Source organism: Plecotus auritus (genome assembly GCF_963455305.1).
Source record: "Plecotus auritus genome assembly, chromosome: 5".
Classification (NCBI taxonomy): Eukaryota; Metazoa; Chordata; class Mammalia; order Chiroptera; family Vespertilionidae; genus Plecotus; species Plecotus auritus.
In genome coordinates, this window is record NC_137776.1 from 118,032,111 (window position 1) to 118,320,468 (window position 288,358).

The following is a 288,358-nucleotide window of genomic DNA, read 5'->3' on the forward strand; positions in this document are numbered from 1 at the left end:
GCTACCCCTTACTATAATAAGTTAAATTCCCAGGTAGGAATATGAGTCACAAAAGACTCAGAAAGCCACTAGTCCTAAATCCAACTTTCTTTATGTCCAGCTTGCCTAAAAGAAATATATTTTGCATGTTTATAATAAAACTAGGGGCACGGTGCACAAATTCATGCACCTTGAAAGGAACTGAGCCGCGAGGCTGCGGTGGGCATAGGAGCAGGTCTCAGCCTCTCCTGCTGCGGCCCCTGGTCCTCTGTCTGCCGGCAGCCCTGCTCCTGCCGCCACTGCTCCCATGTGCTGACAGTACCGGCCCCGCTCACACCCACTCACACCCGCTGACAGCATGGAGCAATTGGGGCCAGCACCAGCAGTGGGTGCGAGCGGGACCAGTGACATTAGCAGGTGCGAGCTGTGGCTGCTGCCCATATCGCCCCTCAGGAGCATGGGGAGGTGGAGAAGCCCTCAGGAGTGATCGGGACAGACAGCCACCGCTCGCACCCACTGACGGATTGGCACCGGGCACCGGATGCCGGCAGCAGGTGTGAGTGGTGGCTCTGGCATCAGCTGTGGGTACGAGCAGGGCTGGCACTGACAGTGGGTGCGAGCAGGGCCGGCACTGACAGTGGGTGCGAGCACTGGGTAAGACTGCAGCACACAGGGGCAAAGAATTTTCAGTATCCACCAGAGGCTCACCCTGATGACAGTGACCGGCGCCCCACCTTGGTCCGGCGCCCCTGCTCCCCTCTTCCACCATCCTGCCGTGGCTGATGCCTGCCATGTTCTGTGCTCTGCCGCCTGCTGCCGATGCCAACCATGTTCTGATCACGCCCCCGGTAGTCAGTGCATGTCATAGTGACCGGTTGTTCAGTTGTTCGGTTGTTCAGCCATTTGGTCTATTTGTATATTAGCTGTTTATTATATAGGATAGTAAGTGAGTAACAAAGTAAAATACAATTTATTTACATTAATAAATAATGTACCTAAAACCCTGTTTCTAGAGTCCTTCAATTGTTTATATATATAAATTAGAATAATCTTACTTGTGACAGACTGAATAATTCAGAAATAAAAAAAACATATATTATTCAGTGTGCCCATTGACCATTTATTTTAGAGTAAATTTAAGACAATAGAGAAATTAACAGAATAAAAGAGACACAAATGCAAGCAAAAGTAAAAATGGTGGGAGTTTGATCTTATTTTAGGAAACTAGCCATTGTGCAAATTGTTCATAAAATGACATGGTTTGGTATAAATTCAGGTTCATTTTATTAACTTGGGATCCAGCCAAGGCTGAGGCTAGGACTTCAGTGGATGAGTAGCTAGCGAAGGAAAAGAGATTGAAGCAAAGAAGGAAAGGAACTTAAGAGTGCCAACACGATTGGAGACCTGGTCTCTAAAATCTGGGGTTTGTGCCTTAATGCTCAGTAGTGACTGTGTTAGTTTCCTCTGGCTACTCTAATAAATTACCACAAATTTGGTGGCTTGACCAAAAGAAATTTATTCTCTTAAAGTCCTAGAGTTCAGAAGTTCAAAATCAGTATCACTTGGCCAAAAATTAAGGTGTCAGCCGTTCCTCACTCCTTCCCGGGACTAAGGGGAAATCTGTCTTTACCTCTTCCAGTTTCCGGTGGCTGCCCAAACTCCTTGGCTTGTATCCACATCACTTCAATATCTACTTCTCTGGCCTCTTCTGTGTGGTCAAATCCCTCTAGGCCAATGGTTCTCAACCTTCCTAATGCCTCGACCCTTTAATACAGTTCCTCATGTTGTGGTGACCCCCAACCATAAAATTATTTTTGTTGCTACTTCATAACTGTAATTTTGCTACTGTTAATGAATCCTAATGGTCTTAGGCCAGCCGCGGGCAAACTACGGCCCGTGGGCCGGATCCGGCCCGTTCGGCTGTTCTATCCGGCCCACGGAGCCGAAAGAGCGGAGGGTTCTCTTGCTCTTCCCCCTCCCCCCCCCCCACCGCTCCTTTACTTTGAATTTGTATTAGTTCACACAAACACTCCATCCATGCTTTTGTTCCGGCCCTCCGGTCCAGTTTAAGAACCCATTGTGGCCCTTGAGTCAAAAAGTTTGCCCACCCCTGTCTTAGGCTCTACAGCAGCGGTTCTCAACCTGTGGGTCGTGATCCACAGGTTGAGAACTGCTAGCAGGGTCGCCTAAGACCATCGGAAAACTCAGATATTTACATTACGATTCATTAACAGTAGCAAAATTACAGTTGTGAAGTAGCAACGAAAATAATTTTATGGTTGGGGGATCACCACAACATGAGGAACTGTATTAAAAGGTCACGGCATTAGAAAGGTTGAGAACCACTGCTCTAGCGTAAAGGGTCAGGAAAAGTAGGAAGTGATCATCATTATAACAATGAGTTTAAAGTTCCTCTTTCTACTATATTTTTATGAGGAACATTTTAATAAGTTGAAGTTCAAAACTATGTGACCTTAAATAATACTAATTTTTAAATAGGCTGTCAAGCATCACAGCATCTGAGAAGACAGTTGTAGAAACTGTAACAAACCTAACCTAGTTGGAATTATTTTTGTCAGAAGGAAAAAGAAATAAGAACGGAATCAATTTCCATTTATCCTGTTGTAACAGCACATGTGCGGTCTGTACAAAAGTAGTTTCTATGGGGTTTTTCTTTCCTGTAGAAGATCTACAACCTTTATACTTTATTTTCATGCTTCTAGGGTTTGTTATAGAACTGTAATGTTCCTGCTTTGGTTTCACGAGATTAAATATTAAACAATATCACTAACTAGATATGGAACATTTACTTTCCAAGTAATTGGATTGTGGATGAACCTGCTGCTACTGCTCATTAGTCTGTAACTTCATAAGACTTTAACTCTCTTTTCCTTTCACAACACTGCAATTTGGAGACTTTCCACAGAGCTGAGCAATGCTGAAACTAGTTGGAAGTGGCCTTGAATTGCCTTTGGGATGTAGTATGATGCTCACCAACAAAGGTGTCCTGCCATCAGTGTCAAGTCTTTCAAAATTTCCAACCTAAACATAGATGTCTCCATTAGTAATTTAACAGTAGCTCTCTTTTCCTTTAAAAATTATCTTTAAAGTGATATACCCTGAGTGGCCAGATTATTATGATCTCTGAAAGCATAATAATCTGGCCTGGCCACTCAGTGTGTGTGTGTGTGTGTGTGTGTGTGTGTGTGTGTGTGTGTGTGTGTGTGTGTATTAGAGGCCCAGTGCATGAATTCATGCATTGGTGGGGTCCGGCCAGCCTGACCAGGGGGTGGGGACATGGGCAGTTGGCCAGCCTGCCTGCTGGTTAAACTCCTGGTCAAGGGGACAATTTGTATATTAGCCTTTTAATATATAGGATATACACTGAGTTGCCAGATTATTATGCGTTCAGAGATCATAATAATCTGGCCACTCAGTGTATATTCATTGTAGAAGATGTGGAAAAATGGTAAAAAAAAAAAATAACATCCCCTGTAATTCCTCTACTCAGAGATAATTCGGCTAATTTTTCTTGCTTATAAGTGTATTTTATTTACATATTATAATTTTACAAATATAAAATCAGTTCTGTTTTTCTTTTAACATATTATGAATATTTCCCACCTCTTTAAGATTCTTCACCAGTATACAAGCTGCCTACTCTTTATTCTTATAGCTGCACCATCGTTCATTGCAAGACATTTGGATTGCTTCCAGTGGCTTGCTGCCATAAATAATGTCATGATAACATTTCTATACATAAATCATTGTCCTCATTTATGATGATTTCATTAGAAGAGATTCCTAGATCTGGAATTGCTGGGTCAAAGAGAATGAATATACAAGGGTGGGCAAAAGTAGGTTTACAGTAATAATACAAATAAATAATATAATAATTAATAAATAATGCAAGAATAAACTGTGTTTTGCATAATCACAAATGTAAGCCTGCTTTTCTTACTGCTTTATTTAAAATTTTTGACATCCTTCCAATCATGCTTTCTTGAAAGGCTTTGTGAATATATTTGTATACTGATCATGAGTTGATGACCAGGCCTCTCTCAATCTACCAGATTTTTATGTTAAAAAGTGGTTTAATTAATTATACAGTACTAGTCTAATATTTGAATAAGTTATGATATAATCACTAGATAAAATAATATGCATTTCATAAAAATTAAAATTATGCATATTATGTTGCAACATTAAACTTATTGATGATATGCTGTTAAGTAAAACAGATGATATAAAATTGAATATACTCCATCATTGAAAATATGTAGGAATATGGAAATTATTGGACAAAAATGATGACCAATAAAAATAAAACCTAATCCTATATAATAAAAGCCTAATATGCTAAGTGTCCAGTCTTCCATTCAACCAATCAAAGTGTAATATGCTAATGATATGTTAAGGCCACTCAACTGCTCGCTATGATGTGCACTGACCACCAGGGGGCAGAAGCTCTGACCAGTAGGTTAGCTTGCTACTGAGATCCAGCTGATCGGAATTGAGTGAGATGGGCCAGAGATGCCCTGGAGCTTTTCTGAGGTCCCTCCCCAGCTGGCCAACCTCCTGCATTCCTCCCCGGCCCTGATCGTGCCCAGTGGGGTCCCTTGGCCTGGCCTGCGCCCTCTCGCAATCTGGGACCTCTCGGGGGATGTCAGAGAGACAGTTTTGGCCTGATCCCGCAGGACAGGCTGCAGGACTCCACTGGTGCATGAATTTGTGCTCCGGGCCTCTAGTAATAATATATTAACCTAAAAACTGACAGCTTAGTACATAGTTAATAAACAACAGAGTAACACTAAAGTACTTAAAATTCATTAATTCATCCCATTTTATAAACCATGTGAAGAAGGTCCTGAAGCATAAAAATTTGATGCAAAAGTATTATAATCATGTAGGATGTCAGCTTGTTTCAGGAATTCAAATCCAGGATGCTGGCTTCGAATCTACAATTAGGATAGTAAGCTTACATTTGAATCCTTTAAACATTTTTCCATTTCCTAAACTGTGACATATTCTTTATGATAGAATAATGTAAAATGTTTAATATTTAAGAGAAACCATATGAATAATCTTATGATTTCTTAGAAAAAAATAAATCACTAAAAACCAAATAAAGGAGGACCCATAAGACACAATTACAAATAGGAAAACAAGTCTTTCAAAAAACATGAAAAAATTATATTCAACCCAGCCATTAATCAGTGAAATGCAAACAAAACAATAAAATAACATCCTTTCAACTCAATCCAAAGGTGAAAATCTCCTGAATGTTGCTCAATGTTCACTATTTATATTTTATTAAGACTCTGATATATGTAAATAAACTGTCATTTTAATATAACAAATGTTGAATTTCTGTTTTGGGCTGTGAAAAAGATATGCATTGTAGTAAAGATTTAGGCTGACTCTTCATATAATTCATATTTTTTTCATAAACACTCAATAAACCTAATAATTTTCATCAAAATGATAAAATCTATTCTTTAATTTTTTTCAAGGAATATTTATTAGCTGCCTATCAAGTGCTAGAAGTTTTTGTAGGAGCTAGGGTGTATATATGACAATTCTCAACAAACAAGAATACTTGCCCTCAGCTATCTTGTATTCTAATATGGAATACAGACATTAAGCAATATAAATCATTAAAATATATGTTCTATTATAAATTTATAAATGAATGCCTACAATAAGGCAGAGAAGGGAGGTATCAAATATTGGAGAGGGGATACTAAACTTTGAATTAGGAGGTCAGAGAAGGCATCACTGAGAAAGTGACTTTGGAGTATGGACTTCAAGGAAATAAAAGAGTGAACCATGAGTAAATTTACGGGGAGAGAATTATAGGCAGGGAAAGCAATCCTTCTAAAGACCCTTGGATTGCTCATAGAGGGTCGAAAGCCCGTGTGACTATAGCAGCATAATTAGGAGAAGACAATAAGCTCAAAGAAGTAATGAGGGCCACAGAGGATTTGATGACCATATACTCCAGTTTATGTCTGTGTTCTGGAGCAATTATTACTAATGCTGTTTTCACTCTCAAGGGTGCCCCCATTTGGATAATAAGTCACTGTGATTGTAATACAAAGTTAGAAATTTACCCTAATAGAGTTTACCCCTAGATGGTTTGAACAGGTGAATGATATGATCTGTTTTATGCTTCACTTGAACAACTCAGATAGCTCCATGGAGAGTAGACTGAAAAGGGGCAAGACCTGAGGAAAGTAAATTTAGTATTTAAATTTATTCAAATGTAATAATGTCCTTTGAAGCAAACAAACAAACAAACAAAATGTCTGGCCCAGGATTATGTGTGATATTTAGATGCCAAGTATTTTTAGTCCTTTTTAATTTGGAACAATTTGTCACTCTCCCATTGTCTTTCAGGAACTTGCTATTTCAGAGTACAGGACAGCCCTAGCCAGGGTGGCTCAGTTGGTTGGGTGTCTTCCGGTGCACCAGGAGATCACCAGTTCAATTCCCAGTTAAGGTCACATGCCCAGGTTGTGGGCTCAATCCCCAGTAGGGGGCAGGTAGGAGGCAGGGGATCAATGTTGTGCTCTCACATAGATGCTTCTCTCTCCCATTCCCTTCCCCTCTCTCTAAAAAAAAAAAAAAGAAAAAGAAAAAAAGTCAATAATCTACTCTTTAAAAAAAGTACAGGACAATTGTTTTTTTCTACTGTACCTCAATTTGGATTTGTTTAATATTTCCTCTTGTTTATAAGTAATATGGTCTTATTCTGAGTACTTCATGTCAGGACATTATGATAACGATTTGTCCCATTGCTGGTGATCTTAACTTTGGTCTCTTAGTTAAGGTGATATTTGTTTGGTTTTTACATCTATAAAGTTACCATTTTTCCTTTGTCATTAAGAAATACCTTTTTACCCAATAATTTTCCCATCTGGTGATTAGTTTTGCCTGAATCTAGAAATACCATTATGATTTTCAAATGACTTTCTAATTCCATCAATCTTTTCACATGTATTAGAGGCTATTCCTTTGTAAGAAAACTTTTTATTTTTGAATATTTATTTATTTATCTTTACAATGAACTCATAATTTTAACTTTTAATTAAAAAGCTATGAAGGTTTATAATCACTTTTTAGTACTCAAATAATTTCAGATTTAGCCACTTTAAAATATGTCCTTTTGGTGCCCACCAAAATTATGATCTTCTTCATAATTTAACAATACAAGATATTACATTTCATCATGAATTCTCCAGACCATGACCCTGGACACACAGACACATGTGTGCGCACACACACACATACACAAATCATTACACTGTCAACAAATATTGAAAGCTTTTGGTTTATATAATCAAAATAGATAAGGGGAGGGGTAACCCTGGGTACTGAAGCATCATGCACATGAAGAGGTGAATAGTTTGCTACGTATACATAGAGGCTGAAATGGCATCCCGCAATTCACATGGCAAGAGAAAAACGTCAGTCTAATTCTGCCAAACAGTGGCTTTTTGGAGGCATGCTTTGAGATTGTGCCAAACAAAAAGTGCTGCTTGCTGCATTCATCTCCAATTCTATGCCAGGGAAGACGCATTAGGGTTTTAGAATCATAATCAGAGGTTTTGTTTCATGTATTTTTCTTATTCTGGCACGAAGATGCATCACCCTCTGCTCTTCTTTAAATTATTTCTCTGTTGCGCCAAACTCTTGCCTTTATGAGATTTGCAAAACTCTTTGAAGCCGGGCTCCAAAGTACAGCTTCCTGTGTCACATAAGCGACTTTTGAAAAGATGCTATTTCTGAATGGGAAAGGAAATATACTGTTAAAGATCATTATTATTGCTGATCATCTTTAGCAAAATAGTATACTTTTTTCCCTATGAGTTTGCTGAATAATAGCTTTCCTAGGACCAGTAATTGTGAACAGTGTCTCACTGACTATTGACAAGATAAAACAAAGCAAACGTAGTTTGACTTGTAAGGATAAAGGCGAATCATTATAAAGAAATGGAGGCCATATGTTCCATATTGTGCCAAAATATCAGAATGGAAATTTTAAAAAGGGATGAAGGAAATAAGGATGAAAAGAAAGGAAGGAAAGTTAGAAAAATAGAAGGAATGAAAATATATATCAATACATACACACATATATTTATTTGCATTTTTAGATATACATAAAGATGAATCTATATGAAATATTATAAATGCATATGAAAACTACCTGAAAATCCTGTTGTTTTTTGAACTCACAACCATGTCTGACCTGTAAAACTTCAGCATCCTCTACAATAGAGTCTCATACAGTAATATCACATTCTTTAGAGCTCAGTGTTCACAAGGAATAACTGGGTTGATCCTTCAATATGAAAGAGAAAAAAATATGTTTGGCCCATCCAGAAAATTAAGAAAGAATGTGCAACACTGGTCATATGATAAGAGTGATCCATTTTCTCCCCCTTTTTTCTGAGTCCATTAATCAGTCTGTCATGCGACTGCCTGTGATATTTATGTCTGCCTAGAAACAATGAAAGTTCACTTCTTCCTTTTCCAAAAAGTTGCTATGCTACATTGACATTTTCACCCTGGAGGAAAGCCACATTGTGCTGAACAGATGTTGCAAACGGGTTCATTCATGCTAATTCTGCATAAATTTGCTTACCTGCCGTGCTCAAAAATAGAGTCATAGCAATATATTTCAAGGCATATGTATGACTCCCCAAAAATAGTTTAAATGAAAATAGAATTGAAAAGAAAAAAATAGACTCTATTTAGTTTGTTGTTATGATTAAAACATGTATCTATATTTATTTTTTATATTTATAGGAAGAAACTAAGTTTCTTGGGGATAACTTGTCTCAGTAGTGCTAAGAGCTTGTAGGTCTGACTGAAGTTGTATCCTCAACAGATATTTATTGTACGCAAAGGCTGAACTTTTAAACCTTTAAATATAAAATAATTTAAGATAATATTTAAGGTATATAATATTTTAAGCACACATAGAAGAGTTTTTTTTTTGTGCTAAATTGAGTCTTACTGTTGTTGCTTTAATTGGAGTATTTACTAATATATTTTGATTTAAATTTGCTGTATTACTATTCATTTTCTCTCTGTCCTGCCTGTTTTATGTTCCTACCTCTTTCCTTTCTTCTATAGTAATTAATTAATTTTATCAATTTTCCATTTACTCATCTATTAGTTTATTAAGTATACATTCTCTATTCCCTTAAGGGTCACTCTAGATATTAAAATATGCATCCTTGACATATTAAAGTTTAATAAAATAAGTAATTTTATTTTACTTAGTTAATGAAAAGATTTTACAATATGCTAACCAAACTGATCCTTCTGAACTGATGTAATAATATTGTCATTTAATTGTGTGTATATGGAAATGAATAATATAATAACATTTATAACCAAAAATATATTATAGTTTCTATTTTATACAGTAAATTTTTATTTAGATGTGTCCATATAATTACAATTTTATAGCTCTTCATTTTTCCTTCATCTGTGACCTGGAATCTAAGATTAGCTTTTTCTTGCCTGAAGTATTCCTTTTAATAATTGCATTAGTGCAGGCCTTCTAGTGAACAATCTTCCCAAATTTTGATTATCTGAAAATGTCTTTATTTTTGAAGAATATTGTCATCAGTTATAGAATTCTATGTTGGCAGTTATTCTCATTCAAAATGACTTTTTAAATGTATTTTTCCCCTCAATTTTGGTTCTTTTGCTTTCATTGTTTCTGTTGAGAAAAGAGTCACCAGTTTTATTATTGTTGTTCCTTTGAAGATAGTATGTTTATTGTTTTGTTTTTATATTTTTCTTTTTAGATTTTCTTGGTCTTTGCTTTTGCATTTTAATTATAATGTGCCAGTTCTCTTTGTATTTATAACACTTAAAGTTCATAACAATTATTTATAGACTTATTGAGTTTTAAATCAGCATACAACAAATTGCACGTGTTTAAATGTTTAATTTCATGAGTTTTGACATAGAGATGCATCACATATCAAAATACAAAAAATTTCTCTCCCCACCAAAAGTTTCCTAATCTGCTAATCCAGTGGTTGGCAAACTCATTAGTCAACAGAGCCAAATATCAAATGTACAACGATTGAAATTTCTCTTGAGAGCCAAATTTTTTAAACTTAAACTTCTTCTAACGCCACTTCTTCAAAATAGACTCGCCCAGGCCGTGGTATTTTGTGGAAGAGCCACACTCAAGGGGCCAAAGAGCCGCGTGTGGCTCGTGAGCCGCGGTTTGCCGACCACTGTGCTAATCCATCATTCTTTCTACCTCAATCTCCAGGCAACCAATGATCTGTGTTCTATCTGTATTTAATTAATTTGCATATGGAATTTCATGTGAAAGAAACAATAGAGTAGGTTCTTTTGTCTGTTTCTTTTACTTAGAACAGTTACTTTGAGATCCATAGTGTTTTTGTACACATCAATAATTTGTTGCTTTTTATTGCTAAAATAGAGGCCTGGTGCACAGATTCATGCACCATTGGGGTCTCTCGGCCCGGACTGTGGGGATCAGGCCAAAACCTGCTCTCCAACATTCCCCAAGAGGTCCCAGATTGCGAGAGGGAGGTTCTCGGGTGAGGGACCCTGGAATCAGACTCCCTCCTTTCTTCTCCCAATATTATGTCACTTTCTCTCTGTATCTGTCTTGCTGCCTTCATCTCACTTTATCCTAAGTTTGGTGGTAACTGATGACTTGTGGGCATTTGGCTGCAAAATGCAATTATTTAGCAAACAGGATTTACTTAGCCTGGAATCTAGTCGGCCTAGGGCAGGATCCTGCTCAATGTTAGGCTCCGCCAGGTGGAGTCCTGTGGTGGTGGGAATTTCCTTCTTCCCACCTGAGCTGCTCCTTTGCATCCTTCCCTCCCAGAGGTTGCCTGCTGGAGCTATTATCCACCCAGAAGGAGGGAAGCAGGCTCCCTCCTCGCTGGTTCTGGCTGCATCACCCGAGAACCACAGCTGCCAAGTCACTGCAGCTCTGCAGCTCCTGAGTTGAGCGTCTTTCCCCTGGTGGTCAGTGCACATCAAAGCTACTGGCTGGATGTTCCAATGGTCAGCTGGTCCACCAGTGACTTAGGCTTTTACATATATAGATAATAAAATGTGTTTATTTCTTCCTCTGGTGATGGAGATTTGGGTATTTATAGTTTAGGGATGCTACAAATAAAGGTCCGATGGACATTTGTGTGTGTGTTTGTGAGTACTTTAATACTCTTTCATTACTCTTGAATAAAGCTGGGTGTATATATACATTTAAACTCATGAAACAGTTATATATTTAGCTTTTCACAATACTGTCAGTCTTTTTTGCAAAGCCATTGTGTTCACCACAATCCCAGAAGTACTGGATAAGAATTCTAGTAGCTCCTCTGTCTTGCATCACTTGACATAGCTTTCTAATTTTAACTATTCTAGTGTTATGTCATTGTGATTTAACTTTGTGTTTCTCTAATAAATATACTCAATAATGTAGAGTATATTTATGTATAATCACTCGCCAATTACATATCTTTGGTAAAATGTCTGTTAAAATCTTGCCATTATAAAAAAAATGGTCATTTTTTGTTTTGTTTTATCACTTTTAACATTTATTGGGTTATAAGGGTTCTTTATATATTTTGTATACAAGTCCTTTGTCAGATACATGTTTTGTGAATATGGTCTTCCAATCTGCTGTTTGTCTTTTCATTTTCTCAACTGAGTCTTGGGAAGAACAACAGATTTTAATTTGGTGAGGTCCAATAAGGCACTTTTGTTCTCAAATGTTGCATGTTTTTTGTTTCTGACTCAAGGTGACTAAGATTTTCTGTAATGTTTTCCCTAGAAGTAGTGTAGGTTGATAATCTATTTCAAGTTAATTTTTATATATGATGTGAGATAAGGGTTGCAGTTCATTTTTTTCTTTGTTTTTTGGTACACATTCAAAAGATCTTTATTGAATTAATGTGTGCATGCCACTGCACTATGTTCTGCAGAAAGATCAAAGATAACTAAGTTAAGCTTCTGTCCTTAAAGAAATTATAGCTCAGTAGTATAAAAAAAAATAAAGATTCTAGATTATACATTGTATAGATGTTTAACACAATATAAACTATGTACATACTAATGGATTAGTAATTATTAAATATTGCTACTTCTTATCTGTTCTTGGTTGAAATTATCTTATGTTATAATATTGACAATTGAATAAGCAATTTTTAACCTAGACATTTAAAATAATATTAACCTTGAAATAGTAATATATATTTGATTAAAACATAATTATCATTTTTCTTTTTTGTTTCCTTTTTCTGGGTCCAACCAAAGGCCCCTTTCATCTTGACGATTCATTCAATTCATGTACCCCTCCCCATTTCATTGACAAAAAGCAACATAGAACTCTGAGGGAAGAAGACTTGCCTGTCAGGAAATGCCATGTTTCTTAGTGCTGGGATTGTTTCGACCTTTGGATTTCCTATTGTATTTGCCACGTGGCTGTAGTAAGTTTTGTTTTCTACTGTTGTAGCAGCTATTGCTAAGTTTATTTCAAAGGCCTGTGTCTAGAACCTTAGACTTCATTTTCCATTGCTTAGACTTTATATTCAAAGAGAGACGTACATATGTTTAGTTTCTCTAGTCCTCCAGTTCCCATAGTCATAACCTGAAGCGTTAGTACTGTAGCATTATTATTCTACTAGAGGCCTGGTGCACAAAATTCGTACATGGGGGATGGGGGAAAGAATCCCCTCAGCCCAGCCTGCACCCTCTCCAATCCGGGACCCCTCGTGGATGTCTGACTGCCAGTTTAGGCCCAATCCTTAGGACATCCCTCTCACAATCCGGGACCACTGGCTCCTAACTGCTCACCTGCCTGCCTGCCTGCTCACCCCTAACTGCCCCCCCTGCTGACCTGGTCACCCCGAACTGCCCCCCTGCTGGCCTGGTCGCCCCTTAATGCCCCCCACCAGCCTGGTTGCCCCTAACTGCCCCCCCGCCGGCCTGGTCACCCTTTACTACCCCCATGCTGGCCTGGTTGCCCCCAACTGGCCCCCCTGCTGGCCTGGTATCCCCTCACTGCCCCCCCCCCGACAGCCTGGTCACACCTCACTGACCCCCCCCCCCCCCACGGGCCTGGTCACCCCATGCAGCCTGCTGCTCAGTCATTTGGTCACCCCTCACTGACCCCCTGCCAGCCTGGTCACCCCATGAAGCCTGATGCTCAGTCATTTGGTCACCCCTCACTGACCCCCTGCCAGCCTGGTCACCCCATGCAGCCTGCTGCTCAGTCATTTGGTCACCCCTCACTGACCCCCTGCCAGCCTGGTCACCCCATGAAGCCTGATGCTCAGTCATTTGGTGGCCCCTCATTAACCCCCCCTGCGGGCCTGGTCACCCCACGCAGCCTGCTGCTCAGTTGTTTGGTCACCCCTCACTGACCCCCTGCCAGCCTAGTCGCCCCACGCAGCCTGTTCGGTAGACTGTTCGGTTGCGATGGTCACTTAGGCTTTTATATATATAGATACTACATGTCTTCAATCAATCTAGAAAATATCAATTTTATTCTTTTAAATATTGTATCTGTTCCATTTCTTTCTCTTAAAATTTGGAAACTTCATTTACACATTAGTTAGATTTTTTTTATTATGTTCTGTAGATCACACTAATTTATCTATTTTTTTCTTTTTGACTCTTTAAGCTTCCATTCGGATATTTTTTACTAATCAATCTTCCACTTAACTAAGTTTCTCTTTAACTCTAGAAAACTTGCTATTAAACCCATCTATTTATTTCTAAATTTTAGTTTCTTATATTTTATATAATGTCTATTTGGTGTCTGTTTGTAGTTTCCAGCCAAAATAATTCATCTGAACATTTAATTTCCTTAACATATCAAACACAATTATTTTAAATTTAGTTTCTAATAACACTGCAATCTGAATTCCCAATGGGTTTGTTATCTTGTTTCTTTTTCTCTTGATAAATTTTTCACTTTTGCATGCCTGGATATTTATTTATTGAACACTGCACATTTATGTAAAGCTATAATAAAGCCTGGGGTCTGAGTTATGTTTTATTGCTCAAGAAAACATTTCCTTTTGACTCTAATAAAAGGTTATGCTAAGAGTAAATTATCTTAAAAATATGAGATGGAGCTGATTTTCAGGTTGTTTCCAAGGAGCAAAATAACTTCTGTAATGACCCAAGAGCTTTCCAACTTTGCCTTTCTTCTCTGAACCTTCTCTTTCCTGGTGTTGTGCCCGCCTTCAGAGTCTAGCCTGCATTCAGAGACACTGAAGCTCTGTCCAATTTTTTCTAACAATGTCATCAAAAGGACATCAGGATTCTCCCTGTGCATCACTGTCTTTATCATGTAACAGATCTCAGGATCATACAAATGCCCATCCATAGACGTGCTTGGGAAGGTTAACAAGATATCCACCTCTCAGGTTACAAACAAGTGTTTTTCCATAAATCTTTGCATCTTTTTATTTCTTGCGATTTGCTTCATTACTTTTATTGTGGAATAGATTCTAAGTTATTAAACACACACGAAACCACCAATTGTAAACAGGCGCTTGATGCTCAGTATTCATTCAGTACTAGATTTTAACTTAAAAAAAATTTTCTGAACCAGCCTATTTTTTTTTTTTTTTTACTATTGCATTTATGATATTTTGATATCTAGAGTGCAGGCATGGTGTCATCACAAAGATGGATTATGTGGCCTTTCACCACACAGTCACTTTAAATCTCCACGAGAAAAAGAATATAAAGGAGACAGCCTTTGAGAAAGTGGAAGGAAGGCCACTCACAATGTGACAGGTAGGTAGCTCATGAAAACAGACTGACAGAGTCAGGTGCACTTACCCACTGTAAATGGCCAACAGTCAACTGCCAAAATGAATTAGACTCTCAAAGCAAGGAGGTCTCAAATCTTAAATGTTTAAACATTCAGAAACTTCACTAAAACACCTCGTCATGCTGTGTGTCCACGTGTCCCTGCCACACCTTCAGTGCTGTTCAAAATTAAGAAAAACTGAAGATATATTCTTTATCTTGCATGAATCTTTTTTCAATATGCATCTTAATGGGCGGGAGAATGGAGAGGAAGAGAGAAAGAGATTCATTGGGAGATTGCCAATGGGTCATATAGCTGTATCCACATTCATTTTCATTATATACTTGTTATATCTTTTCCAACATTTCTGTTTTCAAAGTTGTATGCATCTGTTGTAATATGTCCTATTTTGTTTCTAATGGCGTTAGCATAAAACATACACTGCATTCACCCAAACACAAGATCACTGTGGGTTATTTCTGAACTTGTCAATTGAGGACATACAATCGCTTCTCAGGATACTTTCCCTTCCTTTCCTCCTTTTGAGCCACAATCATCTCCTTGTTACTTAAGTAAAGAAAGAAAAACAACAGGATTGGTAAATGGAAATATTCAGATATTAAACTGTTGTATTTGTGAAATGTGGAGTGGAATTTTGAAGCAGAAACTTAAAAGTATGAGGTGATATATCCCAATTCTCTTATCCAAGTCTTTGAGACTCTTTTTCACATTTTTATTTTAATTTTTTACAGCTGGATTTTTTATTTCTGAATATGATATCTGAATAAGATTATAAGCTTCAGAGTCAGATTGCTGAAATCAAATATTTCCTTCAACATTGATAAATTGTGTGTGCTTGGACAACTTTGTAATCGTTCTCCTCTATTTTCTCTTCTGTAAAGTGGGGGCAAAAACAGCACCTACCTCATAGGCTATGATGAGGATCAAATGAGAAATCCCCATTAAATGCTTTTCTCAGTGTAATAAATATTATTAATGATTATTTACTTTTATTACCTAATATTAGCACTAACATTCATGTTTATGTGTGAGATTATATCGTATTCTCTTTATAATTGTGAGCAAAATATAAGCAAACAATTATTTATCACTTACTATGTGCCAGGGATTTTAAACATTTTATACAGTTTATTGCATTTCTCACTGTAATCTTTATGAATTAGACATACAATCCTTATTTAAACCAAGATATTAAAATATTAAAAGGTTTCCTGGCCCATTCTGACCCATTTATGAAATAGAATAGAATTAAAATCTAAATACCCTTGACTACAAAATAATTTTATTTTCAAGAACAGAATATTGCATCCTGTATTCAAAAACAAAATGTGAAATTATACAATTACCACACTGAACTGCAGAAAAGTGAGTTGACCTAAATCCCATCACCTCTAGCTAAACAATTTGGCATCTTCTGGACAATACCCATATTTAAAGACTTTCTTAATTGACCCAGATTCTGAATTTGGGGACAGTTTTGATATAAAACATTTTTTTCTTGGCCTCACAAATCATGAACACTGGGGAAATTCAACTAAATGTCTAAATATTATCTTCAAACATAAACTCTTGCACTGAGATATATCAAAAAGAACAAAACCAACTGCAACAATGCTACTATTTTCTCAGGTTATATATCCATGTTTGGGGTTACATCAACCTTTTGTATTCATGGCTACTCTTTAGAAGAAAGAGTCATAAAGGGCCCAAATGCTGGGACCAAACATTTTTGGAATATTCAGAAGATACAAAACAAAACTGACCATGGAAATTTCACCTGTCATATCTGTATCACTTATGCCACATATGCCATGTGAACCTGATGTGGAAGGAACTTTCAGTTCAGTGGGAGAAGACCCCTTAAGCCTGTTCTATTCCCATCAGGCCTGTTCCTCACCCTCCAGTGGCAAGTCCTTCAAATCCCAAAGTCCTTATGTTTCCTGAAGACTTTTAGGAAGTAATCTTCTTTTAATAAGATTTTAAGAAAATTATAGGAGATTTGTACACACCTTGGTAATTCCAAAAACCTACATTCCCCCCAAATATTGGACACATTGCAACAATGACTGAGATGCCTCACTGTTATTTGGACCCTATAGCTTAGAACCATGTCTTATTCCATTTAATTTTCTTAACTTTCTATCTCTTAAACCCATCTATATTTTCTCCTCTTAAAATACAAAGACCACAACAAAAATCCGATTAGTATAGAGGGGAGATACTACTTATGGCCATATAAGAGTACTAGAGGCCTGATGCACGAAATTCATGCAAGCTTAGGCCTTCCTTCCCCCAGCTGCCGGCACTGGCTTTCCTCTGGCACCTGGGACTCTGGCTTCTCTCACAGCTCCAGCTTCATCCGGAAGGACGACTGGTCTAATTAGCATATTACGCTTTTATTAAATAGACTAGAGGCCCGGTGCATAAAATTCGGGCACAGGAGGGGGTGTCCCTCAGCCCAGCCTGCACCCTTTCCAATCCGGGACATCCCTCTCATAATCCGGGACCGCTGGCTCCTAACTGCTCACCTGCCTGCCTGCCTGATCGCTGCCTAACTGCCCTCCCCTGCTGGCCTGATCTCTCCACTAAGTGCTTGTTCCTCTGCTGGCCTGATCGCCCCTAACTGCCTCTGCCTCAGCCCCCACCACTGTGGCTTTGTCCGGAAGGAAGTTAGGACAACCGGAAAATGTCCGGTTGACCCAGTCTAATTAGTATATTACCCTTTTATTAGTATAGATATGCCTTATTTAACTACTTTTGGCACAGACTTTTCATATCTTAAAGAAAAATGGGATTTAACTGAAAAAAATTTAACTGTCTAGAAGTAGAGTAAATAGTAAATACCAGTTGTTTATCAGTTTTAAATCAATTAAGCCCTTTAGCAATTGAAATTGAGTGTTTTGCACTCTTTTTGGCATTCAGAACCCATGGTAGGTCCAGCATAGCCAATCTGTGCCTGCTTACACATTACTGCTCATTTCAAAGCTTTGATAATCACATTCTCATGTTTTATGGACACATCCTTCTATCTGTGGATCTGACATAAACACGCAGCTGCTATGCACAACTCATTCTGCTGCATTCACTCAGTAAATCATGAGCCTTCAAATTAGACATTCTGGAGCAGAAGCAGAAATAAGAGAAAATTTGTGTTTCAAATGCCAACTTGCAGGCAGCCTCTTTTAATAACCACATTTTATTCTTTGATTATATGAAGGGAAGAAAAGGAAAGAAAGAAAGAAAGAAAGAAAGAAAGAAAGAAAGAAAGAAAGAAAGAAAGAAAGAAAGAAAGAAAGAAAGAAGAAAGAAAGGAAGGAAGGAAGGAAGGAAGAAGAAGAAAGAAAGAAAGAAAGAAAGAAAGAAAGAAAGAAAGAAAGAAAGAAAGAAAGAAAGAAAGAAAGAAAGAAAGAAAGAGGAAGGAAGGAAGGAAGAAAGAAAGAAAGAGGAAGGAAGGAAGGAAGAAAGAGAGTTGGCCATTATTTGTATAGCAAAATATCTTTTTTAAACTGACATTATTTTTGGAGCCATGGAGCCAACTGCTTGCCGAAGAAAATAATCGAGGCTGTCCCAACTCATTCCTGTTAAGCACTCACCCTTTACCATATTCCTATTGTTCAACCTGAACTCTTCTCTTATAACAGCCGCTTCCACTCTCATGGCCTGCGATGGTTCTCACCCTGTCCACAGGCAGGGAGTTTCTGCCTGTCAGGATTGTTCATTTAGTTAGCCAGTGTTTATCAGAAGCTTTCTTTGTTTTCAAGAAGCTCGCTTTCCAGGAAATCCTATATTCTGTGGTTAATTTAGAGAGGTAAGCAATTATAATACTACTTTATTTACATTTCGAAGAACAAAATAAAAACGTATACATTTGCATTCAGATCAAATTTGAAAACTGGTAAAAATAATTGATTGAAATAACATATCTATGTTTTAGAGTAAGGGTTTGGACTTTGCTTGGTTTTGCAAGTAACAGAAGCATGGAGAAGCTGCATTAAGTGACAATGATGCATCCATTGGTAAGAGAAGGGAAGGGTAGTTTGGCTGTACTTAGAGCTAGAAGGAGAAAAGAAACTTATAAACAAAGGAAGCTACTTTCTCCAGTTCTCTGGGTAACCTGGTCTCATCTTGATGTCTCTCTGCTTCATTATTAATTTTATATGTTTACTGGGCTCTCTGCTCCACTATGCACTTGAAAAAAAAAGTTTGTCTTAGCTTAGAATACACTATTTTTCTATTTTCAGCCAAAAAAAAAAAAAATAGAAAGAAAATAGACAACTGGTTTCTAGTCCTAAAGCCCCTTTACAAAATATCAAGAGAGATTGTGATTGGCTTCAGGGTCTGCATTTTGCCCAATTTTGATGGTGGTGGCAGTGGGGTAGGGTTTGAGGGCAGAGTCGGGGAGTACAGTCTTGCTAGCGGGTGTGGGATCAGTGATACTTGCTCAGCACTGTGAGGTGGGAGCTTGGTAGAGAGATTCTAGTACAGATCACGGGAAAGACAGGCCTTACTTTGATGCTGCCCCTTTCTAAAGACTACAACACAGAAATCTAACCAGTTCATACATTTGTGATACTTCTTAAGAGAAATTTTCAGGCTAATCCAAAGTCCCAAAGATGTAACCAGATAAACACAGTAATGCGGTGCAATAAGTGCTCTGAGAGAGGGAGGAGAAAGGCCAGCCATCGGAGTACCTGAGAAAGTGCAGTTCCCAGCAAAGAGGCATACCCCTTTGCATCTTCTTACTTTGTTTTATGTTTGCTTTGTTTTGTGAGTTATTCTGTATAGGAGGTCCCCTTGTTTTGCAGATTTTCAAGAGCCTACTAGTATATTGAATTACCAAAAAATGTACCAAAAATATGTGTACAGCTAGAAGTTTTATAATGAGTCAGACATGACAGCACCGTGGAAGCCTCCCTAAGTTTCCTCCCTGTCGCTGTCCCCAGTCACCACCTTTGGGTACCCACGATTCTGTCTTCTGTCCCAAAAGCCATGGTTCCCGATTTTGATTTTGAATTTCATATGAATGGAATCATGCTGGATGTCCTCCTGAAGGTCTGACGTTTGAAACATAATGTTTGTGACAGTTACCCATGCTGTTGTATGTAGCTGGGGTTTGGGAAATTGAACTGTCATTTTAGATTTAACCAAATTAATATACTGCAACACATTTGTCCATTACAATGTGTATGCTTCCTATTTTGGAGCTCGTATGATAAATGCTGCCATCAGGATTCTTGTGTATGTTTCTTTTACAAAATACATGTGTGTTTTTTAGTTCCTTTTAGTCATTATAACAGTCTGTAGTTATATCTGGAAGCTACTTGAATTTGCATTTCTTGATGGCAGATAATTTTGAGTACATGCTGACAGGTTTATGGGCCAATTATTTATAATTTTTTGATGAGGTAACAAGTTGGTCCTTCATTTTGAAAAATGAGTTAGTTGTGCTGTTCTTCTTTCCTTTTGTGAACTTTATTAAAATTAACAATTCCTGTTTACCAAACGACACAATTGTGACAGTACAAATAAACATGCCTTATTATTTAAAATATGAAATCTCCTTACCAAAATTTGATCCTCAGTCAAATCTTTAGAATTATGTTGGTTGTGTAAAATAATAATGCCTCTCCAAAGACATAGGCAGCTTTACAATATGCTAATAATATTCTATAGAGAAAAATCTGACTCGAAGACTTGTATTTTCTTTTCATTTGCATGAGAGATGAGTATTTGAAAAACCAGCCCACTCATTATTAGTGCATATATTTTGTGTTTTAACTCAATGATTAAAAAATCTATAAAAAATGTTTTCTCTGCTTCCACCTCATCACTTACCTTTATGATAATTCACAAAATAGTTTCCCTCATGTCTCAGAATCAGAAAACTCTGTGCTGGGCAGTTGGCTTATTGACTTATTTGCTCCTGACGGCATCATGGCTTTGGGGCAGAATATATCCCCTGACTGCTTTGTTTCCCAACAAATGCTCTTCCCACACTTTTAAAAGACAAAGGACTCTATATAGTTCTCCATACTAATTGGGTCTCTGCCTTTCCTTTGCCATTTTCCACAGGCATTTCTACTAACATTTTACATAAAATATATACTCAATATAAAAGTAAGAAACAATAAAAATACATAAGTGCACTATATGCTTTATACATGTATACTAAGCTAAATATATATAATGTATATATGTAACTAAATATGTACACTTTACTAAATGCATATATACTAAATATAATATGTAAGGGAAATGTAAAATATATAATTATACACACACACCCCTCAGGACACATACGTTTATATTTGTGATCAACCTTATTTTTGTAAGAGAAGCATGGATAATAACTTTATAGTTAATGGCCTTAGTAAATAATTTCCATTCTTATATCTCATGCATAATATTATTTTACTCCAGTCTTTGGCCATATGCTTGCTTAACTTTCGTTTCATGCTACAAAGTGCAGATTAGTACTGGGATCGAAGCTGCCTAAAGTATTCTGTGCAGCATCTTATTTGTTTGCGAAGTTCTTGAACTATGAATAAGGATAAAATTTCGAAGCCAAAGCATGGAAAAAAAAAGACTGGAGAAAGGCATTTTTATGTTAATGGCCGTAGCAATGATTATAAAGCAGAGTGCACACAGAATGCACCATGAAGATGCTAAATAATATTTATGGAGCATCTGGGCCTTGCATAGCAGAAGCAAAAATGTTCTTTTCTCACATTTGGTTTGCAAAATTACTGTGGACATTAAGAAAAATGCTGAAGTTTCATTTGAACTGTGGAGCGAAAACCCTGACCAAGAACAGGGCTGGGATTTGTGAGCTGTCATTTTATTCACAAGGATAAACAGAACTGTGACCTGTTAGAATGATTCTGGATAAATCGTCTTTTACTTGTTTAGGGTGGTCTGAAGGGGAAAAGTGGAACAAGGAATAACAGTTTCAGAAAAGTTCAAATAGAAAAGTTCATGAAGTTCTTAATGTGGACAGTAGAATCTAAGGGCTAAACACATGCTCCTTTTTATGCATATTTGTTGCTCTTAATTTTATTGTAATAATCCGATGTATCAATGAATATTTTGGAGATCTGGAAAACATTTAAAATAAAAATACAAAGGCATCTCATTAGTCATCCCTTATGCCTCAGAATAGACATCTTCATGGATCCCTGGGTAAGTCAGTGTTGGTCTTCATTTAATGTGCTCAGATAATTGTAGAAAACACTTATAGGTACTATGCTGACTATTCTACCTCCAAGCATTACAAGATAGATTTTATTCCATTGCTTTTGTCAATGAGAACACTGAGATTCGGAATGTCTGGAAGCTTGTCCAAAGTCACAAATAGTAGTAAAACTAAGATTGAGTTCTGCCTAACCAACAAAGCCCTATTCTTTTTTTTTTTTAATTTAAATTCTTTATTGTTTAAAGTATTACATAAATCTCCCTTTTTCCCCTTTGACCTCTCCAGGGCGGCTCCACCCCTGTTTTGTTACAAGAAAACAAATAAGAAACAAAACAACAACCACAAAAGGAACATATATCAATCTCAGGATAAACCACCAGGTTCTATAACAGAGATGTTATGAATATTTGAAATAACATCAGGAAGATAGAAAATCACCAAGTTATATTCTGTTTATAGGAGAAATGTGTCAGGATAGTTTCCGGATGACAGAAATCAATTTCCAAATGTTGCTGATTATTTCTGAAGCCCATTCTCTGTTTTAAACTGTGGATACTACAGAACTAGAAGTTTACCCCTTGGCTAAAGTTTAAAAGCCCTGATGATTTTAAATGACTCTTGGTGAGAAAGCTGCTCCTCTGGCATAAACAAATCAGTCTGTGTATAAACAGGATCACAATATGGAGGTTTGAGTAGATTAAAATGTGTATAAAATTAGACACTCAGAAGAGTTTTTACATTTCCACCATGTATTTTCCAAACTTGCAGGACAACCCCCCCCTCTAACTACTCTTAAAGCCACAGCAGAGTGATAGTTGCCACCAGAAAATAGGTAGTGATTTTCTCCTTTTGGGTAAATGAAAGATGTCATTGATTCTTTAAACTGCACAATGCAGCTGATTCAATTTTTAAAAAGTTTGAAAGTCATGTTCAGAAGGACATATTCCCCAAACTACTCTTTTTATCTGTGATGGTGCTTTATTTAGTTTCATTAAGTTGGTTACATGGGAATTCACTCCTACTCCCTGGAAAATTGAAGTCCATTATTTCTGCTACTGGAAGTTATTGGAGTAAAACCTAATGTAACCCTTCTCTCCTGATCATGTATATAAAAAATGACTAAGTGTTATAACTTTTATTTGAGGTAAATATTCCTTTTACTAACAATTTTGTAAATGTTCTACTAAATAAGACACAATTTTATTTAGTAGAACACAGCTTGTTCTTTGCCCTATTTACTGAAAACTTCATAATAATAAATATGTTCCTCACACACAGTTCTGTCCCTTTATCACTCTCTGGTGAATGCACACATCATTTATTTGGAGAAAAAATGACTACATTGCATTTGTTCTGAAGAGTTTTCCATTTGAGCTCTTGGCCTAACTTTGCACTGAACTTGCATCCTTTCTGTGCATAAAATTCTAGTAAAGCAAAATAAAACACAAGCAGTTCATGATTGTAGTAAAAGCTTCTAACTGAACTAAAATGATGCATGCTTGGAGATGAAACTGATATTTACGAGGAAAAGGGCATTGAAAGAGCATGGACTTAATAAGCATGTATAAGAAAAGACATATGGGTCAATTTTCCTGGTCCTAGGGAAATATTCACCCTCTTTAGACAATGGCAATGGGAACTTAATCAAGAATAGGATTAAACTGAGTAGAGAGACTTATTTTGGCTCTAAAAGTGGCCTCTCTTGCTCCTTAACACTGAAACTCTGCAGAAGACAAGAACAAATCTAAACAGAATGCAGCAGTATTTTTAGCATTTCCAGTTTTTTTTTCTTTCTGGGAAAGTTTAGGTGTATATCTAACATTATGAAGTTGTTATTTTCTCAGTAATATCTCTATAGTGCCTTAAACAAAGTAGATTAGGTATATTTTCTAGAGCCTCAAAATACAAGAGCATGTCAACAGTGATAGACACTAAATAATTAAAAGAGGGATGACTAATAGTTGTAATTGTAAGCATAAATTACAGTTTTCATAGCACTTGAAGATACATAGTTCCATTTTTTATCTTCACAACTGAACTATGGAGTAAGTTAGGGAGATTTATTGGCCCCATTTTAAAGATGATGGAACAAAGAATAAAAAAGAGAAAAAGAAAGGCAATTAAAACTTGCTTAACATATGCTGAGAACCAGGAAATGTGCCAAGTATTTCAGATAATTATTTCATTTGATCCTCATTGAATCTGTTGAAGTTGGCATGATTTTCTCCACCTTGGAGAGGAGTAAAATGAGGTTCTAAGAATAAGCTACAAAAGTTTTATTTTCCAACCTAAAAGCAAAGGTGTTTAACTTATTATTTATCTTCGGAGGATATAGTTTCTGGAATGATCATTAGACAATACACATCTCAAACTTTATTTTACAAGACTTTGTAGAGCTCAAGCATGTTTAACCATATGATGATACACACAAGGCGACCCACACTAGCCTCTGATAAGCAAAACTAATTCAACTGTGGGTTTAATATAGATCTCATAACAGAAAATTAGTAAAGATCCAGAAAAAAATGGTATTTAATTATCCTTAAAAATTTTTGGCAATGTTATTTAGAAAAATATATAACATTTTTTAGTGAAACTTCTGAGTTTAGAAGCTGCACCTCAGTTGGTTCTTTAATCACTCAATGGAGAGATCAGACACATATCTTTAATATCTTAAGCCGTCAAAACAGAATTTCATCCTTTGCTGAACCAAATATATGGTTGCAATCTCTCCATTTTTAAGTGAAGTATTGAATTTAATCCTTTCTTCCTTAATGGCTTTGTTTGTGTATCTGAAAGTAGGTATGACTATGAAAGTAACATTGGTATTTTATTGTTTGATAAATATCAACAGTCTTTATGGATGATTGGAACTAAATGACCTAGAATTCAGGCTTTCAGGTTAGACTCCTTGAGTTTGAATTCATATTTTAATAATTTTTGGCTAATTACCTTTACAGGTTTACTAATCACTCTATGTTTGTTCCTAATTAAAATAAAGCTATTAATTATACCAGCATCATCAAGTTATGAGACTTACCAGAGGTAATACTATGATATACTAGTACACTGTTGAAGATAGTGCTTGATTCACCATAAGCACTCAATAAATATTCACGATCATTATTTTTAGTAGTATTATTTCTTAATAAAACATAGATATTCTGAGACACAGAATCCCAGAATCCCATGCAGCTATATTCTAACTAACCTTGGACCTCATCAATCCCCCACCAAGCTTTACCTAAGCACCTCATCACCTCCAAAACTGATCCAATATATTTTCATTGTTAATGTTCTAAGAGGCTTTTTCCTCATACTGAGCCCCAAACTGCCTTCCTGAAATTTGTATACAAGTGTCTGGTCCTTCCTCCTTGAGGATATACAGAATGAATCTAATCCCAGTAATAAAAGGAAACCTTTAAACAGTTAAAGACAGCAAGTTCCTTTGACATTTCCTTACTTTTGACTGAACATTTTTCCATTCCTTATGTTTTCCTAACAATTGACAAGTTTATTTTGACTTCTTCAATCGCTGTTCTTGCTTATTATACTGGAAGATTTTGTGTCATTATAGTAGAAGAGACAGCGAAGTGCAGAGTGTAGCTCTCAACCATAGCTGTACATGAGAATTATTTGGAGGACCTTAATGACACCAATGCAAGGGTCCATCTCCAGAGATTCTGATGAAATCGGTTTGGGATGCAGCCAGGTTGGAGAAAATACAGGTGTAGAAGAAAAACCATAGAATCTATAGTTAGAAACATCTCATGTCTGTGTGACATTTTGAGCAATTACCTAACCTCTTTGGGTCTCATATTCCTTTGTTTATTTAACCTGAAAATACTGCTAAATGCTTGGGTCATGCATTGTGCCAAGCAGACGGAAGACACAGAAATAAAACATACTTGCTGCATTCTAGTGTCAAGATAGTAATAATCAATGTCACCAATGAGAGTGTATTATACATTTAGATGAGTGCTACAAAAAGGGTCATGGTTCTCTGTGACTCAACAAAAACAAAAACGAAAACAAATTTGGCTCAGTGTGCATTATAGAGGGGAAAGGGTTGATGTTAAGTGCAGAAATAAAAAGGCATTTTGGCTGGGAAAAGAGAAGCTTCTGTGATTGAGTCACAGGAGTTTATAAAATATAAAGAATCCTTTCTTAAGGGGAAAAAAAAAGCCCTAAGTGTCCCTCTTCATGGAAAATAACCACTTTTTATTTTCTTAAAAATTTGAAATTTTCAGTGGTGGAGGGTCTGCCAAGAGACTAGGATTTGACATGAAAGTGCTTGGGGTGAAGAGTGGTGAGGCTGGGAGCGTTGTTCCTCTCCTAAAGGAAACTACTTCCAAATACAAAGTTCAGAATAGGAAACAGGCCAGGCAAGGAGGTGGAGCAGCAACTCTTACCTGGAACATTACCTTGTCTGCTGGCCTATGACCTTCAGGGGAAAATGAGATGAGAAAATGCCTCCTCTGGAAAGGTGTCCTTCATGCTAAAGAAATCTGTCACGCCCAGCTGGTGTGGCTCAGTGGTTGAGCGTTGACCTATGAACCTGGAGGTCATGGTTCCATTCTGGTCAGGGCACATGCCTGAGATTGCTGGCTCGATCCCAGTAGGAGACATGTAGGAGGAAGGCAATCAATGATTCTCTCTGGTCATTGTGAAGTATCCATCTTATATATAAAAACTGTTGTTTGAAATTTTAACCCTGCTATTTGGCTTCTGCAAATGCTTGCTTGCTTAAATAATAAGGAAAATGAGACTACTCCCACTTCAGAGAGGCCATTAAACCTTACCTGGACAAAATTATCAGTGCTGGCACCAGGCTTAGCCTTTGGTTGAGGTCTCAAGGCCCCAGCACATAGGGGCTCTTTAAGAACTTGCAAAGGGGGCAGGAAACACCCCATATTTGGGAGACAAAGAAGGTAAAAACATATAAATAGGGAAAATTCCTCCATGTTAGGGCCCAGAATTTGAAAGACATTTTCCTCTGGACCTGTGCGTAATAAATGTAACTCCATCTCTCTGAGTATTGCTTGGTTCTTCTCCGGTTTTCTGTAACAATTGATGTTTCTATCTCTCTCCCTCACCTTGCCCCTTTGAAATCAATAAAAAATATTTTTTAAAAAATTGTCATGGCCTCCAGAAAAAGTAGATACTAATTATTCAATGCTTTAGCCTGATATGAGGTGACTAAGATTTTTAAAATCAAAAGGATCTCAAACAAGTGCTTGACAAACTGTAAACTGTATCTTTATCTTGTTAAAGGCCTTTTCTGATAGTAGTTCTGGGGGAAGGGGTTTGAGAATCTTTATTTCTAACAAATTCTCAGGCAGCTCATCAAATCACGCTTTGCAATGAGGCATAGGAAGGAGGCAGCTATTGACTACGCTGCCTCATTTTGCTCATCACAAAGGGTTTGTATGATAGAATTGTCAAAAGTGTCACCTACTGGAATAAGCCAGTTTCTGCCTGGGTTTCAGTTGAATGTCTTTTCTGAAAATCTTTGAACCATTAGCATATGAATCAGTCTTCTCTAAAGTAGAAATGCTTGAATATTCACCCTATTTGCCCTTTCCACCTGAGTAATTTCCTATATTGGTTCAACGGTAATGCAATGTCCTAGAGATATCAAACCACTTCAAAATTTTAGACACTCTTTCTGTCATCATTTGCTGCATGTCTTGACCATTGACTAAACATGCTTACCAAACCACTGGTCATCAGTTATTCAATGCACTCTGAAAACTGCAGTGATTAATTTGTCTAAACAATAAAATTACTTAGCCAAAAATCAATATTGCACTTTTAATATTCCACAAAAAAACTGCTTACTCCTCAACTCTGGAGAGGAAACTAGAGGAATTATATTTCTGTACCTGAAATTTGTGATATATGCAATATAAATGCATAAATTAGAATATTATTATCTTTTCTAACCTGGGAGCTCATACAGTAATCATTCTCCCTTAATCGTGTAGGATCCCTAATTGAAATTGCAAAAGCATTCTTTCTAAGGGGTCGGAGTTCTTAATTTCAATCAGCACATCTAAACGAAGAAGGCAAACAGTCTTATAGTGTATCTACAGATGCAATCACAAAATAATAGGAGCAGAATTACTTTAGAAAATATCTTACCTGGCCTCCATATTTTAGAGTTCCAATAAGGAGGCAATACAAAGTAGAAGAATTTCTATTAGTTTGCAACTTGTTCCTGACAGAGCTGGTGCTATCAAAGTACCTAGATTTGTAGTTCTGGTAACTGGAAATTCAGAAATCAGACTTTGATTATAAGTTGTGTGTTTTTCACCTTTAACTTGAACATTAATTTCTCTAAGACCCAATGTAAGTTGATTATGTTCCAAATCTATAAAAATCAATATTTAAAAAGTATAAATATATAGTGACAGAAGATGATTTGACTTTGGGTGGTGGGCCCTAATTCAATGTACAAATCATGTATCATGGAGATGTACACTGAAACCTATATGATACTATTAACTGAAATCACCCCAGTAAATTTAATGATAAAAGAAAAAAAATAAATAAATACACATAACTTTTGTTCTTGCTCATTTTTACTTTTGGACTCTTACCATACAATCTGAATAAACAACTTTGTTGAGTAACTGCCGGAAGCCAATTCCAGCACGTCAGCAGGGCTGAATTATCTGGGATGGCTGAGGGCATTTCCCCAAACCTGAAAAGGATGCATAAATTGATTGCTTGCTGCCAGACATCTAAGGGCATTTCAATCTACATGTTATTGCCTCCTGCTGGCCAAACACCTGAACAGCCATAGGCAGTTTTTCCCCATTCTGACAATGGATTCTGTATACCTAACCCTACCCTTTGATGTGTATATCTACCTTGCCTTAGGACAAATTGTATTAATAAAAAGCAATGGGTCCTGAGACAAGAGAGAACTTGGTTTCTTCAGCCAAGCTCCTCTGGCCTCCCAAAATGCCTTCCAAAATTATGTTTCATCTCTGGACTTGTAATTTACACACAGGGCTTCTCCAGATTCCTGAACCCTTCTAGATGCTGGATCAAGACCACCGGCAAGTAACAGAAAGCTAACATCTGTTAGTTGGAGGAATACACTACTACCTACCTATGCCTGGATTAATTTTCAATTTCATGACTCAATGGTTCAAATGAAAATTGTATTTTATTTCAACATTATCATAAGTTATAGATCCCACCAGAGTTAATGAGTAGTAAATTTATGACAAACAAAAATAAAGTGTTATCTGAAATGTTTACATTCAGATTAATAAAATCAGAAGCTTTGCTTCCATATACTTTAAATATTTAAAACAAAAGTTCTGTAAAAAATTGTGAGGTATAGACAACTATAATAACCATGATCATACAATGTCTATGGATATCTTTTGCCTTTATAGTGCACTATGGTTAGGTGCACATTCACACAGAATTTGTAGGAGGCAGAATTTATGGAAATACCTATTTTTTGTTAAGTCACAAATTATACTGTGTGTTCAATAAAAGAATTGAAGAATTTCCCAAAATACCAATAATACATTTCACCCCATATACAGCATTTAGGTATCAGATGGGGCACAAAGAATCTACTTTCTCCTTGAATCTCTGAATAGCTAAGAAATGTTCAAAGGGTTTTTCAGTGAGGTATAGAGCCTTTAGAAAATGAGTATTACCCAGTGTAAATCCCCAGCATGTAAACTGCCCAAATGAGAGATACAGACATTTGTTTTTCTCCCATGGAATGCCTCTTCGGTCTACCATGGGGAAGAATTGGTCTTCTTGGAGCCATAAAAACTATATGGTGTCTAGTTACCATCCCAAAAGGGAGTCAGGGACTGTTAACCAAAGAGCGTGTTTGGAACATTTTTTAACATCCCCAAGTTTGTAATTTCCTATATTCCTGTCTGTTTCCTGTAAAAGAAATGGCCTAAGTCTTTGGATTCTAGAGGCATCAAGGGAGAGACTGCAGAGAGGCTCTCCATATACAGGTAAACATGGAGAATAACCCCAAGAGGATAGGCTGGTGGTGAGAACTGTAAAGTAGGGAGGAAAGGCATCTGGAATGTTAGAGCTCGTAAGAAAGTTGAGGAAACTGATTGTGTGGCTCCACAGTGATTACATTCCATGTGTTATCCCAAACAGCAACTAAGATAAATGCAGAGTTTCAGGAAGGAGACGCTTTGAATTATTAATATAAACTACTTATCTTTCCATACTCATTAGACAATTTCCACACTCCACTCCATGTTGCACAAATAGAGCATCCTTAGAGATAAACTATATCTTGTCTAATCTCTCTGGAGCAAACAGTTCAGACTTAATCAGTTGGAGAATAATGATGAAAGTATTTTGCCAGGAGAGGGGTAAAGGAACTCCTACCACTGTGTGGTTTTGATGGCATCATTTGTTAGATAAAAGCTCCAGTTTGAAAAGCAAGCCAGTAGTCTGCCTTTGCACAATTACAAAGTGGAGACAATTTACAAAACCATACAACTGGCAGAGATGAAAGCGATGTTAATGCACTGAAGGCTTTGTTGTTATCATTGCTTTATTGTTGTTTCTGCCTTGTTGTAGTGCTAAAAATTATGATCATCAAGGGAGGTGGCCTAATCAGGAGGAAAGACCTCCACTTGCTAGAATGAAGCAGCAACCAGCTGTCAAAGTATGGGTCATGGAGAGACACACATTATTTATATAGAGGCTGCTTGCTGTTTGAAAATTGTCCCCTTCTTTCCAGGTTAGTCACCATTCTGCTCTCAGCCCCCAGTTAACTTCCCTTTCCAAAACACACTCAATCAGAGGACCTTATATATCAAAACACTTGAAGAATCCTCCGGATGAGGGCTATAGGGTGTGTTTTGCATACTGATTCCAAAGAGATTGCCATTTTAATCAGCAGAAAATCTTCAATAAGTAGGATCCCCACAGGATTCGAAGTCAAGAAGCAGTCACACTCCATGGGTTATATTTATTCTCAGTGCCTACCATCTTGACAATTAGATTGTTGTCTGGAGTCCATGTGAACACACCTGTGTGTTTGGGCCTGTAGACCAACTCACAGTCTCTTAAACTTTTATTATTACTTATGGAATAAATACTTGGCAGAGTAGTTATCAAGTAATATAATTTTTGTGAAGATCAGAGTAAGAAGGATAGAAAAACTGACTAAAATTTCATTACACAGGAGAAGCCACTTATCTTAGTCTGTTTGGGTCATTATAACAAACTAGAGGCCCGATACATGAAATTTGTGTAAGGGCCTTGACCCCCGCCTCCACCCACCACTGCCACCACCAGGGGCCTCTGTCACTCGTGCCGCGGCCCCGCCAGCTGCGGCTTTGTACAAAAGGAAGGACATCTGGAAGGATGTCCAGTCTAATTAGCATATTATGCTTTTATTATTATAGATTATTATAGATTAACATAAATTGGGCAGTTTATAACAAGAAATGTTTTCTTCAACAGTTCTGATGGTTGAGAAGATCGAGGCACCAGCAAATTTGGTGTCTGGTAAGAGACCAAATCTTGTTTCATAGATACCTATCTTCTCTCTGTGTCCTCAAGTATTGGAAGAGGCAAGGACACTAATCCATTCATGAGGGCTTTACCTTCATGATATAATTACCTCCCAAAGGCCCCACCTCCAAATATAATTATTTAGGGGTTAGGGTTTTAACATATGAATTTTGAGGGGAGCACAGTCAGTCTATAACAACACTGCAAACATTTAAACCAGATTTTACTTCAAACTTTCCACACATATTTTTAAGGTAAATAACATCATGTTATACACACAAATTTGTATTTTGGCTTATTTCACTTTAGCATAAACTACACATTTATTAAATAAAATACTAAAATATAATTTTTTTACTTTAAATATTTTTTTTCAGTTACAGTTGACATATAATATTATATTATGTTCAGGTGTACAATCCAGTGATTAGACATTATATAACTTACTAGGTGATCATCCAGATAAATCTCTTACCATCCTGACACCATACATAGTCATTACAATATTATTGACTATATTGATTATGCTATACTTTACATCTTGTGACTATTCTGTAACTACCAGTGTGTACTTCTTAATGCCTTCACCTTTCTTACCCATCCCCCAAAAGCCTTCCTATCTGGCAACAGTGAAATGCTCTGAGTATCTGAGTCTGTTTCTGTTATGTTTGTTTTATATTTTAATTCATTGTTGATAGATATGTATTTATTGTCATTCTATTATTCATATTTTAAATCTTTTTTCCTTTTTCTTAAATAAGACCCTTTAATGTTTCATGTCATACCAATTTGCCGGTGATGAATTCCTTTAGCTCTTTCTCATGTGGGAAACTCTTTATCTATCCTTTGATTCTACTTGTTAGCTTTGCTGGGAAGAGTAATCTTGGTTGTAAGTCCTTGTTTTTCATCACTTTGAACATTTCTTGCCAATCCCTTCTGGCCTGTGCTTCACTAAATGCCAGGCTATCATGTAATTATTTTGCATATATTAATATAGTATTTATTCCTCCCAACAACCCTAGGGTGTGTGTGTTTTTTTCTTAACTTGACCTTTATTTTGCAGATGAGATACTTTTTGAGAAACAGAGAGGGTAAGTAACTTGCCTGAGGTCACTCAGCTAGTAGGTGACAGAATCAGGATTCAAACCCAAAGAACTAAATTCTAGATCCTGTGTTTCTTCTCACTGCATACTCTGCCTCAGTCTGTGGTCCTTGGTACCACAGGTGATGTACAAATATACACATTAGATATGAGAACGTATAAGAACTTTAATATCATAACTTATGGCCCAACACTGGGATTTTTGCAGCTTCAGCTCTGAAACTGCCTACAGGGCAAGCAGCCCTCCTGTGCTGGTTTTATTGTATAGTAAATCATACCCCCTATGAAGTTGATAAGCAATGCGCCCTATACACTTCTTATACAGGAACTGCTCGACCAGAGCCTTTGTTCTGTGAGCCTGAACCAAAACTAGAATGTTGATAAATGCTTAATTATATTTTCCACCTTGTTCTTATCATTGAAAATTCAGTCATTCCCACCAGAAAATGAATGATTTAAGTTTATAACCTTGCTTCACTAGCAACTCTTCTCCTTTTAAAAATCCTGTTCTCTCCCCCCAATCCCCCAAGCCATGACACCTTGGAACATGTCTTTGGTTCATGTCCCCTAATTTTAAAATCATATAAGAATAAAACTCTCTTTTAATTTCTTTTGTTGACAGATCCCTCCTTTCGTTTGACATGTCTGAGCTATTTCCTAATGTGAAATATCAATAAAGGAAATATGGACGCTAATATAGAATACTGAATTATTCATTAAGGCCTTCAAATAAATCTTTCCAGACCCATGAAGAGAGGATGACGTTTTAGAAAGGCAAGGACATGAGATAGGAGTGAATCTGGGAGTTTTGTTCCCAATTTGAGAGGATAAAATTAGACTAAATTAGAAAGGTCAATAGTTCTACACAAAGTGTGATCATTAGAATACTTCCTGGCCTAGATTCTAGGGAATTCAGGATAATTTTACAGTTAGAGGGAGAGCTAAATTCTGCCTTTTAAGAATCAAAAGAATTAAAACCACTTAGGGACAAGGTCTGAAATCTATTAAGCTTTTGCTCATTTTGTTCAGAGGGAGAAGTAGCATCCAGTGGAGGAGTTTTAGTAGGCAGCAAGAGAAAGACTACTCACGGTATTGTCTGGAGCTGCTGTTAACTGAGGGCCACAGGTGTCTGGGGAGTATTTTGTGAGAACTTGCCAGAAATAGAGCATGATGAGACATGATGACATTGTTCTCTTGGGCAGACATAGAAAAGGAGGAGTTGGAAGAAACATTATATTCCTCATTGTGGACAATGAGGAATATAAACTCAAGCAGCATTTCTTTTTGTCACTTGTTCCTTCTGAATCTACTAAGAATCATCCCCTTACACCGCCATCACTGCGGCACCATTTTACTTAAATGTTTACCTATATATTTTTTTGTTTTGTTTTAATTGCCTGGTTCAGCCTTCAAGTCTGTGCTGCTCCACAGGAGCCTTCACTTTCACATAAATGTGATTCTGTATGACTCCTTCACTGTTATGTATAATGTCAATTAAATGTTGGGGGAAATTAAAGCATTTCTGAGATTTGCACAAGTAGGGAATGCATGTGCTTGCATACAAATGCCTTTTTTTTCTTTTAAGAAATATTTTCTAAATATAAAAAAATGAATGTTTTGCTGATTTATTCTAGAAATTAGAATTAATTCTTTACAACCATTAGCATGATCTTTCATTTAAAACATTATTAAAGATTTCTAATGCTAAAAATCATTTCACTTTTTGCTAATTAAAAATATAGTTGAGTCAAATAGTTATGTATCATATTTAAAGTTTTATGACTATTCAAGCAAATGAATTATTAGCAATATTTTAATTGCATGCATAATTTATATGAAAAAAAGAAACTTAAACTGTTTCCAGACATCACTTGAATGCTTCCAAATTTTTATTCTTCTGCTAAAATGACCATTGTCTGGTTGAATCTATGACTGTAAAATATGGGACTACATTATCTAAACAGAGCACACACTAGAATTAGGAGCAAGCCTGAAAGTGGTACCATCAGAATCTAAAATCACTATGATTCATTGAAAGGGTCTCGCCATTTACAAGGAGATTCCTCCACAACAGATTGTTTGTGAAGCATCCATCTTATATAAAAACTGCTGTTTGAAATTTTAACCCTGCTATTTGGCTTCTGTAAATGCTTGCTTGCTTAAATAATAAGGAAAATAAGACTACTCCCACTTCGGAGAGGCCATTAAACCTTCCCCGGACAAAATTATCAGTGCTGGCACCAGGCCTAGCCTTTGGTTGAGGTCTCAAAGCCCCAGCACATAGGGACTCTTTAAGAACTTGCAAAGGGGGCCGGAAACACCCCATATTTGGGAGGCAAAGAAGGTAAAAACATATAAATAGGGAAAGTTCCTCCATGTGGGGGCCCAGAATTTGAGAGACATTTTCCTCTGGACCCGCACGTAATAAATGTAACTCCATCTCTTTAGGTATTGATTGGTTCTTCTCTGGTTTTCTGTAACATTAATGGTTCCCTGAGCTGGAGAACAACTGTGCTTGGCCTTTTGGCCTCTGGTGAATGGGCCAGGTTTGGAGCCCGGGGGAGCCGGATGGGCCTCCAGGAGGTGCAGCTCTGCTGAATTAGCAGAATTTAACCGGGGGACTCCGGGTGCCCCCGGACCTCAGCCCAGGACCCGGCCAGCATCTGGAGACAGTGAATGGACACTTCTGGACCTGTTGACAGAATCAGTAAGGTAGGGACCCCTATCAGTAAGGCCCACTTCAAGTGAGTGGAAGGGGGAGCTTGATCACCTCTCCGGAAGTCAAGGACTTCCTCAGGCAAATTAATCAGTGGTCAGGTGGACTGTTTAAACTCTGGGTAAATATCTGGTAAAATTTCTCTCTATGTTTGTATCTATGGACCCCATTAACCCTGGTTGTGTGTCTTGTGTGGTCTGTTGTCTTAGTGGTTGTGTGTTTTGTTTGACTTGCTGTTTTCAGTTATTTATTAGGATCCCCATAGAGGACATAACCTGGTCTTTCCCTTCCTCCCTCATCCTGATTTTGATAGCATCTGTAACTGGATTAAAGATCTTTTCTTTCAGGAGGCTATTTAGGCTTTCAGTTTGCAAGTAATCTCCCTACACACCTTATCCTCATCCGCTATCTTTCCAGGCTGACTAAGAGTCATTTTTCTCCATAGGTCGGACCTCAGCCTTCAAAAGGGAGGACTACTACAGTGGTAGTCTGTAGTTTTCTCTGAAACTCCCACTGTTTCTATTTCTCCCCTCTGTAGAAATTGTCTTCCTCTGACTCACAATCAGAAAGGGAGACAAGCAACTGGACTGGGGAACTGGGCGGGGGGGGGGGGTAGTCAGAGAAATCAAGAGTGGTAAAGAGTGGGGGTGGTGTTGGCAGTTAATTATGAAGCAGGGAGAGATAGGCTTTGTTGATTTTTACTGGTTGCAGACCACTCTGCTGGCGTAGAGGTCTAGTCCAGGTGTCTTATCAGAACTTCACTAGATTCAAGGTCGCAAGTTTTTTGCAAGTACTATTAATCTTTCTCTGCTCCAGCTTATTCTTTTTTAACCCTTCCAATACTAAATTAGACCGATACAATATACTTGCAATTCATAAATATTAATCTAAAAAAGTTGACTGTTCACTTTTGATAATCATTAAAGGATTGAGGTTTTTAAGAATAAAGAATTCTAATACATTAAAAAACTAAACTCCCAGGAGCCAAGCGGAGGAGAAACAGAGCTGAAGTCTACAGCTGCCCTGGTGATTTAAAACTGGTTGCTAGGCAGACTCAGCCCCTCAGAGCCAGGTGAAAGAAGGGGGTGAGGAGGGCTGGATGCCTGAGCTGCCTGCAGTGGCCCTGGAAGAAGCCTCAGCAGCAGTGAGAAAAGCGGGGGACAGCAGACATTTACCTGACACTAGAGCTGCCCCGCTGCTGCCCAGTGAGTAATGAGCATTTTACAACAAGCAATACAAGACTTAAGCCTTTGGCTTGCTGGCTGCAGCAGTTAAACCAGAAGCCAGTGACTGCTACTAGTCTCCCTGCAGCCCCAGGAATACAGCAACAGGCCCAGGATCTGTAAAAGCAGCAGATAGAGCTAGTGAAAGCTCCCTGTTTGCAAATGTACTGAAAGGGTTCAGTACCTGTTGCTGCTGGAAGAGGAGGGGCTGAGATCCCTTTCCAGTGCACTCCCTTGGGAGAGGCCTGGTCCCTGCTCTGCCACAAAGGGGACTGGCAGGAAGACAAGGGGCCTAATACCCAAGCCACTGCCACAGAAGCGCTTTGCAATATGCAAAGCTGTTTCTAACTGCAACTCTGGCTGTTTTGGACTGGCAGCTTAAAGTCAAAGAGCAAAGGAAAGGCACTCTCCCTGGACCGGGGAGCCTTCAGGACTTTGAGATTCTCCAAGAGAGGAGGAGTCTGACTGAGGGATGGCAGAGACCCTGTTGGGTTGGAAGGATCTAAGGCCACATGTTAAACTTATAAATTACGGCTTTCTAGGCAGATGTCCAGGCCCAGTTATGTAGGGGTTAAGCTGCCTGTTTACAGCAAAACAACTTTCTCCCATGCCAGAATAAAATTTAGGGAAATTAGACAGGCTGTGTTTGTGGCTAGAAAGAAGAACTGGCCACCATGCACAGCCCTGACAGTGGCCTGCAGAAAACTGTATAATAGACTTAGATGACGCCTGCGTCTTCATAGACATGGCTCCAGAGAGACAAGGACAATTTTGCTTTGTGTAGGAAGGTCAAGAATAGACTTTAGTCACCTCCCTAAGATATTTGTATAGCCCTACCATGTGTCATATATGGTAGCATAAGATTTGGATACCTAAGGTGGTCACAATGCCAATATTGTACTTCATTGTGTTAATAATATTGCATTAACCATACAGATTTGAATGCAGTTGTCAAAAAGGCAGGTGCCCAAATGGGCAAGGAAAATACCCATCTGGTTTTTGTCTCTGTTGAGACAGTTGGCAGCCTGTATACTGTCTTGCAGGCCTGTGTGGCCATACCCATGTCAGGTGTGGCACAAACCTCAAGGGGAAGGCCTGTGTGGAACAGAGGGAAGTGATGAGTACCAGCCCTTTGTTACAGGAATTACAGATCCCGTGAGGTCCTGTGACATGTGAGACCCTGTAAAGGAATAAAGCTCCCTTAGTCCTTTCTGAGAGGGCATGTCACCCCTCCCAGAGACCATATGACATTTTAAGGACAAGTCAAGTAAGGGGAACCCTACTACAGGGATAGCTATAATTGTCTACCTGAATATAGACACATTTTGAATTTTTTCTTGCCATTTAAAGACAGTTATATTACTTTAAAGAGTCCATGAAAAGGACTAACAAGGAAAATCAGAGGATCTTAAAGCAGGTCAGTATATTTTTCTCCTTATACAATTCCTCTGAAATTTGGCAATGCTTAATAAATCATGGCAATACATTTCTTTGCATAAATTCAAAGTGGTTTTAATAACTGAAAACTTTGACTGAAGTGTCATGTTTTAAAGAGTCCTGTCTGAACTCTGAAGACTTAAAGCCAATAAGAGTGCCAAGGAAAAGCCTGGTATCCTGCTTGGGAGCCCTGAAAATGGCTGCCACTGGAGCATCAGGCCCATGCCCTACCATCACTGGTGGTTGGTCAGAGTAGAAGGGGAGCAATAAGGATGCCTCTGAGTCCCTGCGGAACCCCCAAGCACTCTAGGCCATGATGAGTAGGAGGGCTACTGAGATGGGCCTTAAAACCTAAAGCAAGGGCCCAAGTGGAGTTGCTGCAGGTGAGGGATTCACCTAACTCAGCAGATACTGCAGGCAGGCAGGATGGCAACTGTATGGCTTGGCTTCCTGGCCCTACGGGGCACACTAAGATTCAATCATGAAATTTCGGCAAAGGTAGTTAGTTACCATTCTTGTTGTGTTTATGCAAACAATCAGGCCAAATTAAATACAATAGGTAAATTGGTCTTGATCTGGCTCTTTTGATAAACATAGAGGTAATTTTGAGGAGAAAAATTCTATTTCAATAGAGGTTATTAAAACTGAAATGTTTTCTTTCCCTTCCACCAGACCATTTGTTACAGTTTGTCTCTGCCAGGTCACAAGCCCACCTCCTTCTGTGCCTAGGCCTCATTGTCCCTCTGACAGACAGCAAGGATCTCTTGGCTCTGAGAGAAAACTCCGTCCCTCCTCAACACGAAGCAGCCACAGAAGAAATTCAATGTCCATTTTCCCTAAAAGAATTCAGAGCCAGGATCCTTGAGGTAATATATTAGGCAGTTAGACAGACATGAGCAGAGCAAGGACGATGGGCCAACTAGCGCTACCAGATGTAACTAGGTATTTCCACCTCTATGTATATGAGACAAGGGGCATAGCCAAAGAGGTATTCACCCAAAGTCTCAGCCCTTAGAAAAGGCCAGTAGCCTATTTGTCTAAAAGACTTGACCCCTTTGCATTTGGGTGACATACTTGCCTCCAGCTGGTAGCAGCCACAGCTATGCTTATCGACAAAGCAAATAAGTTAACCCTAGGGCAGTAACTAATCCTAACTTTCCCACATGAGGTTGAGGCTTTACTCCGGAACACACTAGAGCGCTGGATGTCAAACACTCGAGTCACTCAGTTTCAGGCTCTCTGGTAGACAAAAGAAAAATCAGTAACAATTTATACTGATAGCAGGTATGCATTTACAATGGCTCACGTACATAGTGCTATTTACAAGGTAAGGGGTCTCCACAGAAGCAAGAAGGAACCGGGCCACAGATGAAGCTGCCCAGGAGGCTGCCCTAAAACCAGTGGGGCCTCTACAGATTCTAGTGACTCTTCCAGAACCTGACCTACCCAATCTTGAAAAGCTGAAATCCATAACCAGTCTTTACTCAAGTTCTTTCAGGCTTTACAATCTACCCAGGAAGCAATCCAGAAGCACATCTGAGACACTCTGCCTGTACCAACTTCTGATCCGGTTCATCCCTTCCACCCTGGTGACTCTGTTTGGGCAAAGAAATTTGCCACCCAAGGACTGACTCCTACCTGAAAAGGACCACCTCCATGGCAGTCAAGGACAATGGAATCCCAACGTGGCTTCATAACACCTGGCTTAAGACAGCGCAGGAAAAATAGAGAGTCCAGGACTTTTTGGACTCTCTAAAGATTACTCCTGGCCCTCATTCCGGGCCCTTATTTTATAAGCAGGCCCACTAACTTTATTAGGCAAAAAATTAAAATTATAGTCCTCAGGGGTAAATAACTCCCTCCCTGACAATGACTAAGAGTCAATGATTTGACTCATGTACATAAAACCAGTGGGGCATGAAGTATCCATCTTATATAAAAACTGCTGTTTGAAATTTTAACCCTGCTATTTGGCTTCTGTAAATGCTTGCTTGCTTAAATAATAAGGAAAATAAGACTACTTCTACTTCAGAGAGGCCATTAAACCTTCCCTGGACAAAATTATCAGTGCTGGCACCAGGCCAGGCCTTTGGTTGAGGTCTCAAGGCCCCAGCACATAGGGGATCTTTAAGAACTTGCAAAGGGGGCCAGAAACACCCAATATTTGGGAGACAAAGAAGGTAAAAACATATAAATAGGGAAAGTTCCTCCATGTGGGGGCCCAGAATTTGAGAGACATTTTCCTCTGGACCCATGCATAATAAATGTAACTCCATCTTTTTAGGTATTGCTTGGTTCTTCTCTGGTTTTCTGTAACATTTGGATATATTTTCCTATAAGATCAGAATATTTTCCAAAATTCATGACATAGAGCAGCACCAAAACTTTTCTACTCTTGTATCCATCCTGATGGGATGGTATTGGCAGCCTGAATCACTCTCAAGAAGGATTCATGTGCCTGGGTCCCAGTGCTGTGATGTTTGCCATGAACCCTGGAATAGGGACTGGAGACATCCATGATAAATACCTCTGGTTTCCAAAATGTATCCATAGACTCATTAAGGAGTTGGGTCTTTTAAAAAAATATATAATACTGTCATCTTTTTCACAACATGAAGGCACAAGCCTACCAACTGGAATCTAGTCAATGAAAGATAAAAAGTCTGAATATGTCAATGTCCAGAACAGCTGGTAGACACAACATTCATTTTGTTTGGCAGATATAACCCCAGATAATGAAAGTGGATATTGTGCACTATCACAACTGTGACACTTCTCTTAGGATTTCCCCTTGTTCTTTATTAGGAATTCATCAAGAGATGCATGACTTCCTTTGGGGGAGTGAATGCCATTAAAAGCCAACCTAAGTATTCTGTTCTGCAGAAGTAGGCATATTTCTGAATAAATAATTGCTTTAGGAACTTGTGATTGTGGTTCATTAAGGTCTACCTTCCATAAGACTGACCACCTCAAGAAGTATCAACGTAATGGTGTTTTTAAATAAAAAATAATTGGATATGCTATTTCTGTGATTATCTTACTAGACAAACATATTAAATCTTACTCTGCAGCCTCCTCCCTTTACCTTTTTCTAACTGTAGAAGATTAATTTATTTTTCAGGCTACAGATTGCTTCATCAGAGTAATCAATGTAATCATACAAAAAATAACCAAGGTTGAATGCTTTGTATTGACCAAATTCATTTAATAGGCCAACAGTGATAATACAATTTCAAATCGGTCAGAAAATTATCAATGTGCTATGCTACCACATAGACAAGATACATATACTGTGATATATTAAAACACTAGAGGCCCAGTGTGCAATTGAAATTGCATGAGGAGGCGCCCTGCTCCCGCCGTGTGAGGAGGCACCCCAAGGGGGGCTGGGACCCAAGCCTGACTCACGCAGTGCTGGCCGCCATGGCAGTAAAGCCAGACCAGTGCCTCAGGAGGCCGGACCGGTGCCACAGGGGTGCCGGGACCCATGCCTGACTCGCAGCTGCCCCCAGACCCCCTGCTTGTGTCCGCTCTGGTGCCACCCAAGCCCCCATGTGGGCTCGGGCAGGCCCCCGCCTCTATCTTCATCTCTACTCCAGGCCTCACCTGCGCACGCAACTTCCTCCTGTCTGGTCATGACCCATTATGGAGTCCTGGCCTAATTTGCATATTACTGCTTTATATGTGTAGATATCTTTCTATAAAAGTGCCTGTCTCCATTTCACGTAGGGTAGGACTCCTGAATGCACTACCTGTCTTGAACACAGTATGTGTTTCTCATGAATGTTTGATTATGCATGTGTTTATCTGAACTTTTGTTCTTTTGTTTGGTACTGAAACTTGATATTTATAACTATCAATTTGCACCCTTGGAATTTGTAATCATTCTGTCAAGGACCCTCCTTTGTCTAGCCTAACTCTCTTGAGGCCTTTGAGAAGCAAAATTCCGTGACTAGAAGCTGCTATCCTTTAATTTGTACCAACACATGGTATCAAAGATCATGAAAGCAATGTTTTCATCCAATTAAACTTTCTAGAAGCTAATGAAAACTGCCCAGAGAATTTCCCTTTGTAAATTAAAGATACACAACGAGGATTGTCACTTGACTTGTTTTCAATTGGCTTTGTATGGCACTAATGATCTTGGTTAGCAATAGCTGTGAGGAGTTTGCATCTGTGAAGGGCAAACCACAGAGGACATAGAGTTAGCCAGAATTCGGCTAAGCCGCTACCAGAGTTGCAATGTTTATTCCAATCATCTTCAAACTCATTAGGTCTCCAAAATTGAGTTGCAAATCTCTGGAGCTCATGCTTTATTAAGAGATGGCTGGAATTTCCCTTTTCCAGTTGGGCAGAAGTCCTGTGAGGATGCCACATTAACTCCTGGGAGAATGTTGGCACATATGTCAATAGCCCAAGCCAGAACCAAGAAGTTTCTGAGTGTGAAAGAATGTATTATTACAAATATTATTTTTGGACTCATTGTCTTGACATTTCCTAAAATTTTAGCCTAGCTATCTGTTAACTTTAGCAATCTCTTATTTAGAAAAACTGTTTTAATCAAATACTAAATCACCTGGCTGAGGCTCCCTTTTGTGCACAGAGCCGAAGGGCTCCGAGTATTTGGCATTTTCCAGTTTAGCTCATTATTTCCTCCCAATGAGCACATCTTTCAGCACTGGACATTGATTGGGACCAAACAGCCATCAGGAAGAGGTGTGTGATATTTTGGTTTGTATATCTTACCTTTCATGGGCTTAAGACTGACAAAGAGGTCCAGAAAATATTAGCTTCTCATATTCTTGGCTTCCACAGGGTTAAGAGAGACAGAGAGAGCCAGAAAATACGAGATTGGGAGGATAAAGTCCCTGAAGTGGCTAGGCTTACAGCCATGGAGTCCAAGCCTGAGGCAGGTCAGATGCCAGGATTTCAAAGGTCATGTAAAGATCAGCCAAAAACAAATTCTGGTAGAAGCCAGTTCAGGTGTCAGCAGATTTCATACGGAGAGAATTGGGAATGCTTTGTTCCAGTAACTTGTCTGTCTCAGAGTTATTCACATTCAAAGGAGAAAAGGGCCAAAAAGCTGGATACAGTTCATGTACAAGAAGAAATATAAAGGTATTTTTTAAAAGCCACATGTCACAACAGTGAGGGGGAAAAAAGACAAGACTCAGAAACTACTTCTGCAAAATAAGATAATAAAAAGTTATCTTGAGAAAAAAATAATTTATGATCAAATAGTTGTACCTTGTATCATCTATAGCACCTATGAGTATATGTTTTAGCTGATTATGTTAATCTATATAAATTCAGAATTTTTTATAACTAGACAATTTGTAGTTTTGTAAATCAATATTCATTGGAAAGGAAATCTATTTTTTTAAAGATATTTTTATTGATTTCAGAGAGGAAGGGAGATAGAAACATCAATGATGAGAGACAATCATCGATTGGCTATTTCCTGCACTCCCCACAATGGGGGATCGAGTCTGCAACCCAAGCATGTGCCCTGACCAGGAATCAAACCAGGAAGTCTATTTTAAAAAATCTACTTTAATATAACTCTATGAAATTTTCTGCAAATGTTTTAATCTACATTTCCAAACCTCCATATCCTAGGCACATAATATGTCTAAACTACATAATACTACCATGGGGCCAAATAGTAGCATGCCCACAGTGTAGGGACAAAAGAAACTAAAATAAGAAAAACAAAAAAACATTAAACAGTGAAGTTGGCTGGAACAATAATGGCATGGAAAAAAATCAATCAGTACATGACTTGATGACCTTGTGCAAATGACAAAACGTTCTAGACCTCAGTTTTGTCTTAAGGAAAACTCCTTGTTGTTCTAAATTGGTTTTATTCAATTCTCAATATTGCTGTCTTCATAGAAAAGAACTGGAAAAAATGTCTACTTGTTTACCCCTAATTTTATTTTTATAAAATTCTCCATTTCAAACATTGGTCATTGCTCTAATGTCATTTCATTCAATAATGCAGAGCTAATAATTGTCTGTGTTCCAATAGCTATTAGCAAAACTGGTTATTTCCTAGACCTGATTAAGCTTGTCCCTGAATGAAATGTGTTACATACCTTGTATCTTGAAATCTTTAAATTTCCATATTCAGTGACCTCGAAATTTATTTGGTACAACACTGTCACAACACTTTGATGCCTTTTTATTAGTGGAAACCAACAGCATCTTAATTATACAATTAAAAATCTGACAAGTACAAATAATAAATAATGGCAGAAAATGAAACCATTTAGCAAAGGCATAGACGGAAATGTGTGCCTCAGGACAAGAAAACAAAAGCCATTAATGAACATTTCATATAAAGCAAATTATAATATGCAGAAGGCATCCAGAAAGCTCTCATTCTTTATCTCCTGACAGTGGAAAAGACCATAAAGTGTACTGTTAGGCTGGAGTGCTGTGACTGCCCAGCGTAACTCTGGTCTAGGTACACCAGTTCCCAGTGAACAAACAGTCCTTTCTCCCAGTCATGGTGTTGTGAATCTGTTCATATTTGGGGCTGTGCCCCATAAAAGGAGGTAAATGCCAGAGGCTCTGATGGAACTGAAAATATTTTAAAAAGCATAGTCTCTAAAGAGATCATGATCACCTTGATTTTTTTTGTAATTTTGTATTTATTATATATATAATAAAAAAATGAAACTGGTAGATTGCTTTCATTTACTTTTCAAAGTAGTCAATGTCCTCAAAATATGAAGAGCCACTATCCTAAAGCACTACCAAAGCTGAAAAGGGGGGATATGAAAAGATGAATGAAATTTGCATCAGGATTGCTCTGTGAAAGACATTTTATGTATGTCATTTCTACTAATCATGACAATAATTATATAAAATAGATATTTTTCCCATAATCTATAATAATAAAAGGGTAATATGCTAATTAGACCAGACAACCTTCCAGATGAAGCCGTGGAGGTGGGGGGCCGAGGCAGAGGCAGCCACCACAGCTGCGGGGGCCCGAGCCCCTTGCATGTATTTCGTGCATCGGGCCTCTAGTGCAGAATATAAGATTAAAACTCCTAAGTCAGTTAGGTCAACATCCCAATGTTACATAGCAAAAAAACTGTAGATGTAGAGATTAGGTTCAGAGCGGAAACAAAATTCCACATCTTTAAAGCCAAAGATCAGTTCCCTAGACATTTGTAGTAATGATAGCATGAGTTCCTTTTTGGCATTAAAAAAATATAATAAATAAAAATAAAATAAAAAGACTTTTAAGCAAACCCTAAATTTTCAACAACCGTTTAAGAACTGGCTTTTATTTTTCAAACACAATTATCTCTAGAATCCTAAGTAGTAGAATAAAGTCAAATAAGGGTGAGGGAAGAGTTAAAGAGCCATTCTTTTTAACATATTTTTATTGATTTAAGAGAGGAAGGGAGAGAGAGAAACAGAAACGTCAATGATGACAGAGTATCATTGATTGGCTGCCTCCTGCACAACCCCTACTGGAGATCAAGCATGCAACCCGGGCATGTGCCCTGACTGGGAATTCAGCTGGGACCTCCTGGTTCATTGGTCAATGCTTAACCATAAGCCACACCAGTCAGGCTAAAGAGCCATTCTTAAGAGGAACTTAACTTCAGTGAGTACCTAGGAGAAAGCATTTCTCTCCTGATTCATATTCATTCTCTCTCTCTGATTATCACAAAGTTCTATAAGGAAACATGTTGGGTGTTTATCATGAAGTGTTTCTATGAACAGAGAGAACAGTTACAGAAATCATAGGAAACAAAGTAGTAGATGGAAACACAGCAACATGGATAGATTTTTAAAACATAGCACAAACTATGTAAAACATAAGTAGCATGTATGTAAATCAAAATATATAGACCCTCATACCTCACTACATTGTTATAATATTACTAGAGGCCCGGTGCACAAAATTCATGCATGAGGGGGGTGTCCCTAGGCCAGCCTGAATGCTCTCCAATCTGGGATCCCTCTCACAATCCAGGACTGCTGGTTCCCAACTGCTTGCCTGCTTGCCTTCCTGATTGCCCCTAACTGCTTCTGCCTGCCAGCCTGATCACCCCCTAACCACTCCCCTGCCAGCCTGATTGATGCCTAATGGCTCCCCTGCCAGCCTGTTTACCCCTAAATGCCTTCCCCTGCAGGCCTGGTCACCCCTAACTGCCCTTCCCTGCAGACCCAGTCACCCTCAACTTCCCTCCTCTGCCAGCCGGGTCACCCCTAACTGCCCTCCCCTGCAGGCTTGATCACCCCCAACTGCCCTCCCTTGCAGGCCTGGTCCCTCCCAAATGCCCTCCCCTGCTGGCCATCTTGTGGTGGCCATCTTGTGTCCACATGGGGGCAGCCATCTTGTGTGTTGGAGTGATGGCCAATTTGCATATTACTCTTTTATTAGATAGGATAGAGGCCTGGTGCATGGGAGGGGGCCAGCTGGTTTGCCGTGAAGGGTGTCCCGGATCAGGGTGGGGGTTCCCTTGGGGCGTGGGGCAGCCTGGGTGAGGGGCCTGTGGTGGTTTGCAGGCTGGCCATGCCCCCCGACGACCCAAGCAGAGGCCCTGGTATCTGGGGTTTATTTATCTTCTACAATTGAAACTTTGTAGCCTGGAGTGGAGCCAAGACTTCTGATCGCTCCATGGTGGCAGCCATTTCTGTTGGGATTTATGTATCTTCTATAATTGAAACTTTGTAGCCTTAAGCGGAGGCCTGGGTCGGCCAGGGCTGCAGAAGCTTGGCTTCCTCCATCACCGCGGGCAGCTCTAACCTCTTGCTCTCTCCAGCTCCGTGGCTGCTGCCATTTCTGTTTGGGTTTATGTATCTTCTATAATTGAAACTTTGTAGCATTGAGTGGAGGCCTGGGCTGGCAAGGGCAGGCAGAAAGCTTGGCTTCCTCTATTGCCAGGGAAACCCAAGCCTCCCTCCTGCTCTCTGTGGCTGCAGCCATCTTGGTTGGGTTTATTTGCATATTCCCTCTTGATTGGCTGGTGGGCGTGGCTGGTGGGTGTGGCTTGTGGGTGTAGCAGAGTGGTGGTTAATTTGCATATTACTCTTTTATTAGATAAGATATACCAATTCATGAATATATGTTTATATGCCTCAGCCATTGCCTGTAAGGAAATAGAAAGGAATCAGGGGTGTGAATGAAACATGGAAAGGACCTCACAGACAGGAATGTTGTTGGATGCTATGAACTGAGGAGCTCTTTACTTGATGTTAAATTATATGTTAAATATAATTTTGTGACTTTGTTCCTGATTTATCAACACTTATGAGCTTGGTGGTTCTAATTTTTAAATTATATTTTCCTATCGACTTCATTTTTCTTATTATTTTAGTGAGTTCTGAATGTGAGCTTATTCTTTGGAGGTTTGGGAAAAGATTTTAAGATGTGGATTTAAGGTGAGTTTCTCCATGAATAATGCTGCAATGATCTTAAGAATATCTTGCTAAGTGAAATAAGTCAGACAAAAAAATGTTAAGAACCATATGATTCCATTCATCTGAGGGATATAAAACTGAGAGCTACAAATGAACAAGCAATAAAAACAAACAAAATCTCATAGACATAGGCAATAGTGCAGTGGTTATAAGAGGGAAGAAGGGTAAAGGGAACAGGAGGACAAATATATAATGACAAACAATGATTTGACTGGGTGGTGGGCACACAATGCAATATACAATGCAAATACAATGCAAATGAATTCTGCTCTGACAGGCTTGTAATTCCTTTGTCAGGCTCTTGGAAACACTACTAATTGGGACCAAGTTTTAAGTCACCTAAACCTTAATATAGATTGTGCTCCAATTTTGATATTAAGATTCAAGTGGAGCATATCACTTTTTTTTTTTTTTTTTGCCTGATGCTTAAGTTGATCATGGTTTATAATGTATTTTATCTTTTAGAAAATCTTTTAGAAAAAGTTTGCAAAAGGTATTTTTACACCTCCCAATATATTTGAGAATTTTAAAAAATGCCATAATCTCTTTCCAAGACTAAAATAAATGATTCTTAGGTTGAATTAATCAGAAATAGGTAGTTGAGGCCATATTCTAAACTGCTGATGCAATATAAATGTTCACATTAAACATAAATTGCCCATATCAGAAGCAAATCATTCATACAGCTCATAATCACAGATAGTATTGGTTATTTTACAATCCCTTGGTAAAATCCGTTATAAATATTTAATCTATCTAGAAAAATATACTTTTTTTCCATGTCAATTCAACCTGAAAAAAATATCTTCTCTTTGACTTTAAGGTATGAATCTTATTAATAGAGTTGGTAGATAAGCTATTTTGTAAAATAATGATATTCACTGTGGCTACATTTATTTTCATCTATTTGAGATAAACATCTAAAATGGTAGATAAATATAAAAACATTTATTTTTACATATGGTTGGTTTGTTGACTACAAAGGAAAATTTCAAGGACAAGAACAAAAGAATCAATACATGATTATAGTAAATATATGAATAGATAAATCTTTGTTTATATTTTACCAGTCTATCTCTTCCTTAATTGATGTTTTAAATGTTTATTTAATTATTTTATATCTATTTTTATAGTACAAATTACCATCCTTTTCTGTTGTTAGTAAAGTAATAAAATGTCATGGCTTCAAGTCTGAGCTCTATACTACTAAGACTGCCTGAGATTAAATCCTGGCAACATCATTTTTAGTTGTGTGACCTGGGTAAGTTATATCACCTTTCTGAGCCTCAGGTTCATCATCTCTGAAATTAAAAGACATAATGATTCATGGTAATAATTCATAAAATAATTCTATTTCATGGTGATGTAGCATTTAGGGCAATAAATGCCAAATGGTAAGTGCTCAATAAGTGTTTACATATTAATGTTGTAAAATGGTCTGCCTCCAGCATTCATTTATATGCTATTACTTTTACTGGTGTCTGAACTGAAAATATGTATTTTGTTTGTTAGACTTGGTATTAACATGTGCATTTTGCAAAATCTGTCTTTGTGACTCAGAAGATATTTTACTTATTTCTGTTTCAGTGTTTGAATAACTGAAAATGACAGATTTGTGAGCTCTGAAATCTGTAAAGGAATTGTATATTGTGATTTTTGTCTTTAAAAATGCCACTTTATATTTTTACACAGAGGAATTTACAAAACCAAAAAGAATGGTTTGCTACCCTTTTTATAAGTTTATGCCCTTAGGAGCTGTAAAGAGTAAAATATCACCCTAAGGCTGTTCCATTGTCACATTTTGATGCTTGCAGAGAATGGCTCAGTGTTTGGGTTGTGAGACTCACAAAATGTCAACTTTCATTGAATTAGTGACTGAGTAGACCACTTTGTTTTGCACGGAAGGTCACACTTTCTCACTCCTGCAAAAACTCCAGTGAACACCCTTTCTAGTGTTTATTACTGCATCATCCTTGAATGATAGGTAACAGGAATCAATATAAGTCTACATATCATTCAGCGGCTTGGTCTTTGATTATAGTATAAAATGCCAAAGGCAGAAAGCCAAAAGTAAATTATTTCCCCTTCTCTGTGTCTAAATATTTAGGAGATACTAACATTGACATGTTCAACTTTGTTCAAGTCTTAGGAAAAATTGGTTTCTTTAATTTTTTCCCCTGGAACCATGCAATACTTCAAATTAAATGGATATTGGGAAAAATGGGACCCATCCCTCTTTGTTTTACAGATGATGAAGCTGGAGCTCAGAGCCGCCCCTTTTATGTAGCTCATGGCAAAGACTAAACAAAACTGTTCCACTTATTAGATTGCACCCCCATTATGCCATTTATAAAAACATTTTTAATTATTTCCCTTATACTTTATTTTTATTTCCTGAAGGACTAGTGATTTAGTTAATCCTGTGGGCAATGTAAATAAAAAATATCTAGTGTGGATTTAGTGATATTGAATAAAATAAACTAGAAAAAAAAGAAAAAGCACTTGCATTCAAGAATTTTACTCACCTTTCAAGTCCTATGATTAAACACTATCACAAGGTACACTGACTAAAATAAAATATAAAATTTATGTTGTGGACTAATTTGCCTTCACTTTTATAGTTACAAAATGATTTGTAGCAAAGGGTGAAGGTTCGAAGATGACTGAAGGCAGAGTGAGTGAACCAAGATCTTTTCCTCTTCTTTGTTTTCAAGAATGATAAAAGCAAGGTTATATAGCTTATTTTCCATGGTTGTGTCTACATCCCTCAGTGACTTAATGCATGCTAAGCACTAAGCACAGTACTTGAAACACTGTATGCACTCAATACACATTAGTAATTCATATCCTTATCATGTTTATTAAAGGAATTAGAGAACTGAATGGGATAATTTACCAAGTCCCCAAATTCATTTTCTTTTAGATTCCACTGGACTTGGACTATATCTGTTTTTGCTAAGTAGGAGAAAGATTGAGAATCTCAAAGTACATAAAATCTGGCCTCTTTGGAAAATATATCCTATATGATAAAGAGGTAATATGCAAATTGACCCTCATGCCCTCACAAGATGGCTGCCTATGACCAGGCTGGCAGGGGGGTTAGTGAGGGACAACCAAACAACTGAACAGCAGGCTGTGTGGGGTGAGCAGGATGGCAGACGGGGGCAGTTGGGGGCGACCAGGCCCGCAGGGGGGGCAGTAAGAGGCAACCAGGCAGGCAGGCAGGTGAGTGATTAGGAGCAGCAGTCCAGGATTGTGAGAGGGATGTCCGACTGCTGGTTTAGGACCAATTGGGCCTAAACTGGCAGTCAGACATCCTCCAAGGAATCCCAGATTGGAGATTGGAGAAGGTACAGGCTGGGCTGGGAGGGGACCTCCTCCATGCACGAATTTCATGCACCGGGCCTCTAGTGTGTGTATATATATATATATATATGTATATATATATATATACACAGAGATGGAGGTCCCAGTAGCATGTTCTTCTCTTCAAAATTAAGAAACTACAAATTCTCAGTATGTAAATGGAAAATTAAACTAAGTACTACTTTTAATAGAAAAGTAACCAGTATACTGAATTACAGAATATTTATATATAGCAAGGTTAATTCTAGCAATACTTCCTGGAAATTGGTAGGTATTTTGCATTCTAATTCTTGCAATGTCTGTATTACTTTTAGGGAATTAAATTATTTATGATATTTCTGAATTACATTTAAATTCATCCATGGAGCTGTGAACAATTCTTATGTGAAATTTTAGCATGTTAATCTTGGGAACTCATCCAGAATGCCTTAAGATCTATGCATGGAGAGGAGATAAGAATGCTAATTTAATTTTTTTCTACCTGTTTGCCTGTTATAGGGAATTGAATTGTGTTTTTTATTAGAGCTAATTTTTGTTCTGCATTTTTATGGCTGATACTCCTTTCAGGACTGAATTGTTTGTACAAACAAAAGCTAATGAATTGAATTAAATGAATTGAATGGAGTAACTACTCTCAAAGAAACCTGAAATGTAAATTTTTCCAGATAAGGACCTGAAGGGAAAGTCTCTGAGAGAAATTTACTTCTCAGTTAATATTCTAATATTGTTCATTCAATAAATACTTATTAGTCACCTAATATGTGCCAGGAACTGTTTATACAACATTGAATTTAAAACCTTCTCCTTTTCAAGGATCTCACTGATATATGAGGCAGTCTCACGGTAAAGTAAACTCACAGTAAAATATGAAGCAAAATACAAGAATAGGTATAAGAAAGGTACAAAAAGAAAAAGCACTTTTATTGGGTAAGCTAAAAAAAAAAAAAAAAAACAGCAACAAGTTGAGAAGACATTTTTCTATTTTTTTTAAAATATATTTTATTGATATTTCACAGAGAGGAAGGGAGAGGGATAGAGAGCTAGAAACATCGATGAGAGAGAAACATCGATCAGCTGCCTCCTGCACACCTCCCACTGGGGATGTGCCCGCAACCAAGGTACATGCCCTTGACCGGAATCGAACCCGGGACCTTTCAGTCCGCAGGCCGACGCTCTATCCACTGAGCCAAACCGGTTAGGGCAAGAAGACATTTGATATGGACATTGACAAAGGCATCATTTTCACAGGTGGAATTGACATGACAGTAGTAGAGAAATTTAGGTGAAAGAGACTCATGCACAAAAGCATAAGGCATTTAGAAACAAAAGCATAAGGATTTAGAAACAAAACACCTAGAAAAAAAATAGTAAGGTTCTAGGGTGCTAAAGAAGGAAGGCATTGGGTGTCCCAAATCGCAAAGAGGATGAAGGCATCAGTACATAATCTGGACAGTGTGCAGTTTATCCTGAAATAATTTGTTGTTCATAAAATGCAGACCACAGGAGAATTAGGAACCTATAAATAAAGTTGGAAAGCTCAGTGGATCTTTCAGCAGATATACAGTACTGAGGATAAGAAAAATAAAAAGGTGTTTAGCAGGTACCAAAAAGAAGGGGGTAGGTCTTAAGTAAACACAATGGACAATCAGAAGTAAGCTAATTCTTCTAATAAACTCTGAAACACCAGCTGAGATTAGCTTAGTCCCTTTTGGATTTCGTAAGGAAGGAAAAATTATCCCTCTGCTCCTGCTTCTTGGCTGAGAACTCCCTGGAATAAAAGAGTAATGGAGACTGAGTAACTCCCCCAAAATGGCTCAAGCCACGACCTTAAATATGATCTACAGCTAAAGACAAAAGAAAGATGTTGGGGGTAATTATGGGAGTTAACAGAAGAATGACAGTGAGCAGGAGTCTGGTTGTTACACAGTTCTCAGTCTCTGCCTTCTTCATTGATAAGAGTTTATAGAGACTTGATCCCCCTTTTCCTCCTGGTATAGACGGGGAGACATCCTTACAAAAGGAGATTTTTTTTCTTATAAATGCAAGTTTCCTTACCAAAGGTAATGTCCATTCTGTTTTCAGAGCTTCTACTGTGTCTACTATTTCTTAAAAATAGTCAACCTAAAATAATCCTTACAACAAAGAATATTCTGGGGGTGGCAAATTCTGCTCCCTTTTAATTAAAATAGTTTTCCCATTTTTGGTGTTTAGCAGAAAATATGGCAACTATTCAGGAAAAAAATATAACATCATGTTTTGTGTCTGTGATTTCTCTAAGAAATAAAATTTTATGTAGCTTTTTTTGACTTTTTTTCCCCCAGCTTTTAAGAATATGGCCAATGTGTCATGGCCACAATATGAATCACAAATTATTAGTGTCTGTGTAAGTAAAACATGGGAACTGAATAAAAAGTATAACTTTCTGTATATGTATTTTTGATAAATATAAATAAGTGCATTACTAATATATGTGTATATCCAAACACTTATATAAATATACCGTATATGGCATTTTGCAACAGAGCAAAATTCTAGTCAGTAAAAATGACTGACATTTTTTTCTTTAATTGGTTTAAGATTTGAAAAAAAATGTGTTGAACCTGTGAACAGGTTCCCTCCTGACAATCCACAGAAAAGAAAATACATTAAAAAAGGACAACAGACTATTTTCCTGCTAAATTCTGATATTTAATTGAAATACAATACAGAAGACTTTTATTGAGTGTTGCTATGTGTCTGATTATAAAATCTCACATAGAAATATTGTTTAAGCTACTGTAGGGGAACAAACATTGCTGCCTCAAAATGTTTCTCTTTGGCATGAAGATTATTTTAGGGTGATTGATTTGAGGAAACAAAAGATTCAGGAAGGACACTTAACCTTCCTCCCTAATTGCTTAAAAGAATCTACATGGAGGACCTGCTCCAGGAAGAGAGGTATTGCCATAGATATCCAGTTTAACATGAATTTGATATGAACCTAGCAAGGGCCCCTTTGATCAAAGTACTTTCTGCATCTCATTGTTTCTGTATGGCCCAACAAACATTTGTTTACCGAACATTGAATCTTTTCATCTTCCCATGAATGGCCTTACTTCCCATCAAAGTTCCAGACCTCTACCTCCTTTTCCTTAGTCCCAAATGACATATATACCACACTTTGCCTTACTGTTATTGGAACCACTCATGTTTGTGCAGATTCCCCATATGTACGGATTAAATTTTACTTACTTCAGTTCATCTGTCCTATGTCATTTTCATTAATTGATCAGCCAACAGAACTGAAGGAGGGAATACTCAATACCATAGTAGTGAGACTATAGAGACAGATGTATCAACTGAGTCCTTGAAATAATTATGGGAAAGTAGGGAGAAGAAAGGTTTCCAGTAGGAAGAGATCATGAACAAAAGTCATAGCAGCACACCTAGAAGAAGAGTGACATAAAAGACGAAGAGTGACAATATCACCAACTTTAAAATTAGACTTATTTTTTAAAAAAATTATCATAACATTTCTAAACATTCTAAATATTAGTGTGCCTCTAAAACATAAGGATAGACATAAAGACAACACAATTTCCTAGATTCAGCTCAAATTCATTAAATATCATGTGAAGTCCTGGGCAGTCTTAACACCATCCTTAGACCACATTTAGAAGGATATTTGTTTTTCCATTCATTCTGGGTGGTACATCATAAGGTAGAAACCTTTTTGGCCACTAGTTCTTTAATTAATGTGATGGAATCTTTCTGTGTGATAAGAGATTACACATTTTAAGGCATGAAAGGTAGAGGTAAACTGGTTCATAATCTTGTACACAAATTTTAACTAGAAGTGATTCTTTTAATTTCTAGTCAAAATAAATATTATAAAGTCTTCTCTTGTAGAACTTCAACAAAGACTTCTGCAAATATTTTTCAAAAAGTTAATTTTAAAATCACTACTTTCAGCAGTGCACTGCAAAAAAGGAAATATTTTGATAATGACAGGGAATATCTGGATCCAGAAATTGGATCAGGAGCCAATTGGCCTCATTTGATAGTGCAGTTACAGAAGAGTGAAAGGGGAAGATAAATTAAAAGTGATTCAACTTGAATTATGAGGTCAGATAGCAGGGATAGCCTTTCATGAAACTTCAGGTTTGACACTGAACAAAATATGAGAGTTTTTTAGTTGAAAGAAAAGTCTCAGGAGTATTTCATCTTGCCATATAAATTCCCCACACCTGACACTATTATTGAAAGCTCAAATAATATGTAAGGCATGAAATATTAATCAAAGTCAACTTTATATTTTGACAAAGCACTCTAAATTTTGTTGCAAAGGTAATGAAGTTACAGAACAAATTTTCACCTCTCAGATTGGGGTCAGTTCAAAGTTAGGCTTGTTTGGTGGTTTTTAAATTAGTATTTGCTATCTCTCATTTGCTCTCTCTTCTTCTGTTAACTGCGCCACAATTTTATTTTATTTTTTTTCCTGGGGAACACCCTTTCAAATTACAGGTGAAGAATGGAGCTGGTGTCCTAGGCGTGGGCCCATCTGAGCATTCCATTCACTGTTCATCAGGCAAGCACTTGAGCTCACCAGAATCACTGAAACACTATTGATGAAACTTCTAGGAAGGGAACCCACATTCAACCATGTGTTTCAAACTGAGGGATCTTGGATCTAAAGCTGTGATTAGTTTCTTGGAAAGACAGGAAATCTCACTGAATATGGAGTGAATCAGGAGAAAGGTGAGGCTGAGAGATAAAGGGGAAAAAATACTGTAACCATGAGATATTGTTGGATTGCTTCCATTTAATTGATAAGAGTTTATAGAGACTTGATCACCCTCTTCCTCTTACACTAACCATATCAACCAATAATTTCCCTTCTAAGCTAGTTTGGTTTGTATTTTGTACTATTTCTAAACCAGAGACCTATTATACCACCGAACCTTATTGATGCCACTTTTCATGAGTTCTAGAGGAGCTGCTGCATCATAAAAAACGTAGGGAACTGAGGTGAAGGATACGATGGAAACAGGGTAGGAAGAAGAGTCAGAGAAATAACTGGAGACAGAACTTCAGAGTGTAATATATATATTAATTGGACATAACAGGTCTTTACAATAGTTAGGCTCTCAGGAGTCATCTTGGTCTTAGATTTAGTTTTCTGAAGGATCGTTTTGGGTTTCATTATTTTCCCTGCCAAATTATATTAAAAGTTCTTTAAATAAATAATAAATGAGTTATACAAAGTCAGTGGAAACACTTGAGTTAATTCATATGATTTGGTCTTTGAAAAATTATAATCCAAACATTCATTTTAATAAATCCATCAATATCCAAACTCCTTAGATGAACATCAATTCACTCCTTGTACCAGTCAAGGCTGACGTTTGCTAACTTATTTGCACACTATTTCCCTTCTCACATAGTCTACTTCTGTCACACTTAGAGCTCATTATCTCCTGGACTCATAATAAGTATTTCCATTGCCATAACTTAACTCTTTTGGAATAGTTCCAGTTCTTTATTTGATGATTGCTATATTTTCCAAATTTCAAGAGCAAGTTCAAATGCCATTCTATTACAAAACCTACCTTTTGTCTTTCCTTTAGAAATAATTACTTGTTCCTCAAAGCACCCACATATTTGCATGTCTTTACTTTTTTTGTATTTACCACAATATATTTGTACTTTTTAATGATTTTATTTGCGTTTTTATTACATCTTTTCAGATTGAATATATTTTCTACACAATCTTAATCTTCAAATATGATTTAGCATTCAGAAGAGTGGTATTTGCATAATATGAATAAGATACCTATTATATGTTGAATTAATTAAACAAGAAGGCCATTAGACTGAAGTGGCTTGAATACTTTGGGAGCTTATGTAAGCAAACCAAATCTAAGCCTCTAAATGCTTCACCATTAAGAAATCAAAACCTATGGACAATCATAAACAGCCAATCTAGTCTCTACACAACTCTTTCCCCAGCACCTACCTGACCAGCTCTCATAACCATTTCCAGTTTGGCACTGCTGGATTTGAGTTGATTTTTGCTCAGATGAATTCTTAACATTTTTTATATGCCTCAATTTATCTTTTGACACATGACTAATGATTTTTAGTCAAAATGATGAGTCAATAATGTTTTCCGTGCCATATAGTTGAGACAATTTTAGCTTAAAGCACTTAGTGGCCTAATCTTCATTTTTTATGCAAATACAGACAATATTATAGCAGCCTCTTGCACTGGTTTTATATTAAGAGACACTAAGAATATTATTGTATAATATTAATTTATAAAACTGGTAATAAAACTTCATACTCTGCAAAAATTTGTGTTATATAGATATCATTTAATGTTTCTAATTCAGGTTAAGTAGTGTTTTTGTTTGTCTTGTTTTTCAGAGAGGAAGGGAGAGGGAGAGAAAGATAGAAACATCAATGATGAGAAAGGATCATTGATTGGCTGCCTCCTGCATGCCTTACACTGGGGATTTAGCCTGCAACCTGGGCATATGCCCTGACTGAGAATTGAACTATGATCTCCTGGTTCATAGGTTGACACTCAACCACTAAGCCGTGCCAGCCGGGCATGAGTTTTTATTGAGAATTTATTGTGCATGACCTCTCTACATTCTGATGAATTCAATTGGTCTATATGCCATAGTAAAATATATGGAAGTAAAAATAAAACAAAATGTTTAATCCCCCGAGAAGATTTTGTTATAGTTTTAATGACATATAAACTTCATTCATTAAAAACAAGAATATCCAATATCCTAGAATTATAGAGTTATCTAAGCAAATATGGTCAAAGATGTTTGTCCTCCCTAAGTTAGATCTATAAAATTTACTTTTGGCTGAAATTATTCAGATAACAATTTTGTTTCTTTAATTTATTTCAGCAGTATAACCATAACCTAAATGATTTGCCCTAAACATACTTAACTAAGCATTAAATTGAAATTAATAGGATCATTTTTGAGGTTAAATAGATACTTTATTGATTTCTGAAAAGATACTTATGAGTGTATAAAGCAACGTTTAGTATGAGGTTGTATATCCTCAACAGACACCTCATATTAATAATATATTATTTAATAAATATAATTAAATTTTATGAAGTTCTAGTTACAAAATACATGGCTTATAAGGAACTGATAATTATTAAAAGATATTTTGGGGACTTGAGCTGTACAACAACTAATAATTAACATGCTTACTGATCAATTATCTGTGACAGTAAGTGAACTTACATTAATGAGTATAACATGAAATTAAATTAATTCCTTTTTCAAATGAATGTTATGTGGAATTTGTTCAAAGTATTTTTGTATTCTTCATTTACATTTATATCATCTATCACATATACGGAAGGTGGGCAAATTGTGAATTGATTTGCAGTTGTGAGTATGCAAAACAGTTTATTCTTGTACTGTTATTTATTAATTATTATATTATTTATTTATATTAAAATTATAAACCTATTTTGCTCACTCCTGTGTTTTACTTGGACTTTGCAATGATTTTTTTAGGATTCTGCTGTATCATTATACATGAAGTAGCACATATCCTCAGAGATGGAATATATTTTTTTAATTAATCTTTATTATTGAAAGTATTACAGATGTCCCCCCCCCTTTTTTCCCCTTTGACCCCCTCCACCTCACCCCTGTCCATAACCCCCAGGCCTTCCCCACACTATTGTCTGTGCCAGTGGGTTATGTATATATGCATATAAGTTCTTTGATTAATCTCTCCAAGGCCCCACCTTCACCCCCACCCCATCTTCCCTCTGAGATTTGTTTTATTCCATATGACAATCTGACTTTTTTGTTGTTAATTCTCACCCAAGGATATGGATATTTTTTCCATTGATTTTTAGGTTGTGGTGGGAGGGGAGAGAGAGAGAGAGAGAGAGAAACATTAATTCCAGAGAGGCACATCAACTGATTGCCTCCAGCACACACCCCTATGGGGGCTGAGGATGTAACCTGCAACCCTTCCATGCACAGACAGACGATCTAACCATTTAGCAACACTGGCCAGAGTGCTAATTGACTTTTCTTTTTCAATCATATATGAGTGTTTATTCCAATACTGCTGGCAGTATGGGAGAGCAGCAGGTCATCCAGGAAAGTGTGCTCTGCAGCCTCCCATAAGCCAGCTGCTTATGTACTAGTAGGTAGGGCAAAGGTTACATGGGGAGGTAGGAATTACAAGAATGGGGAAGTAGGTCATTGGGGCTGGGGTGGGACTCCATTTTTGGTTTTGGTGTATGTTTACATTTAATGTGATTATTGATATCTTTATTTTTAAATCCATCATCTTGCTAGATTTCGTTTACTATTGGGTTCATCTGTTTGGTCCCTTTATTCTCTTTTTCTAACTTCTTTTAGATTAATTTGTATTTTTATTATTCTACTGCGTTGCCTTTGTTGGCTTGTTATCTATAACACTTTATTTTATTATTTTAATGGTTTATGTGGCGTTTATAATATACACCTTGATTTATAATAACTACCTTCAAGTGGTTTTATTCTACTTTATTTATATAAGAAATTTATAATATTTATACCTCCATTTCTCTCCTTTGAGTCTTTGTGCTATATTTGTCATATGATTTACCTTTACTTATCTTATAATACCTATGCTGCATTCTTAATGCATTCGTTTCCTCTTTCTGCTATAATAAATTACACAAAATGAGTGGCTTAAAACAAAAACAAATTTTTCTTACATTTCTGTAAGTCAGAAGGCTGACGACTCGGGTCTCACTGGGCTGAGCAATTACCGTCATATTTGAGTTACATCCACAGAGTGAACAGACTACTTAGGAAAGGAAAACAGATTATTTTAGTTTTGCTTAAATCTATTTTTTATACTTTATTTTTTACTTTTTCAGGTATTAATTTTAAAGTGAGAAATAATATATGCAACAAATATATGTACATATGTAGAAATAATTATTTGTCATTTTATTTTTTGGATTAAGGTAGAATAATATAGCATCATTTAATTTGAAAGTTCTTCAATTCAAACAATTATACAAATGAAAATGTGTCATTTTGTGGTACGTATAGATTTAAACATAATAATCTAATAATTTAAAAATGAAGCAAAGTGCAGTGTTTTTCAGGGGATGCCCTTATCCTGCTATGTACTTGTAGGTAGAAAGTTTTCCATTTTTTTTTTTCCTCTGGATTTTAATTAAAGAAAATTGACTTGTTATTCTATCTTAACTGAACTTAAAAGAATTTGGAAGCACCCTATGAATAACTGTTCACTTGAGAATTTCCAATATTTATCACAATGTTGACAGCTTACTTTTGAAACTAAAGAAATTCTCATTCACCTGAGTTCATGATATGGTATGATATAGCAATTGAACTTTGCAGAGAAATTATATTCTCAGCAATATGTAACATAGCTCTGCACTCCCCATTAGATAATATTTTAAAGTGACACTGAAATATATTGACTAAATAGAAACCATGAACTGTATATTCTGGATTGGGAGTTCGTTTGTCTAGTGCTGACTACCCCTTTGTTTAATAGAAATGGTTGATAATATTGAAAACTTAGAGAAAAATTAGGGGGAGAAAAAGGAGGAAAAGGAGAAGGAGGAGAATAAAAGAATGAAATAGGCTTGAGAGCCATGTCATTTCCCATCTTCGATCATATCGCTCCCCATTGTTGTTCTGTACCAGCTGATCACTTTAGACATCAATGCATTTGTTTCCTCTTTGTAAGTATATTCTACGTGGTGTCATTTGTATTCTCCTGAGGCAGACACAGAGCCTCTGCTCATTTCATCAAAGAACTATTTATGAGGCTGTAAAAAAGATGAGTTTCTCCAAATAGTCTCCAAATTAAACTTTTTAAAGTTTAATGTTGGCACACAAGAATAATTACAGTTATAAACCATTAAACATTTAGAAGAAATTTATAGGATTGGAGGGATGAAATTTACAGCTGTGGCCTAATACAATAAATTTCATCTGTAAAAGCAGAACCATAGAAACATTTCTATTCTGGACTCCAGAAAAAGAATGCTTTATTAGCATTACCCAAACATGGAAGCAGTGTGAACATTATTTATATAAAAATGAATATTTTTAAAGTTACAGTTAATTAACCTTACAAGCAAAGTCAATTACTTATTTTATTTTTTTTAGCATCAATATATAGAGCACACTAAACTCGTTTGTAATATTTGACCTTATATACTTTCCTTTACTACTTTACTAGAAGACAATTCAGTGCTTTAGAGTATTTTTATTTCTGCTGGGAGTTATTATACATTAATTATTACACTCTTGGGTGGTTAGTTGTTTTTTGCTGGGGATCTCTATGAAGTACAATCGTGTATAAAATAAAAAAAACTTACCCAAGCCCATGCTGAAAACTGCAGGTCAGTTTTTAGAGAGATTTATTTCTCTGGATTTCTAATATGCCTTCATAATACAGAATATATATATATATATATATAATTTTTTTACCATATTTGCTCTAACAAGGACTGCATTCTAATGGCCCAGTAGTAGAGATGTCAGGCAACCACTCCATTTTTGAGAGAGAATGTCTGGTCACCCAAACAGACTGGCTATTCAGCTCACAAATCACCAACTGCTTAGAGCTCAGTTCTTTCTGCCATGCAACTTTAGACAAAGACACCCATGCTTTTTGTTTGTTCAAGTCTTCTTTTGTAACCTTTAGTAACATTTAAGATTGTTCTTCCAAGAGACATTTTTTATTCATTACTAGGTATTTTCTATTTTTTTCCCTTTTTGCTTGTTTATATAAATTTGTTCCTTTAATTTTATTACTTCACTGGTGGTCTTTGCCCATCTTTTTATTGAATTATCATATCACTTGTAGTTTTAATTAATTCTTTTGTGTACTAAAGGTAAACAGTAATATCATCTACAATAAGAATAATTTTACTTCCTCCTATCTAATTTTCATGCCTCATATCTTTTATATACCTTTAGAAGACTTTTAAATGATTGGGATGATAAAGAAAGTCTTTATGTTGCTCCTTGATGATAAATCAAATTATCATTACAGAATATTTTTATGAGGAAGTGGTTTAATATGACTTTCAGAAAGTATCTTTCTTATCACTGAGTTTTAAAAATCTAAGTAGATAATCACATAATTTAAAAATGTTTGGCTTAATGTTGTAGTAAATTTTATTAATAGGGACATTAGAAAAAGGAATTCTTATATTCCTGGAATAAGCCCCACTTGATCATATTATTATTTTGATATATTTCTGGATTATTTGATAAAATTATATTAAAATATAAGAATATTTTATTCCTTTTAGGAATGATAACTAATGAGTCATGATAATGATACAAATGACAAAAAAAAAAACATTTGTTAAACATACATGGTAGATGAAACCTAATCAAATGATGGGTGGATTAGTTAACTGTATAGTCTATTTTTTTGTGCTTTTACAAAGCCTAAAACAACCATTAATATTAAATGAGTTTTTAGCAAGTGACTATCTTTATCACTCCACCTTTGAAACTAATAATATACTCATATGGTTTAAAAAATTGTCTGTTAGTATGGTGAATATGTTAATAAAGCATTACATTATTGTAATAAACCCTAGTAATACTTCTGGATTTGTGGAATGAGGAACTTAATGGCATTGTCCCCAACAACAAAAATCTAAGTGGAGGTAATTAAAGAAAAAAAAATAAAAAATTATAGTCTCTGCATATTGTCCTAAGGATATACAGTCAATAGAGAAACTTTAACTCAAGAAAGTTAACTAAGCCGTAGTGAGAATAGAGACAGTGTGGCATTTAAACCACAACCTGTTCCCATGCTACTCCCCAGCTATGCCAATGGAAACTCAGTGGCACAAAAGGAAGTTCCCTTTTCACCTAGGTCCCAGCCTATGCCTGTGATTTCACCATTAGGAAGAAGGTCACCAGTGTATTTTGTTCGCCCCAGCCCCACATTACAGAAACACTCTTATGGATGAACACTTGCAACAGGTCAAAAACAATAAAGACAGTCTCTTCAATAAATGTGTTGGGAAAATTGGACAGATACATGCAAAAAAATGAAACTAGACTACCAACTTACACCATACACAAAAATAAACTCAAAATGGATAAAGGACTTAAACATAAGACCGGAAACCATAAAAATATTAGAGGAATCCACAGGCAGCAAAATCTCAGACATATGCCGAAGCAATTTCTTTACCAATACTGCTCCTAGGGCAATGGAAACTAAAGAGAAAATAAACAAATGGGACTACATCAAAATAAAAAGCTTTTGTATAGCAAAAGAAATCCTCAACAAAACAACAAGAAAGCCCACTGCATGGGAGAACATATTTGCCAATGTTATCACTGATAAGGGTTTAATCTCCAACATTTACAGGGATCTCATATAACTTAACAAAAGGAAGATAAACAATCCAATCAAAAAATGGGCAATGGACCTACATAGATACTTTTTGAAAGAAGACAGAAGGAAGGCCAAGAGACATATGAAAACATGCTCAAAGTTACTAATCATCTGAGAGATGCAAATCAAAAGGACAATGTGGTAACCATCTCACACCTGTCAGAATGGCTATCATCAACAAGTCAACAAACGACAAGTGCTGGAGAGGGTGCAGAGAAAAAGGAATCCTCATGCACTGCTGGTGGGAATGCAGACTGGTGCAGCCACTGTGAAGAACAGTATGGCATTTCCTCAAAAAACTAAAAATGAAATTCCCATTTGACCCAGTGATCCCACTTCTAGGAATATATCCCAAGAAACTAGAAACACCAATCAGAAAGGATATATGCACCCCTATAGTCATAGCAGCACAATTTACCATAGCTAAGATTTGGAAACAGCCTAAGTGCCCATCAGCAGATGAGTGGATTAAAAAACTGTGGTACATCTACACAATGGAATAGTATGCTGTGGTAAAAAAGAAGGAATTCTTACCATTTGCAACATCATGATGGAACTGGAGAGCATTATGCTAAGTGAAATAAGCCAGTCAGAGGAAGATAAATATCACATGATCTCACTCATTTGTGGAATATAATGAACAACATAAACTGATGAACAAAAGCAGATCCAGAGACAGAGAAGCATTGATCAGACCATCAAACCTCAGAGGGAAGCATTGATCAGACCGTCAAACCTGGGAGGGTGGGGGTAAGGGGGAGAGATCAACCAAAGGACTTGTATGCATGCATATAAGCCTAACCAATGGATACAGACACCAGGGGGGTAAGGGCACAAGTGGGGGGTGGCGGGAGGGGGGGGCAATGGGGAGATAAGGACACATATGTAATACCTTAATCAATAAAGTAAAAAAAATTAAAAAAAGAATATCTTCATCAAGAAAAAAAAACACACACACACAAAAAAAACATAAAGATCTTGGAAAGAACAACTAAAAAGGTCTGGTATCTCCATAACAGTGATAGCAACAAAATAGACAATAGATAAGTCAGAAATTTAAGACAGAGCAATAGGGAAAGATACAAGGACCCACTTGACATCACACTCAACCCTAAGAAATGGAAAGACTGTGTACATTCACTAGGCTGCACTCAATCCCAGAACAATATGTAGAACATACCTGAAAACTATCCCCAGGTCACACAGCATCCACTAACAGAGGGCAGAAAACCATTTGCACAGGGGACTTAGTTGATCAAATGTTGGCTAAACATTAAGCTACTCTAACCAAGGGACAACTTCTAAGAAGTTTATTTATCCTATATAATAAACAGCTAATAGGCAAATTGTCCCCTCTGGAGTTTGACCAACCAGGAGTTCCACGGCTTTCTATGATGTGCACTGACCACCAGGGGGCGGTGCGGAATGAAGGAAGACCCCAGCTAGCAGCCGGCAGCCAGGGGAAGGAAGGCCCTGATCGGCCCTGATCACCAGCCAGGCCTAGGGACCCTACCCATGGACAAATTTTGTGCACCGGGCCTCTAGTTTAAAAATAAAATCACATGTACCCCTGGAAGCCAGAAATCTGTGTTTATATCTAAGGTTGTGTCCTCTCAGAAGTAACTAGAGTGGGAACTTCCAAGCTCATGGCTGAATGTTTGCCCAAAATAAACCATAATAGAGCTCACAAGCCATAAACATATGCAATGAAAAGAGAAGGGGGCTTAGGCTTAAACCACTCTCTTTTTTTTTTAAAATAAATCTTTATTCAGATTATTACAATTATTTCTCCTTTTTCCCCCCAAAGCTCCCCTCCACCCATTTCCCACCCCACCTTCTGCTCTTAACTCCCCCCACACTGTCCTCATCCATAGGTGTATGATTTTTATCCAGTCTCTTCATGAACCCCCCATACCCCTTTCCCCCTGAGAATTATCAGTCCACTCCCTTTCTATGCCCCTGATTCTATTATATTCACCAGATTATTCTGTCCCTCAGGTTTTTAATTCACTTGATTTTTAGGTTCACTTGTTGATAGATATGTATTTGTTGTTCATAATTTTTATCTTTACTTTTTTTTTTCTTCCTCTTCTTTAAGAATACCTTTCAGCATTTCATATAATACTGGTTTGGTGGTGATGAACTCCTTTAGCTTTTTCTTGTCTGTGAAACTCTTTATCTGCCCTTCAATTTTGAATGATAGCTTTGCTGGGTAGAGTAATCTTGGTTGTAGGTTCTTGCTATTCATCACTTTGAATATTTCTTGCCACTCCCGTCTGGCCTGCATAGTTTCTGTTGAAAAGTCAGCTGACAGTCGTATGGGTGCTCCCTTGTAGGTAACTAACTGTTTTTCTCTTGCTGCTTTTAATATTCTCTCTTTGTCTTTTGCTCTTGGCATTTTAATTCTGATGTGTCTTGGTGTGGTCCTCTTTGGATTCCTGTTTGGGGTTCTGTGCGCTTCCTGGACTTGTAAGTCTATTTCTTTCACCAGGTGGGGGAAGTTTTCGGTCATTATTTCTTCAAATAGGTTTTCAGTATCTTGTTCTCTCTCTTCTTCTGGCACCCCCATAATTCTGATGTTGGTACACTTGAAGTTGTCCCAGAGTCTTCTTACATTATCTTCAACTTTTTGGATTTTTTTTTTTTTGCTTTTTGCTTTTTCGGTTGAGTGTTTTTTGCTTCTTTGTAATTCAATTCTTTGACTTAATTTTTGTGTTCCTCTTGTCTGTTTTTGGGTCTCTGTATAATATTTTTTATTTCAGTCAGTGTATGTTTAATTTCTAGTTGGTCCTTTTTCATATCTTCGAGGGTCTCGTTATATTTATCGGCCTTTTCTAGGATATTCTTAAAAAGCCTTATAACCGTGGTTTTGAATTCTATATCCAGTCGTTTGTTTTCCTCCATTTCTTTCGTTTGTGATCTGATTCTTTGACGCCGCATTTTCACTGCTTCCCTGAGTTGGTAAGGTAGATTTGTGTGCTAGGTTTCCAATATGGCCCAGTGGGTCTGCCTCCCCAGTTAACCTGAGGTGGACACTCTTGGTGCACCCCTTTGTGGACTGTGTGTACAGCCTTGTTGCAATTAAGTCTTGATTGTTGTTGGTATCACTGGGAAGAATTGACCTCCAGGCCAGTTGGCTGTAAGGATCAGCTGTGTCTATGCTGGGAGAAGTTCGGTGCTGGAGACAGCCTTATAGGATTAGACTTGCCAAATTACAATAGCCTCTGTGGTCAGCTTGGATGGGGTAGAGTCTCAGTCTTGGCTTCCCGTCAGCCTTGCCCTTGCGCGCACGTGCGTGCCTTCAGACCTCTGCCTTCCCGGCTCCCGAGTCTCTGCCCGAGAGTCCAGACTCCCTCCACAAGAGCATGGGTCCCCAGGGGCTCGCCTGGAACTGGGGTTCACTGCAGTCAGAACTGGGGCTCAGTGCATTCAGGAGCCTCTGACTCCCTTCCACTAGGGAAAGCCTGTGGCAACCTCCGCAGCCTTTGTGCGCACTGGTGCGGGAGCGCTTACAGTTTTCTGCCTTCCCCAGCTCCCGAGTCTCCGCCCGAGAGTCCAGACTCCCCCCACAAGAGCGTGGGTCCCCAGGGGCTTGCCTGGAACTGGGGTTCACTGCAGTCAGAACTGGAGCTCAGTGCATTCAGGAGCCTCTGACTCCCTTCCTCTAGGGAAAGCCTGTGGCAACCTCCGCAGCCTTTGTGCGCACTGGCACGCACGCGCTTTCAGTCCTCCTCCTTCCCCGGCTCCCGAGTCTCCGCCCGAGAGTCCAGACTCCCCCCGTAAGAGCATGGGTCCCCAGGGGCTCGCCTGAAACTGGGGTTCAGTGCAGTCAGAACTGGGGTTCAGTGCGGTCGGGGGCTTCCTTCCCCCTTCCACCAGAGAAAGTCAGCCAGGCTTTCAGCTGCCCTTCCTCTCTGTGCACACAAAGACCCTTTGCCTTACCTCCAATTCTCTGTGAGCTTTTCTCTTTCCTTCTAGTTGTAGAATTTTCACTCAGCCAGCTTTCCTGTGGTTCTGGATTGTGTCCGTTCTGTCTTTTAGTTGTAGTTTTGAAATTGTTGTGCGAGGCAGCAGTTTAGGTGTTTACCTATGCCGCCATCTTGGTTTCTCCCTTAAACCACTTTTGATCAATAAGTGGTTTATGCTGACCAAGGGGAAACTCTTGATGTCAGGCTAAAATGTAAACAAGAAAAAACTGAGAGAAAAATAAATTTCACAGAATCAGTTCAACCATGTCACTAAAGAAATAGACAAATATCTAATCCAGCAACAAAAGCAAAAACTACTCCTTATATGTGATTGTGGGTGGGACTCAGTCTCACAACATATTATCTTAAGATTCAGTTTTCAACCAAAAATAAGGAGACACGCAAGGTTCTGAAAAGTGTACTTCATTCAAATGGGACAAAAGCATACAATAGAAACTTTTTTGGTGAGACCCAGATTTTGTACTTTGCAGACTTCCCAGCAGCAGATATTAATATATTCTAAGAACTAAAGTAAACCACATGTAAAGACTTAAGGGAAATCATAATGACAATATCTCAACAAACAGTAAATATCAATAATGAGATAGAAATTATAATGAAGAACTAAATGAAATTCTACAATTAATTAAAACAGAAAATAACTAAATGCTCAACAGTAGATTTGTGCAAACAAAACAAAGATTCAACCAACTCAAAGATAGATTAAAGAGATTATTAATCTAAAGAACAGAGATAAAAATAAATGAAGCAATATGGACAGAGCCTCAGAAAGATATGGGGAATCATGAAGAACACAAACATATGCATGATACCAAAAGAGAGGAAAGAGACAGACAGGCAGAAAATATATTTTAAGAAGTAATGGCTTAAAATATTCCAAATTTGATGAAAAATATTAATTTTCATTTCCAAAAATATAATTGACCCCAAATATGATAAGTACAAAGAGATCTGCACTCAGCTACATCACAGTTAAATGTTGAAAGCTGAAGAGAAAGAAAATAATTTGAAAGCAGAAAGAGAAAAACAACTCATTACATTTGGGGGAAACCTAGTAAGGTTAATCACTAACTTCTCATCAGAAACAATAGTGACCAGAAGGCGGTGAACAGCAAAGCTCAAGGTTCTGATGTTAAAAAAAAATCAACTGAGAATCTTTCAAAAACAAAAATAAAATAAAGATAATTTGTTGCTATCCATGTTTCACCAAATAATGAAAGAAAATTCTTCTGATGAAAATGAAATGATAATTTATTGCTATCTATGTTACAAAGGATAATAAAAGAAAAGTCTTCAGGCTGAAAGCAACTGACAGCAGACATAAATTCAAAGCAGCATGAGAGAACAAAGAGGGCTAACAAAAGAAACTATGTAGGTAGCTCTAAAGATCATTTGGCGACATATTTCTTCTCTGTTCTTTGAACTGATTAAAAATTAAATTAAAATATGTATATAATTGTGTTATTGGGCATATAATTTACAATATAATTTACGATAACAATACAAAGGAGGCAGGTGGAAATAAAGATGTATTGGAGCAAAAAAATGTAAAACCAGATGGTAACACAAATCTACAGGAAGAAGTGAAGAGAATCAAATGGGATGATGAAAATGTTCTATATTAGATTTTGGTAATGGTTGCTGAACTCTGTAACTTTGCTAAAATAAAATGAATTGTATGCCTTATGGAGAAAGTGTTGTTTGAGATATGCTATTAGTAGATAGAATTCTTGCAGAGAGAACATAATGCACAAGACATGAAATACTGCACTTCCCATGGAAGGATTTTCCTACTTATGTGGTGTGGCAAATGATGGCATTTGCAACCAGGATAAAAGCCAAGGTCAGACAATGAAAAGTTTTGTATTACATGCTACAACCCTAGGATTTTTTGTCTAATTGTATCTTAATTTGAAATGACAAAGTATATTGTTATAATAGGTCATCAGATATAAATATGCATTCATTAGTTCACTCAGCAATATTTATTTAGCATATCCTATCTAATAAAAGTGTAATATGCAAATTGACAATACCTCTGCCACACCCACAAGCAACACCCACCAGCCAGTCAGGAGTGAGTATGCAAATTAACCCAACCAAGATGGCTGCAGCCACAGAGCAAGCAGGAGACTTGACTTGCCCCTGGCGATGGAGGAAGCCAAGCTTCAGTAGCCCTGGCTGGTCCAGGCCTCCACTCAAGGCTACAAAGATTCAATTATAGAAGATCGATAAATCCCAACATAAATGGCTGTGGCCACGGAGTGAGCAGGAGGCTTGGCTCCGCTCAAGGCTACAAAGTTTCAATTGTAGAAGATAAATAAATCCCAGATACCAGGGCCTCTGCTTGGGTTGCCAGGGGGCATGGCTGGCCTGCAAACCACCACAGGCTCCTCGCCCAGGCCACCCCACGCCCCAAGGGAACCCCCACCCTGATCCGGGACACCCTTCAGGGCAAACCAGCTGGCCCCCACCCGTGCACCAGGCCTCTATTCTATCTAATAAAAGAGTAATATGCAAATTGACCATCACTCCAACACACAAGATGGCTGACCCCATGTGGTCAAAGATGGCCACCCCCATGTGGACACAAGATGGATGCCACAAGATGGCCGGCAGGGGAGGGCAGTTGTAGGTGATCAGGCCAGCAGAGGAGGGCAGTTAGGGATGACCAGGCCAGCAGAGGCGGGAAGTTGGGGGCGACCGGGCCTGCAGGGAAGGACAGTTGCGGGGGGACCCAGGCCTACAGGAGAGGGAAGTTAGGGGCAAACAGGCTGGCAGGGGAGCAGTTAGGTATCAATCAGGCTATCAGGGGAGTGGTTAGGGGGTGATCAGGCTGGCAGGCAGAAGCGGTTAGGGGCAAACAGGAAGGCAGGCAGGCGAGCAGTTGGGAGCTAGCATTCCTGGATTGTGAGAGGGATGTCCAACTGCCCGTTTAGGCCCGATCCTACCGGGGGTCCCAGATTGGAGAGGGTGCAGGGGTCCCAGATTGGAGAGGGTGCAGGCTGGGCTGAGGGACACATACCCCTGTGCACGAATTTCATGCACTGGGCCTCTAGTGTCAGATAAAAGCACTTTGCTTGGTGTTAGACCTTGCAAAGTTGCTCAGCTTGTCTGAGAGATTAAAGAAAAGCTAGTAACACTAAGGTTGCTACAACTGAGCCTTTAAAGAATGTCATTAGGTTGAATTGTGTATAGGTAACTCATAGTCATCAATGCTCAGACTAGCCCTCAATAGAGCATTGTTGAGCCATAGTATATGGATAAGAGATAAGAGATAAAACTGCAGCATTGAAAAAGAAATCCCATCTAACATGAACGTTGAGAATACTTCAGTCTTCCAGTAAGGAAAAAACAAAACAACAACAAAATAAAAACAAAGGGAGGAGGGAGATAAAAAGAGAAAAAAGGCAGATAAGTATATTTATTAAAAAAATAAAATCATATTCAGACTAATATTAAATAACCCTACATTACATGGGGGGGGGGTGGGTTTGTTTTTTAGAAGCTGTGGTCGATTCAGTTCTTAAGAAGCATCACATTAATGGACATTTTCAAAAATTACATATTTTCTTCTTATTCTGTTTGTGTATTGGATAATGTTTGAAATGGAAGAAGGAAGATGGCAGAAATTTGAAGTGGTTAGAAACAGAGAAAAATATAAAGATTTCTTTAGTAGAGAAGGCTCGTGCCATTTCTTCCTGCACAGGGTCTGTTGACTGCTGTAATCAAGTGAAGGAGCGCTGGTGATGGATGTCAGATGATTATAATTTCTATGTTGTTGTTCCAGCCATCACAAATCTGAAATATTTTCAGAAGACTGCAGCTGCAACTGATGCCATTTCTGAGCAATGATCATAACAATTTGCAAATATACATGGATTAGTGCGGTGCTAATGTGAGCCTTGGAAACCAGTACATTGTGCAGCTGTTCAGTTACAGTGGATTGATGTCCAGTTCTATTGGAATGGCTCCTGTGTGCCAAGATGAGGCCAACCCATGGCTTGCAGAACGGCACACATGTCAATTACAAATTAAATGCCTACCTGGAAAGTATGTTATCTCTTCTAACACACCAAAAGTCAAGAAATTGAAATTGAAGTTTCTATCTAGGGACCACCTTCCTACATCAGTTATTTTCATGAAACTCTAAATTGATTAGCCTATGGTTGAGTTAAACTAACAGTGATGATTAGGGCATTTTTAAAAATTATTTTTAAGCTGAAAAACTTCTGATAAAATGGTTTTCTATAAAATTTAATTTATACTCTGGAATAAAGCTTCACCTATGTAGTCTTTTAAGGCACATTTTCCCCCTGATAAAATTTGCAGAATGATTTTTGGCTCTTACTCATAGAAAAACAAAACAAAGACAAACACACAGGATAAATCCATTTCCTTCTCAATTATATTTTGTGTAAGTTTCTGACACTTTTAAAACAAAAAAAAATATGATCTTTAGGGAGAATAAAGTGATATACATTGATTTTTTAAGCCTCTTTTTTTTTAAATTGGTCCATTTTAAATGGTTTAAAATTAATTTGCTTTTCAGCATGTAAAGTACTTTCACTAAACAAACTAAATTATACAGACATACCACCTATGGGAGCATCAAAGGCTCTTTCCTTTGATGTTTCCTTTTGGTGGTATTCTAAATATTACCCATGAAGCAGGCACATACAGAAACAGAAGTACAGCTACTTTTCCTAATAATATCTTGTCAGTTAGTCTAAAAATGTTTGCTGACTTGCGGGATTCTTTCCCTTGGATGCTCATCAACATGAAAATAAGGTGAGGAATAACGTTTGTGTATTAGATATTTAGGTCCATATATGCATAACCCCTGGACACAGACAATGGGGTGATGAGGGCCTGGGGGGCGGGGGAGGACGGGAGCGGGCTAGAAGATGTTAATGAGGGAAAAAGGAGGACTTATGTAATAATTTCAACAGTAAATATTAAAAGAAAAAAAAAGATTAAAAAAAAAGAAATCTAGGTCCAAACTCAGTTGCCCCCAGGCTATCATGTGCATCAGAACTAGTGAGGCTGCTTCTAAAAAGTATTGGCCCTCACGCCATGATTCCCAGATTGAGGGAAGGGCAGAGAAGTCTATATTTCAATAGGCTTCTAGGTAATTCTTTGTCTTTTACCAAAGAACTACAGAATAAAAATGATCCATGGACATAGCCTTTAGTGTGGTGAAGGCCTGGGGTGGGGGGCAGGTGTCGTCTAGAAGGGGTCAATGGGGAGAAAAGCAGACATCTGTAATACTTTCAACAATAAAGATACTTTTTTTAAAAGTGCTATGGGGGATAAATGGAAGGAGACTTGGCTTGGGGTAATAAACTCACAATGATATATACATACAGATGATGTGTTATAGAATTGTAGCCCTGAAACCTATGTAATTATTAACCAATGTCACCCCAATACACCCTCTAGAAAAATAAAATGAAAGAAAGCAAATAAACAAACAAAATGCTGCACAAGACTCAAAACACAATTAAGTAATAGTTATTTCCTGCTATATGCATAAACAATGCTTGGGACTGTTAAAGATAAAACAGAGTCAGAAGTCATGGCTATTAATCCAAAGGAGCTAATGATATAGTTTGGGAAAATTAAAAATGCACAAGACAAAAACAATATAAAATGGGCAATTAAATAAACAGTATTTACTGAGGGATGTTAGTATTGAAGGAGATCAGTGAAGGCAAGAATTATCTGACAATGTGTCATAAAAATGATAAAATATAAGACTTGTTTAGTTCTTTAAAAGTGAGTGCCCATCAAAGAAAAACCCTGTGTTCTGGGAACAAATAAGAAAAGCTAAAGTCTATCTGAGATAAATTGGAGGAGTGGGTGGGAGAGCCAGCTGGAAGGGCTAAAAGCAGGGCAGGAGTAGATAAAAAGGAAACAGGAAGAACTGAGCTAAACGAAATATGAGGCTTAGGGAAAAAGAAGGCGGGAAACCAGAAAGTACCGGTGATATGGGCAACTCAGACCTTGAAAGGTGAGAAAATGAATGCCTAGAACCAGGTTTGTCAGAGCCTGCCCTATGGAAAGGACCTCGGCTTCTATAGACTAAAATTAAGATAAAGGAATTGAACTGTAAAAATGTGTGAACTGTATGGCATGTGTATTATATCTTAATAAATGTTATTTTTATAAAAAATAAAATAAAATAAAATGAGTGCCCATCAGCAGATTAATGGATAAAAAAGTTGTGGTAAGTTTACACAATGGAATACTACATGGCTGTAAAAAAGAAGGTACCATTTGTGCATGGATGGTCCTGGAGAGTATTATGCTAAGCAAAATAAGCCAGGCAGAGAAAGATAAATATCATGTGATCTCACTCATATGTGGAATCTAATGAACAAAATAAACTGATGAATAAAATAGATCCAGAGACATAGAAGCATCGAACACACTGAGGAATTTAAGAGGGAAGGTGGGGTTGGTGGTGGGAGATGTGAGAGGAGTGATTAATGGGGGAATTTATATGCATCTATGGATAACCCATGGACACAGACAATAGAGTGGTAAAGGCCTGGGAGAGACAGGTGCAAGGTGAAGGGGGTCAATGGCAAAAAAAAAAAAAAAGCAACAACAACAAAAAACCCCACCAAGGGAACATCTGTAATATTTTCAACAATAAAGATACATTTAAAAAAAAAAGAATTATTTGAATACTCAGAGATGAGTAGATAGGATCTTTTAGTCAAAGTTGTAGATTTTCGATCAATGGTGGTAGTATTAGGTTAGAATACTGTGTGCATTTTAAAGAGAACTGACAATAGAGTAAACTGTCTGACATCAGGTTTTGAAGAAAATTGAAAACCAGGACAACTAGCAGTTTCTGTAGTGATTACTATGAAACAGTATCTCTTGCATTGTCAGAATACTCAGAATGTTTTATGTGATGAAAGAGTGACTCATAAAACCTGAGCAAGCATGAATAAAACATTACTTTCTAAAATAAAAAAATGAGAATGTGGAAGAGTGATTATTGCTTACTTAATGATCAATTTTAATCTTAATACACCATGCAGAGCAGGACACTTCCTAACATATAAAAACCCTGGGTCCGTCACATCCACAACGACCGGAGGCTCGACCTAACGCCGAGGCTGCGTGTGCAGCAGGCTCTGGTGGGTGGAGACTTGTGGCAGTGGGGATGGGGGTGGGGGAGGCCGGTCTCAGCTCCTTGTGTGCTGAGGGCCTGGGAGGACCCCACCAACAGAGGTAGCCCCTCTGCCACACTTCCCTCCGTCCGACCAGCCCTGAGGTGCCCTCCCCGACCTGTTTCCTGCAAGGCCTGTGTGAAGATCCCACCCTCCGAGCATGCCTGGCTCCATAGGAGGCGGGCAGCACCACAGGCATCGCGGTGGGCAGCCTGACTCCCTGTATGCTGAAGGCCTAGGGGGACCCCACCGACAGAGATAGCACCAGCCCAGTGTCGAGGTCGCTGTGGTGGCGGCGGCCCCTCTAAGCTGGCCGCCCTAACTCTTGCCCTCACCCTTGCTGCTGGCTGATCCTGGTTGCAGCCTCCTGGCCCAGACGGTGCACGATTGCAGGGATAGCCACCGTGGCAGGCCAGATTGACGTGAAGGGCAGTTGGGGGCGAGATCAGGCTGGCAGGTGAGGGCAGTTGGGGGTGAGATCAGGCCTACAGGGGAGGGAAGTTGGGGGCAAGTTTAAGCTGGCAGGGGAGGGCACTTGGGGGCAAGTTCAGGCCTGCAGGGGAGGGCAGTTGGGGGCGATAAGCCAGCCAGGCAGAGAGGTTAGGGGGGATCAGGCAGGCAGGCAGAGGGGTTAGGAGCAATCAGGCAGTCAGGCAGAGACAGTTAGGGGCAATCAGGCAGGCAGGCAGGTGAGCAGTTAGGAGCTAGTGGTCCCAGATTGCGAGAGGGATGTCTGACTGCCGGTTTAGCCTAAACCGGCAGTCGGACATTCCCCAAGGGGTCCCCGATTGGAGATGGTACAGGATGGGCAGAGGGAACCCCCCCCCCCCATGCACGAATTTTGTGCACCGGGCCACTAGTGTATATATATATATATAAAAGCCTAAGACACTGAATGACCGAATAACCAATTGACTGGTTGCTATGGCACACACTAACCACCAGGGGGCAGATGGTCAACTCAGAAGTTGCCCCCTGGTTGTCAGTGCGTTCCCACCAGCCTGGCGGCAGCCACTCTCTCCCTCAGTAATCCTGCAGGTTCAATCTCCAGAGAACGGGCCAGGCACTGACGGACTGGTGTCACGGGCACGATCCTGACAGTGCTGCTGGCCTCCTTGAAGTTGGCGTCTGGCACCGTGGCCACTTCCCCTCCCTAGATGCTCCACAAGGAAGAAATGATATAAAAGCAGCTGCCAGGTAGCTCCCGACAACTAGCGCAAATGTCAGCAGGACAGATCCGGATCCCGGGCCGGCAAGGGCATCCCACCACCTGCCTGGAGGGCCAATTACGTCCAGGCCCACACCCCCACTTGCCTTGGGACACAGGGCTCATGGCTGGTGAGCACCGCTGTGGTGGCACAAGCCTCTCCTGATCAGGACTGACTGGGTGCGAGCCCGTAGAAGGCACCGTGAGTCCGAGTGGAAGCAGCAGGCAGGAGAGGCAGGCAGGAGTGGCAGATGACATTGGACTGCCAGTTTCATCCCAATCCCTGCAGGCCACACTGGGGGATTGGGATGAAATTTGTGCACTGGGCCTCTAGTATATTAATATTAAACTTAGAATTAGAAAAGGCCACATTTTCTAATCCACTTACTGCATTTTTCAAATGTAGTTTGGATGGTAGATGGCATAATACCCAATTATTTTCTCTAATACATTATATGTAATACCTTGAAAAAGACTAACAGTATGTATTGATGTCTACAGGGTGTTGAGTTTTGGTTACTTTATTTTAGAATATGTGATTAATTAAAAATATTAATTCAGATTTGTCTGAAAAACATTTCTGTAAGTATAAAATCAGTAATTATGAGGTTTCTCCTGTATTCAGTGATTTTGCTATGCAAATTTTATTGCTTAATTAGTGGTATATGTTTTTATTTGTACATTTGATGAGATCAGTGGTTCCTATAAATGCTAGATGTAAATAGAGATAATCAAGAACATAAATTATTTACCCTAAAACATTTAGATCACTTCTTCTTCAGTAAAAAAAAAATAATAATAAAAAATAATAAGGGTTGAAACTTGAGATGAGAGGCAGGTATGGGAGACTGGTTGTAGAAGACCTTTCTCTAAGAGAAAAATATCTCTCACTGATAAGAGAGCAGCAGGCTTAAAGTTTGAGAATTGAGGGGAGTTGAGGTTCTGTTATAACCACTAGGATTAATAGGAAATGAACCTGACTTGATTAAAAGATTTAAATTCACTTATACTTTGTGTGAAATACTACATGTCCTAAGGCCTCACTTAGAAATGCAAAGATAAATCAGACATGATCTCTTCATCTTCCAGCCTGACCACAGTGGTGAAAAGTTGAGTTAGAAATTATGGGTTTGCTGAAGAACCAATTACTATATCTATGTATTTTTTTCTTTATATAATGTTTAGTTACTTACAGTAATAGAGATAAAAAGTGTAGTGAAAATTCACATAGATTGGAAATTGATAGTTGGAAGGAAGTGGGAGAGAAACTACAGGGAAATAAAGGGACAAAGATCAGTGTGTGTGTAAATAGTAGTGATATGAGGTTATACTGGGAAAGACACAACCTCTACACCAATTTTCTTATTAGGAAAGGAGGGTCATTGGATTTTATAGGGTTATAATATGCATGAATTTAGACTGAAAGCATTTTGAAAGAAAGAAAATACTACTCATTATATAGTACTAGAGGCCCGGTGTACGAATTCGTGCACGGGTGGGGTCTGGCTGCCCCTGCAATGGGGGCTGATTGGGGCTGGGCTGGTGTGGGGAGGGGACATTGGAGTTTGGCCCACTGGCCCTGTCCCCAATTGCGGTATGGGGGGGCCAATCGGGGGTGGGGCCGGCTGGGGGGAGGGGCCACGGGTGCTTGCCAAGCCAGCCCCACTCCCGATCTGGGGGAGGGGGGGAAGAGGGAGGGCCAATCAGGGCCTCGATTGGGCCAGTTGGCCATCACAGTGCACGTCATAGCTACCAGTCATTCTGGTTGTTCTGTCATTCTGGTCGCTTGGCTTTTAAATATACACTGAGTGGCCAGATTATTATGACCACCCCAGCAGTACTTTGTTGGGCCACCTTTTGCCTTCAATACTGTGGCAGTTCTTGGCATTGACTCCACAAGATGTTGAAAGGTGATGCAAGGAATCTGACACCATGCCTGATGAAGAGCACTGTCCAGTTCTGTGATATTTGATGGTTGTGGAACCAGCTGCCTGATGGCTCTTTTTACTTCGTCCCACAAATGCTCAATTGGATTGAGATCTGGTGATTGTGGGGGCACCGAAGCAAGGTGAAGTCTCCCTCATGTTCTTGAAACCACTCCTGCATAATACAAGCACCATGGCATGGCACATTGTCTTGTTGGAAGAAGCCATCTCCATTGGGATACACCACCAACATGATAGGATGAACTTGATCAGCAACGATACTTAGGTATGTTGTGCTATTCAGACGTTGTTCCACATGAATTAAAGGGCCCAAATTATGCCAAGAAAACATGCCCCAAACCATAACACTGCCCCCATCAGCTTGAAGGGTTGTACTCATGCATGTGGGGTGCTTGCTTTCATGCTGTTTCTGCAAAATTCTCACTTTGCCATCTGCATGATGCAACTGGAAACGTGATTCATCGGACACATGACTTTTATCTAATGCTCGACTGTCCAATCCTTGTGTTCCTGTGCGAATTGGAGACGTTTTATCTTGGTAACTGCAGACAGCAAAGGTGTTCGAACAGGCCTTCGGCTTCCATATCCCATACGATGCAGTGTACAGCTAATTTGCCTACAAACATCAGGTGGTCATAATAATCTGGCCACTCAGTGTATATAGATATCATTTTTAAAAAATCTAAGGAGAAACATCTTCCTTGTTTTACATATTACAGTTTACATATTTTCTTAGGTAAATGATAAATTAATAAAAGTAATGATGGAAGATTTGATTTTTCCCAGTTTGTTGTATAATGTTCACAGTGTTGTGTGCAAATGTATAGTTATCCACAAACAGCTTTGGGTCTATGATGAGCAGTGGTTACCAGGCAATCAGATTTATTGACCTATGGAAAAATGGATAGTCTGAAGCTCTTATTAAGTGTACAGTAAATCTAGTAGCTGTGTAATGAACTCATAATTATGTAAGCAATAAAGGCATAATTATAAAATTATTAATATGTTAAAATTGTAAGAAATTTTCTGGCATTTAATTAACATTTACCAAGGCAGACTACAGCAAATTAAATATCAATTAATAAAAAAGTGACATTTATTTAGATACTCTTAGTTGTCACAATTATTAACTTGTTATCACTGGCTTTTAAAATTCCGATTAAGTGCCTAAATATTCCTTACAAATTTTATGTGTTAAAAATTGAATTATATTAGTGTCCTGTAATTTAAAATTGATTACACAGCATCTCTCATAATAAATCTCAATAATCTCTTTATTGTCAATCGATGCATAATTGACTAGTACGGGATTTTAAAGCCAAAGAAATTCTTCCACAGGAACTAAGCATTCTTAAAACTTCTCTTCTTCTTTAAAGTATACCAATCTTATAAACCTCAAATTAAAACACAACAAAAAAACACCATTGTATTAAACTTAAGGAAGTGTCTATGTTTAGCAGAAAACACTAAATGTAGCTCCTGTATAATTAGTCAAGAAATAAAATAATGCCATAGCCAGTTTGGCTCAGTGGATAGAGCATCAGCCTGTTGACTTAAGGGTCCTGGGTTCAACTCAATCAATGATTCTCTCTCATCATTGATGTTTCCATCTCTCTCTCCCTCTCCCTTACTCTCTGAAATCAATAAAAATATATGTTTTTAAAAGGTAATAAAATATTGCCACAATTTCAGGTGGTATCTGAATGACTCTACAATTAAAAGGCCTTCCTCGCCTCCCCATTCGATACAACCAACATTTGGATGGCAAAGGTAAATTAGTGCTATCTTCCTTTTTTGTACAGTTTTACCAATTGAATATGCATATTTTGTATTGCTTATTTAAAACTTAATATAAATGAAGTCTTGTATATTATTTTAACTCTAGCATTATTTATTCAAATTATACTTGGAATTTCAACTATTTTTATATATAAATACTAGAAACCCAGCACATAAAATGCGCGGCCCCGCTCACCCATGTGGCCTCGCCAAGCTTGCAGCCCTGCTTGCCCACACATGCCCTGCCCACCTGCCTGCCACCCCGCCACACTCACAATCCCACCCACCTGCGCACACAGCCCTCCCCCACCTGTGCCAGTCTTTGGTCATTACAGCATAAGGACTACAGGCCTTTTATAATATAGACTAGAAGCCCGGTGCATGAAATTCATGCACGGGGCGGGGGGTCCCTCAGCCCAGCCTGCACTCTCTCCAATCTGGGATCCCTCTCACAATCCAGGACTGCTGACTCCCAACTTCTCGCCTGCCTGCATTCCTGATTCCCCTAACCGCTTCTGCCTGCCAGCCTGATCACCCCCTAACCACTCCCCTGCCAGCCTGATTGATGCCTAACTGCTCCCTGCCAGTCTGTTTTCCCCTAACTGCCCTCCCCTGCAGGCCTGGTCACCCCTAACTTCCCTCCCCTGCAGGCCTGCTCCCCCCAATTACTCTCTCCTGCAGGCCTGGGTCCCTCCCAACTGCCTTTCCCTGCAGGCCTGGTCGCCCCCAACTTCCCTCCTCTGCTGGCTTGGTCACCCCTAACTGCCCTCCCCTGCAGGCTTGATTGCCCCCAACTGCCCTCCCTTGCAGGCCTGGTCCCTCCCAACTGCCCTCCCCTGCTGGCCTGATTGCCCACAACTGCCCTCCCTTGAAGGTCTGGTCCCTCCCAACTGCCATCCCCTGCTGGCCATCTTGTGGTGGCCATCTTGTGTCCACATGGGGGCAGCCATCTTTGACCACATGGGGGCAGCCAAGCCATCTTGTGTGTTGGAGTGACCGTCAATTTGTATATTACTCTTTTATTAGATAGGATATTTTGTTACATTTTTTTCATAGATACTTGATATTTTCTAATGCTGTAATAAATGACATCATTTTAAAACTTTTCAGTGAAATTTGTTCAATGCTCTTTGAATATACACACAATTTATTTACATTCTATTTTTGTGAATATTTTAATATTTTCTAGTCTTTGGTTATCATAAGTAATGCTTCTAGGAACATCTCTAAAGATTTGCATGCATTTCTGGAGTAAAAAGAAATTACTTTATGGTAATTGGTTCAGTAAATATATATTCCATGTTAGTAGATATTGCAGCACAATTTTACAAAGTGATTTTACTAAGTTACACTCCCAAGAAAAATGCATAGACATTTTCTTTGATCTACACCTTCAATAAATATTGGTACTGTATGTCACTTTTATGTAACCCATTCTGTTGAATGTGTAGCTATATCTAATTTTTATTTCTCTGATGAATGAGCATCTGATCATCCCTTAATAAGCACATTGACCATTGGAAAAGACTCATTTAAAGATCCAGTACAAGCCACTTTTCCATTTTATATTGGCCTCTCTGTCTTTTTCTAAGTATTCTGTTGGGGTCATTATATTACCTGAGAACAGGTGTTTGCTACATATATACATTGAATGTGGCTCATGCAATTTGGTTTGACTTTCACCTTCTTAATTGTGTATTTTAACTAATACCAGGACTTAATATTAATGGAATATAATTTATCAGATGTCCTTTCACATTGTATTCTGCTGAATAAACTTTGCCTGCTCAAAGTTAGTAAATATGTTTTCATCTAAAATCTTTGTTTTACTTTTCCCCTTTAAATTTATGATGTATCTGTAAATTGACTTTTGCATATGATATTAATCAAGGATTATCATTTCCCTTTTAAAATGTAGATGTCTTATTTAACTAAAAACATTTATTTGAGAGATAATTTTCCACCCTTTCTGTTTATAGTCATTAATCAAAGACCATAAATATATTTCCATTGTCTGTTCTTATAGCAAATACTACAAGTTCTAAATTAGTACATATTTATAATGGGTTTTGTTATCTTTCCTTTGTTGGATCCCTTCCCCTAGTGTTTTGCAGGAAATAGGCTGGCCAGTGGTTTCTTGGGGAGTGTAAAGTTGCAGCTTCCTGGAGAAACTGCCCAAATGACATGCCTCTAACATGTGGCCTTCCCTTAGTAACTAACATGTGGCCTTCCCTTAGTAACTAGCTAATTACAATGGTATCATTCCAGTGAATTCTACCACACAATTAAAGAGGATAGTATATTAATTCTCTTTACTCTCTCCCATAATATTAGGAGTTCAAATATTTCCTAATTCATTTTATGAGGCCAGCATTGTCTTAATAACAAAGAAAGACACGACAAGGAAAGAGAACTACAGGTCAATAATTTTTATAACTACAAATGCAAAATCCTCAATAAAATGTTAGCATGTTTCAAATTAAAAATATATAAAAAGAATTATACAAACAACAAGTGAGATGTATCCTAGGTGTGCAAGGATGGTTTAGTATTTCAAAATCAATTAATGTTTACAGGTGAAAGAAGAAAAATAATAAGATCGTATCAATAGATGCAGGAAAAACATTTAACAAAATTCATCATCCATTCATGATGAAAAATAACTCTCAGCAATAAAGGAAAACAGTGTCAACTCAATAAAGAACATTTACAAAAAAATCTACTGTGAATATGCTTCATGGTAAGGAACTACATAGATGCTTTCTTGCTAATATCAGAAACAAGGCAAGATGCCTCTTGCACCACTTCTATTCAACATCATAGTAAAAGTCATAGCTAATGAAGTAAGACATAAAAAGAAAAGAAAGAGTTTTCAGATTATTAAGGGAAAAATAAAACTGTCTTTGCAGATGATATTATTTTGTATGTAGAAAATCCAGAAAATCAACAACAACAAAAAAACCTCTTGGAACTAATAAGCAATTATAGCAAGATTGCAATAGTCAACTGATTTCTTATATTCCAGGAGTAAACAATGAAAATTTGAAATTATATACAAAATACTCTTTCATTAGCATTAAGAAAGAGAAATATTTATATACGAATCTCACTAAATATGTACAATTCCCACAGTACAATCAACAGCTCTTCAATTCAAGGCAGTGGGACTCTGAGTTTCCTTCCCTGAGTCTACTGCCCAGAAGTTGCCTCCAGCCTGAAGCTTTGGGCATTTAGAGCTACCTACCCCTCATAATGAAAAACATGGAAATTTGTGATTTCTGATGATGGCTTTTTTTTAAATCCTCCTTCCAAAAAAAAAAAAAATCATCATATTGCAAAGCAGCCAAGCTTTCAGAACCAACTGACTGAATTTTTGGTTTGAGTATGTACGACAGTCAACCGCTTTCATTTAATTACACTGATAATACAAAATACAATTTTGATAAAATATATTTTAATTATTAAGTAAACAACCAACCCACCAAACAATAAAAATCTACATGCATACTTATATACACACAACACACCCTACATACATAAGACAAGCAAAAAACAAAAACAAAAATGACAACTTGGCTCATCTCAATGTGCAAATATAAAACTTAAATCCTCTTTAGGTGACATATAATCTGCTCCATGGCAGACAGGGAAACTAAGTTAAATAGGAACTAAAGGTAGTTTCACCATTTTTATTCCATAATAATTTTGTGTAAGCATCCATGCAAAACAGGCCTTGGACTAATTTTTATTATAATTTTTGGGGATTTTAACACCAAGGGTCTTTTATATTTGATATACATACATAGCCTTTGAAGCTCAGGCTCAGACTAAGAATTTTCAAGAGAAACCCCTGATCACTCAGACCCCAGATTCATATTTGGAGAAGTCTTAATGTGTTGCATTTGTATTAATGGAATACTTTTCCTTCTGGTCCAACTACTCCTCAAAAGGTATCACTTTACGAGCTCCAATTTCATTAATCTGTCATTTTCAAACTCTTTAAGTCCAAGCCTTGTCTCCAATCCTCAGATGGAGATGGATTTAACCAAGCTTCCCATACTAAGACTGACATCACTTCCGGCATAGCAGATCTCCTATTTTCTCCTGTGTTCAATGCATAAAATGTTTTTGTTTTTGAGATGGGATGTTTCAAATTTAAATATATAGGGCAGAAAATGTTAGATAAAAACATCAAAATAAAAAGCTTCTGCACAGCAAAAGAAACCTTCAACAAAACAACAAGAGAGCCCACTGCATGGGAGAACATATTTACCAATGTTACATCTGATAAGGGTTTAATCTCCAAAATTTACAGGGAACTCATACAACTTAACAAAAAGAAGATAAACAATCCAATAAAAAAAATATGGGCAAAGGACCTAAATAGACACTTTTTTTTTAATATATTTTATTGATATTTTACAGAGAGGAAGGGAGAGGGATAGATAGTTAGAAACATCGACGAGAGAGAAACATCGATCAGCTGCCTCCTGCACACCTCCTACTGGAGATGTGCCTGCAACCAAGGTACATGCCCTTGACCGGAATCGAACCTGGGACCCTTCAGTCCGCAGGCCGACGCTCTACCCACTGAGCCAAACCGGTTTTGGCTAAATAGACACTTTTTGAAAGTAGACATACAGAAGGCCAAGAGGCATATGAAAAAATGCTCAAAGTCACTAATCATCTGAGAGATGCAAATGAGATACCATCTCACACCTGTCAGAATGGCTATCATCAACAAATCAACAAACAGCAAGTGCTGGCAAGGATGAAGAGAAAAGGAACCCTAGTACACTGCTGGTGGGAATGCAGACTGGTGCAGCCACTGTGGAAAATAGTATGGTGTTTCCTAAAAAAATTAAAAATGGAACTCCCGTTTGACCCAGTAATCCCACTCCTAGGAATATATCCCAAGAAATCACAAACACCAATCAGAAAGAATATATGCACCCCTATGTTCAGAGCAGCACAATTTACAACAGCTAAGATTTGGAAACAGCCCAAGTGCTCATCAACAGATGCGTGGATTACAAAACTGTGGTACATCTACACAATGGAATACTCACTGTGTAAAAAAGAAAGAACTATTAACATTTGTAACAGCATGGATAGAACTGGAGAGCATTATGCTAAGCAAAATAAGCCAGTTGGAGAAAGATAAGTATCACATGATCTCATTCATTTGTGGAATACAAGGAACAACATAAACTGATGAACAAAAATACATCCATAAACACAGAAGCATTGAATAAACCATCAAACCTCAGATGGAAGGCAGGGGAGGGGGTGGTGGTGGTGGTAAGAGATCAACCAAAGGACTTTTATACATGCATATAAGCATAAACAATGGACACAGACAATAGTGGGGGTGAGGGCCTGTGCTGGGAGGTGGGAGTGGGCTGGGAGAGGTCAATGAGGGGAAAAGGAGACATATGTAATACTTCAACAATAAAGAATTTAAAAAAATTTAAAAAATAAGTAAGTTTTGTCATAAAGTATTTTAGACTTTTCAGTATGTCTTCATATGTGCATTTGAGTGGGTGCCACAAATAGTACTTTGAAAAGTTTCAAAACAAATAATGAACACCTTTTTACTGAAATACTTCAAAATAAATAATTAAAAAATGTTACTCTAGGAAGATGTCAGCAAATTGACCTGCTTTTCTAATTGCTAACTTATCTGACACTTCTGTAAAAGTTTTCCCTTTAGCATTGTGAAAACAGAAGGTTAAATGTTCAGGTTTCAAAGGACTTCTGACATACAAAGTAAACTGACCAGGTGCAGTTATAAATACACAAGTGTTGACCTAGAGATCAGTAAAGTTGCTGAAGGAGACCTCAGGTCTGTAGAACAGTTACATTGCCAATAATTTGGGAAGTAATTTTTTTAGATTAATTGGGGAGTGATGATGCAATAAAAAATAAACAAGACTGTGTTTCATTCCAGAGTATTCTAATATTTAAAAATTAATATTTATATATTAATACATCAGCTAAGGTATTCATGATTTCTAAACTGTTTTTGATTAACATCTGAATTGTAGTAAATTTACTATGGTATTCTTTTATTTTAAATGGGCTAGTTAAAGTTTGAGTCTAAGATAAGTAAGTGCATAATGATTTTAAAAATTTTTTACTCTGTTACAAAACTAGAATAGTAAAAATCTCCATGTTTCCAGCAATTGGATGAGTTGGTGTGTGAGGAGTAGGAATAGTAGTTATTCATTGACTGTGTCCATTTAAAATTTTACATTGTATTGAATCTTTGTCATGGTAACAATAGGAAGTAACTTACCAATGTCCAATAATTTATTATCTTATATAATAAAAGCCCAGCTACTGAAACAGTGGAACAACCAGAACAACTAGAGAACAGAACAACCACGGCCCCTCGTCCCCAAGGGAGTGGTTAGGGACAATCAGGCAGGCAGGCAGAGGCAGTTAGGGGCCATTAGGCAGGCAGGCAAGCAGTTAGGAACTGCAGGGATCCCTGCAGGATCAGGCCTAAACCAGCAGTTGGACATCCCCCAAAAGGTCCCAGATTGTGAGAGGGTGCAAGTTGGGCTGAGAGCCCCCCTCCACCCTGTACATGAATTTCATGCACTGGGTCTCTAGTAGATACATAACAGATGAATACACATACAATTTTATAACTAAAGCTATTTTATATTACCTGTATCAATTATTCATTAAGATTTAGATATGATAAGTAATCCGTAGGGAAACATTATTTTGTAGTATAATCCTATAAATCATAAACATGTACCTGTTATTCTTCATGCTTCATTAGAGAATTTTTTAAAACTTCCCCTTAACATATATCAAAATCCTATAACCTGCACTAGGTACACACAACTTGGATGCATAATCTGAATTCAAAACAAACAGAAACACATTTGCAGAATGTTTTATAATAACTAAAGTATTTGCAGAGGGTATAAAAATCAAGATGGTTTTTATTGAGCATGCAGTGTGCAAGCCATGGGGCTCTCTCTTAAGTATTTAAGCCTTCTTTTTTAGAGTTGGCCCAGGAAACAAAAATTTTCTTATATTTAGGAGATTGCTAGCATTCTATCACAAAAGTTGACTCTCAAAAAAATTACAAACAAAGAAATATTAATTGTGAACATTTTGTCTGAAATAAATTTTTACTTTATATATGGTGTGTTTTAACCCCAATACATGGTTAAATAATTTAGTTTCTAATATTTGTATTCAGAAATATATATATATATATATATATATATATATATATATATATGGTGAGGAAGGGGAGAAGGCACCTAGGTCCTTCTATTTTCTTGAAGAGCTTCCTTGATAACTGGTATTTCAAGATGTCCTAGGCTCATCCTTGTATATTTTCTGCCCCAGAATAGCAATCAGTCAATTCTCCATGAAGCTCTGGTTTACTCTAATGGCAAATGATAAATCAGGATCATTATGGGTGCTAAAGAAACAAATTGCTGCTGTGCTAATCATTGTTTCTGAGATGCTTTTAAATAACAAAGCCAAGGATAAATACTAGGAATACATCCTAGCTAGGAATTGTGTATGTGTGTACATGCTTTGTATAAATACTTAAAAGTAAATATCTCATGTTTTCATACTGATATGTATTTCTATTCTATATGTAGAATTACAGGTTATTTTTTAACTTAAACTCACCTATATTACATCTCCATCTCCTTAATTCCACACTGAGACTTCTAGTTTTCTACAACAATAGGAATGATAGAATTAAAATCCTATATAATAAAAGCCCAGCAACCAAAATGGTGGAATGACCAGAATGATCAGAGACCAGAACACCATGGCCCCTTGCCCAGGCCAGCCCTGCCCCCCATTAAGGACCCCCACCCTGATCGGGGCGTGGCCAACATGCAAACTGCCCTCAGCTCCTTGCCCAGGCCAGCCCTGTCTCCCAGAGGGCCCCTCAACCCAATCTGGGGTCCCCATGAGGGCAGGCCAGCCAGCCCCCACCAGTGCACCAGACCTCTATCTTACATAATAAAAGGGTAATATGCACATCGACCCTAAAGGTGGAATGACCAGAATGACTGCTGGACCAGTCACTATGAGGCGCACTGACCACCTCTCGGTCTCTTCCCCCCACCATCAGGCACCAATCACCTGGTGGCAAATGAGGAACTGGGGGTGAATGGTGGCAGGGGGCAGGGCCAGCTGCGGGCAGCTGGGGAAGATGGCCCTGATGGCAGGCCAGGCGTAGGGAATGTACCTGGGCACAAATTTCATGCACTGAGCCTCTAGTAATCTATAATTAAATATTTTTAGTGTTTTCTTACATACAACTGTTTTAGATGAATAATACTGGTTGTACCGGTTAATAATGCGGATTTTATAATCAAAGAAAACACGATAATTTCAAGAGAAACATCAGAAGTGCTTTATTCAAAGTAATGTCTATCACTAGCTACACGTTTCCTCCATCTTTCAGGTAATTTGTGGATACTGTCCCAATAGAACTTTCCTTGTTTTGAGTCAAACCATTCAGAGACCAAATTTTCCACTTCTTCGTATGTTTTGAAGTGCTGCTTAGAAAGTGCATGTGCCATCAATCGGAACAAGTGGTAACCTGAAGGAGAAAGGTCTGGTGAATACGGCGGGTGGGTTAATATTTCCCAGGCAAGATCTTTTATTGTGTCTTTAACTGGTTTTCAAGTGTGTGATGGTGCGTCATCATGAAGCAAAATTACTTTGCCGTGTCTTCTGGCCCATTCCAGTCGTTTCAAGATCAAAGCATGGTTCAAATTGATTATTTGTTGTCGGTAGTGATCAGTATTAATGGTTTCACCTGGTTTGAGAAGCTCATAATACACCACACCTTCCTGATCCCACCAAACGCAGAGCATTGTCTTCTTTCTGAAAAGATTTGGCCTTGCAGTCGATGTTGATGGTTGACCTGGATCAACCCATGATTTGTGCATTTGGGATTCTCAAAATAAATCCACTTTTCATTGACAGACACAATTCGATGCAAAAAAAGACTCTTTCGTGCTGTTGAAGCAACATTTTACTGATGACTTTTCGGTTTTCCATTTGCCTTTCTGTGGCACCCATTTTCCTTCCTCTAAAATCTTTCCCATTGCTTGTAAATGATCGGAAATTGTTTGCTGAGCAACATTTAATCTTTCTGCAAGTTGTTTTTTAGTTTGACACGCATCTTCATCTAATAACGCTTGTAATTGTTGGTCTTCAAACTTTTTCGGTTGACCTGGATGTTCTTTGTCTTTCACAACTAAATCATCACTTTTAAAGTGTTTAAACCAGCATTCACAAGTATCTTGAGATGGAGCATGTTCACCATAAGCTTCCCAAAGCTTTCAGCAGCACTTTTCTTCAAAATAAAGTAATGAATTAAAACTTTCCGCAAATGCTCTTTTTTTTGGCACGAAATTCGACATTTTTTAAGCGTAAAAATATCTATGATGTTAACACCCTCAGAAAATGTGACATATGAAGTTTTGAAGCTTGTTGTCAATACAACAAAATAGCATACATATCAAATCACATATATATCAACATATGTGTAACTCCATCTATTATTGGTATTAATACTGTTATTACCAATTATTTTTACTGTATTTTATGATTGTACTGTATCAAATGATCAGATCAGATAGGCACTGCATGCTAACTTCTCCCCCTGTTAGTTCTCATTTAGTTTTGGTTGTATTAAGAACTATACATTTAATGCTTATCATCTCTCCACTATTTCTGTGTCTCTCTAGTCATTTTTTCCTGAAGTTTGTTCTTGAATAAAATCTTTAGTAGGGTTTCATAAGAACTATATTCTTTGAGTTTACACTGGTTGATAACAGCTTTACTGTGTCCTTTGTATTTGAAGATTAATATTCCTGGATATAAAACCCATGGTTCATATGTTCTTTCCTTGAATAACTTAATTATGCTACCCTATTTTTCACCATTTGTCCACCATCCAGAACTGAAATATCATTGCTGACATGTACACATAAGGAACTGTTTGACATTGAAATTGGGACTCAAATGAACTGTTGGCCCAGAAAGAAACTCACTACAGACTGATTCATTTGCCTCTCAGCATAACCATTATTGCTTGTCTCATTTTTGGTTCTTATAAGTGTATTTCTAGTATCACATGATCTCACTCATCTAAGGGAAATAATGAACAACATAAACTGATGAATAAAACCAGACCCGGAGACAGGGAAGCATCGATCAGACTGTCAAACCTCAGAGGGAAGGTAGGGGAGGGTGGGGTAAGGGGGAGAGATCAACTAAAGGACTTGTATGCATGCATATAAGCCTAACCAGTGGTCACGGACAACAGGGGGGTGGGGGCATGCATGGGGAGGGGTTTGGGATGGGAATGGGGGGATGAGGACAAATATGTGATACCTTTATCAATAAAGAAATTAATAAAAAAAAGTCTGATGATAATCTAATTGTATTTGCCTTCCAAGTCACATGCTCAATTTTTCCTTCATTTTCTTTTACGTGTTATAATTATACTAGACTAGAGGCCTGATGCACGAAATTCATGCAAGAGAAGGTCTTCGCAACCCCAGCTGCCTCTGCCTTCGCAGCCCCAGCTTCATCCGGAAGGTTATCCACACAGTTGTTCCTCTATTCGGCTGTTCCGTCGATTTGCATATTATGCTTTTATTATTATAGATTACATCTTGCTAATCATTATTGTCAATATTGTCAGGTATACAATGGATTTTTAATGTAAGTTTAAACTTTTTAAAGGTTTCCTTGAAATGCACATTTTCATAATTTTCTCTAATGCTTTCCTTAGGTTGCTTAGGAACTCTAGTATCTGTATGCTCAACCTTCTTTATCGATCTTCAATACTTAATCACTTTCTCTTGAAACCTTTTTATCATTGCCTTTGTTACTTTACATTTAAATTTTTCCTTATTTTTTATATCCACTTCTCTTAAGATATTTTTATTGTGTTTATCTCATCATGTTTTTCTTTCTAGCTTAGTCCTAACTTTTAAAGTTATTTATTTTGATATTATTTCTAGCTATGTTTTAAATTGTCACTTTATTTTTGACTTATTGGAATTCTGTTTAGATTGTTCTTTCATGTTTTTCATATTTTCCTAATGTATAATTTGTTTTGAAATAGGACTTTGCAATCTGGGTCCTTTATTTTTCCCTTTGTACTTCAACATCTCTAAGGATGCAATAATGTTCTGTATTCTTTTATAGTAAAATAATTTTGATGGTATTTAACCTTGATACTGTCCTGTTGTACATTTCTATTTAAATTTAGTTTTCCCAAATGTCAAGAAAAAAAAAGGTAGACTCAAATGTTGTTTCTAACGTCCCAGAGCTCCCCCTCCTGTTATTTTAGAGTAGTGTTAAAGATTATGGTAAACTGCTTTCTGAGATGTTTTCTTACTCCCCTCCTCCATTTCTATTTGGACCACCTCTTGCCTGCCTCACTCTGGGTGGGCCTTCTCACAATTCATTTTGAGACCATCCTCTGCAGTTCTTCAACCTTCATGAGCTCAGGGGTATTAGAATGTTTCCCACCTTTTTAGCCTTACTGGTGGTCATTAGCATGAAATCCTTTTGGAACATAGAGTAACACAATTGCTTTGTGTGGGACTGAATCAGAACACTGTTTGCCAGACTAGAGGTTTATTACTCTTCTCTGACCAATTTAGCAGGTTAATAATAACAGGTTTCTATATAAAAATGTATCTACATCTACAGAAAAAAAGGTAGGTGTGTGTTTTTGTGTTTTTCCTATTACAGCAAAAGCAAAAAGTGAAAGCCCAGATTTATATCCTTTCACTGAACATTTTCTTGACTTCAGCTTTCTTGCGTTAGGAACATCCACCAAAGTAAACTAGAAGTGAAGACAATCTTGGAGAAGATTCTGAGCAAAGATCGCAATATTTATTTAGACATTCAAACCCATTAAAGGATGTCAGAATTAGATGAGCTGCTGTTGTGGACTGCATAGAAAGTGGAAAAAAAGAAGTCAAAATACCAGGTTCCATAATTATAGGCTACAAAGTCCACATTCCTAAAAAGTAGGAGGTGAATTTAGCATTCATGGTTGAAACGTGTTTGAAATTTGTGCTTGCAGTTGTGACATTTGGAAAAACAATTACCGATTGAGCAGTAATGAATGGAAGAGAAAATTCATACATTAACATTCCTGCAGGAAACAAACATAATTCCTATAAATACTAATTTGGTAAACAAACTCATTTTTTCATATATATAATATAACCTCCTAATGAAGACACTTGTCATAACTTGATTTTTCAAGACACTTTTTGGTATTTACTATGCTTTACCTGAATATTTCATGCCATTTCATTATACAATATGTACATATTGCAAAATGCCAAAATATGTATTGAAATGCATATGCTTGAAGCAAAGTTGAATGACATTATGGAAGTGAGATGATCATCCCAGTGCTGTAGGACACATATTCAATTAAGCAACCATTTGTTTAAATACCAGGGGACTACAGTGTCCATGTTTTATTCAAAATTAATATCTCCTTAAAGAAATGCTAAAACATCATGGAATTTTACTCTCACTTTTTACTGCCCTTCCCTATGGGTTTGTGAGTCTTAATGATAGAAACTCAGTAATTGGAATTTTCACTGCTAACCATCAGAGGTCTCCTGGCTGCACAAACATGTTCCTTTAGCAGGCACTGATTCTGTAATAAGCTAGAGTGAATAAGTTTTTTCAGGAAATTAAATGCTCATGTGCATAAAGAAGAGAAATTCTTTCATAATTCCCAATACCATGTGAAGATCTACATACTGTATCTTTTTCTTTGCCTCACACATACCTATATACATTTATTTGCTTTTGTTCACACACAAGTATATAAATGTATTACTAAGTGTATATAATGTAATAAGCAACTCACAAAAATTAGTGGTATTTGTGACTGGCTTCTTAGATACCAGTATAGCCTGATGTTTTTGGAGACTATCCGTTTTATACCACCTATTAGTACATCATTTCTTTTTCTTTTTTACTAAGTGATAGTCCATTTAATGGATACACCATGCTTTGTTTATCTACTGTGTTTCCCCGAAAATAAGACAGTGTCTTATATTAATTTTGGCCCCCCAAAACACGCTAGGTCTTATTTTCAGGGGATGTCTTATTTTTTCCATGAAGAAGAATACGGTACACATTTATTGTTAAATGAAAATAAAGGTAATTTATTAGCTGTATACGGTATGATAGTATGGTAGTTGTCAACACAAACCAGACAAACTGTGAATCCTACAGTATCAAGAATTTACTCATTTATTCAATGACAATCATGTCATCATCTTCTGGAACATCATCATAACAATCCAATTCCTGAATTTCCTGGTGAATTTCTTGTGACTCCATTTCTTTCAGAATCAGTGGACCAAATCTCTCATGTTTAGCAATAACACTGTCTTTAAATGAGTACTTCTTGTCAAGGTAGCCTGCTCGCAGTGCATTTGCAATGCAACTGTCAGTGATTTTCTCCCATGAATTCTTCACCCAAGTCACAACTTCTTGCAGTTTAGGTTTCACAAAGTTTCCACGCTGATTTCTCTCCATTCTATTTTCAATGTAGTCATTAATTTCCATGCGCAAATTGTCTTCGAATGGCTTGTTTATTGCAATATCAAGAGTCTGGAGATAGGCCGTCATTCCTGCGGGAATCATTATCTGATCTATTTTTCTTTCGTGAAGAAATGTCTTCATGCCTTTAGCGCGGTGAGTGCTGGCTGCATCCCAGACTAGCAGACCTCTTTGGCTCCCTCGCATAACAAGCGGCAGCATTAAATCGACCCACTTCCTTATAACTGCTTATGTGGCCCAGGCTTTTTCAGTTTCAAGAATAAAAACGCCCAAAACACGTTCAATCTTTTCCTTCTTGCCCTTAGAAATGATTAAAGGTGGGATTTTAGTGCCATCCAGACGAATTGCCAAAATACAGGAAACACGTGCACTTTCGTAAGCAGTGGAGGGAAAGTACGCTAAGGAGGCACCCTGCTGTTCAATTGTTGTTTGAGATGACTGACCCATAAACACTGCAGTTTCATCCATAGCAATCATGTTGGAAAGATTGTATTTAGAGAAGTCAGCATCATCAATAAAGGACTTGAATGCAAGTGCTTGCTTAATAACTTGAGTATCTTCCAACCTAAACAATGTTGTAGATCTTCTTAAAGACAGTTCACTTCGCTGAAGGAAATTATCCAGCCAGTGTTGTGATGCTTTGAAGTCTTTGGGGGCTATGTCAAACTGTGGTGCCATTGCAAGGGCAAATTCTTGAATCTGAGCCCTATTCACAACCAAAGCCTTTGCTCTCCTGTCAACAACCCATTCACAGATCAGGTCTTCCAGCTCGGAAAATAATGGTTGCCGACATGATCCACACTTGCGCTTTTTAGCATTTCCCTTGTCCACTTGTTCAATGAGGTTACCATACTCTGCTCGCCATTTTTGGACCAGTCGGATACTCAACATCTTCTCTTTGCAGAAAGCAGTAAGATTTTGGCCCCAAGAGTCTTGCACGATTCCTTTCTTGTACTCCACAGAGTAGCTTTTTCTTTTTGCACTCATTTCTAGGGGTAAAAAAAAAAAGGAATTGGGGTATTAAGGTGAGGGGAGGGGGATCACTCAAAACGACACAGGGGAGATCAGAGGGGGGAATCAAAATGGCACAGGAGAATCAGAGGGGGGATTACCATTTTAGTAACCCATTTTGATCCTCCTGTGTCATTTTGATTGTCCCCTCTGATCCTCCTGTGTCATTTTGATTGCCCCCTCTGATCCTCCTGTGTCATTTTAAGTGATCCCCCTCCCCCCACCCCTGTGCCACTGAACACCTTCACCAGTATCCCCCCTACCCCTTTATCAGACATTTACCCCCTGGGGCCTGCCTGGGGACTGTCACTGGGCTTGCTGGGGCCTGGATCTGGCCTGGAGCAGGATCTGCCACTGACTGAGAACCTTCAGTCATCATGAAGGCGGCCGCGAGCATCAGGTAGTGTCACCAGAGACAGGCCAGCACTCACTACCTTCGCCGCGTCCCGTCCGCTCTAATCCTTCTGTTCTTCTACACCCATCTGCGAAAGTCTCCTCCTCTCTCCCACCCCGCGCTCACCGCTCACTCCGACCTCCGCTCCGCCTCCACACAGCAGTGACGTCAGGACTCCGTGTAACGTCACTGGTTGCTAGACGCCAGTCAGGGCGGCCCTAGCGACCAGTTTACGGTAAATTAATTTTCATTCTGAGACAGAGCCTGGGGTCTTATTTTCGGGGGATGCCTTATATTTCACTCATAAGGAAACCAGTAACTAGGTCTTATTTTCGGAGGATGTCTTATTTTCGGGGAACATGGTATTTATTAGTGGATTTTTGGATTGTTTCCACTTTTGGCCTATTAACCAAAGACCTTTACCAATTTAATAGTTTTTAGTATATTCACATTAGCATTGTTCTCTATTTCTCTTTAACTCCTCACTTCCTCCCCTGCCCCAAGCACTAGGCAACTACTAATCTATTATATGTCTCTATAGATTTGCCTACTCTAGATATCCAATATGCATGAGATAATGAAATAAGTAGTATTTGTGACTGGCTTCTTGCATGTAGCATGATGTTTTTAGGGATTATCAATTTTATAGCATCTATCAGTACTTTATTTTTTTTTAAGTAAGTAATATTCCAGTTAATAGATACACCATACAGACAATACTGTGGTGAAGGCCTAGGGTGGGGTGGGGGCTGGGTGAAGGGGGAAAGGGAGAGAAAATGGTAAACATCTGTAATACTGCCAACAATAAAAAATAAACAGATAAAAGAATAATGCTGCTATGAATGTTTCTGTATAAGTTTTTATGTGGACATCTGTTTTCATTTCTCTTGGGTATATCTAGTAGAATTTCTGGGTCTATGATGACACTATGTTGTACCTTTTGAGGAATTGCCAGAATGTTTTCCAAGGAGTAAATCATTTATTATCCCATCAGCAATGTATTAGGGTTCCAGTTTTCCACACTTGCCAACACTTGACATTATCTGTCATTTGATTATATCCATTTGTGTAGGTATGAATTAATATCTTGTGTTCTGAATTTATATTTCCTTGATAGGTAATGGTGTGAACATATTTTCATGTAATTAGTGACCCTTTGTATATCATACTTGAATAACATTTATTCAGATCATTTGCCTATTTTCAAAATGTTATTTGCCTTTTATTATTGACTAGAGGCCCAGTGCACAAAATTGTGCACTTGGGGGTGTTCCTCAGCCCGGCCTACGCCCTCTTGCAATATGGGAGCCCTTGGGGTATGTTCGACTGACGGCTTAGGCCTGTTCCTCCTGGGGAGCAGCCCTAAGCCGGCAGTCAGACATCCTTAGCGCCACGACCGCCGCCGCTGTGCTCGCCAGCCATGAACCTGGCTCAGGGTTTCTGGCTGAGCGGCTCTCCCACTGTGAGAGTGCACTGACCACCACGGAGCAGCTTCTGCATTGAGCATGTGCCCTCTGGTGGTCAGTGCGCATCATAGTGGTCAGTCGTTCCCCTGTTTGGTAGATTTGCATGTTAGCCTTTTATTATATAGGATTTGTAAGAGTTCTTTATGTATTCTAGATACAAGTCCTTTATCAAATATATAATTTTTTAAATATATTTTATTGATTTTTTTACAGAGAGGAAGGGAGAGGGATAGAGAGTTAGAAACATCGATGAGAGAGAAACATCGATCAACTGCCTCCTGCATGCCCCCTACTGGGGATGTGCCCGCAACCAAGGTATATATGCCCTTGTCCGGAATCGAACCTGGGACCCTTCAGTCTGCAGGCCGATGCTCTATCCACCTAGCCAAACCGGCCAGGGCCAAATATATAATTTGCAAATATTTCATCGGACTCCCTGGATTGTCTTTTCACATTCTTGATGATATCATTGGAGCACAAAAGTTTTTAATTTTAATAAAATCCAAAGTGTTTCTGCTGTTGTTGCTTGTGTTTTGTTGTCTTTCTAAGAAACCATTTTCTTTTATTAGTTTTAAACTTTTAGGTTTTTATTAAATTTATTGGGGTTACATTGGTTAATACAACTATATAGGTTTCAAGTATACAATTCAATGATGCATCATCTGTATATTGCATTGTGTGTTCACCACCCAAAGTAAAATCTTCTTTCATCACCATATTTGCCTCCATTTACACCCCACTATCTCTCTTCCCCCAGTTTTCATCCCTTTGGTAGCCACCATACTGCTGTCTGTATCTCTGAGTTTTTTGTTTGTTCAGTTGTTGCTTTCAGATTTATATCTCACATGTAAGTAAAATCCTATGGTTCTTAACTTTTTCTGTCTGACTTATTTTGCTTAGCATAATATTCTCAAGATCCATCCATTTTGTCGTAAATGACATTACTTCATCTTTTCTTATGGCTGAGTATTATTATATTGTATATGTGTACCACATCTTCTTTATCCAATTATCTATCAAAGGACACTAGTTATTTTCATATCTTGGCCATTGTTGTCCTTATATTTGGATATTTATTCTATTTTGTTGTTTTTTATATAGTGTGGAATAGGGGTTCAATTTCATTCTTTTTCATTTGATTATCCAGTTGCCCCAACTCCATTTGTTGGAAAGACTATTCTTTTATTTCTTACTAGTGACCCAGTGCATGAAATTCTTGCACATTAAAAGGGAATTAATTAGAGGAAATAATTTAATATTGCTATTTGCCCTTTCTCTATAATAGAATTGTCAGAGATGAAAGAAAATTAGTTAAATGTATACGAAAACGTTCCTCCTGTCAGAGTCTGGGGCATACCACGGGACCCAGAGTCAAGTCCCCGCCCACCCACATGAACCTCAAAATCGTGTGAGACCCAGACCCGGCTGCCCCCACCCCGCATTGAGCTAGATCCAGACCCGGCCAGTCCCACCTTTGTCAAACCCTGCCGGGCAGGGGTGTAGCCTCAGGTCCCCTGGCCCAGCACCAGGACGAGGGGCATGGCCTGAGTCCCCCAGCCCAGACCGGGGCGGGAGGCATGCCTTGAGGTCCTTTGTCAAGCCCCGCCAGGTGGGGGACATGGCCTGAGGTCCCCTGTGAAGCCCCCTGGGAGGGGGGGGGTCACAGCCTCAGGTCCCCCATCAAGCCCTGCTGGGTAGGGGCGTGGCCTGAGTTATCCCGACCCAGCACTGAGGTGCACCTTGAGGTCCCTCGTCAAGCCCTGCTGGGTGGGGACAAGACCTGAGGTTCCCTGTCAAGCCCGGCCAGGTAGGGGGGCATAACCTAAGGTCCCCTGGCCCGGTGCTGGGGCCGGGGGTGCGACCTGAGGTCCCCTGTCAAGCCCCACCAGGCAGGGGGGTGCAGTCTGATGTCCCCCGGCCTGGTGCTGGAGTGGAGGGCATGGCCTGAAGTCCCCTGTCAAGCCCCACCTGGTGGGAGGCGCAGCCTGAGGTCCCCTGGCCTGGCGTTGGGGCAGGGGGAGCATCCTGAGGTCCCCTGTCAACCTCCATGGGGGCAGGGGAGGGTGTAGCCTCAGGTCCCTGTTGATTGCTCATTAAGGCTCCTTATGGGAACTTGGCCTCAGCTGTGGGTGCAGCCATCTTTGTGATGGAGTGATGGTCAATTAGCACATTCCCTCTTTATTAGATAGGATGATAACCTTGTCAAAATAAAATGATCATATTGACAAAATTGTTCTCTAGACTCTCAATTCTATTCCATTGATTAATATGCCTCTTCTTATGATATTACTACATTGTCTTGATTACAGTATCTTTGAAATAAATTTTGAAATCAGGGAGTGTGTCTTCCACCTTTATTCTTTTTCTCAGATTGCCTATTGAATTTCCATGTGACTTTTAGAATCAGCTTGTCAATTTCTGCAAATAAACCAGATAGAATTGAGATGAGAATTGGTGATGACATCGAATCTGTAAATCAACATGAAAGTAATCCCATCTTACTGGTATTAACTCTTCCAATTCAAAATTTTAGGTCTTTTCATTTGTTAGATCTCTTCTTATAACAATGTTTTATAATTTTCAGAGTACAAGATTTACACTTTTTTTATTAAACTTACATCTGACATTTTATTAGTTTTGACTAGAGGCCCAGTGCACAAAATTTGTGCACACAGGGGTGGGGATCCCTCAGCCTGGCCTGCACCCTCTCCAACCCGGGACCCCTCAGGGGATGTCTGACTACTGGATGTCTAATCCGGCAGTCAGACATCCCTCTCACAATCCAGGACCACTGGTTCCTAACCACTCACCTGCCTGCCTGCCTAATGCCCCTAACTGCTACCCTGCCTGCCTGATTGCCCCTAACCGCCTCAGCCTGCCTGCCTTGTTGCCTTGTTGCCCCTAATGGCCCTCCCCTGCCAGCCTTGTTGTCCCCAATGTGCATATGGCTGGGGTCCCTCAGCCTGCCTGTGCCCTCTCACAGTCCAGGAGCCCTCGGGGGATGTCCTTGGGGGAGCAAGCCTAAGCCAGCAGTCAGCCATCCTTAGCTCTGCTACGGAGGTGGAGCGGCTCCCGCCACTGCTGCTGCGCTTGCCAGCCATGAGCCCAACTCAGGGCTTCTGGCTGAGTGGCACTCCCACTGTGGGAGTGCACTGACCACCAGGGGGCAGCCCTTGCATTGAGCGTCTGCCCCCTGGTGATCAGTGTGCATCATAGCAACTGGTTGTTTCACCATTTGGTCGATTTGCATATTAGCCTTTTATGATATAGGATACTATTACAAATTAAATTGTATTAACATATTTTCTAGATTATTTATTGCAAGTGTTCAGATATGTAATTGGCTTTTGATATTAATCTTATATATTGCAACCTATGTGAACTTGTTTATTAGTTCTCATAGTTTACTTTAGTGGATTCCTTAAGATTTCAAACATACTAAGATCATTTATCTACAAATGGAGGTACTCCCATTTCTTTCTTTAGAATCTGCCCACTTATATTTTTCTTGCCCAGTTGCTTGGATGAAAACTTCCAGAACAATATTACAGAAATCGTGAGAGCAGATATTCTCTCTTATCCCTCATTTTAGGGGGAAAACATTCCCTTTTTGCTCAGTTAGTATGATATAAGCTGAGTATGTTTGTAGGCAATTTTTATAAGGTTGACGAAGTTCTATTCTAATCCTAGTTTGTTCAATGTTTATATAATGAAACTGTGTTAAATTTTGCCAAATATTGTTTTTATATCTATTGAGGTAATCATGTAGCTTTTGTCCTTTATTCTATTGATATAATATTTTTATTTATTGGATGTTAAAGTAAACTTGTGTCCCTGGGATAAATTCCAGTTGTTCATGGTGCATAATCCTTTTAATATGTTGCTCAATTCTGTGTTCTCACAGTTTGTTCACTATATTTTCATGTTTATTCATAAGAATTATTAGTCTGTAGTTTTGTTTTATGTCTTTGTCTATTTTTGGAATGAAGGTAAAACAGGCCTCATATAATGAGTTGGGAAGTATTGCATTCTCTTATTTTTGGAAGAAGTTGTGAAAAAATGTTGGTAAGTATTATTTTTTAAATATTTGGTATACATTACTAGGCTTTCTTTGGGCCTGGGCTTTCTTTGGGTAGTTTTTCTTTTTATTATTAAACCAATATTTTTCCTTGTTATAGGTGTAGTCAGATTTTGTCTTTCATTTTGAGTCATTTTCAATACTTTGTGACTTACAAATTTTTCCATTTCACCAAAGTTAACTGTCGCTCCTAAGTATTAATAAGTTGTCCTTATTTAATCACAACAAAGTATTTTCTAATTTCCCTGACAATTTCTGCTTTCATCCATTGGTTATTTAGAAGTACTTTATTTAATTTCCACATATTTATTAATTTCCCAAATTTCAATCTGGTTTTGATTTTTAATTTAAATCCATTGTTATTAGAAAATGTAGTTAGTATGATTTCAGTTCTCTTAAATTTATTAAGTCTAATCTCATGGCCTAGCATATTGTCTTTCATAGAGAATATTCTATGTGAACTTGAGAAGAATATTTATTGTGTTGCCATTGGATGGAGTGTTCTATGGATGCTTATCAGGTATACTTGCTTTATAAAGCTGTTGAAATACATTATGTTCTTGGTCATATTTTGTCTAGTAATTGTTGGAGAGTGGGAATTTTTGAGCATGCTTACTACTACCATTTGAGAGAGGCCTTGGACTATGCCCCAGATAGAGTTGTCAGTGCTGACACCAGGCCAGGCCTTGAGATACGGTCTCATGGCCCCTTCCCAGCATGTAGGCCTTCTTTCATAGAACACTGTCAGCTTTCTGAAGAACAGGATGACCCTGTGAATAACATGGTTGTCAATGGCATGATCCTGACGTTGCTTAGGAAAAACTGTTTTGTCTTGGGTTACTTGCTCTGCAAAAACAGGATGTGGTTAATGTGCTTAAAAGTGGTCCCGCACAAAGGGTCGGGGCTGCTCTCTGGACTCCCTGCATGGAGAATGGCAGAGCAGTCGCCCGGCCAGCTGGACAGCTAATAAAGGCTCCCTAAATTTTAATTTGATCTGGACTCCAGTGGTCGTTCACTCGCGCTCGCTCCACAACAGTAATTTTATCCATTATTGAAAGTATAATATTGAATTCCTCAACTACAGGTAAATTATCTATTTCCCTGTAGTTGAGGAATATTTGTAAATTCATGTTTTGTAAATTCATGTTTTATGTAATTTAGGGCTCTGTTATTAGGTGCCTATATAATAAAAATTATATCTTCCTGCTGAATGGACTCTTTCATTATTATAAAGTGACCTCCTTTTTTTCATATCTCTAGTAACATAATTTGTCTCTAGGAACATAGTGTAAAGTCTATTTTGTCTTAAGTTAAATCTGACATTTGAGCCATTTCCCAGTAAGTGCTGTTGCTTGATTCTTTTCCTCTATATTAATCTCACTGTCATATGCTTTTACATTTCTCTATTTGTTTTTTTGTTATAGACTACCTATTTATTCATTCATTTCTTTGGCCTTCCCTCACTAGACTGAGAGCTTCATGCTCTTAGTCATGGAAGAAAATAATGAGTTTAATTTTGGATATGTGATAATTTCTATTTTATTATATTTCTTGTGGTGATATTGGTTAATAAAAAATTACATGTTTCGAGTGTACAATTCTATGCTATATCATCTGTATATTGTATTGTGTATTTACCACCCAAATAAAATTTCCTTCATCATATATTTGATCCCCTTTACTATTTAATGTTGCCACCCCACCCCCTTTCCCTCTGGTAACCACCATACTGTTTTCTGTGTCTATTAGTTTATGTTTGTTTGTTTTTCTTGTTTGTTCATTTGTTGCTTTCAGTCTTATATTCCACCTATGAGTGAAATGATATGGTTCTTGACTTTTCTGTCTGAATTATTTTGCTTAGCAAGATATTTTAAACAATACCATTTGCAACAGCATGGATAGAACTGGAGAGCATTATACAAAGTGAAATAAGCTAGTCAGAGAAAGATAAGTATCACATGATCTCACTCATATCTGGAATATAATTAACATAAACTGATGAACAAAAATAGATCCAGAGACATAGAAGCACCGAACAGACTGTCAAATCTCAGAGGGAAGGTGATGAAGGCCTGGGCTGGGGGGCTGGGGCAGGCTGGCAGAGGTCAATGGGGGAAAAAAGGGACATATGTAATGTTTTCAATAATAAGTAATTAAAAATATAATATATTGTGGCAACTCTGAGTACTGATCCTCATCTTATCTCAGAGCTTGTTTTTGTTATGTTTATGTAGCAATTTGACTGGAAAATTTTGGTATAAAATCGGTTTCTCTGTGACCTGGCTCCTCAGAGGCTCAGCCTTAGACATGTGCACAGTTACACTTGGATGACAGTGGGTCTTTTCAGGAGCCCCTTGGTCTCTTCACCGATCTCTCCATTAAGCTGCCTTCCTCTGATGGTATCATATATAGCTATTAGGCTTGGTTAATGACAAATGATTGCTCTGTAATTGTTGATAATACTTTGAAGTATACTTTACTACACAATCTGATTAGATTAAATCTGGGCTCCTTTGCAAGGGTAGATTTTGAAGCAAGTCTTTGAGATTTGTTCTGACACCTAGAAGGCCTTTCCCAGATATAGGTTTTCCTAAGAAATGTTTTTTTTCATTTGTGGTATACCTTTAGGACAATTCCCATACACATTAAATACTTTTTGAAGTAATTTTACCAGTCTTGTTTGTTTTTCTAGGAAGTGAATCTATGAAATTTCTATGCTACCAATTGAAAGTATAAGTTGCATATTAATATTTATAAGAGAACTCTCTCAATTTTGACACTCCAATGGATATAATAAAATTTAGACTCAACAAGCTTATTTGTTTGGGGGCTTATTATAATCATCATTATGAAAATAAGCAGAAATATTCACATATATTAGTGCTTAAAAGTTCAAGACAACTAATCCTAATATATAAAAACCCAGGGTCCATAACGTCCAAAACAACCAAAGGTCAACCAGAAGTCAGTCCTGCAGTCAATGCTGGGTTGCCATGGTGACCCAGCACTGACTGCCGAGGGGGCTGTGGATCAGGCCCGGAGAGAGGCCCGAAGAGAGGCAGGGTCTGATCTGCAGTCTCCATGGCATCTGTTGATCAGCCATTGCCTCTCTCTTTCTCTCCAGGCTTCACCAGCAGCTGGACCTCTGTTTCTATCCGGGCCTCCATGGAGGCTGCTGATCAGCTCCGCCTCTCTATCAGACCTGGAGATAGGCGTGGAGATGCTGACTGGCATAGAAACCAACCAATCAGAACCAAATCTGGGTGAACTGTGAGGAGCCAATGGCTGCCTAGGAGGCAGAGTTTTTGACACTGACTGGCATAGAAACTGACCAATTAGAACCAAATCTGGGTGAACTGTGAGGAGCCAATGGCTGCTAGGAGGTGAAGCTTTTGATGCTGACTGGCATAGAAACCGACCAATCAGAACCTAATCTGGGTGAACTGTGAAGGCAGAACCTAAGGTGGAGGCTGAGGAGGGGTTTTAAGGGCAACAGCTGTTTGGTGTAAGGTGTAAGAAAGCAGTTCAATTTTTTAATGACCGGTTTGGCAGAATAGTGCATATAGCTACCAGCCCAGATATAGGGATTATATATTTTTGTCTGCCAAGAGCATCTCCTGCTGAAAAAGGCTCCCTCCCACCCCCCATTTAAGCAATCCTATCTTATATAATCTATCTATACTAATAAAAGGGTAATATGCTAATTAAACTGGGTCGACCAGCCATCTTCCGGACATCTGACTTCCTTCTGGACAAAGCCATGGTGGTGGGGGCCGAGACAGAGAGGGCAGTTGGGGGCGAGATCAGGCCAGCAGGGGAGGGCAGTTAGGGGTGAGCAGGCAGGCAGACAGAGAGGTTAGGGGCAATCAGGCAGGCAGGCAGAGGGTTTAGGGGTGATCAGGCAGGCAGGCAGGTGAGCGGTTAGGAATCAGCGGTCCCAGATTGCAAGAGGGATATCCAACTGCCAGCAGCCAGACATCCTCCAAGGGGTCCCGATTGGAGAGGGTGCAGGCTGGGCTGAGGGAAACCTCCCCTTCCATGCACCAATTTCGTGCACCAGGCCACTAGTTATCTAATAATTGAAGTTCCCTATACTTTCTCCAGAGCACCGCATTGTCAAGCTGTCCATTTATGTCATCTTGTATTTTCCTGTGATTTTCCAACAATCAAAAACATGGCCAGTAATTAGAGCATTGTCCCCATATGCCAAGGTTGCAGGTTTGATCTTCAGTGAACACATAAATATGTGAAACATCAAATTAATCTCTCTCTCTCAAAATTAATTTTAAAAATTAACAAATAAACACCCACACAATCTTAAATCAGATTCATGGGATAAAAATTGTGAGCATTTCAGTAGGCTGGCACTAAGGTATGAGAGGCTGTGAGTCTAAGCACTAAATAATCTGACTTTACCAATTAATCTTATTAAATTTTCAAATGATTCATTAAATTTTCAAATTTTAAAAATTATTCATCTGAGATATTCTAGCCCTTCATTAATGAAAAAGTAAAATAATTCAGCACATATGGAACTTTATTAATGATATAAATTTATACCTATATAAATTTAAAATGTGAGATTTGTAATAAAATTTAAGTCACAAATTAAAAACTTTCCGAAGTACTACATGGGGAATCTGGTTCAGTTTAACATATCACCCTCAACATATCTCTGCTGATACATTTCTACTCAATAATGATTAGTGTTACACATAGGGTTATAAGAACATATTTATTACACTTTTCTTTGTGAAAGTTAATAAATGTTAAATACCTCACACATATTTAATTATCATCTCTTGGTTTCACAAAATAGTCAATTTCTCATCATAAATTTTCTCATAAATATGCTATAATAATTACATTCGCCTTCTATGCCTTGTCCTTCTTTTCCAAAAGAGCATAGTGATATTATATGAGTGAAATTCTGACACAGATCAGTAACATAAGACTGGAGAAGGTATCATTTTTAAATAGAAAATTCAAGAATGCAATGTTAATGACTGAGTAGAAAACAAATCACAGTTGATAAAAATTTGGGTTGAGAGACATTTTCATGTATAGTTTCAATAATACTAAATTTATGCGACAATTCAAATTGAATTATTTATTGACAGATAATTTTCATCAGTTTTCTATTAGTGATAAAAGATAATCTCTTCATTAAGTCTCCCATGTACAGGTTATATTATATAATATAAATCCTGTTTATAATATACATTTTCCTAGCTAAACTTGTATCCATAGAATCAAAGCCATCTTTAGTACTTTTTTATTTATGACATATTCTCAATTAAATTGGGGTCTGCATTAAAGAGTTTTCTCTACATTCATTACTATACCAATGGGGCAATTGCATTATAAGTAGAACATAGAAAATACAAAGAATATTTTCAAAATGTACAATTCAAAATGAAACCCAAAACCTTAAACTGTTTTCATTTTCCTACTATTAAAGAAAAAACAGCATTAAGCAAATAAATCTGTAAAAGTGATTGTTTATTTTTTTTCTGGGGTAGCAATAAACTCCAATCCATGTAAGGAGATGATTTATTGTGGGTATTTTGTTCTCATTCTCTTCAAAAGTGAAGTTGGTTTCTTTAAATATCCACACTGCCCCTGGTCTCATAAGCTTTTGCCAAACAGAGCATAAGGTTTGATATTCAGTGATGATTCCAGCTGCATATATGTGGAAATGCTCTTGCAAGGTTGTTTTATTTCCTATTTGCCGCACTTCATGCCACAGAGTAGTACCTAAAAGTTAAAGGCATTTTCTTGAAATGAGCCACATGATAAAACAGCGCATAAGAAAGAGGCAATAGGGTGCAGTGCAAGTGTGCTGTGAAAACGGGTAAACCAGATGTCAGCAATGCTTGAGTTCAGTTGTGGATGTGTTAATTTTCCCCCAGATCTGCTCAGGAAGCTGGCAGCAGAATCCCTTGCCTCACAGATCAGGGAAATAGCTTAGAGAAGGCTCAGAGGCAGAAAGAGCAACTGAGAGGGAAAATTCATTGAAGCCTTTTTTTTTTTTAAGAGAAAGTGAGACTGTTTTATGTAGTTTTTTGTTTGTTTGCTTAAAAGCAGACTTAAACCACAAAGATTATAATTTAATGGGATTAAATAGAATAGGATTTATTAAACTCTAGGTTACCTGATTGAGCTAATCAAACCCTACTCTTTATATATGGATCAAAAAGAAAAATGGGCAGTTAAGTGAATTAGTGAACATTATTGTCTGAGTCTATGACAAAACGAATAATTCAATCCATGTGATTAGATTTTATATTTCTTATCCTAAATTGAAGGTGAAATATTTCAATGAATATTCAGCATTTATCCTTGCAATAGTTTGTTAAGAATGAAAATCAACTATGTGTGGACCATCAGCATATCTCCATATAATTGATATTTTGTTTTTGAATGAACATTTTGGTTTTACAACTCATGAAATCAAAATTGAACCAAAAATAAGTTATTTTTATTCATCTTTCCTACAAATACTTGTTTAGTAAAGTTCTATGATAAGGTGACAGTTGTCCATCAATATCTATTCTCCCGGTATGCTACAATAGAACAATGGAATTTTATCTGTATATCCAGCTGGTCAGAATACTGTATTTTACCACCTCTCTTATAGTTAAGTTTTGTTATGTGACTAATTAACAGCCAAAGGTATATATTGGAAGTTGTATATGTCACTTTTGCAAAATGTCCTTAAATGGAGGGGGCGTGGTCTTCTGTTTTCTACTTCCTGCTAGCTAGAAGACAGACATGGTCGCTGCAGAGCTGGAGGTGAAGGTAAAGCATCCATCTCAAAGCTTAAGGCTTTGAAATTAAGAAACTCAGTGACATAACTTTGTCACTGGGAATGTCATACCAGCCCTGGAACACCTATGAGGGACTTTTATGTGACCAAGAAACAAATTTCTGTTTTATTTAAGCCACTGCTACTTTGGATTTTGTAATTGTCAGACAAATCTTAGTCTAACTGTTGTGTCCCTACCATGTACCAGGTACAATTGTAGACACTGTTAAAAAAAAAAAATGCCCTGCTCTCATGAAACTTACATTCTGGTGCAGGTTAATATAAATAGGTTAAAGGGATAGGAAATCCAAGATGGACCATTTTCTCTGTTATGTAAGGGGGCTGGCAGAGTTCTACGATAAGGTGACATTTGACAGAAACCTTAAGCATGCGTAGAAGTGAATCATGCCGAAGCTTGGGAGCAAAACATTTCAAATCCTAAGGTAGGAGTTTATTTCCCTTGGAAAGTTGGAGGCTAGTGTGCTAGGAGCAGAATGAATGGTGAAAAGATCAGTAGAGAATAAAAGACCTCATAGGTGATTAAAAGACTCTGGCCTTTACATTGGTTGGATGAGAAGCAATCAGAAGTGTCTTGTGTGGAGAAGAAACATCACTCTGGCACATTTACAATGGTCACTCTGACAACTCTGTTTGCCTGACTAAAAGGCAGTCATAGTTGAAATGCTGAAAAGATGTTTTAACAATATGTGATCCTACAATGCAATAATTTTGCTCAAGATCAGAGATGTGATGGCTTTTTCTAAATATAATCCACGATTTATACATATGAACTGCTCTGACCCATATGCCAAGATTTTGTATTCAGCATATGTATATTTTTAATCTTTACAGCAATCTTAAGATATTTCAAATTCTGATTTTACATCTGAGGAAAACATGAATAAAACTTTTCCAAGGTTACATGTAGAATCATTAATTATAGAAATGGTTTTCAGACTTGGAAAATCTGAGTCTAGACTTGCTTGCCTTCCTAGCTAATCTCTTAAGCATTATGCAATATTGCCTTCCAGTCTGATTATCCTATGGCACGTTTAAAGACAGAAAACACCTGCGGAGTGACTTTTACATTAATAAGAAAAGAAATCATATCATACAATTGATAGAGCAGATAAGACAATGCACGTTAGCCCCGATTTTCCTTGATTGCATTTTGTGTCACCAGGATAGTACCCATACATCATTATGATTTAATCTCATCTACACCTCTGGTAAAACGAGGGTTAAAATGTCTCAAATTTATAGTAGTTAATAAAAGCCCTTTTGGGTTTTGTTTATTTCTAAGTGGTGAAGAATTAATTTGTCATGCTCCCGGGGGTGCCAAGCTCCAATTAACACCCCATGTGTGGTCAGCACATTTGTAATGGATTGGTTGTGGCTTATGAGGGAAGCAAGAGGCTCAGGTCCCGACATTAACAAGTACTGGGTCCATAGTTTGTGGGCCTTGTGATAATTTAGGGGTAGATACAAGGAGGTAGCTAGCTCATTAGTTACTTACTGAATACTGAAGTATCACACCAGCCATTACAAATTTGGAAGATATAAAAAAAACTGTATTTTGATTATATTTCCTCTAAGGATGCTATACTGGTTATAAGGTACTGGTAATAAGTAAAACTCTTCTTTTCTGAAAAGTTAAAGGAGTTCAAATTCTTAAGCATATATAGTTAGTGACATTCACAATTTCACAAAACATCTGCTAGTTTTATCTAGCTATTGGTCATCTTGCTAAACAATCACATGACAACCTGCTACTTGTCATAAGGTAGTCAGATTTTTAAAGCCACATTCTGACTTTTCTTTCATCCTATGTTGATATCAGGATACAGTCATGTGGTATGCAAACACATATTTGATTGAGCTCTCATTTGGATCATGTTAGTAATAATTTTGACCTAGACTGTTGAAAGATAGGATTGAATTTTAATCTTCAATTAGTGCCTTATTAATGTAATAGAAATCAAGGTTCTTTTCCAATTGTAAGGTTATTTTAGTAATTGTTAATGTCCCCTAGCCTTTGTATTTAATATGGCAATGCTTATAACCTAAAGTGAATTTTAAATGATGGAGAAATAACTGTAAATGTAGAAAAGTGAGATATTAATACATTAAAGAAAAATGGTGACAAAGAATATGTAATTGAAGTTTATTTTTTTAATTTATCTTTATTGCTGAAAATACTACAGATGTTCCATTTTCTTTTTCCATTGACCCCTTCTAGACTGCAACCACCCCCTGCCCCAGGCCTTCACCCCACTATTGTCTATGTCCATGGGTTATGTATATACGCATACAAGTTCTTTGGTTAATCTCTTCCCACCCACTCACCCCTGCCTTCTCTCTGAGATTCAACAGTCTGCTCCATGCTTCTATGTCTCTGGGTCTATTTGGTTCAACAGTTTATTTTGTTCCTTAGATTCCACGTATGAGTGAGAACATGTGATATTAGTTTTTCTCTGATTGGCTTATTTCACTTAGCATAATACTCTCTAGGTCCCTCCATGCATCTCAAATGGGTCAGAGATCATTCTTTTTTATTGTGGCATAGTATTCCATGATATAAATGTACCACAGCTTTTTCTTTTTTTTTATCCACTCATCTACTGATGGGCACTAGGGCTAAGTGAAGTTTTAATAAAATTGAGCAATAACTTCCAGTCATATCATGGCACAATTTCCCTTTAGTGTTAACTGCATTTCAGTCTTTTTTTTTTTCAGGATTCTGTGGTGGGAGTGGCAAACCACAACACTGTGCTACCTAAACACTCATTTCTAAAGATTTTATTTTATCTAATACTAGAGGCCCAATGCACAAAGATTCGTGCAAGAATGGGCCTTCCTTCCTCTGGCTGCTGGCACCACCTTTGCTCCGGCCAGAGCCACCTTTTCACTTGGGCCCGGAGCCACCTTTCTGCCTTCCCATGCTACCCAGAGGCCTGGAATGGCTGGGGCAGTGCAAAATATCTGCATCGTCGCCATGGCGATGATGCAAGTGTCCCCCTCCCCGCCTCCAGCAGCCCTGTGTCTACATATGCAAATTAACCTGCCATCTTTGTTGGGTTAATTTGCATACTCATGATTGGCTGGTGGGCTTCGCAAAGGTACAGTCAGTTTGCATCTTACTCTTTCATTAGTGTAGATGGTAAAATACCATACATGTAATCCTATTTTAGCCAAAATTTAGAAATGGAGTGTGTCAAAAGGCAACTTTCACAAATAAGAATGAATTACTATTTTAAAACATTGCATTTTACTTAGTTCATGATCTGAATCCATCAGTGCCTTATCTGATCATACCTACTGACCAGCATTTCTCTCTTCTCTGTATCCCATGCTCTTCTCCCCAGCATTGCCCATTCTGTAATTGGATGGTTAGGTTTAGGATTGTTTCATTTCAAGGTGGAGCCATATTTTGAATGAATCCCTGATAGGAAGCAATACAAATAGAAACTCTCTCTTCCCCATCATCTGCTGGAGTAAACAGTTTTATTTTAGGAGCCTGAAAAAGAAATCCATTGCTCCGACTATTCGGGGTCGCTGTTTTTGAAGAAATGGCCACGTAACAGCTGCAAGAGAAAAGACTAAGAGAACTTTCCCGGAGACTGAGAGTAGCCACGTTGTTTCCTCCACTCAGACCCTTAAATTATATTTTCTCATTTAGGATGTCAATGAAGCCAACGGTCACGATTGTTTTTGTTTTTGTCTTTCAAGACCAAGACACTCAAGAAAGTTTTTTTCTGTTTAAAAGCACCCATTGCAGAAAGGGATGGAATACTAAAAAGAAGGCATCCAATAAAACCTTTTATTGAATAATGAAAGAAGGATGATATCAATATGTTTTGTTTTTTTATCTGGTCAAGAAATTTCTCTGTAACAGTCTTTCGGTGCCCAGAGTTCTAATGGGCTTATGATTACTAATGGCTTTTTAATCTCATCGTCTGTGATGTTAGAGTTTTAAATCTATTTACTTCCATTTCCTGACAGGCATCAGAGACAAAGAGGGCATTTACTGGCTTTGTGGGCTTTGTGTTACATTTTTTATTGCATTAAAATTGCCCAGACTTTTGCATCAGCAACTCAACTGAAAAGGTTTGGGGGTTGGGAAAACATAAAGAGAAAAGTGATCAGAGTGTTAGAACTATCCTCCTACCTGATACAAAGATTCATGTTAGACTCACAAATCAACAAACAAGTGCTGGCTTTCACATACCTAGAAAATGTTTCCCAATGTTGACAGTTTGTGAGTTTTGCATGGGCCCGATAAAACAAACATAGTTCTCTGATATTTAATATACATTAGATTATATTTACATTATCTTCTGCTACTTATTTCATAATCCTTTATGGTTCAGGGATTCACTTTGTTTTGACCTGGGTTATATGCTATGCAGGGGTCCTCAAACTACTGCCCGCGGGCCACATGCAGCCCGCTGAGGACATTTATCCGGCCTGCCGGGTGCCACTGCCTGTCCTGCTTAGCAGCTGACTCATCCCGGGCCCGCAGTGCGCATAGGAATTTGTTCATAGTTTTTTTCTTAAACTATAGTCCGGCCCTCCAAAGGTTTGAGGGACAGTGAACTGGCCCCCTGTTTAAAAAGTCTGAGGACCCTGTAGCGATAGTAAATATATTTTTGTTTTCTCTTGTTACAGTGATGTGGAGGAGGATCATTTGGGTCATCTTGTACAATTCATTGAGCTTTTCTTGTTTTGAATTTCCTCACGTGTAAAATGAAAAGGTTTAGAATAAGTGTTTTCTTACCACAGAGCTTTTTAAAAGTAGAACGTGTATGTCAAAATGTCTTTGTAAATGTCCACATTTTAGAGAGAACCAAAGCACGATCTACACAGGAGAAAAAAATGAAGAAGTAAAAGCAAATAAGAAAATAATGATGAGAAAAAAGCTCAACGTCACTAATCATCCAAGAGATTCAAATTAAAACAACAATGAGGTAGCACCTCACACCTGTAGGAATGGCTATCATCAACAAATCAACAAACAAGTGCTGGCCAGGATGTGGAGAAAAAGGAACCCTAGTGCACTGCTGGTGGGAATGCAGACTGGTGAAGCCACTGTAGAAAATAGTATGGCCTTTCCTAAAAAAATTAAAAATGGAGCTCCCATTTGACCCAGTAATCCCAATTCTAGGACTATATCCCAAGAAATCAGAAACACCATTCGGAAAGGATATAATGCACCTGTATGTTCATAGCAGCACAATTGACAATAGCTAAGATTTGAAAACAGCCCACGTGCCCATCAGCAGATGAGTAGATTAGAAAACTGTGGTACATCTACACAATGAAATACTACTCAGCTCTAAAAAAGAAAAAAACTCTTAGCATTTGAAACAGCATGATGGACCTGGAGAGTATTATGCTAAGGGAAATAAGCAAGTCAGAGAAAAATAATTACCACATGATCTCACTTATATATGGAATCTGATGAACAAAATAAACTGATGAATAAAATAGAACCAGAGTCATAGAAGCATGGAACAGACTGACAAATTTCAGAGGGAAAGTAGGAGTGGGAAGGTGGGAGGGGAGTGATTAACAGGGGAACTTATATGTATATATTCATAATCCATGGACACAGACAACAGAGTGGTGAAGGTCTGGGAGGGTGTGTGTGGGCTGGAGGGGGTCAATGGGAAAAACACACAAACAAACAAAGAGGACATCTGTAACATTTTCAACAATAAAGATAATTTCAAAAAAAGAAAATAATAAATGCCAAATAAGAGCATGTGCTTTAAAAATTTACTCAATTATATGCACCAGCACATTATCTCAAAAATAGCACTATTAAACAACTCCTTAAAAATGTATCATTTAATTTTAACACATCAAGAAAAAAAGCTCACTTTCCATAGTTAGAGACAAATAAAAAAAAAAGATAAAGGAAATCAGGATAATTTCACTTTTACATGGTATCTAATGAACAAAATAAACAGAATAGAAATAGACTTATAATACAGAGAACAGACTAACAGTGGTCAGAGGGGAGGGGTCTTGGAGGCCTGGGTGAGAATGGTGAAGGGATGAAGAAAAGAAAAAAAAAGCAACTCATAGATAAGTCAACAGTATGGTGATAACTAGAGGGGAAGGGGGTAGAGGCAGAAGAAGGGAAAGTGAGGTGGTACATGGTGATGGAAGGAGACTTGACTTTGGGTGGTAAACAAACAATGCAATATACTGATGATGTATTATAGAATTATACACCTGAAACCTATATAATTTTATTCACCAATATCACCCCAATGAATTCAATAAAAATATTTTAAAAATTCAAATATTAACTCATTTATTAAACCAGTCATCATTAACCTATATTTTACTTCTCTCCTCTACTCTTTTCCTGCACTCTGTTAATACTCTGATATGGTGCTTAACATATTATTTAATTTTTTTATTGTATAGTATATCAAGTCCTATCACCTATGCTTTTGTGTTTTTTTACAAGTTTGGTATTAACCAATAGTGCTTGGCATATAAAGTCTCAATTATTTTGGTTGACTTGATCTACTAAATCATAAATTCAAGTTTATTTCAGATTATAAATGATCAAAAGTAACAAATCATGATTTATTTAGTAATTAGATAAACCAATAAATGTATTTGCGAAAGCTTTTTAGCTCCAACTACTGAAAAAAAGTGATGTTTCTCATTGTCCTTCCATTAATCAGAAATTTAATCAGAATAGCTAGCTCTCTCAGTATCCTTGGTAACTGAAATTCTTACTCTATTGTATTTAAAAAGAAAAAATATATTACTTTATTAACATAAATTGAATTAAATGTTCTTTGGCGACCTAAATTATTGAAGTAAATGATTCAGATATATTTTCCAAATGCCACCATTTAATTTTAGCACATTTATGAGAAGCAATTCCTAAGATGCAATAATACCGTGTATAATAGTCAGGATGATCTCAGTGTTCACAACAAAATTTGATTTCTCACTCCAAGTCTCATGTAGTTTACTGAACTCTCCAGAGCTGTGTTCCTCTGTGAAGTGACTTAGCAGCCTACGTGCTGCCATTGTTGACCCATTAATGCCAAAATGTGGCCACCAGAAAAGCCAAGGAAGGAAAGATAGAGTGGGAGTGTCACTTGGGAAGTTTACATTGCCACAGCTACAATCATTGCTCTCACCATTCACTTCTCAGAGCTAGTCCAATGGCCCTGCTCAAAAACAAAGGGGTTGAGGAATGTGGTAGAACACATACTAGTAGATATTCTGTGGACATTAAATAATTTTGCCACAGGAGAGAATAATGAGACTAGCCCATCCAAGAAGCTTCTGTAATGTTACTTGGAAAGGATCATTACAATAAACTGGAAAAGTGGAGAAATACTAGCATCTAACAAGCCAGCTTTGCTTATACCTAAAAAAAAAAAAAAAAAGGTAAAGGCAACTCTTCATGCATGGCAATGAGACACAGCCAACAATGGTCATGATAAGCAGACTAGTGAGGTCAGGTATATTATTTATAACACATTGTTTTATAGATGACATGGCATCTAAACATAAAAACATTAACATTAGAGTCAAAATGTTTAGTTTCAAGTTTCAGTTCACCAACTCTAGTTGTGATTTTGGGCAAGATAACTAACTTCTATGTAAGTCAGTATCTTCATCTATAGTTGTAGAAACTAGATGTATAACTCACAAAGTTATGCTGCAAATTAAAGAATTGATATTTGTGGAGATCTACATTTGTGCCTGGCAAATAAAAATAATAGCATTTGTAAAACAACTAAAATTTTTTCAAATGACTTTATTGGTTTTCTTGATATATTCTATGTAGTTTTGAAGAAGCATTCTAATAATTAAGAGATGATAGTTCATTATCCTATCTAATAAAAGAGTAATATGCAAATTGACCATCACTCCAACACACAAGATGGCCACCCCCATGTCATCAAAGATAGCTGCCCCCATGTGGACACAAGATGGCCACCACAGATGGCCGGCAGGGGAGGGCAGTTGTGGGCGATCAGGCCTGCAGGGGAGGGCAGTTGGGAGGGACCAGGCCTGCAAGGTTAGGGCAGTTGGGGGTAATCAGGCCTGCAAGGGAGGGCAGTTGGGGGAGACCAAGCCTGCAGGGGAGGCAGTTGGGGGCAACCAGGCCAGCAGGGGAGAGCAGTTAGGGGCAACCAGGCTGGCAGGGAAGGGCAGTTGGGGGGGACCAGGCCTGCAGGGGAGGGCAGTTGGGGGACCAGGCCTGCAGGGGAGGACAGTTAGGGGCAATTGGGACAGCAAGGGAGCAGTTAGACGTTGATCAGGCTGGCAGGCAGAAGCAGTTAGGGGCAATCAGGTGAGCAGGCAGGCAAGTTGTTGGGAGCCAGCAGTCCTGGATTGTGAGAAGGATGTCCGACTGCCCTTTTAGGCCAGATTCCGGTGGGACACTCCTCGAGGGGTCCCAGATTGGATAGGGTGCAGGCTGGGCTGAGGGACCCCTGCCCCTCGTGCGTGAATTTCATGCATCGGGCCTCTAGTTAGAGTATAAAAATGCTCATCTGCAAAAATGACAGTTTTAGTTCCTTGCTTCTTCTTTTATTTCTTCCTCTTATCTGATTGCTGGCTAGAACTTCCAGTACTATGTTGAATAAGAGTGGTGAAAGAGGACATCCCTGTCTTGTTCCTGATCCTAAGAGTAATGACTTCAGTTTTTCTTCATTGAATATGAAATTGACTGTGGTTTTGTCATATATGGCCTTTATTATGTTGAGGAATGTCCCCTCTATTCCTACTTTGCAAATAGGTGTATTTTTTCTTTTATCACGAAGGGTACTAGATTTTGCCAAATGCTTATTCTGCATTTACTGATAAGATCAAGTGATTTTTAAAAAATATATTTTTATTGATGGTAGGGAGTGCATGAAACATCAGTGCAAGAGAGAAACATCAATCAGTTGCCTCCTGTATGCAGCCCAAATTGGGCTCAAACCCACAACCTGGCCATGTGCCCTGACCAGGAATCAGGCCAGCAATCTTTAGGTGCATGGGCCAATGCTCAACCAACTGAGCCACATAGGCCAGGACTGATCATATGATTTTTATCCTTCATTTTGTTAAAGTGGCATATCATGTTGACTGATTTGTGGATATTGTACCAGTTTTGCATCCCTGGAATAAATCCCACCTGATCATGACATATGATCTTTTTATTTTATTGCTGGATCCAGTTTGAGAATATTTTGTTGAGGATATTGGCATCTATGTTTATCAAAGGGGATATCTGTAATAATTTCAACAATAAAGATAAAGATAATTTTTTTAAAAAAGAGAAAGAGTTTTTTTTTTCTCTTTTCTTTTCCCCCTCCTTTCTCCTTTTCCTTTCTCAGAATTCATTAAAAACCCCAAAGACGTGGTTATTGAAAACTTTTTATAATTATTATTAAAGTAAAGTGTCTTAGGGACCAATTAGAAGGCAATCAATAAACAAAGGAATAGCAGTAAATTCCTTACTTTCACAAAGCCGTTCTGATAGAATATAAGGAATGTAAGAGTGGGATAGGAGGGGTCATTGCATGGTTCTGCAAAGACATATTAATCCATTATTTAAAAGCATGAAAGAAGTACTATAATTAACAGTGAGAGAACATAATATATATGATTAAAGGCATGAGGCAAGTACCGATATATGGAGTTTTGTCAAGAGTTTCCTGGGAATCCTAAGGAAAGTAGAATGGTTAAAACTGACTTGATAAACTGGTTTTACCTAATGACAAACTGAAAAGAATTTAAAAGGCCTTTTAAGGAGGTTCGTGGAACATTCAATTCAAAAGTATCAGGATTGATTTGATAAACTTTGTACATGTATGTTTGGGAAATTGATGCTTATTCCTAGTAAAAGATAACATTGTGGTTTCCAATTTATTGGGAATTTGTGAAAATTCTATAATGTTAAGTCTTTGTATTTAGCACAGTTTTACTCGGTGAAGAAGCAGCTTATGTGTGCTGGAGGGAGAATAAAGTTGGTCATATTAGCAAGTGGTTTAGCCAGATACTGGTTTGCCTCAACATCTGGAGGATAATGAAAATGATCCTGCTTTACAATTCTTTACCACAGTATGTTTCAAAATGTAAGATGAAAGAATCTGGCACTGGGCATTGATGCGGGGAGAGCATGTAACCCATATCCACTGGATATTAAAAACCACCTCCATGAAAATAAAAGGGTACAGAAACTATGAGTTATTTAAAACACTCAGCAATCAACTCATGCAGTTTTTCATGCACTATCAACATGATTAGACTTGATGAGCAGTTTCTCAAGTCTCCAGCCTCTGAAAAGGCATGGTGACCCAGAGATCCTGACTAATTCTAGGCTTGGCAATAGAAACAATCACAAGGCAACTGCCGATGCAGTACTGCGGCCCAGCTGCATGGCTGGCTGTGCATTTTTGCTCTTTTCGCTGGAAATCTTCAGGTCCAGTCATTTCAACTGAGTGGGCCAGGGGGAGCAACTGGGAAGATGCATATGGCATTTACATCCCTAGACACTATCAAGCCTTGGGAAAATTTACAATTTAGGCTCAAAAAAAAAAAGACATTTGACCAAGACATATACCATTTGTTAAAAATAGGACTAGCCTCTTCCACACATATTTGTATGTCCAGTTTTGAATCCATATTTCTATTTGGAATGTTTGGAGGGAGAAATATACCACAGTCCCCATGGTTTCTGGATGGCAATACCGCTGGTTTTGCTGCTGTTGTCTCTCACTCCTGGTATGTGAATATTACTCGCAACACTCCCAGTTACTGATGGTGGTATATTCATGCTACCTGTTTGGTGTTATGCTGTTTCTGTTGGCCAGTGGACGGACACAGGATCAATCACTGGGTACCACCTCCTTCAGTGAGGGCCACAGCTCTTGCTGCTCCCAAACAAAAGGAAGCTGTTTCCACTGGCACTTTCTGCCAGTTAGACACTCTCACCTCTGATTACACACTGAGTCCACGCTCTCATCAGCCTCCTAAATTATATTCCTTTTAGTGGTTTATTTTTTTAAGAAAATTTCTTCTAATTTTTCAGAGCCTAACACATGGGGGGATTTAGTGGCAATGTGTCCTGCAACAGGGATCATTCTCTATTAAAAATTCCAACCTTGAAATAGGATCACTCCACTTTGGTTCTTCTTTACCTCAGAGCAGGTTTTTGTTTTTGCAGTGGCAACTTTCCCTATCTACACTAATAAAAGAGAAATATACAAATTGACCGTACCTTCACAACGCCCACCAGCCAATCAGGAGTGAGTATGCAAATTAACCCAACAAAGATGGTGGGTTAATTTGCATATACAGGTGCTGAGCTGCTAGGGGCAGGATGCTTGCATTGTTGCCATGGTGACGACGCATGCATTCCGCACCGCCCCAGCCACTCCAGGCCTCTAGACAGCATGGGAAGGCGGAAAGGCCGCTCTAAGCCAGAGCCACAAGTGAAGGCGGTGCAGGCAGCCAGGGGAAGGAAGGCCCATTCTTGCACGAATCTTTGTGCATAGGGCCTCTAGTAATTGAATAATCTTTTAGAATAACGTTTCATTCACAACTTCGATTAAGAGCTTTATTCTCAGTTTCCAGGAAATGTAATATCCTTTACCCTGTATTTCCTAAGGGGTCATCATGTCCTAATAAGAAGAGGATTTCTTAGGCTCTCCCTTTTTATTCCCCCAAATGTTTATTTGGCATGTACTATAAGCCAGCCACTAGCAGACACCCTCAAAACCACAATCTGTGCTTTATTCTAGTTCCTTATCGATGATTTGTCCATATTTCTCAGGCAATCATTTAAATGAAGCCTTATGTACTGTTTTCACTACAGAGAAAAGGGGAAAAAAGGTTGGAGACAGTTAGCTAGAGGCACAGGCTGCTGATGAATAGGTGTATGATCTATGGAAGATGAACCTCAAATACTTTTATGGGAGATGTAAATATTGGTTTTGGTATAAAGCACATTTTTTCTTATCTGACAAATGTTAATGTTCTACCTACACATATGAGAACTAATACTTGAGGCCGTCAGGAAAATTGTTTAGGACAGTGATCGGCAAACTGTTGCTCGTGAGCCGCGGTTTGCCGCTCTGTTGACTAATGAGTTTGCCAACCACTGGTTTAGGACATGGGAATGGGCACAGGAGACTCCAGGATTCTTTGAGTGACTTTCCATTGTCAAGTTTATTTTATACTGTTTAGGGGTAGAGGGTAGTTTGTGGAAAACGGAAGGCAATAAGCAACAAAAATGAATTTTGTCAAGACAGGAAGTTAATCCCTGCAAGTCAAGCTCTCCTTTGAGCCAGCTTTAACAATCTTTTAGTGCTCTTATTAATTAGAGTTGAAGAAAATCTTTGGCATGGTTCATTTTATATTTGAACAAGTCATGATTTTACTTTTGCCAAAATCATAATGTACAAGGGCTATTAATGAAGTTTGATTCTTAGACTTTTGGACTCTTTACCCTGCTGTGGAACCACTGTACTGCGTACAAAAAGACTATATGACTTACCTTCTTAGTGATGAACAACCATATGAAACCGAAGGGGGAAAAAATCACTGGAAAATTTTAATTTAAAGGTCTAAATATGTTTGTCCTCAGAATATGAAATGTTAACTCTTTTTAAAACTTCTCATAAATAGCGTTATTAGATGGCATAAAGTTGATTGTGACTAGGTCTACAATTATTTTAAACCATTTTTCTAGAGTTATGGCTCTCACAGTTGTCAAAAAGGTCTTTGAAAGGTTTAACAAATATTTGGATTTAATGAAATGTGATCAGTAAAGTGTTATTGTATACTAATCAAGTCAATTCACATAATGGTTATTTTAGTATATCTGTTTTACTACAAAAGAGACACATTCACATTAAAACATAAAATACAAAATATTTAAAGAAGAGGATAAAAAGTTCTCAACCAGAAATAAACAAAGTAATTATTTTTAAAAGATTGTTTTTCATACAGTTCCCACAAGATAACATTGTATCTGACTTTTTAATTTTAAAATTTTAGTGTATATATTCCTCTTTATGAAGTTAAAACTTTGAGCATATATTTTTTAGTGATAGCGTGATATTTTATTCCCTCAATGTATTAAAATTTAATCATTCCTCTTTGTTAAATATTTTTAATATTTCCAGAAATATTCTAATTATATATTATTCTATAATGAGCATCTAGTCTAAAGATCACTGATGATTTTTTAGCGTATGTACTTGGACTTCAAAGTAGAATTGCCACTTCAATGATTTGCATTTTTAAGGCTCTTGATATATATTTCCCAAGTATTTCAAGGAGTCTATCAGTTTATAATCCTAACAGTGATCACTTATCTCATAAGCATAAGCCAAATTTTTAAACTAGTATTTTCTGGATACATATAAGCCCTCATGCAAGCATACACATTAACTCTTGATAATCAGCAAGTTACTACTTACAATAAAATTCTAATATTCTGATACTGTTTTAGTTTACATGTGTTCCCTGACACTGTACTATATTTAATAACTTTTAAGCATGAAAGAAATTGGCTAAATCTCAGCTAGTATAACACAAAATTTACAAAATTCACAGAATTGACACTACCTTTAAATAATTCTTAGTTATTATCTTTTTAACTCATCTTAGGTAAACATTTCTAATTTCTGGATAAAGCCTTGCCTTTACTGTAAATACATAAAAGGTTTTGGACTTGACCTGATTTAGGATGAAATATGCTGCATATAATTCCTAAAGTACGGGCTGTTTCATATCTACATGCCTAAATCATTTTATTACCTGCTTAATAGCAGAACAAATTAGTCATCCTCTCTGATTCTGGTGTACATTATGCGGAGACATGCCCACCCTAATATGCTTTCTGATAAAGTAAATGCTCTTCCTGCCAGAGCACAAATCTTATTTGGGCTCCTGGAAAGTCCGGGGAGAGAGAGCTGAGTCTGCAGTAGGATTGCTTACCCAAGGAGAACCGAGATTTATTAGCTGACTTCATTAAATATATGGAAGACCCCAGCACTCAAGGTTAGAAAATTAGGATGCAAACAGGAAACCTCTGTATGAAATGAAACAGGGAGCAGAAACCAGAAAGATAGATCTTTGCACTTTACGCAAATAAGGGAGGTGGGCTAATATCAAAGCAAAGGCTCTAGCTAGCTAAATGAAATGCTATGCTTTTCATTTATTTGCTTGGTTCAGTAACCTGTTAATAGGAGCTAGGTAACATTAATTAAATCTCAGAGAGATATATGGTTATCAATAAATATTAAATGAAGTCTCGATATCAATTGCATATTGTTTATTTACTAAAAATTTAATTATTTAGAGTATGTATTTTAAAGTAAAACATAACATTCCCAATTTTTTATGTAAACCATTTATCTGCAAAATGATAAGTTTCAAAGTAGGAAACAAATGATAAGTGCTCCATTTTAATGTGATTAATGACATATAAATGTATAGAAATTATGTTTTGATTATTTGGAAAGAGAGTTTTAGCCAAGAGTTTAAATGATAATTATGTAGGGAGCTAACATGATCTGTGACCACCATGGAGAATCAGCTGTGCAGGGACCAAGCCCTTACAGCAGAACTTACTTCAGTGGGCTCTACTGCCTGCTGAGTACAACTCTTGAGTTTGTTGCTTGTGGAGGTGGTTGGGTGGTGCTTCGACAAGGTCTGAAGCTGTCCACCAGGTGTGCTGGCCCTGGGGCCCCCCAGGAGATGCAGACAAAGTCAGCCACCATCTGCCATCTGTGCTCTGCCTGGCTCCTCCCAATATGAGCAACAAATGAATCTTCAGATTGCTGCTACTTGTGTTAGGCTTGAAGTTGCACAGGAGAGGCCAACCTATGAACCTAGGCCAGCTGCTGCTAGTGTCAGGCCTGGGGCCACTTAGTGAAAGGTATGGGGGAACGCTGAGCCCCGGTGCTTTCCTGTTTGAGAGATTTTATAAAAGTCTGAAGTATGAGCCAAGACAGGCCATTCCTACGGAAAAGCACTGGGAATAGTTTGGGTGGGCCCACAAGTTGGGTAGGGTAGGGTTTCAGGTAATCACCAGGGCAGGGTGAACAGTGTTAGCCAGAATGATGGAGATTCAGACATGGTACCCACCTGCTGGCTTCATGTTGGGAGGGCTCAGCAAAAGAACAATGGCTTCTGGCAGCACTTCTGTCTGGGAGAAAGCTGCCCCTCCAGTTCTCACAGTATTGCCAGACAATTCATTTCCTCCCCATATGTTCATGGTGCCTTTTGGGCTGCTGCCCCAGCACAGAAGCTCAGAGTGACTGAGTCTGAGTAAGTCCATGTATGGAATGCCTGGAACTCCAGCAGCCTCCTTCTAATTCAGCCACAATCCCTATTGATTTTCACAGCCAGAAGTTATGGGGATTCCTCTTCCTGGCAATGCAACCCTGGGTGAGGGGGTCTGGTGTGGGCCTGGGACCTTTTAGTCCTAAGAGGGGACCTCCACAACTGAGATATCCCTCCTATTTCTATCCACCACACCTGGGTGTGGGACCAGCCTATTCCATGCTTCCATCCCTCCTACCAGTCTTGATGGGGCTTCTTCTGTATATCCTTAGTTGTAGGACCTCTGTTCAGCTAGATTTCGGACAGTACCGAATGATGGTCATTCCGTAGCTTAGTTGTACTTTTGCTATTGTTGTGGGAGGATGCAAGTACTATAGCTATGTAATCAGGTGGTCATGGTTCGATTCCTGGTCAGGGAACATACTGGGTTGGGGGCTCATTTCCTACTGGGGTGCATGCAGGAGGCAGCTGATAAATGATTCTTTCTCACCATTGATGTTTTTATCTCTCTCTCCCTGTCCCTTCTTCTCTGAAATCAATAAAAAAATTTTTTTGAATGTGGTATAAAGGCTTACATGCCCAAATGTAATGTTCTTCTGAACTACTATGCCATGCCTGAATTTCCCTGTTTGTTTCAGCCATGACCTCATGATGACCTTAATCAACTGTGTTTTGTGAACTGAAATACCAAAATCTTCTGTAATAAGGACCAGTTCTTAACACATAGACTCAGTCTGTGGCACAGTGATTTATTTGACTTTTTACTGCCTACTTTGTTTGTTCAGTCAAAAAGCAATCTATGAATATATCACAGACTCTATTCAGAATTTGCTAACAGCAGGCAAAAACACATAGGAAATATTGATAAATATGTCCAGGGTAAAAGGTACATCAAAGAAAAGTAACCTCTGATTAAAGCATCTTGTAAAATGAAAGGGAATCCCTCCAGCCTCTCTTATGTATTATAAATCTTTTTCCTTTATTTTTACACATGTAGAGGGCTATCAATATGTCACCTTTTGTCATACCCCTGCTTCTTTTTTAATGGAGTGACCTCAGGAACACAAACAAAAAATTTGCTTTTATCACATAGATAAGTTTACCTTTCCAAGAAGTCTGACAAATGTTGTTCTAGTAAGAAAAGGTTGATGAGCTTAACTGAGGACTGGCTTAGTGCTCTTTTATCATTTGATGTAGTGATAAATCCAGAGATCCTGCTCTAATCTAGAACCAGTTCATTCCTTATTCTCTCTTGAGATTCCTATCAAATGTAGATTCCTTCACTATAAATGGGCTCCATTCTATGGTAAAACTGTCCTGAACAAGTACACCCGATGCTACAATTTTTGATATATTAATAAATTTTGCTCCAGAAAATTAAAATATATTCTAAAAATGATTGCTAGCGATTCAAGGTGAAATTTTATGGCTATTGTATTGATAGTAATTCTCCAAAACCACACACAGTTTCTTGATCCTATTCCCCTTCCTCTTCTTGCTATTTCAACTGGGGAAAGGTATTACATCATAAGTACTAGAGGCAGTGTCAATAACACAAAGACAGAACTCTAGCAAAAGGTACATAGACAATAACAAAGAAGTGTTAGTTTCTATTCTCTGACTTCTGCTATGAAGCCAGATTACCTTTAAAGATGTTCACACACAAAATCCCTTGTTCAGTAACGCTAAATTTTCTGTTCCCTTTAGAAAAAGTATTGCAGAGACATTAAGTCTCCAAATAGTTTCTGATACTGACCCCGTTACTTACCAGTATGTATAAGTCCTTCTGGGACTTGGATTATTCATCAATAAAAGTGGAGATAATAGTTCATATTTCATAGGGTTGCTATATTGCAAAGTACCTGACACATACTAGTAATGTCTGCTTCATAAATGCTAGCAATTATTATTACCAATAGGATAGCTCACATATATGTCTCTGACTGAATTTTTACTTACCAATTATGCTTATAAGAAAATGATGTATGCTGAGATAAAAATATGTAAGAAAAGGTACACACAAAAAAAGTAAAATATATGAACGATTCATTCCCTCTTAATATTTAACTTAATTTTAAGAAGCTACTAATGCTCAGGCCAGTGTGGCTCAATTGGTTGAGCATAGTCCCATTCACCGAAAGGTTTCTAATTTGATTACAGCTCAGGGCACATGCCCAGGTTTCAGGCTTGATCTCTTGTAGGGGCTGTGTAGGAGGCAGCTAACCAATGATTCGATCTCATCATTGATGTTTCTATCTCTCTCTCCCTTTCCCCTCCTCTCTCTCTAAAATCAATAAAAGTGTATTTTTTAAAAAGAAAGAAAAGAAGAAGCTACGAATGATGAGATGCAAAGTGTGTGTCCACTAGAACCGGTTATGTTGTGCTACGGAGGCACAGAAGATGCCAAATACAGGCCAGTGGCCTCTTCTTCATTGTGGGAGAATTAAAATCCATGGTACAAACCAATGATTCATTCAGTAAAAATGTCACATTATCTTTTTATAGGTGGGGTTTAAAATTATAGTTATCCCTTGAACAATATGGGTTTCAATTAGATGGGTACACTTATAGATGTATTTTTCTCAATAAATACTCTAAATTATTTTTCTTATGATTTTATTTTAATGTATGTTTTTATTGATTTTAGAAAGAGAGTAACATCAATGAGAAACATCGGTTATCTGCCTCCAGCACACCTCCTACCAGGGATCCAGCCCACAACCCAGGAATGTGCCTTGACTGGGAATCGAACCGGCAACCTCTCTTAGGATGATGCTTTTCCAACTGAGCCACACCGACCAGGGCCTTATGTTTTTCTTAATAACATTTTCTTTTCTCTAGAATACTTTATTTTAATAATACAATATATAGCACATACAACATATGAAATATGTTTTAATTGACTTTTATGCCAACATTGAGGCTTCTGGTCAACAGTAGGCCAGTAGTAGTTAAATTTGGGGGGAAGTTAAAAGTTATATTCAGATTTCAACTACAGAGGGGGACAAAGCCCCTAACATTTGTGTTGTTCAAGGGTCTAATATCACAGAATATTAGAGCTGAAAGGGCATTGGTGCTGACCTTGCCAATGTCTGAATTTTATACTAAATAAATTTAAAAAACTGAGGCCAGTGTCATAGTATGATTTCCTCTGGGTCACTCAATTGGTCAGTGGCAGAGATAATAAGAATTCATAGCCAGTGTAGGTATGAAAATTTTATACCTACAGACCTTACAGAGATTTAATAAGAAGCAGCTAGAGGCATAAGTGCATTTTATTATATTCTGCAAGAAAAATTAATCTTCAGATAGTTTTATTTCAAGAGCACAGTTCTCCACCCAAGTTAGGTTTCAAGAGCTGTCAACAATAAAATAATTCTATCAGCTATTTAAAGCACAATAATTACTGTGAAGTACTTGGCAGTCTAAAGATGTTGTTATATCACACCAAAACATTTGGACACTTAAATCAACTGGCCATATTTACATTTTATAGACAAAGCCCACATGATATAGCAAATTTAGAATTATTTTTTTAAACACAGGGTTAAGTGCTGTAATTGTCTGAAACAAGCTGAGTTATAATGTAGAAAGCACTCAGTTAATATTGGATTTGCTTATCAGTATGCTGATTATGTTTTTGTTTTACTTTTTAACGCTCAGAAGCAAATCTCTATATTACTTATCCAAACAAAGTAATGACAATTCAAATCAGAAGAAATTAAACATTTGGTGGATTTTTAAGACAATAAATTAAAAAAACATTATTTTCAGTTCATATGCATATTTTGGGGGCAGTTAAGTATTATAGTGTGAATAATAATATTTTTAAAGTATAACAATATCTTACATTAACATTATTATCCCAGGGGGAAAGTAGAATAGATAGGTGAGTTCAAAACTGTTTTTAAAAAATATATTTTTATTGATTTCAGAGAGGAAAGGAGAGGGAGACAGAGATAGAAACATCAATGATGAGAGAGAATCATTAATCGGCTGCCTCTTAAATGCCCCCCACTGGGAATCAAGCCCGCAAACTTGGCATGTGCCCTGACTGGGAATCAAACCAAACCAAGACCTCTTAATTCATAGGTTGATGCTTAACCACTAAGCACACCAGCCAGGCCACAATAGGTGAATTCAAAGAGTAAAAGGAACAGTATATAATTTTGAGTTCTTAAGAAGTAGGCATAAAAGTCTATGAGATTTAGATGCTATGCAATACCTTTAAAATCATAATGGGGCACAATTTTATAATTTCCAATATTTAAAATGTATCACACATTATAGTCTTTATAGATATTTAAATTTATAATAAAATTACAAAAATCAACTTTAAAATGTTTGAGAGGCCATGGTTATTTTGAAAATTCTTCTAACATTTATCCAAGCAAAAAGTTCAAAGACCATTGTTTTGCCTGACAGTTGGTTCAGTTTTATTGAATGTGTGGAAATCAAATTGTAATGCTGAAATCAGTAGAAAAACAAACAGAAATTCATATAGAAGCAGAAACTTAGGGATGGATGAATAATGGACAGAACAAAAGAGCTAAGAAGAAATTATTTTCAAAGCAGTGGGCATCAAGGGATAAGCAAGGTATGAATGGTTGTGTTACAGGGAGGGAGATGTCCTCGTCCCCACCTGTTGCTAGTGAGAGTGGGCTTCTTGTGATAACCTGTAGATAATTCTAGGCTTCATGGTCTCATTACATAAAAATACCTCTGTAATACTTATAAGCTGTGGTATACCTCTAGGTCACCATTTTAGGATGAAAGGACTCATTTTTTTTCACATGTTATTCTGGGAAACTGGCTTTGGCTGAAAGGAGCTGCCTTTTCTGAGTCATTATCCCCCTCTTCCCTGGATTAACCTGCATCTAAGGACTGACTAATATGTTGATACAGATGTGGCCTACCCTCACCCCATCCCTTTGCATTTGAACCATGTCTGAAGGGGCTTCCTAGCTTCAGAACTCTGTCATCAGTTGAAGTTTCTGAACTCATGGTGATCCCAAATTTCCCTTTGTCAATCCTGCTTTTTTCACTACTTCCCAGATGTTTTTTATTATTATTATTATTATTGTTATTATTATTAAAGATTTTTTTTTAATTTTTAGAGAGAGAGGAAGGGAGAGGGGAAGAGAGAGAGAAAAGCATCTGTTGGCTGCCTCCTGCATGCCCCCTACTGGAGATTGAGCCTGCAATCTGAATCAAACTGGCAACCTTATGATACATGGAATGATGCCCACCCAACTTAGTCACAATGGCCAGGGCCCCAGATGTTTTTTACTTCCCAGATGTTTTAAACAGCAACTCCGCCTGATAAAAGATGTGTGTGCAAATCTCAATTTTGAGTCTTTTTCTTGGGAATCTTAGCCTAAAACATCCTGCAGGAAAGTTATTAATAATATCAACATTTGTTTACAAAGGTATCTACCGCTAATTCTAAATATGTTAAGTTGATATTAAATACTAATTAATAAACAAACGTTTCAATACATAACATTCTGCATTTAAACATGACATTTGTGTGTGATTTCATGTTTGACAGATAATATTACCATCTTCATAGGAACCAATTAGCCAAAAGTGTTACATTTTGGGAAAGAAATCTATAGAAAACAATGATAAAATAAAATTTCTGCAAGTCTTAAAATGCTGGGATAATATCCAAATGTTTCTTGGAAGTGTAACTTTGAACATTTTTGCATCTTTAAAGAAAGATAAACTTGTTGAAATGGAAAATTCAAAACAAACATTTTCTCAAGAATATCTTATTCCTTGATATCCCTTAGAAAATTCCAGTCTACTTTATTATGTTCAGTATTTTCCAACAGTTTTGAGACTTAAAAATTGACATAAAGTGCTTTAAAATGCAATAGAAAGAGTAGAGTGAAATCAATAATAGTGTGAGGAATAACTTGAACAGCTTGTATTTTCACAGTGGTCATCAAAAAGTAATTTCATATCCAATAATTTGTATTGATTGTTTGCAGAACTGTAATGTATTATGCCATAAGCCTAGTTGTGCAGTTACAAATATATGTACCATTTTGTTTGTCTTGTTTTCTTTTTTTTCTTATTGAGTTTTATTTTCTCTAAAATGAGTCTTATTTTGTAGTGTTTATACTTGGAGGCAAGATTGAGAACCATGACTATTAATTCAAAATGGCCTCAGCCACACAATGAGCATTCTCCTCATTGGGTGGCGAGAGACAAGGGCAAATTATATGTAATATTATAAAATTTAAGAGCACGTACTTTTGGAATAATCTACAGTGTGATCATCAACTACTGTAACTTTATATTGAAATAGTTCATTGAAAGCCTGAGTATGTCATTTAAAAGCCAAAAAGCTGCATACCCTATTACATATTTAACATAAAGCCTCCCAATAATATATCTAGAATTTCTATCCTGGATAGAGGAGATATTACCTCAACAAACATTGTATTGCTCTTGGCTTCTATATTGTAGGCCTATCTATAGGTAGGACTCCTTTTCTCTTTCATTCTTTCAGTTATAACACTCTTTGGAGTGGAAAAAACACAATAAAAAAGTTTAGTTGATATACTTATAAAGATGCCAAAGCAAGGCCAACCTGTTGTAAAAACAAAAACAAAACAAAACAAAAAACATGTTTCACCAATAATCTTCACATGAACTTGAATTCTTGAATTGGGTGAAAAAAATCTTAATTCTAGTATTTTCTTTGCTGATTGCTACAGAGGATATTTATACTAATTTGGAGGGAGAAGCTGAAAAGACCTAAATTACTGTGAATAATAATAAGGAGTAGAAGGAGGAGAAGGGGGAGAAATTGCATGAAGTGAAAGAAGGGAGATAATAGCCTGTGAAGATTTTTAATGTTTGCTACAGGATGTGTGAGTAAAAGTCTCTCCTTTATTTTTTCTTCAATTGAGTATATTTTATAATATGGTATGAGATGGAAAGAAAAAGAAAAGGGGAACAAAAAAAAGGATCTGAGTTCTGATTTATAGAAGGAGGGAGGATTCTGAAAGCATAGAAGTTAATTCTAAAGTTTAATCCAATATGGCTTTTAACTACAGCTCTAGAATTTACAGTTTGTGTGAATTGAGTAGCTTACTTAACTTCTTTGAACCTATTTTTCTCATCTAAAAATAAATATTAATACCTATTTGAAGGGTTTTTTAGTATTTAATGAAAACATTCATTCATTTATTCAACAAATATGTGCCTAGAATTGTTCTGTCCTAGTTACATAGGAGTACATAAAACAGAAGTTCCTGATCTTAATAAGACAAGTTAATACATAAGTCAACAAATACACAAACAATACATTTACAGATTGAAATGATAAAAATATGATGAGTGGTACATCAAAGGGTCATTTGGATATTTATAACATCGTTCACACACCATACAAAATTATCAACTTAAAAATTAGTCTGCTATATTTGGTCAAACATTTAATAAATTCACCCCTAATGCCTTGGCAGGGCCAGACCCAATGATTTCAAAGGCATTACATAGACCATGGGCCAGGCATTCCCCACCCTCTGTAAAGTTTCATTGCTTTAGAGAAGAAATGTGTTTGAGATGGTTGGTCAAATGAGCCTTTTCTGAGGAGATGACATTTCTATTAAAAAGTGACTAGTGAAGGCCGTCCAATAAACAACCTAGAGAAAATTTTTGAGGCAGAGTGAATAGCAAATGTAATGGCCCTAGAATGCAAGTAAGCTAGGTACAGCAGAATGAAATGTCTGGAACATGTTGAGAGAGGCAGAACGTGGTGTGAGATGAAGCTTTTAGTCAGCACACAAAAACAAAACACACACACACACACACACACACACACACAACCAGTAGCTATTGCAATTTATGTTATTCATTGAAGTTCTAAAACTGTCTCTATTACAATTGTATTGGAAAATTGATTTAATGTTGGCAGGATATTATTGTATCTAGGAGTGAGTGTTTTAATTAATAAATTGCTAACAGACACAATATCAAGTTATAATTCACAAACTTAAGACTGACTTCCTACATGAACTTGTGAAAGTTTTATAATCTCAGCCTCAATATCAATGATTCCTTACATTTTAGCCCAATAATTTTTATAAGGCCATCCTACAAATTCAAATTGTAAATATCATAACTAGTAAGTTCTGTATAATAGACATAAGATATATCATATACCTTCATTATAATGATATATTACATCAATGTAAACATTTAATTTATAATTCATTTGAATTGTTTTTAAAATTAAGAAAAAATTATCGTTTTACTTTATTTAATTTGTAATGTATAATTGCCATTTTTAAAATATATTTTTATTGATTTCAGAGAGGAAGGGAGAGAGAGAGAGAGAGAGAGAGAGAAACATTAATGATAAGATAAATCATTGATTGGCTGCCTCCTGCAACCCGGGCACATGCCCTGACTGGGAATCAAACCATGACCTCCTGGTTCATAGGTTGATGCTCAACCACTGAGTCAGGCCAGCTGAGCTATAATTGTCATTTTTCAAATAGTTTTGATGCACCAATCTCTAGTGTGGTGGGATTAGTGTCAATATGTAAATTATCTGTATAACACACACAAAAAAACTCCTGATGTAAATGTACAGAAGTATTAGATGATACTAGAATGTTTTGAAACACTCACATGGTGTCAAGAACTGTGGAGGATGTGAGATTGTATCCTATGTTATAAACTGAATTCCATCCCCAACCCCCCCAAATAAAACACACACAAAGATTTGTATGGTGAAGCCCTTTAGCCCTATTCCCCAATGTGACTGTATTTGGGGTTAGGGCCTTTAAGGAGGTAATTAAGATGAAATGAGTTCTCATGGGTAGAATGCTAACGCAACAGAACTGGCATCTTTATGAAAAGTGGAAGACAGGGGAAGTGCACATGGACAGAGAAAGGACATGTCAAGACATAGCAAGAAGATGGTTATCTCCAAACCAAAGAGAGGGTCTTCACCAGATACCAAGCCTGCTGGTACTTTGATATTGGACTTCTAGCCTCAAAAACTGTGAAAAAAAAATCAGTGTTGTTTAAGCTACCAAGTCTCTGGCATTTTTTTTATGGTAGCCTGGGAGACAATGCCCCCTACTTACAAGCTAACAAGTTAGCCTACCACATACTGATTTCATGGATGCTGGCAGGAGACACAGGATTCTTGGTTCAAAAACAAATGCCTTTATGACTTATAATAATCACAGCAGAGGAAGTATTAGCCTATTGTCTTATGTTGGATCTGTAAGCTCCCTTTCCCAATGGATGAGACAAAGAGAGCCACGTGATACTTGCACATGCATTGGGTTGCAGGGTAGCAGAAGAACCTGGAGCTAAGGAAACAGACTGTTATATTAGGGGTAAGTAGTCCTTCTCTTTGCTCTGGAGGTTTTAATTAAACCTGATCTCTCTTCTGGAGGGAGGCACCATTGCTATCTTCCAAGGTCATTGGCTGCTATACAAACATCTTCCAAAGAATAGTCGAGAGAGGCAGAACGTGGTGTGAGATGAAGCTTTTAGTCAGCACACAAAAACAAAACACACATATGGAACAAAAGCAATCATATTTGCAAGATGTTACTAAATGTGAGAGTCCAATGGAGAATTCCCTCCCAACACCAGTTGCTCTTGTAAATTAAAAAACAATGTCTCAGGGATGTTATATACAAAAAGAAGTTTCATTAAAGATTTTCATAGTTCTTATATGAAAGTTTCCATCTTAAAAGTCTAGTGGTTACACAATTTGTCATATTCTTTTATTAGATGAACTAGCTTTTTAAATTAAAATGGCCCTTTCCAAGTACAATATCCTTGGGCAACACAACCAATTTGTTAGGTGAACATTATGAATAAACTTAATTTTAGTCTCTTGGTCAGATTAAGTACATTGAGACAAGATAGTTTATTCAAAAATGGATCTTCTAACTAAAAGAAGCTTTGAAGATGGAGCTCTGATTTTTTTTACATCCATTAGATACAATGATCATGGATCAGTTTCAATTATTTCAAAGAACCAGTTATTATTCATAAGGCTTCTTTCCTCTTTCTACCCTTCCAAGCATAGTTTTCCCAGAAATGGATTTAATCTATTGATTCAGTTTTCCTGAGCATGTTCTTTACCTGTTCCAACACAAGGACTCTTTTAAAGCAAATAATGCACCGTCCCTTGTATTTAATTTTGAATCCTGCTGATCAAAAGTCAAATCTTCTTATGCAAATGATTTTTAAAATCCTAAATGAATGGCAACAGGCTTTATGATTAGACTTTTGGGAGTTCTAACATACTTCTCCTTTCAACACACTGTTATCCTGGGTCTCTCAAAGAGCCTTATCATTGGGGAGATTCGGTGAGTCCACATGAGCTCTGTTCAGGAAAGCTTTAAGACACAGTTTTAACTTCAGAAGTAGCATTCATTCTCTTCTGAAGTCGGTCACAGTGTGATTTGTGGTGCCTCACTGAAGGAGCACAGGAACCTCAACTCCATGATTGTCACCATTAAATAGGGGACAACTGGCCATATCATTCACTATCCTTACATCGCTATTGTTTTTATATAAGCAACAAACCTGTGAGTGACCACATTTTACATTTAAGTGTAAAGCACACCACATGCCAGCAAGAACAGAGAAGGAAATCCACGTCTAAGTACACATTGGCACGTTGCTTCTCACTACTTTTCTATTTAAAAGTAAAAAATCTCTTTTTTTCCTCCTTGCTTCCACTGACAGGTAACCATGAATTATTTTCAAATCAACATCTCAGCTCTCCCAAAATGTATTATTTAGGTTCAGATAAAAATTTAATTTATGCTATTATTTTCCACTAATTATTTGAGTGTTCACAGTCTGTCTGTGTAAAACACTTTGAAGTATCATGAAGCCTCAATCTTCTCTGCCATTTCTGACTGTCTCTGAGAAGGATGTTACACTTATATTTATGAAGGTGTGTTTTTTTTTAATACTACTTGTGTCTATTTCAATCAATCTTTCTAGTAATCAAATATTATATGAAAGTAGTGATTATCATTTGAACAGTTTATATATCAAACAGATGAAGTCCAACTTTATCCAGAAAAGAACTTCCTTTAAGGCCATAAATACCCTACTACTTCAGAAAGAACATGTATCAAGAAAATAATCCTTAGTAATTAATATAAAATGATAGTTATATTTAGAGACAGCTACATTGCTATGCAATCCATTATTCACACAGCATCCCACTCTTAGAAGTGTCTTATGCTTGGTTTAATATTTGGCTGTTACAATCTAGAAACTTGAAATTTTTAATAGAAGGCCCCCCCATCTTCATTTTGTGCTAGACCTTGCAAATTATGTAGTCAGCTCTTATTATATTTTATGATATATTATAATTTTATTTCCATTTTAATTTATCTTCAAAGTATCCAGCATGCACCAGTTTACACAGCTAACTTGCCCCAAGTATAGGGGTGTGAAGATTTTTATTTTTGTTTGTTAGTTTTTAGTGGAGATGATAAGAGCTTTTTTTTTTCATATTCACCATGTTTATATTTAAATTGATAAAGAAGGAATTGAATTGGTATTTGGATAAAGAATCCATCACCAAAAAGTTGTTACAAAACAATTTCTTTAATTTTCAATAGAAATAATTATATAATGCTAAACTATATTATTAAGATGTCCATAGAAAAGATAGGATTTATGTAATTCTTATAAATAAGAATTGCAATATATAAAAAAAATAAAATTATGATATAGCCTTAAAGGCCTTAAAATACATTTGTTGCAGTTGGATACAAAATCATATAAATTAAAGAAATCCATGTAGAAGTTAAAATATTCAGGAAATGCATACAGGGAAATGATCATAAAACGCAATAAAACGTTCAGCGCTGCTATTTGGGAGAGACTCTAACATTCCTCTCTCTTTCTCTTTTTTTTTAATTGCACAAACCAGCACACTCTTGTGGGCAGCGGCTTTCATCGCAGACCTGCAAGCATCCTGCTGCTCCCAAGGTAAAGGATGGTTGTGAGCTGCCAAGCTCCTATCACAACTTTTCATGTTTATGTTGCTTCCGTATCTCTAAATCAGCTCAGCCCATTGCTTTAGCATTCTGCTACTCTCAGCAGCCACAGAAAAATGGGAATGAAAGGAACTAAAGTAAAGTTAGAGACGACTAAACTTTACCGTCTACTGCTTAATATCTCATTAGTCCTGCCCTGGATTCATGCAGGCATGGGTACATGGGCCAATACTTGTCTATGCAATGGTTAAGTTATTCTCCTGTGTTTAAAGTTTCAAGAATAGATGAAGAAAAGCCCCCAGAACCCCTTCCAGGCCTACTGTAGTATTTATTATTGAATTCATAAAATGGTGCCCTTCAAAGTAAAATCACCTCATAGCAGAGGAAGATGAAACATTGATTTAAAATGTGGAAGACGGCACATCAGGGAGCAGCATATATTAAAATAATATGGAATTTTAGAGCTGTCAGCAGGACACTGCTCTTTTTAGGTGTCTCATATAGGAAAGATGATAGCAAAGTTAATAAAACTTTCAGACATTTAGGGCTTTAATGAATAAACACCTTCATTGGCATTGGATAAAAATTAGACACTATTTAAAGTATCTTTTCTCCTAGTTTGTATGTGTACCTCAACATAGAATGTGCTTATACCTCATTTTATCATCAACACTATAAGCATTTGGGAGATGTGCTAATTGGAGTTACTTAAAGAATGAAACTTTTAAATATATATATATATTTTATTGATTTCAGAGAGGAAGGGAGAGGGAGAGAGAGATAGAAACATCAATGATGAGAGAGAATCATTGATTGGCTGCCTCCTTGCCCCCTACTGGGGATCGGGCCCACAACCGGACATGTGCCCTTGACTGGAATCGAACCTGGGACCTTTCAGTCTGCAGGCCAACACTCTATCCCCTGAGCCAAACAAGCTAGGGCAAAGAATGAAACTTTTTTGTTTGTTTAGTAATTGAGGACATTGTGCATGTAGTGTTTATGACAAATAAATTCCTTTATAGTGAAAGCTTAAGATCTTAAATAATAAGCAGATATCAATGTATAGGTCAATTTGCAAAGCATCTTTGCCAGTAGACATTTGTTGAAGCTTCCTAAATCTGTTTCCCAACCTACAAAATTACAGGTTGTCCAAGAGGTAGCACTTCCGTCTAAGCTGTTATGCAAATCTGTTGTAAAACCAGAGAAAGACTTCATTGTTCATTATCTTTGAGATGCACAATTTCATTGCTTTACCTTTCATTCACTTGCTCGTATATCCAACAATTTTACCTGGCTGCTGCCAAACACTGTTCTTAGCTCTGGAGAATCAATGACAAGGCAGGGTGGGGTAAGAGGAGGGAGGGGAGACACTTTCTGGCCCTCATTTAGCTTACAGTCAAATGAGTGAAACAGATAATTATATAAAAACTAGAGGCCCAGTGCATGAAAATTGTGCATGGAAGTGGCGGGAGGGGGGGTGTGGAGCTCAGCCTGGCCTGTGCCCTCTCAAAATCTAGGACCCCTCAGGTAGGGTCCCTAGGCCTGGCCAGTGATCAGGGCCTATCTGGGCTTTCCTTCCCCCGGCTGCCGGCAGCTGGCCCTGCCTCCGCCACTGCCACGGCTTGCCATCTGTATGCCGCTGTACCCTCTCCCACACTGCTGGTTGCCTCCCTCTGCAGGTGACAGGCATGGGGTGCGATGGCTTGGCTAGCCTGGACCTCCTTCTGCGGGGTGATTGCTGGCCAGCCCCACATACCTGCCACAGTGCCACCAGCCAGGTGGCCTGGGCCTCCCTCTGTGGCCACCAGCTGGATGGCTTGGGCCTCCCTCTTTGGGGCAATCGATCTCAGGGCTCTGCGATCAATTGCCATGCAGAGGGTGTCCTAGGCCTCCCTCTTTGGGTCAATTGTGCAGCCCCCCCCCCACTGGCCGGTGGCCTGGGCTTCCTTTTATGGGGTGATCAATTGCAGAGCTCCCCCATCAATCACCCCACAGAGGGTGGCCTGAGCCTCCCTCTGCAGTGTGATCATGGGGCAATAGCGGGGTCCCCCCAACCAATCACATTGCACCCACCTTGGCTGACCTGGCACCAGTACATGTCATAGCGTAGTCGTCTGGAAGGTTGGCCAGATGGTCATTCTGCTGTTCGGTCGTTCAGTCGATTTGCATATTACACTTTTATTATTATAGATTACAGAACTAAACATGGCCTTGAAACTGTGGTAAATATCTTAATGAAGGATTACATGGAATTAGGAGTTGCATATTACATCAAGTCAAGAAAAACAAGGAAAGCTTCCCTGTAGTACTTATGATAGAGCTCAGATATAAGATCAGAGGCAGAGTTAGTGATATGAGGTTAGAGTCAGGAATAGGGAAGAGCAAAATCTTGGTTGATAGTAGGACTTAATAAAAGATAAAATATACAAATTTATTGTTTTAACAATGGAATCATGGTGCTTGTACTGGCCTTAAACATAGGTAGTTTATGGAAGTATTTCCATGGACCCATAAGTTTAAAAATTGCTCTTCTCATTTTTGTTTCCTTTCATCTAATTTTTATTTTTTTAGCATGTTGAAGGGTTGATACTGAAATACCACTTATTCATTTTAGCACTAGCCAATAATGCTATTAATGCTATTATTTTAAGTTGATGATTATATAATAAGTCAGCTTTACTGTGACATTTTTCATGGTTCCTGTGTTTCATACAAAGGGAAAAAGACTTACACCTGATATGGCCATCAACAGTATAAATAGTTGAAAATACATTAATTGTAACCCTTATTAAAGAATATAGTTTTGGAGTAATTGAAAGCATATGTGTATATATATAGTGTTTACCTTATAAATCAATAAATGCTTTCCTAGAAAATCCTCACTTTCTAATAACAGCACACAGAGCTATGAATTTGCTTATCTTTGTTTTTCATTTGGGGGCTGATCTAATGATTTAAAGTCATCACTCCGTCCTTATAAAAGTTAACGTATTTTGCATTTTACTCTGAAAGAAGTTTTAGCAACAGCAAATTTCCAATTTCAATATTCAAATTAAGAATTGAATAATCACTATAATACTTATTAACTCCAGTGAAAAATAAATACACAGGAAACTTTTCTTTATGAAAATTAGAACCTCATATCAATCTTTATGAATTTTAAAAACTTATAAAACTAACAGAGAGATTCTGATTATGTGGGTAGATAACGGTTGTGCAATAATGCATTTCACAGAATGACAGCTAGTGATATCTGTAAGTGGCCTTTGGTAGAAGAAAGAAAACATACTGCTCCAATCAATACCCAGATAGTCTGTAATGTAAAGATTAGGATCAGAATATTTAAAATTTAATACTTTGCCACTGCATATAGCACTTTGCAAGTCAATATCTTTGGAAACCTGGTTCATTTCCCTTCTTTGAAAGCATTATATATCTAAGGTTTTTAAATTATTTATCTAGTCCATGTGATTAAAAATGAAACAAGTTAGTCCATCCATTATCTTTTGCAGCCACTGTCTGGATGTTAGTCTCCTCCTCCCCCCCTGAAATGCTTGATTTTTCCTCCTTCCTATCCTGTAAAGAAAATGCAATAGAAACATTAAGAGAGAAAAAGAAAACCTCATCAACACACTAACATCAGAGGATGTTGCTACTTAAACAATGGGCAAAGGTAGCTGTGTATGAACATCATACTCAAATATTTTTACTCAACTGTATTACTTTCAGATCTGATAATCAAAGATATAACATATTTACATGGCAAGAAAGTATATTCTCTTTTCCTGGCCAATTGTGGTTGGGGACTTGATCTGTTTATCTTTTTAAAAATTCATTCTCAGAGTTATTTCAAAGTCTACTCTTTGAGAATTAGAACATTTTCAATTAAATTGCTTTTAATCTTTCCTATCCAAGAATTGCACTTTGGGGAATGGAAGGCTCATGTTTAAATAAAGTGGGACATTGTTTTAAAAATAGACATCAAATTTACTATAATCTCTCATAGCAGCTCAGTTTTACAGTCATCAATTTTCTTGTTTTTAAAGGTTTTTATTTTTTCTTATGCATTTCCTTCAGATTTTACTGAGATCAGAATTGCTGGTTTTCCAAATGTGCTAATCAGGATTGATTATGACATATGACTTTTTAATTATTTTTTTGACAGTTTATACTATTAAGAGTAAAATAGGTTTGGTTTACTATCTTAACACAGCTTTTATTTCACCCTACTTTCAATAACTTTATTATTTTCAATTTAACATGGAAATGTTAAAAATATCTGAAGAGAATACTATGGAATATGATATATCTAAAGTATCAAATAAATCTAGCAATATTTAAAGATGATAAATAGAACCTTAGACAGGAGAATGGAAAGAACCTTGAAAGGGATCTTGGAAAGAACTCTCTTAGATCATTCCATAGAAATTCTCTTTTCATTCCATGGAAATCCCATCATGCCTCTTGGTTCTCAGGAACATTGAATTGTTTTATTGATTTCAGAGAGGAAGGGAGAGGAAGAGAGAGACAGAAACATCCATGATGAAAGAGAATCATTGATTGGCTGCCTCCTGCACGTCCCCTTTGGGGATTGAGCCTGCAACCAGATCATGTGCCCTTGATGGGAACTGAACCCAGGACCATTCAGTCTGCAGGCCAAAGCTCTGTCCACTGAGCCAAACTGGCGAGGGCCATTGAATTTTTTATAGCTTCAATGCATTGCACAATGGATAGCAGTTCTTTCTCAGTTTAAGCCCAAAGTGGCTCCCAAATTAACATGTATTCTTCTACTTTATCTGAAACAAAATAAGTACGAGATTGGGAAGAGGACCCAAGCTAAGATTTTGTTGTTTCCCTTTGTTATGAACAGAGTACATCAGAGCACATTGAGTTATTTGTTTTACTTCTTTGCAGAATTGTGTTCAAAGGAAAGTATTTTTTGGAATTGAATTTTTGGCACAATACTGACTGAGAAAATCCTAATGATATCAAGCCAATAGACAGAATCTTCAGAGGATTTTGCTATTTATTTTGTTTATCCTAAATCTTATTCAGTTAAAAATGGTCATTTGATCTCTTTCTGTTGTTCTAGAAATCAGATTTTGGCTGAGACTAGAAGGATAAATGGATGCTTCCAACATTGCCAAGTTGTCATGATTTATAAAATCATGTATAGTGAGAACAGATATATATATTCTGATGTCTTTGTTACGTATTCAGTTCCATAATCCTCCAATTTTTCTCACACCTTTCTGTAATGGGTTCTTTTCTTTTTTCTTTTTTAAATTTATCTTTATTGTTGAAAGTATTACAGATGTCCCCTTTGTTGTTGTTTTTTTTTCCCCCATTGACTTCCTTCACCCTGCACCCACTCCTCTCAGGCCTTCACCACTCTACTGTCTTTGTCCATGGGCTACACATACTGTATATGCATATAAGTTCTCTAGTTAATCAGTCTCTCTCCCACAAATCCCCTCTGCAATTTGTAAGTTTGTTCTATGCTTCTATATCTCTGAATCTATTTTGTTCATTAGTTTATTTTGTTTATTAGATTCCACATGTGAGTGAAATCATGGGTTCTTTTCAATTATCTTCCTACTGCAATAGCAGATTACATCCAGAATGGCTTTTTTTGAAGACAATATCATGACTGAACATACAGTGGCCTGATAGCATGACATATATTTCTCTATAACTAAGCACAATTGTACATAAAAAAAAAACTTTAAATAAAGATTTAGATATAAGCTTACAATTTACTAGTGATAGAAAAATATTATTAGTCAACCTGAATGTTTCACTTCTGGTCTTGTTGAACTTTTTGACTTGCTAGATTTTTCCGGATCTGTTCTATATGTCTCACACTATTGTTATCCAGTCTGGATTTTATTGTAGTATTGCATTCTCATATCTGGATCATAATTGCTCTTTGTTAAATACCTTTATTCATGGCAGATGTAGCATCCAGTGTCTGTGTCTATCTTAGTATCCACACAGTCCAGTTACCCTAGGATCCACCAGCCTCTACATACAATGAGATCACAATAATATTTGAAGTTTGATGGCTTCTTGTCTTTAATTCTCTGTCACCTTTCAAAAATCTCTCACATCATTAAAAATAATAAGGTCTAACATGTATCGAGTTACTTTATTTATATGTGCATGACACTGTGCTAAGTGCCTTACATACATTTTCGAATTTAACATTCATTTCAAGTCCAAGAGGTATATAGTTCATTTCCCTCTGTTTAGAAATAAGTAAGCAGAGGCCAAGAAAATTTAAATAATAAGCTTACATTTTGTAAAAATATTTGGTAAATGAGACAGTTCTCTGCGTCTTGGAAGCCTGTGCTCTTAAACTCTTACATGGTATTTTCTGGAAATGCTTTGCATTTACTTACAAATGGTTCTTTAACATTCCACTTCTCTTTTCTGTCTATTTGCAAAACACCACTTGAAGGTAGGTAGTAAGCCACTTTGCTGCTCTTTATCAGCGTCCTCTGTGAGAAGCCTGCCTTGCTTACCACTTAGGTGTCATGGATCCCCAAGACTCTTGTATTGCCCCAAGACACTGGATTCCTTTATTTCCTTCTTGTTTAATTGTAGCTTTGTTACTTGCTTTCTAATTTGAGTATCTTCTATTTGCCTGCCAGCTTATTCTGTGTTCTTATGATCAGGCTTTTTGTTCCTGCTCTCATCACTGGAGGGCTATTTCATTAGTCAAAGACTCTTGTTCGTAAGAGTGCTAAAGTATAATTTTTAAAAAGTTAAAAATATGACTCTCCGAACAATGTAAAATGAACATGTCAGAGTTTTATTTAACACTAATGAAAGAACCAGTAAGTTATTAATGCTGGCTTGAAGAAGAATTTTAGATATTGGGATTTTTATAGTATTTCAGTTAAAGAAATGTGGAAATAAATTTGCTAATAGATGTATGACTAGATGGTTGATATCTACTAGACAAGAAACAGTAACCTGTGAGTTACTTTTTTTGTGACTATTTAAATGTTGTTGCTGAAGAATCATTTGCAACACTCTTAGACAGGATTATTTGAAATGTTCTTAGACAAGAATCACGTTGTAAGACCCCCAAAGGGACCCTTACTCTATCTCACGGATCGGCGGCAACCCCAATCATCCGCAGGAGGCGTCACTTGATGCAAACAGCAAGAGGCTTTATTCCAGCACGCTGGGGCTCAACTCCTGACTCACGCGAGCGAGGAGTAGAACCCCGAGCAGAAAGTCTTACAAGTATATATAGGCAAAAACTATACATCGGGGGGTTACACATGTGAGGGGGAAGAGAGGACAAAGCCGCCAGGAAATTCCAACAGGGCTCGTTAATAACATGTTTAATGACAGGGCCTAAGTTTTCAGTCAACAGTCCCATCCTGTAATCTCCTGTCCTGCTTTTCTTATCTGTCAGAGCACTATTTGCTTTATCTGCTCTTAACTCAGTGCTATTTTCCTGGGACAGGTCCAAGGGTCTTGTTCCCACCACCGGCGAAGGGGGAAGACCTTGGAGTTTTAAGATAAAACGGACAGCTGTAAGAAAACTTTACTCTTTCAGTTAGGGTTTGCTTTTTTCCTGAAGCTCCATTTTCCATTGTTGCTTTTTAATCTCTGGAGTTAAGAAGTTCAGGATTTGCCTCGATAAGATAAAGTAAACAAAATTCTTTACCTTTCAACGTATGCCTATATGTTTCCTAAAAATTAATCTCCAATATTACAGAATTGTAAAGTATTCTAATAAGTAGTTCACTTGCAGTCAAACAATGGTACACATCTTAGAAAATGAGACAATCCAACTCCCGACTCTATATTGAAAATACCCCCAACAATCTCTTTGGCTTTTTCCAAGCTTTGAATAAATTTCCATGACAAGTTTAATTGCCAGAGTGAAATATAGCTGAAATGGATCCTTTGTAGAGACATGGATATCATTACAAATCCTTTATCATTCTAATGAGCATTCTTCTGTCTAACACAGGTCAGGTTTTTGTTTTGTTTTGTTTTTTCTATTTTGCTATTTTATGCTCAATGGCTTGTGGTCTTTAATGGTGCTCTTGTATAAAATGTAAACTTACATAAGGACATTTTTCCATCATTCTGGATTCCAGGGGATCTTTCTCTCTAACCAGATTTTGTAAGCAAATGACTAAGATGGGAAATATCTGGACTGAATTTTGAGTCCTTTCCTTTAGAATTTGTGTTTGTTTGTTTTGGCATGGGCTTTCAAGAACTAAAAAGAGCCAACTTTGGAGAAAATGGAACTTATAATGACCCTCCACATCAAACCAATGAAAGAAATATATCAGAACAAAGATTAACAAAATGAGACTCTCAAGATACATGAACAATTCTTTTGATTCGAGTGTATGTGGAACCTAAGAAAAGTCAATTTTTATTTAATTCAAAATGCTAGCCGTGACTTGCATGCACATTTTTTCTAAATAGAAATATTTGATTCTTGTTTCTTGGTAACACATAGGAGTTCACAAGTATTTGTTGAATGGATTAAATGCTAATAAAAGCCAAATAATTATTAGGGAATAGCATTTCTTATTTTCAATGAAAACTGTCTCGACTATATTGTTTTTTACAGAAGTATGTTTAAATGTTATTGGAGGATTGTCTAGAGTTATACATGCTTTTGCTGTTGTTGTTTTTCCCTCTTCCAATATTGGATGAGCATAATACCTTTGGGAATCTATTAAATTTTCACCAAAAATTCTGGACTATGTGAAAAGAAAGTTTAACAACAAGAAAAGCAAAGAACAGTTAAATATTATGGACTTGATTTAAAAATATTTATGTAGCCATTCAAAGTATTTATCAAGTGTGAATTTTAAAAAGTTAAAAATTATCCCATCTTCTTTATTACATATGCTATCAATGCCAATATTGGAAGTAATAATCAAGATTTCAATCTTCATTGTTGTAAACAAATTTCTCCTGGTACTATTGGGAGAAAATTCACATATTTTGCTTTCCTGCTACAAATATGAACTATCATGGCTTTAATTTGGGATGCCAAATTAAATGTTTTTTTCTTCAGACCATCTTTTGGGGCATGGAGGGAATAACTGGGAAACTTGTATATTATCAACATTAAATGAACCACCCAATTTATTTTCTCTCATAGCGTGCACACCATGGGGTCATTCTACTTAACCAATGACACATAATTTTATTTTTTTCTCAAACCTCCTTAGGAATTCTATCTTCCTAACAGAGTCTGCTGAATTCTTTCACCAAGAAAGGAAAGGTATATATGACAGAATTTTAGTAGTTCCAGGTGGTTGAGAAAAAGAATAAGATAGAAATAGCTAACCCTTTCTAGTTGGTGGTTGAGAGGATAACAGAAAATGGCAGGTGGAAAAATGGTGAAAAAATAAAAAATGTAAGTTAGCCCTGGACTGAACCCTGGAGAAACAAGCCAGAAGACAGAGGATAGGGAGGTGAGTGTTGCTATCATTCTAATATAATAAAGTCCTAAACTTCTATTTAAAAACATTGTCTAAAATTCATAAGGACCAAGGGCTCATATGATGAGAAATATATACTTGAGACACCCTATTTTTGAAGTAATTTCTTATATGTACTGAGCAGCATGTTTTTTCACATGTAGGTCATTGATTTTGTTTTCTGTAGCTTGTATTCTAGAGTTAGTCAAACAGAGAGGGAGCAGTGGATAATTTAAAACAAATGTTTTAAATATTTTGATACATTTATTATTGCTGTGACAGAAGCTTCTGAATAGAAAATGTAGAAGATAAAATGGTCTCACACACACACACATCTGGTATCCCCGTCTCCTCCCCCTTGCCTCTATGGGCATATCTGGAGATGCATTTAAGATATAAGCATTTTATGAAATATTGGATGTGTAAGATTTAGTATAGCTTTAATTTAAACTTTGGCAGGTGACTACGAATAGAAACATGTACTAATAGTAAAAACTAATAAAACAATATTAAGCTGAAGATTTGACACACACATAGTAGTTTATCCACCTGCAGTTCAAGTGTGGAGAGCAAAGCATACTGGAGGCAATTACATGTTCAGAATGAAAGGCATTATAATTCCTGATCCTCTGCTCATTCACTTTAAGTCTCGCTCAACTGCAAATGTAACTAGAGATGTAATAACTACTGTAACCCTGAGAGGATGCTTTAGGAATAAATTTAGATTAAAATATATATATTCACATCCTCTACATAAGTGGCAACTTTCTCTCTCTTGCTTAGGAGCCGACTAAGAGAGAGCTCACTCACCTTTCTGTAACCCATAGACACTGCACATTTGAAGCACAGCTCTCCCAGCCAAGATCAAAAATAGCATTTCTCCAAACCAACTTACTTTTTTTTACAAGACATTACTGAGTTATCTGGGTGGCAGGAATTTGATAAATGCATGTGTAGAAACCCCAGTAATGGGTGAACAAGACATGGAGAACTCAGAACCTGATTTCACGTGAGGAAAAAAAAAAAATATATATATATATATACACACACACACACACATATATATATATATATATATATATATATATATATATAATTTGAAAATAAATGGATGCTCCCATAGTTCAATATGGATAGATGTAACAAAAGATGTGCTTTAAATTCAGTGTGATTTTTGAAGGCAAATTATATTTATTAGTAAAATTATATGTAGTGTTTAATTTAGTTCTGGGCCCAAAATCATCATCATCATCATCTCTCCCCCCTCCTTTTTTTAGTATGGATCAAATTTAATTCCTTTTCAGGTTTGTAATCGAGCAGAACCCACTTAGTACAAACATCCTGAAATCTGCTCTTCCCACCACACTCCTAAGAATCTGTTCATGTGCTGTGTTCTCGCCTTGTGACCATGCACCCGCAGTTTAGCCTTGGTACTACAACTCCTCTGACACTTTGTTTTGATGATATAATTTGTTTTAAAACCCCTTTGCATTATTAGACATTATTTGCGATTGTGATAGTAAAAAGTAAAATTTCAATTTTACCTTACTTGACCTCTTTGAAATTGTTTATCCCATCTTCCTCCTTAAAATGGTTTTGGATTCTGCAGCAGCATTTCCCAGTGCTTCTAACCATCCCAGCTGACTGCTCCTTTCCAATCTCACTCATGAAGTCCTCTGGCTCTGCTTCTGCTTACTCATTTTTAAAATAAATTGCTTATTTTTGGAATAGATAATACTTGCATATACTATAAAATTTAAAGGTCAAAAGAATAAATGGATGAAATAAGTCTCCCTTCATTCCCTGACCTCTAATAATCTAATTTGTCTTCATGGAGCAACCACTATTAATAGAGTGAATGAGTGTGTGTGTGTGTGTGTGTGTGTGTGTGTGTGTGTGTGTGTTGCAATTTATTGCAGAGAAATTCTATATATTTGAAAGGATCTATACATTATTTTGTCCACTAATAACATATTCTATATATTATTCTGCATCTTGTTTTTTTTTTCACTTAAAATATATGCTTCATATAGTATTGCCTTCCATTCTATTAGAATAATCTCATCCATTGTAACTACCTCACAGTGTAATACATTCAATATATATCCTGTGGATTTATATTTTTTTTCATTTTTTTTACTAGAAAAGTGCCACATTAAATATATTTCTGCAAACTTCATTATGTACTTTTGTAAATATGTCCAGAAAAAATTCTTAGAACTTCTGAACCAAATAATTTTTAAAATGTATGTTTTTATTGATTTTAGAGAGAGAAACATTGATCAGTTGCCTCCAGTATTCAACCCTGATGGAGATTAAATCAGACTCACAACCTGAGCATGTGTCCTGACCAGGAATTGAACTGGAGACCTTTTGGTGCATGGGACAATGCTCAACCAATTGAGCTACACTGGCTAGGGCAAACATATACATTTTTAATTTCAGGAGATAAAGAACTTTCCACTTCCCTGGCTGGGTAGCTCAGTTGATTAGAGCGTCAGTCTGGTACTCCATGGTTGTAGGTTTGATCCCTCATCAGGGCTCATACAAGAGTCAACCAATGAATGCATAAATAAGTGGAACAACAAAATTTCTCTCTCTCACTCTCTCTCTTTCTCTCTCTCTTTCAAATTAAAAAAAAATCCAAATTGCTCTCTATAGATGCTGTGGTAACAGTGACTTTCACCAACAGTAAATGAGAATCTGCTGTACTTAATCTCTATTTCTAAATTAATATTGATGGACTCTATATGTATCTTCAAGATTCTCTTTCCCCTCACTTCTACCACCACATTATATTTTATTATTTATCTTAGATTCACATTTATAACTTCCAGCATACTTACATTTCTATTACTTGATTAACCTACTTTAAATTTTGTCTATTCATTTGTATTAAAAATAGAGAGATATAAAAACAAATACACTATCTTTTCTCTTCTCTCTTTCCCTTCTAAATTTATTCTAGTATTTCAACATTGTCAGAATTCAAAATATTAACTTTCTATTCAGTAACCTAAAAAACTGTAGCCTTTTTTTAAGGCAGTTTCAATTTTTGCAAAGGGAGAATTCCTGGCTGGTTGTACTTGTAAGCCCAGGCACTTCTAAATCCAGGTGTTACTCTCACCAGCTTTTCTCCTTCCTTGGGCTTAGCTTTCCTCTGTGGTAGCTTTATTTTTTAATTGCTCCTCCACTTGTGGTAGTAAAACTTTCTGGCTTACATTGCAGGATTTTAGCAAGTGTATAGATTGAGAACCTCTTTCTCTTTAGTCCAAAAAACCAAAAAAGAAAAACTCAGATTTGGGCCTTTTGGGTCTGATTGGATTAGGTCCCTATCACCCTGTCCCTGAACTGAATATTGTATCCTGGGGAATGGCATGCCCTCATTTGTCAAGTCTGGGTCACATGTATGGCTTTATGCCAGGAGAAGAGCATCAGCCACACCTAAACCATATGGACTGAAAGTAGGGAACGGATGATATTTTTAAAACAAAATTAGATACTTATTACCTGATAAAGGAGAGGATGGATGGGAGGGATCTAGAAGAGCAGAAGTCTAGAACGATGTTTTTCTTAGACTTCAACTTTTTCTTCAGCTCTCTGCTGTCTGCCTCATGTACAATATGGAATTCCTTTCATGGACCACTTTGGTTCAACAACTCCCCAACGGCCTGACCAAAACTTTCTTACAACTGTACTATTGTCTGAGACCCTTTCTCCAATCCCCTTTCTTCCCCTATATAGATTTAATATTTCCCCATTAAATCTCTTGCACATCTAATCCTCTCTTGACCTATACTTCTCTGAGGACCTCATACAGGAATATTCCAGTTTCCTTTCTGATGACATAAGCCTGGTAGGTAGATGCATGCTAGGAGAGGTGCTGGCAGTTTCATAGACGTTCATTTTATCCCCCTCTACTCATTTCATCTCATATCCACCCTTCCCATCACTCTCAGGACTGCCTTTTGTTTCTATATGTGGACTTCTTTATAGCATCAAGCCTCCAGCTTTCTACGAGAGTGGGGGAAGGACAGTAGTCTCACTGTGTGAGCCAGGGAGGGGACCAGGAGTCTAAGAACGTCTAATTCAGAGACTCTACCAATTTCTATACACCACATACCGGTTTATGTATTGAGATTCAGATTACTTCTTTTTGCTCATCTCTACTTTATTCTGCCACCTCCCCTTAACTCGTAAACATAAACAAATACATATGGACTGAAAGTAGGGAACAGATGATATTTTTAAAACAAAATTAGATACTTATTACCTGATCAAGGAGAGGATGGATGGGAGGGATCTAGAAAAACAGAAGTCTAGAAGAGCAGAAGCCCACAAGCACAAACACGCAATCAGTGTCAGTTAAGTTTCAGCTTATTCATTCTGCTTAATCTTTTGCCACCAAACCACCCACTTTCTCTCTGAAAGTTTTATTCCATTTTTTCAGTCATCCATTAACCTTTGATACAACAAACATTTACTAATCATCCACTATGAACTAAGTAAGATTTGAGCTCAGTGTTGAGGAAACATGAGCAAAACCAAAGCCAAGCTATTTTCCCCATGGAGTTTATAACCTAAATGGATAGACAGATGGCTATTGAATAAATGTAAAACCACAATGGGTGATGTGTTTTACAAGTTGTGAATGCTGAGATCAATGGTGTTTTGAGACTATGTAACATGACATTTGAGTTTGGGGAGCACAAGGTGGTAAATGAGTTATTTAAAGGAAGATTACAAGTTAAGAGTATATTCCAAATAGAAAAAGGCAGATGCCAAAGTCCTAGATCAGTGATATACTGATTGTAGCTCCAGAAAGGAGGTGAGAAGTAAGAAGATAAGAACTGAGGAGAAAGGACAGGGTTGAATGGGGACACCACCATGCTGTCAGATAAGACAAGCATGTATGTGGTGACTGGTGTTGAAGATCTGGTATTGAAGGTATCTAGATTATCCTTGCTTCCTCCTGTGTGGAAAGGTTTCACAGGAAAGATGATTGAGGCCTACAACTGTCCCTTTATTTTCAGTGCTATATATCCTGAAACCACACCTAGAGTTCTGGCTAATTTTGAATATGGACCATTTTTTTTTTTTTTTTTTTTTGTAAAGTAAACTGACTAAGTCCTATCCTAGTTGTCAGGGAGTTGTTCAAAACATATATAGGATGTTTGACATAATAAAGAAAAGATAGGACTTAAAGAAATGCTTGCCATCTTCAAATAATTGGAAGATTGTGTGTAGAAGAGTCCATTGGTTGGTTACAGAGCTCAGAAACAGAGCTTCTACATAGGGGCTTCAGGGGACAATTTAGCCTAATATAAAAACAAACAACAATATTAAAACAAATAAACAAAAACACCTTGCAATTGATGTGGCTCTTAAAATGGAATTGACTGACTCAGAAAGAATTTCCCATCAATAGAAGGAAATACCAAGGTAGACAAACTTTTCACTGGGCATATTTTCTGTGTTTTTGTGTGTGGTCACAAAAGAGGATATAGTAATACAACAGATGAGAGTTGGACCACATACACTGGAAGGTTACCGCTCTTGATTCTCTGCATCTAACCTGTATTGCTGCCCTAGTTTAATTCATGACCACTTAAAAGTCACCACTTTCCTCCCCCCGACCCACCCCCTTGGGAAAGAATGTTTTATTTTTATTTTATTTTTTTTATTGTTTAAAGTATTACATATAGTGTTACATGTGTCTCTTTTTCCCCCCATTGACTTCCTCCTGTCTACGGCCTCCCCCAGCACATGCCCTCACCCCTCTAGTGTCTATGTCTATTTGTTATGCTTATATGCATGCATACAAGTCCTTTCGTTGATCCCTTACACACACACACACACACACACACACACACACACACACACACACACACACCCTGCCTTCCAATGAAGTTTGACAGTCTGTTTTATGCTTCTCTGTCTCTGTATCTATCTTTGTTCATCAGTTTGTATACCTTACTTTGCTAGCAGCCTAGGCAAGTCTTTTACCTGAGGCTTGCTATCTGAATGGGCTGAAAGTTGCTCTTTGTTGTTTTTTTAAAGTAAAATATGTTGTTGATTTGTAAATGCAGTCAGAGGCACAGCAGTGGACAATAAAATTATTATTTAGAAATGAAATAAAAGTAGAGCTGACAACTACAGAACTTTTAGAGCAGTTATTATTATGTGTTATTATTAGCAATAGCATGTGGTGACATTTTAGGCTCTAAATTCCCAGAAATATATCCCAGATCATGGACATTCCAGATGCTAGGGGGAAAACCGCAGAAATGCTACTGCCTGGCTTCACATGAGATATATTTTCTAATGAAATAAGTCTGATAATTTTGTACTGGATAGTGGAGATTGATTTATCTCTATTCCTAGGGGTCAAAGGGTTAATACTGAGACTTTTCTATAAATTTAGATATCTGCTACCAGGAACACTGCTCAAATATGCTGAGGAATATATATGACTCTTTAAGCTGTGTGAAATCCATCATATGCCCAGTCAGCATGGCTCAGTGGTTGAGAGTCAACCTATGAACCAGGAGGTCCTGGCTCCTTTCCTGGTCAGGGCATAGGCCCAGGTTACAGGCTCCATCCCCAGTGTGGGGATGCAGGAGGCAGTCAATCAATGATTCTCTCTCATCATTGATGTTTCTAATTTCCCTTTCCCTTCCTCTCTGAAATCAATAAAAATATATTTTTTTAAAAATGATATTTTAAAAATCTGTCACACTATTAGTACTCACAGTGTGAATATATAGGAGAATATGTCATATTTTCTTGGTTTAGTCAGCATGGGCCCTTTAAACTCAGCTGAGTAGAGTGAAAACTTGAGGTGGTTTGGCCTCACCCCCAACTATAAGAGGCTTTTCTGTACATATAAACTTCCAGACTCCTGGAAGAAGTTTTCTGTTTTTGGAACTTCAACGTTCACTGACCTTCTTTATATGGAATCGAGGCAGCAGAGTGTAGCCATTAGGAATATAAATTTGGAACCTGAATCTACAGAGCTCTGCCCCTTGCTACATGTGTGCTTCTGGGCAGTTTCTTCATCTCTTTAAACCTTTCTCTCTTCATATGCAATATGTCATGGGAGTAGTCCCTACCTCACGGAAGTGTGGTAAGGATTTGATTATACAATGTCAGGTCAAGTACTTGGCTCTGTGTCTGGTATTCTCACACAGCTGGCAAATCACAAAAACACAATTCACATTATACTGGACCCTAAATCGTGGGCAACAGCCCATTGTCTGGTACAACCAGATGAATCTGAACTCTGGCTCTGCCAGTAACTAATTTTATTACTAAGTCATAGTAGCTGACACATCAACATAGTATTTACTTACTTTTATTTTAAAAAAAAATTAATCCAGCAGTGCAAATTCAGGATGTATTCTAAAACCCTGTAAAGAAATGGAATAAAAGGAAGTTAGCTATATCAGATGGGAATTTTGTTTGGCTGTTACGGAAATTCGCCCAAACAGTGACTGAAAAATTAGGAGATTTACTTTTGACCACAAAATAAAAATTTGCATCTAGGGGTTGATGGGTAAGATGGTGGTTCCAAGATGCAATATCATCTGTTCAATCATCCTTAGCATGTAGTTGTGCCTCCCTGTTATCAGAGTTGGCTGCTCTTTCTCCCCGTTCAGGTGCCAGGCAAGAAGTGGAAGACCAAAGGAAAAAGGGCACATGCTGTTTCTGCCATCCATTCAAATCCTACAGAACAACTTGCTTTTACTTCCTATTGGTCAAAGCTATGTTAGACACTGCCTCTTATGAGGAGTCTAGGAAACTGAGTTTTATTTTTTTATTTTTTATTATTTTTAATTTAATAAATCTTTATTGTTCAGATTATTACAATTATTCCTCTTTTTTCCCCCATAGCTCCCCTCCACCCAGTTCCCACCCCACTGTCCTCATCCATAGGTGTATGATTTTTGTCCATTCTCTTCCCACACCCCCTACACCCCTTTCCCCGCCCCGAGAATTGTCAGTCCACTCTCTTTCTATGCCCCTGATTCTATTATATTCACTAGTTTATTCTGTTCATCAGATTTTTTTTATTCACTTGATTTTTAGATTCACTTATTGATAGATATGTATTTGTTGTTCATAATTTTTATCTTTACCTTTTTCTTCTTCTTCCTCTTCTTAAAGAATACATTTCATATAATACTGGTTTGGTGGTGATGAACTCCTTTAGCTTTTTCTTATCTGTGAAGCTCTTTATCTGACCTTCAATTCTGAATGATAGCTTTGCTGGGTAGAGTAATCTTGGTTGTAGGTTCTTGCTATTCATCACTTTGAATATTTCTTGCCACTCCCGTCTGGCCTGCATAGTTTCTGTTGAGAAATCAGCTGACAGTCGTATGGGTGCTCCCTTGTAGGTAACTAACTGTTTTTCTCTTGCTGCTTTTAATATTCTCTCTTTGCCTTTTGCTCTTGGCATTTTAATTATGATGTGTCTTGGTGTGGTCCTCCTTGGATTCCTTTTGTTTGGGGTTCTCTACGCTTCCTGGACTTGTAAGTCTATTTCTTTCACCAGGTCGGGGAAGTTTTCTGTCATTATTTCTTCAAATAGGTTTTCAGTATCTTGCTCTCTCTCTTGTTCTGGCACCCCCATAATTCGGATGTTGATACACTTAAAGTTGTCCCAGAGGCTCCTTACACTATCTTCATATTTTTGGATTCTTTTTTCTTTTTGCTTTTCCAGTTGGGTGTTTTTTGCTTCTTTGTATTTCAAATCTTGGACTTGATTCTTGTGATCCTCTAGTCTGCCGTTAAATCTCTGTATAATATTTTTTATTTCAGTCAGTGTATGCTTAATTTCTAGTTGGTCCTTTTTCATATCCTTGAGGGTCTTACTAAATTTATCAGTCTTAGAAAATTCTTGAAAAACGTTATAACCGTGGTTTTGAACTCTATATCCAGTCATTTGCTTTCCTCCATTTCTTTCATTTGTGACCTGTTTCTTTGTCTCCACATTTTGGCTGCTTCCCTGAGTTGATAGAGTGGCTTTGTGTGCTAGGTGTCCTATAGGGCCCAGTGTCTCAGCTTCCCCAGTTACCTGAGGTGGACACTCTTGGTGCACCCCTTTGTGGACTGTGTGCACAGTCTTGTTGTAGGTAAGCATTGTTGTTGGTATCACTGGGAGGAATTGACCTCCAGGCCAATTGGTTGTGAGGATCAGCTGTGTCTTTGCTGCAAGAACTTCTGTGCTGGAGACACCCTTATGAGACAAGACTTGCAAAAGCCTCTGTGTTCAGCTTGGATGGGGTGGAGTGTCAGGGCGGAGCAGACAGCATTGGTTTCCCTTCAGCCCTGCCCTAATAAGCTCCTATGTCTCAGTGTCCCGTGTTAATCGCTGCAAGCACCTCTGAGAGAAAGCCGCCCTCGAGTTCCGCCCACTGCCAGACAGTCCAGTTTCTCCCCAAATGAGTCTGGGTCCCCAGAGTCTCGCCTGGAACTGGAGTTCAGTGCAGTCGGGAGCTTTTGTCTCCCTCCCGATTGAGAAAGCCAGCTGCGTACTCAGTTGCCCCCACTCCGCATGCGCACCTCAGTACTTCTGCCTTCCGCAGTCCTCTGAATCTCATTGTGCTTTTTTCTTTCCTGACAGTCCAGTTTCACCTCGTATGAGTCTGGGTCCCCAGAGTCTCGCCCAGAACTGGAGTTCAGCGCAGTCGGGAGCTTTTGTCTCCCTCCTGCTTGAGAAAGCCAGCCGCACACTCAGTTGCCTGCCCTTTCCGTGCGCGTGTCTCAGTATCTCTGCCTCCTGCAGCTCCTCTGAGTCTCAGTGTGCTTTTCTCTTTCCTTTTAGTTGTAGAATTTCCACTTAGCCAGCCTTCCTGTGGTTCTGGATGATGTCCATTTTGTCTTTTAGTTGTAGTTTTGAAATTGTTGTGCGAGGCAGCAGTTTAGGTGTTTACCTATGCCGCCATCTTGGTTTCTCCAACCAGTAAACTGTGTTTTAGTTAATACAATACTATCAAATCAGATTTTTGTTGTTGACATGTATGATGTAGAAAAGGCAAATGGATGTTGGGAAGGTATGTAGTAATCTCAGACAAGGTATATAAAAATGGATTTCATGCTAAACTACCTACTTCCACATATACTATCATGTTTAATCCTCAAAACAAAATTATTTAGTAGCCATAAATTATAGCCCTATTTCCAGATGTGGCCATGACGTTTAGTATGTCCCAATGCTGGGAATAGAGTCTAGATTTCTCTGGCTCAAGGTCTATGATCTTTGACCTGTACCACATTGTTTCCCTTGCAATGCTGGCTCTGATTAGGTGCCAGATCATTAAATTACTGGGCTTAATCCTCATCATTTAAGTCTTCTGCTACTGAACTTAAATATAGCTATGTGTACATCATAAAAAGTGATCTGTCCAGTGAACAGAGCAATTAACACAGATGCTGGAAACCTAGGGTCTTATACTTAGTTTCATTTCTGCCAACATGCCATCGAACTTCTTTAGTCCTGGACTGTCCTCATTTGTGAAACAGAAAAGATAAGCTGACCCTCATATCTGACCCTGTTCTTGTAAGGATAAAATTAGACAATAGATGTGAAAGCAGTTTTTGGAAGTGGAAGTGCTTGCTATACAAATACAAGGAATTATTATTATTGATCCAGTAGCCCAAAGCGGCAATCTACCTGACACTCTATCAGAGGCTTAATTGAGCAGTCTCAGTGCAGCCATCTAAGCTGACAGAAGCTGAAGACGGATTCTCTTCCTTGGCAGAGTGCAGGATCCAGACGAATGCATTTTCCTTCTCTGGTGCATGCCTGTGAAGGAGGATGGGGTATCAGCATCTTCTGGAAAATAGATGTAAAAATCAGTCTTAAAAAATGAAATGAGATAATAAAATAACTATTACTCATTGAAGGTTATTTGTGTAAAGAGTGTTGGGCATTACATCCTATCTAATAAAAGAGTAATATGCAAATTAACCATCACTCCACTACACTCACAAGCCACGCCCCCAGCCAATCAGGATCAAGTATGCAAAATTACCCCAACCAAGATGGCTGCGGCCACAGAGCAAGCAGGAGGCTTGGGTTTCCCTGGCAATGGAGGAAGCCAAGCTTTCTGCACACCCTGGCAGGCCCAGGCCTCCACTCAAGGCTACAAAGTTTCAATTATAGAAGATAAATAAATCCCAACAAAAATGGCTGCGGCCACGGAGCAAGCAGGAGGCTTGGCTCTGCTCCAGGCTACAAAGTTTCAATTGTAGAAGATAAATAAACCCCAGATACCAGGGCCTCCACTTGGGTCGCCGGGGGGTGTGGCCTGTCTGCAAACCAACCACAGGTCCCTCGCCCAGGCCGCCCCATGCTCCAAGGGAACCCCCACCTTGATGTGTGACACCCTTCAGGGCAAACCAGCTGTCCCCTACCTGTACACCAGGCCTCTATCCTATCTAATAAAAGAGTAATATGCAAACTGACCATCACTCCAACACACAAGATGGCTGCCCCTATGTGGTCAAAGATGACTGCTGCCATGTGGACACAAGATGGCTGCCACAAGATGGCCTGCAAGGGAGGGCAGTTGTGGGTGATCAGGCCAGCAGAGGAGGGCAGTTGGGAGGGGACCAGGCCTGCAAGAGAGGACAGTTGGGGGCGATCAAGCCTGCAGGGGAGGGCAGTTAGGGGTGACCAAGCCGGCAGAGGAGGGAAGTTGGGGGCAACCAGGACTGCAGGGAAAGGCAGTTGGGAGGGACCCAGGCCTGCAGGGGAGAGCAGTTGGGGGGACCAGGCCTTCAGGGGAGGGCAGTTAGGGGTGACCAGGCCTGCAGAGGAGGGCAGTTGGGGGCGACCAGGCCTGCAGGGAAAGGCAGTTGGGAGGGACCCAGGCCTGCAGGGGAGAGCAGTTGGGGGGACCAGGCCTGCAGGGGAGGGCAGTTAGGGGTGACCAAGCCTGCAGAGGAGGGCAGTTGGGGGAGACCCAGGCCTGCAGGGAGAGCAGTTGGGGGGACCAGGCCTGCAGGGGAGGGCAGTTAGGGGTGACCAGGCCTGCAGAGGAGGGAAGTTGGGGGCGACCAGGCCTGCAGGGAAAGGCAGTTGGGGTCAATCAAGCCTGCAGGAGAGGGCAATTAGGGGTGCCCAGGCCAGCAGAGGAGGGAAGTTGGGGGCGACTGGACCTTCAGGGAAGGGCGGTTGGGGGAGACCCAGGCCTGCAGGGGAAAGCAGTTGGGGGGGACCAGGCCTGCAGGGGAGGGCAGTTAGGGGCAAACAGGCTGGCAGGGGAGCAGTTAGGCATCAATCAGGCTGGCAGGGGAATGGTTAGGGGGTGATCAGGCTGGCAGGCAGAAGCGTTTAGGGGCAATCAGGAAGGCAGGCAGGCGAGCAGTTGGGAGCGAACAGTCCTGGATTGTGAGAGGGATGTCCGACTGCCCATTTAGGCCCCATCTTACCGGGATCAGGCCTAAACGGGCAGTCAGACATCCTTCGAGGGGTCCCAGATTGGAGAGGGTGCAGGCTGGGCTGCAGGACACTACCCCCCCATGCACAAATTTCATGCACCGGGCCATATATATATATATATATATATATATTCATTCCACCTAAATAAAAGAGATTAGATGATTCAATTTTTTATTTTTTAAAATTCTTTATTTTTGAAAGTATTACATATCTCCTTTTCCCCCACTGACATCTCCCAGCCCACTCCTGCCTCCCAGCACAGGCCCTCACCCTCCTATTGTCTGTGTCCATTGGTTATGCTTATAGGCATGTATACAAGTCTTTTGGTTGATGTCAACCAATTACTTATTTATTAAGTAACATCAATAATTATTTATTAAGTGGTCACTATGTCTCAGACATTGTACTTGTTTCTGGGAACACAAGTGGAAACAAGAAAAATATGGTTCTTACCTTCATGGATTTTCTAATTTCTCATGGAAAAATAATATTAAACAGTCAATTAAACACATCATGTTTTATTAGGTAACTCATTATGTCACAAATCAGTACAAAAAGATGTAAGGAAGCAGAAGAAAGAGAAGCACAATGAAAACTTTCTATATGGAGTGAAGGCACACACACACCACTTCACAACCATAAGGAGTGAGCCCTAAAATTTTTAAACTTATTAGTTCATAAATTCAACTTTGACACATGTAATTCCAATCACAAATTCAGAAAACTTTAGATGAAAAATAGAAGATGAAAGTATCCAAAAGCTGTTGAATTTTACTTTTTCTAAAATTTACTAGTTTTGCCTGTTAAGATTAAATGGAAATTGCTTGTGAGTGAAATTATGGAATAAAACAAAAAATAATGGGGAAAATTACTTAAGTAAAGAGATTTGTTCATCTAAAAATAACTATTTCCTATTGCTAAGAAAGGCAAACAGTTTTCTGTACCATGTTTATATGTAGCTCTTTATTTAACTAACTTCTCAAGAAAAAATTTTGCATCCTTAATTGTATAGTCCATAATGTCTTTTAATTGTGATGATTAAAACATGTAATATCTCAGACTGTTTTATCCACATGTAGATATATTCTAACCCTCTCTTTGAAATAAATATTCAACTATCTTGATCCATCTCTCTCTCTCTCCTTCTTCTTTCTCTCTCTCTCTCTCCCCCCCCCACCCCCCGCCCCAACCCCTCTCTGCTTCCCTCCCCTGCCCCTCTCCTTCTCTTTCTCAGGAGCAACTTTATATGTAATATGCAGACATATTTAAAAGAATTAAAACCATGGTGTTTGGGGAACCTCAATCATAGCTTTTATATATGGAAAGAACTATTATAAGAGTAATTAAACTTGGGCAGTATAGCCCTTAGTGAGTAGAACTAAGTTAAACTATAGGGAGGGAAATTTTGACTTGATATACAATTGATACTTCTATGTCAGAAAGATTTAATGTTGGAATAAATTGTGTGAGGTGAGTCACTGAGCTCTCAGTGATTGGACATGTTAAAGCTTAAATGCACAACCATTTGAAAGACATTTTGTAGAGATTTAAGAATAGATCTAAGTCTTTTGAGATGCTTTGAAGATTTTGATACCTATATAGAAATACAGTCTACTTTAAATATATATAAAAGGACTATCTACCTGAATATGGGAAGATAGATGGGTCAAAAATCTTTTCAGAGAAAATAGTGTCTAATAATGTCTAAGCTTTAAAAGATTTAAAAAATTGTATGTGTAAAGGGGATTGCAGGAAGAGTGATATACTCTTCCTGCATAAATGAAGAGTAAAATATAGTCAGTCCCCGCTCCGACCCCAAGGAAAATCTTACCTAATAATAGACAAACATGTAAATTGACCGTACCTCTGCTATACCCACAGCCAATCAGAGTGAGTATGCAAATTAGAAGGCCAAAGATGGCGGCTGCCCAGCTGTTCCAGGCACGGAGTGGTCAGGTGGGGCAGGACGCCTGCTATGAGAGGGAGGGCGGGGGTGAAGGGATCTACAGGAGCAGAGTGCCACAGCGAAGACAAGACTGCAGACTCTGGAGTCTGCAGCGAAGACGAAGATGGCAGACTCTGGCCAGAGCGAAGGCCTGGGTCGCAGGTGCCAGAGGAAAACTGGTGCTGAAAGCCAAGGGAAGTAAGGCCTATTGCACGAATCTCTTCATGCAACGGGCCTCTAGTAAGATTATAAGACTGGAAAGACAAACTGGAGCCAGACAGTAAGTGGGGGGAACATGTAACCTATGTTAGAGTTTGCAGTTAATCTAAGAGAAATAGGAAGCCTTTTTAGAATTGCAAGCAGGGCAGTGAAATAATCAGATGTTTAGAAACTCCTTTAGGCTATATTTTAGAGAATGGATGAGAACAAGGCAAAAGTGACAATAGGAAGACAGCACTCTTCCAGCCTCTACATATGACCTAGTTCTAAAGCCACATCCACATTTCTAGGTATTTGATACAGCAGCATTTTCACTTCTTGGTTTCATTTATTTTCTTAGTCATCTCAGGTTGCCATGACAATATACCATGTCCTAAGTGGCCTAAGAAACAGACATTTTATTTTGTAGAGTTCTGGAGGCCAGAAAACCTCATATCAAGGTGCAGATAGATTTGGTTCCTGGTGAGAGGCTTCTTCTTGGTAGACAAACTGCTACCTTTCTCTGTCAGAGAGAGAAAGCTTTGGCGTCTCTTCTTCTTCCAAGGGCACTAATCCCATCATGGGGCTCCACCCTCATGACCTCATCTAAACCTAACCACTTTTACTTTTTAAAGGACTTATCTCCTTATTCCATAACATTAGGAATTAAGGCTTCAAAATAAGAATTGGGGATGGGGGCACAATTATTATTCTATAACAATATGGTACTATTAAGGAGTTTGGATATTATCTAAGGGAAATGTGGACCTATGTTATTTCAAGCAGGCTCTGAAATAATCAGATTCACATTTTTAAAAGCTCATACAGGCAATATTTCATAGAATAGGTTAAAATGGGCTAAACCAGGGATAGGAAAACCTCTTAGTAATTAAGATAATAGACAATTCAAGTAAGACATGCCATTGATATAGACTTGGATAATGGCTGTGAAGATAAAAATTGTATAAGTTTTAGAAATATTCAAGAGATCAACCCAATATCACTTTGCTATGGTTTCTGGCTTGAGAGACTAATAGCTAGCAATATCTTTTATTGAAATTTGGGTTACATGGATGGGAGCTGTTTTGTCCTTCCAAATGGAAATCTGTATGTTCCTTTTGGTTTATATTTTGGTTGAAGATATTGCAGGGCATCTGCATGGAGATGCTGAGAATATAATTGGATATTTAGCTCTGAGAATCTAGAGAAAGAAAATAATTCATCACTCAATTGACATCACTCAATGTCCATGCTTGAAACACAGACATCAATAATAGTGTTTTAAAGTTTATTGTACAGGGAGTTGTTTATTGAAGACTTAATTATATTTAAACTAGTGGCCTGGTGCACGAAATTCATGCACATTAAAAGGGGATTAATTAGAGGAAATAATTTAATATTGCTATTTGCCCTTTCTCTATAATAGAAGTGTCAGAGATGAAAGAAAATTAGTAAAATGTATATGAAAACCTTCCTCCTGTCAGAGACTGGGGCTCACCACGACCCAGAGTCAAGTCCCCGCCCACCCACATGTGCCTCAAAATCACGAGACCCAGACCCAGCTGGCCCCCCACATTGGGCTAGATCCAGACCCAGCCAGTCCCACTCTTGTCAAGCCCCGCTGGGCAGGGGGCGTAGCCTCAGGTCCTCTGGCCTGGTGCCAGGATGGGGGGGACACAGCCTGAGATCTCCTGTCAAGCCCTGCTGGGTGGGGAGCATGGCCTGAGGTCCCTCATCAAGCCCCACCAGGCAGGAGGGGTGCAGCCTCAGGTCCCCTGGCCCAGCACCGGGAGGGGGGCACAGCCTCAGGTCCCCTGTCAAGCCCCACCGGCAGGGGGACACAGTCTCAGGTGCCCCGTCAAGCCCCGCTGGGTGGGGGGTGTGGCCTGAGGTCCCCTGTCAAGCCTCACCAGGTGGGGGGTGTGGCCTGAAGTCTCCTGGCCTGGTGCTGCAACAGGGGGAGCAGCTTGAAGTCCTCTAACCCAGCACCAGGATGGGAAGTGCACCTTGAGGTCCCCTGTCAAGCCTGCTGGGTGGGGGGCATGGCCTGAGGTCCCCTGTCAAGCCCCGCCAGGCAGGGGGGTGCAGCCTCAGGTCCCCTGGCTCGGTGCTGGGGCAGGGGGCGAGGCCTGAAGTCCCCATCAAGCCCTGCTGGGTGGGGGGCATGGCCTGAGGTCCCCCAGCCTGGCGCTGGGGTGGGGGGAGCAGCCTGAGGTCTCCTAACCCAGCACCAGGACGGGAAGCGCACCTTGAGGTCCCCTGTCAAGCCCTGCTGGGTGGGGGGCGAGGCCTGAGGTCCCCTGTCAAGCCCCACAGGGGCTGGGGAGGGCATAGCCTCAGGTCCCTGCTGATTGCTTGTTAAGGCTCCTTAAGGAAACTTGTCCTCAGCTGTGGGTGCAACCGTCTTTGTGACGGAGTGATGGTCAATTAGCATATTCCCTCTTTATTAGATAGGATAGCACTAAGGAAGAGGCTATTTAACATTTGTTAGCCTCAGTTTTCCTTCATTGTTCATCATTTTATAAGTGAAGGAAAACTGAAGCTAATGGATGTAATATAACCTAACAGAAGTTAGTGAAGAACTTAAACTCACTTCTTCAGGTTGCCCTTTCAATGTCCTAGAACAGTGGTTGGCAAAGTCATTAGTCAACAGAGCCAAATATTAACAGTACAACGATTGAAATTTCTTTTGAGAGCCGAAAAACAACTTCTGTGCATGGGCCACGAAGTTTTAATCGCACTGTATGTGAGTGCCCACACGTGGTATTTTGTGGAAGAGCAACACTCAAGGGGCCAAAGAGCCGCATGTGGCTCGCGAGCTGCAGTTTGTGGACCACTGTTCTAGAAGAAGTACCTTGTTGTTTTAGGACCTCAGGTTTATCAGATACTAAAGAAAGGTAGGGTGTCTCTTTCGATTAAAGAGTCTATAAATTGATTGCTATATGAACATTCCTCCATGCATCCTAAACTTTCATAAAAACAGGATATCAGTACATTAATATTTATAGGTCATTTAGTTTAATCTATAAGCCCAGCCTACAGGACAAAGTTGACTTTTTTTTTTTTTTTTTTTTTTTTACTTAGGAAGGTTTGAGGAAGAGTGATGACCAATATTTCTGTACTGTCAGCACAATATCAGACTATTTTAAGGAAGTGAAGGCCATTGCACAATAAGAATATGATCCATTTATTTTACTCACCACAGGAATAAAAAACTTTTCTACACTTAAAATGAGATTCTGAACTTTTTAAAAAAGGAATTTTGGATTTTTTTTAAAGGGGAACATATATTTACATATATTATATTTAGAAACAAAAAAAGACAAGTTTCCATTACAGAATATTATTTGGTACCCTAATGATTATCTGCTTCTTAAGAAAATCAAGTTTTACATAATGTGAAGAAATAAACTGAGCTGAAAATTAAGATTCTAAAAACAAAATAATCAGAAAAATCTATGTTTTGGTCTTTGGTGTCTACACTTATTCCAAAAGGATGTATTAGCAGTATCTAATATTCCTAAAATTTAATAATTTTATGCCCAATTAAAGATTAATCTGCTTGCATTACTTGATTCTGAATGGCGTGCTGATTTTGTCTGGCCTGTACTTTGGCTCAGTAATCAGTGGGGGTAAAGTGTATATTTAACTCTATTAAATAAAGATTAAACTATCACTCACAACACAGGTTGATGTTTGCATTAATGAGAATTTTCCCAGTCAAATCAGTGGCAGTGTTTAATTAAATATTTATCTGTTGGAAACTGGACCTCAAGATATCTACTAGATTATCTCCTTGTGATGATATTTTCTCAACTAATAGAGGTAGTGTTAAACATAATGCTGGAAATGAATGTGAAATTACCCCTCTCTCTTTGGAAAAAGACACATTTGTTTATTACAGTTAAGTGACCTCAGCTTGAAAACTTAAGCTGAATCTAAACTGGTATTGGGTTATTTATGGAATACCAGGGGTTAGGGCCAGCAGTGTTCTGGCTTATTTGTTTCTGATGATATGTGTTAGCCAAAAGGATCTCTTCACAAATCAACTGCAGGTAATTCACTTGAGAGATCTAGGACAGTATGGAAAATTTATTATAGAGTCAATCATTTTCAATACCAGGTGGAATGGAATGAAATGACAGAAATCTTTGCTATAGTTATTATGATTTTAATCTTATCTCCATAATGGTGAGGTTATGTAATGCAAAAGATTCACAAACTATGAACTCAATCTTTACTTTTTATAAAAAGTATTTAAAATAATACTTTATTCTTAGAAACAAGTAAATATATAAACAATAATAATAAACAGTAAAAAATGTTCTACTAAAAAACCATTTCAAATTGCTGATCTAGTGCTAGTTCTGAAAATATATATCATATATGTCATTAAAACAAAATTTAAATATAAAAGAATAGTTAAAAATGAGATGAACTCTATGTGGAATGAAATGTAAAACATTTAATTGTATGTCTAACTCTTTTAAAACACCCATGGAGGAATAAACTGAAATAAAGCCATAAATAACAGGAGAACAATAAGAGAATGCAAAACAACTAAACAGAGTCTTGGCAGGATGAAGAATGAAGAACTCATAATTACACACAGTGGACTTCATCACTCGCTGGCCCTCAGATAGCTTTGGACACTCCTGCGGAACAACAAATAAAAAGCTTGCAGATGTGACACTTTCAATGGATATTGATAGAAAAATCCTACACTGAGAAATTCTTCCAGGTGGCTACAAGGAAAAGGTACAATAATTTGATCAAATAATAAGCAGAAGAGAAATATTTAGCAATAGATTTCATAATGGGAATGACTAAACAAATATATGTTGATTGACTTCACTAGTCTGAAATAGCCTGGAGAGTTAGAAGAGTTTACTGGTGGCTCTCAAGCTGTCTATTGTTTTTCTCATGAATATTCTTTATTTTTATTATCTTTCTAGATTATTTTTTAAATATTTTTTTTATTTTTCAATTACAGTTGATATACAACATTATATTAATTTCAGGTATACCCCAGTGATTTAGACATTTACTTAAGAAGAGATCAGCCAATAATTCTAGAACCCATCTGACACCATATGTAATTATTAAAATATTATCAGCTATATTCCCTAGGCTGTACTTTTACAGCCCTGTGACTATTTTATAACTACCATTTTTTATTTCTTAATCACTTCACCTTTTTCACCCATTCCCCAAACTCCCATCTTCATATCTGGCAACCACCAAAATGTTCTCTGTACCTATGAGTTTGTTTCTGTCCTACTTGTTTGTTTATTTTATTATTTTTAGATTACACATATTAGTGAGGTCAAATGGCATTTGTCTTCCTCTGTCTGACTTATTTCACTCAGCACAATACCCACTAAGTCCATCCATGTTGCAGATGGCAAGATTTCATTTTATTTTATGGCTGAGTCATGGTCCATTATATATATTCACCATTTATGCTTTATCCATTTATCTATTTATGGATAACTAGGTTGCTTCCATATCTTGGCTATGTAAATAATGTTGTAATGAACATGTAGATGAATATATATTTTTGATTTAGTGTTTGGGTTTCTTCGGGTAAATACACACTGGCTCTCATACTTTCTAAAAAGTCAGTCTGGTAGTCTGGGAAGCGGGGGGGGGGAGGGCGTGAAGAGATTAACCAAAGCACTTATATGCATATATGCATAACCCATGGACACAAACAGTAGGGTGATGAAGGCCTGGGGGAAGGGTGCAGAGGGAGGGATTCAATAGTGGGGAGAGGGAGAAATCTGTAATACTTTTAACAATAAAAATAAATTTTAAAAAATTAAAAATAAAAGTGTGTGTAATGTGGGAAAACAAAACATTTAAAATCAGTAAATGCCACTTTCCAGTAAAAATGCACTATAATAAAAACTAAGATATAATTAAAATGGCCAAATGTCAACATCATAACTCTGCCCAAGAAAGTATTTTTAAATAAAGAAATGAAAGGTTTAAATAAAATGTGACTTTTTGCCTAGAACATGAACTAGGCAAATATATATTCTTTTCAAATATATATTCAAATGAAATCTCATATATGAAAAATAAAATTCTTTTGGCAATGTTTTCCTTTTTATCTCATACTAGTAGCCCTGTGCAGGAATCCGTGTGCCAGTAGCTCTCTGTGGGGCCTGGCCCCGCTGCGCCCGCTGCCCAGAGGCTCTCGGTGGCCCAGAGGCCCATCCGTGGCCAGGTGCAGAACGCTTGCCTCATCACCAGGGTGACGACGCAAGTGTTCTGCCCCAGCCTGGCAAGAGGCCCATCCATGGCTGGGAAATGCAAATGACTTCCCTCCCTGTTCTCAGGAACTTCGATAAAGGGCTTCCTTCCTCTTTCTCGGCCAGCTTTCACCCCTGTTCCTCCTCCACCCCCTCCACCTTCTGGCCGCCTGGACTTGACCTTGCCCAGGAGTCGGGGGCCACTCGACTCTGCTCAGCTCACCGGTTCCTTCTCTTCTTATGCAAGTGTTCTGCGCCCTGGCCTGGCCAGAGGCCCAACCGCAGCGGGACGCGGAATGCTTGCCTCGTCACCATGGCGACAAAGCAAGCATTCCGCCAGGCCGCTCACACTGCCTGCTCTCAGCAGCCTCCCCCTCCCCCTCCGGGATTGGGGGACTCCAGTGGGGCTGAGAGGACTGGGCGCTGCCATCTTGCAGCTATGAGTGCTGCCATCTTTGTGACAGAGTGATGGTTAATTTGCATATTATCCTTTTATTAGATAGGATGAGTATTAAAGTATTTGATTATAGTTGGAAATTAAACTGTAGAAGTGTTACATCATTTTATTTAATCTATACCTACATCTATTAAGGTGGCAACTGTATTCAAGATCACTTCTGGTATACTGGTCAGAAGTGAAACACTTGATGCTATTAAAATATTTACTACCATTCCTTTGATCTGAAGTCACTAAAAACATTCATGTTAATTATTCCTATTGGGCATATATCTAATTTTATACTTAAAAACTATCCTGGTATTAAAATCATAGTTTGAGGGAAATTGAAGATTAATATAAAAAAGAATTCTGCATTCAATTATTAGACTGTATCAGAGCTGAATGGAAGTCAAGAAGACTAAAGCTTCTTAGCTTGGGTCAGTGAGAGGAGATATCATGCTGACATTTGGAAGTAAACAAGAAATGTGATCAGAGAAAAGAGGTATTGAGGTCAAATTCACTGATTAGAAATTAGTCAATTATCACTGTAGAGGATAATTTCTGTGGAGGTTTAATCATTTTTTCTATTGCTGCCTAACAGGCTCAGGTAATACATAGTTTTACCTCTATGCCTATTTTAACTACTTAAACATGGAACTATGAGTTTGGGGAAGTATTTTAGGTGGAAGATATATAATAATGGAATTTTGAATACATTTCCTAAAATGATGGGGAAGAAATCTTGATATTATTCATCTGGATTAACAAGATAATCACAAAATTATAGCTTTTGGTGTTAGCAAATTGTAAGTTTTGAGTTTTTATCCATGTACAATAGAAACATTATAAGATGGCATGTGAAAAAGAGAGATTATCAGAAGATAGCTTTCCACCTGTGGCTCTTTCCATGTCTTCTTAGAGTTTAATCTCAATCAACTCTAGTATATCTTGCTGGCTTCCCATTTAGTTATTCTCCAAGTGATTTTACTTTCTTGGTCCTCCATATTCTGTAATCCAGTTCATCTCAAGATCATTGGCACCTTTGTGTATGTTCAGCTCTGTAGCAATGACCTATTAATTCAGGTTTTCTTATTTTATTCTCAGGTTGTTTCTCATGAATTATATACACTGGTGGGGGCCAGGTATTTCTGGGAACCAGTACCTCTCTAGCCCTCTGGAGGTCAAATGTAGATAAAGTTCTAGAATTATTTGAAGCGGATTTCACTTTTGTGTCAGAGATGAGTTCTCTGTACCATCCCCTGAATGGTATGATGGAGAAAACCTGGTTAGATGTGGGAAAATCAGGGAGAGGGAGAAGTGAAAGGTGATAGTGGGTAGGGTTACTTGGTAGACCACATAGAAATTTCAAAATAAAAAATAATAATAAAATAGGAAGAGATTTTGTGAGCAGAAAGTTAGATTTGTACACATAATTATTTTTTTAAAAAAAAAATCTGGGTTGTGAGTATCAATCATAGCTAGTTGGCATATCTTAGGCAATGAAGCCATGCCAATGAAGGCAGTTTTGGTATCAAAGAGTCCCTAATAAAGAACCTTCAATGTCTTTCATTTGTAAGGAAAACTTTAGTGATAAAATTGTTCAAATGAAAAATTCTGTTTCTTTTTAGGAGCATATAGCCATTACTGCCTGTATCCACACCTTTATCCAATTTGTTTTTCACTGTGAATTTCCACCATGGATTCTCAAGACAGGGTATTAAGGTAAATGACCTCCAAACTCAATTAACTTTCTTTTTTTTAATATAGTTTATTGATTTTTTTTTTTTTACAGAGAGGAAGGAGGAGAGAGAGAGTTAGAAACATTAATGTAAAAGAAACTTCAATCAGCTGCCTCCTGCACACCCCCTACTGGGGATGTGCCCACAACCAAGGCACATGCCCCTGACCGGAATCGAACCTGGGATCCTTGAGTCCGCAGGCCGACACTCCATCCACTGAGCCAAACCGGTTAGGGCTCAATTAACTCTTTCTATTGTGGACCTAATATAAAAACTTTTAAATGACTGTGTGTGTGTGTGTGTGTGTGTGTGTGTGTAGAAAAAATGTTATGGATTCTAGGACAGTTGTTACCTGAAAACTGGGAATCTCTATGGAGATATTTAAAAATATTCAGCTGTATCATGGCCTGACACTATTCAATAAACAAGCATGGGAAAAAAATATCTGAATAACATCTTTCAGAAGGGCTATGAAATACCTGAAATGATAATTATGTTGTGTTCATAGCCTATTTATTATTTTATGGCTCTTTCACTTATTAGTTGCAAGGTGAGCACAGTTAGCCTCTTTAAAGAACTCTGATCCAATATTGAGTCTCTTTTATAAAGATTCTTGGAGCACAGGATTAGTTTGGCTCAATCACATAAAATTCTGACAATTATTGTCTAAATATTTACTATTTTTAATCAGATAAATGGATTAGAACCTACCTCAGTAGGCAAAAAATCAGTTAGTATCTGGGAAATCTATTGCAGATCAGTAAGTGTGGGCCTAAATTGGGGCTTAGTGCTCAATTTATTGGTGAAAAGAGAGAAACTGAAATGCCCATTGAAGAGTTCCAGCAACAGACAGTGAGGCTAGCAAACATTCTATTAAGACTGGGCTCAAGCATAAGGGAACAAAATAGAAGTCCAGCTACCAGAAATGAAAGAAACTGTGGAGCCTTAGTCCCAGGGATGTGGAAGAAAAATGTTCTGCCTTCGGATCTGATACACCTGTTCCCTATGGGATGATCAGAAAATGTTGATTCTAAATCTCCAGTTCATTGAATTGAAGGTTCTTGAATTCCTATTATCAACATGTAGGTTCCACGTTCTGGGGTAGTGCTTAGTTGAAAGGTCAGAGTTCAGAATTCTAAATCTAGAAAAGGAGAGATTTGGGGACCAAGTACTAGACTGATTTTGAGAGCTGGAGGGTCAAGTGACCCACTGGGTAAGATTCCTTTAACTTATAAAGTCAATGTTGTATAATGCTTTTTCATGGTGTTTTGGTATTTAATAAATTCTATTAATTTATGTCAATACTGAATAACTAATAAGAAAAATACTATCTTTGACTATTTCCATTTTCTAAGTTTTCCAGATAATTAGCTTTGTTGTGACTTTTTTAAAAGGCAAGATTATATTTCCAAGTATGATGCACATTTAAAAAAGTATAGCAAGAAGAGAAATAGACAGGTACACTAGAATGATTATGTGGCATATTAAAAGTCACATCTCTTCATATGTGGTTTTCAATAAAGATAAAAACCCAAATTGAACCAATATATTAATTGACTATTGATATTCTTGAGGGACCAGAAATGGAAGAAGAGCATGTTATTAAGAGTTATTTCAATTGCTCCCTGGCTGTGCTAAAAATAAATAAATAAATAAGTGAAGTCGGTAAATCAAATTTACATCAGATCTAGTCACAGATAGTTTTAATATTAACTCCTTAAGTTGATAAGTTCATTTCTATACTGAAAAAATTTGCTGCAATCCATCCCACTGGTGTGTTTCACAGGTCATTATTTTAACACTATGAAATACTTCTCAGATGTCCTCCTTAAAAGCATGAAAAAAAGTAAGTTAGTTACTTGGAAGCTTATAACGAGTAGATTAATGTAAAAGCACCCTACTTTGACTTACAGCCTCTTCTCAGCAGAGTGGATGTAACTGTGTTTAACACAGTGAGACAGGACAGACTAAGACCTGCTCTGATTGAGAGTAGGCGTGATCATTGAGAGCAGGCAATAGCTAATCCATGCATAAATTTAAAACCAACATAATACACATTTTTGTATCTTTTAAAAATATGTCTCTTTTTTATTATTTACAACTATTATGACCTCCTGAAATAGATATGTTGAATAGGCAATTAGATATATAAATCTAGAGTTCAGAGGAGAAGTCTGGGATTACAAGTAAACATGCAAGGGTTATCAGAATTTAGAAAGTGTTTCAAGACCTTGGGTAGGCTGACATCTCCTATGAACTGAATGTAACATAAATAGAGGTTTTAGAAGGTATCAAAAGACTAAAATCCAATACATTCAATTAATTCAGAATTCAAGACAGTGAGGAGTAATCAGCAAAAGAACTAAAGAAGGGGAAGCCATGGAGGTAAGATGAGAAACAAGAGAAAAATTGCGTCCCCCCCAAAAAAAAAAAATTCAAGATCACCAAACGGTAAAATAAATAACTAAGAACTGACATTGTAAAGAGCAGTTTTGTCTGAAGTGGTAATAATAAGTACAAATTGGAATAGATTAAAGAGAGAATGGTCAAGAAAGGAGGAGATATAGAGCGTAGATATCTATTTTGAAGGGTTTAGCTATAAAGAAGAGCAGAGAAGTGGGTTAGAATTGTGGGGTCAAGGAAAGCTATATTTCTTGAAGAAAAGATTGCTTGCAGTGTTTCTCATTCAAAGCCTTTTTACTTGAGTTATATACTACACTGAATTAGGACTGACAAAAGCTTTCAGTCAGGAGGATTATATGTGCTCCTTTCTTTGAAATAAAAAAGATGACCACTAGGCCTCCCTAGGAAATGAATACACTGCAATCCTTATAAGCTGCTGTTTAAATGTTAATGTTTTTAATTGAAATTGCATTATTGCAGCAAAAGTAAGGATTTTGGAGTTAGGCAAACACAAGTTCAAATCTATACACTATTTTGATGTATGTTCTAAATTTAGTATAGACTTTTGAACTATTTCTGTAGACTGCTAATGCTGGTTACAGGTGTAGACATGGAATCAATTTATCATCTGTGAGGTGGTGGTAATTGATATATTTTTCCTCTCACAGTTTATATTTAAGCTCGATAGAAATAACGTTTTAAAAATTTTTAATCTTTCAAACAGTTCATTTTTAAAAGGTCTAAATATCTAGTAAGCACTCAGCAAATGTTAGTTATCATTGTGATGGAAGCCTATTTCCACTTCAAACTATACAGATGTGCTCAGGCTAGCCAAGACAGTTCTGGAAGCTGCTTACTCTCTGAGCATCTTCAAGAAATTCAATGTAACAGGGCAAGAGCCTTAAAAATCATTTTAATGAGTATATTAGTATTCAGTGTATACAAGGAAAAAATAATACTCCCTTATACATGATAGTATAGAGAAACTAGAGGCCTGATGCACAAAATTCTTGCAAGAGTAGGCCTTCCTTCCCACGGCTGCTGGCATCAGCTTCCCTTGCAGCCCCGGCTTCCTCCGGAAGGACGTCCAGTCTAATTAGCATATTATGCTTTTATTATTATAGATTGTGGACATTAGTGTTACCAGACTAAACAGGTCCATTTGCCTGCTCTCATCAAAGCCCAATAAGACAAGAACAGGAGATTGCAGCAAAGAAAATAAGAGTTTATTTTTAGAAAGTGGCCCACATCCAGAGTCAAAGGTGAGCTAATGTTCAAAAACCTGGCTCCTAGGTGGCCTCTAGGGGATGGGTTATATAAGAGAAAAGTTATTAAACACTGTGACTAAGAGAATTAGGGTCATGGTCTCTACTGATTGATCAATGCTAGCATAGGAGGTAGTTGATCATTGCATCTGGTCCTGATGTCATCCATGGCTGTTGCTTTCTGTGATTCCATTGCTTTTCTGTTTCTAGAGCTGAAACACAACTAAGGCCTAGATGTTATCTCTAGTTTGAATAAAACTGTCTCTGTGGTCAATAGACCTAAGGCTTTGTTCCTAAGGTTATTTTATGCCAACCAGAACTTCATTGTCTGGGGGCCTAATGATTAGGGGAGTGGACATATAAGGGTAAAGGAGGCAGATGAGTCAGGGTGCTGGATGAGACCAGCTTAAGTCAAAGGAAAGAAAAGAGAAAAGATCAAATTAAATAAATGATGTTCCTGTGCGATTACATTGGTCTGGCTTTTGCCATCCAGCACGAATACTTCCTTCTTGTGTTTGTATTTCAGTCTGAGACTTGATGAGAGGTGAAATTCTGCCTCTCCCCATGAAAACTGAAAAAGGTCAGATCTTTGTTCTCTCAGATTCATAGAAGCTGGGATACATCAAAGAAAAATTGCATCAAGATAAGTTAAAAAGATGAGGAAGATTTTATTCAAGGCTATTAAAATAGGGGATAGAGATTTTGAACAGAAGTCCCTTGGAATGAAAGGTGGGGATTTATTTAAATGCTTAGGTGAGCTAGTGGAAAAGTACTGGAGAATGTTACAGGTGGGCCAATTAGCAAATAAAACCACTTTTATTTGCAAATAAAACCACTTTTATTTGCTTATTGGCACTTACCTCATCGAAATTACACTTCGACCTTTCCACAGAGACTGGGAGTTTGGAGTGCTATCTTTTTTGATAATTATATTTCAAAGGGATGATGTTCAGATCCTCGAAAAAGACATTCCTAAGTTTTAAAACTGGCAAGAAGCTGAAAGATCTACATCTCAAAGGGCACAGAAAAAATTTACAATGGCAAGTTTCCTAAAGTAAGTGCTCTAAGAAAAGGGATAATATATCAGGGAATTATCATCAGGAAGAAACCTGTCTAAAGCTTAGTTATACTGAGGGGAGTGCCTTGGTCAGGTGAAGGCAAATAATTAAGTCGTGGTCAGTTGGATGCTAGTCCTGGAACCTTTAGAATTTACCCTGGTCTTAGTACCTATAGAGTCCACTGGGCATGGTGGAGGCAGTGTGGGAGTCAAGATTCTTGCAGACCCATTTGACAATGATGTCTGATGGTTACAGCACCCAAAAGATTTTTCCCATAACCAAACTTTCCCATGCCTATATTCAAGGCTTCTTAGACAATTTTGTTCCTGTGTGAATTATGAGCCTCGTTTACCAGTTTATCTTTGATTTACTGAACTCCAGTATTCTGGCAGAAATATTATTTCTGCTTAGTTAACCAGAATTTATTTATTTATTTATTTATTTATTTATTTATTTATTTGCAGTGAAGCACATTGGCTGCTCTTTAATGTTTTTCTGGATACATTTTCATGCTGGATGAAATTTCTTTTACGCCACTAGGAAGAGTTGTATTTTTTCACTGTTGGCACTCCACTGTCACCATCATCACCACGATTTTATTCTTATATTGCCTATAAAATTAACAACAGTTCCACATACGATAGCTTGTCCTCGAAAAAAAATATCCTATGCCAGAACAAAAGATGAAAACTAATTAAAACTCTAATTGTGACTAAAATAATTGGGAAAGCTGTATTCAGCATAACTGAGGATGTAGAAGATCTGCCAAAACTGTGAATTTTGTTTTTTATTGATTCATGCATAAATATAAAAATGTGCAGAATACAAATGTATTTGTTCAGTAGACATTTTCTTGTTCCTTTATGTGATTGTTTTTTATACATTATTATAATATTCCCCAGTATTCTATTGCTCCTCCTTCCTCCCTCCTCCTGTCTTTCCTTTGAAATACATATTTCTTCAACCCCTTTCATGTTATCAGTATAATGTGAGCTACTCTGAGGAATATTCGAAATGTAGAAAGTTAGTTCCTTAACTTTAAACAGTTAACAACCTAACTAGCCTATAGTGAAAAGTGTTTTGTAGTCATTACAACAATGAAAGCTTAAGGAGCATAGAGAATCCTTCTCATGGTATTATATAAGGAATGTACTGGGTACAAAAAGATTCAATTGTCCACTTATTAGGTATATAAAGTATGATGAGTTACTGAACCTATTTCCTTAGCTACCAAATGAAGATATTATATAATAATGAAATAATGATAGTATGCAATAATTGAATCATTCATAAGTGAATAATTGAAAAAAAATAAAGTACTTAGCAGTGTTCATGGCATGCATTTATAAATGGTGATAGTGACAATGTGATGATGATGGTGATGGTGGTAGTGACGATGCTGTCACCAGGATATCCACTTTGTTTTCTTATGTCTTTCTGCTTCACTTAACACTTAGGAGTCTGGAGACCTCCCATTCACCAGCATGCACCAGAAAAATATGAAGAGCTCCTCCATAATTGAAAAAATATATTTTCTCATATGTTTTTGCTATTGTATTTCTCGTAACTTGCACCTTCCAGACCTGACTGGTCATGAAGAGTTGGGATTCTGCTTTCTATCTAAACTCTACTAGCTCCTCCTGTATTCACTAAACCTTGACCCTTAATCTTCTTTTATATCTGTTTCGCAGTAACATTATTTGACTTTTCTAGACTTCTCAGCCTAGTCCACGCTTCCTTTTCCCATCCCTGCCTCTAGGCAGACTTGAACAAAAGTCAAGAAAAAAATAGAGATTCCAATATTTTGATTTGCAGTGTTTGAAAAGGATTTCTTTTGTCCATTTATATTTTTACTCATTATCTAATGTGTGCACACTAAGGATGAGAGAAAAAAAGAGAAACAACAAAATTGGGAAGCAATTCTATATGATCTCAGATGGCATCTTAGAAAAATTAAATTGTCATTAGAAGAACTAAAGTTAACAGTCTATATTGTTATTCCATCTATTAGTGAGGAGTTTTTTTTTTTTCATTCTGCTTTTCATCTTCTTGAGAAAAACAAATTAAGTAATTTTCACGAAGACACAAGAACATTAATATTTGAGTAGAATAATTGCAACCGGAATGACTTTTTCACAACTCTATGATTACTAGAACAAGATATAATTTTGGAGCAGGGAAGATACAATATTTCTTTGTATGTTCTCCTAATTAATATGCCAATGATAATGTTCAGTAATCAAATTCCTAGGATATAGTAAGTGCTGAAGATTAATTTGTTGACTGGAAACTAAAGTGGTTAATTTGTAACTTTGGGGAGCTAAATGACTGATGTTTCCTTCAAAATAAATCAGAAGAAATGAATAGGAAACAACTACTAATTTTGCTCATTGTTATTTGCTTCTTAATTTAAAATCTACACATTTTTTTAAAAGATGAATAAGTCTTTAAGTTGTCTTGGATTATGATTTAAAGGATATTTTGGCAAATTCCTCAATTTAGTAGCAGTCAGGAGTGTTGCTGAACTTGTTCATTATACATGTACATACATGCATTTATGTTCATATATAACTCTAACAGTCATGTATATGCAATATGCATGAATATAAAATTATGGTTATTAATTTTAAATGGTAATGCATATCCATACATGAAAACAGTATTATGGATTAGAGGCTGACTAATTTTAAGTTACCTAACACATGTGGCAGAATTTTTTTTAGCTGGTTTGACACTGTTTCCCAGCATTAAAATGTAATTCATTTAACTTATTCTAGAACACAGAAGAGGATCTTGCACATAAAAAGTACCCATTAAGTTGCTGCTGAATAAAGAGATGATTTCTGCCAGCAAACTATCCACGGAATATTTTGACAAATATTTTCATGTTGAAGTTTTGTTTTTTTAACCACTTTATTGAGGTATGATTGATGTCCCAAAAGACTGCATCATCTTCCTTGAAATCATTTATAATGGATCATTTCCATCTTGTTTTAAGCAGGTTCTAATTATCCCCAGAGATGTTTTACATTCATTAATATAGCAAGGTTGAGGGCAAAGAAAATATGATGGATTTTCTTGATTTCAGTATTATTTTTTCTTATTTGAGTAGTGCTTTACCCTCTTTCCCAGGCCTGCAGATTTTAGGAAACTTAAAACCAACTTTAACTCCAAAATATCAAAAGAAACAGATGCCTCATATTCCTAAAGTTAAAGTTAATGAATATTACCAGGTAGCCAAATAAATTAATAGATAAAAAATAAAACTTTATTGAGGTTATGTTATTCCATATGAAATTTGGAAATGGTTTCTCAAAATCAAATCAAATCAAAAAAAGTAATTATAACTTTTATTGTCTTGAGAAAGATGGCTACAATAAAGGTTTTATGGGAAACTGTTACTGGTCATTAAACATAGCAACTGGGAGAGGATAACTCTGGATGGATAACTAAGCAAGGTTGTGAGGATTTGAATCCCACTGAACCCTCCGTCTTTCTTTTCCTACATCTGTCAAAAACTATTGACTTTATTAACTTTTCTAGTCTATTTGCAGCCTGGAATCCTGGATCTCCAGAGTTACTTTGGAACCATATAGGTATAGACTGAGATTAAATTCAGAAAACATATTTTTTTGTGAGTTTCTTAAGGGAGTTGGTACTGATACCAAATTTTTGGACTGGACCCCGGATTCTTTGTCCACCGAAATGGAAGAATGAATCCACGGACAGAAAGTGGTATAGCAAAGATGGAGATTTATTGAAGAACAAGTACAGACTCCCACATGGGGAGGGGGAAGAGTCCCACAGAATGGACTCCCACGTGGGGAGGGGGAAACTGGTCCCACTGGGTTCCCTTTCCCTATGGCTTATATAGGCTGCAGATCCTGGTGCCTTGATATCCCCTCTGATTGGTCAATATTCCCCTTCAAATTGGTTACTATAGTAACTCATGGCACATATGAGGTTCTCCCCCCTCCTTCCTTATTTTTTTCCTATTCCCTTTGGGCTTTCTTCTTCTCCTCCTGAATGAAGGGCTTCCTTCTCTTTATTTTGTACATCTAGACCTTTCTTGGCTACTTCCAGTTCCCTTGTTTCATGTAAATATACCTGTTGCTGCCTCCTTGTCTTATGGAAGTGTAACTGCACCTGGCTTCCTTGTGTTATGGAAATGTACCTTCTCCCAGTCTGCAGCCCCACGCTTTTCCATGGACTCCAATTCTAAAAAATCCCTAAGCCTGCCCATGTCCCCCCAAATTCCTGCTTCAGTACTTTGGATGTAAACTATTCTAGTGCCTGGGGACTTGCTCATGTTGTTGTGATTTGTTTTTGTCTATGGAACTGATTTTGTGATATTCTTGTTAGTCTAGTGACCACTGAAAAGTTAGAAAGAGCAAAGAGGAACTCAGGAGAAGACATATTAACCACCTGGTGCTGGATTCAACTTTCAAAGTGTTGAACTAGTGATAACAGATCTAGTGGAGATGACTCAGGCTACACCTTCTGTTAACAGGATCCAAACTCAATGTAAGGTCATGATTGATTCAGTGTAAATCAACATGCTTTCAATAATTAAGGAGATGCTTCTACTCAGGCTATTGCAATAGAGATAGCATTCTTTTAAGGAGCAGGTCAAAGAAGAGAGAGAAAAGCTAGAGTTTTACAGAGATAGGTAAATAAGTCATTAGGAAGGGTGAGCAAAGAATCTCCACTTCAAAGAGTCAGGGCCTAGGGTATGCAAGCGCAGAGTGGCCTATTTTAGTTAGCTGTTTCTTGGAACACAAAAATGTATGTGGAGGTAGGGGAGATTTGCTTTTTTTCTGGAACTTCAGGCTTAAATAAAGTTCACCACTGTCAGCTACTTTCAAATTAGGGGAGAAAAAAGGAATTTGATTTAGAGTTGAAAATATTTGGTCTTTAATCACATTTCAATGAAACTTTTATTGGCTCTATTTTTCCCTTATATTCTGAGAACAAGGGTCAAATAAATTACTTTGGAGGACATTGTAGTTTTATGTTGGGATAAGAAGTCAATTTGCTACAAATAAGTGATCATCCTATCTAATAAAAGAGTAATATGCAAATTAACCATCACTCCGCTACACCCACCAGCCATGCCCACCAGCCACGCCCACCAGACAATCAGGAGCGAATATGCAAATAAACCCAACCAAGATGGCTACGGCCACAGAGAGCAGGAGGGAGGCTTGGGTTTCCCTGGCAATGCAGGAAGCCAAGCTTTCCGCCTGCCCTTGCCGGCCTAGGCCTCCACTCAAGGCTACAAAGTTTCAATGATAGAAGATACATAAATCCCAACAGAAATGGCTGCAGCCACGGAGCTGGAAAGAGCAGGAGGCTAGGGTTGCCCCCGGCGATGGAGGAAGCCAAACTTTCCGCACTCCCTGGTCGGCCCAGGCCTCTGTTTAAGGCTACAAAGTTTCAATTATAGGAGATACATAAATCCCAACAGAAATGGCTGCCGCCACAGAGCAAGCAGAAGGCTTGGCTCCGCTCCAGGCTACAAAGTTTCAATTGTAGAAGATAAATAAACCCCAGATACCAGGGCCTCCACTTGGGTTGCCAGGGGGCATGGCCGGCCTGAAAACCACCACAGGCCCCTCGCCCAGGCCGCCCCACGCCCCAAGGGAACCCCCACCCTGATCCGGGACACCCTTCAGGGCAAACCAGCTGGCCCCCACCCGTGCACCAGGCCTCTATCCTATCTAATAAAAGAGTAATATGCAGATTGACCATCACTCCAACACACAAGATGGCTGCCCCCATGTGGTCAAAGATCCTGCCCCCATGTAGACACAAGATGGCCACCACAAGATGGCCAGCAGGGGAGGGCAGTTGGGAGGGACCAGGCCTGCAAGGGAGGGCAGTTGTGGGTGATCAAGCCTGCAGAGAAGGGCTGTTGGGAGGGACCAGGCCTGCAAGGGAGGGCAGTTGTGGGTGATCAGGCCAGCAGAGAAGGGCTGTTGGGAGGGACCAGGCCTGCAAGGGAGGGCAGTTGGGGCGATCAAGCCTGCAGGGGAGGGCAGTTAGGGGTGACCAAGCCAGCAGAGGAGGGAAGTTGGGGGCGACCAGGCCTGCAGGGAAAGGCAGTTGGGAGGGACCCAGGCCTACAGGGGAGAGCAGTTAGGGGTGACCAGGCCTGCAGGGGAGAGCAGTTGGAGTGGACCAGGCCTGCAGGGGAGGGCATTTAGGGATGACCAGGCCTGCAGGGGAGGGGAGTTAGGGGTGACCAGGCCTACAGGGGAGGGCAGTTATGGGAAAACAAGCTGGCAGGGGAGCAGTTAGGCATCAATCAGGCTGGCAGGGTTTGGTTAGGGGGTGATCAGGCTGGCAGGCAGAAGTGGTTAGGGGCAATCAGTAAAGCAGGCAGGTAAGCAGTTGGGAGCCAGCAGTCCTGGATTGTAAGAGGGATGTCCGACTGCCCGTTTAGGCCCGAACCTGGTGGGATCGGCCCTAAACGAGCAGTCGGACATCCCTTGAGGGGTCCCAGATTAGAGAGGGTGCAGGCTGGCCTGAGGGACACCCCACTCCCTGCCGTGCATGAATTTCGTGCACCGGGCCTCTAGTAATTATTATAATAGTTGATCATAATTTGGATATTGGTTGGTTGTTTTGTTCTGTAGTCCCAAGTAAAAAGCAGAGTCTGTTGAATGAAACAACCAATATCCAAATTATGATCACCTATTATAATAATGATGATCACTTATTTGTAGCAAATTGACTGCTTGGGACTATCTATCCATCATTTCTCATGATTCCTTTGTTTACTTGCTTCTTAGTGACAGGAGTAGAACCCAGATTGTAAATGCAGTTGTCTAAGTAAAATATATTTTAAAAAGAAATATAAACACAGAATACATTTCACAGCCAAATGTAATTTATTGGTAAGATTATCCATTGGCTTGAGTTATTTATGTCTTCTTTCTGATAGTCTTAAGCAGATATTTTAAAGTTGACAACATTTGTAGTAAATAATGAATGTATACCTTTGCAATGACATTTGTAATTCTCTAACTTAGCAGCAAATTAAGTATATTTTTCTACTTGTACTGTCAGTAGAACAAGAGTATACCTAATGTAGAACAGACTGTATGATTTTGATGAAATAAGAGTTTACATTGCTATTTTCATTGTTAATATCAAAGGAATTTTGTTGTGAATACATTTTTAGTTATTCAAAGGAAGTTGTTAAACTGTTTTAGCTTTTCTTTTGAAAATACTGTAATTTATTTTATACATTAAATTAAAGCATACCTTTTCTAAAATGACATTGTATCAGGTGGATTGCCCTCAGAGAGGTCCACAATCTAGTCAAGTTAGATATGAATAGAGTTTTCTGCCCTAGAGAGGATTATAGAATACATTTCTACCTCCACTGAAGAAAGGTTCTTATTCAAATTAGGCAGGGTTCCTTTATTTTACCCTGGGAACTCACCTGCATTCGCATACATTAAATACATCACTAGGATTTTCATAAACATTACATTCTACTTACAAAATATATTTCATTTCCAAGCTGTAGATTGGAACATATGCTTTATCTAAAGAGACATACAACCTTTCCAAAGAACTTGATTAAAAACACTGATAACTTATAATTACAAGTTCTCTTTAGGTCATTCAAAAATACATCTATATGAGGTCATCAGAAATGGTAGCTGCTTTCTTCCACTCTCCATTTCTTATGAACTTTGTTTAATAGGTTCTGATTAAAGCAATGAATATATGCCAATGTAACTCAAGACAGAGTAATTTATTATAATATAGATGCATCTTAACATTTCTTTGCCTTGTACTTCACTATTAATTTTTTTCAGTACCTTTCCTTCTCAGATTTTGGGGTGGTATGCCTGAAGCCTACTGAGCAATTATGAACTCAATGCCAACCTTTCAAGTGCCAATCATTTGCTAATAGATATTTGTACAATTATTTATTAAAATAAAAATTTGAAAATTGATAGCTTATAATAATCACTTGTAAACTTAAATAAGACCTTTACCTTGTTGATAAATGCAATTGTATTGAAATACTGTCTACTTTGGGTCCTTTTTTCATAAAATATACTATTAGCTAACACCTATCATTTTATACTTTAGAAATATAAGTACAATAACTCTTACTGAGATAAATAATAACTGACTATAATAACTAAGAAGAAATTATTTGAAACAAGCTATTGCATTTGACAATAAAACAGGGATTGTAATATTTAATAGATGTTTCTTAGTTATAGATGGAAGTTCAACTTAGTTTTTCCTCAACTATAAATACATTAGTTAAGTAAGTATCAGCCTTTAAATGTAAAAATAAATAAATCAAAGAACACACAAAGAAAGTACCTATCTGGTCTTCAGTTGTCTGTAGTGGGAACTCTCTTCTTCTGAGAAAATTTCAAATTGTTGACTTTGATTATAAGGGTTTGGTCTACTCAACTATACAGTACATTTCCAATAAAGTGAAATAAGTAGAAGTGCTTACCCAAAATATCCATTGTCAACTTTATAGAACAAGGCCACTTTCTCTGAAATAGTTGAATGTTTGTGATTCACCAAAGTTCTATTTTACTTACTCTGCTTATAGAACAGCTTATTTTAATAAGTATTTATAAAAATAATTGGCTGTGGTTATAATATAGAACTCTAGATTTTTTCAGAAACACAAGTCAAATATCCTTAGAAAAGATGTTATATTATATGATAAATGTTGACATCTGACCTCCCATGATTTTCATGTTAGATGGTGTAATACCCTTTGGAGTCTATTTCTTTTTCAACCCCTTTTGTTGTTACTACATTTCTGCCCAAATAACCCTTCAATGATTGTTCAAGAAGATGTAACAAGTCTGGGTGTTCTTGTGAAATAAAAATGTACAGACCAAAGCAAGATAAATGTTATCTTAAAGTTTTGGGTCTTGTTTCTGAATTCTTTCCCAGCCAGAATTCAAGTACTGAGGTTACTGAACCCAGGTTTGGTTTGACTCCACTGGTCAGACACCTGGTGCTGTTCTGTGGCCCACAACAGGCACACACCTAGACACAAGCAGTACAACTTGGCAGAGAAGGTCTAGGGAAAATAAAGAAGCAGGACAAAATGAGTCATTACCAACAATGGTAAATGACGTCTCAGTGGATATTAATGGATGCTATAAGAATTTGAAGGCCAGCCTCAAAGTGATGATAAATAATTGTCAACTTATCTACCTATATTCAGTAAAATTACCTCACAGACCCACATTTAAAGGAAAAAAAGGAAGACCTAGAATAAAATAAGGGAATGCACAAAGCAATTGGTAGAAATGTGAATAATCTAAAGATTTTATATTAAGTAATAACTTTAAAAAAGACTAATTCGAACAGCATAGTAATAAACTGGAACAAAAATACAAGTTGACAATTAAGTTTGAGATGAAGGTGTCACTGAAATTCAAGTTCTAATGATCATGCATAAAATAGCATAGTGAAAGTAAAAGGAGATTTGGTGTCAGAAACATACACATTAGTGTACCTCATCTGTCACAAATTAACTTACCTCATCTCTGTTTTCATGCCTGCTATAGATTCTAACACTGGTAGGGAGTCGATAGGTTTTAATAAGTGAGGACTTTATTTTACTTAACATTTGCATTTCAATAACATTTCAATCTGTTGAAATGGAATTTTTGGACTGGAACTCGTGGTGCTCCCCTGGGCAGAATAGTTCCTGGGTTGTTTGTCTGTCGGAGTCGAAGAATGAATCCATGGCAGAAGATGGTATAGCAAAGGTGGAAATTTACTGAAGAACAAGTACAGATTCCCATGTGGGGAGGGGGAAAGAATCTCACAGCACAGACTCCCACATGGGGAGGTGGAAAGGGTCCCACAGCACAGACTCCCACTTGGGGAGGGGGAGAATCCCACTGAGTTCCTTTTTCCATGGTTTAAAAAGGCTGCAGATCTTTGTGCCTTTATATTCCTTCTGATTGGTCTCTATTCCCTTAGACTGATTACTATAGGAACTTCTGAGCTCAAATGCCACACCTCACATGGGTGTGTGAGGTTTTCTTTCTTTCCTTCCTGTTTTTCTATTCCCTTTGGACTTTCTTCTTTTTTCTTTGAAAGAGGGGTTTCCTTCCCTTTATTTTGTAAATACAGACCTTCTGTTGTTTCCAGCTCCTCATTCTAGGGAAATGTACCTGTTGCAGCTTTTCAGCTCCCCTATTCTATGGAAATATACCTTCTGCTGAGCTGCAGCCCTGGGCTTCTTCCATAGTCCCCTTAATTTCAAAAATTTCCTAAACCCGTCTTTTTCATCCCTAAAAATTCCTGTTTCACTGTTAAAGAAGAAAAACAAAACAGAAAGATTTAAAAAAACAGCAAGAAAAACAAGAATAATAAGGAAACATAGATCTGACCTTCATTGCCTGGGTCTCTTAAGGAAAGCTCTTTTTCACAAGAATTAATCTGGGTTCTACTGCTTAGGCAGAAGAGTAGACTGGAGAATCGAAATTGTGGTTAAGAAAGGAAATTAAAGCTGTAGCTGGAATGGCAGGACTACGCGTTAAGACTTTGGCAACTTTGATAAGGAGAATATTAGTAAGGAGATAAAATATTTAGAGGATTGTAGTACCTCAGCATGAAGGTCAACAATCCAGGAAGGGATGTGCTGGAATCCCATTTACTGGTGGCTATATATTGAAGGTGCTAATCACAAAGTCAGTAATACATAGAGAGCCAGAACTGCATATCTGAAGTGTCATGCTGAAATCAAAATGTGGGGTGTTTAAGTCTGAGTTTGTTGTCTCATGAAATTGAAGAATGAAGTCGGGGACAAAAACAATGAATAGGAGCAATGTTTATTGAGAGAAGCCAGTCCTGGAAAAGGTGTACCTGGGGTTCCAGGAGTAGGCCAGTGTCCAGAGCTTTCTTCCCATGTTACAGTCAGGAGTAGTTCAGTATCCAAGCCAATTAAAGTCTATTAGTCTATGTGTGGAGGTCCACATGTCCATAAGCCACGTGGGCGATGGGGAGTGCATCTCCTGCCATCACCCAAGATTCTAGGGCACTGGAGAGAGGGAGGAGGAAGTGCCCCGGCTTTTTTGTATATATGCTTGTTAGCTCCTGATTGGTCCTTTCAAAGCATTTGCCTCAGCAACATCCTTGGGATTGGTTATACGCCTCTCTGCCTTGGGATTGGTTATCTGCAAGCTGCTTGTCTTAGTATCTTTCATACATTTTAAAGCTCATGTCTCCCACACAGGCCCTTCCTTCCCTGCCCAGTTGGGGTGTCTTAGTAACTCCACCTGGTTGAGTTCCCAGTTTACTTCCCAGCCCCCCATGATCCCAATTAGCTTCCTTCTGTCTCCTCGATACTTCCAGCCATCCTTTCTTAGTAACTGGACCTAATTATTAGCCAGATATAAATTAATTTACCCCCATCCTTCCTCCATTAATTCAAAAGAGAGGCAGAAGAAAAGGCAAGGGTGTGCTCCTGTGGGGGGGGTGGGGGAGGGGGAGGGGAAGAGGGGGAAGAGGAGTAGAGTATGCTGGGATCTCCATCTTAGGGTAAGGGTGGAGATTTCAATGAAGTTCCCAGGGGAAGATCTTAATAGAATATTCAGCAGCTTTCCAGGTGTGTTCTTTCAGGGTCTAGGTCTCCACTGATTGATTGCGTGGTGCCAGCAGGGGGTCATTATTCAATGCAGCTGGTCCAGAGTTCAGTCATGGGGTTGCTGGTGTGGTTTCATTGCTTTTCTGGGCCTGGAGCTGAAATACAACTAAGGGGAAAGGGCCCGGGGTTCAAATCTCAAGATTAGTTTTATGCTACTGGAGAAAAGGTCACCTTGAGGTGAGATCTCACCCTACAATTGTCCTTTGGTTGGTTCCCAGGGCTTTCTGCCCTGGTGATATTCCTAACCTGGCCCATCATCCTTGCTCTGACCATGTCTGTCTAACTGCTTATCATAGTTCTATTAATCTCTCAAGAGGTTCACAGTGCAGTTAGGAAAAATAATGAACAGTTTTCAACTCCAGCAGAGCATTAGAAGGTTTCTCAAGTTTATATTCAGAAAATATTATTGGAGGCTAGAATCTGGTATAAGGCTTTAGGGCTTCCTGGAGGAAGTGACATCCAAGATAAGTAAGAAAGCTGAAAATCATTTTAATTATCCAGGATAAGGAGGAAGAAAATTCTAGGCTTCTCTAAAAGTAAACACAGGAGGCAAATGCATGAAAATAAAGGGACAGGATAATCGAGATAGTATTGAAAGTTGTTAAACAGGCCAGCAAGTAGGCTTAGAGATTTGATTGAAGATGTTAACTGCAGCCCCTTAATGAGAAAATAAAAGATAAAAGTTTAAAGTTTTTTGTTTGTTTGTTTTTGTCAAGTTACTTGCACACCTGGCTTTAAAATAAGAATCTGACCAATTCTTTATTAAATTTACAGAAGTAGTTGTTTGGGATTTGTATTAGCACATTTGAAATCTTTTGGATAGTATGATTCTGCTCAAGTTGAACTTGGGCTAATTAAAACCAATAGCTGCCAGCAAATTCATTAATCCTGATCCTGTTTATTGATCTGTTGGGAAGAATAACCATTTATTATCTTAAGACCCTGTTTCTTCTTACAACTATTATTATGTAAAAATATGGACAGAGAGTGCCCATTGGCAAGAACTGTTAATCTTTTCAATTCACACTTAGAGTACTTATAAAACCCAAGCACATTATCCCTCACTGAGAGGCAGTAATGACAAGTTGGTTTAAACCAAGGAGACCTCTATATAAATTAACAGATGTTTTAGTTGAAAATAAAGTGTAAACATGACCTTAATTAATGAATTTGCTAATAGTTGTTTCTGCAATGAGATAATTTGCCAACTCTGAATCTAGGTATATGTAGTAGGATACATGGAGGCTTTGAAGTCAGACTCAGACTGAAAACTCAACTTGGACCTGGTGATCTTCATGGTTTTGGGTAAATCACTAAGTTACTCAAAAGTAAGAATTATATTCCCTACATAGAGTGCAGTTGGCTAGTATTTGGTATCTAACAGATGTTCAATGAAAATATGCCTTTATGCTAAGTGCATTCTCTTTAATTGAGGAGTATGTGTATTTTCAATGCTTGTGCATACACAGGTGCTTGAATTTGTGAAAAGAGTGATGGGAGAAGTGTTATTTATTGATTTATTGGCTAATTCTCATCTGTGTTGATTATGTGGTAATTCTGACCATACTATCTAACTACAACAAGAAAGTTCTTTAAATCTATAATCAAATTCAAATCATTTGGGGCAAACAACTCACAACTTTTATATGAATGAGATTTCTCATTTAGTTATCTTGGCATAAGCTTTGTAAATATTTATTTTCATAAGCATCCCAGGAGTCCAATTGCTATGCTATATTGAGACTTTTCTGTAGATCAGCTGGACTTTTGTTATCACCTATTTAAACTATATATATATAAAATCAGGCTTAAAGTATTGCAGTCATATAATATGGATCAGAACTTTGAGACTATCATAATTATCATGATCATCATCATCCCTAGATTTATGGAGAAAATGTCAGACCTAGTATTTGGTACCTAACAGATACTTCCTCCTCTCACGTAACTTTGCTTTCTCCTAAAATTATACAGGAAGATTTCAGTCCTAGGCCCTACTTGTATTCCAAGGTTTCATGGATATAGAATTTCATTCTATTACATTCATAGCTGCTCTCAGCATCTTTTAAACCTTGTAGACATAGTTTATGAGAAATGGCCATCATTAGTATTGCTTATCAACATATTTGCTTTCCAGGATAGGATTGATTTTGTCCATTCCCTTAAAATTAATTGTATTCATGTTACTTATTTGTACAAAGAAATGTGTGGCATGCACCATGTCAAGACAACAGCACTTAAGAGCCAATATAGTATGAATGGCCATGTTCCCTTCTTCCTGCCACAGTGATCATTTATATGTTAGAGTATACCATACTATGTATGTCTGATATGTAGTTTGAATAGGATGAGAGATTGTTGTTTTAAGCTATTAAAATGTGGAGACTATTTATTACTACATCATAACTGAACTTATCCCAACTAAAACATGAATGATTGGCTCAAGGTTATGCTAACAATTATTTTCGTGACTGATATGTCTTGAGACCATTAGAAAACTATGAACAGATACCATGTGCTTATTTTATGGTAGGAAATACTTGCTTCTATTGAAATGTGTTCTAGTATTATGTTGTGGACATGAGTTAACAGTATGCTGCAATAGCAAAAACTATTATTTCCCCAACATAGTCCTTTTCTAAAGTGAGTTGAAATTTATTTTATGATATTGCCAGTTGGAATGAAAATCTAATGAGTTATTATTATTATTTTTTTTGCTGACTTTTAAAATACCTACCACCTAGGAGGTAGTCTAGTACAAAATAATTAATAAATATTTAATTCAAGTGTGTCATATTCATTATAAGATATTGATCATAGTTTGACAGTTTTCTGTGACACCCTATAGGAAGAATTTATTGGATTAAGTACCAATAACAAATATTATTAATTCTTCTAAATATCTAATATCATCTTTGATACATTTTGGAATACATATCTGTTCTTCCTTTTCTTAATGGCTAACAGACAGAGTCAATCCATTTTGAGATCCTCTTCTAACAACTGATTCACATATTGTGTGACTTAACCATAAATCAAATTTATGTTCCCTTATTAAATGAACATTTTTCTCTTTGCCCAATTTTTCTTACTTACTTGACTTTAGTTTTATTTTGTTTAATTATATTATTTTGTATATGTTTTAAATATATACCACATATATGTCTACATTTCTAGACACACATTTTATATACATTTATATAACACATATTTTGATATTTTTCTTAATAGATATATTATCTCTCTTTATAATTATTAGTTATTTTACTGTCATTTAAAGCTTTATTCGAATATTTTAAAACATACGGAAACCTATGCACTTCAATTGTGAAGGGTTAGAGTTGTTAGACCATATCGTCTGACTATAAAACTTTAAGTAACAAGGGCAATTTAGTCTAAGTGAGATTGCTCACTGCTTCAAGGCACCTAATTAGAAATTAAAATACCTATGTGTGTTTTTTTTTTTATTTCTCTCCAGCTCTATTTCAGCACATTTTAATCTGAATTATATTTTTCTGTTAAATATGATTATTGAGCAATGACAGAACTCATGGTCATTCATTGCTCATTCATTAGCAGTTTTCATTTATAGTTGAAATTAAGATTTTCCCTCAATTATATTTTTAATCATTCCCAATCATCCTTTTTTTATATAAGAGATATTAAGCCTTGAGAAAATTTCTGCAGAGTAATAAAACCTGTTAAATTATATTAATATACATGGGATGCTCAACTATTATTAATTTAGACAGAATTTCATTTTTCCTTTTTTGATTACAGAACATTGATTTATGGTACATGAAATAACCAAATTGCACTTTTGAAATTTATAATTCTGGATTTCTTCTTATATTATTGGTCTTAAACTCAGTTATTTTGTCCTTTAAATTATAAAATATATGCCTTTTTAAATTAAAAGGAATATATTGTCTATTATAGCAAGAATATTACCTAAATGTTTGTCTGAGATGAATGGATCATTTTTAATGTCATTAATGTGCTATTCATTTATCATAGAATATAGCAAATCATAAAAAAACTTAAAAAAAATTTTTTAGCTTCATTGTAGTATATTTACCATTAATTATTTTTGTTTCTTATGTCTTTTGAACTTGAGTAGGAAAAAGCTTTTGTTTCAAGACTAAAAATAAAATATATTGATAGGGCCACTATTCCATTCCATTTTGATAGATGCCAAGAATATTAGAGGAAATAATTGGTCATGTATCTTTAAGAATTTAAGATATTTGTAGGACTGATGCTGGACCCCACATTGGCCATAAAAGGAAGAATTTTCATTGTTGGCAAGTCCACTGTATACCTAAATTTAAGTACTGCTAGAAAGAGTGTTTGCTTTTAGTTTACATTGCCCTGGCAATGAATAAACACTCCATTTACTCAAGATGCAAGGAGAACCTTTTAGTTAAAAGGGCCTGATCTGAGAAGACCCATGGGAAAATGAAAAAATGGAAGGACAATGCCAACTAGAATAATAGTAACTTTTTCTCCCAAGTAGACATGTTCTCTAAAATCTGAAGATAGAAATGCTCTAGGTGTACAGAGAGAGAGAGAGAGCTTTTTAAAAATTTGATGATGGCTGACTGATAGTCCATCAGAGGTCACATATATTGGCTTCTATAAGCCTGTCAGGATAATACCCAGATGTCTTAGCTAGCAGATGGAAAGGACTTGGCAGTGACATCCCTAAATTTATACAGTCAATACATATTAAGTACCTACCTTGTGGAGCCACTGTCTAATCCTGGAGATAGTGTAAAAACTATAGCGATGCAGACTCTATTTCATTAAATCGGCATTCAGTGGGTTGTGACAGCAATAGAAGGTATTAAGGAATTTTTTTTTTAATATATTTTATTGATTTTTTACAGAGAGGAAGGGAGAGGGATAGAGAGTTAGAAACATCGATGAGAGAGAAACATCGATCAGCTGCCTCCTGCACACCCCCTACTGGGGACATGCCCGCAACCAAGGTACATGCCCTTGACCGGAATCGAACCTGGGACCTTTCAGTCTGCAGGCTGACGCTCTACCACTGAGCCAAACCAGTTTCGACTAAGGAATTTATTAGTTGTACAATTAATTAAATACAATTGTGAAAAGTGCTACACAGGAAAAGTACAAGATGCTATAATAGCTAACAAATGAGGAAACCTAACCTAAGTTTGGAGGGTGGCGGAGACTTCTTTGACTCATAATGTAAAGCACAGATCGGATGAAGAGAAAGGTTCCCAGTCAGAAAAGAATCTGAAAACTTCCAGGAACTGTATGTTGTAGATCTGCTATGGGCAATGCTCCATTAGAAGGCAAGAAGGTGAAAAGCACAAGAAGTTACTCTTGAATCAATCAGAGCCCAGATCCTACAAGATTTTAAAGGTCATGTTATAGACATTGGTTTTACCCCAACATCTGTGGGGGCATTAGAATCATTCAACATGATGAATGACAGGTAAGGCATAAAGGACTACTGGTTTCTACCTCTTTAAACTTTTTTTTTTAAATGTATTTTATTGATTTTTTACAGAGAGGAAGGGAGAGGTATAGAGAGTTAGAAACATCAATCAGCTGCCTCCTGCACACCCCCCACTGGGGATGTGCCCGCAACCAAGGTACATGCCCTTGACCGGAATCAAACCTGGGACCCTTGAGTCTGCAGGCCAATGCTCTATCCACTGAGCCAAACTGGTTAGGGCATACCTCTTTAAACTTTGATGCAGAGATAAAAAAATACTCTGAGACTCCATTATGAATGGTAGATTTCTCAAGTGAAAACCACCCAAGGGCAGATGAAAAGTACAAACAGGTCTTAATTTAAGAGATCCTTTAATCCACCATTAGAATTGACCCTTATCAGCATAAACATTGAGTTCTATGTATAAAAAATTCAACTTTGGGACAATATATACAAACAAGGGGAAACTGCTTTGGAAATATCAGCAGGCGGTGTCTGTGTTGCAACTGTCTCTATTTCTTTGTAGTGTCAATAAAGCAGTCTAGCTTGTAAAGCTTCCCTTGGCTTTTCAGTGTGTCTTGCTATTGCTCTAATGTGGAAGAGCATAATGGTCACAAGTATAAAAGGCTCTTTTACATTAAATTACACAGAATAAATTTTCCTGCTCAGAAGATGATAGCAGCCGATTTTTTCAATTTAGTCCCAGAGGATTCTAATATTAAATCTGAAGCTACCACAGAGTGATCCAACTTTGAAGATTACAGTGGTAATAATGGGGCTTCTAGGGAACTAAATTAATGTTTATGGCTTTTTCTTTCCTGCTTTCATTGCTGCTGCTGCTGCTGCTCCTGCTGACGCTTGGTTTTGGTATGCATGGCTTTCTCCGTAGTGTTGGCTTTCAGAACAGAAATAGAATAATGTACATGCAAATCGATAAAATTCCACAGTCTTTTTATTTCTATAGGATTGACAGGGATGGTAAATAGATTACTTTTATACTTGTACTATTTTTGCCTGAAGTGTTAGTTTTGCTATCAAGCATACTTCTTTTTAGAACTTTCTTGAATTTGAAATGATACTGGTCATGGGTTCTTAGACTTTCTTTAAGATGACTCTCTACATCATTAATTGATACACATATTTTATATAATATTAAATTACATTATTCTCATTATTATTTTACTGTCAAGTTAAATCTTATATTTTTTGTTTTACTTTCTTTCTTTAGAAGTAAATTCATTAATGTCACATAACTTTAATATATACCAGATTCTCATTTCTATCATATTTTATAAGCAATTTTAAAAATACTACTCTGAATTATTTTTCTGTCAAGTTAAATCCTATATTTTTTTTATTTTACTCTTCTTTCTTTAGAAGCAAACTCATGGATTTTTGCAAAACTTTATTATATAACAGATTCACATATCTATCATATTTTATAGGCTATTTTTAAAGGTACTATTCTAAATTTTCAATAAGAAACATTTTGTAATAGCACCATAGTTTTCCACAAAATACATATAGTGTAATTTATTTACACTATTAGCCAATGGAGATTGATTTGAATTTTTCATTTGTATGCAATATTCACCAAACATCCTTTAGTAGAGTGATAAGAAATGTTTGTAAGGTGACTAGACTCAGAACATCAAATTGCCATGCCATGCAAACAGGAGAAAGGCCTTCCTCTTCCTCAGCAGAAACATCTGAATGAAACTCAGTTTCCTACAGGACCCAGTTGTGCCTCCCCCTCAGAAGCTTTTCATAGGATCTGGAATGCTAACTTAAGAATCTTTGGAAAATTCTAGCAGCTAGAATTGACATGTAGAGTGCCTGATACCTAAGTCTTCCCTCTTTATCCCTGCCAAAGTGTGCTCCTTTATTTAAACTACAAACAGGTAAAGTGTCAGAAGGCCTTGTTCCTCCTTGGGGACACTATCCCATTGACCCATGCAAGACTCTTCCTAGATGATGATGTTGTGGGTCTTCTCTTCCTTGGCTTTCAGGCTTCCCTAGCAAAGCCTGTCCCTTACCTTGTACTGTATGACACTGTGGTATTTGCCTTCCTTTATCACACTACTACCCTGGGACATAAATGTCTGCAAGCATTTCTGATTGTTCCTCTAAAATAAGATAAGTAACAACTATTCACTGCATTTTAGAATAACTGAAATGCCAGGAAATATGCTAGGCATTCATGTGTATTATTTTATTTAATTAATTAATTTGATGTAGTTTTAGTAATCTCATTTTCGAGCTGAGAAGGTTGAAAATTTAAGAAACTAAATATCTTGCCTAGGGTCATATAAGTAATTAAGATAGAGCTGATATCTGAGTTCAGCTCTGAAAAAGATGAAATACACTCTATCTCTTCTGAAATTGAGGGCAAGGGGTGATAAAGGTTACATTGAATAGGGTAGGAAGGGGGTGTGCTGGGACTAAGGAAGTAAGGCAGAAGAGTTTTAAGATTTTTGAACTTGTAAAGTCTGTTTTGTCCATTTCAGATCTATCATCCAGTACATTTTGTCCACTTCAAATGAACTTGGAAAGTCCATTTCATGTCCATTTTGGTTTTGAAAACTGATAGCTGTGGAAGAGATAAGGCAAAGCTTATTTTCATAAAATAGGAGGGGAAGCTTTGTAACTAGAGCATTGTATGAGTTGTTCGAAAGCACATCTTAATTTCAGAACAAAGGTTTATAGTGGAAAATATAACTATTCTTACTAATATATTCAAGAATTGATTTAGCTAAGATATTGATATATGAGAGTTATGAGCAGAAATACAAGGTAAAGTAGATGCTATGAAATTCAAAATAGGAAGCATATGGGCATTTTGGTACAAAAAAAAAATGACCCAGAATTGGCAATAAGGAGACAAGAGAGTAGTCACATGACATGTAAGCTATGAGATACATGGAGGATGAAAGAATTTAAAGACTACCTAAAAGATAGAAATTGTGAATGAGATCCAGGATTCAGTTATATCACAAGGCAAAACTTTCTGAGGAAAGACTGAAGTTGTAAATGTTCTTAACCACATTAAGGGAAGAGTCATTATTTCGATCAGAGGTAGAAGGGAAACTCAGAGGGAAGAAATGCAAAGGCCCATGGAGTACATTGAGAGAGGACAGAAAATATCTTGATGCTAAATCTAAAGAGCACAATTGTGAATAAAATTCATGGGTTTTGTGTAGCTGAGAGTTCCTGCCTAACTTTCCAACATTTCATTAAAACACATTTCTATTAAACTAAGTTCTATAGTAAATAAAATCTTCTAAATCAAAATTTAAACATCACAGATCAATTTTTTATACCTGGATCAAAATACAATCTTCTTGGCTATGATACCTTAATAAGGTTCCAGTGATTATAATCAGTACTTATGAAAATGAATGAGTTTTTAAGTTTTTATTCAAAATTCTGTTATTTACTGAAAGAAAAGTCATCTATTTCCATGCTTTGTGACTTATATTTTAGATTATATATTTTTCATACCTAGAGAAGTATTTTTCTTTTCTTCTACATCTCAAGAAATTGCAATAGGTATTGTGATTAGTTATATATCTAATGCATTAACTTCACTTGGTTTTGGTTTAATATCTGAATTGACAATAAGATGTAGAGAATTGATATGGCCTCACAACAGAAGGTGTCTGGAATGATGTTTGGGAAGGACCTATGTATCTTTGTTGCATGAGTTTATTGAATCCTATGATAACTTTCTTCTTTGAGGTTCATTTTGACCAAAAGTGGGGAGCCTATAGAGGAACCATCCAATAAAACAAACAAAAATCAATATTGTAAAAAAAAAGAAAAATCCAGTTCAAAAGGTAGCAGTGATTGTGCCCTAACTGTTAAAAGACTAATACAAGGAGTGATGACCTTGTGGAGTTTGGTGGTGATGAGGTTATAAAATGTGACAAAAAGAGATTGCAGTTTTTATTGTTCCATTGATTTCACCTTTTCCCTTTTCGATATGAAGTTGGCTAAAGACTTTATTTTGTTACTCACTGAGTCTAGGGAGTGTGCAAGGAGAATGATGTTACCTTCTAATAGGTGCTATGTTTAGCAGTGGTCAAGCAAGTGTACATCAGGTCAGAACTCAGCTGAAACTTGCATCTTGCAGTATGTTGGGTGTGTGATGAAAATAATAACCAATTCATTAGATGATATATAAACATCAAGAGCAGATGGGCTTTCAGAAAACAAAGATCCTATTTTAAGGAAAATATCTCAACTATATAAAAAAGAAAGGCAAATATAGAACACTATTAATGTAGAAGTGATATTGTTTTGCAATTTTTTTATACATATTTCCATTTTATTACATCTGTTTAGGTTTTCTGATCTTAATTTATGCTCAACTCATCATACAAAGAGTAAGATGTAAAGCAAACCAGGGATCATTTCAGGCTTAATTTTCTACTTTTACAAACTTTCTATCAAGTGACTAATATTTTGCTTAATCAGTGTGACATTTGAGCTTCAGGAGTCCACTGTTTAGGAGAAAATCTAAATTTCCAAATATTTTTTTTTAATTGTTAACTTGCAATAAACCAGTAAGACTAATATGTGTATAATTTTATAAATTGAATTAAAAATGTAATGGCTATAAAGGATTCTATATACTCTCTTAGGAAGCAATCACTGAGGAAATATTACAACTGTTTAATCATGAGCAAGTTTGCTTACATGTGAAATGAAAAGACTGGCTTTCCCAATCAAACATGTGTTTCTGTGATATGTGATGTACTGATAAGTTTTTTCTTCAAAAATATCAAAATCAATTTAAATAGATGATTTCAGGTTAACTACAAAGAAAAAGCTGATCTACCAGGCTTATGTTCAGCTTCTGACATAATAAGGCAAATGATAAAGCTAGTAAAGACTTGAGGACAATGCTTCAAAAAATATATATATCTATAATAATAAAAGTGTAATATGCTAATTAGACTGGACAGCCAAATGACCTTCTGGACCTCCTTCTGGACGACCTTCCATATGAAGCTGGGGCTGCAAGGGCCGAGACAAGCTGCCACGGCTACAAGGGCCGAGCCCCTTGCATGAACTTTGTGCATCGGGCCTCTAGTATACTAGTACATATAAAGATAACTGAGGTTCATCAGGTTTAAATAATGTATTCATAGGTCCACTCTAAGATAGAGGGTCAAACTCTGGTATCTTATTTATAAAATAAATGTGTTTCCCATTATTTCTTATGGTCTGATCCTATCTTAACAGTACAGACTGAAAATTGTTTACATGATAAAAGTGATAGGTTTTTTTTATTAGAAACTTCACAATAAATTGATTTACCTTCTTAAGATGTCTAGACATGACTTATAATGCATTAGTATTAATTTGCACATGCCATTTTTTCTCAACAATTAAATTACAGAATTTAAAATATTCTATTTGTAAGTGACTTAGAGGATATCTTTTCCAAAATATTTGATGTATAAATCTACAAAATACACTTAACTAAGAGCTTAAGCAACATTTTTAAGGTCACATGGCTAGTTATGAAAAGTATTCTGTAAAGCAGGCTATAACCCATAATTCTAATTTGAAGCTGAAAACTCATAACTTGAAAGGCTTAAAGAGAAAAAAAGCTATGAGCTTTTTATTATAGAAAGTTTTAATAACATTATTACAAATCTCCATGGCCATATTCATTGAAATTTGATCTCTTTGTCCATTATATTCATGTCCTAAAAACTGAATATAGAATATGATGTAATCAAATATGGGGTGCTTGCTTAAAACAAATAATAAACACAGAAATGAAAACTCAAAATGCAAGGTGAATAGTGTACTGTATGAAAACAAAATGTTAAAATCACAAAAATCTGAATTTTGAGATCCCTATCATTTGACCCCCACCTACCTTTCCTCTCATACTTCATTATATCTTCCTCTGAGCTCTCTCCTGTAGCTAAGTCGAGGCATCTTCCCCTGCTGGGTTCATGCCCCATGTTTTACCAACTAGAATAACTAGCCACCCATTCCTTTGCAATGCCCTTTCTGTTATCATTTCTTTAAGCTATATATTCCTTTCAAATATATTTCACATACATGAGCGATCTTCTCTATGAAATGTTTACTGATTTCTATACCTTCTGAGACCTCAGAGAGTCTTCACCATTTATACCACGCCTTTGATGTTTATCACCCAATGCCCTTGGCATTTGTTCCTGAGCTGCAATTGTTAAGTCACAGAGTATTTCAAGTACTTCCTCATCTAGCTTCAACTGCACTGAAGTCTCAGTAGTTCTGACTTCCTGCATGGTGAGGTCAGTTAATTTCCTTGAGATAAAATTTCATGCTAGATATAAAGGGAATAAACAAGACAATAAATAAATTTAACTTGTTACAAAAGTGACATGCCCACAGCAGCTGCAAATCACAAAGCTAGCATTTCAATTAAGTTCTTCTTTATGTCTAATCCTATGTCCTTTCTCATATACTTGCTTAGAAATCCATATCACACTGCTAGATAATTTTATGCTATTTATAACCAGTTCTAATTTTGTGGCACTTTGATTACTTCTAGTTGGTAGCAAACGATTCATGGAAATCTAAAAACAACAACAAAAAATGTATTGAATTATTTTCACCTGCAAGATACTGACTCTTAACCCCCTAGAAAAGTAGACACTTTTATGAAATTGAACTAAAAATAACATTTAAAAATGTTCAGAGTCATGATGAGGGAGGTACAGATAGAAGAATAGTACACTTCTAATTTTGTAAATGGAAAATCAGGAGGTTTTTTTGAGTCACACATAGAGATAGCAGCCATCATTTGCTCTTTGGTTGACCATTTAATTTATCATTACCAAGATTATCATTGTTATAGTAGGATTAGTGATAATAAGATACAATAGGTATTACAGCTTGATGACAAATTGGATTACTCCTCATTGTAAATGTTTTTTTTTTAAATTTTACTGTTGTTTTATTATAATTTCCAATAAACTATAGACTTTTTAATACATCTGAACTATCCTTATATTGTACGTAACACACACAGATTCTGACAACAAATATACCTTTCTTGGTTTTCAAAATAAATAAGTAAATGAATAATTTGGTCATTAAAAACTCTTCTTTTGAAAGAAAAATGCATCCATAAAACTAAATAAATTGAATAATTGATACCAGAATGAAGAAAATCTCTTTGATGATATAATTTACTTCTACTCATTGTCAGATTTAATACCGAAAAGAATCCCAGAAAAAAAAATCACTATTGAGGAATTTTATCAAAATGGAAATTAGATCATGTCAACTCTTGTCTTATGGCTTTCCACTTCTTTCGGAGGATAAAAGCATTTCCTTTTGACAGTGGCTTCCAAGGTACAACCTTTTACAACATCATCCCCTTTCCTCCCTCTCCCTTAATTTTCCCTTGTCAAGTGGCTTCCATGCTGTTTCTCCTTGATGCCAAACACCTTCCAACCTTAGAGACTTTTCATTTACCTCTGCCTAGAATATTCTTTCCCAAGGTAACTGCTGGGCTAGCTTTATTACCTTTCTCAGCTTCTTTTCTTATCTGTGAGATCTTTCCTAACTACCCTAAATAAATTTACAATTGCCCTGTCCTATATCACACACACACACACACACACACACACACACACACACACACACACACACATTGCTCAATATCTTCCCTTCTTGCTTTATTATTCTCTAGAGTACTTAACACATAACATTGCACAGCACTAGTTACCCTCTAATATACCATGTTGTTTATTTATTGCTTATATTCCTCTATCAAAATGTGTAATTGAAAATTATAAGGGTATTTGTTTGTTTGTTTGTTTGGTTGGTTGGTGTATCATTTGGGCCTAGAACAATGTCTGGGACATAGAAACTTCACAATAAATTCCACTTTAATAAATAAATAACCAAGTCAGTATTAGCTTTAGTGTATCTAAAAATGAATATCTCAGTCTGAATGTTTTCTGCCGTTTAGCAGGCCTTGTATCAGTTTTGAATGACAAAGATAACTTTTTGGAATATTTTTTTTTCTAGAAGATTTTTTCACTAATTTTTCTGTCATGAGATTTTCCCTCAAGGCTTGTACACTTCATGGTTTGTTGGGTAACAGAAGTGTGAGACAACTGAGGTTAGTTCCATATAACATAGTTTTATTAAGAGATAGTAACAGTAGTGATAGATGCGATTCCCAGAGAATCCCTTACTTTAGCTAAGACTACCTACCTTTCTACAAAACAGCAGGGAGTAGACTGAGTTGTTTAATTCTTTCCTCGATTTTAATCTTTTAGTTCTGTTGTGGGTAATGACAGCTGTGGCTGTGATTGGCTTCACCCTCTTTTGTTTTTTCAAACAGTCAAGGAGCTAAAAATGTTTTTTACTTTTTGAATGGTTACATTTTAAATGATTATATAAGCATGTACATCATATCCTTGATATTTTTCTCTTGTCCTACAAAGCCTAATGTATAATTATCTTGTCCTTTAAGAAAAAGTTTACCAATCCTGTTCTAGGCATTTGATGTTAAATAAGAATCGAAAATTCATTAAGAAAATAATATGCATAGCTCCCATTAATTGAGAACCCTTAGCATTGTGGTATGCTATTTCAAGTCCTTAATATTTGTGTAAGTATGATATTTTTAATCACAGTTTTACATGTGAGTAAATAAAGGCTCATAAAGATAAATAACTTGACCAACATCATACTAGCAGTTTCCTGAATAAATTAGCAATTGATCTTAGTCTACGAAATCCCAAAAAGTTTCTCTCTCCTTAGCATTGTTGCCAAAAAGCAATAACAAAAATAGCAGCAGCAGCAGCAGCAATAAAATAAGGCTAGTAAAGGGCAGGGGGGGCGGGAATTTAAGACCAATAATAAACTATTAACTCCTTGGAGTTTAAGATTTCCTGGTGGGCAGTCCACTGCCTTGGTTTTTTGGACTGTCTTATATTTTCTGCTCTGCTTCAGCAATGTATGAAGCAAGATGGAGTTTGTCAGCTGGTAGCCAAGAAAATAAAGAACTCTTGCCAATCTCCAAATGTCCCATCTGGTGGTTGGTCATGACTCTGTGCTTCCCACATGTTACCACAACTGAGGGTGCATCCTGATCTCTGAATGGTAGGCCATGAGCAGAAACCATGCTTCTGAAACAAAATCAAATGTTCCCAAGTAAAGCCAACAAGAGCTAAACATCACACCATGAATATTTTGCAATATATTAATCACATCAATAACATGTCTTGAAAATTGCACTGAAATGTTTAGATATTTATGTTCTTGAGAGATATTACTTTGAGAGAATAGACTGTGTGCTCGTTGCTTTTATGGGTAAAGACTAAACTAAGTAGGTCTCAGATGTGAATTAATACTGGACGGCTTCATAGAAAAGTATGTACACAATATTTTTTATTCAAATTATACAAAATTGGAAGTACATAGTGACATGGTGTGCTTGAAAGATAACTAAAGGGAGAGTCAATGAAAAAAGTATCCAAGCCACGTTTTCCACAATTCCTTTTGTGAAATGTACAACTAACTTTTAAAACAAGCTAGTCCATAAGAGTCATCACCAATGAGAATTTTTCCATGGGAAAAGTTTTTTGTTTCTTTTTTTATTCTCACCCAATAATATGTTTATTGATTTGAGAGAGAGAGAAACACTGATGTGAGAGAGAAACATCAACAATTGGTTGCCTCCTGTATGTGCTCCAACCAGGGATTGAACCCACAACCTAGGTATGTGCCCTAACCCGGAGTGGAACATGCACTCTTTTTGATGTATGGGGATGATACTCCAATGAACTGAACTACTTGGCCAGGACAAGAAGTTTTGAAAAATATAAAAATTAATGTTTTTGTTGCAAAACCATATGTGTGTGTATATCTATACTAATAAAAGAGAAACATGCAAATTGACCATACCTCCACTACGCCCACCAGCCACGCCCACCAGCCAATCAGGAGTGAGTATGAAAATTAACCCAACCAAGATGGCTGTGGCCACGGAGCAAGCAGGAGGCTTGGGTTTCCCTGGCAATGGAGGAAGCCAAACTTCCCACCAGCTCTGGCCGGCCCTGGCCTCCGCTCAAGGCTACAAAGTTTCAATTATAGAAGATTAAATCAATCCCAACAAAAATGGCGGCAGCCACAGAGCTGGAGAGAGCAGGAGACTTGAGTTGCCCCCGGCGATGGAGGAAGCCAAGCTTCCTGTAGCCCTGGCCTGCCCTGGCCTCTGCTCAAGGCTACAAAGTTTCAATTATAGAAGATAAATAAATCCCAGATATCAGGGCCTCCACTTGGGTTGCCAGGGGGCGTGGCCGGCCTGCAAACCATCACATGCCCCTCACCCAGTCTGCCCCACACCCCAAGGGAACCCCCACCCTGATCAGGGACACCCTTCAGTGAAAACCAGCCAGCCCCCACCCATGCACCAGGCCTCTATCCTATCTAATAAAAGAGTAATATGCAGATTGACCATCACTCCAACACACAAGATGGCTTCCCCCATGTGGTCAAAGATGACTGCCCCCAGGTGGACACAAGATGGCCACCACAAGATGGCCAGCAGGGAAGGGCAGTTGGGAGGGACCAGGCCTGCAAGGAAGGGCAGTTGGGGGCAATCAAGCTTGTAGGGGAGGGCAGTTAGGGGTGACCAGGCCTGCAGGGGAGGGCAGTTAGGGGCAATCAGGCTGGCAGGGAAGCAGTTAGGCATCAATCAGGTTGGCAGGAGAGTGGTTAGGGGGTGATCAGGCTGGCAGGCAGAAGCAGTTAGGGGCAATCAGGCAAGCAGGCAGGCAGGCGAGCAGTTGGGAGCCAGCAGTCCTGGATTGTGAGAGGGATGTCTGACTGCCCATTTAGGCCCGATCAGAACTGGCCTAAATGGGCAGTTGGACATCCATCGAGGGGTCCCATATTGGAGAAGGTGCAGGCTGGGCTGAGGGACACAGACCCCCATGCACGAATTTCATGCACCAGGCCTCTAGTATATATATATATATATATATATATATATATATATATATATATATACACACACACACACACACACACACACATATATGTGTATATATGCACACACACATATGCACATATATATGCACACACACATATGCACATATATACTCATATGTACTAGTACAGTGGTTGGCAAACTCATTAGTCAACAGAGCCAAATATCAATAGTACGATTGAAATTTTTTTTGAGAGCCAAAAACTGACTTCTGCACATGGGCCACGAAGTTTCAATCGCACTGTATGTGTGTGCCTGCACGTGGTATTTTGTGGAAGAGCCACACTCAAGGGGCCAAAGGGCCACATTTGGCTCGCGAGCTGCAGTTTGCTGACCACTGTACTAGTATATACACACAAACATGCTCACATACATATCTATATATCTATTTACCTTTCAATAACATATAGACTTTTTTTTTCCTTTTTAAGTTTAGACAATTATTAAGTCTATTCCCAAAAGACTACAACATATTCAGTTTTTAGTGTATTGTGTTTACAATTCCTGCTGATTTTCCTGATTGAGTTGCTTGCTGTTATTTAGCATTTGCTGAGATGAATAGTAGGGAGTCAGCTCAGACATAACATTACCTGTGAGTCACTGTCTAATGATACAGGCAGTGCTTGTCTGGCACACAATCTAAAACAAAGTGAAGCAATGTGGAAGAAATTGGAGGTGATTTGAATGTAAGGGATATTGGTAAGGCAGTTCAAAATACTAACAGGCAATTTCTGTACTACGTCCACAATTAAAGAATGCAGAAGGGTATAAGTATATTTTCACCTGTTTATCTTTCCATTCTGTGTTGTATTTTCACAAAGATAGCAAAGGGAACAGCCACCTTGTACATTCCAGGTGGGTACAATTCCTTTTCAGTCCTAGTTTCTTTAAGTGCACATGGCTATTGGATTTGTTGAATAGTAAATATCAGTTGAGTTAATATTAAATTTAAAAAGTTGAATTAATATTGAATTCATAAGGAAATTAATGCACAAAAATGGTAATGTTTTTGAGATTTCCTGGCAGAGCAAGGACATTCATGACAGAGGGAAAGAGAAGCATAGCGAAATAGTCACCAAATCCAGTCACACAGTTCTTAACTAAAAGTTGTGTCATCAGCTGTAAACTGTTTAACAAGTGCCCATATCTAAAAGGTAGGCCCAAGGGTATGTGATTTTAGAAATGACAGTTGGATGTCTATTTACTGTAGGATAGAAGTAAGCTTAAAGTATATGCACTCGAATGTAGGAGTTATTAGAGTGTTGGTATGCATTAGAGCTGAAAATAACTGCCAAGGTTATTTTGTTGGCCATTGGTGGCACCTAAAATTGCCACCTGAATCCAATGCACTATATCTTTCCCTCTTAAGTAAAACCCGTGTTCTTAAATTCATCTTTGAAGACGGAAAATAGAATCTTATATCGTGAGTCTAAATCTTTAAGGCATCTCTTTTTTTTCCCTATAAAAATCCTCTGAATATTAGAATTCCTTTTCTCTTTTACTGGTATGCTATAGGATCTTGAGAAGTACTGCTGAATGCACCAATCAAGCACCACCACCTTCAGCCATAAAAGGTTCAGCAAACAGAGGACAACTAACCCACTAGATGCCATTCACTGTGCTCTGAAATTTACAGTGTTCTGCCAGCCTGCATAGCCCCAAGGCAACTCTGAAAGTCACTTTATTGTCCTTTAAGATTAAGAAAAAAGTTCTGTAGTAAATTCCATATTGTTTTCTTTAAGCCCGTTGCAAGCTAGCAGCAAGGGCAATTTTCCCATTTGGCTCTGCAGTGTGTGGAGCAGGGAGTCTGTTTTTCTGTAGTACATATCATTAAAACTTTGTTAATTTTATGACTTCAACCATCTGTCAACTGTTTAAGCATGATGTAATAGCTACCAAGGCATTGATTTTGCTTCTTTCTCATAAGCACCCTTGTAAAAAGGGGAAATTTTTATCTGGTTTCCAAGTAGAATTGAAGGCGTGATGTTGGCAGTAACTTTGGAGACTATCTTATGTATTGCTGTTTACTCCTTTTTGATAAGAAAATCAAGATCCAAAGACTTAGAGAAGAGAGAAAGTATTTTACATTTGAGCACAAACTGAAATCTGAGTGATTTGACTCCCACTCACCTGTTTCTATGTCAGTCACTCTGCCACTAAGTTGTGATGCAGGGGATGTTTGAAAGAATATGGAATGATTATTTTCCATGTTTTTAGATCCAATATGTTTGCAAAAAGTTTCAATTGTTTTGTTGGCATGCAGTTCTAACAGCCATTTACCTGAAGAATATTTTTTCTTTCATTGCTAGCAAATAAAATTTGCATTTTATGATGCCTATTCTGTGGCCATGCATCCATTATTTAGATTTTGAGTATTAAAAAGATGAAAAACAAGATTGCTCTCAATGTTACTATTAATATGAGGAAATAGTGATATTAATAATTAATGAGAAATTAATAAAAATCATATATATGTGATACATCTTAAAATTTTGGGTGCTCAAACATTTATCTTTCCAATTGTGTGTTCCTTAGTATAAAATGGCATTTGACTTTTTTTTTTTTTACTACATATAAACTGAAAAATATCCCAGAAGGCTATTGTGGGCCACTAAGAAGTTATTCTGCAATTCAATGTTATAATAACACAGTCCACTGAGTGTATAGGCCACCCAGAGAATGTGGAGCTTATTGCTTATTAAAGCATATTGCCATTTACCTTGACCCTTGACAAACTCTATTCTTCAAGGCTTTTTTCTCTGCCTTTCTTTCCCCCTCTTGACAGGTAATGATTTCAAAAGATCTATTAGATATTATATGCATAATGAAAGTGCAAAGCTTGCTGTCAGGTACAATAGACTGCAGATTTTATTTGAGATCTTAAAGTTGGGAGTGTCAGAGGTACCTGGAAGGTCAGTGAGGACTGTGCCTGTTCCCCATCTCCTCCTTTGGCAGATATTAGCAAAGTTACTTGAATAATGCATAATACTATTTTTTTTCTGTTTTCCCCCTTTTCTTGAAGGTCAGTTTATTCTTCCATAAGCAGAAGGTCAATGATGACCTCTGTCTTAATGGTTTCTATTCTATTCATTCTTATGCACTTTGTAAGTTTTAAGTAATATAGAATAATAAAAATTGGCTCATTATTTTTTTCTTATGAATAGACATTATAGTGTTAAAGACAAATTCTCAGAGTAAAAACTTTAAAACATAAGCCATAATTCTATCACTATTTTCATTTGTGTATATTCTCTTCCTTTTTTAAAAATATTTTTTTATTGATTTCAGAGAGGAAAGAAGAGGGAGAGAGACATAGAAACATCCATGATGAGAGAGAATCATGGATTGGCTGCCTCCTGCAAGTCCCCCACTGGGGATCGAGCCCACAACTCGAGCATGTGCCCTTGACCAGAATCGAACCTGGAACATTTTCAGTTTGCAGGCCGACACTTTATCCACTGAGCCAAACCGGTTAGGGCTGTATATTCTCTTTTACATACAAAATATTTCTTTACACAATCACAATCATAGTATGGATACATTGCTCTTAAACTTTGCTCTTTATTATCCTATCTAATAAAAGAGTAATATGCAAATTGACCATCACTCCAACACACAAGATGGCTGCCCCCATGTGGTCAAAGATGGAAGCCCCCATGTGGACACAAGATGGCCGCCACAAGACCAGGCCTGCAGGGGAGGACAGTTGGGTGGGGGGAACCCAGGCCTGCAGGGGAGGACAGTTGGGTGGGGGGAACCCAGGCCTGCAGGGGAGGACAGTTGGGTGGGGGGAACCCAGGCCTGCAGGGGAGGACAGTTGGGAGAGACCAGGCCTGCAAAGGAGGACAGTTGTGGGGGACCAGGCTAGTGAGGGAGGGCAGTTAGGGGTGACTGGGCCAGCAGGGGAGGGCAGTTGGGGGGGACCAGGCCAGAAGGGGAGGGCAGTTGGGGGGGACCAGGCCTGCAGGGAGGGCAGTTGAGAGCCAGCAGTCCTTTATTGTGAGAGGGATGTCTGACCCACTGGGATCGGGCCTAAACGGGCGGTCGGACATCCCTCAAGGGGTCCCAGATTGGACAGGGTGCAGGCTGGGCTGAGGGATGCCCCCCCTCCGTGCACGAATTTCGTGCACCGGGCCTCTAGTAATAGTCATATTAGTCTTTTAATAGCTGTGGATAGTTTTACCATTTCAATGTACCAGATATTTATTTAATGTTTGTTATAACTTTTACAAATTAAAACTTGGATGGAATTTTCCTTTTAATTGTTTTCCAAATATTTCTCCTGGCATGCTTATTTGTTTTGAATTTATGCTTTTTTATCTGGTTAATTGGAACATTCATGTTTATTAGCATTAAACATATTTTTATTATATACCTGATTTTCATAAATAATTATACAAAACTTTACTTTGTCTTGCACAAATTAGTGCTACATACACTTAATTTTTGTTAAATTTGTAAATTAGTCTGCCTATTATTTTTCACTTAGTCTTTTGTAATTCTATGGTATCTTAAGGCTCCATTGTAAGTCACAAGTTATTGGAATTTTTAAAAACTATCTATGAGTTTGCTAATTTTGTTGTTTATTAGTAATTTAAGCTTAATCATTATATGCACTGCAGTTGGACTGTCATCTTATTTATTTCTAAATAAAATATGTGAAACTTCCTTTCAAATGTTTTAGAATAATGCTCAATATCATGTTGTTTCTATTTATATTTTATAAGATTTGGATGTTAATATCATTTTAACATTATTTATGATAAATTTATTTTTCAACAATTTTTTTCTATCATTATCCCCAGTAATCACAATTACACCCCTCCTACGTTATTATTTTTTCAGTAGTGAATTATTAATGCTTTGAAACCTATAAACCTCTTATTCTATACTAGAGACCCAGTGCACGAAATTCATGCGGGGGGGGGGGGTTATCCCTCAGCCCAGCCTGCACCCTTCCCAATATGGAACCCACCAGGATTGGGCCTAAATGGGCAGTCGGACACCCCTCTCACAATCCAGGATTGCTGGCTCCCAAGAGCTCAACTGCCTGCCTGCCTGATTGCCCCTAACCACTTCTGCCTGCCAGCCTGATCACCCCCTAACCACTCCCCTGCCAGCCTGATTGTCGCTTAACTGCTCCCCTGCTGGCCTGATTGCCCCTAACTACCCTCCCCTGCTGGCCCAGTCACCCCTAACTGCCCTCCCCTGCTGGCCTGATTGCCCACAACTGCCCTCCCCTGCAGGCCTGGGTCCCCTCTCAACTGTCCTCCCTTTCAGGCCTGGCGCCTCCCAACTGCCCTCCTCTGCTGGCCCAGTCACCCCTAGCTCCTCTCCCCTGCTGGCCTGATCGCCCACAACTGCCCTCCCCTGAAGGCCTGGTCCCTTCCAACTGCCCTCCCCTGCTCACCTAATCACCCCCAACTGCCCTCCTATGCTGGCCCAGTCACCCCTAACTGCCCTCCCCTGCTGGCCTGATTGCCCACAATGCTCTCCCCTGCAGGCCTGATTCCCCCAAACTGACCTCCCCTGCAGGCCTGGTCCCCCCCAACTGCCCTCCCCTGCTGGCCTGGTCTCCCTCAACTGCCCTTCTCTGCCAGCCCGGTCACCCCTAACTGCCCTCCCCTGCTGGCCTGATCACACACAACTGCCCTCCTTGCAGGCCTGCCCCCCCCAACTGCCCTCCCCTGCTGTCCATCTTATGGCAGCCATCTTGTGTCCACATGGGGGCAGCCATCTTTGACCACATGGGGGCGGCCATCTTGTGTGTTGGAGTGATGGTCAATTTGCATATTACTCTTTTATTAGATAGGATTCCACTTCTGCTATCTATCACAAAACTAGGATTATGATTTAGACTTGGTTACAGATCTGTTTGGACCCTGTATTCTCTCATGTATATATCAGCTCCAATATGCAATACTGGGAATAGGAGAATGGGTCAGTCTTCTAATTATTTCAAAAACTTGTTCTAACTTATAATTTATCTAGTAAAAATACAAATTCAGTAAGTTCTGAAAAATGTATTATTATATGTAACTAGCACCCTGGTAAAGATATAGAGCATTTTCATTTACTCCAGAAAATTTCCTCATTCATTTTCCACTCAATTTTCATCCCAAGAGGCAAATATTGCTCTGATTCTTATCAACATAGCTATTTTTGCCTATTCTAGAACTTCATATAATTAGATCATACTCTGTGTGTTCCATTTGCTCAATATAGTGCTGTAGGATTTATCTCTGTTGTGTATATCCATAGTTTGTTTACATTTATTGCTATGTTGCATTCCACTGCTTATCCTTTCTTCTACTGATGGATATTATTTAACACTTTGGGGTATTTTGAATTAAGTTGCTATGAACATTTTTAAGCACATTTTTTTGGTTAGCCAATGCTTTCTTATGTATTGGGTAAAAACATGGGCATAAAATAGCTATTAGAGGGTGTAGGTATATTTAACTTTTCCTATGTAATTGTACCATTTTATTGTTCTTGGATTAATGTATGAAGAATTTCAATTGCTCTATATCCTTACTGACACTTAAAAGTGTGATATTCTTGATATTGGTTGTATCAAGTTCAATACCTTTTACCAAAGGAAATAGGGAAAAGAGATCTCTTCTATTTTTCACTCAATCACCTTTCTAAATGTCTTATTCTTTTCTAAACATTAAAAACTGTAGTATAACACTTAAAGAAAGTGCAAAAGCATAATTGAACAACTCATTTAATTATCATAAAGTGAATCCCATGTAAATAATACTATAGAAGCCCCCTCTTGCTACTCCTCAATCATTTTTCTCTCTTTTCCTTGCTAAAGGTAACCACTGTCCCACTTAGAAACCTGTTATTTAGTTTTGATTGACTTATAATTTGAATGTTATTAAAAAAAAAGTAGTTTTTGTGTTTGACTTCACCAAATGAAAGTTTTGAGAGAGTCATTCATATTATTGCATGTAGCTATATAGTTCACTAATTTTAATTTATTTAGTTGTGAACTTATTTATCTTTTCTGATGTAGATTTGAGTTGTTGCTACTATGAATGAAACTTCTTAGACATGTTACTGGTGCATACATCTCTGTTGCATATATACCTACGAATAGAATTGCTATGTCAGAAAGTCAGCATATATTCATTCCACTTCATAATACGTTTTGCAAAATGGTTTAACCAATACTCCAACAATATTTCAGACCTAGATCTGCAAAATGGTTCTTTAATGGATTATTTTCTACTACTGGGAATTGTTCAAGCTTTTTATGAGTTCAAGTCCCAACTTCAGCAATTTTCCATAGTTCTATGTGTTCTCCCACAAGGTTGTTGTTTTTTATTAATCACATACTACTTTTCTTAATATAACTTTGAAAAATCTCACAATGCTGACTCAGCTGGACTCTGCTTGGTTATACTGCAGTTTAAATATGATATATTAACATTAATTAAGAATATGAGTTTGTAAATTTGTAGAATGGTTGGAATAAAAATATTGACAAATCTTAAATATTGACATTTAAGCCAAATAATTCCATTTTTAATATGAATGAATTAATAAAGGGATCCCTGCCCTAGCTGGTTTGGCTCAGTGGATAGAGCATCAGCCTGAGTACAGAAGGGGCCCAGGTTTGATTTCAGTCAGGGGCACATGCCCAGTTGTGGGCTTGATCCCCAGTAGGGAGCATGCGGGAAGCAGCTGAACAATTATTCTCTCTCATCTTTGATGTTTCTATCTCTCTGTCCCTCTCCTTTCCTCTCTGAAATCAATAAAAATAAATAAATAAATAAATAAATAAATAAATAAATAAATAAATCCTTCTTTAGTTTACCTGTATAAAATATTAAATTTAAAAGACCAGGAAAGGGACAACATTGTCAAGGGGTGATATGCATATCTATATTCCCAAACATCTGGACATCTCAATCATAAATGATGAGCAAAAATCTGTGAAAGTAGACTTCAACTTCTAATTAGAATGTACAAAGTTGCAAGAGATGTCACTCTTGCCTGAACAAAATCATCTAAATGACTACAGAAATTATAGTTGTTGTTTTGGTTTAACCCATCCGAGATATGATGAACATAAATGTTAATGAACTAAACTCCAGGAAGTAATGAGCCCTTTATTGGATCATGAACCATGATTACTTCTCATACTTAGTGGAGTAGTAGAAAGAGGAGAAATATACCATAGCCTAGAATAATAGGAAACTAGCTGAACCTTTAAGACACTGTCAGCCTTAAGAGCTCAGTCACAGCCTGAGTCTGCATTACCTGTTTACACTTTCCCACAAATTGTCATCTAGTATAATGCAGTATTTTGATGAAGACTGTGTGGAGAAAGGGAAATCTGAGTGATAACTTCTTTTGGGCATGTGGGCCCTTCTACAAAAGCAAGGCAGGACCCTCCAAATGCTAAGATAAGGCATTTCAAGCCTCATCCATCCATCCATCTTCCAAAGGCTCAGAAAGTTGGGGCAAGCATAGAGAACAAGACCACTTCATGGCTCCCCCAAAATGCCGGTGGTTAAGCATTAAAACAATTTGAAAAGCTGGTGAGTAGGCAATAAAACAAAAGAGATTTCTTGAATTTTATTAGTGCTTAGATTCCAAGATCTGCTGAAGTTAAAGTCTCATGCTCCCCTCAAATCATCTTAAGCCTGTGGTGATCTGAATCAAGTTGCAACAAAGCTCAGACTCAGCTCAATTCATATCATATTGACTCAGCACCCTAAATCTAGTGGCCTCTTTCTTGAGTCTTTACTGTTTTATTGTGTGATAAATGTTGAAAAGTTATAAGTAATATAGACATTGGGGATTTTGTAAGCCTATCAGTTTGGGGCCTTACATATTATGGTTTCCCACAGGGCAAATTATATGGATGTAGGGCTGAATAGGTTCAAGGAAGAATGGCTTTGTCTGAGTGAAAGAAGTCTGGTTTTATGTTCGATTGGCATCCATTGCAGAAATTTTGAAGATGAAAAATCTACACTAATAAAAGAGAAAGATGCTAACTGACCGTACCTCTGCTACTCCCACAGCCAATCAGGAGTGATATGCAAATAAACCCAACAAAGATGGCGGGTAAATTTGCATATGCAGGTGGGGCAGGCAGTGCCTGATGCCCCATGGAGTCCAGGCTGCGATGGGGACGGGGAAGGCGGCATGAACAGCGCCTGACGTTGCCCTGGGGTCCAGGTGGCAATTGGGAGCAGGCAGGCCAGGCGGACAGCGCCTGATGCCCCCCCCACCCCGTGGAGTCCAGGCAGCAATCGGGACCGAGCAGTTCCAGCAGGCAGCACCTGACCCCCCCCCCCCCCCCGCCAGTCCAGGTGGCGATCCAGACCGGGCAGGCCAGGCGGGCAGGGCCTGACTCCCCCGCAGAGTCCAGATGGCAATCGTGACGGGCAGGTGGCAAGGACAGCGCCTGACACTGCCTGTGGGGTCCAGGTGGCGATCAGGACCAGGCAGGCCCAGGGGCAGCACCTGACAACCCCCCTGGAGTCCAGGTGGAGATTGGGACAGGCAGTTCCATCAGGCAGCGCCTGACGCTGCCCGAGGGGTCCAGGCGGCGATAGGGACGGGGCAGGCAGGGGTGGCCAGGGTCTCCGTGATCACTGTCTGCCCCAGGGCTACCTGTGGACACCGGTGGAGCAGGCCCGGGTTGAACATTTTAATGAAAATGGGATGCCTGTGCCCCGCTCCACTGCGCCTCATCCCTGGCAAGGAGAGATAAATGGGCAGTTAGGAGGCACAGGGGCTCTGAAGTAGCTGGGAGCAACCTGCAGGCCTGCTACCAGGAAGAGGTGCTGAACCATGATGATGCAGAGGGCTGGCTGATGGAAGCGCGCAAAGGTGCAGATGAGGCGGCTCTCACTGGCGCTGAGCTGGAAAAGTGCATCGACAGCCTGATGGATGAAATCGCCTTTCTGAAGAAGGTGCAGGAAGAGGAGATCACCAAGCTGCAGGCACAGATCCAGTATGCTCAGATCTCCGTGGATATCTGACCGCTCTGCTATGCTCAAGGACATCCCCGCCCAGTAAGAGAAGCTGGCTGCCAAGAACATGGAGAATGCTGAAGAATGGTGCAAGAGCCGCTTCACCTTGCTGACCGAGAGCGCTGCCAAGGAGGAGGTGTCCGAGAGCCGCTGACTGCTCAAGGCCAAGACCCTGGAGTTAGAAGCAAGCCAGGGCATGAACGAAGTGCTGGGAAAGCAGCTGCAAGAGCTGGAGGATAAGCAGAACGCAGACGTTAGTGCTATGCAGGACACAATCAACAAATTGAAAATGCGTTGAGAACTACAAAGAGTGAAATGACACGATATTTAAAAGAATACCAGGACCTCCTCAATGTGAAGATGGCTTTGGACATTGACATTGCAGCTTACAGGAAACTCTTGGAAGGTGAGGAGATCCGGCTCAGTTTCACCAGCGTGGGAAGCATAGCCAGCGGCTACTCCCAGAGTTCCCAGGTCTTTGGTCAATCTGACTACGTTGGTTTACAGACCAGCTCCTACTTGATGTCCGCTCACTCCTTCCCTTCTTAATACACCAGCCACGTCCAGCAGGAGCAGATCGAGGTGGAAGAGACCATTGAGGTTGCAAAAGCCGAGGAAGCTAAGGATGAACCCCCTTCTGAAGGAGAAGCTGAAGAGGAGGAGAAGGAGAAGGAAGAGGCTGAGGAAGAGGAAGGAGCAGAAGAGGAAGAAGGTGCCAAGGAAGAATTTGAGGATGCAAAGGAGGAAGAAGAAGGTGAAGGTGAAGAAGAAGATACCCAAGAAGCTGAGGATGAGAAGAAAGATGGAGGTGCTGGGGAGGAGCAAGCAACCAAGAAGAAAGATTGAGCCCCCCTTTCCTTAATTATTTCAGGAATAATCCTCCCGAAACCAGGTCAACCCCATCACCAACCAAGCAGTTGAGTTCCCAATACTATATGAATTAAGAAGTCAATATATATAACATTCTGAGGTGACTCAGGTTGGACATTAAATGTTATGCTATGACTTTTCTCCTTATGCAGAGTATCAGTTTGCTTGCAGAGTGGCTTCCTGGCTTGCTGCCAGCCTGTGCATGGTCCACGCTTATGAGTTCAATGAGTTCAGGATCTATGACAATGTGAAAAATTCAGATGTTTACAATAAAAACACATGAATACACGAATTCACTAATGTTAATGTTAAACTTCATGGAAAAAATAGTCCTTTGAATCTTGGTGGTTAGAAATTAAAGACCTCAAATCATATGCAATAAACAGTAAATAAAGTTACACTGAATGACAAAAAAAAAAAATACATTAGGGGCCAGGAAACGTTCAAAGAACTGGGGAGCCATTCCCAAATCAGGAAGGGAAGTCACAGGGTGTATATTATTGCTATGAATACAGTATTTCCTACTACTTACAACATATACAATTTAATATATTAGATGCCTTCCTATCGCATGAAGTACGTATTCTCATAGAGTAATACTGGTAGATATGTTATAGTTATGGCAGTATGTCATATCCTATCTATATTAATAAAAGGATAATATGCTAATTAGACCATGAGACCTTCTAGATGTCCTTCCGGACAAAGCCATGGTGGCGGAGCCGAGGCAGAGGCCATTAGGGGTGATCAGGCCAGGAGGGGAGGGCAGTTGGGGATGATCAGGCTGGCGGGGGGTGGGGGTGCAGTTGGGGGCAAGCAGGCCAGCAGGCAGAGTGGTTAGGGGAGATCAAGCAGGCAGGCAGGTGAGCGGTTAGGAGCCAGCAGTCCCAGATTGCGAGGGGGTTGTCCAACTGCTGCTGGTTTAGGCCCGATCCCACAGGAGTCCCAGATTGGATAGGATGCAGGCCAGGCTGAGGGACACCCCCCGCCCCATGCATGAATTTCGTGCACCGGGCCACTAGTGTAATTATAACTGTACCAATTAGCTATTGCTGCATAGCAAACCATACCAAGATTGAATAGCTAAAAAAACCCACACTATTTAGCTCACAAGTCTATGGTTGGTTCAGGTTGGTGACTATTCTGGACTCTCTGGGACTTCTGATTTATCTGGGGTCAGTTGCAAATTCAGCAAGGAGGTTCTACTGTTGAGATGTGAGTGAATTTGTTTGGAACGACAGGGTGGGGAGTGGAGAGTGGTTTGCATGGCTCTCTTCTCATCCATCAGGCTTCCATGTGTGCATTTTATGGTGACAGGGCAGAACTCAGAGAGACCTGAAAACTACTAGGCTGCCTGAGGCTAGAAAATGTCAGTTACATTATTTACTATTGGTTAAAAAATCAAAAGGCAAAACCAGAGCGAACGGGTGGGGAAATGCACTCTACCCCTTGATGCAAGTTGTTGCAAAAAGACACTCAATGGGGTATGGGGAATGATTTGGTGAAAGGAAGGACCTGGATATTTTGGCAATCCAGGAAAAAGGAAAAAGAGTTATTAAAATAAGGAAGTTAAATGAAAAAAAAAAAAAAAGACAAGCATCAGATTCCAGAGATATTTTAAAAATTCAACCAGGAGGACTTTGTGACCAATTATTGGAGTTGAGGGAAACATGAAAAGGTAAGTGAACTAACTTGCAGCTCTAACTTAATAGAGCTATATTTTTGAAATAATTTTCACTCAGCATAACTTTGTTCAGGTTTTTACATAATCTACATAATTAGTTATTTTAAAGGCTGCATCTAGCTTCAAACACTTCATACCAACATTATCATTTCATTCTTTGACCACTGAACATTTAGGTAGGACACATCATTCCTTTTTATATGTGGAATACCTATGGAGTACATGTACCTGCAGTGTTTTCACTTTAATTTCTCCTCTGTTGATTTTTTTTAAAAGTTGTTAATATCATATAATACATGGCTGATATTATGGAGTACATTTTATTATATGACTAAGCACCACTAGGCATTCTATAGAGATAATTTACTCTCTAGTATTTGGGTTAGACTTTAATATACAAAACTTTATGAATTTTTCTCAAAACCTGATGCTGTTAATAAATAATCAGAAACAAACCTTCTGCCTTCTGAAGCTGAATGCTCCATGTTACATGTAATCTATAGCATGCTGCTTATAGTTTGACATTCTATAACATAAAAATTTAGAGTGTATTTTCTGAAAAGCTTCATTTACTATTGTATGTTATCATTTTCCCCATCTCTATATAAGCATTACAGATAATAGATGTTATATAGATGATAGATAGATAATAGATAGACATTTTTAGCTTTTTATTTCCTTGTATTTCAGCCAGGATTTCTATATATTATAGTCACCATTGGATGAATGTGAATTGATTAGAATTTTGACCTTACTCCAAACCTGCCTGTATTGATGACATGACAGTCAAGAGAAGCACATTTTATAAAACAAATACCAGTACTAACTCTGCACAAATGTGACTAAGTAGGAGAACTGCCACCTAAATGTCTCAGAAATTTGATGTAGAGAATGAAATACTTTGTTATCAATATGTAAACTGGTCAATACTTGTTTGACAGCAAAATCTTGTACTTCTCTCTCTCTCTTAACAGGAAACCTTAGGAAACATTGAATCTTAAAACTATTTAATATTGAATGTTGAAATAAGCATGCAATTTCAAACTATTTTAAATTGAGACTGTCATTTTAATGTGAGTTTGACATGTTAATGACCCTATGTCATTTCTATTCCTTCTTTATAAAAAGTATTTATACTAAAAATATCTCACTTAAGTGAATAAAATACTTTAAATAACACAGCACCCATTTAAATGGGAAATTGACATTACTCTGGACTGAATGTTTGTATCCCCCTGCAATTTATATGTTGAAGCTCTCATCCCCAAAGTGATGACATTTTTTTAAAATATGTTTTTATTGATTTCAGAGAGGAAGGGAGAGGGAGAGAGAGATAGAAACATCAATGATGAGAGAGAATCATTGACTGGCTGCCTCCTGCACGCCCCTCATTGGGAACTGAGCCTACAACCCAGGTATGTGCCCTTGGCCGGAATCAAACCTGGGACCCTTCAGTACACAGGCCAACGCTCTATCCACTGAGCCAAACCAGCTAGGGTCAAAGTGATGGCATTTGAAGGTGGGGCCAGGGAGGTAATTGTGTTATGAGAGTGGTGCCTTCATGATTGGAATTAGCTCCATTAAAGGAATAGACATGAAAAAGACCATTTTCCTCCCTGTCTTGTGAGGATACAGCAAAAACTTGACTATCTGCATGTAAACCAGGAAGATGGTCCTCACCCACAAACCTGCTAGCACAGGGAATTAGTATAAATAGCTAATTGATAAGTGTTTTTGTTTAAGCCACCCAGTCTATGGGATTTTGTTATAGCAATGCAAACTGACCAAGACAGACATGTATGGATTTACCTATCATTTCTTTTCTGAATGTTGCCCCTTTTGATAGAGGATTCATTAATTTTATGTCACTTGGAATGAATAGGTGATTAGAAAGGGCTAGTAACAGTAGAAATATTTTCCTACTTCATTTACATTTTTCAGAATTTTAACCAGCTTGGGCTGAGATCGATGAGAACTGCCTATTGCTAAGGTCAGTGTGGCCTAATTAGTTTTGCTGCATTGCCACCGTAATTTTGCTTGACCTGACATTGAGGGGAGGCTTAGAAGGCAATCAGCATCCAACAGCCATGATGAGCATTAGTTACACCTAGTGACAGTTTAATTAGTAACTGTTGGCACAACTTGCTATATAAGGAGAGAAAAAATTTGATGTTCAGTATCCTCATAAAAATATCAATGACGTTTGCCTCCCTACTAAAAGTCTTCTCATTCATGAAAACCTTTCAATAAAAAAGGTTTCCTGATTATATAAATGCTGGGTTGGTTTCAACGTTGGGTGACACTGTGATCTAGCAATTTTTTTTTTTTGGAACAAAAGGCTTTTATTTATTTATTTATTTTAAATTTTTTTTTAAATAAATTTTTATTCAAATTATTACAATTGTTTCTCCTTTTTCCCCCCATAGCTCCCCTCCACTCGGTTCCCACCTCACCTTCTGCCCTTACCTGCCCCCCACTGTCCTCATCCATAGGTGTATGATTTTTGTCCAGTCTCTTCCTGAACCCCCCCCCCATACCCCTTTCCCCCTGAGAATTATCAGTCCACTCCCTTTCTGTGCCCCTGATTCTATTATATTCACTAGATTATTCTGTTCCTCAGGTTTTTAATTCATTTGATTTTTAGGTTCACTTGTTGATAGATATGTATTTGTTGTTCATAATTTTTATTTTTACTTTTTTCTTCTTCCTCTTCTTTAAGAATACCTTTCAGCATCTCATATAATACTGGTTTGGTGGTGATGAACTCCTTTAGCTTTTTCTTATCTGTGAAGCTCTTTATCTGCCCTTCAATTCTGAATGATAGCTTTGCTGGGTAGAGTAATCTTGGTTGTAGGTTCTTGCTATTCATCACTTTGAAAATTTCTTGCCACTCCCGTCTGGCCTGCATAGTTTCTGTTGAGAAATCAGCTGACAATCGTATGGGTGCTCCCTTGTAGGTAATTAACTGTTTTTTTCTTGCTGCTTTTAATATTCTCTCTTTGTCTTTTGTTCTTGGCATTTTAATTATGATGTGTGTCTTGGTGTGGTCCTCTTTGGATTCCTTTTGTTTGGGGTTCTGTGCACTTCCTGGACTTGTAAGTCTATTTCTTTCACCAGGTGGGGGAAGTTTTCAGTCATTATTTCTTCAAATAGGTTTTCAGTATCTTGCTCTCTCTCTTCTTCTGGCACCCCCATAATTCTGATGTTGGTACGCTTGAAGTTGTCCCAGAGTCTTCTTATACTATCTTCAACTTTTTGGATTTTTTTTTTCTTTTTGCTTTTCCGGTTGAGTTTTTTTTACTTTGTATTTCAATTCTTTGACTTGATTCTTGTGTTCCTCTAGTCTGTTGTTGGGTCTCTGTATAATATTTTTTATTTCAGTCAGTGTATGTTTAATTTCTAGTTGGTCCTTTTCCATATCTTTGAGGGTCTCGTTATATTTATCGGCCTTTTCTAGGATATTCTTGAAAAGCCTTATAACCGTGGTTTTGAATTCTATATCCAGTCGTTTGTTTTCCTCCATTTCTTTTGTTTGTGATCTGTTTCTTTGATGCCACATTTTCACTGCTTCCCTGAGTTGGTAGGGTAGATTTGTGTGCTAGGTTTCCTATATGGCCCAGTGGGTCGGCCTCCCCAGTTAACCTGAGGTGGACACTCTTGGTGCACCCCTTTGTGGACTGTGTGTACAGCCTTGTTGTAGTTAAGTCTTGATTGTTGTTGGTATCACTGGGAGAAATTGACCTCCAGGCCAGCTGGCTGTAAGGATCAGCTGTGTCTACACTGGGAGAAGTTCGGTGCTGGAGACAGCCTTATAGAATTAGACTTGCCAAATTGCAATAGCCTCTGTGCTCAGCTTGAATGGGGTGGAGTTTCAGGGCAGAGCAGACAGTCTTGGCTTCCAGTCAGCCTTGCCCTTGCGTGCGTGCGCGCCTCCAGACCTCTGCCTTCCCCGGCTCCCGAGTCTCCGCCCAAGAGTCCAGATTCCCCCCACAAGAGCGTGGGTCCCCAGGGGCTCACCTGGAACTGGGGTTCAGTGCAGTCAGAACTGGGGCTCAGTGCAGTCAGGAGCTTCTGACTTTCTTCCACTAGGGAAAGCCTGTGGCAACCTCCACAGCCTTTGTGCACACTGGCATGCGCGCGCCTCCAGACCTCTGCCTTCCCCGGCTCCCGAGTCTCCACCCGGGAGTCCAGATTCCCCCCACAAGAGTGTGGGTCCCCAGGGGCTCGCCTGGAACTGGGGTTTAGTGCCGTCAGAACTGGGGTTCAGTGCCATCAGGAGCTTTCAACTCCCTTCTGCTAGGGAAAGCCTGTGGCAACCTCCGCAGTCTTTGTGCACACTGGTGCACGCACCTCCAGACCCCTGCCCGCTGGGGCTCCCCCGGGTCTCCCCCGGGTCTCCGAGTCTCTGGGCGCCTTTCTCTCTACCTGACAGTCCAGACTCCCCCTGTATGAGCCTGGGTCCACAGGGTTTCGCCCGGGACTGGGGTTCAGTGCAGTCAGAACTGGGGTTCAGTGCGTTCGGGGGCTTTCTTCCCCTTCCGCCAGAGAAAGTCAGCCAGGCTCTCAGCCACCCTTCCTCTCTGTGTGCACAAAGACCCTTTGCCGTACCTCCAATTTTCTGTGAGCTTTGCTCTTTCCTTCTAGTTGTAGAATTTTCACTCAGCCAGCTTTGCTGTGGTTCTAGATCAGCCTTGGGCAAACTATGGCCCGCGGGCCGGATCCAGCTGTTCTATCCGGTTCTTTTGCTCTCCCCTCCGCTCCTTTACTTTGAATTTATATTAGTTCACACAAACACTCCATCCATGCTTTTGTTCCGGCCCTCTGGTCCAGTTTAAGAACCCATTGTGGCCCTCGAGTCAAAAAGTTTGCCCACCCCTGTTCTAGATGGTGTCCGTTCTGTCTTTTAGTTGTAGTTTTGAAATTGTTGTGCGAGGCAGCAGTTTAGGTGCTTACCTATGCCGCCATCTTGGTTTCTCTGTGATCTAGCCATTTATCAAATTCTATGGAATTAAACTCCTTTCTGGTTCTACATATATCACAGAAATCCATCTTATTTTGGGAAATTGCAGAAAGTTATTTTTATGATAAATTTAACATCTCTTTAGTGACCATATATTTTCTTCCAGGGATCCATTTAGAAAAATATTCCAGGACTTTGACCTTTTTATTTTTAGCATATATTGAAAGATTTTAGTCACATCTTTTTCTCAAAGCTAAAGTGAAAACAAAGTACCTTAGTTTCTTGAGATCTATTTTCTCTTGAAGATATCAGAAAAAATTTATCTAAATTTTAAAATTTGTTCTGATTTCCCACACACCCTTTTGCTGATTAATTCACTTCATTGGTTGATCTGTTGAGAAATTAATGGTTGATAATATTTTAATTTCTTGAGTATTTACTTACCCTTGAAGACATTAGAACAGGATTTATTTAAATTCTGAAATGTTCCTTATTTTTTTCACAAACTCTTTTAATATGGAAGTTTTAAAAATTTGATTTCTTCTGTTGAATTTTAAATGACTTTCTTTTCACTACTCTTTGTGAAAAGAATAATCTCTTTATACACTAAACAACTATCTTATCTCTGGCTGTTTTGTTGTTGCTTTCCTCCAAAGAAGTGAAAAAAAATTTTTTTCCACTGATGTTTTTTTTTCCTCAAGGCATCTATCCATGTTTTCATTTGGGCTAAGCTTGCTTGTAGAACTATAAAGCTGAAATGTACCCTTTCACTATGTCAAATACCTGCTGACTCATAATGGTGGGAAATAAAATAATAAATATTAAATAAGTCCACTTATGTTACCACATGGTGATGTAACGCGCTTTCTCAGGCTTCATTGAACATGATCACTTTGTGATAGTCTATAGAGGAAAATTTGACTTCCTCCATGTGCTGAGAATAGAGAGATGGCAGGAGTCAGTGATTGATGGCCATTCCCCTAAAATTAATAACTGTGATTAGCCACTGGCCAAACATTGATTTTCCTTTTAAAATGCTGTGGAATGCTGCTATTTTAGTCTCTACTACCACCTGGGAAATTTTAAGCACCATCTCTTAAGAAATTATCTACAAAATTGTATTGGACTATCTTATCTTTTCTCAGACTGTTACTCCTGTAGTTGGGGGAACTTTTTCTCACAAAGCAAAGAGAGTATATATTAGTGTTATTATTTTTTTGTAAATATTATGTATTTTTAAATATAAAGCTGTTTATTTTTATTTTGTATTATTTTATTTTTATTGAATTTATTGTGATGTATTTGTTAATAATTTTGAGGTACAATTTATTATTAAATATACTGAAAATGCATATTTTTAATCCCCTCTAGTTTCCTTTTCATTTTTTTTTTCAGAGGATCTTCCCAACCCTAATCTGGCCTCCAGCAACCGAATAGCTTCTTTCTGCCACTTTAGATTAGTATTGTTTATTCTTAAATTTTTATAAAGAAATATATTCAGATAAACTCTTTTGCATCTCGCATATTTCACTATGCATAATTATTTGGGATTCATCTATATTGTTATGTGATTCTGTCATATGTGCCTTTTTATTCCTTCATAGTATTCCATTGTCTGTCTTAAACCACAATTTGTTTATTTTCAGCTAATAAAAAGACTTGGACCATTTTCAGTTTAGGGCTATTGTAAATAAAGCTGTTATAAACACACATGTTTAAGTCTTTTTCTGAACATATATTTTTATTTCTCTTGTACAAATACCTAAGAGTGGAATTGACTATTCTAATAAGTAAATATTGAGCTTTATAATAATCTGTTAATATGTCATTGAAAGTTATCATATAAAAAAAAACCTATGAAAGTTATCATACATATTTTATAGTCTCATCACTGATACATGAGAATTCCAGCTGCATTTCACCAATACTTGGTACTGACATTATTTTTAATTTCAGTCATTCTAGAGGATATGTAATGATATGACACTTTGCTTTTAATTATATTTCCATGGTAATTAATGATGATGACTATTTTTAAGTATTTCTTGGTCTTTTCTATATCTTCTTGGTAAAAGTATTCAATTATTTGCTTATTTTTAAATTGTCTTCCTCCTTAGTTGTAGCAGTTTGTTTCATATATTCTCTTTCTATATATATAGAGAGAGAATATATATAATACATATGTATCATTTGCTTGTAGTCAAGTTTGCTATGCATTTTCTTCAGAAAATCTTTTGAACAATAGAAAGTTTTAATTCTGATGAAGTCCAATTCATATTTTTTTCTTCTTAACGTAGTTTTTTAGTCCCACCTGGGAAATTTTGTCTTTTGCAATGTCACACATATTTTCTTCTGTCTATGGTCCATTTCCAGTTAATTGTTTTGCATGCAAAAATTATGATGATTATTTATATTCAAATACTTATCTAGGTTTTCCAGTTCCATTTATCCATTGAAATGTGCTACCTTGTCAAAATTAATTTATCATATCGTGTGAATTTATTTTTATTCTCTTTTCTATTTCATTGATCAGCAAGTCTACCTTATTCCAGCTCACATTGTCTGAATTAACGTAGTACTGTGGTAAATCTGAAATTTGGTAGAGTCCTTTAATTTTGTTCTTCTTTTTTTCCCCCAGAATTATTTTGGTTATTTGAGGCACCTGGCATCTCTATATTAATTTTGCACCACTCTGTCAAATTCTACAAAATGACTGCGGATTTGGTGGGCATTACCCTAAATCTGTAGAAAAATTTGGTAGAAAATAACATCACAACAATATTGAGTCTTCTACTTCAAGTACATGGTATATCTCTCATTTATTTAGATGAACTTTTATTTCCCTTGCAACTATTTTATGATTTTCAGTGTACACCTATACATATTTTCTTAAATTTATCCTAAAAATTCATATATTTTATAATATTATAAACATTAATTTCCAATTTTTTTACCATTATTACAAATTTAATTATATTTTAAATATACACTTGTATGGTGCTATTTTTTAATAAATATGGATAAAGAGGCTGACAAGGAAGTGCTAGCTTTTCTCCTGGTGATGGCAAGCCCAACTACATATGAACATGTTATGCCACATAGGGAGACTTCTGTACCATCTGTAGGCTGAAGCAACTCACATAGCCATACTGCAAGTCAAGGGAGATCTGCAAAATCACGTGGGTGTGGGTACAAAGAGGGGTGATGAATTTTAAAGTATGCTTCGATTGAAGGCAATTGTGACCTAAGAATATTCCAGTGCCTTTACACATTCAATTCATTCATTCACTACTACATATCTATAAGGTAGATAGTATAGCTTTAATTTTATAAATAATAAAACCAACACACACAAAGATAATTTTCTCAAGGCTAATGGTTCCACATATTAAATTACTCTGAAAAACACGGTTTTGGACTACAGTAATCTATAACCAAATTTCTTTGAAAGATCTTATCATATATGTGAATTTCAGCTGATCTTTTGTTACTATTAAGTATTTTAAAATATTAGTTCTGAATATTAAAAAAATTAATATAAATGAGATTGCACTTAAGAAGTGACACAATATGTTGGAAAGAAGGTGTTTCTCTTCTAAGCAAAACTTAAGGCTGAATAACATAAAAAGGTTTAATTGAAGAGAAGCCTCAAATAGTTAAAGTTGGGGAAGTGATTAATCTCTAAAATAGTGGGAGTTTATTAAATACCATATAAATAATTCAATTAACAAGAATTTTCCAATGACAAATAATTTAATCTAGTGAAATCCTGACTTAGGTATTATCTGAATAACTTACTTGCTTCTGACACCCTTAAATGCTGGAGGTGTGCTGGGCTTGTTTATATAAAACTGCATTGATTATTTTATCAATAAAGCCATCTTGGTTTTTATGGTCCTTCTAGGGTCACTCTTCATTAGAGACCTGCCCTACCTAGCATATACCACTCTATCTTCAATTGCAGTCTAATGAGAATTTAAATATACTTTCTAAAACCTTGAAGAGCAGAAGATCAGTCAAGAAACCTCCAGGGAATTACTTGATTTTTTTTTTTTTCTCCATCCAGAATCTCATCTTGTCCCAACAGTGTAATCTGCAAAGATAGATATGAAATGGGTGCAGAACTCATCTTCACTCTAAGAGAAACAACAACAGTTTTGATTCTTTTGCTTTCCACATGCTTCCAGTCCTCCTGGAAATGCAGGCAGTTATAGAACTGTGAGTTCCTGTGATCTCCAAGGGACAGGCATAGCAGGAGTGCATTCTGCCCTCCTCCCCCCATTCAGCACCTGGCATGAGAAGGAATAGATTCTGAATGAAGGGGGCACTCTCCCCACATAAGTAACCATATTTGTTGGTTCATCCTTTGTAAAGGTAGCAATTAACAAGTGGAAAGACCATTACATTTCTGAATGACAAAAATAACTGAGAGAGCACTGAACATTCACTATGTTTTAAACAGCATCTTAAGTGCTAGTATGTCATTTAAAACTCACCATAGCCTTGAAGTAATGCTTTACTCCCATTTTATAGATAGTTAGTAAATTTATCTGAAAACTCAGCAAATATATCAAGCAGATAGAAGAGAACAGTTTTCATTCTAAGCAATCTGGCTCCTGCCCCCAGGCCCTCAAACTTTATGCTTTGCACTTATGACTGATGCATCCGCTGGGTGGTATGGGAGCCTATAGGAAGAAATTTCAACCTAAGGAGATGGAGTCTGGAGGGAGCAGCTGGAGGAAGGTGCTGTGGGAAAGAGGATGTGCTTAGATTCATTGAGAAGCAGCATGGTGCAGCAGTTTAGTTTAACACCACTGGAGGCAGACTGCCTGTCTTCTATGTGGTTTCACTATCTACTAACCAGGGCACCTTGGACACATTCCTGAATCTCACTGCCTCAAATTCTCAACTCCCCATCTGTAAAATATGTATCTGACAGTCTGTAAGTGTTCAATGGGAAAGTTAATCCAAAGCATTTGGTACATAATTTAGTATTCAATAAATGTTAGCAAAATTACTTCAGGTTAATTTTGAGTTGGCTACTTGAAAGGTAAGAAGAGGAGGGAGTTGGGAGGGCGAGTATTATAGCGGAGGGACTGGCATGTTTTTCTTTTTTTTTTTTTCTTCTCTGCCCCTTAATTTTTGTTGGTCTATAAAAGGATAAGACAGAGAATACAGTGTAGAATCTGCCGAAGGTGAAAGAGACAGATTTATGTACATATTGGGAAAACAGAAAGTAGCAATGGGGATGTTAGAAATGAGGGCTCTCCTCTGAGGGTCTGTGCGATGTGCTTGCCAAACATGGAAAGAAAATAAATTTGATCTTGGAAACAAGTTTCAAAGGATGAAGATATGCATTCCAAGTGAAGACTGTACTGTTAAAGAGGTTAACAATTATGTAGATTTAGGAGAAATTTAATGTATTGACAATTTGTGGGGAGAAAAGCACACAGCATTTTAATTTCATCATTCTTTATCTGCTTTGTGACCTGGAATAAGTTACTCACTGTCTCTGAGTTTTACTTTGAATTGTAAATATACAATAAAACAACTATTAATTATGTGAGATATACACAGAAATAGCAATATAAAACACATCTACATTTTGGAAAGAAAAAACAAGCACTGGAGTATATTCATTAACCTTTTAGAAAAAAAACATGCACATCCCTCCATTTTGCAGCTCCCTCCTTCCAACACCCCCCCCTCAAAAGCAATGCATTTTTGTGTTAATTCCTCTGTTTTTCTTTATAGTGTTACCCTGCATATATGAATCCCTTCGTAATACAGTGCACTTTGGGTTTGCTTCAATGAAGAGCATGTTGACTTCTTGTTCTGTGACTTAATTCTTTTGCTTAATATGTTTTTAGGATTGATCTGTGTTGAATATATAGCTTTAGTTCATTTATTTTCTTTGTTGTACAATGCTTAATGACATGAATATACCACTATTTATTTATTATTTGTGTATTCTACTGTCCATGGCAGTGCTACCCTTCCACACACCAGGGTTTGTATCTTCAGAAAAGAAGTTACTCTGTACTTTCCTACATGTATCTCTTGGCCTGTAGATATCTACCTGAAGTAGATTTGCTACATGATATTTTGTGTGCATCTATAACTTCATTAGCGAATTAATGCCTGACTCTTTCCAAGACAGGTGTACCAATTTACATTTCCATTAGCATTGGAACTTCCTGTTTCTTTTATTTGACAGATTTTACCTTCAGTATTTTGTTTACCAACCCCCCCCCCCCCCCCCCCGCTCCCGGGTTTGTAACCTTATCACGTGGGTTTGATTTACATTTTCCTGATTATTAAATTGTTGGCCTATCTTATCATATGACTATTGGGCATATGAACCTCCCCTTTGTAAAAAACCCTTTTAAGACTCCTAGAAGTAGTTATTTTAATTGGTTCTGGGTACTACCTCTTAATGGTTATATGTGTTGCAAATATCTTAGCTCACTTAGTATGTGGCATGTTATTTCACTCATTTACAGCATCTATTGAGAAACACAAATTCTTAAAATTTATGAATGTTCTATTGTTTAGTATTTTGTGTGCCTTAATAAAATCTTTCCTACTCCAAAGCTAGAAAGGTATTTTCTATATTGCCTTCTGAGCTTTTTTTTTCTTTATTATTATTTCAATCAACCATGTAATGATTTCTGTGTGTGGTATGAGGTCAGGGTATGTGGTGATCATGAAAATGTGCCATTCAAATACTCTGCCTTGAGGAGTGTAATTAAGGGACAACATACTGAATCAACTGATTGGTGCTGAGGACATGCTGCCTAATAAGTTAGCATGGCAGGGATAGTAAGGCACATTCCTGTGACATCTCTTACGTGGAAAATCCTTATGTTTGTTTCTTGGAGGATCTATTTGTATTTATTTTTAATTTTTTTCATATTAATAACCAATTATCCCTATATCTAAGCTTCAGTTTTCTTATCTGTAAAATGTGACTTTTAAGATCTGCCCAATATGTTTGCTTTGAAGGTCGAGAGCTAAAGGAATTACCACAGGGCTACAAAATGGTATGTGGATGAATTGTAGTTTGGTTGTCTTGAACTAAGACTACTGTTGGGTGAACTGGGCCATAGATTATTTCTGTGCATTTGGGCAAGCCACTTGACATTCCTGAGTCCTTCACCACTCACCTTGAATGAACAGGGGCCTTGTTGTTTAGCTCTCAAGTCCATTAGAATTTGAAAAGTGAAGATCAAATGTAGGAGATTTAGCTATGATTTCAAGACAAGGACTTTAGAATATAGCTTTTCCCCCCTCTGGGTTTCTTTATTGGCTTAGTATTTTGTTTTTTGCATTTTGAATGAATTTCTGTTTTTTGCCAACTTAGAGGTTCATTTAAGAAAATATATGTTTTCTGTATCTTTACAATGTTTGTGTAGATAGATGGATTGATAGGTAGATAGATAGACAGATAGACAGACAGATAGATAGATATAAATCATTCAGTAGAGGGGTCAGTAATGTACATAGTGTGGCATACTGATGGACATGGCTAATCCATAGCTTTTTCATATTAAATTGAATGATGGTCTTTCTTAAAATTATTTTTGCATACACCAGCTTCAATTTTAATTTAAATTCACCTAAACTATGCTCTGTTGAATTTTTAAACATGAAATTAGAGACCACAGCAAATTCTCTCTAGAATTAATAGTAATGTTTCTCAAGGATTTACATATATATGATCTTTATGGTAGATATCCTGTAGAGATTGTATTAGTCCTTCTTTTTGTTTGTTACTTTATCATGCAGAAAAGTTTCATTTGAAATTTATTGGGGTAGTGAGTTGAAATTCACCATGCAACACTTTTTAAGAAACTAGAAAGGTACAAAATTGGCCAATTTTCATGATATTTAAATGTATGCTAATGTACAATGTATTTGGACTATATTCATTTTGTTGGACATATTTCATACCTTAGGATTCATTTTATGAAACGCAAAATGCATGCAAATGTATGCCTCATTAAAATGCTGGTCAAATTTTTGCTTTTGATTTTTGATGTTGCTTTAGATGCCAGTTTTCCCTAATGTATATAAAATGCCAGTAGTGTGGCTTATGATTTTTTGAAAATTCATCATATATTATCCTGGCTCAAAAGTGAACATCCATCCTGCTCAATCATCAAATATTGAGTTGTTTTATGTCTTACAGTGGCAAATGCATTAATTTATTTATTCAGCTAATATGTATTAATCACCTATTATATTCATGATACAAGGGCTACAATAGTGATAAGTTAAACAGAGCTAGTGTCTACTTTTAGAAGGTTTAAAGTTTAGCTTCATTTAAGACTTTTAGCTCAACACATACAACTAACAGCAAGCAATTACGCATTTTGATAAGTGACGTAAAGTAATGACGGTAAATTCAATGACGGAAAATAAAGACACTGTGTTAGGAATACCTGCCTTGGGTTCAGAGTGATGGTGTTCTCTGTCGCAGTAATGCTAAGACACAAAGGACAACATGCATCAGTGAAAAGTTTGATCAAGAGTGGTTCTATAAAAGGGAAGAATAGGAGACCATGAAGAGTTGTGTTGAAAGAGGGTAGGGTTAGTATGAGGGAGAGTAACATAGAATGAGAGACATGTGGTGGTCAGAGGCCAGATCAAATGAAATCTTTAGCTATGCTCAAATATTGCAGATGTGTCGAAAGTAAAATGGAAAACAAGCTTCTTGAGGGTTTTAAACTAGGAAATTCCATGATAAAAAGCTTTGCTTCTAACATTTACTTCAGCTGCTTGGTGGAGAATGGATGAAAGGAAGCAACAGTGGGAAGAAGAGCACCAGTTAGAAGTAGAAGAAGCCAGGACTCAGCAGGCTACCCTCCTGAGGACCATTTCCCGTCCTACAATCTACAGTGACAATTTGAACCTTGTCACTGCATTGGAGGGTTTAGGCAAGATTGCGAATATCTGTGATGTCCTTCCAAGTCATGACATCATATATGAAAACATAATTTACATGCAAACCTCTGTGAAGAAGAGGAAGTGAACAGCAATGACAAAGGCTGTCTTTTGGAGTGTCACTGTGGGAAGAGTGATAAATAAACTGTGGTACTTCCAGACAATAGACTATTATTCACTTCTAAAAGGAAATGAGCTCATAAGCAATGGAAAAAAATTTAAATGCACAATACTAAGTGAAAAATGCCGATGTGAAATAGCTGCATACTGTATGATTCCAATCACAGTGTATGATAGTCTGGAAAAGGCAAAACTCTAGAGTGATTTCTTGGGGTAGGTGTGGGGGAAGGATGAACAGAGGGTTTTTAGGTCAGTGAGAAGGCTATATGATACCATAATGATAGACACATGTCAGTATACATTTGTGATCGATCATGTAAACTATAGACTTTAGGGGCTTATGATGACTTCATCAGTTGTAACACATGAACCACTCTAAAGGGGATGTTGCTAAATGGGCAGCTATGTATGTGTAAGGGACAGGGTATATATGGGAAGTCTTGGTCTGTTTTGCTCACTTTTGCTGTCAAGCTTAAACTGCTCTAAAAAAATTGTCTTAATTTAAACATGTGGACAGACAAATTTTGCTTAATAAAAAAATATTAATTTATTCTAAAAGGAAAAAGATATTTTTAAGTTCTTCTGATTATTGTTAATATATTATTATAATTTTTGATATGCAACTAGTTTTTCAAATCATTATATAAAATGTTACTTTCTGACTTGTAATTGAAGGGCATTCAACTGGCTACCTTCTTGTGAAGGGTGCTGCTCTTTGGACCACATTTTAGTCTTTCCTTTCTAGGGGTTTATTTAGTAGTTAATTAGCTATTTTTTATAAACATCCTATGTGTCAGAAACTGTTCAAGATTCTGGATACATCAGTGAACAAAGCAGATAAAAATCCCATGAGCTTTACAAAGATACTAGAGGCCCGGTGCATGAAAATTTGTGCACTTGGGGGCAGGGGGGTCCCTCAGCCCAGCCTGTGCCCTCTCATAGTCCAGGAGTCCTCAGGGGATCTCCTCTGCGAGAGGCGACCAGGTGGGCCAATCAAGGGACAGCTCAGGCCAGCGAGTGGCCAGCCCCGTCCCCCCCATCACCCCTGCACCACAGCTGGTCGCTGCCACCCCCCTACTGCCATCCCCTCCCTCTGCCAGCTGGCATGTGCCTTGGCTGGCCTTGGCGCCACCTGCTCACCAACCCTGCTCCCCGCTGACTGGTCATCCTGCCATACAGTCAATTTGCATATTACGCTTATATTATATAGGGTAAGAGTGGTTTTTGTTCCTTATTAAAATTAATTTGAGATTCCTATAAATAGAGTCACCACATCATTTTTTTGTAATCCAAGACACTTTTGATAGTGCAAGGGGAAAGGGATATCCTATATAATAAAAGCCTAATATGCTAAGTGTCCAGTCGTCTGGTCGTCTGTTCAACCAATCAAAGCATAATATGCTAATGATATGCTAAGGCCACTCAACTGCTCGCTATGATGTGCACTGACCACCAGGGGGCAGACACTCTGACTGGTAGGTTAGCTTACTGCTGGGGTCTGGCCTATCAGGACTGAGCGAGATGGGTCGGACACACTCTGGAGCCCTCCCATGGTCCCTCCCTGGCTGGCCAACATCCCACATCCCTCCCCGGCCCCGATTGTGCACCAGTGGGGGTCCCTCAGCCTGGCCTGCACCCTCTCGCAATCCGGGACCCCTTGGGGGATGTCAGAGAGCCATTTTCAGCCTGATCTCGCTCAATGCAGGAGCTGCCCCCTGGTGATCAGTGCACTCCTACAGGGGGAGCATCACTCAGCCAGAAGCCGGGCTTAGGGCTGGCGAGTGCAGCGGCAGTGGTGGGAGCCTCTCCCGCCTCCACAGCAGCACTAAGGATGTCCGACCAGGGAGCAGGCCTAAGCTGTCAGTTGGACATCCCCAAGGGCTCCCAGACTGCGAGAGGGTGCAGGCTGGGCTGAGGGGGACCTCCCCCCCTGCCTCCTGCAGTGAGTTTGTGAATTTTGTGCACTGGGCCTCTAGTTAAAAATAATGGGCAAAAACAGGGATGGATGGTAGCCCTTTTATAAACAACATTGGTTCATAGTATCGGAGGGAAGAATGTTCAAAGATTCTGACCAGTTGTGAAAATATACATACCAAAAGCAAACAAACAAATCCCCAAAATTGTTACCTGAAGATTCCTGTGTATTTCTGAGGAACTTGGTACATGTACCATTTATATTTTATTTTCAATGCAAGGAAACATTTTTACAGGGGATGTTTCAATTCAAACAACCACTAAAACTGCGACTTAGGCATGGCTTGGGGCTATAATGCAATGTACTCCCTGTGGTTCTCCTTCAGAAACGGAAGACTATTGTTCAGAAATACTCTGTTGCTTAATATCCCCAAACAGCCTTCACTTTTTTCCCCCTTCAAAGTATTAGAGATTTTTTAAAATTGGTTTTTATGCTCAAAGCCTATCCACTCTCAAAAGTGTCTTCAATAAATTATCAAAGATCTCCCCTGCAGATACTTTAGGGTATAGTTGGTTTTTCCCTCCACAATTACTTTATTTGAGAGGTTTATGTTACAGAGAAAGCAAGCAGGAAAGAGAAAATGGGTGAGTTATTCAGATTTCTTCCAACACATGATTGTATTTTATTTAGTCAGTATGGACTTCTAATAACTTGGGATATGTTTCGTTGTTTGGGGGAGAGTTAGTTTGTTGGATGGGGGAGAGTTAGGGTTATTTATTTAACTGAAAATGAAACTTCCTCTTGTTTTAATTGAAAAACCTAACTAAATTGCTTGGGAATCATAATTTACAGAGCAGGTTTTGCTTTTATTGCCATATTGTAGCCCTTGTATTTCTTGTTGTGATCTGGTGATGTATTAGTAGAAATTGATCTGAAGAGGGAACAGGGCAAAAATCACACAGCACTAGGTTCACCAAACTTTTAATTCAGTGCTGATGCTCAGGATGCCAGTCAGTTATCTCTCTGACACCATCAGGGAGTGTCATTTGAGTGATGCACTTTATTGGTCTAGTTTACTATATTTTACTAGTTTAAGTTTTCTCTCTTCTTACTGATTTGTTTAAAGCCATACCGCCAGCCTTAATAGAAGCAGCAAAAGGAGCCTTCAGCAAATTAATTATATTATGCATGGCATGCATATGAATAATAATCTGGTTGATAAATTTATAATGATGGAAACTATTATGTGGATTAAAACAATAAAGGCAGTTTTAGTAGGAGATTGGGAGGAATACATAACTAGATTCTTGCAAGATGCCCTTCAGTCTAATTTGGCTCCCAGCTGTGATGCAAGGTATGATATGAAGCTATTTATTTTGAGTGCACTGATCATAAACACTGAGTCAGAGATGGTATGTGGTGCTATCATGTAATGTGTGACCAGGGAACTGTTCCCAAATATAATACTGAGCTTTTGGAATTATTCACTTTACCAGAATTTGCCCAAAACATGAAACTATGTATGAAGCTCTCTTTGCGATAAAGTAACCAAACATTACTTTATACACTAAATTTTAATGATAAGATAGTAACCAAAGCTCATGGTTAAAATTCTTAGTATTTCTTGGTAGCCATTTTTAGTGGATGGTTGAGTTCATCAGTGAATCCTGTTTTTATAGCAAAGTTTGCATAGTATTATTGTAAGAAAATAATTCCAGGGAGTTAGTTGTCTTTTGTCCTCTAATCTACAGGGTAGTTTTATTTTTATAAAGATAGTCATGGTCCTGTGTATTGAGTGCCATATACAACCCCCTTCTGTCCTCGCCACACTGGGCTTCCAAGCTGGCTATGTTATCTATGGGGATGCTTAAATTCCAGTTTAGGCTCCAGCAGGAAATTCCTGCCTGAGACAATAGGAGAGAGTAAGTGCTTAGAGAAGTAAGCAGTGGCAGAGTCCCTAGTAGAAACTAAGATCTAATTCTAGGTAGTTACAGTATTTAAAATGGATGCGAAATTCAAAGAATTCAAAGTCAGAGTCATAGAGGTCACAGAGATATTAATCAAGAACTAGGAAGATGTTATCAAGAAATATTAGGGAGAAGAGAGTATATGTGTGTGTTTAAGAGTGTGTCAGAATTGGGTGTTGAGTGAGCATGGGGAGTTAATTGCTTATTAATTGCCTCCAAACCAGTTTTATGATCGTGGTTCTCAAACTTGGCTGCACTTTAGAATCACTTGGGGAGCTTTGAAAAAATGCTAATGCTGGAGTCCCACACATGACCAATTTTATCATGGTCTCTGGCATGAGCACAGGTATGAATATATCTTTAAATGCAGATATTTTATTCTTGAGGCCAAAATAGAGAAATCCTGCTCTATGAGAGTGACATGCAATTAGAGCCCTTTGGAGTAAGAATCCTACCTCTTTACTAGTATTGTTTTGCTGTTATCATTTATATTGACATGAGCCAAAGAAAGTGACGGGTTGATATTAGTATCAAGCATAATGGAAACAACATGCTGCTATTATAAGTATATATTCCTAGAAACTGATGTTTTATTGGGAGCATCACTTATTTTTCCTCTTCACTTGGTAGACCATGTGGTAAGCCATACAAATTATTGAAAAAAACAAGTTGTTCTAGTTGGTGATAACAATCATGTTTTCTCATACAGTTAGCTAATTGAAAGAGCTATTGCAATCCCAAACCGAAATGATTGCGTGTACATATAGGTATGTCCTGAGTGGTTTGCTCATCTGATCTACATTACAATACAGTCTGTGAGTTAATTTGCATCCTTTTCTTATTTTTATATTTATTGGTATAGATATTTTAGAGGAAAAGGCATAGGTTCTGTAAAAATATATGAATTAAAGTTACAAACAAACCTAGTGTACAAATTGAAGTGACAATGTGTAATCCTATATAATAAAAGCCTAATATGCTAAGTGTCCAGTCTTCCAGTTGTCCGTTCAACTAATCAAAGCGTAATATGCTAATGATATGCTAAGACCACTCAACTGCTTGCTGTGATGTACACTGACCACCAGGGGGCAGATGCTCTGACCGATAGGTTAGCTTGCTGCTGGGGTCTGGCCGATCAGGACTGAGCTAGATGGGCCGGACATGCCCTGGAACCCTCCCACAGTCCCTCTCTGGCTAGTCAACCTCCCGCATCCTTCCCCAGCCCCTGCCTGGCCTGCGCCCTTTCGTCATCACCCCTCGGGGAATGACGGAGAGCCAGTTTCTGCCTGTCCCACAGGCCAGGCCAAGGGAACCCACTGGTGCATGAATTCATTTACCAGGCCTCTAGTTATCTTAATATTTATGTCCCTCAACTTTCTTTTTAATCTGTAAAGTATAGGTTATGAACTCTACTGATAACACTGTAATTAACGATTAAGTTATGTATGGCAGGTAACTCATTTAACACCATGCTTCACAGAGTAGGTGATTTAAAAATATCAGTGTTCCCTCTTTTCTCCCATACTCTTCTCATTCCCAAGAAGATTTTTAGACTTTTTATGATGGAAACCTAACTACAATAAGGTAGACAAATACAATTCAAGTAAAATTTATGGGGCAACTATACTAGCTATAATAATTTATTTGATTATGTGAGTTAGTTTACATACATTTCGAGCTTCCTGGCACTCAGGACAAAAACAGAACACAAACTTGGATGTAATTAATAGTAAGAGAATGAAAATCAGTTCCACAGAAAACATTTTCCCTCTGATAGGATGTTCTCAAAGGATATCACTCAAGGTCTTTTCACAGGGAACACTGAATAATGTAAATGTAATGCCTTCAAATATGATTTTATAGCTGATGCAGAAGCCATCTGCATATGGCTGTTCCTTGAATCAACCCTCAATAAAACCCAAGGGCATGACTTTTAAGGGTAGCAACCTGATTATTATTACATTTTTATGGATGACTCAAACATCCTTCCCCATTTTTGCACAGGAAGAAAGTCAGAGGAGAGATCATCTGGCTTAGGGTATAATGCAAAATATTCCTCAATTAAAGAATAAAATCGATCTCAAAGTTATACTTCTGGCACTCTTCTGTGTATACGTTTGTATACTTTACCTCTCGTATATTTCAGAATTAAAATATAGCATACTGCAATATTTTAATGCAACTAAAATGGACCTTATGCTCCATAGTTTATGCTATTATTAACAAAAATAATTGTGACCTTGATCCACAAAAGCAACCAGTTATACAACATAGGAAATTACAGATGTACTGAAATTATATTTCATGACAAGATATGAAGATTAGCAAGGTAAACAAAGTGAGCAATACTTAATGTTTATTTTGACTGTCAATTACTTGAAATACATATATAAATATATACTTCTTCAGAAAACTTGAATAATAAGTAGTCACTGGGAAAAGATAGTGAGGTAAGACAGATTTCCCTTTACCTGCTTTATAAAAGACTTTTTTTGTATATTTCTGAAGTATTTATTCTTGGTTGAAATTGTCCAGTTGCAGAATGTATGGTTTTTATAAATATGACACCATAAACTGTAATAAAGGCTGTGCTCAGATCTGTGCTCACCCATATAGATTATAAACATTAGTAAGCATAATGCTCGAATATAGTAAAAGGGCAGCGTAAAACATTTGGATTGTTTTGAAGTGTCAACACAATAATTCAAAGGTGTCATGACATTTTAGTAAAGCTGAAGGAAAATAGATAAACCACTTAAATTATGAATAAAATATGAATTATAAATTTCTCAATTTATGGAATTCTTAAAATTTTTCTGAGGCCCCCTAACTAGTTAGTGGCAAAATCAATAATTCACTTTGTTTTCTGTTTTTTCTCTCCTTGTTTATTACCCCAGAAGGCTTCCCTTTAATAGACTGGTGTCATGTAGACCCTATAGCTAGATAACCATACCTACAACTGGAGGCCCAGTGCACAAAATTAGTGCACAGGGGTGTGTGTCCCTCAGCCCAGCCTGCACCCTCTCCAATCTGGGACCCCTCAAGGGATGTCTGACTGCCCATTTAGGATCGGGCCTAAACGGGCAGTTGTTGGACATCCCTCTCACAATCTAGGACTGCTGGCTCCCAACTGCTCGCCTGCCTGCCTTCCTGATTACCCCTAACTGCTTCTGCCTGCCAGCCTGATCACCCCCTAACCATTCCCCTGCCAGCCTGATTAATGATGCCTAACTGCTCCTCTGCCAGCCTGTTTGCCCCCAACTGCTCTCCCCTGCAGGCCTGGTCACCCCTAACTGCCCTCCCTGCAGGCATGGTCCCCCCCAACTGCTCTCCCCTGCAGGCCTGGGTCCCCCCCAACTGCCCTTCCCTGAAGGCCAGGTAGCCCCAACTTCCCTCCTCTGCCAGCCTGGTCACCCTTAACTGCCCTCCCCTGCAGGCTTGATTGCCCCCAATTGCCCTCCCTTGCAGGCCTGGTCCCTCCCAATTGCCCTCCCCTGCTGGCCTGATTGCCCACAACTGCCTGCCCTTGCAGGCCTGGTCCCTCCCAACTGCCCTCCCCTGTTGGCCATCTTGTGGCAGCCATCTTGTTCCACATGGGGGCAATCATCTTTGACCACATAGGGGCAGCCATGAGTGGAAACCTGGGCCCGCCAGGGCAGGCAGAAAGCTTGGCTTCCTCCATTGCTGGGGAAACCGAAGCCTCCTGCTCTCTCCGTGGCCACAGCCATCTTGGTTTGGTTAATTTGCATACTAGCTCCTGATTGGCTGGTGGGCATGGCTTGTGGGTGTAGCAGAGTGGTGGTCAATTTGCATATTACTCTTTTATTAGATAGGATTCTTCTTTATATGGAAACTGATATGTAGTTGACATTCTGTTATTTTTCTTAATTTTTTTTTCTTAATACCCATGAAAAATACATTTAAAAAATGTTGAATCTTCAAGAGAAAGTCATTGTTAATATTTTGTCATGTTTCATTTCATTATATTTATGAAGTTTTCATTGTGTAGATATATAATTGTAGAACCAGTTTTTAGTTATCATGAATTGTATTAAGAATTTTTATCATGTGAAAAATTATATGATTTTAATGACCGCATAATTTTTATTTTATTGCTTTATAGCAAACTGGAGGTCTGATGCACAAAATTCATGCAAGCATAGGCCCTCGCAGCCTCGTCCCCTGCCCACTGGTTGTTCCAGAAGTTGTTCCGCCATCCAGTCTAATTAGCATATTAGCTCTTAATTATATAGGGTTATTTATTTCGTTACCATAATCTCATTAGGAATATATTATGTGTGAATATTTATATAACATATACAAATTAAAATTTTAGAATTGTCTCTGAGATTTATAATTAGCAGACCAAGGCTGTGATTATTTTTAGAGCTTTTGATTTATATACAGGGTGTTCCCAAAAAATATATACGCACTTCAACAGCTGATAGCTGTTACCTTTTGAACATGAAGTGTATTTCAATAAAAACACTGCCTTTATAATTATTCAGAGTGGGTATACATTTGGGGGGATGCCCTGCATTTGTTTACAAATCACTTTTCACAAAGTTGTGGTGGTTAACCAAAGTGACTGATTGCGCTGCTGCCATCTAGACACAGGTACCTTTTACTTTTGTTGAGAAATAATGATTGCTTAGTACAGAACATTCAATTCCAAATCTCAGTTTTATGTAAAAAATAACTTGTGCCTTACATATTCTATAAAATTAGAAAAATAATTAAATGGCAGTACTAGCCAGGTCCACTGCACTAATCTATATATATAAAACCTTAAGCGATTGTTTGATCGTTCAACCATTCGACCGTTCAGCCGGTCACTATGACACACATTGACCACCAGGGAGCAGACCCTCAACTCAGGAGTGCCCCATAGCAGGAGCGCCAGACGCTGGGCTCATGGGTAGCGAGCGCAGCCATGGTGGCACAAGCCTATCCCTCCTCTGCAGCAGAGCTACCTAGCGAGAGCGAGCAGTGGTGACAGACACAGCAGGGCCAGAATGAGCGGGAGTGGCGCAGCACTGGCCTGGGCTTGGGCTCCTCCCTGGCCACTTGCCATGGCCCTATCCCTGCAGGGACCCCACTGGTGCACAAATCCGTGCACTGGGCCTCTAGTTTTAATAGATAAAGAATTAAGAATACAAAGAGGTTACCATCTGTCATAAAGCCAGCAAGAGGCAGAGTCAGGATTAAAATTTAGACCTGCTCATTCCCCAGCCATTCCAGCTAAAGAAAAAAGTTCTGAATTTCAATTCGATTTATGGACCAATATTTTTAACCTACTACATTTAACGTATTTTATCTAGACTGGCTAAAGTAAAAAAGAGTTTGAATGGGATAGCATTATTTAAACAAAAAGAACGTGAAAGAATGGAAAAATTGCTTTTACAAAAATGCGTAGATTACTTAAATATTAACAGAGCAGTTAAAATACCTAGTATGCATACAATATTGGAATGCAAGGGATAATTGGGAGGAAGTAAATATTTTGTACACATAAGGAAAAAGTAAATACATAATCATGGCCTAAAGAATCTGTAGCCCAGGTGACACGTGAATTCAACTAACATTTATTAAGATTTGGTATTTGATAAGATCATGGTAAGTACATTGTTATAAAAATATATATTATCATTATAGTACCTACATAAATATATTACAAAACTATTTCTACATTTATATGGTGGCTCTTAATTTGTAATAAGGTTGGACTGCATCATATTACATATGCATTCTCACTTAATTCTATGAACAGCCCTCCTATGTATCTGGTATGCAGATGACTATCTTGAAACTCAGGGAGGATAGATGGCATCACAAGCATAATATCTTTCTAATCAGTGAGAGCTTCAAAGATGGTGAAAATCTTTTATGCCTTGAAAAGATGAATCTCATTTTCTTCTATTTTAGGAAATGCTTCCTGCTGTTCTTTGCTCCAGTCGCTTAGCATAGAGGATTATTAGCTGACTCAAGATGTCATTTCACTTAAAATCTCCCAAATAGGAGGCATGCCATCTATTTAGATATGTGAGAGTGTCAGTATGAAAGTTTGTTTTATAATCCATTCATCACAAATGTATTAAGCACCTACTCTATGCATGGCACTCCAGTAACTGTTAGGAAAATAACACATGATGTTCAAAATATAAGCCCCACTCAAGTAACTGTTCAGCATATTATGGTAGATACGAGCATTGAACTTGTTAATAGGAATTTGGGGCTTTATGCCTAGCTTTGTGCATAACCGGTTAAATGACATCAGGTAAGATAATGTGCTGCTATGAATCTTTTTTTTTAAATATATTTTATTGATTTTTTACAGAGAGGAAGGGAGAGAAATAGAGAGTTAGAAATATCGATGGGAGAGAAACATCCATCAGTGGCCTCCTGCACACCTCCCCCTGGGGATGTGCCCGCAACCAAGGTACATACCCTTGACCAGAATCGAACCCAGGACCCTTCAGTCCACAGGCCAACGCTCTACCCACTGAGCCAAACTGGTTAACGCTGCTATGAATCTTTATATATAGTTTTTTTATATATGTTTACTAGAGGCCCGGTGCATGAAAATTCATGCACTGGAGGGGGGGGGTCCCTCAGCCCCCCTCTCACAGTCTGGGAGCCCTCTCACAGTCTGGGACCCCTCAGGGGTGGGAGGCGACCCGGTGATCAGGGGAAGGCGATGCCCCCATCACACCTCTGCTGCTACCACTGACGGCAGCGCAAGTTTTGGCTGGCCCTGGTTGCCTGAGCCTCGGGCCCACCCTGGGCGGCTGGGCAGCGGACATCCGAGGTTTGCCTGCACCTTGGGCTGGCCCTAGGTGGCTGGGCAGCCACCATTTGAGGCTTGTCTGTGCCTCGGGCCAGCCCTGGGCAGCTGGGGGGCTGAGGGGTGAGGGGGACTCCAGAAGCAGGCACACAGAGCGGCTGGACCTGCCTGGGGGCGGGCCCGGCAGTGCCATGCACCTGCTGCCCCAGGGGGGCTAAAGGGACTGGGCGCCGCCATCTTGTGGCTGTGGGTGCCACCATCTTTAAGGGCATGGCAGTCAATTAGCATATTCCCTCCTTATTGGCTGTGGGTGCTGCCATCTTTATGAGGGTGTGGTGGTCAATTAGCATATTCCCTCTTTATTAGATAGGCTATTGATTTCAGAGATAGGAAGGGAAAGGGAAAGAGAAAGATCAATGATGAGAAAGAATCATTGATTGGCTGCCTCCTACATGTCCTCTACCAGAGATCAAGCCTGCAACCTGGGAATGTGCCCTGACCAGGAATAGAAGAGTGACCTCCTGATTCATGGGTGGATGATCAAACACTGAGTGACACTATCTGGGCTATATAGAATTTTAGTATATATTCTATATGATGCATATCTATCTCTGTTATATTTGGTATCTATATGACATTATGACATCATTAAATATTATATAATGTTTATATTTATGCATTATATAACATTTAATTATAAAACTAGTTAGAGGATATAGTTATATACCATTATAAATTATGTGTAATATATGATTATATCTCATTAAATATATTGCAGTCATGTAGATAATGTGCAGTATATGTATACATAAAGTATTCTATAAAGTATGATACATACATATTTTATAGTAGCTACAGCTATATTTTCTATATATAATTACTATATATGGAATGTCTAATATAATAAAAATAAATGTTAGATACTTTATTAACTCCTTCTATAGAATAGATAATAAGATTTTCAGTGCTAGGGAGAGAAGAAAACATGAATTTCAATATCAGGCATTGTCAGACTGGTTAGTAATGCATTACCTAATTAATACACCCCAAAAACATACTGTTACCAATTATGCCCAGGTACTGGATCTATAAGGTTCAGTTCCTCAGTTAAAGAAATTAAATATGTATCACTGACATTTCATTCTAGTAACAGTAAAATGTAGAAAATGTCTCTGAAACATCCAGGTGAACTTGCAGAGTAGAATATGAGTCTAGAGCTCAGGGAAGGGGTAGGGAGGCTAAATTATGATTTCAGCTTCACTTATATCAGAGGTCTGTTGTGCTCTAAGAATGGCCAGGAGATTTAGAATGAAAACCAGGAAAGAAGGGGGTGCAAAGAAACTCTGGTTCACCAAGGAAGACAGGAAGAAATGTTCTGAAAAAAATAGAAAAGGGTAGAGAATATAAGAAATGAGTTTGTTTACTAAACTCTAGAGAGAAGGGAGTTTCACTGGTGATCCAGCCATGCAACACAGCAGATAGGCCAAGATAGAGTTGGATTTGACCAAAAGCTAGTCATAGTTCAACTTAGAAAAAAAAACAAAACAAAAAAAAACACAACTTAATTTTGTAATTTGGATCCCAGTTCTACAACTTACAAATCATGGCACCTCGAGCAAGCTAATGCCTGCCATCTTCCGTCACTCCCTTGTCTATGAATTAAGAATGTGAGTTTGTGAGAGAGGAGAAAGGGCAGGGGAGAGTGAGAGTGAGAGTGAGAGTGAGAGTGAGAGTGAGAGTGAGAGTGAGAGTGAGAGTGAGAGTGAGTGAGAGGCAGTTGATGCTCAACCCACCCTCTTACACTTAGGAACCAATGTGTTCTTTCTAATTTCAGAATTCCAGCAGTTCCAGATCTGGCCTGAGAAGACCTACTGCTGCTCTGTGCTGGGATATCCTCCATGTGCATCTCAGGAGTTAGCACTCACAATAAACAGTGGATGATGGAGTCTCCTTTGAATTCCTTTGAATTCTTTTTTTCTTCAGCATTGAGACCATTTACAGGCTTCTGTCATTCTGCATTCTCTCTTTGACCCCAAATACTTACTTTAAGCTTTCTCTTAGCTGATGTGAAATAATTATATAATTTTGGGATGCATCTGGTTATCTTGAGGTTGAAATAGGACATTACTGCTAGTGTTACCATTGGTGTTAAGGTACTGAGTAAAGCTCAGTTCTATGTAAAAAAAAAAAAAAAAAATGTTGTCTACCAGCGTGGCTTAGTGGTTGAGTGTTGACCTATGAACAAGTAGATCAGGGTTTGATTCCTGATCAGGGCACATGCCCAGGTTGTAGGCTCGATCCCCAGTGCAGGAGGCAGCCGATCAATGATTCTTTCTCATCATTGATGTTTCTTCTCTCTCTCCCTCTCCCTCTCCCTTCCTCCCTGAAATCAATAAAAATATATTTGAAAAAAAAAAAAGTGTTAGTAAGCTGAGTGAGGGCTGACAACCGGGAGTGGGAAATTATATGGGATCTCAAGGCCACAGTTAGACCTACATATGATTCCTCTTCTCTTGGCATAGCTTTCTGCCTTTGTCTTTGGTTGCAGGTTGCAATGAGAAGATAGTGGGAGTGGTGGGAAAAGAACCAAGAAATAAACAAAAAGAAGAAATTCGGGTGACATATACGTTCTGTTTACAATGTAGCTCATTGCTCTAAGTAGGACATGCTTATGTCCTGCCCATATGATGGTCTAGGCAAACTAATATGAAAAGTAGGAATAAAATTTCCCAAGCTACTGTAGTGAGACTAGCCCTAAGTGTCTCTGGAATCCCATAGAGCCACAATTGCTTGTTTACAACGGTAACTTGGAACTGTAATAAAGATGACCTTTTGCCTGCATGACACATTGTGCATGACGAGGGGGCGACAAAAGTGAACAACTAGAGGAAAACAGATTTTCTTTTGCTGAAGATTAGAAATATAAATAATACTAGTAGCCCTATGCACGAATCTGTGCACCAGTAGCTCTCTGCTGCCCTCCTGTAGCTCTCCGCTTGCTGCCCTGTCTTCCTGTAGCTTCCCCGCCCCCCCCCTCATAGCTTGCTGCCCTGCCCCCTCCTGTACCTCTTTGCTGCCAGCTTATAGTTCGCTGCCCCACCCTCCTGCAGATCAGTGATCCAGTCGTTACACGGTCAGTCATTATGCCTCATGGCGTAACAGATAATTAGTATATTCCTCTCTTATTATATAGGACTAGAGGCCTGGTGCACAAAATTTGTGCATGGGGGTATCACCTCAGCCCAGCCTGCACCCTCTCCAATCCAGGACCCCTAGGGGGATGTCTGACTGCCAGTTTAGGCCTGATCCTGCACAATCCAGGACCACTGGCTCCTAACTGCTCACCTGCCTGCCTGCCTGATTGCACCTAACTGCCCCCCCTGCTGGCCTGGTCACCCCCAACTGCCCCCCCCCTCAGGCGTAGTCACCCCCAACTGCCCCCCCACCAGCCTGGTCACCCCTTAGTGTCCCCCCCGTCAGCCTAGTCAGCCCTTACTGCACCCCCTGCCGATGTGGTTGCCCCCAACTTCCCCCCCTGCCAACCTGGTCACCCTTCACTTCCCCCCTCTGCCAGCCTGGTTGTCCCTCACTGCCCTGCCTGTCTATCTGGTTGCCCCCAACTGCCTCCCCTGTGGGTCTGGTAGCCCCATGAAGCCTGCTGCTCAGTCATTTGGTCTCCCTTCACTAACGCCCCTGCCAGCCTGGTCACCCCATGCAGCCTGCTGCTCAGTCATTTGGTTGTCCCTCACTAACCCCCCTGCCAGCCTGGTCACCCCACACAGCCTATTCGGTCATCCGTTCAGTTGTATCGGATACAATGGTCACTTAGCCTTTTATATATATAGATGATGTGCCCATGTGTTCCTTAAAATATAAAGAAGCTTTTGTAAACCCCCCTCCCCAGATTTCCCTGGGAAGGAAACAGGCTCTCTCTATTTCAATCTTGCATTTGACTTTCTATTCTATAATATAGATACAGCCTGAGTGATTTACTAGGTGTTTTTCTCCTCTTATTTCCAGGACTGTCTGACAGGTGAAGGAGAGAGAGCCTGTCAAAGCATAACATTTGAGAGGTCAGATTGAGACAGAGCAGAATTCATTCTTCTGACAAAGATATAACAAGACAAGATGGATTTTTAGTTGTCCCTGGCAGATATTTCTATAATGCAACATATTAGACACTTTTAAAAGAGGTGTGGAAAAAGAAATCAGAGATGTGGGTAGGAAAGCCATTCTCTATGAATAGCCACTGATTATGAAATTTCTAAAAAGATAAAACATGAAGCTTGTCTTTAAAGACAATAGTTTGTCATACCATGTTTGTCTTTGCTGACAAATATCTAAGAGTCAGCAAAATGAAATATAATTAAAAACATATGGAAGAAAAAAAATGCAAGAAAAGGAAAGTGAAGATAGGAGTGGTCAAGTAGGAGGAGGGCATAAACCATAAGCTTGAGAGCTTGAGTAGGTCCCAAATTCCACTCTAAGCATTCCTGAGGTCATTGCAAAGACAGGAGCATATTCACTGGTAAAATTCATAGAACTCATTATATGAAATCAATCTTCCAAAAGAAGCACAATCATTTCAAACACTGGTATAAAAATGTCTTTCAAAATTGAGTCTACATTAAAGGGACACAGGTTATGTTATAAACAGCTTCCTTAGTGCAAATGCAGTACAGCAACACATTTGGTCAGACTATTCCGAAAAATGCCTCCAAAAGGCCAATTGCATGATGCCAGTTTGTAATACAGTAGATACAGCACTGGCTTTGGATTTGGAGAGAAAAAGGCTCAGGTGGTTTTCTCGGAAAAGGTACTTTGATCTCGATGAGTCCTAGTTTCTCATCTGTTAAAATAAAAGAAAGGATAATTATGTCTCCTGACACATAGTTCCAGGCAGGTAGAATGTGACAAGTAAAGTTAAGCTCCTTTCCCACTAAGTTTTCTATAAAATCCTACTCCACTATAGCATTTCCATGGCATCGTCATATCATTAAAATTTGATTTTTGTAACTTATTGGTCTTACTGGCATTACAAGATTATGGATGTAGAGGGACTGCCTTCTCCATTTCCAGCACTCAGTCATGCTGAACTCCAAGACTGTGGGGCCTTCTGAGGCCTCCTTACTTTTGTTCTATGCAAAGAGCTTGGCAACCATGGAAACAGTCCTGACTGCTCATTTTGCACACTTCTTCCCTGGTGTGTTAATCAGCCACAGCAAGAAGAAAGCACTGAAGACCCCATGTGTGCCCACTTTTAAAAGGAAGCAACTCCAGCTTCTTCTGACTACCTTTCCAGCAGTCTTAAAGAGAGGAAAGGGACAGAATGTGTGATATGCTTTATATTGAGTCAACATTGCTGAGCCAAAGAGGAGGTGCTGAAGTTCAGAGAGGCTCTTTGCAGCCCGGCACAGGTTTCCGCTGAAGTGGTGGGTGTTTTGTTTATTGCATTGAAAAGTGCTATTTGGTGTGACTTCACGTGGTGAGCTTCAGCATTGCTTTTCATTCCCTAGCAGGGGAATAAGGCAATGGGCTGTGTATAATAATACGGAAGAGGAGATGTTAGTATTGAGCAGTACGTAGCACCACTGAGTCATTTTCCCAGTTGAAGATGATTCATGGTAGGAAATAGGAACCAAAGAGAGGGCTGCCAGGAGAGAGAAGGGAAGAGAAAGCTCTGAAAATGAAAGCAAGTGAAACCGAATAGTGAACAATAGATTGTCCCCCTTGGCTGTAACCATATACTATGTTTTGTGATAATAATTTCCTTGTTTTCTTTACAAATATTTGCATTTTTAAACGCATAATGAGTTTTGCTTCAGGTTAAACCTCATATGAATGGAATTACTTTGTGTGTATTGTTTTGCACCTATTTCTTTTCGTTGACATTATGTTTTTGAAATCCATGTACGTGTCAGTAATAGTTTGCTCTTTTTCATTGTTGTATGGTATTCCACTATGTGACTATATTACAATTTATTAATTCATGTTAGTGATGACTACCTGAGTAATTTCCAGGTTGGACCTGTTATGAACAGGTACGCATGTGCAACAATGACCAACTCCTAGAGAGGATATATGTCAAGGAGTCAAATTTATGGGACAGAATATCTGTGCATCTTCAAATTAACCAGCTAATGCCAAATTGTTTCCCAAAGTGATTGCCAGTTTGCACTTACTCCAGGAACATGTGAGCATTCTCATCACTTTATATACTCACTAAGAGTACTGTTGTGGAACTTACCATTATTTGGGGAATGGGGGCCCAAATTGTATCCACTCCACAGGAGTCTCTAAGGAGGGGTCATATAAATACTTTCATAAGCTTCCAAGGAATACTGATCATTAGTCTATACAGAAAAAAAAATCACAATTCTCATTTTTAAATTGTAATGTCTACTTCTTCCTGATAATAGGAAAAAATAAAAAAACCTACCTGTATACTTTTAAACTTCATGTGTTTCATGTTTCTGAAGTATATTAAGAAGCACTTATTAAGCACATTTCAAGAAAATCAAAATTAATTCTATTCTTTCTAGAGGGGGGAAGTGTATTTACAGAAGCATATTCACTATATATTTTTAAATCAAAGGGTTGAATGTAAAATTTTATTATTTAACTTAAAATTAAATCTGGCGAGAAAATCAGGGTTACTTCTGTTTCACTTTATTTTATAAAGCAACAAATAAGGTAAGGATTAAGTTGGAAATGTGTGACATTTAAAGTTCGCAAATCGTAGTACACATTTACTGCTATCTATTGTTTGTTAGCTTTAGGAAGAGGACAAATATCATGAAGGGGAAAGTTTCCTAATGGGTCTGCTGAAATGCATGCCTGGACTCAGGAAGTCCAAGCACACCCCCCCATATTGATCAGCTGAACTCCGCCTGTGGCAGAACATGGAGAACTGCTGCTGCTGGGCCTTGATTCACAGCATCTGCTGCATCCTGGGCAACGCATCTGATTACTTTCCTTCTGTTATTCTGTTTTCTGTGAGGTGAGCAAAATCATCCTGTTGTCACAATCTTTATTGGAACTCCAGGGTAGAAAACGGAGAAATAGACTTCTTTGACCTGAGGGCTGTGCTGTTTGGGGTACCAACACTTCTTTCACTGCCCGGTTGATTTACTGTACAGTCAAGGAAAGCGCTGTCCAGGCAACTGAAATTTGAAAGGAAGCCTTTTATCCATCACCAAAGCGGAGTTCACTAGCATCTTCACACGGCTCGCCCTGAGCGCAGGGAATTCGAGGAGACATTTCCAGATTCCCAGAAATGTTGTTGTCTTTGGTCCCCAGAGTTCTCATGTAAGGAACAAATGGCCAAGACGGTGGGTGTGCTGTATGGGACTGGAGCATCTATCCATAGTTTTTGTCAGACACTCTGCTTTTCATGCGGGCCTTTTCTGAAACAGAATGAGACTGTGCCCAGACTTTTGTGAATACATATCCTTTATGACTTGATTCTACTCTAAACCCATAAAGACTTTAATTAACCAGTAGGCCCTATATGACAACTCTTTATAACCAGTATTCTTTCTTAGTTATATAAACGGGTTGTGTTTTGTAATCAGGGTTTTTTTTATAGTCACTTCATGGATTTTTTTAAAATGCAAAGAAATACATTGATATCAGATATTTTTAAAAAATAAGTTCCATTCATGTATCGATGTCAATGCTGTCCCCTATAGTTTTGCAATTTGGAGTTCTACCAAGCAGTTCAGAAACCACTAAAGGATGACATTTTAAATACCATGTCTGATTGAATATAGAAAATGAAGAAGCAGAGATTGTTTAGCCTGGAAAACAGCTGCTTTCAAACCAATATTCATTCAATATTGGTTTGAAAAAACTATATATTTTTTAAAAACTATATATTTTTAAAAAACTATATATTTTAAAGCCTACTGTATCACAGAGAGTAAACTAGGTTCATCCTTAGCTTGAGATCTAAGTTAAGGTTAAGAATTATATAAATAAATATTTTGACTCGGTGTAGAAAAGAAATGTCCAATGGAAAAATGGAAAGAATACTGGACATTGAGTCTAAAAATGTTGTTTTTATTTTACTTCTCAGTTGAGTGGCATTTCTTAAGATATTTGAACTCTCTATGCTTGTTTTTTCATAGTTTTAACTTAAAATGCTTTTGGGAAAACTAACTACTTTGCCACTTTTTAAATGTCAACTTAATACTTTATATAAATTTCTAGAGGCCCATTGCATAAAATTCGTGCACAGGAGGGGGAGGTTCCCTCAGCCCGGCCTGTACCCTCTCCAATCCAGGACCCCTCGGGGGATTTCCGACTGCCTCTCTCAATCCAGAACCACTGGCTCCTAACTGCCTACCTGCCTGACTGCCTGCCGGGTCTCCCCTAACTCCTCTGCATGCCTGCCTGATCACCCCTAATGGCTGCCTGCCGGGTCTCCCCTAACCACCTCTGCCTGTCTCATCACCCCTAACCACCTCTGCCTGCCTGCCTGATCACCCCTAATGGCTCCCCTACAGGCCTGATCACCTCTAACTGCCTCTGCCTCGCCCCACACTTGGGACCCAGGATTCCCTCCTCTGGCCAGTCGCAGGCACCCGGGACCCAGGCTGGCTTCGCCCGTGCGAAGGGGCAGGAGGCTTGTCCCTCTCCCGGACTGCAGCCTGGCTGGTCCCCATTCCTCTCTCCCCAGCGTTGAGTGTCTGAGCCTTTACAGCCATTTGCATATTACCTATTTATTATATAGGATTATATAACTAGAGGCCCAGTGCTTTAAATTCATGCACGGGGGAGGGGGGGAGGGTTCCTTCAGCCCGACCTGCACCATCTCCAATCCAGGAGTCCTTGGGGGATGTCCAACTGCCAGTTTAGGCAGTTGGACATCCCTCTCTCAATCTGGGACCTCTAGCTCCTAACTGCTCACCTGCCTGACTGCCCTAACCACTCTGCCTGCCTACCTGATCCCCCTAACTGCCTTCCCCTGCCTGCCTGATCCCTCTAACTGCCCTCCCCTGCCAGCCTGATCCCCCTAACTGCCCTCCCCTGCCAGCCTGATCCCCCTAACTGCCCTCCTCTGCTGGCCTGATCCCCCTAACTGCCCTCCCCTGCTGGCCTGGTCACCCCATTAACTTTCTTTTTTAATCTTATCTCCTTCACACACAATTGCATTTGACTCCCTTATTGGCTTCTCCTTCTCAAACAATTTTTCTCTCTCTTTTATGTAACACTTTTTCCTACTGACTCATCATTTATAAACTTTTATTTCCTCTTTATTTCCTACTTCTGGTCCATCCTCCTTCTTCCCATCTTTCTCCTACCCTCCCACCCTCCCCACATTCCTTCTTTCCTTTATCTTTACCTCTTCCCTCCCTCCCCTTTTCCTTCCTTCCCACTTTAATTTTTTTCTGCACTTCCTCCCTCGGACCTGTTTTGCACCCTCCCCCACTTCTTCCTTCTTCCCATTCTCCTTTTAAGCTCTACCTGCTCCCCTTTAAAACTTTTCTTCCCTCCTTCCTTCTCTCTCATCCTACCTTTCCCATACACTTTTCTCTACTTACTTCCCCTGTTTTAATATCTATCTACCCGCCTAATTATTCACTATCATTTATCTTTTTTCTTTTCTGACTCCTACTTTTAAAATCTGTCCCCAGTACACAACTATACTTGATTTTCATTATAGCTCCTACAGTTCACTCATACATCCTCTTTCCTTCCTTAACTCTGCTCTCTACTGACTCCTTTGTAAAGTTCTTCCATCCCTCCTCTCCTTCTTAAAGCTTCCGTTGTGGCGGGGAGCGTTAACCCCCAGCCCAGGGCTCAGCCCCAGCTAAGTGTTGCCGCCGCCTCTTCCCCAGCCTCCCCGCCTCCATCCTGCTCCTATTCCCTGCCTAAGACGCCTGGCCCAGTGAGGGTGGCCGAGGCCCTGGCCCGGGTGCTGCTGCTGCCGTGAAGCAGGAGCACCTCCGCCCAGAAGGCCCATGCTGGGGGCCACCACCCTCCTCCCATGTCTGGGTGGGGCTCCTGCCAACCCCTCGCCAGGCGCCTGCTCCCCCCCCCCATGGTCACCACCCCTCCCGTGTGCAACCCCGCGTTTCCTTCCCTTTTCCATTCCTACGTCTTTTTCTCGTTCCCTTTCTGTATTTCTGTTTCTCCTCTTGGCCTGTCTGCATGCAAGCCTACCTTCCTCTCCCTCTCCTTTCTTATCGCCTCCTATCGTATCCTATCCTACCCTGGGACTTGCAGCTGCCTGAGCAGAGGGCGGGGATGCAGCCTGCTGATCTGGTCATGACATTACGGCATAATGAATAATTAGCTATTGCTCTCTCTTATTATTTGGAGAATAAACTAGCATATGATGAATACTAACTAACTTTATGCAATGTACTATACTATAATACAAAATAAAATATTATACATTGCAAAATCAATATCATCCTATCTAATAAAAGAGTAATATGCAAATTAACCATCACTCCGCTACACCCACAAGCCACACCCACCAGCCAATCAGGAGCGAATAGGCAAATAAACCCAACCAAGATGGCTATGGCCATAGAGAGCAGGAGGGAGGCTTGGGTTTCCCCAGCAATGGAGGAAGTCAAGCTTTCTGCCCACCCTTGCTGGCCTAGGCCTCCACTCAAGGCTACAAAGTTTCAATAATAGAAGATACATAAATCCAAACAGAAACGGCAGCAGCCACGGAGCTGGAAAGATCAGGAAGCTAGGGTTGCCCCCCACGATGGAGGAAGCCAAGCTTTCCTGGCCGGCCCAGGCCTCCGCTTAAGGCTACAAAGTTTCAATTATAGAAGATACATAAATCCCAACAGAAATGGCTGCTGCCATAGAGCAAGCAGAAGGCTTGGCTCCGCTCCAGGCTACAAAGTTTCAATTGTAGAAGATAAATAAACCCCAGATACCAGGGCCTCCGCTTGGGTTGCCAGGGGGCATGGCCGGCCTGCAAACCACCACAGGCCCCTCGCCCAGGCCGCCCCATGCCCCAAGGGAACCCCCACCCTGTTCTGGGACACCCTTCAGGGCAAACCAGCTGGCCCCCACCCGTGCATCAGGCCTCTATCCTATCTAATAAAAGAGTAATATGCAGATTGACCATCACTCCAACACACAAGATGGCTGTCCCATGTGGTCAAAGATCCTGCCCCCATGTGGACACAAGATGGCCACCACAAGATGGCCAGCAGGGGAGGGCAGTAGGGAGGGACCAGGCCTGCAAGGGAGGGCAGTTGGGGGCAATCAAGCCTGCAGGGGAGGGCAGTTAGGGGTGACCAAGCCGGCAGAGGAGGGAAGTTGGGGGCAACCAGGCCTGCAGGGAAAGGCAGTTGGGAGGGACCCAGGCCTGCAGAGGAGGGCAGTTGGGGGGTGACCAGGCCTGCAAGGTAGAGCAGTTGGGGGGGACCAGGCCTGCAGGGGAGGGCAGTTATGGATGACCAGGCCTTCAGGGGAGGGCAGTTAGGGGTGACCAGGCCTGTAGGGCAGGGCAGTTAGGGGAAAACAGGGTGGCAGGGGAGCAGTTAAGCATCAATCAGGCTGGCAGGGTAGTGATTAGGGGTTGATCAGGCTGGCAGGCAGAAGCAGTTAGGGGCAATCAGGAAGGCAGGCAGGCAAGCAGTTGGGAGCCAGCAGTCCTGGATTGTGAGAGGGATGTCTGACTGCCCATTTAGGCCTGATCCCACCGGGCAGTCGGACATCCCTCGGGGGGACCCAGATTGGAGAGGGTGCAGGCTGGGCTGAGGGACACCCCCACTCATGCACGAATTTCATGCACTGGGCCTCTAGTACAATAAATAATAAAGTGTCAGATTATATATGTGTATATATAGTATATATGTTACACAATACATAATAGAATTAAATTATATATTATAATAATATTACTTATATTCTATAATATTTTATTTATACAAGTCAATTTTATACAGAGCACACAAATGACTCAGACAACCCAGAAGCAATAAAGCAATTTGTCAGTGGAAATGCAAGCAACGACTCAATTTATATTTGTCAAAGATTTTATTAGGAATTTAGGCAATTTATTATGCTACCACTGACTATGATAATTCAGTAATTGTAGAAAAGTATGAGGTTAGAGGAAAAGAATGAGATGTATATATAATGGGGAGGTTTGATCCAAGCTCTCAGGTCAGGAGATCGATAATAATATACAGGGTCTGCCATATTGTAATTGTGAATCTTGGGCATAATACTTCACATCTCTAAGCCTCAGTTGCCTCATCTATAAAATGGGGACTCATTAAAGTACCTACTTAACATGATGTTGTAATGATTAAAGAGAACATGAATTTGATCACTCAGGATTCATAATTGCTCAAAATTGTTAGATAACTCATGGAATTTGCAGGAATGTTAAAAGACCAACCTTAAATGTTACATAACCAGAAACAATAAAGCCATAGCCAATCTAACCAAGGGAAAAGCAAAACTCCACATGAGTGTCTTCACATAACAATAATTTGTATGTACTGATGCCATGGACTAGATAGTAAAAACTCCACTATAGAGAACCATATATTTTTATCACATAGTAGTTGTCAAATACTTTCAACAAGCAGTACTTTTAAATTTCCCAAATAGTTTTAAGGTAAATATTTTTCCTCTTTGAACAATAAGTAAACAGCCCTAACCAGTTTGGCTCAGTGGATAGAGTGTCGGCCTGTGGACTCAAGGGTCCCAGGTTCGATTCCGGTCAAGGGCATGTACCTTGGTTGTGGGCACATACCCAGTAGGGAGTGTACAGGAGGCAGCTGATCGATGTTTCTCTCTCATCGATGTTTTTAGCTCTCTATGCCTCTCCCTTCCTCTCTGTAAAAAATCAATATAATATATTAAAAAAAAAGTAAACAGAGCCTCAAATAGAAAGAGGATTTCATGCAAGTTTCCTCATCTCATAAGTAACTGCAGTGAGATTCTAATCTACATATATCAGTAATGCAATATTAAATGGAAATATAATTCATAGATTTCACAATTGAGTGTGAATATATAATCTATTCATTTCATTACTCAATACTTATTTGTCAGAGTATATATTAAACATTTTGAAAAGTGTTAGAACTATAACCACTTATGAGTATCCATCTTCTAAGTCTAGTGGGAGAATTAAATTTATACTCTGAATTACTCTCACCTCTTTATGGAAACCTTTTCAAAAGAAAATTCTATACTATGTTCCCCCTTTTTGGTATCATATTATTCACTAACATCTTTGCCAACTTAAAGTACTTCAGGCTGCCTGAGGGTAAGAGTCTTATATTCTTTACACCTGTATTTGCCAGGTAAATGACAATATAGGATCATGACTATTATAAAACCATAGAAACAAAAAGAAGATAGTGTCTGTCTTGGTGGTTGCAGGAGATTTTCCTAGAAGAGGTAATACTGAAGCTGGATTATGAATGGTAAATAGGTTTCTCAAGTGAAAATGGGTGAGAAAGAAGAATTTACTAGGATTCCTGCTGATACAGAGAAGGTCCCTGACACTAGATCAGAGAGAAGCTAAGAAGAGGAAGGAGTATGTGAAAGGAGGCCCCCAAGTCAGAGCCTTAGTTTTCCTACCCTGAGAATTTAGCCAACTGCTGGTCCTTTGGAAAGCAGTCTAGGAAGTGAAGGGCATGAAGGTTGATAACTGCCACTCACAAGTCCTGCATGAATTGAGAAGGCTAAAAAGGGCTAATTTCAATGTAACCCTGATAGTTGGAGTGAGCGATCTGTATCCAAGCCAGCAAACTCAGTGTGCATTCCTGATAACCTATAATTAAGTCCCTTTCTCCTTCCCAGATACTGGTCTTGCAGAACCTGTTACTGTGAACAGTGCACTGCCCCGGAGGGAGGGTTATTAATGCTGGCACCAGGCCAGACCATCAGATATGGCCCGGAGACCCCCAACACCTGGGGGCCTTCTTGCAAGGCCCACGAAGAGGACCGGAAGCATAATCCATGTTTGTGGGACAAGGACCACAGGGAAATATAAGGGAGGGCCCCATGTCTGTTCCTTCACTCAGATTTGGAAGGCTATTTCCTGAGTCCGCCGGTGTATTAAACAGTGTCCCTCCTTTTTTTCCTCAGAAGCGTCCTTGGTTTTCTTTGGTCTTCTGCAACAGAATGAGGAATAAAGCGGCAAAGAGCAAGGTATGATCCTGCTATCTTCTTCCAGGGGTATTGAATTCACTTCTTCTAAATTAGAACTTAGACTTTGCTTGGATCAAAGTGCTTAATACACAATAATTTTTATTAGGCCTCTGTTATTCAGTTTTGCTTGCCACTCTATAACAACATAAATTTTTTAAAGCAATTAAGAAAATATAGTCACTTTTTAAAATGTTTCATAGTAGAAATGAAAAATAAATCTGGTATATCCAACCACAACATGCTAGGGAAAGAAACAGTGGAATCTGGGTGAAAGAAGATGAAGGTAAGTCAGGATGCTATTACCGTACTTATCTTTCTTTCTAGAAATCATTACATTCATGAAGGCAAAAAGAAATCCCTTTTTTTTAAGGCCTTGGTTTTGCTTTTGTTTCTTTTCACATTCTGTTCCAGAGTTGAACTTTAAATTTGCATCACAAGGACTGTAATTGGAAGTCTCACTTGCAAATCTGAGCTGCTTTCCACTTTAATTTTCATGAAAACTATCAATCTGTGGAAATAAAGTCTGTGGAGATTTCTTAAAATGTATACATGATAATTTTGGCTTATAAAAACGTTTGTGCATAGTTTCTAAGGTATGCATAAAAAGGAAAACAAAATATTTAAAACTGATTTTTTTCATGAATTTATAGGCATATTCCCTATTGACTCATGGACTGTTCTAGGTAGAAGGAACTTTAAAGCTTATGAAACCCCAAGCCTTCAGCTAACAGGAGAGGACTAGGGGCCCAGCAAGGTGAAGTAAGTGTGAGGGGGTAGAGTTAAGGGGAGGGACTTGGGGTAGAGTTAAGGGGAGGGACTTGGGGTAAAACTAAGGGCTCTGGTACGTGTTGACCTCATAGACTATATCCATTAACGTATTCTGGAGTAGGTGCCTATGCAAGACTTTTTGTCCAGTGATCTGTTCCCTACAAGCACTTTATCTCATTTCTACACAAAATAATAAATATAACTATTCTTTTCTTACAGGGTTGTTGTGAGAATTAAATAACATAATGTAGGTAAAGTACTCCTAGAGTGTTGGTAGAGGATAAGAGATCAGTACATGCAATTATTATTTTTAAAAAATTATCTATATATATTTGTGTGCCCAACTTTGTTATCATTATATAGATTAACATATAATATTTTATAGTTAAGAAAACTACTATATGCATGTGTGTATATATATTATGCATAATATATTTATATATTCCTTTTTGATCCTCTTATTCATCTTAGTCCAAGAGGATATTCAAATAAAGGCACCAACCACAAATTTCATTAATTCTTAACCAAGGAAGGGAATTACAGAACAAGAGTGTGAAAGAAAACAGTACGTGAGAGGTTGTGAGCAAGTTTTCCCCTCGTTTGAGGAACACACAATAGATGACTGGACAAGCAAAATGGCAAGGCTCAGGAGATTTCTACTTCTCTGTACTGTCAGAATAAATGACTGAATGCTTTTCTTGAGGATATTGTGTAAGTGGAATTTCCCAAGCATTTTCCCTTTTACTATTCTCAATAAATTGCTATGAGGATTTCATTCATTTTTGTTTATTGTCTGTTCTCCACTAAAGACTTTTTAAAAATCCTCAAAGTAAACCTAATCCTCTGAATCACCATGCAAATTATGTAAAGTTTCAATTATTTCATTAAAATTCTAATTAAATTAAAAAGAAAATCAACCAACTTAAACATACTGTGACTACTGATGGGAAGAGTGACTACTTACTAATCCCTTAATGCTGTATTGGGATGGGGGAGGGATGAGTTGATAAGAAGCAGGCAAAAAGAGACTAGGATCAAAAAGTATGTCAGAAAGAACAAAATTTCCCTTGCCTACCAGTCATGATTTGCATTTGGATAATGTTGCAATATTGTCAATGCACTTTTGCCTCTGCCATTTTACTTAATCCACACTGCTATGGACCTCTCACATCACTGTCATCATCTTTCATACCTAAAGGAGTTTAAGAGTCAAACATACAATTGTTTAGGGGATTGTTGGAAAAATCAGAACTAGGGATCAGGTATCTGAAGTGAGTATTGTTTTTTCTTTAAAATTTGCAGTATATACTCACTCCATGCCATCAATTCAGAGTATAATTTGATGTAGAACTAGCAGCTTCTCATCCAAGGCCAATGTTATATTGAATATTTGTTATTTAAAAGAGAGAGAGAAATTAATTGTGGCCCATGACAATTGTGAACGTAGGTAATATGGCTAGGAGAACGAAGGATGCTTTTGTGTGAAGAATAAGCCATCTTTTCTTCCAGGTGGACATGACCTTGAGTCAAGAATCAAGGTTTCCATAATGGCTTTCAGCTGCTACTCAACCCTTGGCTGAGTTTTTATTCAATGCACAGCACATTCAGTGGACTCGTTCTCTTCTACCTTACTTTCCTGTCCTTTCTACCCCTTTAAAAATATTGCCATTGGACTTCAGGGAAAGGAACACAAACAAAAAACTCGAAGGCTACCACCAGAGTAAGGTGATCACAGAAAAGCCAGTGTTTTCTGGTTTTTCTGAAACCAAAGAATACAGTACCAGGTATATTAACGACGTAGAGCTACCTTATCCAGGATTGAGATCATGATTTTGTGATCTTTGGCAAACAAAGCCCACCAGTAGAACACAGCTTGCTCCTGGTTCTTTTTCAAGGGTTAGACTCACCAGTCCATCGGGACGACCACGTGCTGTCTGATATGGTGGACAAAGGAAAGCCTCATCTTTCCTAAATACTTTACCAGAGCTTCCCAAGGTATCACATTAAAATCACCCTTTTAAAAAGTGAAGATGCCTTCTCTGGGAAGCAGGTGATCCACATGGTTTTCTGTTGATGAATGCAAAGTTTGTGATAAAAGATTGGATGTATGTGGGTGTCACTCAAATCTATTTTACTTTGTTGTATCTTAAGACCCTAATTTCATGAAAAAAATCAAATACAAAAAGAACCACAAGTAAAATTAACAACATCAATTTTGTATCACAATTACTAATTTATCCCAGTCTTGTACTTTGAGACCTAGTAGCCATGGATATTCTAGAATAAAAAGGTAAAAGAAAAATTACACTGGTGCTTGTAAAAGAAAATGGTAAAGAAGAGACTGTATTGAAGGCTATTGCAATAGGGCAAAAAGGTTGAACTCAACTTCATGAAACAAAAGGCTAGAGAGTTTTGAAGCGCTGGGTAAATTCATGGAAAAGTACTGGAAGACATTGGACATAAGTTGATCAATATGATTAGGACATCTGACTGGAGCTTGTGCAAGTTAGTCTCCTATCCCCTCACAGAGAGGGGAGACAGGGTCACTATCTTGATGATTATATCATTTCAGAGGGATAGTGGGGTCCTAGGTCCTTGAGAAAGACATTCCTGGATTGTAGAAGTCTTATATCTGTACGGGTAGAGAAAGAAATTACAATTGCTATTTTTCTAAAGTAGGTGTTGTAAGAAAACAGATCTGGAGCCTATAGTCAGGAAGAAACCTGTCTAAAGTTCTACCAAGATGAGGAACATTAGAACCTTTTGATCTTCTCATAAAGGAGGTCTAGATAATAAATAAATAAACTCCTGTAAGTAGCATTGCCTTCAGGGTATATGGTAGGCACCCAGAGTATTATGACATTTAAAGTAAGGATCAGCAAACTATGGACACAAGACAAACAGCCCCACCACTTTTTTTCCTCTCCAAATACTTTATTAGTTTGTATCTCCAAAGAAAAGAACATGCTTCTACATTATCGTAATACCATGATCTTACCCAGGAATTTTAATATCAATACAGTAATGTTATTTCTTATGCAGTTCATATTCAGATATCCCCAATTGCCCACAATTCACTCATCAAGAATTCAAGAATCATATGTTGCTTTTAGTTATCATGACTCTTTAGTCTCCTTTAATTTGGAACTATCCTTGTCCCCAACACACCTTTTTTTGATGACTTCAGTTCAGTTATATTTTAGAATATTCTACAACCTAGATTTGTCTTATTGTTTCCTTATTAATAGATCTGGATAAAACCTTCCACTTTAAAAAAAAATCAAGTTTTAAGGGATACAGCTATCCTAATTATTTTATGTATTGTTTTTGATTGTTTTCATGCTATATCTGTATAGCCCACAAAGCCTAAAATATTTATTATTGATCACTTTTCAAAAAAGTGTGTTATTCTCTCATATAAGGATTTCATTCAGGCCGGAGTTTGAATTTTTGTTTTCCATATTTAGCTGTGGACCTTGGGAAAGTCACTTAACCCCTCTGAGCTTCCCTTTAGTTTTATCTACCTTACCTCATAGGGTTTTTGTGAAAATTGAATGTGACAATGCATCTAGCACCTGCTTATTTTAATTGTCTAGTTGAATTTATTAGTAAGGAGTAATCCCTAGCAGAAAGAGTAAATCCCCAAGGAAGAAACACATTTTATTAAAAAGAGAAACAAAAATATAAAGCATAAAATAATGCTCAAAAAAAGGTCCATGTTTTGTTAACAGGGGAATTTCAAAGGATATTTAAGAGTTTATCCTACATGTGGCTGTGGTATATATGTGCCAATATTTTCTTTGCAAGTATTCCTCTTGTGAAGAAGAGATTTTGTTCACTCTCATGAATTCCTAAGAGATATGAATCTCTAAAAGAAATGATGTCTTTCGTCAGCACCAGGGTGTGAATCTTGATTGTTTTCATTTCGTCAAGGTTGTTGTTTCATTCTTCTAGCCACAAACCAACCTGCAGGTGTGTAAAAATGTAATAAAATTGAGTTATTGATTATGGTATTCAACCAATAAATTAACTAAAACTGGAAAATTTCTACCTCAAGATTTCAAGTTATCTGAGATGATAAAAACATCTTCTTATTGCTTACGTAATTTGTATTACTTCTAGACTTAGCCTCTAACAGCCATGGGCAAACTACGGCCCTCGGGCCAAATCCAGCCTGTTCGGCTGTTCTATCCGGCCCGCGGAGTCAAAAGAGTGGAGGGTTCTCTTGCTCTCCCCTCCGCTCCTTTACTTTGAATTTATATTAGTTCACACAAACACTCCATCCGTGCTTTTGTTCCGGCCCTCCGGTCCAGTTTAAGAACCCATTGTGGCCCTCGAGTCAAAAAGTTTGCCCACCCCTGCTCTAGAATAAGGAAATATTGCAGCTTTTCTACTTTAAAGCATATTAAAGAACACTAAAAACATTCTAGCCTTTTTCAAATGATCACTTTGCATTTTACTCCACTGTCATTAATTTTCCAGATGGAAGATATCAATGTTCTTATATTTTTCTTAACTTTTTCTTCAGATTGAACCATTATATTTATCTTATGATCCATCTTGAATTTCTTAACTTTTTTCTATTTAAATGGAAATTTCATATTTAAATACAGCATATATAAAGTGTACAGGTTTTAAGTGTGTAGCTCAATGAAATGTTACAAAGTGAACACACTCTTTTAAGCAGCTCACAGCTCAAAATATAGAAATTACCAGCAGTCCTTACCTCAGTCACTGCTTCTAGCTTCCTCTCTGGAAATAAGCAATTTTCTGACTTCAGTCACTATAGATTCATTTTTCCTCTCCATGATTTGATATATGTGGAATTAAATAGTAAGCATTTACTTTTTTGTATCTGGCTTTTGCAAAATATGCTTACCATGTGTTTATCAGGAGTACATTGTCTTACTTTGCTTTATGGTATTGTATTGTATTGATATATCACCAATTTGTTATCTTTTGTAATGTTTGTAGAGATTTAAGTTATTTCCAATTGAAGTTTATTCTGAATAATGCTGCCAAGAACACTCTTGTAGACCTCTTTTTGGGATGTGTACACATTTCTATTAGTATACACTTATCAGTAGAATTGCAGGGTTGTTGGATATTTGTATGTTCAACTTTAGTAAGTACTGCCAATTTTACAAAATAGTTGTACCAATTTACACTCTCATCACCAGTGTCCCAAAAAAGTATATATAAGCAGTACATAAGAATTGCAGTACTCCAAATCCACATCTACACTTGCTATTGCCAGTATTTTAATTTTTAAAAAATATATTTTTATTGATTTCCGAGAGGGAGGAGAGGGAGATAGAAACATCATTGATGAGAGGGAATCATCAATCAGCTGCCTCCTACATGCCTCTACTGGGGATTGAGCCCACAACTCAGACATATGCCCTGACTGGGAATCAAACCGTGACCTCCTGGTTTATAGGTCGATGCTCAACCACTGAGCCACTTGGGCCAGGAGCCAGTATTTTAATCTTTTTTTCTGGTTGTTATGTAATGATATCTCATTGTGTTTATTAATTTGTTTCCCTAATAACTAATCATGTTGAGTGCCTTTTCACAAACGTGTTGGGTATCAGGATACCGTCTTTGTGAAATATTTGATCAAGCCTTTTATCCATTTTTAGTACAGCATAGAAAATATAATCAATAATATTGTAATAACCATGTATGGTGACAGTTGGATACTGGAAAAATCCGGGCTAACAGTTTGTAAATACATTATTGTCTAACCACTATGCTGTACACCTGAAACTAATACAAAATAATATTGAATGCAAACTATAACTGAAAACAATTTTAAAATTTAAAAAAAGTATTTTATCCATTTTTAAAAAGTTAGGTTTTTCTTTTATTATTGACTAGAGGCCTGGTGCACAAAATTCATGGACAGGGAGGGGTGTGTCCCTCAGCCCAGCCTGCACCCTCTCCAATCTGGGACCCCTCAAGGGATGTCCGACTGCCCGTTTAGGCCCAATCCTGGTGGGATCGGGCCTAAACGGGCAGTCGGACATCCCTCTCACAATCCAGGACTGCTGGCTCCCAACCATTCGCCTGCCTGCCTGCCAGATTGCCCCTAACTGCTTCTGCCTGCCAGACTGATCACTCCCTAACCACTCCCCTGCCAGCCTGATTGATGCCTAACTGCTCCCCTGCCAATCCAATTGTCCCTAACTGCCCTCCCCTGCTGGCCTGGTCACCCCTAACTGCCCTCCCCTTCTGACCGGGTTGCCCCTAGCTGTCCTTCCCCTGCAGGCCTGGTCGCCCCCAACTGCCCTCCCCTGCTGGCCCAGTCACCCCTAACTTCCCTCCTTTGCCAGCCTGGTCACCCTAACTGCCCTCCCCTGCCGGCCTGATTGCCCCTAACTGCACTCCCCTGCCAGCATGGTCACCCCTAACTGCCCTTCCCTGCTGGCCTGGTCGCCCCCAACTGCCCTCCCCTGCAGGCCTTGTCGCTCCCAACTTGCCTCCTCTGCTGGCCCGGCCACCCCTATCTGCCTTCCCCTGCAGGCCTGATCACCCCCAACTGCCCTCCCCTGCAGGTTTGGTCTCCCCCAACTACCCTCCCCTGCAGGCCTAGTCCCCCCCAACTGCCTTCTCCTGCAGGCCTTGTTCCTCCCCAACTGTCCTCCCTTGCAGGCCTGATCGCCCCCAACTTCCCTTCTCTGCTGGCCTGGTCACCCCTATCTGTCCTCCCCTGCAGGCTTGATTGCCCCCAACTGCCCTCCCTTGCAGGTCTGGTCCCTCCCAATTGCCTGATCACCCACAACTGCCCTCCCCTGTGGGCCATCTTGTGGTGGCCATCTTGTGTCTATATGGGGGCAGCATCTTTGACCACATGATGGTGGCCATCTTGTGTGTTGGAGTGATGGTCAATTTGCATATTACTCTTTTATTAGATAGGAATTCTTTAGATATTTTGGTATTATTTAGATTTTCTTTTTTTTAAATTATGTTTTTATTGATTATTTTTACAAAGAGAGGATGGGAGAGGGAGAGAGAGAGAGAGAAAAACATTGATAAGACAGAAACATCCATGTGCTGCCTCCTGCATGCTCCCTACTGGGGATCTAGCATGTGCCCTAACTGGGAACAGAAACGGCAACCTCTCGGTGCATGGATGTTGCTTAACCAACTGAGCAACACAGGCCAGAGCATAGTTTTTATATGGATTTTCTAAATCTTTTCCACTCTCTGTCTTGCCTTTTCACTCTTACTGTTATTTTTTATGTACTGAGGTCCATAATTTTGATCAAATCAAAATTATCAATTGTTTTCTTTATGGTTGGATGATTCTATCTTATTAAATAGTGTTTGACTACCATATGTCATGATGTTCAGCTATTTTTTAGAAGTTTTATCATTTTACCATTAACAGTTAGATCTTCAGTCTTACTAGACTTTATTTTTATATACAGTGTGAGGAAGGGGTTCTTATCCATTTTTTATATCCAGATTATATGTCCAAAGTAGTGAACTTTATAGCAGTAAACTTCCCTTTTATCTTATACCTCAATATTTTCAAAGGGGCATATCATTTTCAATTTATGGTGCTGATCTTGTTCAATTCAGTCATTATTTTTCTGTGGTGTGATGGCCCCATTTCTATGATTTTGTTTAATTGAAATACTTTCTTGGTTCATTTCTTGAATACTCCAGAAAACTTTAAACAAACTTTTAGATATGTTTCTGTCTAAAATGATCTTTCAAACCTCTCTCTGGCCTATCTCTTCATCTTTGACTTTGCTTTATAGAGGTCTTTGCTTTAACAGAAGAGAGTTTTTTCATTGTGTAGATATATATGGATTTTGAGAATAATTATCTTTTCAGGATTTTCTAATGAAGAGCAGAAATGGCTACATCCAAATCCTCCTTCTTAGCTGCTGATAAGATTAATATACTGATTAGCACCTTTTCCAAGTTGGATTGGAGGTGAAAGTAATTCCATTTGGCAAAGCCTCATCCCATTTGCTGACATCTTCATTAACCTCACTGATAAGGAAACCATTTCACAATACAAATTTCTCAAAGCTGGAGATTTTATCTTCATAGAGTCACCTAACAATACTAATTTGAAGTATGAAACATGCAGGTTCAATTGCCTCAATAATCTCACTGTGCCCTCTCTTTATTTTTCCCGTTTAAAAGATGGACAAAAAGAAACCAATTACCTCTCACTCACTAGTAAGGTTGATTTTCAAAAGGACATTTCACATTTTCAGAACAGAGGGTGCAGAGGTATAGTTTCACTTGAATGAAAGTGTCTTGTAAGGGAAAGACGAATGGATGAAAATCTGTGAAGAGAGTAATATTGTTCTGAAAAATATTCTACAGTTTTAAAAAGTTTACATTTTAACCATCTACACTTTCTTTTGCACATTATGTTTTTTATTAAATAAAAATACCAATTTTTAATAATAAATAAGTTAAGTAAGGGAATTTTTATTATCAATCAAATAAGAACATTTAATTGAGTAACTTTGACTTTCATGAATTGCATGACATTATATAGTAACTTCCCAGTATCTACTGTCTATTCTACAAAAGCAGTTTTTAATAGGACTTGTAGAAATCTTTAGCCATAACATTGACTCTCTCTAGAGAGAAAAAGCACCATGATTTGTCACGTTTGCCAATATTTATGGTAGAAATATACCCATCACCTATTTGGACTACAAACATGATGTCACTAAATGCAGAGTTGGGAAGACAGGTGCAGTAACACTATTACATGGTGTTATGGTTTATGGATACAGTTGATATTGGTGACCTTAAATCCTAGATAACCATAAATGAGATCATGAGTAAAATAATTATGAAATGACAGTCTTTCAGTTATATTACTTTTATTTTTAATAGTGTATTTATATAATTTTTAGGAAATAGCTGTGTTTACCAACTGGCTTGTGAGATTCTTTACAATTTGATCATCAGTTCTGAGGAAAAAGTATGGTTCAGTTCTAGCACACTAGTTCATGGCTCTGGTCAAAAGGAACATCAGCAATAGTTTTTCAGTAATAGCTCAAAAGCTTATTTTAAATCCCGCGTTGATTGTCATTTAGGTTTTTAGCTGCATTCCTGAGACTGAAGGGCTCGATTTTGTCTCATAGTAGAAAACTTTCTGTTCTGTGTTCTAGGGGGATTATAATCCTGAGTCCTCAGAGTATGAACCATGTGGAAACTCAGAGGTAAGATCTCCAGATGCCTCCTCACTGGAACTCCGGTCACCAGGAAGTTCAACCTAGGGGGCCCTGACGATAGGAGTCTGATAGAACTTAGGATGTTGGGCAAAGAAGAATTAGATACTGTGGCTGCAAGATGCGTATACTGTGCCATCTCGGGAAACATTACCTTGGTGCTGCCTGTGCAAAATACACAGATTGTTCTGCCTGAAAAGAGGTTTAAGTCTGAGATTTCTAAATGTGAGCATGTGTTGGTAACACCTGGAGTTTCTGACTCAGTGGGTGTCCTGTGGGGCCTAAGAATTTACATTTCTAACAAGTAAATACTGATGTGCTGTAGGAATTTACGATACAAATATACTATAGTGACAATCTCTCTGAATATAACACTATCTGAGAAGCAGGGCCCAAGTGTTATCAGACATGCTATGAAAAAGACAAAGGAAAGTAGAAATTAAATATGTGAAAGCATTTTTTAAAAGAATGAATTTGTGATTACAAGAAAAAAATAGCTGTTAACTTCATTTTATTGAAGAATTGGCCAGATTATGAGATTTGGATCCATGAGGCCACGGTAGGGAGAACAGATAAGAAATCAACATAGAATAAATTACCATTTGTTTCCCAGGAGGTGTAGAAAGATACAACTAAGCTACTGGTTTTATCTTCCTGGCTTCAGTAGTTGACTGAAGAAGCATAAAAGGAATTGGATGTAGGGAGGGACGGAGCCCAGGCCTCCCACAAAGGTCCGCCTATCCTGAGCAGTGAGGCAATGGAGGTCAGCACATGTCTCAGGCCTGAGGAAGCTGAATACGAAAGAAACAAGTGGGCGCTGAAGTCTTTATTTGCTTCTTCACAAAGGAATTTACAAATCCAGTCTATTCACATAATTTCTGAATCATCAGATGTAGAGCACTCTCTGTATATTAAACAATGTACTGATAATTTTCTATTGCTTTAGCTATCGCTAGAAATGCTGAGAAATGTTATGTCATGAAATATGCCGTATTAGTGATGACTAGGAAAAATTCATATGCCAGAAGAAGGAGAATTTGTGAGATATATATACCTGGCTGAGCTTAGAAACAGATGTCAAACATTTCTTATGCAACCATTAGGCATCATTCTGAAAATATCACACTTTAACACATACATTCTGTTAGATTGCTATGCTACATCACTGTAACATTATTGTAAGCTATTTCCTTAGCTATTAATTTAGTGCAATCACTGGTTTAATGTTACTGTGGCTCAACACTCCTGAGCACTTACGCAATGTAGCACAGACAGTATTATGCTTCAACACTTTGCTAGAGTTCTGCATCAGTTTCCTAGGGCTGCTGTAACCGACAGCACGAACAGGGTGGCTTGAAACAGCAGAAATTAGTTTTCTCGGTTATGGAGGATACATGGCTGAAATCAATAAGTAGGTGTTGGCAGGGCTGCTTCCTTCTGGAGTTTCTGAGGGAGAATCTATTCCATACATTTCTCCTACTTTCTGGTGACTTCCCGCACATGGTGGCCTTCTTTGACTTGTAGACATAGTACTTCACACCATCTCAACCTTCACATGGTGTTCTCCATGCTATGTCCCTTTCATAACACCTACTTATATGGACCACAGTCACTGGGTTTAATCCAGTATGACCTCATCTTAACTAATTATACTAACACACATCTTTCCAAATAGGTCACATTCTGAGGTTCCAAGTAGGCATGAATTTTAGGGACATTTTTCAATCCACTACAAAATCTTAAAATACTATTAAAATTACCAAGTAAAGAATGCATATTATGTATGCCAAATATTATTTTTGAAGAGTATATATGTATGCTGAAATTGCCTCTGACATTGGATTTATTGAAATATTCAGAAATGTTTGGGCACTGTAAGAAAGACTAAATTGTACTCTGCTACTGTTCTAGAATCCAGAGCTTACATGTCTGTCACTGCTAAAATGAGCCTATGCCTAGATAATACTTTAAAAATTCATGTTTCTTTAATGAACACATTTTTTTCAGCTCTAGGAGCTCTTAAATTTTTCCTTTATTCTGCCTTCCCTCTTTCGCCAAACTAGAATATTTGACCTTCTCTGTGACATTTTGCTACAAATAAGTTATTTGGCCTTCAAGTTTAATGGCCTTCAAAAAATCTCTGCCACTATTAGTTTACTCATTATCTACCCTACCATCCCAGACTCACATTACTAAGTCCTTCACACAGGTAGGCACTATGGAGCAGGATGTTTGCTTGATTTTTATGCCCACAATTCTGTAATTCTGTGAATTCTATCTAATAAAAGAGTAATATGCAAATTAACCCTCACTCTGCTACACCCACAAGCCATGCCCACCAGCCACGCCCACCAGCCAATCAGAGCAAATATGCAAATAAACCCAACCAAGATGGCTACGGCCACACAGAGCAGGAGGGACGCTTGGGTTTCCCAGGCAATGGAGGAAGCCAAGCTTTCTGCACACCCTGGCCGACCCAGGCCTCCGCTTAAGGCTACAAAGTTTCAATTATAGAAGATACATAAATCCCCCCAAAAATGGCTGCTGCCACGGAGCAAGCAGAAGGCTTGGCTCCGCTCCAGGCTACAAAGTTTCAATTGTAGAAGATAAATAAACCCCAGATACCAGGGCCTCCACTTGGGTCGCCAGGGGGCGTGGCAGCCTGCAAACCACCACAGGCCCCTTGCCCAGGCCGCCCCACGCCCCAAGGGAACCCCCACCCTGATCTGGGACACCCTTCAGGGCAAACCAGCTGGCCCCTACCCATGCACCAGGCCTCTATCCTATCTAATAAAAGAGTAATATGCAGATTGACCATCACTCCAACACACAAGATGGCTGCCCCCATGTGGTCAAAGATCCTGCCCCCATGTAGACTCAAGATGGCCACCACAAGATGGCCAGCAAGGGAGGGCAGTTGGGAGGGACCAGGCCTTAAAGGGAGGGCAGTTGTGGGCGATCAGGCCAGCAGGGGAGGGCAGTTGGGAGGGACCAGGCCTGCAAGGGAGGACAGTTGGGGGCGATCAAGCCTGCAGGGAAAGGAAGTTAGGGGTGACCAGGCCTGTAGGGGAGGGCAGTTAGGGGTGACTAGGCTGGCAGGGGAGGGCAGTTAGGGGTGACCAGGCTGGCAGGGGAGCAGTTAGGCATCAATCAGGCTGGCAGGGGAGTGGTTAGGGGGTGATCAGGCTGGCAGGCAGAAGTGGTTAGGAGCAATCAGGAAGGCAGGCAGGCGAGCAGTTGGGAGCCAGCAGTTCTGGATTGTGAGAGGGATGTCCCAGATTGGAGAGGGTGCAGGCTGGGCTTAGGGACACACACACCCCCGTGCATGAATTTTGTGCACTGGGCTTCTAGTTATACACACACACACACACACACACACACACACACACACACACTAGAAGCCCGGTGCACGAAATTCGTGCACCGGGAGGGGGGTGTCCCTCAGCCCAGCCTGCACCTTCTCCAATCTGGGACCCCCCGAGGGATGTCCTACTGCCTGTTTAGGCCCGATCCCACCAGGACTGCTGGATCCCAACCACTCGCCTGCCTGCCTGCCAGATTGCCCCTAACCGCTTCTGCCTGCCAGCCTGATCACCCCCTAACCACTCCCTGACAGCCTGATTGATGCCTAACTGCTCCCCTGGCAGCCTGATTGCCCCCAACTTCTCAGCCTGTCCTCCCCAACTGCTCTCCCCTGCAGGCCTGGTCAACCCTAATTGCCCTCCCTGCAGGCTTGATCACCCCCAACTGCCCTCCCTTGCAGGCCTGGTCCCTCCCAACTGCCCTCCCCTGCTAGCCATCTTGTGGTGGCCATCTTGTGTCCACATGGGGGCAGCCATCTTGTGTGTCAGAGTGATGGTCAATTTGCATATTACTCTTTTATTAGATAAGATACTAGAGGCCTGGTCCATGAAAATCATGCACTCTGGGGGGGTTCCTCAGGGGGTGTCCTGTGGGGAGCAGGCCTAAATCAGCAGTTGGACATCCTTAGTGTTGCTGCGGAGGCAGGAGAGGCTTCCGCCACCACTGCTGTGCTTGCCAGCTGTGAACCTGGCTTCTGGCTGAGCGGTGCTCCCCCTGAGGGAATGCACTGACCACCAGGGGACAGTGCCTGCGTTGAGCGTTTGCCCTCTGGTGGTCAGCGCACATCATAGCGACTGGTTGACCGGTTGTCTGTCTGCCTCCTGGTGGTCAGCGCACATCATAGCGACTGGTTGACCGGTTGTCTGTCTGCCTCCTGGTGGTCAGTGTACATCATAGCGAGTGGTTGAGCAGCCTTAGCATAGCATTAGCATATCACGCTTTGATTGTTTGAATGGATGACCGGACGACCGGACACTTAGCATGTTAGGCTTTTATTATATAGGATAAGGAAAGGTTGATTATTTCTGCTTTCAAAGAGCAGTAAAATATTAAGTATAAAGTTGCTTCCATAAGGAAACATACAGTGATATGGAGCAGGAATTTCTACATGAGTGATGTCAACTATCTACCAAATTATATCTTTGATATCCTGTGTTCTCTAGGACTCTGTGTACTTCTTATTGAATTCTGGAATATATTATGTTTTGAAATTGCCATGCAAACATAATTGTACTCTAGTTTTTTAAGTGATTATAATCATTTTCCTAGAATATGTAAAATACAGGCTATATGCCATCATGATGTTAAATACTTAAAAATAATTTCCAAGGTGATAATAATAAGAATAAAAAATGGCTAAGCGGCTTTAGAATTTATTTTGTTAATGATTTAAAGGGTGAGATGCCATAATTATCTGATACTCTAACAAGGTTTTTTGGACATTCCTCTCCAGGTATGGCTTCCGGGGATATGGGGGAAGCCTTTTGGTGTGGGTTTTCTGCTTCTATTATTATAACAGGGATTCCTAGATAATGTCTGAGGTGCCAATGATTTGGTGATCCTACTAGTGAAATATAATATTTTATCAAATAAGAATTATTTTAGAAATTATTTCAAACCATGAGATCTCTACAAAGGTCAGCAGCAAGTTCCTTAGTACCTAAATGATATGTATGAATGACAGGGAGAGGGAGAGGGAGAAGGACAGACTCTACGTGTGTGTGCTCGCGCATTTGCGCACGCGCATGCGCATGTGTGAGATTTTGTTTGGTGGAGGAGTAGAAAGGTGGTTTTTATCGAGTGAGAGTCTACTTAGTAGGACAATAGGGTATTAAAAAAGGGGGAAAATGTATTTTCAATTAGAAAAATTTATTTTATTTTTTGTGGGGAATATACCTTTAATTTGTTCGTTTTAAGGCTGTGACTAAAAAAAGGCTGAAGTTTAGGCTAACTATATCTGCTGTGTAATGAAAAAAGATTTCACATGTTTGTTACATAGGCAGAAATAGAATTGCTATCTAAAACATCTGGGAAATATCAGTTCAGCTGCAAAACTTCCATTAATAGAATTTTAAAACTGTTTAATGTCTTTCAAAAGTAAATAAGTTGTTTTAAATTTAATTTGAAGATTATGACTCAATAGGTCCCTTCAATGTTAGGTGCATAAGAAATCCCTCTTCTTTTTTTTTTTAAAAAAATGTATTTTTATTGATTTCAGAGAGGAAGGGAGAAGGAGAGAGAGATAAAAACATCAATGATGAGAGGGAATTATTTATTGGCTGCCTCCTGCATGCCCCCTACTGGGGATGGAGCCTGCAACCTGGGCATGTGCCCTGACAAGGAATCAAACCGTGACGTGTCCTCCTGGTTCATAGGTCAATGCTCAACCACTGAGCCACACCAGCCAGGCAATTCCTCTTCTTATCTTCTTTATTATTTTAGGTTTCAGTGTTTACATACTAGTAACCGTATTTTATGGCAAAAAGGATAGTCTCTTAGAACAGGTGTCAATCTCCTTAATTTTGAAATCTCTAAGCTTGCAGTCATCTCACTTGTACCAAGTCACAGACATTCAGTGCCTCAGCCAAATTTAGAATCGAGGCTTCCTGAGCACTAGCCCAAGGTCTTTGCATTGATCCATACCACACACCAAAATGCTGTGGTCACAGAGCACCTGCTTTCCACTTCTGAATCTCCTTACCACTTCCTTGCGAAAATATTTTTGAAGCCACTGTGGCTGATTTTTCCTATATGCACAGGTGCATATTGGCTGTACACATCCATTTTCATTTCCAGCTTTCTATAAAATAGGCATTATGAGGTCTATCATTACACAAAACCTAACTAAAAAGAACACTGTAACTTTTTACTGGGGGATAATTTGAAGTATACCATATGATAGGTATGCTCATCGAGTTTTTAATAGGTAATTATGTCCTTCCTTGTTGGAAAGTTTTTATGTAAAATGAAAAAAAAAATCGCCTATGTCCTGTTTTTTGTTTTCCTTGATAAAGACCAGGATATGAATAGCACATTACCACACCTGAGTATATACAAGCAAATTAATATACATATAATAATGTATCCTAACCCCTTTCCTTTGGTTTTCGGGTTTATCATTTGACTCCTAGCTATATCTGTCACCTGTGCCTAGCATATTTATTTTACTTATTTGGCATAATCTCTTCATTTTAATTCTTAATATAAGTATTTATTTCTGTGATGAAATATTAAGTGTATCAAAGCTTACCTTTATTGGCATAGATTTTTTTTATCTTTAGTTCATAAATAATCTTAAAGTGCTGTAATGACCAATTTAACTTTTATTTTTAAAACCACATCGCCCTTAGAGATTTCTGAAGAAAACCGTGACATGAATGTATTTTGGGCTTTTTTTTTCTAACCTGGTTGAAATGATTAAGGGGAAGTACACAGTAGGGCAGGCCTACTCCAGCATTAGAGCCAGTGAGAGATGTTGAATACACGTCTAGGACTTTAAAGAAGCAACAGGAGCTCAAGGGAAACAAGTGTACTAGGAGAAAGTCTTGAATTTTAAAGGAGCTCTAAATTAGAAGGGTAAGGACTGAATACAAAGGAATTCCCTGAGGAATCAGAGAATGCACCTCTGAGTGGCTGATGTATAATGGAACTGGTTGGTAGAATTATTGGTGGGGGCCATGTTTTCTTTGAGTGATGATTATACAGGTGACTTTTCCGATGGGAGCTTTACTGTGTTTTCCACATATTGCAACAATAAACATATAGTATTTGATAATTAGGAAATTTATATCAGTTATATAAAAACTGATAGTGAGCATTCTTTATTTTTTTATTATTGATATTTTTATTGTTTAAAGTATTACATATAGTAGTACATATATCTCCTTCCCCCCCCATTGACCTTCCCCCAGCCTCCCCTACCTCCTGTCGCATGCCCTCATCCCACCCCCCCACCCCACAGTGTCTTGTGTCCATTGGTTGTGCCTATATGCATGCATATAAGTCCTTTGGTTGATCTCTTTCCACCCCTCCCCAACACTCCCCAGCCTTCCTGCTGTAATTTGACAGTCTGTTCGGTGCTTTACTGCCTCTGTATCTATCTTTTTGTTCATCAGGTTATAATGTTCTTTATTTTCAATAAATGAGTGAGATCATGTGGTATTTTTCTTTCATTGTCTGGCTTATTTCACTTAACATAATGCTCTCCAGGTCCATCCATGCTGCTGCAAATGGTAAGAATTCCTTCTTTTTTATAGCAGCATAGTAGCAGCACAATTCACCATAGCTAAGATTTGGAAACAGCCTAAATGCCCATCAGCAGATGAGTGGATTAGAAAACTATGGTACATCTACACAATGGAATACTAAGCATTCTTTAGTTTTATTCTTTTATTAAAAATTCTAGGAGATGCATTAAGTTGAAATTTACTCTGAAGAAAAATGATGCCTATTATCTAAATTTTTCTCATATTTGCTAAGTCCAGAGTTATAATAATAGAACTGTTTTCTTTTACTAGCCAATGATGTTGATCCCAATTCTGGTGAGGATAAAAAGGTATATTAATTGCATCTTTATCAATCTGGTAGGTAAGGCAACACTATCAGATAAAAGTGTCAACTTGCTGAAATTTTTCAACCAAACTTTTAACACTTTAATGAAAAAGAAAGCTCAGAGAGGCATAAACATGAAATTGCTGAATGTAGACTAGTGTATAAATTCTAAATCTGAGAATCTTATTTAAACAAACTTCTCTCTGTGGAGATAAAATTTGTATCCTTTTCTTGAAAATGTAATATAATTGTAATAATATACTTTATTGTATCCATACACAGGGTCTCCCCATCTATAATAATAAAAGCATAATATGCTAATTAGACCGGACAGCCAAATGACCTCCCAAAGTCGGGGCTGAGGGCCAAGCCCCATGGACAATTTCGTGCATCAGGCCTCTAGTGTTAAAATAATACTGTTATCAATGGAAGTGGGGGATCCCTTTGACTGAGGGTCAGGTCCTTATGATATCTTGAGAAAAAGAATTTTCTGAGACTGGCATGGGAGAAGGAGTGGTTTTTATTTGCATGGAATTACATCCCTCAGTTTCCAAAGTCCCATTGCCCTTATCCAGTCCTGGAAAAGGTGCAGTTGAGCTAAAAGCAAAGCCAGTGTCCAGGGTTTCTGTTCCATGGTGGAGCTCGGTCCAGTGTAACATTGAGCTAGTTGCAGCCCATGAGTCCATTGTGTGTGGGCAAATGCAGGAACATGAGAGCTCCAAAGCCCTGGAGTGCAAACCAAGATCACAAGAGAGAGCTCCCTACAGAGATAGGGAATGTCCGGCCTGGGAGCCTTATAAGGCCAGGGAAATTATTGGATCTGGCCCTGCCAAGGCCTTAGGGGTGAATTAATTAAATGTTTGACCAAATATAGCAGGCTAATTTTTAAGTTGATAGTTTTGTATGGCCCACGAATGATGTTATAAATATCCAAATGGCCCTTGGCAGGAAAAGGTCCCCCCCACCCCCCGATTTAGGAGATTAACTATACTAGTATCTCAAATCTTCCCACATTTATAGTGGCCAATGACCTGTTCCCAGATGCGACAAACAAGTACCTTCCCTATGTCACCCAAACTTTATTGGGCATGCATCTATTCTTCCCCTGTCCAGTTCTGACCCCCATTGAGGCAGGGGGCTTCCCTGCGGAGTGTCAATCTGCAGCTTCCTGGCAAAACTGCACAAGTGGCATGCCTTTCTCCCTTCCAGCTATTCATAACTGGGTTGTTTACAATGGTGTCAGTACCAAAGTGTGACTAAGGGGAGGGGAAAGGACACCTGAGATCCAAAAGAAAATGAAGTGCTTAAGGAAATAAAAAGGGGAGAGAAGAGAAGAATTTTCTAGCTAGAAAATGTCTATAAACCAAAGGATTACTATTCCTTCAAGAGGTTAACATGAAAAAATATATTCCCATAAAAATAGGAAATGTGAACCTCATTGAAAAAAAAATCTCTTTTATTTTCAGTTACTTTTTGGACATACCTTATTTCAAACAAATTAATTATTAAATAAAAGTTCCTCTGCCTCCAAGAGCTATTATAAAGATAGTCTTCAGTTTCAATATTGAAATTGCTTCAGTTTAGGACACAGTTGAGTTTTTATAGAGAGTAACTTTTTTGTTTGTTTGTTTTTTAGAGAGGGAGAGAGAAATATTGATCCATTGTTCCACTTTGTGCACCTGTTTGTTGACTCCTGCATGTGGCCTGACCAGGGATGGAGCCTACAACTGTGGCACATCCAGATGATGTTCCAACAAGCTGAGCTACCCGGTCAAGGCCAGAGAGCAAGCCTTACGACCTGATTTCTTGTTCAGTCTCCACTCTTCACTCACTATTTAATTTTATGCGAGTCACTAAAATTGAGCTAATTTGTGTGAAAGCACTTTGAAATATAAGTGGTTGTCATATAGTATTGTTTATGATGGTATAAGCAAATATGTTTTAATTAGTTAAGTCATAACAGGACATATGAAGAATAGTGAGCCTTTTAAGACAGTTAAATTAAGTTGGCAAAATATATTGAACAATACATATTTTGCATATATCTGCATGACAGTTTTTAATGTACGGAAACTTATTTTTAAATGAATCCATATGCTTGAAAACACTGATGCTGTTACTGGATTTTAAACATCTTATCAAATCCTGAATTATGGTAGAAAAGTCTTTAATGTTTAAATTTGATAAATAAGTGTGTTTAATGATGTTCATTCTTAATTATTATATGTACAAACTATCGGTTTTCTTTCTAAAAATTTACTCTATGGAGATCATTCCCAGTCATTTACCAAGCATTATAGCTTAGAAAGAGGGGAGTCAAGGGGTTGCACCAGCACACTACATTTATTTTGCTGTTTTAACAAAGACGAAGGCATACATTCCAGTACCAAATCACACTTGCTCTTTTGTCAACAGGCATGTCACAGGGTGCTCTACTTTTTATTTCTGTAAGGTACATAAGAATTGATCATTGTTTCCTGTCACTTACAAAATCATAAACCAGAGCCCAAAGATATAAGGACCTTGCTGAAGGTTTCTCAACTAATCAGTCATGAGGAAAGTCCAAGTCCCCCAATTCTCAGGCTCGTACAGTTTCCATCGCGCTGCGCAGTTTGTTACGAGTGGAGCAATCACTAGCTGGAACAATATTGCAGAGTTGGAACACAGTGGTGATTCTTTTTGATGTTGGCAGCAGTGCCCTAGGAAGAGGAAAGTGAACTGTTATAATCGTGTTGTGCACTCATTGAATCCTTAACAGCTAATTGACTCTTCTGGATGCCTTAATGTTCAGAATTCATATCAGCAGCTCCAGTTGAAGAGTTTGTGCTACTTAAAGCATAGACAACAGTGCATAAAGAAAATTTAAATTTCCATTAACTAATAATAGGAACTAATACTTCATATAGTATATAAATTAGCATAAATACATGTTTATGGGGGATCATGCTCACCATTATTTTAATGATACAAGGACATGATAAAAAATATACAGAGATCAAATTTAAATAACCAAAATTGCTGAATATATTATTTATATTGATGCAATTAAGGTGTCTGTCCAGAGTAAGTTTGTTGAATGCTTTTTTACCATATTATCATATTGTGAAGTGAGTCATACACTTCTCTCTCCATTCATTAATTCAAATTCATTATTTTAAAGATTTGTTGAGCAACTACTGTGTACTAAACACTAAGGCAAATGCTAAGAATAAAGCAGCAAAAGAACATGAAGCTTGTTACCTAGTGATTAAAAGTTTGAGATGTAAGAACTAGACATAGGATTCTAGAGATTGTAACAACCAAACACCTATTTTCATAGCTAGAAAACAGACTTGGAGCAGTTAGATGTCTTATAAGTGGGTAGCTTAAGAGATTTTGGTTTTTAGAATTCTCATACATTTCGATCTGCATCCATCTCCTTCTTCTGGTTTCTCCATATCTTTACCCAATTGAATTCCTAGAGCCTTCACTGGTGTTGGCCAGCACAGACCTACCCTGTTACAACAGTGCTTCATTCCCTCTCCCCAAATACACTCTAATTCTCAAAGATACTTATTGGGAAGAAAGTATCTAATAAAATTAATTTATATTTAAAATATATATGACTGGCAATCTACTTAATATAACTAAATTATAACTCAATATAGTTCACATTTATTGAGGGCTTTGTAACTTTAGAGACTGTGCTATCAAAGGGGAATTATTCAAGGAGCCTGTACCCTCTACCTAGTATAGAACTGTCCACAGTCTTGGTGCTCAATTAATGTTAAGTGGCTTAGTAACCTTCCCATATAAGTATGTGCATTTTATGCAAGGTAGTCTACTAGACTGGAGATGGAATGAAATTTGGAATCAAAAATTAATTTTAGTCTCATTTTTTTTCTACCTACTTTCTAATGACCTTTGCTAAGTTATTTTAATTCTATAACTGCAGCCTCTGACTAGTTAAAATGGGACTAAGAGTATCTCACTTCCAATGTTGCAGGTAATCTAGTGTTAGTGTTACAAATAATGTAGGGAAGCACTTTGAATGTTGCATATAGTAGGCACTCATTCATTTTGAAAATGTCAGTTAAAATAAAGGAATACATATTTCAGTAAAACTCATGAGAAACATTGAATCAGGCAAGTGTTTCTCAGAATGTGAAAGAAGAGCCTTGGCTATGCCCTGCTGACAATGGACATGTGTGGAAAGAGGTGGAGAGTACGAGAACCTTGACGTGCAGAGCATTTGTTTTAATACAACTCACTATATACAGTTTTAGCTTCTGACACAGAATAAATAAGTTCTGCGAAATCTTCTTCCTTTAGTTGATAATCAGGAGGAAGGGCCTTATATTTCTATGGAGGTCAGGATGCCTGACAGATTGTACTCTGCTAGTAGCCCTGCGCACGAATCCGTGCACCAGTAGCTCTCTGCAGGGCCTGGCTGCTCCGTGCCCGCTGCCCAGAGGCTCTCCGCTGCCCAGAGGCTCTCCGCAGCCCAGAGGCCCATCCGCAGCCAAGAGCGGAATGCTTGCCTCATTGCCGCAGTGACGAAGCAAGCATTCTGTCAGGCTGTTCACGCTGCCCACTCTCAGCGTCCCCCCACCCCCAGGACTGGGGGACTCCGGCGGGACTGAGAGGACTGGGCGCCGCCATCTTGTGGCTATGGGAGCTGCCATCTTTGTGACGGGGTGACATTTAATTTGCATATTACCCTTTTATTAGATAGGATGTTTTTTTGCCATAACAACATTTATGGTCACAAATATGTACACAGGCACAGTGGGTGAGATAAGCAGGTTCAAAAGTTATTAATACTCTCTTCCTAGAACAGTATTATTTTAACATTTGTGAAAGTTTAATCTCCAAACTTGTGGGTTTGTGTTTTTTTCATTAAAAAATAAAGTTCTTGGGAAGATCTGCTCATAGACTTGAAAATACCTGCCATTTGAAAGCCAAGCATCCAGGATGAAAGTAGTTAATGTGTATAAAGCCCTTGTAAGAGTGCTGACACAGAGAAAGGCTTCTCTTTTATTATTTCAAACTGCAGACCTACATAATAACTGTTAAGAAACCAAAGAAAAGGCTTCCAGAGAAGTTCAATTGAAGTGTAAAAGGTAGTGATCTTTGAGGATAACCAGTTCAAAAGTTGAAAAAAAATAGAAAAGTAGTACAGTGTGGTAGACAGAATTCTATGAGGACCCCAGAAAGATGCACTGCCTTGTGTAATCCCCTCCCCTTGAACTTGGCAGGACCTGTGACTATGCAGGGTGCCAATTCATGACTGGGTTATGTCATTGGGAGAAGGTGAAGGAATTCTGCAGATGTCATTAGGGTCCTACATTATCTGCCTTTGTGTTAATCGAATGGCAGATTACCTCTGGTGGGCCTGACCTAAGCAGCCATGCCCTATCAGAGGGGGTCCAGAGGTCAGAGACTCCCTCTCCTGCTGTCCTTGGAGAAGCAAGCAGGCATGAGCTCTATCACTGCAAGAACACTAATTTTTCCAATAACAATGTGAGCTTGGAAGTGGACCTTGAGCCTCAGATGAGTTTGCACTCATCCTTACCATTATTATCATCATTATCTTTATCGCAGTCTCAGAGTTCTGAACAGAGAGCCCCACTACACAGTGCTCACATTCCTGATCCCTGAAAATGGACTATAAAATGGGGATTGTAGCCACTACATTTGTGATAATGGTTTGAGAAGTAATAGAAAGTGAATACACATTCCAAAAGCCAAACACAAAATGTCTCAAGAAGCTATGTAAAATCACTGACATAAATGAAGAGGTGATTAAATAGGTAAAGGTCAGATCATGGATATTAGCTTCTAAAACATGTTTTAAAAGAATATGTGCTTGGCACATGCTTACATTTTTCCCTCTATTACTGTTGCTCATTCCACTGCTAGTTATTATATAACTTATTTGATCTTTCATGAATGATCAAATATTGCAGAGTTAACTTCAATGAAAATGTCAAATGAGATGGGTTAAAGAAGTGTCAGACACTCATGGAATATGCATTCGACCAATCTGTAGGTGCCTGCTAACCTGCTGTACATCAGGGACTTGATTTTACAAGGGCAGGCTAATAACCTTCACCACCATCTGCCATAAATGGAAGAAGTTCTGAGGAAGACTTAGAAAGACTACAGAAATAACTTGGTCTAGGAGTTACAACTGAATCAAAGGTAGACGCATACATCATTTAAAGAACACAACCAGCCTTGGCCAGTGTGCTAAATGGTTAGAGCTTAGGCCTGTGCACCAAAGGGTTGTGGGTTCAATTCTCAGTCAAGGGCATGTACCTGGGTTGCTGGCTTGCTTCCCACCCTTGGGACATGCGGGAGGCAACCAGGAGATAGGTCTCTCTCTCTCTCTCCCTCCCTCTCTTTCTCTCTCTCTCTCTTGCTCTCTCACTCTTGTTCTTTCTCCCTCCCTCCCTCTTTTCTTTCCATGCTTTCTCTGAAAAGCAATGGAGAAAATATCCTCCAGTGAGGATTAACGAAAAAAATCACAATCAAACATTATTGTTTCCCTCAAGAATCAGGAGACAAATTATAGTCCTGGAGATGTTTCATGGTGAGAGAAAAATATTGCACAGAAATGTATGCACATAAAAGAAAATGTGAGGATTTATGTAATTCATGTTAAAAATTATAAATTATATCAGGATTATATACTACTTTTATGATTATGTATTTCATTAGTCTCAACTGTGTTTCTAGAACCTATGGCATTGATTCAGATTTTTTTTTTTTTTTTTTTTTTTTTTTTTTTTTTTTTTTTTTTTTTTTTGTGAGCTGGGTGCAAGGGTGATTTCTTTCCCGGGTTCTTGTCCAGATAGATTCGAAGAATGAAGTCATGGACAAAAGGTGGTAGGTGAGAAGTACAGAAACATTATTGCAAGCAAATACTACCTCTAAAACCCTAATTCTAATCCTAAAACTCTGTCACTCATGGCTAAAGAGGGATTCCCTAAGAAGGGTGGCCACTGCTCTCTTTGTCTTTTTTTTTTTTTTAATATATTTTTATTGATTTCAGAGAGGAAGGGTGAGGGAGAGAGATATAGAAACATCAATGATGAGAGAGAACCATTGATTGTCTGCCTCCTGCACACCCCACACTGGGAATCAAGCCCGCAACCCGGCCATATACCCTGACTGGGAATCGAACTGGTGACCTCTTGGTTCCTGGGTGGACGCTCAATCACTGAGCCACACCCGGCTGGGCAGCTCTCTTTGTCTTGAGGTATTATATATTCTAGAGACCCCCTTCCCTTAATCTAGGACCCCCATGCCTTTCTCATTGGTCACTCTGCTGCTACCTAGTACTAGTTTCACAGGCCAAAGCCCCCTTTTTTCTCTCCCCTTATTTTGCAACATTCCTCTATCCTCTGTGAAAATACGTTTCCTTTTTCCTGATATCCCATGTCTTTTCTTTGTCCTTCACATATCCATCTTATCTGTTCAAGTTGGAGTTACTTTTGATCTACCTTATGGTACCTAGCAACCTTATCCTGCCAAGCCTTGAGACTGAAACTGCTGGCTTCTCTGTTCAAAGAGTAAAAACGGCCTTTTTTTTTTTTTCTTCCTGGACAGAGATGTTTTATGACCCCCATGGCTCTCCCAGCTGCTCAGGCCAGAGTACCGCTGTCCTTGGTTTATGGCTGTTTTAATTGTTCAGGCCAAGATGCCCCTATCCTCTCCGGAGCCCCTCCCTTCCTATATTAAGCTAGCTAGTTAACCCTTATCAGTATTCTGAAGAATAATACCTTCAAACATTAATTAATATTTCAGTGTTCACTATGGGTTTCTTGATGCCAATTTCCAACACCTTTGAATTCATGTTCATGTCTATATTATTGAACTGGTCAATGAATGTTGAAGAAATGAAACAAGAAAAGAAAAAAAAAGAAAAAAGAAATGAAGGGAAAAAAACACACACTTCTCTTTTATTTTTTAAAATGCATTTTTACCCTAATACCTCAAAAGCTCTTATGGAGTTCACAACTATTCTATTGAAGTGACTATTGCAATATCTTTTTGGAAAAAGCATTGGATAGTTCATTAAAAATTAACAGGAAGGGGCATGCTCTTTTTGCCAAGAAGTAAAGATATTTTTATCTTCAAAATTTCTTCACAGAACCATATTTGATTATAGAGGTTTCACTAGGGTTCAAAGTGGGTCCTATACTCAAGTAGGTCCTTGAACTTTTCAAGGAACCTAATTAATGGTTAGTGGACTATCTGTAGACTATATTATTATATTTATGATTTGTCCCTAAAGAACTACTAGGAAAAAAAAAGCTTTATTTTTATAGTTTCTTGTATTTCTCCTTTTAAAGCATATTTTATTTATATGAGACAAATACTATAGAACCAAAAACACTTGATTTTTCTGTAGTGCATATGATATTACATATGGCTCAATAAATTCAGCAAATGCAAAGTAGATGAGAAAGAGAAAATGTGTTTTTTGTTTGTTTAATTTGGAGAAGTGGCCATAAAATTTATACTAAATTCAGAAAAAAAATACTCTAATCATCACTTTTCTGTTTGCTTTTTTTCCCCCCTTTAATCCCAATTGTTTATTTGGTGAGGATAAGGGAAAGGGAGGCTATGATAAGTTAGCAAACATCCTTTCCAAAATCAGAAAAGATTGAATAGTGATTCTATTTTCATATTAGATGCTCAAGTAAACAAATGTTATTTCTAGAATCATTCTTAGAAAAATACTCCAGTGTTATGATTTTATATGATGAATAAAATTTTATTTTTTAATTAATAAATTAGTTAATTATCTCCTTAGAGATATGAAGTGAATATATAGAAAACAACAGAACCATGAGACATAAAAGGGATCAGGAAAGGTATAACTCTTGATATGAAGTCTATCCTATCTAATAACAGAGTAATATGTAAATTGATTGTCACTCCAAGACACAAGATGGCCGCCCCGATGTTGTCAAAGATGGCTACCTCATGTGGACACAAGATGGCCAGCAGGGGAGGGCAGTTGTGGGCAGTTAGGAGTGACCAGGCAGGCAGAGGAGGGCAGTTGGGGGAGACCAAGCCAGCAAGAGAGGGCATTTGGGGGGGACCCAGGCCTGCAGGGGAGGACAGTTAGGGTATTTGGGCCGGCCAGGGAGCAGTTAGGCATCGATCAGACTGGCAGGGGAGTGATTAGGGGGTGATCAGGCTGGCAGGCAGAAGCAGTTAGGGGCAATCAGGCAGAGGTAGGCAAGCAGTTTGGAGCCAGCAGTCCTACCGCCCGTTTAGGCCTGATCCCACCGGGCCTAAACCGGCAGTCAGACATCCCCCAAGAGGTCCCAGATTGCAGAGGGTGTAAGCCAGACTGAGGGACACCTCCCCCCTCCCCCCCGTGCATGAATTTCAGGCACCGGGCCTCTAGTAAGTTTATAATATTGTGTGAAGAGGTTTGAAAATGTTTTTGTGATGAATTTAAAAATGACATTATAATTATGTCTTAATTATTCCTTATTTGACTAAAAGATTTTATAATGTCTAAAACTGTTGCTTCTGCTCTCAGAGGTAATCTTAGGTACTGCAGAGCATTAAGGATAAAGGAATTGCTGTTTAACCAAAACATAGGACAGTATAGAGTGGAGAATTTAGAAACTTTCCTAGGTGAGTACTGAACAACTAGAACAGACATAGAGGGCTCCCCACTCATAGAAACTAGATAGCAGGGCAATAAAGTAATAGATATTGGGAGGCACTGTTTGAAAGAAGGTATGGACATATTTCAATCTATATTTATCATTTATTAGTTATGGAAAAAGCCTTTTGATTCTTATTGTATTTTTCTTTTTTGATTGTCTGCTTATCTGCTAAAAATATTTATTGAAGACAGCGACTGTATCTGTTCATCCTTTAACAGGTCTTGGTTAAAAGTAGTTACTAAATATTTCTTCTGAGATATGAATTATTCTAGAATTGTTTAAAAGGTAAATCTTCAAATATACAAATTAAACCATGACTCCAAGGAAAAATAAACACAATTTGCAGCTTGACAGTGTGTAACTTTGTAGTGCTTTCAGAGGCAATATGACGTAGAGATGTAAGTTAAACTTTGTGTACTTGAGTCCCAATTATATTCCTTTGAACAATCTAATCTGTGCATGCCTCTGTTTCTTCTTGTACAGCTTGCTGATTAAAAAGGTAAGTCAATGAGTTAAGCACATTATCTAATTTTACATGGTGGAAACTTGCTTGTGTTTATTTGTTCTGTCACAGTCTAAACTGGTACCACCATGTTTTCAGGTATTTCCATGAATTACACATAGTTAATGGGATAGCTGCTATGTGAACATTACTTATATGATACTTCAACACTAATATTTGACAATCAGAAGAGTTTTGGTAATAGCAAAATTTTAAGGGCATTTGACTTGGTTATTTAAATAACTCAACATAGAGCTGGTCCAAATGCATATATTTTGCTCAGGCAACAATATATCAAAGAAAAAAACCAGCAAAGCTTCATGCAGCAAGACATTTTATTGGCACCAGTTGCACAACTAAAGCTTCAGTGGAATCCCTTGTTGTCCGTGGGGATTCTTTGTTCTTTCATTCCTTTGTTCCCTTCAGGCAGTGAAAAAGATATGTTTTACAACATCATCAAAGTTTGTCCTCATAAAATATATGTACAACTTGATGAGTCAACTGATGTGGATGATCTGTTAAGTCACTAATATGTGTGAAGTAAGTAAAAGAGAAAGTGATCACAGAGCAGTTACTGTGCTTTGAAAATATGTGATCAATATAAAAGTAATCAATGTGTTCATTATATCACTGACTTCTTTGGGAAACTTAAATAACCTAGGCTGCTTTTGGTTGGTTACAAAAAGCAGTTGGGATTTTTTATGTCTATTGGAAAGGAAGTATCATGATCAGACATGTATGTTGGACCTTCAGGCATTTGCTCCTTAGACTTTGTCAATGACTTTAAAGTGTAGACTTTGTATGGTACTATGAATATTGAATAACATCATAGGTATACTCTGAACTTTTGTTTCCTTTGAGGTTTTATCAGAGGACTAGATACTGAGCAAATGATCCTTTGACAAACAATTGTGAGGTGACTCGCCTGGGGTGAGATAGTTGCTAACATTTTTTGATAAGGCTAAAATTTATATATTTTTTTATGACCTAGCCAAAAAGAAAGCTGATTGTTTGCCAGAAAAATATGACAAATGCTTTTTTTCAACAAGTGAGTTCAATAAATAGATGCAAATATGTGAGAGCACGTTAAGATACAAAGCAACATTTTATGCTGAATTTTTAGAACTATCTGTTTTGGTAAAACATTCTGAAAAAAATACTCTAACTGAATTTTACTTTCTTGAAGGAACATTTGTTTTAGAAAATGAAGGAGTTACAATGGTAATAGATATGACAGTATTGGATCAATTTTATTTTAACTTTGTCAGTCTTGGTGACTTGGTATTCTACTGATTTAACCCAAAACCTGAATAGTTTAACTCATGAAACTTGAGTATTTGGTTTATTCAATCAGTTCTATTTTTTATAACCAGTAAAGTGACTACATACACAAAAAAACTGAGTATTCTATTTTAGAGTATGGGTGTGCAAATGACTATTTCCAATGGTATCTCAAATTGTAGCATGTTTCACACAACTGTCTAGTTACTAGACTCTAGTAGAGGGGTGGGCAAACTTTTTGACTCGAGGGCCACAATGGGTTCTTAAACTGGACCAGAGGGCCGGAACAAAAGTATGGATGGAGTGTTTGTGTGAACTAATATAAATTCAAAATAAAGGAGCAGAGGGGAGAGCAAGAGAACCGGATAGAACAGCCGGATCCGGCCCGCGGGCCGTAGTTTGCCCACGGCTGCCTAGTATGTCAACAGCTCAGTATTCCTGTCTCCCAAGGTGGCAAGCCTCATTGCTGGCTTACATTCAAAAGGTGAGTATCATTTGCTGCTGAAACTCAGATTGTTCAGAGACCTCCTGCTCACCCAAGCCTTTGATATCTCTGCCATCATTTTACCTCACTATTTCTAAAACACAGCACTGTTCATTTTGTTCTAGGGGTGGTGCTGGTTGCACCAACTTTGCTGGAATAGTTGGAACACAGATTTGTCCCTTGAAAGTCAGACAAAACACTGAAAGTTCCAAGAGATAATCACTGCCACAGAATCACATCCCAAGATCAGTGGTCGGGCTGAACTGCTTGTTTCCATCCTGCCCACATTAGGGAGTGAAGATCTCCTTCTCAGGCAAACCTAGGTCCTTCAGGCTCTGGGAAGGAACATTTACCCTAAACCCATTATTCTTTTGTCAGCTGCCTTACACTGCCAACTTGTCCTGGATTCCCTACACAGAAGCACGTTAGCTTCAGAACATGAACATTTTGTCACGAAGAGAGCATGTCCTTTGGTAGGCTGCAGCTGAGCGTGATTCAGAGTCTGAAAGTTTATGGACCCGAAAAGATCCTCCTCTCACTACTAGACTTGATGCAGGATCAACTAAGGATTATTTCGATTTTTACCTCCATGGTGATTTTTCTTGCTTCACATCTTCTTGTCCCTGTGTCAGGGCCATCTACTTCAATCTGATGGATGATAATAATGTAGAACCTTGGGGATGAGTGATTGAGTTTCTCATCCCTTTCTTCTCAAAAGACCTCTGCGCTTCTTAGTCAAGCCAGCCCCCCTGCTTTCTAGAAATATTTAAGAAATACCAATCAATACTTTTCTCAAGAGAGAAAGAAATGATGCCTTGTTGGATAAGATACTATTTGTATTTGACATAGGAGAATTGTCACTATTACATATCAACTAGACGCCCATTGCAGGAAGATTCCTGCAATAGGGCTTCCTGCGGAGGTCTCTGCCCCCCCCCCCCCCGCCTGCTTCCCTCCCTTCTCCCCTGCCCTGCCTGCTTCCCTAGTCTCCGCCGCCCCGCTTGCTTCTCTGCAGTTTCCTTCTATGCTGTCTTCAGTCTTCGCTCTGTGCCTGGATATGCAAAATAACCGCCATCTTGGGTGGGTGAATTTGCATATTTGCTCCTGATTGGCTGGTGGGCATGGCTTGTGGGCCGTAGCAGAGATACGGTCAATTTGCATGTTTCTCTTTTATTAGATAGGATAAGAATACAGGGGATAAAATATGTGTGGCAGTTCCCAAAATACTTCTTCTTTATTTCTTGATTAATATTCAACAGTGTAATAGTAGAAAAGTGACTGGAGCAGTTAACTAAAAAAATGCTTGCGGCACACAACTTTTTATGTATTATTAGATTATTACTTTAAAACTAAAATACAGTCTAATAGTTTATCTTTTTATATTTATAATTTTTAAAATTAAAAACAGCATCAATGTGTTTTAACAGAGATGTGAGGAACAATTTTGAAACAAACTGCAAGAAAATATTAAGACTCACTGGTCTGGCAAAATTTAGACTATTTGGGCCATATTTATAAAATAAAGTAGAAAATTAATATGACTTTATTCAACGAATGAATGAATGAATGAATAAACAGAGTTTGCAGATTAAGAATACCTTGTACATATTGTTTGAAAAAATTCTCCAACTTTGATGGAAGGAGGGACTCATACCCTTATTTTCTGTAAGTAATGCTAAAACTTCAAAAAATATATTTTAGAAGCACAGTCAATAACTGACAGAAACAAGCAAGTAAGTGATCTGGAAAGTTTAAGATGTATATTTTAAGGTAGAGGAGGTCACTGTGACCTACTCTCTCCTACTATCTTTATTAGGGATTAGAGCTCAAGTATTATTATCCTTAAGTTAATGCTATTTCCACTCAGATAGTAGTGACTCTGACTCATGCATGCTCTTTGGAGACCTTCTCAGTTCTTATATTTAATTGAGATTTCTCTCTGTAAAGCAGAGTGCCTTTACCATCCCATAATGGTCGATAAAGATGGTGTTCTTTTGTATCAAGAAGGATAAATGGATCATGTACATAATAAATATAGAGTGCCCTGACTTAGGTAAGAAAAAGTTCTTTCTGGGAGAGAATGAGGACCGGCACAGAGAGAAAAACACACTGAAACAAAGGCTGAAGGATTGGATGTTATTCATTCATACCCTTCACATTCTGCTTGACATTTAGTTTGCTTATCTTTACTCCAACTCAGAGTCAGCAATGCTACAGCACACCTACAAATCGTATCCTCAGAAATGTTGCCTAGAATTCAGAATAAAACTAACTCATGTTGCAATGCTTTAGGGTATCTGCCACTAAATAAATGGCATTTGCATACATGCAAAATTTATTTTCATATCGAATTAACTGCATGTTACTAGAATTCCAAACCATTGCCCTTTGTACTTGTGTTAATTTTACAGGAAGGTGTAAGGGACATCTCAGATTATATACCAACCTCAGTCTGTGCATGAAAAGGAGACATAGTATGTAAAATATGTATTTCAGTGCAAACTAAAATGTCCACTGGTTGCCTTTCATTTTAGCAGTGGCTGAGCCCTGGGTTTACTTTTAATCAGAGTGTGATTTCCCTTAATTCTGTGGGCACTGGCTTCATTAAATGAAAACTTGCTACCAAAAGAAAGAAAATATCCTCATTTCGGGTACAATTCAAATGCTTTAAAGATTTTTTTTATTATTATTATTATCCCTGTCATTGTATGGTGAGCTCAAAATAGGTATACAGGTTTGGGTAATCTCTGATTAACTTACCTTTTATTATGCAGTCTTTCTCCTTAAAAAACTTCCTTGTTTGATAGCACTCTCTCCAATAACAGCACTTCTTTGTACTGAGGCATTGTTTTCAGAAGCCCCCTGTTAAAATGCAAATCTGCCATCTGGCAAGCCTCTCCCTCACTAGCTCACACCATCACGCAGCACAGATTATGCATCATATTAGATATGGAAGGGACACTGAGCTGGAAACTCTGACTAAGAAGACCCTTGGAAAAATCCCAAGTGGAGTGTGCTTCGGGAAGTGGCCCAAGGGCAGCAGAGCAGAAAGAGCAGTGAGCTGCGTGGTGAGGGGAACTGAAGACAGATGACCCAAGTGTGGCATTTCATCCAGGCCCTGGCTGTGACCAACTCCCAGAGACCCAGAAAGCCAGAGCTGGGAAAACCTGTTATCAGGCACCTCCTCCTCACAGCTGTGTAACCTGAGGTTGCAAATAGCAAAATGACTCTTCCAAGGGCCCTCAGCTACATGCTCATCATTAGCTCTTGAAACCCAGAGGACCAGCACTTAACCTGCAGCCTTAGCATTTCCCTGTGCGTAAGGCTGCATAATTATTCACATGTAATTGTCTGTGCATACTTGGTGGATTTTACTTTCTCTAACTACTTTGAAATTCCTTAAAGTTTCTTTTGTGTCTTTCCACAGCAGTCAGAGAGTTAGGGTTGTCCCTGTTTCAGTCACTGCTGCCCAAGGTCAACCTCCCCACACACGCAGAGTTTAGTGAACAATGGATGAGTAAATTCTTCTTGAAAAATGCTCTTTACTGGGTATCGTACAGTATGAGGAGATCATTGTTGATTGTGTTGGGTGTGCTAATGATATTGCGGTTTTATAGCGAAATGTCCTTATTTTTGATATATAAGGGGTTAAATGTCATGATTATTATAATTTTCTTTAAAACTCTTTAGCAGAAGGATAATATGAGAAGATAAGGTAAGTAGGAGGTATTGTTACATTTAATTAATGGTGGACAATGATGGTGTTCTTTTGTATCAAGAAGGATAAATGGATCATGTATTCATTATATCACTCTTCACACTGTATGTTTGTAATTTCCATAGTAAAGAAACAAAAAATTTCAGAAAGAAAAAAAAAGGAAAATTAACAGGAACAAGTTCCCAGGCAGCCCCGTTTAGGAGGCTGTGTGTTAAAGCATTTAGCAAAATTTCTCCTGGGTTCATAATCCCAAAGTCAAGTCCTGACATCCCTGGAGAAAAGCCTGTGTCCTGTCCTGGAAACTGCCTAAGCCCCCTTCCACAATTTCTGTCTTCTGTACTTTTTACTTAATTGTCAAGATAGAGATATGAGATGGGAGCCTGATTCCTAAGGTTACTTTCCAGAGTAGGAGTAGGAAAGGCTATTGCTGCAGGTTTATAGCAAATATTTTTTACTAATATTTGAGCATTTGTAACTGAAGAAATGGTTGTGTTGTGGGTTTGAGATGGCAATAGAGGAGATATCTCAGGAGGTACCTCTGAGTTGGTGACATGTTTTACTTAAAAAAACAACAACACACAAATCAACTGATTTCCCTCAAAATCCCTAATATTAAATTTTCTTTTTCCATACTTGTTTTAATCATAAATACTTTTTAAGATTATAAATTAATATATTGAAACTGAAATATATGGAAAGTAGGAGAAATACACTTCAATTCCATTATCTAGAAATAAACTCTGAAAACCTTATTTTATTGTGAAAGATTGTTAGCTGTGAATTTAGAGTTCCACCCTCACCTTCCTCAGTCCACGCAGAGAACCTGAGAACTACAGTCCCCCAAATTCCTTTCGGTCTGGGAATCCAAGTTAGCATTTCCTGAATGAAAGGCAGGCGATTTGAACAGAAGAAAATCTCTAGAGACCATTATTCTTTGAGAGAAGTGGCAGAGAGACTGAGGCACCCATGAGATTGAGCATGGCTCTCCCGTGGGCACTGGAGAACTATTCATTTGGCTGCCATTGACTGAGTAATTGGGTAGAGCTCTGAGGTTACTGCGACTTGCAATAGCTCCTTTTGGAGAAGCTAAACCCACATTGAATTCTTCACTCCTGGAATACGTAGAGTGTCTTCTGTTTCCTCAACTGAACCCTGACCATTTATTATTCTCTTATTTTAAACATTTCTTTATAAATAATGCACTTCAAAATTTCTCATTTCATTTATTTTGTTCCACTTCTTAATATGATAATAAATGTACTCTACCATCAAATAATTTAATGTTGAGAAAACATTTTGTTTAATCATTTGTCATCTTTAATCATTTTCCAATATTTGACACTTAGGATTACTCTATTTTTAACAGCATCAAAAATGTTAAAATTCACAAAAGTAAGAACAAATGTCCTTATATATGACTCTTTCCTAATAGATATCCAGAAATGAATGTACTGTGACAAAGAATAGAATCACTTTTTAAGGCATTTGACATATATTGTTGGTTTTTTGCTCAGAAAGATTGTACAGATTAAATTGTCATTAGCAATATTTGACTGCTTTCATTATTCTGCTGCATCAGTAGTATTAAATAATATCCTCATTCTTGTTAGACCATGTATTCTGATATATATTTTAGAAAACATAGCCTGCTACCTCTTGTACTCTGTACAAATTAGACATTCAATAGAAGTCTATTGACAAGATGAGAATAGGAAACTTGTCAGGGTCTTCACGGAAATAAGAATGTTTAAAACGGATGTATCGTTTAGTTTACCAAGGAGTTCCAAAAGACAACAAAAAAATCTCTTCTCAACTGGAGTGGTGAAAGCTCCCATCAAATATTTCTGTCTTTTAGTGGACAATTGGCAAGGGTTTCAAGAAGAGCAGCCTGTTCTTTGGGGCTTTGGAGTGCCACATGGAGTGTCACATGCAGCTGGTAGCCAATGAGGCATGCTGGCATGCGATCTTCCTGTGAGCTGTAAGATATAAACCTAGTATAAGTCACCTATGGATTTTAAGGGATATATTCTGCCTTTAAATTTTTTTGAATAATAGTGAGATTCTTAGCGTAGTACTGCTCAAGACTTTGTGTGTGCAGTAGCTGGGCACTCTAAAAAAGAAAACCCTCATGATGGTTTCTGTAGCTCTGGTCCATTGCCGGAGGGTGTAGAACAGATCAGTATACTGAAAATATTCACCATTTGTTCTGGTGATTCGAAAAGTTTAAAGTTAGAGTAGAAATGGATGGAGAGCAGCTCTAAATCAGGAAAGAAAAAGAAGAGCCCGGTAATGGTGTCTTAAGAACAAGCTCACACACATGACAGAATTCTTCTTAAAAAAAAGAACAACAAAAATTAAAAATTCAGCAAGCAAACTTGGTTGGCATTCAACTACCAGGAATGCACTCTTTGAGCTTTGAGCAAGTTGAGTGCGGAACCACAAACAATGGCAGGACATAGAAAAGGAAGCTGTGAATTTCTGGGTTGTACATTTCTGTCACTTATTTGAAATATTTTCACACAAACACTCATGGCCTCATTTAAGTATTGCAAACATAAAATATTATATGTAAAGATAACATAATAATGTAAATTTTAATTAAACATATACCAAGTAAAGTTGTATTTTGGTAACTTTGAATCTAATACCCATTACTTCCTCCTGCTTCTCCCTTGATGTTGACCTACAACTTGTTCTGTATCAAAACTCTTTGAATTTTACAGAGCCAAGTTCTTGGTCTAAGTGCTCACATTTTCCTACACAGAGAGTTCTATAAATCGTAATTCATAGCCTCCTTCAGTCACCTGATAGAGGAAGACCTGTGACATAAAATGGAAATAAAAGGTAATATCTTTTTTTTGACACAATTTCTGCCGAAGTTCTCTTAACTTTCTTGCTTTATCTTCATTCACAAGAAGTCAGATAGATATGGATATTAATCATCTAAATATATCTCTTAGTTCAATTTCTTTGCTGGCTTATTTTTTTTAATGTTTTTTATTGATTTCAAAGAGGGAGAGAGAGATAGAAACATCAATGATGAGAATCATTTATCTGCTGCCTCCTGCACGCCCCCTACCGTGATTGAGTCTGAAACCTGGGCATGTACCGTGACCCAGAATTGAACATGATCTCCTGGATCATAGATTGACACTCAACCACTGAGGCACACTGGCTGGGATCTAGCTTATTTTTTTGAAGAGTGAAAAAGACTACCCAGGTTTCACTAGCCTCATCCTCCCCATTTAGCTTTGATTTAATTTTAGTTTTGAATGGTCTTTTTTGAGTTTTCTACAAAGTGAATTAAAATTTCTTTACTGACTAATTAATCATTCTTTCCTCAACATGGTATGATTTTCCATCTGCTTTCTAAGAGAATTTTGAAGTTTACTTTAGCAAAGTAAATCTTTAAACTTCTTTGTTATATAACTATATCTAATTTAGAACAATTTATTTAAAATCAAATTAAAAATTTGTGCAGAAATATACCATCACCAGAACAAGCTACATAAATCTGCAGGACCCGGTGCAAATTAAAAAGGTGGAATTTCTTGCTAAATATTAATTGAGACAGTATATAGCAACAGTAGCACACCATTAAGCCAAGCATGGGCCCTTCTAAGTGTGGAGTCTTGGGAGTCTGTACAGTTTGAACACCAGCAAGCTGGCCCTGCTTCCTATTAAAAAAAAAACAAAACACACACACACAAAAGAACTATTAAAAAGAAAAATAAAGTTAAAAGCCTTCTAATGTGAAGGAAGCTGTAGGTAAACTTCCGATGAAATTGGAGCCAATGTGGGATGTTGCATTTGGGTAAAAGGCCTGTGTTTGATGGATAATAAGCCAGAAATCTCACTGTGTTCTATGGGTTTGCCATGAGTCATTACTGGGCACTGTAACAGGATT

At 38.3% G+C, this 288,358-nt stretch overlaps 1 pseudogene across 1 annotated transcript; it reads left to right on the top strand.

Moving 5' to 3' along the window:
- The first annotated feature begins 73,228 nt into the window (after positions 1-73,228).
- On the top strand, positions 73,229-210,344 carry LOC308248305 (neurofilament light polypeptide-like; annotated as a pseudogene). The gene is made up of 2 exons: positions 73,229-73,299; positions 209,228-210,344. The product of its transcript is annotated as a neurofilament light polypeptide-like (transcript).
- The last annotated feature ends 78,014 nt before the right edge of the window (positions 210,345-288,358 follow it).